This window comes from Sturnus vulgaris, chromosome 1 (assembly GCF_052056855.1).
Source record: "Sturnus vulgaris isolate bStuVul1 chromosome 1, bStuVul1.hap1, whole genome shotgun sequence".
Lineage (NCBI taxonomy): Eukaryota > Metazoa > Chordata > Aves > Passeriformes > Sturnidae > Sturnus > Sturnus vulgaris.
Genome location: NC_142243.1, coordinates 105,539,749 through 105,828,106, shown reverse-complemented (window position 1 = coordinate 105,828,106; position 288,358 = coordinate 105,539,749). Strand labels below are relative to the sequence as shown.

The following is a 288,358-nucleotide window of genomic DNA, read 5'->3' as shown; positions in this document are numbered from 1 at the left end:
TGAGGAGCTAGCTTAGATCTGGAAGCAAATCTCTTTGGCCAGGCTAATAAACTTGTTCCAAAAAGGCACAGCACAGTGTCATGCAGAGATATTTGTGCTAGCTGGGCCTTCCCACATAGTAAAAGTCAGTGACCTTACTACAAAGGACAATCTGGTTTATAATTTCCAGTGACACACAAATACAGAGCTAAGCCAGCAGGCAGAGAAACCTCTCAAGTTCACTGTCATTGCATTCAATAATGGCTCAACAAATTTAACAATACAGGCTCAGAAAGCATTTTATTTTGCTAAAACGAACAGGCAAGGCACTTAAAAATGTCTCTGGTTTTTGTACCATATCAGTATGATTCAGTGTGAATTGGTTCCTATAGCTCAACATGTAATATTTAGAAAAAAAAAAGTGAAACCACCATGATCTAACTAAAATATCCTGCTACCCGAGCTTCCCAAACTTCAATTTCAATCCTGTGTACATTGAGCAATTTCTTCAAAGACTAATCTATCTGCATCAGAAACTCCTATTTCACTCTTTTCAGTGAAATGCCTCTCAGAATAAAAAAAATTGCTCCTTCCCCCAGTGAAATATATACTCTCACTTTGAAGATACATTTTCAAGCAACTTGCTTTAGACCTTTGCTATAAGAAAAGAGTCATTCTGTGTGTAATACAATCATGTACTATAAGCATTGTCTTTTAAAATCAGTTTTAGACTCTGTAAAGTAGGAGGTACTCTGTCTTCATGAACAGGAGCTAATCTGCTGAATGGTGCAGAATCACACCCTGTGCTGGAAAACTTTGCTCTTTGTCTCCCTTCTCACTAAACACATGGTTCTCCATCAGCTTACTCAACCAGTTTGCTTTTGTTATGTTAAACACTCATGGAAAGATTAAGGCTCAGATCCTTCCTATATTCCTGTGTGTTCCAACGGCACTCGATGCTATTTGCATGAGAAGCACTACTTGATTAAATTTTGGGCATGGTATTATGTGGCAAGTTTGCACAATAAAGCGGAGGCCTAGGCTTAATAAACAGAGGAGTCCCTCCTCTTCTATAGCCAAGGATCCTAAGGGAAAGAACACTCGTGGAAAAAGGTCCTTAGTGAAAAGCCTGTTAATGATTAAATTTGATTCTTAAAATCTTATCTAAGGTTTTTCTCTAAGTAATGTTGTACTCCTTGGGAGACAATGCAGTGGTAAATCACACCGTGTATTCTTGTATTTATAAATAAACAAATCATATTGTATACCTGGAGAACACATCCAAAACCTCAAAATTAAGACATTTTAGGATAAAGCATGTTACCTATTTCTATGTGTAAGTAAAAGAAATGTATACAGTTTGCAGATGGAACAAAAAAGGAATAAAACTCCCCATAAATATAGCTCTCACATGAGTGTCTGCTGGTGGACTGGTATTGTAAGAAAGAAGTTCAGGTTCTACTTTTGTAAGATGTGTACATAATCACCATAGCAAGGCAGTTTCAAGAGAACAGGCACAGCTGCCTACACACAAATTATTGCAAAAACTTTTTGCCTCCTCAGCGGCCATGAGATGCCCAAAGTCAACAGAACAGAAGACCTTGAAATACCTCAGAATATTTCCTGAACAAACATCAGGAACTCTGGAAGGCAACTTCATCCAGGCCTCCCTGACAGGCCTCCTGTAGTCTGCAAGGACAGCAGTACAAGAGGAAAATATCTGGTAATTTCAAATGCAGGAGACTTGCTCTATTTTCAGTAGCATCCCCTCTCTCTCCCCTGCCCACAGCAAAATCATCCAGGTGCTCCTGAGGATCAGGCCTGGTCTGGGCAGCCCTCAGTATCCTTATAACCTTTGACCTTTTCTTCTGCCTTTTTTAGGCCCTCTTATTTCTGTTTCAAACACTCTCATCCATCTGAGAATGGATAGATGGATGGATCTGCAACTGGTGACCTTCTGTTCATTGCCAAGGTGGAAAAAGCCAATGGACTCAGTTAACAATGGACATTTGCCCACCAGCATTGCTTGAAATTATTTTCACATACCCTGGATGAAATGACCATAATCCACATTCTCCCTCTGAATTCACAAGGCCTTTGGATGAGTAAGCAGCACCCTGAAATCAGTGAAGCAACTGCATAATGTGCAGGAGCTCTGGAGAGAATTACTGCTTCCCAGGGCTATCAGGATTGTATAATATTAAAAAAGATAAATCCACAGAACAAGCCTTATATAACTTTTTTCAAAAATGCATCTTCATCTATCCTTTTGTTAATCTCTCCTTACACTGACTGCACTTCGTTAAGGATCTCACTCCCACTGTACCTGAAATAAAACGTGGTATGTCTTTTGGCAAGATCAAAGCTGGAAATTTATACCAGGACAAGAGTCTGTGAAAACCATTTTAGAAAATCAATTTCCAGTACAAAAATGCAATAGATTCCGTTTAATCTTTTTGGAACACTTATTTGACTAAGATTTACATGAAGACATAATACTTCAAAACGGTACAGCTCCCAAATCAAAGTACAGCCTTAATAATTAACAATCAGCTTAGTCGTTGACTGTAGTGATGGTCAGTAGAAAATCTTCTGCTGCATTTACCAGGCCCTGAAAATGTGACAAAGGGAGTTAAAAAAAAAAACAAATGTGCGGTAAAGCACTGACCCAAAAACCCACACCTGCTCCTGCAGTTGTATCATCTGAAACCACATTTATTAGAGCTCTTTGCACAAACTTTACCATCCTCCAGCCTGCAAAGCTGCATATCAGAGGAAGAAGTTCTGGATTAGGATTGCCCAGTGAAAGAAGGTTACTTTTCAGGGTAAAGTAGAGTTTAGTGTAAGGACTAAAGGCTTTAACTTCCCTACTGATTTTAAATTGTTTGAGACTTTTCAGCTTTGATGCCTTCATCTAGAAATACTCCTCAGAAATACTGTCCTTCCTCACAGCAGCTTTGCAAGGCTTAGCAACCTGGCACAGGCAGAGCATTTTAAGATGCACATTATACACAGCTTTATTATTTATAGCACTGAATGTTCACTTTTCCTACGCAAAGGTACCAGGTCTCCTAAATAAAATAATTTTAGGCACTTTATGGAAAAAAAATATTAAGAACAGGGCATTAAAGAGCTATTTTGGACTGTCTTTTATCTCGGCATGTACACAGCGGTCAAGCACGGCTTCGTTTAATTCTGCACCAGCCTAATTGCTGGGTACCTTCCACATCCATCTGTGTGCTTTGTGGTGAGAACGTGCACTGAGGCCCTAATGAGTCTGACACCTGCTCACATGAACAAATGGACTAGAATTATCACTGCTAATATCATCCATACATTTTAAGATGCTCTCAATTTAAAAGGAGTGCCAGCGCACCAAAATAAACGAACTGGTAAGATTACTCCAGCCAGGATGCACCTGCAGGAGCAATGACATGTCCCCAGGACCATCCCCTGGCAATGCAACTGGAGTGACTGCACCCACACACTCCAAGAGTGAGAGCCCTTGAAGCAGGGTAATCCTGTTGGGAATGTTCCTGCCAAAGATACTTAGGAATGGGGGCGGTGGGGGGAAATGCTAGTTAGCCTGGATCACCACTGTGATAGGGAGTATTTTAAATCCATAATTGCATAAAAAAACGAATCTCACTGACAATAAATGTTCTCTGGCATTGTTCTGTTTACTGTGACTTAATTACTAGTGAGCCCAGAGCAGAAGTGCTACAGTGCAGAGAGTGAGGCAAGGCACTTCAGTTCAGTGCCCACTACACAAAAATACCGCTTTGTGTTTCCCATACCATTAATAGAATCCTTATGCAATTTTCTGCTCCCAGAAAGATTTTATTATTAAGTAGCTTATACTCTGAGTAACTATAGATATTACTGAGTCAAGCATCCCAAACAGCCTCCCACAGCCAGAAGAGTTGTTATGGTTGTGTTTATGGTGACATTTCAGAAAAAATAATGCAGAGGAATAATCAATAGAAGCACAAATACAACAAGATTATAAAAACCTACTTCATACTCAGTATGTAAATTGGCTCCCTCAACCTTGTTTTCATGTATGTTACTCTAGTATTTAGCTGACATTTCTCTCAGGGCTTTTTTCCAAGGCCTGAAAGGACACAGCTTCCAGTATAAGTTTTTTTCAAAACAGATTTTGTGGCATTCAGTCAATACTCTATTCTTACCAGCATGGTATTCCTGATTGCCCTCATTACCCTAAGATACCAAGACTGGGAAATTCTACCTCCAGAAGAGCCCCACCTTCTGACTATGTTTGCACAGGTAGAAAGGCCCCAGCTGGGACTTTAACTCAGTTCTTGATTATTTCATGTTCATCTTTCCATTCATTCCCCCTTTGAAAGCCATGTGCCTGGGTTCTGCCGTTTCATCCCTCCCTTGTTCCATTACATACAAGTCTCTCTTCCTCATAATTCCTACTCAATCCACTTCTGCTCTGCTTTCTGAGAGACAATCCTTCATATCTACTGAATTATCCTCTTGGCTCCCTTCACCTCACCACTTACATCAGCCTTACCACTGATGGCTAATGGGAAAATGAACATGAATTTCCCACTAATATTTTGTCGTTTTCTTCCACAACCACCATACAGACCCACTCCAGGTACTTCCACCAGAAAAGACCTCAATTAATACCAGGATAAAGACTGAGAGGGGCTGCTCCAGGCCTGGAAGGCTTTTTATATGAAAATGAGAGGATGCTATCAAATTCTTGCTGGTGCATGCTCAAGTACAGGGTGCATATACAGCCATAGAGCCACAGAATCACAGAAACATTTAGGCTGGAAAAGACCTCTAACATCATCAAGTCCTACTGTAAACATGGCACTGCTGTGGTCACCACTAAACCATGTTCCTAACTGCCAGATCTACATTTCTTTGTCTTTTAGCACTTTAAAAATTCTCATATATCATATATATATATATAGAGAGAGAGAGATCTATACTATAGAAAATATTTTCTTTCTTTTCGAAAATCAGCATTTGCATAGAGGCAGGGTGATCTAACAGCAAGGTCTCTGTATTTACAGATTTATGAGTCAGTCTTCACATAAGCCCATATGCATAAATTTAGAATTCAGTATGCAATAACACTTTTGAATTTTACCCCTGAAAGCTTAGGATCAGTTAGAATGATAATGCTCTGGGAAGAAAGGAGTTAGAACATGCTAAAGTATAGGATAAAAAATTATATGAAAAGATGATGTGAACACTGCAATATAAATAAAGTCTGTCCTTCATATTGGACTGCAGAGAGATGTAACCTCTGTCTGTTTAAGGGTCTCTTTCTCTTGGTTGCAGCCTCCAGGCCAGGTGGAGACATCCCTGTTCCAGCACCATGAGCTAAACTGAAGACGTGGCAGTCAGTTGCTTTTGCTCTGTGTGTATGCTAATGGCTCAGCTGGATCCATTCCTTCATCTCACAGAATCCTGAAAGGTACTTGTTAGGGCCTTGTTCCATTAGGGCAGCACTATTAAAATGCACAAGCAATTCCTCCAGGGCTATGTATATATTATTTGGCTGGCCAGGACACCAAGCTGGGGTTTATTAGTATGCCGTGTACAATAAGTAGCAATCAATACTTCAGTCTTGGCACAATTTAACTCTGCAGAACAGTCTGAAGATACAGTTCATGCCAAATAGCAGCCTAGGATTTAGTGCAGTACAGATGTATCTGTATATTTTAATAAAAAGAAGGATTATGGAAAGCATTTGGCAGTTTCTGGAGCATGCAGCAAAGACTATATTATATACCATCTATAACAGTGTAGCTGAGCATGTACAATGTATTAAAAAGATATTGCATCCATTTCCTATAAGAAGTTTCATCTTTCTGTAAAAAACATGAATGTTTTAAGGTTTGGGGTTTTTTTAAGGTTTCCAATTAGGCTGGATTTGTTTGGTTTGGAAATAAAATCTAATTTGTGCTCAGCTCTACTTATTAATACTCTTGAGATAAGACAAATTTTCTCAAACTCTTTGCAAGAAGGTCCATTCAATAGTTTTCAATTTAAAATGTTCTTGCTAGAACATCCACGAGAAAACTGTATTCTGGACTCTGAATCCCAAATGTTTCTGCTGCTTTTCATTGTGGCCGCAGAAAAAGGCTTTTTATTCCAATTAGCTGGCTTCCAGATGAGGCAGCATTTCAAGGACTGCCACTTCCATGATGAAATCACCTCATGATCTCAGTCATTAAGCTAATGCAACACACAAAACATACACGTTAGAACTAAAACCAAACTTATCCCTTAATGAGCACTCAGAAGGGCTCACATATTAAAGAGTAACCCTTTAAGCTTCGTGGGTCCCTTAGTGGTACAAGTAGCTGTAAAGAGATATCTGATCCATATCTGAGGGAAAAAGTGCTTCCCCCTGGGCCATTAGGGGTGGAAGAAGACTCTGCTGACCATTACTGCATTCATTCATACTTGAAGTTCTGTTGGTTTCCTCACTCTTCCAAGAATGTGAGCAACAGTAGAATAAGTAACACTGTGAAATCCCAAGGAAATATGCAGATGGAAGCTTGAGCAGAGGAAATATCTTATTTACCAGATTCTGTTACACCCAGTCAGAATTCTCTAAGTAAAGCTAATCCTTTTCACACCAGACCATTGCTAAATGCTAGCAACAGGGGTCCCTGGAAAAAATACAATCCCATGTGTCCCCTTCTTCTTTGATTTACTGCATCCCAAAATGTGTTGCTCTCACTGTTGCATCACTTCATATATGAGCAGGAAGGCTACAGGATCTGTAATCCTTTCCATGTCTGCTATGGGAGTCATTGGGGTGTTGGCAGCATACCGACATCTGAAGGAACAGAGACTGGTGACACATTCACCCAGGAAAGGCACTGAAAAGCAGCAGCTCACTGCCTAAATGATGTATTATACAGTCTTTTCTGAATGCACTACAAGGCACAGAAGCAGGTTTGTGTTTCTGTGGTATGATATGAAGGTGATTATGGCATGGGGAGAGTTTGTCAGATCTTTCACTGTCTTCTCACTCATTGCAAAACTGTGTCAAAAATGCTATTGGGCAAAATCTGCTCAGTAGGAAGTAGAGAGGTGCAGCTGTTGTAATCATTGTGGGTAGACGTGATATATTTTAGGTAAAATTGAATCTTGGTCTGGCATGGATCTTTCTTTTGGTATTCTTTGCTGGCTTTAATGTCAAACCATTTGTGGTGTCCATGCAGAGTTGAATCCCCACACACATAAAGAATACCAGAAAGTGAAAGCCTGTTGGAATGATACTTCATAGTTAAGAGCCTAAATTTGGCTTCTTTTCTGGCTTACAGATGTAGTATAATGGCTGGAACAATCATGCCCCACTAGTAATTCCATTCAGTTTTGGTTTAAGGATGACTTTCCTTTCTACCACCACAAAAGAGTTGTATGGTACAGATATTCTGATTCAGTGCTTTAAACTAGTGTCATATTTGAAGCATCTTCTCCTATAGTATTTGCAGAAGGTTATGCTGTGTGATAGATTGTGTTCTGGTTTATGTCATGGTTTTATAGCTGTATAAAAGCCAGTGAGGGGTGTATAAAAAATAGCTGAAAATTTATTCTCTACAACAAATCATTCATTAAAGCAGAGGACTGAATTATTTAATACATAGTAAGTCAACAGTATAGGTGAGTGAATTCTTTATGGAAATCTAGGAATTTGCTTATCTTTGACCAGCTGTCAGTACTTTTACTTGTTAAATTTCAGTGTGCAGTGTTCACTCTGCTTTTCAGAATCTTCTGTCTCAAAATATTTTCTCTTGAGAGCCCTGTAACAAATAGAGTGGAAAATTTTTAAGGTGCTTGCTGTGCTTGTTTGGGTTTGGTTTTTTTTACCTTTAGATGAGTTATACTCATCTAAATACTAAAGACTCAATACTAATATTCCCTAAATGCTTTGTCATGGTAGTGATGTCTTATCTAATAGTGAAAGAAACTTTCAAGTTTCATACTGAAATAAGGGAAAAGCCTCATTGCTTGGACATGTTCCATTTCTCCACATTATCTTACAGCAAATCATTACTACAGATAGTTTTTTTAAAAACTGTCTGTGATGACGTACAACCTAAGAGGCCCTCTGGAACTCCAGTAGGATTGAGACAGATACTGTTTCTGATTATAAAACAGAGATGTATTACAATATCCACTAATGGAGTAAAATATATAATAAATATAGTGGTAAACTATTACTAACAAGTAATAATGCATATATACAAATACATGCATGCATATGTGTTGGGGTAATTCCAGAAAAAAGACATGAAAAGGCTCAGAGGGATGGAGCACATCTCCTGTGGAGACTTCCTGAGAGAGCTGGGGCTCTTCAGCCTGGAGCAGAGGAGGCTCAGGGAAGACCTTACAGCAACAGGAGTCCACAACAGACCAGGAGAGGGACTTTTTACAAGGGCAGGAAGTGATAGGACAAGGGGCATTGGCTTTAGACTGAAAGAGGGCAGGTTTAGATTGGATATTAGGAAGAAATTCTTTACTGTGAAGGTGGTGAGACACTGGCACAGATGGTCTTGAGAAGTCAAGGATACTTCATCCCTGGAAGCGTTCAAGAGACAGCCAGGTTGGATAGAGCTTTCAGCAAACTGGTCCAGTTGTAGGAGGGTTGGAATTAAATTATCTTTAAGGTCTCTTCCAACCTAAAACATTTTGTGATTCTATGATTCTGTTAAGTTTAAGACTAAAAGTTTTTATATTGGTTTCATTTCACCCCGAACACTGATGTTCCCCATGTAGTTGTCTGGAGACATGTCTATTTTGGACACACTATTAACACACCTGTATTTTGTCAGAAGTCTCAGGGAGAAAAGTTATTAAGTTGGAGAGTGGAAAAAAATGTAGAATGATAGAGGGATCCTTTTCAAGTACCTCACTGCAAATTGACTTTTGAAGCAGCTCACAGTGACTTGCAGAGCCAGCTCCTATTCTCCACTAACTAATTACCAAGCAGTGATACACTTCAGTAGCACAAATGTTCACTTTCGGTGCCTACTCAGTACTATTTTTAGCTCCATTTACTGAAGAAATGAAGCCTATTCTGTATCATTGGGAGGTCTATCTCTTTGTCCAAACCAGCAATATTTGGCTGACTTAAATAAAATCTGACGCTTAAAGGCATTAATAGATAATGGGAGACAATTCAATTGCTCAGACAAACATCTAGAGCTATTTTAGATGTCCCATGAATCCTCCATCTGCTGCTCCAGAGAGCTGTAGTTCTTCAATTGATTTTTTTATCTTAGCTCCAGTCCCATGTGCGAGCCTGTAGACCAGGACACCAGCTTTAGGCAGTGACATAAATGTCTAGGCACTAGAATCTTGCCCTAAATCCCAACAATTTTTTTGAAAATGCATTGCCTGCTGAGCTAATGGCCAAAGCATAAAGCTGAACACTTATCTGTCATATTTTAAGTGCCAGTTCAGAGCTGGCCACAGCCAGGTACTGCCTCTTTCACACTGGAAAGCATAGGTGGGGAAGGGCCTGGAAATTCTGTGAAGAGGCTTAAGATTAAGTGGAGAGGGAACTGCAGGAATGACAGGACACTCATAAAAGGCTGCAATTATTGCAGTGAGGTCAAGGCTGGAAATTAAACATGGACTTAAAGAAAACCAGACTTCCTTATTTCCACTGTTTCTCGTGTCTACTGTATCATAAATTGCTTATATGGCTGCTCATTAATCTCTCCAGACACAAATAACCCAAAAGGCCCTGATACATTTTCAGACTTTGTTAACCATCTTTCCTTATTAGTCCACCAGTGATGGTTCTCCTAAGGCAGACCCAAGACATGGCTGCTGAAGAAGCTCCTGCAAGATTGATCCTGCCCCTGGATTTCAGTCAGGGCTGTTACTTGTTGTACCAGACCCAGTTCTGAATATCCCTCTCTAAGATGATTACTGTAATGAAGTAGAATATTTGCCAAATTTAAACTGAACTACTAGTCAAGGACTAATTTAAACCATTGCTCTGTCTGCCTGGTTCTAATAATGCACGGATTAACTCCCAGCAACTGAAGTGCATTTTTAAATAACCCTGTAATCAGTTGGCCATACCCCAAGATAAACAGGCCCTAGAGCTTTGTCAAATATTTCTGGCCTGAATGTTGAATACTGCTAAGGGAGGAAAGGTCCAGATTTACTCTATATTAAATATCTCATTTGTACCTTACTGTGTCAGCCATGTGCATTGTGATGACATTGGAGAACCGAAAAGATGAAACAGCTTTGTAAGAAACCACGATAAAAAGGATGGAAATGAGGACAGGAAACATCAGAACAACCACTCTGAGAGAGAGGAAACAGAAGTTAACTTAGAGTGGGCATATGGTCCTGTTGCACCCTAGAGTATTATACTGGCCCCCTGGAAATAACAATAGCCCTGTACCCAAATTCAGAACCTAATATAATGCTCCAAGTGACTGACATTTATGATGGGAACAAGCAAGAACTGAGACTATATCAGACCCTTATCTTATTATCTTATCATATTATCTTATGACCCTCTTGCTTCTTCACAACACCTCAGAGCAGAAGAACCACTGGAGCACTTACATACCTCCATTACAACACAAGATCTTGGAGATCCCATTTGGGCTCAGCAGGCAGGTATCAGCAGTATTTTATTTACAGTCTGCCATGGAAGGGCAGGTAGAGCAGGTCTGTGAGTCCTAATTCCCTGAGACATTGCAGAAAGGTCCCAGAAATTATCTGTCACAACAGGGAGAGTTAAGTGCCTTCTCCGTGTTCTGGTGATCTACTGGAAATGGATGTAAGGGTGCTGTGTTATCCTCATTATTTGGTTTCTCCACCACTGGGAAGTTAAATAAAATCATAACAATATACTCTTCTTCTTCTTCTTCTTCTTCTTCTTCTTCTTCTTCTTCTTCTTCTTCTTCTTCTTCTTTTTGCATTTGGAAAACTTTGAATGCTTTTTGACATGTGGCTGCTTAAAATTGAAAATTTACAAAATAGTTTGTCTAATGTGATATGTTTGACTAATAATGTTTTTAAAAATAAGCCTGGCAAGTTGTGTAACAGAAATGCTTTCAATGCTTCTTGCTATCTGCAGTTTGCAGCTCTCCCTGGCATTACTGATGGCTAGTCCATCTCTTTCAAAGCCCCAGCACATTAAATCATTTTGTAAATTAAAAGAAGTGTGCTATCTCCAGCAGACAAAGAGTGGAAAGGAGATCTTCCAGGTTAACACCAAGCCCTCAAAAAGCTTTTGAAATCTCATTACTCAGGTATCTAATGGACAGAGTAACAGGGAATGTATTATGTTTGCTGTGTATTGTGTATAACTGACAAACATCAACACTCACTGTGTGGGTAAATGGGGTGGATAATCTGCCAGGTTTTCATTCCCCTTAACACTCTTTTCTATAATATAGGAAATTAATGTTTACATGTATACTTTAATGTTTACATTATATATCTATATGTGTGTGTGTGTTTGTATTTATAGATATGTAATTTACATTATATATATATGTTTTGACTTCAGTTATATAGGGATTCAAATACTATGGCACATATACAACTATTACTTCCTAAGTTACATTTTTCTTTCCAAGTGAGGAGGAAAATCACTTCAGCAAAAAATTCCGCCCATTTCTGAAATAACACAGCAGCATTTAGCAGAATGTACTAACCAAGAGAAAACTGCATATTCCATAAACGTCTAGACATGGATATTCTAGAAAAAGCAATGCAAGCATTTTCAAAGGTACATTACGCTCATCTCACTCTGTTCTACCAGGCCAAATGATCCCAACAAGGCAAAGAGCACTGTTGAGCTCCCCCAACTGCCTTCTGACTTCTGCAGTCAAAAGACTGCAGAATTTGGTTTGAAAAATTGCCAAAAAAATAAATCATCCAAACTTGTGCAAAGAACTGGCTCCGAAACAACCTTGCTTCAATCCCTTTCCTTTTATTTGTGTTTTATTTGCCTTGGGAAGCGTGTGAGAGCTGCTCTCTGCTGTGCACCCACCCTGACTCAAAAGCCCCACGTCCCAGTGCTCCAGGCTGCCCACTGACAGCCAGGCTCAGCAAAAGGCAGCCATGGGCCTATTGGAGAGGTGTGTTTCAGATCAGGAGGCCTCTTACACAGAGCAGATGGGATCAGCATGGGATGAGGAAACTAACTTAATGTCGTGGCTCTAGGGAGCTACTACGTGATGCAAATTTTGGCTTTGCTACCTCTGTTCAGAGTGAAGGGGGTCTCTGTGCAAGCAGATAGAGACAGCAATTACAACTGTTACTGGCTAATAATTATGGGACAAAATTTAATAAGATGATCTTGATTCATAAAACTCATGGCATGATGTGGTATTTTTTCTCATTAGGACTTAAGCTAAATCAAATTCAAGTTTCTATCAGGAAGCTGCCTCATGAGCCAGTAGTGGCATGGTAAAGCAGCTCTCAGCAGCACTGTCCCACAGTGCAGGACTGCCTCAGTTCCACATTTTCTGTCCTGGAAACAATAAGCTGAGAGGCCCAAAACCCTTCAGTTCAAGATGAGATGGACTTTTGGATCCATGGAAGACCTCATTCCAGACCCTGCCAAGTATGGAGCACCACCATCTGCACATTTGTTTAAGAAAAGGCTTTGCACGCCTACCTCTTGAGGAGGCATATCACACTGCAAAAATACCATGTTTTTGGAATTTGCTTTGTGATTTATTTCTTTCTCTATTTCTAGAGAGTTTTTTCTAGAAATTTGGACAAAATTTATTTCATTTCAAACTGGAGGAAAGCCAAATATTAAAATAATTACATATTTCTCTAAAGAACACTTTCCTGGGTTTGGCTGGCTGGACCTGATCAAAGTAAACTAAGAATGAATGTCCTCAAACTGTACATCCACCATTTATCTTGCAGCAAGGAACCAGCCTGTTCTGAAAAGCCCAAACAGACGTGCTGAGCAATTCAAGTGGCCTGAACAAAGAGATGAATCAAAAGCTGAACAAAATGTGTACATGGGAGCAGGCACAGCATTGTGACTTGTGAGCTACATTATCCTGCAATCACAATGTGACAAGCGGGTCCTGTGGCCAGACTGCACTTTAGTTTGGGAAGTATTTTGCATAGTCTGGTTTGCATCTTTCTTTGGGACTAACCAAAAGAAGATGGAGAACAGCCTTTGAAAGGCAGACACATTGATTTGTCATACTATTCAGGTGTCAGATTTCTAGTTCAATGGGAGATTTAATTTACTTTAAAAATCCAAAGATTAATTCCCTTTGTTTACTCACTCTTTCAGATCCAGTTCTTGCAACACTTCATTCTTCTTACGTGTTTTTGAAAGCCGTATGCATTCTTACTGGGAACAAGAATCATCTTAAATTCCTGAGTGACTGGGTGGCTCACCAAGATTTCTTTATGACTAATGAATTTTTTTCACTCTTTCAAACCTTCATCATTAAGGCCATTGTTTCCCCAAGGAGATGTCCTTGCATATTCAAGAACTACATTCTTCCCTTGTACTTTGTGGCAGATGCAGCTGAGGTCTGAACACCTGTGGAGACTCAGCTTCTCTGTGAGCTGGTATCAGCCATTAGTTGGCAAGCTCTAAAGAAAATGTCTGCTCTCATAACTGCACTCTCATTCCTTTCTTCCTATTCTCATTCTACAAAGCTTATGGCAGGGTTGTATAATTTTTTTTTTTTAAAAACCTAAGTCTTCTCTTCACTAGGAACACGGTGAGATATGCTTAGGAAGTTGCAGATTGTGACAAAATGGGATTTCTGGATCCTTGTCTCACCCTTTCACTGTTCATCTGTCTCTGAACTCTCTGTGTAGCTTCACCATTCCCACATATTTTAAAGGCACAGACTTTTGGGGAAGGACTGACAGTGTTAATCACAAAGGTAAAAACAACCTTTTTTCCTCTGTTCCCTCCAGAAAGTCTGTTTCCCTTCAACACAGGAAGTTTTCTGTTTATAGTTGTTGGGGTGAGGAAGTTAGTGGACATCCAGGCTCATGCAAGTCTTGAGTGATGACAAGTGAGAGCAAATATTTTTCTCTTCTGGTTTTACTTGAACTTCTCTAAAGAAGCCCTTTACTCTGAAAGAAACCCTGGCTGTTTGATGAGATGGCCACAGTTAATGGCAGAGAGATCTGTTTGACCTTTGTGTGTGACAAATTTAACTGATAGTTATAGAAGAATTTTTAAAATGCCAGAAGAGGAACTGCTATCCATTTCCCATGTATGTAGGTGTTATACCAGCTGCTCACATAGTCTAGCACCTTGTGGCTGTTATTAGTTGGTTTTACAATTGTGCTTTAATGACTCCTCTCTTCTTGACACAGGTTTTCCCTTTTCTCCACTGAACAAACCTATGGTTTGTACAGCTTCACAACCTGACTTAAATGGCCAGGGCATAGCCTGAAGAAATCCTTGCTCTCTGTATGCAGCAGCCCAGAGGAGGCCCATTAGAGCAGTCAGGAGGAGCTGCTTAGCTTCTCTTTCTTTCATCAGCATCCCGCCCATCCAGGTCCTTCTCTCATTCTGTAGAGATAGCTCTGCCTAGTTGGTTTCTATGACACTGCCCTTCAGATTAAGCTCTTGACATAAAAGAGGAGATATGGCTGACCCCAGGGCAAGATTGGCTGCTGGCAGGACCCAGAGAGACTATTTCTAGTCCCAGCTAAGATCTGAGGTGGGGGTATGACTGTGTATTTTAGCATATTCAACCTGTTAATCACTAATGATAGCGAATCAATAGTGTCCTTTCCCAGGAAACGGAACGAAATCTGTCTAGTTTGAGGATTTTGCAGGGTAAGATGCTGGCTGACAGCTAAGTACAAAAGGGAATAAGTATCAAATTAATCTTGTGTGGGTTTGGGAGAGGACAGGGAAGAATGAATCTTCATCAGCATTTATTCCTCCTTCTTTCTTGCTCTTGACCCAGCTCTCTAACTACACACAAACATGCACAGCTTATTACACACTGCTGATGGTGGTGTTTCCAGTGTGGTGCTGGCAGCAGCCTTAATCTGTATTTGCAACTCAGGTCTACAGAACATTAGTGACACTAGGCAGGATTTTCACAGAAGTCGAGGGCAAAAGGAGCTGAGTCCCCTTCAAGACACTGGAAGTATAATGAATGTCAGAATCATACCCTGGCTGTTCAGAAATTGGTGTCATTAGCAGGAAAAAGCACACGCTAATCAATAAATGTTGGCACTTAATGGCTCTGAAGTATTGGTGGGTTGGTAATTTACATCTACTCACAGCACTGCACCAAGTCACAACAATTTACTGTCTGCTGTCCTGTTGAAACCCACCAATATAAATTGTCTGACTGGCACTTGCTAATTCTTCCTTCCAGTCTCAAAAATTACTCTGTTTAGAAATCAATAAATCTTATATGGGGAATGGGTAAGGAGGCACAGTGCTGTTTAATTATTAGCTAATTTTCACAAGATAACATCATGACTTCCCCAGCAGATTTTTTTCATACAACTCTAGAGATTTACTCAGAAGACCTCTCATGGTGCATGCATGTCCTTCTGAACTTCCAGAGATCAGTTTTCATTTAATTCACTCTCTTCTGAGGTGCCTGGGCTTCCCATATCTCTTGAGATCAACTTCCTTCCTTTTTGTACAGGATGTGCTAAACTCAAAGGGCTCCACAACCTACCCGAATTCCAGCCTGGCAGCCCACCATGGGGCAGCCCAGGCCCTGCCCTGTGCTTGCACAGGAAAAGGCAGAACCCTTCACAGCAGGGGACTGGCTCTGCTCTCCAGATTGCTCTGGTGGCCTTACTCTGAGCAAAATCCACCAGTGGCCAAGTTCAACTTCTCCCACTGAAATCTTCACTCATGAGGTCCGGCTAGCCCACTTCTATAGAGACAGCACTACTCTCTTTTAATGGAAACTTTCCAGAAAAAGGATATTTTACAGAGAATTCCCCTAAATTAGCACAATTTCTTCCCCAATTGGGAAGGGAATCAGCAAGGGACCCTTGTAGAGAGCAACCAAAAAATTTTTTTAAAAATTTAATTTTAAAAAAGCACCAATGCTCTTCTCTGAGAAAATTTTCATATTAATATGGGCTTCTTATATAAAAAGATTCATGGAAGCTTCACCGAGTCTCTTACTAATATGACACAAAGTACAGGATATGTTCACTCACACTCCACTGCAAAATGGAAATGGAATAATTACATCATTCTTAAATGTAGTGCTTGACACCATACCTTCTCTTGCTCATCATTGTAAAAAACATAAAAACACCATAAAGACAATCTTTTATTGTGTTTTTGTTCATTCAAAACAATACCTGAAATTTTGTCCCTAAGATAAGTTTATTGATTTTTGATAGCCTGTTCCCCAGAGAGTTTAGCTTGATCTGGCTTTTGGACAAAATGTAATTATAGAGATGACAGTAAATTTCATGAGTAGTTACAGTGTGTAGAACCAAATCTCTGTTTCTCTCAGGATTCCCCTGTATCAGCATATTAGATCCCTGTCTCAGACACTTGATGTGAGAGAATTAATTACAGGTGAAATGACAATTAGCCTGAGAGATGGAGAAAGCCCATGGCACACTATCAGCAGGGAATGGGACAGGAGAAATTTATTTTATCTCCTTCACAGCTGAGCTTCAAGAAGTCTGAAATTGTATCCCATGGGCCCTTTATTAAAACAATTAATATCTGGCATAGGAAATGATCCCCAAGTCCACAGACTGGACTTACAAGACTTGGTTGTCATCACGTAGATCACCTAATCTGCTTGTTCCTGAGCATCCTATAGAATGTGGACAACAGCAGTGCACTCTGAGGCATTTTGTGGGGACAAACATATGAAGCCTCAGAGTGAGCTCAGCAGCTGTACTGTTAAGGACAAAGCAAGTGTTAAGCAGAATTTATAAGAGTGGTACATATGTTCTGCAAATTCACATTTTCACCCATTTAATTCAGTGCTTCTGTTTCATCACAGATGTAATAATCGACTGAATGAATGTACAAAAATGCATCATAGTTACATTGTGGCCCAAATTCTCAGCTCTCCACTGATTTCAAGGTGTTGCAACAAATCTAAGGCAACCTGTAGGGCCCTTTATGTTTCAAATACTTGTAAATAAATATCACAGATCACACATATGCAGGGAGATGAAACAGCTGCAAATAAAACAGCTTCTCATGTTTGAGAAAACATAACAAAAATATAAGCTATTTTACAGTGTCCCAAAATTATTTGCAATCTGAAAGTAAATGCCTGCTTAGCTCCAGCTGAGCTAACACTTACGTTTGGTCCACCCAAACAGTTGCAGATACCCAGAAGACAGAGGAAAGACCTTGAATGGTTGGACACGAAGTAAGAAATCTCTGTTTTAGAAGTGCCTGAACTGAGTACTGAGCAGAGATAGGCACCTGGGGTGGTGTGAGGAAGTCAGGAATCCAGAAAGCACACCCAGCTATAGAACCACTCTCATGCTCTGGTTGGATCTCTGACAAACTATTTATGAAAGCCTGAGGCTTCTGGTAGAATTAAAATCATAAAAAGTGTGATAATCACATCAAAATAAATGGCCAGTTTTTGGTGAGACTCTAGAAGGATAGTCTCTAGGTAGCTGGAGACTTGCCTACAGCTCCTACTTTCTAGGTCTCTTGTGCTGTGGAAGCCAGGGCAGAAAACTTTGCCTCGCTAGGTAGGAAATACAGAGGAAGAGGGAAAAATACCATGAAAGCTCTTCTGCATTCAGACAGCTCAGAATCACCACCCTACACAAAAGCAGCACTCAGGTCTGGGGGAGTTTTTAAAATGGAAACCAACCTCTACTCAGCCAGCTCTAGAGTGTTCCTGCATAAGAAAAAAATACAGATTCCACTCTGACAGCTGCTGCAAGCAGGTGTGGTTGTAAGAACATGGTCATCCTCAGTGACAAAGGGTTTTGTTTGGTGTCCTGTCTCAGAAAGTCATCTCTGTCAGAAACAATACAAGAAGAGAGACACCTCACTGCAGTATGGCACCTGTATACACCTACTGCAGACTTTGGCTACATACTTTTCTTAAACAAAGATCTGAATTCCTGTCATAAAGTTTAACATCTTGCATTTGGGGGTTTTCTTGGGCTTTTTTGCTTTCTATACATGCACTATATTCTTTTTAATTAGAGTATTCCTCTAGCCAAAACAAAACATTCATTTTAGCATAAATTCATGGATATCAATAAAAGCACTAGCTGAACAAATCAAGCTTGCCTACAATATAACGTTTATTTGGTGATGTTCAAATTGTTTGAAGTCTTCTGGTCCTAGAGGTCGCTGTACTGTAAACTGAGGTAGTCACTGGGTGGCATAGCACGGCAGCCACCAAAAATCTGGCACAGCTCCAGCAACTGCTCCCTAGGGCAGGCACATTGGTGCTGAGGCTGGAGGAGTGGATGGGTTTGCTGTCTCTTGGCATGAAGCATTTGGTGACCTGAGCAACCTGCCTGAGAGGGATGCACATATTATGCCTCTGTGTCCTACAAAAACTATCAAGATAAAATGTTCAGTGCTGTCAATCATTTGCTTTATTTCCCTCTCAGTGTTCAAATCCAGTATATTAGTTTATTAATAAACACCATTTGTCAACTGCATCTCCTGTGTGTTCCCAGTTAAACAAATAAGGTGCGCCAGAGAAGCATTTAATGTTCAGATTCACTGGTTTAATTTTATCCAGTTGCCACTGCTGCCTCATACTTCATCCTACTAACAGATTTATGTCTGGGTTTTTTGATCATCCATAATTTCTTTCACTATTCAGTGCTTTGCCTTTTTGCCCTTATTCTGAGCAGACGGGTGATGCACACACATCTCTCTCTGGGGCCAAAGACTCTTTAAATTCTTCCTCCTGCATTAATAACACATACAGACAACTTGTCTTCTGAGGGTTTTTCACTGAATTTTGTTGCCTCTTATACTACAAAAAATATACTGCTATGAAAAGACTCGTTGCATTCTCACCCCTTATCCTCGGGGTACTATCATTGTTATCTATTAGCTACAGAATAGCCTAAATTTTTCATATTTCTCAATAGTCTTGTTTATTATCTACTGTTCTTTTCTCCAGACTATTGGCTCATTTCTGCTGTCGGCTATGTATTGCACTTTAATCATTATGATTTTGCATGGCTGTTTCACCATCCTCCTATAAAAGCACTCAGAGGAGAGAGAGCCCTTTCGATCCTGCAGCTATGAAAAATGTAACTGTGGCTCGTACCAAGAGGGACTTCTCAGTATCAAATGAAGCACCTTTCTCAGAATTTTCCATAAACACTCAGGTTCACAGAGGTTTGCTTTTTCAAGTCTTTTGCTTTGCTTCAGACTGCCCCCCTTTGACAATGTAGTGAAAGTCTTTGATGATGTCTTGAAAGAAAAGACTAAGGTTTTCTGCCCTGTTTTGGCCTGTGTCTGGAACAAAAGCTCACGGGGTAGGGAGAGCTGAAAACAGGGCTGCTTGGAAGTACATCAGGCACAAGGCTCCATATGAAATCCTACTTCATTCACTGTTTAAATTCTTGTTTGTCTTGTTGTTTAGCATAATTCTGCCCCACATAACTATATCCAGCTGCCTCTCACAAGCCCTTTAAAAATGTAGGTCTTTACACACTCCTTTTTCAGCAACATAACAAGCAATAACTTACTGTTAAACAAGTTTCAGCATGTGCAAGTAGTCTGTTAATGTAAATAACTTTCAGGGCTCAAAAAACCTCTTAAGAGCTCCCTTAAAGGACCATTAAGTTTCTCTTAGGATTTTCTCTTCAGCAGAAGCCCAGCAGTCACAAACAAACAGTGCTTTACATAACATGGGTCAGAGGGTTTTGTTGTGGTGGTGCTCTGTTCTGCTCTGTTCTGCTTTGTCAGCCTGACTGACAATAATCCAGCTCTGGATGTTGCTCCACCCTTGCCAAATGAGAATGTATCAGTAACTCCCACAGCTCCTCCAGGCTTGATCTCAGTTTGGAGACAGGCACAGCTGAATAGGATATTTTTGTACTTAGGGAAGGGTGGGGAAGAAAAGTACCATATTATCAAACTGGCTCTTGCTGAAAATGGCAGTAAATTGCTTATGGCAAATTTCAGCTAATGGTAGCCTTTCCCACCAAAGTACTGCATTTCTTATCTCCAGACTACACCCAAATCCTCATTCTCTGATATTGCTGGCCTTTAGGATGACATCTTCAGCCACACTGTTATTGCTGTTTTTGGAGTAATGCACATCCATGGAGTCATTGGTGAGTTTATTTATGCAAATCCTGCCCTAGTGCCTGGCTCCCAGTGCCAGACATGGCTGGGCAGAGACTCAGCAGCAGGAAACCTGGTGTTGATCCTCCTCAGCCCACATCCAGGGCATTGCTGCTTCCTGCTTCCTAACAATCAGTGGGGCACTACAAAACCCTTCAGATAAAGAAACAACCACCTTCATTCAGCACCCCAGACTGCCTCTACTGAATTCCTTGCCATATGAAGAATTACATGGCCCCATCTCCGTTTCACTCCTTCTCTATCCACAGTGGAAATAGATTTTGGAGAAACAGAGGCACAACAGCAAATCTGCTGTGTTTTTACCTAACCCAGCTAAGAAAAGTGAACACAGCAGGGAAGCACAAAGAGAGGTTCATTCAGAGTGCTCCTTGAATTTTGCTTGCAGCAAAAGATTTTGCTAGGCCTTGCTTTGCATGTGTTTGAAGGCATGGAAGCATATGAAGTTGAAGGCTTGTAAAAAAAAAAGAGCTGAGTCTTTTTTTCCATGCATATAAATCTCAATAATGTACTTGGACTACTTTACATATAAATATATATAACTATGTGAGTGTATGTGTGTACTATACACACATAATGCTGACTGCTTCTTATTCTGCTTTAGCCAGCACGTGTCAGCTAACACAGCTTTGTGCCACCTTTTCTCCAGGGCCTCTCTTATTCTACAGGTGAGTCCAGAGAAGACAGGACAGGCAGGTAACCCACAGATATTTCTGTCACAAAACTCCCTCCAACACCTTCTCCAAGCCCCGACCCTCATGAAAATTTGCCTCTGGAAAGGGGGAAAAACTCATCTCCCTTCTTTTTGCAAGTCTGACTCTCCAGCCCGCACAGCCCCGCAGCCCAGGCTCAGGCGTGTGAGCATCCCGCTGCCCCGGGAGCAGCTGAGGGCACGGAACACAGCGGAGGACATCCATGTGCCCGTGCCTCCCTTTGCCAGCACCCTGACAAAGGTCACTCCAAGGAAGGGATGTTTGTGTCGCCTGCCTTCCGCATCTCCCCGCGGGAAAACCTCCGCTGGCAGACACCGACCGGCGGCACTGCGGGGGCTGCGGCGCCATCGTGTGTCGGGACAGGGACACGGGGACACAGGGACACGGGGATATGGGGACACGGGGATATGGAGATATGGGGACACTGGGATATGGGGACTCGGGGACACGGGGATATGGGGATATGGGGATATGAGAACACAGGGACATGGGGACACAGGGACGTGGAAACACGGGGACATGGAGACACCGGGACACGGGGACACGGGAATACCGGGACACGGTGATATGGGGACACAGAGATATGGGGACATGGGACAAGAGGACACGGGGATATAAGGACACGGGGACCCAGGGGCACAGAGACATGGGGACACGGAGACACGGGGACAGGGATACGGGTACACGGGGAGATGGGGATATGGGGACACGGGGACACGGGGATATGGGGACATGGAGACGCGGACACGGGGATATGGGGATATGGGAATATGGGGACACGGGGGCACGGGGACACGGGGACACGGGGACACGGGGACACGGGGCAGTGCAAGGCGGTGGGGCGAGTGTCGGGCCGGGTCTGAGCGCTGTCAAGGAATGGTGCCAGGCTCCACGGGAGGGAAGGAAGAGCAGAGCTGTGTCCCCGCAGCAGCAGGGACAGACCCCCCAGATGGGGTCTCTGGCTGCAGGCAGGCTGCGCCGCATGAGCCGCAAGCTCTGCTTTTTTGGATACCCTGTGATGATGAACCTTTCCCGTTTCCCAAAGACCTGGTCAAAGAGAGGAGCATGGCTAAAATGCTTGACTGAAGACGGAACCAGGGAAAGTGAAGGGATGGGGACATTTTTTTCCAGACCGTAAGCATTTGCACAAGATTCTAGGTAGAGATGTACTGGGGTCTTCAGTGGTGGTACAAGAAAGAAAGGAAGAATTGAAGAAGTGGGATAGCAGAGTCAAAAGCTACACAGGAAACTAATCATCTGAAAAGTGCTTGAGGGAAAAAAAAGCAGCACAGAGAAGAAAAAGCTACATTGTTAACCAGTCCATGTAGACTTCTGATCCTAAAAAACAGAGAAAAATACCCCTTGGAGCATGGAATTTAACTTCCATTAAATGGAGAAACATTGTAGGGACCCAAACGAAATGGAGAAAATAAGAAACTTAGGAACACAGAAGTATCTGTAAGAGGAGTTAAAAATGAAAGGGTAAATTACTATCCCACAGAAAAGGTGAAGATTTATTTTAACATGACTGAAAATGCACTTTAGCTATAGCATCATTCTCTCAGTTTTACAAGTTATCTCCAAAAAACCACTTCTTTAATGCCGCTAACCTTTGGATATGTTTGTCTGCTACATCCCCCCCAAGGGAAGGCCAAAGCAGGTTTGGGAAAGGATGAACAAAAATACACAGAAGGTGAACGAGTATATTTATAATAAACTGATCCTGAGCATCTAATTCCTATGCACTTAAATGCCCCTCAGGAGAGTTCATGACATACAGCTTTCTTCTTCTGTTCTTTATTTTCAAACATCTATGACACTAAACACTTTGTCAAACATCAATTAATCAGAACTCAATGAGCGGATCTGGGGAATTTATTACCTCAATAAATAATACAGTGTAGTCATTTGTACAAAATATACAACAAAAATGTACATTTTATAATGTCCCAGAATTATTTGCAATCTAAAAGTAAATGCCTGCTTGCATCCAGCTGAACTAACTATTAAATATAAAACTTCACTTAAACATCTGTATGTTTTTGACTCTTAAAAGAGGGTTTCTCCTTTCCTAACGTTAATGGCTGATAAAATGGAACAATAAATCCAAAATGGAACAATAAATCCACATTCCTCAATAAGTGAACGTGCATTTAGCCTTGTTCCAATACATAATTTCCATTATTATATGATACTCTGGTTATGATTATCATAACATATTATGTTTCTGCTTTGAAATATATCAAATTTATTTAATGGCTCTGTGTTTGGAAAGAAAGAAAAAAGGCTGCTGGAATAAGTTAAGAAGCCCAGATGGATTTTCTTCTTGAAGAAGCCAGCATTCCTACCCTATGCCAGAATGGCATCAACCAACCAAATGCCCGAAGCCTCAGACATATACCCAGATGTGCTGACCACATCTGTGAACAAATGTGAGCAAAGGCAGTTTCATTTCAGTGGTGGCAAAGAGACCATAAGTGCTCAGCAAGTATGTGATCAGACTACTTCTATTTAAAGCATGTAGCAGAGATTCAGGTATCAAATCTTAGGGATGATGCTTTGGAAATTGTAGCTCTAGCCAGATTCCATGCTTGGTGATGAATGAAAGGGTTCAGTGCCTTTCCATCAACCCGGCAGGTGAACAGATTCTGCTTTAGTTCATTGTACTGGGCTGTAATGGCCCATATCAGTGTTTCATAAAACAGGTGCTGAGCTCATCTCTGAGTGGAAAAAACATTATTTGCAGTCATAAATCTCTAACTACTTATTGATAGAATCAGCACAGTCCTTGTGAACTCCTTACAACTTTATAAGGTATGGTATAAACTTACATTTTATTATACCCTTTCAAGAGAAGGTATTATCTTCTTGAGCTCATTGATGATAAAACTCTTGCTGCGAGTAGAGAGGAGTAGTAGCTCTGGCTTGGCTCCACCATCAGCTCTGCAAAATTAATTAACATTTTTGTTTTCTCTTTCCACTCCATACTGTGGCAATTTTGAGTAAGCAGATCCAAACATGTGGTTTTAATGCAAGTGCTAGGGAAAGAGTGAGGAGACAACTCAGTCATAACCCAAGGGAATGTTTGTCACCTATAAAATTGATGTCAGAGAGCAAAAATAGAAAGAGTGATAAAATAAATGAAATATGTGATAATGGGTGTCAACATTGCAGACAAAGCAATGAAAGTAGTGCTTTGCCATAAGTCTACTGTGAAGCAAAGATCATGGAGGTTAGCTGTGGGTCTTGAACAGCACCCTAACTAAGAGGCAGAGAGCAAGTGACTGAATAGGTTAATATTGAAGTCAAAAAGACCTCAGTTTTGCTAGATTTTTCAAACAGATGAAGCATTAAATTATCATTTGTGATATTTGCACACCCCTGAAGCCTCTTGTAGTTTTGGCATCTGCTTTTTATCTGAAAATCTCAAGTGTATGGATCATATCACCTAAGAAGAGTGTAACAATATCTGTTACAATGTCTGATTTTTCCCCTTCCCATATTCCCTGCACAGCAAATGGAACAATAAATACAAGGAAGCTCAGGTGATAATTGATTTGTTATCAAAATATGTCTCTAACTATCTGGGGCCTCAGAAAGCTTTTTTGTTTACATCCTGAAGTCTGTGAAGCTCTGGTTTCAGAGGGCATTTTAGAGACTACTTAGAAGGAACACTGTCTTTATGAGAGAGATGCTGCAGGAACCAGCTTGAGCAACATGCTCAAGAGTGAGCTGGCTTGCAGAAATGCCCTGCCAGCCCGGTGTGTGACAGCACAGGTAGATCCCTGCACGTGCCTTCCTCTGTGCAGATACGTGTGTGCATAAGATGTGCTCATAAATATGTTCTAACTGTTAGAGGAACAAAATTATAGCAGCTAGTAGGAGATGGCACTTTTATAACTGCTTGCTAATGTTTCCATAGCTTATCACCAAGCATTTCAGAACAGTGGTCTTGCCAGTAAGTGCCAGTTCTTCTTGTTCAGTTCAGTTTAATAGCTTAATAATGCATAATTTGAGTTCTTCGGTACTGGTAGTGAAAGGACACTACACTCCATTAAGTCCAGGATATTTGTTTTGATAAAAATGAATGAGTGCACAATTTTCTGGGAACGCTAATAGATTAAAATGGATTTCAAAAAGCCTTTTACAATTACAGATTAAAACTCAGCTATGGGTCACATGCTCAGCCCCAGGATGCATCCAGAATTCAGACTGTCACTGAGTTGTTCTGCACTAAAGAAATTCTGTGGATCTTGCCGGGAGTGTCCTTGATTCATTGAGCTATGAATGGGATCAGAGTCAGACCTCTTATTTTTAGAACAGGCAGTATTCTTTATATAAAGATATATTATTTTGAAACATGTTAATTCAGCAGTATATTGATGATTTGGAAGGCTATCCACTAGACGCTCCCCTCCTTCCCCGAAATTCTGGTACTGTCTGATTCATCCACACAGAGGGATGCTGGTCTCAGGATCGTTTAAAGTTCTTTCATTGACTGGTGGGTTTCAGACTTTTTACATCCTCTCTTCCAGAGCCCATGTGTGATTGTCTGTAGTATAATGTAACACCCTCCCTGCTGCTTCCTCTGGCCTCAGCACCATTGATTAGGTGGCTACTGGGCTATAGAGGTCCTTACATAGAGTGAGGGACATCCAGAGCTTGTTCAGCGTTTTTCATGTCTGTGGAACATCACATCTCACACTTCAGATGCCTTAGTTCCTGAGTGTTCAACACAAATATACACTCAGCAATGCATAGTACAGAAGTTGTTATTTTTTAATATCTGATTAACGTTTCTTTTGTGGCTGGAAAACTGGTCAAAGAGATTTGACACTCACCATTCATCCAGTGTGGTAATGCACAAGGCTTGTCTGTGTTTCTTTCATGCCACTGGAGGGAAAGGGAAGTTGGGATATTTTCTGTTGCTCCAGCATGGGAACTTTATTCCCTTCTGATCAGGTTGGTTCATCACTTCTCTCCCCAACATCTCTCTATCTGATACTTTGATCATCTCTAGCTCACTCTCCCACTTGCTAATATAATGTATTCTCCTGAGGAGATGGGATTCTTTTTCCCAGAATGCCTGGTGTAAATGCCTAAATGAATTCCTGACTGTGCCTTGCTTCTCTTGGAAAATCTACTCATTTTGTACCCATGTCACCCATCTCATCTCATGTCTTCTAAATAAGAAACAGATAAAATTCATACGTCCATATGCTGAGCCAATGCTTGGCATATAAACAATAAAGTATTAAAACATATAAACAGTAGTATAAAAAAACCCTAAAATATTTCACCTTTCACTTTTTATCATGTCTCATTTTCACTTGTCACATGCATTTGGAAAACTGTACTGCAGCAATATTTTCCTTTTCAATTTAATTTTTATAGACTTTTCTTTTTTCAATCCCACTCACATAAATATGACAATATGAGTTATCTGTGGATAATTCATTTATCTTGCTGACAGCTAGCCAGTCCAATGAATTAGGAACAATCACAGCTCCATGACATCTATTTATACTTCCCCTCTGGTTTTGGTATGTTTAAGAGGAAAGTACAGTCTTAATCAGCAAGGATGCATATATATATATATATATATATATATATATATATATGCATCCTTATGGGCTTTCAGATATTTTCTTTTTTAATTTTGTAATCAGGCTGACAACACATGATTTTCTGCAAGAAGTTGCAATATTCTATTGAATGTCACAATTATGATACAGTATAATTAATACATTTCTAACTTTTGGTTATTTCTCTCTCTAGCTGCAGTTTCTTCATATGTGATGATGCTTGTATTTGAGCACCACAGACTACCTCACCCAGAAAAAGGCTTTTTCACACAACCACTTTTCCCTTCAGAGAGTGGTTTACATTGTTCTCTACAGAGGAGCTTTGAGCCCGCTCAGCTCTTGAGACTCTTGACCTGGAGTCAACCTCTTGTTATACCCATCTGATGATTTTAAAGGCAGCGATGCTAAAGAGTTTTCTAAGCACAGTTCCCAAGGTCAGAGGGAAAGCAGGATTTGAATCCATATTCCCTAACACTCCCAACTGCAGGGGAAGTCCTAAATAGCTTCTTTCATCACCAGCCATACTGAGGACAAGGATGTGACTTCTTGTTCACAAGAATGCTTCTGTTGTGAGAACCCTTCCATGTTCAAGGACTTCCTTTGAGAAACAGGATTTACAAGTTTGTATCTGCAGTTTCTAGATGAAGATGATCACTAGAAACAAGACATACCACAGAACCTGAGTGTGAACGGGAGGGTCTGCTCCTCCATACCTCACCAGGAGGTGAGGCACCCAGAGCAACACTTCTCTCTGCTTTGAGAACTACTTGCTATAGGAGGGGGTTCTGGCATGCCCAGGAACTTTGCTGCTTTTACCTCCTACTGCCACTTTTTGCGCTGATCCCACTGGTCACATATTGTCTCTGCTTTGGCTGGGATCTGGAGGGGAATAATTCTGCTGTGTTTAGTTCCACATTCATATATATGGAGTTAGTCCTAGGAAAGCTTACCTTTGCAGCTGCCAAAAAGCCATATAACTTTTAATTTCACCTTGCCACCAGTCTTTGGTGAGTGCTGTCATTGACACCAAGGTCATTTTTGCCAGGACGACTCAATGTCAACTTCATAGAGAGCTCTCTGAGGTTGGTTTTCATCCAAACTCACCCACTGCTGGGTAAAATAATGTAAACTGTACAGCAATATATATGAAGGAAATCAGAAGGAAAATGAAAAGATTGTCTCAAATCTGCATATGCTTTAAATTTAATAAAGCACCAAGTGTCAACCAAATGCCTTGTGGTTATGAACAGATGAGAAGTTGAAGGCTAGGAGCCATTAAATTATCAAGATTCACAGATATGTTTTGCATGGCTGCTAGACCTCAAAATAATTAGTATTGAATATCTTTGCTAACAATCTAAAGCAGATGTTGGAAATTAGAAGCTAAATCAAGTAATCCTGGATGCCAAAAGTTTATCCAAAAGTCCTATTTATGGCACACCATTGTTTTGTGGTTTTTTATTTCAGTAGTAATTGAAACATGTGGTTTAGAACCCTAACTGACAAAACCTCATGTTTTAACAACTGTTCTGTGTTTATCTCAGTGTACATATGAACATGTCCATTTGGAAGATTCCTGGCTTTCATATACCCATTTTAAAACTGTTATCAATTTTGGCAAACATCCATTTAAAAGCAAATGTAAAATTTAAAGACAAGTTGCTCACAAGTAGTCACGTTATCATTTACATTGCAACATGCTCTGGGAGCTGTTGTGGGGGGTTGTGGGATGCAGTCATAGAATGAGCCCTAAAAGGGATTTTATTAGAGGAGAACAGGCCCAGCTCTGGGAAAACATTTGTTCACTTGCTTCAGTCAGTCTTTAGTCATGATGGTCCTTACACATATACTTAGAGGAGCATTTCCAAAATTTGGGCTGAATGAGTTAGAGGGAGAATTTCAGTGGCTTTGCTACATTATGAAACTCAGCATGGTTTTGAAAAACAGGTACAGCCCAATTAAAAGATTTTTTTCCTTTGAAGTCTGAGTACACTGTCATTTAAATGGGAGTTGTATATAGTACCTGCAGAAACACCATCTGGCAACTTTCACAGTATTAAAATGTCTAAGCCTTTGTGTAACTTGAAGAAAAAGTTGGAAACTGATTTCTTACATAACACAAAGAGTATAGAAATGTATAGAAAATTACATTTCTTTATAAAGCTCAATGAAGGAAAAAATAGACTTCATTGAAACAGTAGGGCAAACAAGTTCTATTGACAAAAACTTAATGAATTACCTCTTAAAAATAATTAAAATTTTAAAAATATTCATTAGCAATAGTAAATAAATCCCAGGCCCTTCTGTCTATCTGTCTTACAAATCAGGACCACATTTGAGGAGCCAAGGCCTGAAATATTGACCTAAATAATTTGTTTGTGCTGAAACTTTTGGAGCCTGAAATACAGGTCCTGCATTGTTGTCAAAGCTTATCTCCATGATTTGTTCAACTTCAGTATAAAAGAAAATACACAGAGGGACCAATCCAATTGTGTCTTCTCTGTTTGATGTGCAATTCTTTTTAACAATCCAGTTACCTATGGTGAGTTTCTTCAAGTCTTATAGGAAAATGGCACAGAGAAAATGTAGTCCTGGCTTCTCACACATCTTTGTGCATAACAGAATCTTCATGTACACAGGAGTCACATCCTCCTTTTGCCTCAATTTTTTTGGTCTCCTGAGCCTGGGAGACTCAGCCTAACCCCTGTGCCCTCAGGCTGTACCCCAGCTCCTTGCCTTTAGGCAAGAATGACAGCTTTTGTGCACAGGGAGCCCAAAACTGTGCCAGGGGACACAGTAGTGACCAGACCTTGTCATTGCTTTCTTTATTCCTGTCCCCATTTCTCTTTATGGTGGGCTGCTGCAATGCTCCAGCCAGCTGTCCAAAGATCCTGGGAATTTATACTGTCAGGAAATGTACAGCATTGAATCTGACCCACATATTAACCTCATTATTTCTGCACTTGCATGACAACAAGCAGCTTGCTAAAAAAATTAATTTTTTTTTTAAATAGAAAAAAAAAAGAAAGAACAAGCCAACAATAAATCTGTGTAAAAACTGAAAAACAGAGATAGGATAGTAACTGTAAGTCTGATGGCTACAATATGAAGGCTACTGCTCTTTTCCTGTAAGGTTCCATCACAGAAACAGATGAGAAATACAGAAAGTAGGGAGAAATTGCAAGCATTATGAAATTTTGAGAAATGGTTAAATGATCCCAGCATAGATACAATGGAATTTACAAATTTTCTTTTTTCCCTGTTCAAAAGCAAGAAACTCTTCCATTTTTTCAGCACATGCACAATGTTTTATACTAAACTGCAATTCCAAACTTTGCAAGCTGCATGCACTGAGTAATTCAGCTCCTGGATAGCTCTGTTTGCTTAACAAAAAATATTTTTTATAAAGTTAATTATTCCATGAGGACTTCTTTTAAGTTATGAATATGTTAATTGAACATAAAACTTTCAGAATTGCACTTTCACATGAATCATTTTACTTTGTATGCTAAATCAGCACAGTGGCTGAAGGAGCTCTTATGTAAGTATTGACAAGACAGCTGCAGGATGTCCTTTTTTTCATATTATTCAGATAAGCTCATTCGTTGTCCAGAAATCACTCAGAGCCCAAGCTCTTCCAAAATCTGTGTTCAAAACAAGTCCAGCAGTATTCTGTGACAGAATCATCTCCACAACAGAGCAAATAGTTCCAAATATCTCTTGTGAGATCCCTCTAAAAATAGAGTTTTCCACAAAGATATTGCTGAGCGGGTTTATGGAGTTCGACTGGGCTTTTAGTTTAACTGCAAATAATTCCAGCCCCATCAATTGAGTCATTCTAAATTTGCAACAAATCCTATATTTAGAGAAATTACAGGGAAAATATACAACACTTGTCTTCTTCACCTATTTGAACTGTAAGTTTTTCAGAGAAGAGACATTTTCTTTATGATTTTATAATAAAAAGGGCCCTACTAGCAGTTAGAGTCTTAAAACAATAAATAGAAATAATTAATGAAAAAAATGTCAAAAAGTTTTGAGGCTCACTGAGACAAAAGTCTTTTATGTTTAAGAAACAGAATTTCAATAAATTTACTTTACTTTCGACTGTTGTAATAGACACCTGCAGCAACAGGGACAAAATCATTCTGCCTTTTCCAGAAATTGCCCACTGTGTTAGGACAGTTAGGACAAATCAGTTAGGAATCAGTTAGGAGCAATTCTGGATTTCTATGAAAAAGTTCACACATCTTGGCAGTGTATGTCTGTGATCCCCTATCTTTGAGGAATACTTCAGAACACTAAAAGGGACAGGTTAAGGAGAGAATAAATGTGCTATCCATCCACTAGGGAAGCATTACATGTTGTACCTGATCAAGTCAATAGAGAGGGCCAGATTCTGCCACCCAACAAGGCTTTCCTCTGCTCCCTTCATCACCACAAGGCTGCCATGAAGAGTTCACAGGTGCCTTTACATCAGCACTGCAGAACTCATCTTACAGTTTTGGACTGTAGACAGTTCCTGCTCCACTCCACACTGTCTGGAGGTGAGGGGAATGGTACCAGACACCACCATCAAAGGCATTCCCTGTAGTCAGACCAGCTGTGTTGGTCATCCAGCTCTGCAGGGTGGCACCAAGGTAGGAGAGCAGTTCCAAGCAGATATTTATTGGACTAAGGCCTCCTGGCCACTACTAGAGCTAATTAGATTGATTAATTTCATTCTTCTGCTTTGAGAAGGAGCAGGGGTACTAAGAAATCTCTTGTTGTATTAGGAGGGCCCAGATACCCCCCATAGCACAGGGCCCAAGTTGGAGTGTTCCTGTATCCTTGAGCAGTCCCATGTGCAGCTACACCTGACCATGGGGTGTTGAGGTGATGGTGATAGATATTTAATAATTTCTCTGCCAATTTATGCTCCCAACAGTTGGAGTGAGTTGCTATGAAAGCTAACCCTTCTTGAATTGCAGAAAGTGATGTGGGCAACTTTCTCCTCAATCCATGGCAGGCAGGTTCTTGGTTTCTCAACAAGAGCCCTTCCTATCTGTGAGAGATCTGAGTCCCTCCAGCAGCAGAAACAGGGCTTCCCAAAAGCACTGCCTACAGCTCTAAGCTGAAATATGGCATTGCAGTGACAGGCTGTCCACTACTGAGAGCAGCTGGGAGATTCATTATGTGACTGTCCAACAGATCCTTAGGCATCCTTAGAGAAAGAAGCACAGCATGCCAGGTTAGATAAATCTTTCTGTCACACCTGAATAATGACAAGTACCTTCAAAACACTTTCTAAAAGTTCAAAGAATCTTATGTAACAACTCACATCTCAACATGTTATTGCACTGCAAGTTAGTCATACCGAGCTCTTCCTATTCGTTTGTTTCATGAACTGTGTGGGACAATACCAGGAAAAGGCTGCCTTTTTTTAGCAAGGAGAAATATTTCCTCAATTTCTTTGATTGCAGATAGCTTTCCAATCACACACTCACAGACAGGCTTTGAGACTCTCTTCCAAATTCCTTCTTGTATTCTCTGTGTCCCTTCATACAGCTCCCATGCAGCCTGCTGGACCAATGAGTTAAAGTGGAGCTTGGCATGGTTTATGTAACACTGGTGCTACACAGCTACTGAAACCAAGATGGAACAGTGAGGTGCTCTAACTGAAGAAGGTAACATTCATTAGTGATGGGATTAGAATCCATTTATAAAATGTGATTCAGGCACCTAAATTTAGGTGTGAAGAGTGTAGTTGTCTATGATGAGGCAGCTGTCTGTGGCATCATTATACACAAAGGAGGTTGAAGAGTCAGTTCAGCTTCCTAAATCATAGGTGTCCTATGCTATTCGAGACTGTCAAGGGCTGCTATCACAGAAAGCTCACAGGGAATTTGTGTCCTGCTGCAGGGCAAAGATCCTGCTAGAGACCAGGCGGGATGACCTTGGCCTAGGGGCTCTGTTTGCTCCTTCACACATGGGCATCCACTGCCATTTGAGATGCTCTAGGAAATCCAAGGCTAGGAGATAGGGCAGAGGACATCTGGGGGACATGTGCCCATCTGAAATGACAGATAAATATTCTCGTGCAGGCCATGGCCACCTCAACTGGCACAGGATAAGTATTTGAGGGTGATCAAATGATGATGTATATATCCTTGTCCAGGCAAATGGATCACACCTCTAGCCAGTGCAGTTGGGGATGCACATGCTGACATTCAATAATCCTCTAGATCCATCTACTGCAGGGGCAGGTTCCAAAGGAGGCATGGAGAGGATTCATAGACACTGGTCTTGTGTTTGCACTAGAAGTATCTTATCTTGCCTGGTGTTCAGCTGCTATTCCAGAAGATTAAATGTCTCCTGAGGGTCCTATGCCCTACACACTGCATGGATGTTCCAGAGACAACAAGACATCTCACATAGCACCAAGAGCCCATTTTTAGGCAACTGAATCCTGCAGTAGCCCACATTGGTTATAACGGCAACCTCACCACCAAACTCACCTACAGATATTCATTCTGTAAACAGCTCATTGTTCAAGCCTGAACTGGGATCTTCACCTCCAGCTCTGCCCAGAGCCTGCCATGCTGTAGCATTTCAGATTACAGGCTGCTCCTTTACTTTGTGACTACCACTGTGGCACCCTAATGTCAGCTCCTTCCCTCAGCTATGCCGAAACAGAACCACTGAAACACAGAATCAAATCACAGAATACACAGAGTAAGAAGATAGCCACAAGGATCACTGAATCCAGCTACTGACTCCACACAGGGCAACCTAGAAGTTAACCATGTACACAAAAGTGTTGTCCAAATGTTTCACAAATAAAGTTTGGGGCCATGACCTCTTTCCTGGGACACTTTTCCTGTGACTGACCTCCCTCTCACTGAAGAACTATTCTTAATATTCAATCTGAACTTCCCCTGATGATTTAAGTCTTTTCCATGCATCCTATCAGCAGAGACCAGAGGGAAGAGATCAGCACCTCCCTCTCATTGTGAAGGAAGTTGTACACAGCAATCTGTGCTGGCTGTGCCTGGTGCCCTTGTTGTCCTGCATGTGCTGCACGATGGCACTCAGGATGATCTGCTCCAGGACCTGCCCTGGCATGGAGGTCAGACTGACAGGACTGCAGTTCCCTGGATCTTCCTTCCACCCTGCTGGTAGATGGGCATCACACTTGCTCACCTCCAGCCAGCTGGGACCTCCCTGGTAAGCCAGGACTGCTGACAAATGACGGAAAGTGGCTCAGTGAGCACTTCCACCACCTCCCTCAGTACCCTTGGGTGGATCCCATCCAGACCCACAAGTTACAATGACTTTCATTACAGGCAGTAACTAAAACATATCTCACTATTGAGGGAATAACAAGTTTACTGTTTGTTTGTTCGTGGCTGAGCAAATCTACCATCAGAGAAACTGAGCAATTTCCTGTTTGCTCAGTCAAGTTCCCTGCAACACCCAGGATCACAGTGACACAAAGAACAGAGACCTTAATTTTTCCCCCACTCCCATCTCTTTAATGGCTTCCAAATCTCTTCAAGAGCCCTTGTAAACCTCTCAAGCTGCTGAATTCCCAAGTTTTCTCTGCCTTACAGATTCAGCCAAATCTGCCTGAAAATGGATAAAAGGTGGTGAATACCTGGTTCACTGGGTACAGGTTTCAGAGTGTTCTCTGGTAGAGTATCCTGAGATGGAGTCCTCCGAGTGCCATTAATTCTGCACCTGCTCAGTGTGCCCATGGTGTCATCTGATTTTTTATTTTTGTACAATTTCTAACATTTCTCATTATTACTTTGGCACCTGGGGACTGTGATTTGCAGAAAGGGTTCTTTTCCAGGCCAGGCAGAATTACATTATAGTTCCAAGGCATGTTTGGCAACTGTTAATAGAGGCTGGCTATTTTTAGATTTTTTTTCTGTTCTTCTTACAGTTCAGATCTGTCCTATTTACCCCCACTTTTTTTTTATTTTTAAACAGAGATTTTAGATCTGTAATAGTTTTCACTGAATTTTTTGAATATATTTTTACTGCTTTTAAAAAAGTTTTCCATTAGATTGCTTCCAATTTGATTTTTCTAAAACTGTGGTACAAATATTTTGGACCTAAATCTGTACCTCTTCCATGGTGTAACAACATCTCTCAGAATAAGGATTGACTTACCATCTAAACCATTTGTTCACAGGGGATTTTTTAAATATATATATCTAGTAATACCTGGTTTTGACATCTGAATCTGAGGTTTAAGTCTTTATGAGGGTCCTGCCCCTCAGTCTTTGGCACTGATTTGCATGCTTTCTGATTTGCACTGTTCTAATTCACAAAGTCAAAGTTAGTGACCCCCCTCAGTGTCTGAAAATGCTTGAGGCCATTTGCTGAGCTAAGAGTAGCTGAGGAAGTAAAATTTGGCACCTTCAGTACCAGTAGAAATAGGCAGAAAAAACCTGCTTTCTCAGTATTTTTTCACCTGAACCCACACAGGCCCTACGTGGAGCTAATTTTGTCTGAAACTCACGGTTCTAAAAAACAAGGGGAAAGGAGGGGGGGAGATAATTTGGAGGAAAAATGTACAGTGGATTTTCCAAGGCAGCTGCCAAAGTTTTCACACATGCATACACTGAGAGGAAAAAATAGTGCAATAGTGATTCTAGATCCTCTCTCAAGACATTTTTAGCATCTTGCTAAGTGATGACATCCCCAAAGGAAGGGGATGTACTCTTGAATATACATTAAGTGTCCCAACAAAGTACAAATTACATTAATGTGCCATGAAAATTTCCTTGGCAAAGCCAAAAACAAAGATCTGGCTTACTCTTCATTTCACAGGTATCTCTGCCTTTTGATTGCTGCTACAAGCTGATTATAACACTGGGGACATGCTGGCAGGCACCTCACCAGGTGATAAATAAAAAAGGATCCATCTGTGACCTGCTGTGTATCACACATACCAGAGTAATGCCTTCACAGAACATTTTCCCTGGATTATTTTTAAATCTACCTGTTTTCTGACTGTCAGAAATACCCATTTTTGGCTGCTAGAATTCTCTCTAGAGTTGCTGTGCATTGGAGCACGGCAGATGATGAAAAAATCTGACTTGCTTAATGGAGGGGTTACAAGTGGCACATTAGAAAATGGAACATACTTTTCTTTTTCTTGGTAGGTCACTATTGGAAGCTTCCCCAGTGCTGTGAAAACATTTATGAGGACTAATATTGCAACTGCTGCAAGTAAATTTACAGACAGGGAATGAGAAAGATAGAATGACAACTTTAATAAAGAGGCCTCCAGCTGGAAATGCAAGGCTTAGCTCTTGCCTCTGCTGTTCTTGTACAAATCAGGATTAACTTAAATTTTAAAAGAAAGAATTTACCCTGTTTTAAAAATGTGAGATCAGACTCCTGATCTGGATGAATGAGAAAGATCTAGTCAAAAGAGGAACAACTATTATTAGTCTGTGTTTACTTAAAATATTAATAATGTGCATAAGTACATTAGTTTGAGTGCACTTGCCCTGCAATAAAGTCAGAAATTCCATACAACAGAAGAGGTTGTTGTTGCAATTCTGCTCCATATCCCTGGCAACTCAAGCAGCCTCCTCGTCTGTTCTGCATGGGAATTCCCATATAGGGCATAAAAGTCTGTGTAGGTTTCCCTCAGCATTTGGAGAGCCCAAGTGCTGTCAATGTATTAGAGGGCTAATATGAGAGGAAATCTCCATCCCAGCTTTGGCTTTATCTGCTAATATTGCTTTCCAGCCATGTGTGATACTGTTTCTTGTAAGATACAAGTGCAAGAGAGGCACTGTATTTCTGCTGAGGTATCTTACAAGCCAGCCAGCAGCTTGCAGACAGGTAAACAACCAGCTCTGCTGCTTCTTGTTTTGGATATTAGACTATACTGGTGCAGAAACTTTGCAGATGCTGCAACTCCAATATTTGCTGGTTTTGCAACCTCCTTTCCTACTTGGTTCAGGAGAGTTTCTGACAATTTTTGGCTACCTAGAAGGGCTTGGAAATTTTGCCATGAAGTTTATATCCTGGTGGTGTTTTGCTAGTAAAAAAGAAAAAAAAAATGGAAAATTTATTGTGTAGGTGACATGCCACAAATAGTTGCCACCATTTTCCAGCTATATGTTTGATTTACTTTTTCCAAAACTAGCACTAATCATAACTCAGTCTAGTAAGAATTGCCTTAAGAGTACTGTAAGAATTGCTATCTAATGGCCTGGAGAGAAAGCCCAAATGCTGGAAACCCAACATAAAGTGCTGCTCACAGCCATGACAGCCAGCTTCAAAGGGATTGAAACAGCTAAAAAGCATATCCAGGCCATTGACAAAAAGCATGTAGGTTGTTTGCTACCATGCCAAGGCTAATGCAAGAAAAAGATCATCCTTTTAGCTTTTTTTTTTTTTTAGTTACAGTCTCTTCTTAGAGAGACTATTAATGGATTTATGTTGGAGCATAATGATGCTTCCTGTTTCACTAGTTCTTCCTTCCATAATAAATTCTGTCATTAAATTTGCCTTTTGCTTTCCACTAATGTTTTAAAAGCAGTAAATGCAGAGACTGCAGGATGTCTTTTCCTGGTGGTAATAGGTAATTAAAAACCTATCATTGTGCAAGAATAGGTAGGATTCTTTTTCTCCAAAGCATTACTTTGCTTTCCTTAATTTAATCTAATTTGAACTCATTATAGGTCTTCTTTCTTAGCTCATGGCTCCTGCTTCTGTCTTTCTCTCCTTTTCCAGACACAACTGGGTATAATAATGTTGGCTTTGACAGAACTTCCTAGCATTGGATATTTAAAATACAGGCTTCTTTCCAGCAAAACCAAGGCTTCAGCTGCCACAGATTTCACTGCCAGACTTCTGCCCTGTGGTCCTGGCAATAGTTTACAGGACTGGAGTGAGATCCTTGTGAAGACTGCCATCACGAGCAGGGTCTTTTTTTTGTTCCTGCTTGTACCAGGTGAGCAGGCAGTGACACACAGCATAGCTCAGGCAACAGCCAGGGGTGAGTGCCTGAGCTTTAATGCAACTCTGGAGCCATGGAAAGGAAGACCCTTGACAAGGCTTCTCATGGCTTTGCCACACAGCTCTTTTCCTGGTCCCAGGATACACAGTTAAGTCACATCAGGGCTGGCCTTCAACACACAGGCCACTAAATCCCTGTGGTGGCGAGGAAAGAGGCTGCAGGGCATCTAAACCCAGTCAGGACCATGAGATTTATATCTTGCAACTTTACTTCCAAAAGAGGCACAAGATCATCTGTGCCCCAAAAGTGGGGCTTGAATATAAAACTGCTAATGGACGATGGAAGTGCTCTGGAAGGTCATCAAGTCAGCACTGGAAGAAGTGCCACCAAATTCCTGGGAGAGCATAGTCCTTGAATCCCCTCACTGTACATCATTTGTACATCACTGACTGCCCTCACTGTACATCACTTATTGGTTCAGACAATTGTAATGGATTTCTCATTCCCTCCTGAAGACAGTATAAAAAGGGATTCTTGGTATCTGGCCAATATTTAGGTCATTATCAGAAGTAATGGAAAAAATCTGTGTTCCTCTTTGAATGACCAGAAACTGGTCATTTTAGGAGATAATCTAAGGTAGGCATACATTTTCATGGTCATAGAAGTAAAATTCTGTTTTGTTTATTTGGCAAGAATTTAAACACAAGTAGAAAAAAAAAAGAATTTTAATGCTTTGCTAGCAAGGATCCATTCAATTAGTATGATTTTCTAAAGAGAAGGCTTTGAGTTTGCACACAGAAAAAGGTGCAGAGTATTAGTCATAGGAGTAAACCACTGATTGAACTAAGCAGTTCACTGGGAATGAGGTGCTTTATATTCATTGAACCAGATGCTTGGACTTTTGTATCAATTTGTTACATTCTCCCTATTTTAGACACAATTCATTTTTAACAACACAAATAAGATTTTTGAAGCCAGTGTGAAAAAGCAAGCTGTCCCCATCTCAGAGAGACGGTTCCTTGGAAGCCTAGATCATTATTTTTATGGTAATGGCTTAATTCTTAATAGCTTAACTCTCAGGCAGAGTTATGAAAGGGCTGAACTCAGAATGCATAGAAGTAATCTAACTACTTACATGGAAGTGAACCTATTAGAGCTCCCCCAATACCTTTAAAATGGCTAAATTATGCATGGTGTCGAGATGGGTTGTGCTGACTGAAAATCAACAGTGGCATTCTGGAGGAGAATAATAATTAATCTACTAAGTTTATATGTTGACCTTGCTCTCACAGTGGGAAAGAATGTATGTGCTGCTTGTGAAACTGTATGGAAGGAATGCAGATGCAGACTGTTGCAATTTTTTTGGCCAAGATTATGTCATTTAATTTGAAATTCCAAAATAAGGTCACAGTAAATTTTCTGCATGCAAGTGAGAGCTTCTTTTTTTTTTTTTTCTGCTGCTTCAGTTTGCCAGAATATGAGCAGTTGTAAATTTCCACACAAAGTTGAATCCAAAAAGGACAGTGCAGATTTTCCACTGCACCTGTCAGGCAGGCAGTCACATCCACTGACTTCAAGAGACAAAAAGCTGTAACACTGAGTGCTTTGGGTATTGACTCTGGTAAGAACAGCAACAAGCCAAGCTGGAGAGTTTTTGACAGTCTCATCTAGAAAGGAGAAAAATACCAGTGAAAGAAGAGCTGTTTGGAAAGTACTTAAAAATACACAGTGGAAGAAAGATTTAAACTACAGAAGGAAAAAGGATTCATTCTTTTCACACAAGAATTACAAATAAACAATACATTCTGTGAAAGTGTTGTGAGTATGGTGAAATTACATTTTGTGAGGTGCTTAAGATGACATGTTTGCACCTGGGGTTTTTCACCCTGAAAACTGTATTTTGATTTTTAGATTTTCCCTCCAGTGAAATTTAAGTTTACCATGGAAAAATTATGCTTGTTAGTTACAGGGGGTTTTTAACATTCATTGGCTTAGATTACAGTCATAGCCTTTCAGTGAAATGAGGCAAGAAAAAAAGACAAGATTGCCCTCTATCAAGTGACCTAATCTCTTTATAATTCTCTCTTTATATTTTTCCCTCTGGCTAAATGATGAGACTAACAAGCCACTTAGTTGTTTTTCAAAGACATGATACATTTTGATGGCCATATTTTTATAGCAAGCACCTGACTTTATTCCCAATTGGTCAAGCTAATGCATGTTACAATTTCTTCGGTATTGCTTGATTTGACACACTTGATTTTAACCAGGTTTCAGCTGGAACTATTTTTTAAAAGATAGAGGAATAAGACGATGAAAAAATATTTTTAAAGTGTTTTTGCCATTCTTTTCAAAGACTTTGTTATCTTTTTTCTCTAATTTAACTTTTTTAGACATATAGTGCAGTTAAGAGATATGATAACTAAAAGTTATCTTCTCAGATTTCAACAGATCATAGATTTTGATAGAGTACCTGATTTAAACATACTCAGAAAATAGGAAATCAAACTCAGAAAACTACTACTTTCTGAGTAAGAAAGAATTAGAATTTTCACCTGATGCTCCTGCTATCTGAAAAACTATAAAGATTTTTTTATTGATAATTCAGGAGCTTATCAGAGTTGGAAGCAAATTCTGAGTTTAAAAAGTCGTTTATTTCCTCAGAAGCTGATTAGGAACCCATGGCCATGTGACAATCAGGTTCAAGAGCACCTGCAGAATCCGAATATACCTAAATCCACGGCACCTGATGAGGTGCATCCCAGGGTACTGAGGGAATTGACTGATGTAGTTGTTAAGCCACTCTTCATCATATTTCAAAAATCATGGTAGTCAAGCAAAGTCCCCAGGAATGATGAGTGAAAGGAGGACCCTGGAAACTACTGACCATTCAGGCTCACCCCCATGTGCAGTAAGACCATGGCCCAGATCCTCCTAGATTTGCTGAAACATATGAAACATGGAAGACTGGGAGTTAATTAAAGACAGCCAACATGGTTTCTCTACGGACAAATCACACCTGACTAACTTTGTGGCCTTCTCTGATGGACTGACTGCACCAATGGACAAGGGAAGGGCTACAGATGTCACCTACCTGGACATGTGTAAGGCCTTTGATATGGTCCCCCCCAACACTATTATCTCTGAATTGAGGAGATACAGGTTTGATGCATGAACTGCTAGATGGACAAGGATCTGGCTGCATGGTTGTGTCCAGAGTTCCAGGCAATGCCTGAATGTTCAGGTGAAAACTCATGATGAGTGGTGTTCCTCTGGGGTCCATACTGGGACCAATGCTATTTAATCTCCTCACCAATAACATGGACAGTGACACTGAGTGCACCCTCAGCTAATTTGCAGACAGCACCAGGCTGGGTGGTAAAACTGATGCACTTCAGGAAAGCGATGCCATCCACAGGGATCTTGACAGGCTTGAGGAGAGGGCCAACTTTTTACCAAGGTCTACATGATAAAACAAGGGGAAATGGTTTTAAACTGAAAGAGGATAGATTTAGATTAGTCATAAAGAATAAATTCTCTACTTTAAGGGTGGTAAGACACTGGAAGAAGTTGCCCAGGGAAACTGTGGCTACTCCATCCCTGTAAGAGTTCAAGGTTAGAGTTTTGAGCAACCTGATCTGTAGCAAGAATGGCATCCTTGCCCAAGGGAGGTAGGTTGGAACTAAATGACCTTTAGACATCCCTTCCAGCCAAAATTCTACTATGATTCTCTGATTCTATAAAATATGTGGCTAGTCAGACATCTCCTGAGATTAGCATAATTGACCAAGGGATTAGCTGAGTATGGATTAATAGCTCAAGAGGAAGGAGCTATTACAGCTCCTAGCCTCTCTTTAGGATGACATTTCAGCTCTTGCACATTAGTCTTAATTGTTCCAGTAAAAGGAATGATCAGTTCTTATGTTCCCTGCAGGCTGGCAGCCTGAAATGTAATCTGCAGCCCAAGGGTAAAGATCTCATCTGAGTCACCTTTGCTCAAGATGAAAACCTAAGGAATTTTGTTTTAAAATCTTCTAGGTGAGTTAAGATAATACCTGCAGGACAGCATGACTGTTCAACCACTTTTGCTAATTTCTCAGCACTAACAACTACATCAAATACATGTTTGACATTAAAAGCCCCTTGTGAAGAAAAGCAGTGATACGGTTGAGGGGGAGGATTAGGGCCCCAATTTTGATCCCCAAATAATGACATCTTCTCTCTTCCTCCTCTGCCAGGTCTCTGATTCCCAATTTGGTGTCATGTTGTGATGATGGTTATTCAGGCTTGCAGGACCATAATCTCTGCACTGCAGTAGTGTTTACAGCTACATTTCCTAGTCATTCAGGAGCCAGGTCTGTCCCTGCTTCAAGCTGTGCAGAAGGCAGGCTTCTCTCTTTCTGGGTCACAGGCAATAAACAAGCATGGCCACCTCTTCTCCAGGGAACTCAGGATATTTCTGCTTGTGTCTGCATATGCTCTCACTCTGCAGAAAAAATAAAACATCTGTGGAGAGATGAACACTTGAATGCATTTTTAAAAAACATTGGTGACTTTCTGCATTTAAAAAAGTAACCAAAAAACAAAACCAAAAACAAAATCAAACAGATTTAATTAACAGTTGTTATAATCAACAGTGTTAGGTAGGGGCTTCAAAATGTCAATGACACTCTAAGTAGTGACTAATAAGAGAAGATTGATGTTCTACAGTAGCTACTCTCCAATAGATTCTACATTTGCTCTGATTTATGAAGAAAAATAAGGTTACTCTCCCTCCCTTTTCCCAAGTGTTAGTTGTTAATCTCAGTATTTCAGAGGTTATTTAAGCAGGTAGGTTTTCAGCCTTCACAAAGTACTCCTCCTTTACTGGAACCACTCACAGTTATATGAGCAGAACAAACATTAAAAGGGATACTGATCCACCTCTCTGGCCCACTATCTTCCCACCGTGCATTTCCTACATTTTCTAAGCAATTGTGGAGTATGATAGTTGAATGAAATTTGTCTCAGTGGTTAAAAATCTGATCTAATCACCCTGTAGCTCCTTAGCACAAACTCACTCTAAGACCTTCCACAAGTCCCAGACCAGGACCTTGGGGTATACATTGGATGCTAGCACTTCAGGAAGTTGTGACCCATAAGCATGCTGCCTGGTTCTGGGAGAGCCTTCACAGAATGTGGATGTTTCTCTCTTCCTCCTTCCCCTGCACTTGGGTGTACATCCCAACCATTATGAAATTCAGTCTACCTCCCTAGATCAGGCTGAGAAAAATGAAGGGGCACTGGTTCTGAGATGTGAGTTGGAATAATGAAGGCAGTGGGCTGGACAAACCCTCCACAAGCCAGGATTTACAAAGGAAATGGAAAATAATCAATAAGATCTAGAATGTGAAATTGCTTGTAGTGAGAAAAAATAAGATGGAGAAGGATTTGAATTAAAAATAAGGTCAAGAATAGTTGTTTAGATGGGAAAGAGTAAACCATGATTCTGCTGCCAAAGAGGAAAGCCAGACTGAAAATGAGCAGGGAGAAGAGTAAGAAAGTCTGTGTTCAGGTGGAAATCAGTCAAAACCAGAGACCTATCTGCTTTTCACAAACATGTAAGAAAAAATACCCTGTGCAAATATCATTGTAGTGACCTAATGTACACACTGCACAAGATAGATTAATCCTACTCTAAGCATTGTTGTCCTTTCTTTTCATTTGGCAATACTAGTTTGGTCATAAGGTTAAGAAATCTGTGGAGTTACCTCGAGTTTTACCCCAAAATAAGCAAAGTGCTGGCTGTTTTTTAAACAGAAAATTCTTTCTCCTCAGAGGAAGCCAATACCTCCTGCTAAACTCAAAAGCCAGATGGTGCATTTGGATGCATTTAGACATGACCCACTACACAGGAGGGAGTGCTGCCGATATAACATGATGCCTTTACCCTATGGATTTGCAAGAGGGACCAAACTTCAGCAGGCTGATAAGGCTGAATGCAGAATGATGCTGAGCCCAGCACTGTTTACTGCAGGAGATTGATCACAATAGCAGCTCAGCTGGATGCATCAGGAATTTAATGCCTTCCAAGGGGCAGCTTTTTTCCACCTTAGGACCTAATAGTTTGTACAAATGAATAAACTGTAAAAGTATCTTCTTGGACTGGCTTAGGGAAGAAGGAAAAACAGAGCCAGAGTGGATGAAAGAAGCCTGTCTTTCTTTTCACCCACATTCCTAGCTTCAACTTTCAGAGCAATTCTTGGTTTGGCTCTCCAGCCATATAAAAACATCTGCTCTGAGTCTCTCGAAAGGAACTTGCTAATCTGAAATGTTTCATGCACACAACAAAACAAAACCTGGAATCCATCCTATGCATCATATGTAGCTGAGTGGAAAGATGCCTGTGAAATTAAGCTGAGCAAGAGACATGTATTTACTTATTCACAGCTATAAAGCACAAATAATGACTCAGAATGTCTGTAAGGGCCTTCACGTTTCTCAAGCAATACAAATCGCTGGAGTCTGCTCACTTACAGGTGTTCACTAAGGTGACAGTGTCTTAGAATCACAGAATGGTCACAAGGGACCTTTAAAGGTCATCTAGTCCAATTCCCCCGCAGTCAGCAGGGAAATCTTCGACTAGATCAAGTTGCTCAGGACCCCATCCAACTTTACCTTGAACATCTTCAGGGATGAGGCATCTACCACTTCTCTGGGCAACCTGCCCCAGTGCTTTACCAGCCCAATGGTGAAGAAAAAAAAAAAAAAGAAAAATCCTTATATCTAACTTGTATCTACCCTCTTTCAGCCTAAAACTATTATCCCTTGTCCTGTCACTACAGGCCTTGCTGAAAAGGCTGCTGTCTTCATCTTTCCTATAATCTAATCCCCCATTAATTTTGAAAGGCCACAATGAGGTCTCACCACACCTTACTCTTCTCTCTTTGTTTCCTTTTAAACCTGAAACCAAATGATTTCACTGAGTATTCTGTAGCTTTTATACTGTGAGAAATAGTGAACAGCTATTCCTCAACTCCCTTCTTTGTACTACTTGTGGTATTATAAAATTTAACACATCTCTCCCCCTTCCCTCCCACAGTGTGTTTTCCAAGTTGATGGTCTTGAGATTACTTACTCTTTTTCCTGTGAGAGTAGCTGCATTTTGCAGATCAATGTCGCTATTCTTATCAGCACCCTTCCCAGCTCAAGTAAAACCCTTTCTAGATCAATGACAAGAATTTAATTACATGAAAAATATATTTGTGAAAACAGCATGTTAACTCCTACATTTGTTTCCCATTTTTCAACATGACATTCATCCCAAAAGGATCTCCTGGTTTAGCTCATGAGTTTTACATATATTTGATAAGAAATATTTTTGAAATATTTTTGAAAAACCATATGTATGAACATCTGTAATCATCTGCTCATTGACTCCTTCAAAAGACTGCAATAAACTTGCAATTAAAAAGAAATCTGAGCTGATGTTTCCCCTATATCTCATATTTGCACTTTGTCCATTGTCTGATTTTATTAATTAATCAGTAATATATACTTCATGACTGAAAAATAGTTCAAGTAGACACTTTACAACTAGTCATTTCAGTAATCTATCAGTCTGGGGAAACATTATAGCAGCCCTCCAGTACCTGAAGAGAGCCTAAAGAAAGAGGGAGAGGGACTTTTTACAAGAGCACAGAGGGACAGGACAAGGAGAAATGGTTTTAAACTGGAACAGGACAGGTTTAAATGAAATATTAGGAAGAAATCCTTTACTATGAGAGTGGTGACAGACAAAAATGTTTCCCAGAGAAGCTGTGGCTGGCACATCCCTGGCAATGTTCAAGGCCAGGCTGGATGGAGCTTTGAGCAGCCTGATCTAGTGGAAGGGAGGTTGTACCAAGATGATCTTTAAGGTCCCTTCCAACCAAAACCAGCCTATGATTCCATGACTCATCTGCATTGCCTTCACTTTCTTTTAGATCTCAAATCTTGTATATAAATAAAGTCTGCACATGGAGATTTCTTTAGCAATTCCAGTCTTAAACGGAAGGTTGCAAGCCTTTCTTTCCACTAGAACCTGAAGCCAAATGCCATTTTTCTTTCATGGAAATTGACAGGTATAAAGTGCAGTATAGTCTTAACATCAACATACTGAGAAGCCCGTGTCTTCATTGCTGCATTTACAAAGTCCTGGCAACACATTTCATTATATAAAGTTAAAAACACAAATATATATACTAAAATCTAATCTAAAAGTAAAGAATCTGGTGAGTTACTGATTGAGAAATTAAGAGATGTTTCCAGGATGCTTGCAAGGATATACAAATTATGTATGGCTACTCTGTAGTCCTCATTCAGGAGAAAACATACACAGGAGTCTCTAAGATTGAAAGCACTAAATGGAAAACTGAGAAACCAGGGAGCAATTTTCCTGCTTGCAGGCCTCCATAAAAATCTCTTATAATTTACATCTGTGGGTTCTCTGCCAGAGGAAAACAGGTGAATAGTGTGAAAGTCTGAAAAAAGAAAGACTATTTTTCTCGGCTGAGCCGATATACATGCATGTATGTCCCATGTATCAATGCCATGCTGTGCAGAAATTTTTCTGAGGTTGTCAAGAAATATCCACAATTTTACAAGAGCTTTTAGTTAATATTGTCATGACTCTCGGGAACAGAGAGGGGATGAATACACTGAACACGAAAGGTGTACCTCCAGTAATAAGACCCATGTAAGTAAAAATAAAACCCACTTTTGCTTTTGTAGAATATTCTACCATCTGACTGACTGGAATAAAAATATCATTGTAGTCCCTGAGATCATCATCTGCAGGCTTATGTAACAGCAGAAACTGTTTTTCAGGAAAAATATTAATTGCAGCCTATTATTAGCCATTAAAACATTCTTCAGTGTTATGAGTCATGGTTCTTGTCATCAAGCTAAATGCCATTGAAATGTATTTCCTAAGAGCAATACCCTTAACTCTACTCAACACAGTGGTTGTGTTAGTGTGGTTAAATGCTGGCTCTCCAACATTTTATTGTGAAATAAAATGTGGATATATGGAAGGACTTGAATGGCATCACATATATTTGGACTTCCAAACTGGAGGGCTGATGCTGCCATAGCAACAAAGCCTCTGGACTGTTTAAATTTGAAAACAGTGCCATTAAACTCCCTGTTGTGATAGAAAACAGCTGTATTGGTAGCCTGAGGTCACCCTATTTTTGCAACTACAGTTGTTTGCAGTATAGTCCGTATTTGTTATTAGAGACTGCATTTCTCTAGGATTTTACAGACAGACTGGTGCCTCTCTTGTCCTTCCTCCCACCTGACCAAGAATTTTGTCAAGACCAGATTTTCAGAAGATAGAGCTCCCTGTGTATGTGTTTATGTACATAGATACCAAAGCTGTGACTGAAGCTGGATGTTTCAATAGTAATATTGTCTTGATGTTGCTATTATTTGCTTGTAAAGTAAAATCCCTGTACTTGTAAATAAGCATATTCATATTTTGGTATTCTACTTTATGTATTTATATGCATATATTGCATCCTCAATCAGGAACTAGGGACAGTAAAATAAGTCTTTTGCCAGACATATTTATGTGATACTTCTGTTCTTTCTGAATTTACCAGAGGTCTGGTTTAGTAGATTACCTCCCTGCTTAAAAATTCTGATGCTTGAAAGTTTGTTAATGAGAAAATTTTAATTTCTGTCTTTTCTGGAATTAGTGTTTACAATACGATGCTTCAGATTTTCCAGGGTTTTTCACAATTATTGAAGCTGTAATTATATTTATCAAATATTGATCTTTTTTCATATACTCAAGTGTTGTAGCTATCTACCTCAGGGGCAAATAGCAATAGGAGAATATGTATCAATTTTTAATCCTTTTAATGTATTGAGTTCAATTCCTGGATTACATCTCTCCATTTCTCAACTGTTAGTGCTTTACCAAGTAATTCCATATTTTCTCTATCTGCAGTCATTGTTACTCTGAACTTGGTTCTCCCTGCTCTCAGGCTGCTTATGTCACACCAGTGGAGTAAAGGCTCTATCTAAAGGTAGATTATATTTCAATCTACCTATTTTCAGGAACTTTTATGTATAGTAATTGTGTTGGGTATCTCTGAGCTGAAAGAGAATCAGTTGTTCTGGTGTATTATCCAGCTGTGCTGTAATTTGCAACAGTTCACAGCCAGAAATGGTGTATTATGAAAGAGCTGCTACCTTTTAAAATATTTCTGGTGGGAATCCATTAGTGAAAATTTATGTTCCATTAGTGAAATTAGTTATGTAGCCAACATAGCTTTCTACTAAGGGCTGGATGAACACTCCTCTCCCTCCCCATCTTGTAACTGGCTACACAAGTCATAGCAGAGCTTCTGACCCCTGCTACCCCAGGGAAATAAAATGGAAGTATTTTTGGATATAAAGCCACTGCTACAAAGCAGAAATTTTCCTGTGAAGTGAAATTATCCGTATAGATATAAGAACACAACTATAGTTACACTGATACTTTTGACATGGTGTGACAGCTCCTGTAGGTAATTTCTCTCATGATTTGGAATATTTTCAGCTCAATGTATGTCTCTTCAAAAGCACTTCAAGCCAAAATAAAAACAAACTTAAAAGCACATAAAGATTCACAAGACTAAAATTAACTCACTGTCAGGGGTATAATTAAACTAACGTATTAAAAATTTCCCCAGAGGAAATAATCCTTAAACAAGTTTATTAATAAAAGGTGTGTGAAACACAAACTCACTATCACATAAGCTGTCATGTCTCTTGGTACCCCAGGGAATGAGATGGGTAGGCATCCACATGACAATTCTGAATACGGGCATCTCAGAGGAACAGTTACCCACTGGCTCACCTTACTGGGGAATTTATTTCAGTTTTCTGGCTCTGAAACTGTTTGGGGAGCACTGGGCATCCAGGCTGCTGCATTTTCCCTGTGCAACACCAAAGTTTCCTTGAGCTCAGCGCCATAGTATGGAAAATAGATTATGAGACTTAGTCCCCACTCGTGTTTTTAAAAATAAACACCTTTTAATCTTGTGACCAGAGGCTAGCACAGGCTGTTCTACTGCTCTCGATTAATTTCCACTGCCTCTGAAAACTAACCAGCTTAGGAGCTCCTAATATATCATCATCATCATTACATTTGCCTTTGGTAAATTTACCTAAAATGTCTTTCCAGAGGACTAAACTGCAGCATAGCAGGGGAGATGAGAAATTACTATTCACAAGTTACTGCCTTGCTAAGGTTAGCTTATAAAAATGTGTGTTGACTTAGGCAGTGTTCTTCATTGCCATTTTGGGGATAAAGATTCAGTTACATTAAGATTTCTTAATATTAAGTGGGTGTCCTCACACATATATAAATAAGAGGAATTGCTGAACTCTGAAAAAAATCACTTAGCTTTGCTTGTAGATTTTTAGGAAACTCTAGGGGCTGTGAAGATAGAAAATTTGCTTAAAATACTTCCATTTGTCTTAAAAAATGTCATTTTTCAGTACTTCCTCCAAGGCATCTCCCAAGGATAGTCAGGACACAGCACTGAAGAAACAAGTCAAGTGCCAGTTCTTGGTTGACAAGGTAATTTGGAAAAATTGGAAACACAACACGTATGTAGAGATCTTGTCCCACCAGTGGCTGGTCTTCCATGGACTACACAGGATTATCAATAACAGTAACAATAACAATAACAACAACAATAACAATCCCTAATAAAAGATTTTGACAACAGGTAACAGTTGAGGTGACCTTACTTGGCCAGGTTTTACAGTTTTCAGACAACACTTTGTTTTTCAAAAGATAAAAATCAAGTAGAAAAGAATCTTTATAAACTTAGAAATCATTAAGTTGTCTGAAGTTGTAAGGGTGTATTCAGATGTTATGGAAGTTATTAACATGTTAAAATGACGAAGAAAATGTCTAGGAGTTAATCTGGTGATATAGGACTTACACATGATGACAATACATTCCTATCATTTAGTATGATTCAAAATTTTATTACATGAAGCTGCACATCCCTAGAATTTTACATGCAAATTAGTGCCTCTTAATTCTTCCTCCCATATGAACCACAGCATTAGCTGGACCACATTTTCAATAAGGGGAGCTCCATATGTGTATGTTTGTGCTTACATGTGCAAATCCCAAAGCTCTCCTTGCAGCTGAATGTATCTGTTATTTGCATGAAAATTGTTGTTACTAAGGGTAAAACATAAGTATGCTTTGTATCAAATTATAGGTCTCAATTTCCTGGAAAAATTTATGCACATGAATTAATATAATATAAATTATATATGGCCTTATCTGTTATCTCCTTTAGGCTCCTAAAAGTGGTAGAAATCTACTCTGTATTTGGGAAATTAAGACATCTAAGCATCATATGCTGGCCAAAAACATTGCAGTCCCTGAGCCACCAAAGGCACGTTGGATTGTTCAGGCATCTAAAGTGGAATTGTCCTATAAAATCTCAAATTGCCCTTTTGCTGGCTAAGTAATGTGAAGAAGTGCACGCTCTTCCCAAAGAACTGCTGTATATCATCTTCCTGGTCACAAGGCCAGGAAGATTTCCCTTTCCAAGAGGCAAAGAACATGCTTTGCAAACAAATATATATTTGAGGCACAGCACTTCCTTGAGCAGACCAGTTTGTATAAGATCTTACAACTTGCTCTAAGCTCTTCCTGAGCATAAAGTCTTGTGCCGGAGCTTAGCAGGGTCAGAGCAGCATGCTCACATTTTTCTTGAAAGTTATGAATTTGGTTGTAATAGTCAGGGATATTCTTAGCTCTTTTTTAGGGCTCTAATTTCCAAGGGCTGCTTTTATAGTCACTTCATTTACACAGTATTTCAGCTGTTGCAGATTGTAGAAAAAGTTATCTCATTCCATTGTAGAAAAAGTTATCTCATTCTGTTGGATACAGGATAAACAAAAGGAGGCTAATTTTCATGGCAACATTTAACCTGTGTGAATAGCACTTAATTTTTCAGTAGGGTTTTTTTTCCCCTAACATTTCTATTAAAGGAATCATCCTAAATAATGTAAATTATTCTGACAAAGGGAGCCACAAGATCAAGCATGGAGTGTCTGGTATCTTTTCCACTTTATCTTGCATGCTGTCATCAGAGGATAAATTTATAAACAAAGACTTCCATGATGTATTCCAGATTTGTGAAGAACAGCATCATCTCCTCAGTCTCCATCCTTCCTCCGTGTCATATGTTCTGTAGCTTGGGAATACTGTACATTGTCTACTGCAGGCATGTGTTTTGAATGTCGGGAATGATCTAAAATTTATGTAAGTGGAATTTTGCATTGTGACAATTCCCACATTTTACCAGCCTTTCCTCAGTACAGAGGAACAGGTACTTCTCAAAACACTGCTCCAAGTGGCAGAGAATAGAGCCACCTATTGATTGGGGGGGTACAGCAAAGTCTCCCTTCTGACATTCACAATGCTTTGGGAGTTTATGTGCTACCTTTTGAACACCAGCATTGTTTTCACAAGTTTTTATTTTGGTAAGTGCCATACTTCACAGATACATTCTTGAGAAGGAAAAGACCTAACCCCCACAGCTCCCAAGTGTGATTCTTTTAGCAATTAAGCATTGTGATCTAGAAAGCTCGTACGGGACTTTATTCCAAATGTTAGGTAATTACTTTGGCCCTCTCTAGTATTTAATTTAGTAGCTACCTAACAAAAATGTAGCAGTCATGTAATAAATTGCAAAATACCTTATCCGCTCCAACAGGCTTTAGTTATTAAAAAGATACAAACAATATCTGTTTATGCTAAGCTTTTATGGAGACCTTATGCTGCTATGGTTAAAGTTGAAATACTTTATTAACAATATTTTAAAAAGGCTGTATACAAGGCCACAACGAACCCAAAAAATAGAAATCCCTGGAGAAAATCACAGACGAATGCAAACAGAATCTTTGCACAGTCAGAGCTAGCAGACATTCCATTTGATCTATTTCATATGAAAATAAGTAGTCCTCAGTTTTTTGTTCAATTAGCAAAAAAAAAAACCAAAAAAACAAAAAAACAAAAAACAAAAAAAAACAAAAACAAAAACAAACAAACAAAAAAAACAAAAACAAAACCAAAAAAAACCACACACAAAACTAAACTAAAATAAAAAAAGCGCTGCCAACCCAGCGTGCCTTGTCCCTGCAGGCACGTGTGTATTCCCGGCTCCATTCCCGGTAAGGCAGTCCCCACTGGGTGGCACTCCATACCCAGGCTCCGGCTCCTTTCCGAGCCTACGAAGAGCTGCTGCCGGAGCTGCCCCGCTCCCCGCAGTATCCTGGACCACAGCTGGATGTTTTCCATCAGCTGGGCCTTTACAATTGGCAAAATGCAGCACTGTCCTCCTCTTGGGGCAATTGGATCACAGGATGGAGACAGCAGCTGTGACAGAACAACATGACTGACCATCTCTCATATCAAAGCCTGACCTTTAATTCATCCTTTTGTTTTGTGATAACAAGTCAGAATAAATTAACCTGTCAAACCTTCACGAAGAAGCTCTAAGGCAGTTGTTGACCAAACCTAGTTTAATATACGGTGCTCAATATAAAGAAACAAATAAAGGCAAACTTTGCATTTGTTAGCATGTAACAGTGCAGCCTCACAAATGCCAACCTTTCAAGACTATGTGCATTCTTCAGGACTCAAATCGAGTCTTCTAACAAACACTCATCTTAAAAAAAACTTTCTTTAAAAGTTTCTCACTTTTTTTGCGATGCAAACTTGTTTGAAATGAGCTGATTATCTGAAAAAATCCTCACAGGGACTTAGTGCTTATGATTTTGCCTGCTAAAACATGGTATCAGCATAGGCCTTTTTCCCCTTATATGGTAAAAAACAGTGTGTGAACATGGAATTGGCTGCAGGAGGTCACACTGAAGACCCCTCCAGTCCAGCAGTGGCCAGCAATATGCCACATTTTAATGGAGCAAACCAAACACTGATGACAAATGTTTGCAGTTCCCAGCAGGCTGGAGCTCAGGCACTCACACAGAGGTGATGCTTGTGCTTCATATCTTTTGGTGGCTTTTTTGTTTATTTCGTGGGGGTACAAATAATGAATTTGGTTTTTTTCCATTTTCTCAACATGCATACAATTTGCCTTTGGACACTCTGCACTGCAATACGTTTCACATTTAAGTACACATTGCTTGAAAGGAGAGACTATTTCTGTTTTGAACAAGAAGAATCTTGCTGGATGTAAGTATGTGTTAGACACAAGGAGAGAAGTTTGACAGTTTTAAATCAGGTGGGAGGGCTGCCTAACCAAACAGACTTACATATGCTATTTGCATCATATATGATAAAAGGAGTCATAATTATTTTTATATCTTCTCTGAAGTCAGATGACTACAGCATCTATAAGGCTCAGCTACAAAGGCTATCACCTTCAGAACCAAACTAGAATAATGTTTATCCAGGCATTAAGATGCTGTGAGGATAAAGCTCAGGCCTTTCCAGACTAAGGGAGAAGTGTTATATTCATAAGGACATATGAGAAGTATGGTGATATAAAGCACTGAGGTGAGATTCTGTGCCATGCTTGAGTCATCTTACAAGATCTTTAGATGTGAAAATGGTTTTACCTACCCAGTTCTGAGGGTGTCTGTGCCTGAGGAGCTCTGCCTGTTAGCTCATGCTGTTTAAACTTCTCTGAGGCACTCACAGGGTCACAACACTGCCTCGTAACACCTCCTTCTTCTAAAACTTTTTCTATGATACAAAATACATGTTGTATATTTGAAGTCAGTAAAAGGTTCAGCCTCTTTGAACTGACTCTAGACTAAATCCAACAAGGAGGTCTGTGGTTCCTCCTTTTGACAGCATAGATCTTAGTGCATTGGTTCCTTTAGAAGTCAGGCCAGGGTAATTATGAGTGAACCTGCTCCCTTAAATGAATGGGAGAAAGAACTTTTCTTTGGAAAACAGTTTAAAGACCAGTGGTTGAAAGTTTTTTTTAATTGAAAATACAATTAAAATCTAATGATAAAGACCTGGAAGTTTTTTACATTTATTCACAAGTGTCATTTTTAACAAGTGAAAAATGGGCCTTGGCATTTTCCCATCCTAAGGTCAATCAAAGCTAGGTGCAGACATAGAGTTTAAAATTAATTTTGAATAAATCTGTAAACAAAACTAACTGGACCACATTCCTTCCAGCTGAACCTATGTGGAGCCAGTTGAATTATGTCAACAAGGAAAAAATTCAACCTATCTTGTTTGTAAAATGTTGCGCAAATACAACAAATACATTGAGTAAACAGTTCCAGAAAGAGTGCAGCATCATCATCCAAAATATGTTCTAGGAAACATAAGGGTAGATAGTGAGCTGACGACTTGCATCATGGAAAAAAAGCTAAAAAAGGATTCAAATCTCTTCTAACAAATTTAGCCTTGCTGCTCTTATTTCTTTCTCTATTTAATTTAGAACAGAAGAAAAATCTACTTATCAATCAGACAGAACCAAATTCACCTCCGGTTTAACTCAGCTGGATTTAAGACCAAGACTGAATCAATATTTTGATTGCCAGAGGACGACACAGAGTGTGCATAGGTAAAGTGCAGGATACAATTCTATCTATGTATATTGACTATCCAAAACAATTGAGAATACTTAATGTTCAATACATGGATGAAAACACTCGAGTATTTACTTGCACAGGAGACCTGGTCTATTGGACTCACAGATATCCTGTTCCTGTTCTCAGCTTCTGTGTGGTACTACATCCCCTGGCAGGAGTTTCATCTCGGGTCCTGCAAAGCCTGCTAAACTAGTGTTGGTACCAGGATCTGCCTTTTGCCGACTTTGCAACTGAGCCCTGGGGACCACTGTAATGGAAGAGTTCTGAGAGGGTGAGCCAGTCAATACTTTAGGAAGGCATCTGTTTATGCTCAGCTTTTAGGCAAACCTCCTGTTAGCAAACAAAAATCAAGCAATGCTTAAACATACAGACCTAAACATGAAGCCTTAGATCTACAATACTGTGACACTGCTGCATTGTGGTTTCTGATGGTTACATCATTTGACAATTCTTGGCCTCCAAGGCAGTGGTGGCTGAGTTTGACAGCTCTCCAACTTCTCCATGGGAAGCCAGAACTAAAGGGGGCATATTCTCCCTTCCCCAATCTCCACCGTGTATCACTTCTATTTACACATAGCTTTCCTGTGGATCAAGACCAGTCTGGTCCAAAGGTTTGCTTCCTCTTTCTCTAGGTCAGAGCCAGTATGTTCTGTCTGCCAGACAGACCCTACACCCTTCTGTGTGCAGGTCCAGTCCAGCCTCCCCAGCTGGGTATTTTGCAGACTGCATGCTGACCATCTGATTCAGGTCTTTGCAGTCTGGGTATGATTATCTCAGCTCTACTATTTTTGTGTAACTATGCTGAGCAAACAGGTATTGCATAATATTTCACTTCCTAAGTCAAACAGTCTTGTGATATGTCTGGGTACAAGGCAAGCAGGACGCCTAATGTTTCTGCTTTAACTCAAGCAGACTTGTAGCATATCTGAGTATAACACAAACAAAATATATTTCTCAAAAAGGTCTTCTCACTGCAAAGTTATCCCTACTGAGTCTTGGAGGTAAACTAGGCCATCCTGCAACTGAGCACAGCACAGCATGACTTTCCTTTTTTTGGCCAAATCACCTTTTACTCAGCATGGAGCTACACATTGACTCACTCATCTGAGAACACCCTCTACTCCTCCTCTACCTGATCCTCTGTAAACTGTCTTCTCTTATCAGTCAAAAGATAAATGTGCATGTAAATATTGGGTTTTCTATAAAAAGGAATAGGTCATTCATATGCTTAAATGTTAAGATGATGATTGTGCACTTCTCTGACTTACAACTTGGTAGCAGTAATGATTACTGGTTTAATGAGGGCTGGATACAAATACTAGAGGGAATTTATAATCTCCTGTTCTTCAGCTGTGAACCACAGCAGATGGTTTCAGTCTATGCAGATTAAGAGCACAGTACCACATTTTGTATTTCCATAATAAATAAGAATAACTTAACACCAATTACAGCTAGATTGTGCAAAATAGGAAAGACAGTGTTCCAAGCAGTGAACATGTACAGATTTGAGCAGATTTTGAGATAATAAATATTACATTTGGCAGTTTAGAATCATCCACACCACAAATGGAGGAGAAACTGTGAGAGAGGAGAATGCATCTGCCAAAACTGGGATTTGGTTCTCCTTTCCTTTACATCACTCTTCGACTCAAATCTTTACAGTAATTTCCAATATAGTTCTTTTTATGTTATAACTAGTTTGGTCACCGGAACAGTTCCTCTGAGTAAAGCCTCTCTTACATCCTATGTTGTCTCCAGGAGGTTAAATCAAAGCAGTAACAGGAGAGGACAGATGGGGAAGTGCAAGAAAATGACACATCAGTACCCATCAGTGTATTTGCTATCAGTTCCAGCAGTCTTAAGTGTTGTCATCAGAGCAAAGAAGAACCTTAACAAGGAATTTAAAGGTTGTATTAGATATTCATACACATAGGAAATTTCTTCCTAGTAGGTAGCACAGGGTAAACAGGAAACAATTGGGCAATGTATATTGTAATACATTTTCCACAGAACCCACCTCAACCAGACCTGCCCAAGAGCCTGCCCAGGAAATCCTATGCACTTTGTTTTTGTCCATGACTCACCATTCTGCAGCCCCGGTGGCTGAACTGATGCCAAACTTGAGCTGGCAATTCGAAGCCAGGCAATCTCTTGTCACTTCCCAAGGACAGTGTAAAAGATGGAGAGAGAGGGCATTCTCTGCATGACAGCACCTGCAGTGGAGACAGGCATTTCTGTTGAGTTAGTGCCAAGGTCCTTGCTTACCTTTGAGGAGTTAGCAAGTGTAGTGCAGATTGAACTGTGGATTTAGTCAGGAAAGGTCCAGGATACAAAATGATACTTGGTGTCTTTGCTGGTCCCATAGTTCATGATGTCACCCAGTTTCTGACACAAAATAGCTGTTGTACAATTGAATCAAAATAATTACAGGGGTTAAATAGAAGAAACTGTTCCAAATGAAGCTTGTCTTGAAAGCAAAAACAATTCTTTGGAGAATAAAGGAAAGACAGAACTTTCCTGTATTTTGTGGCCAAATTTAGGGAAAGAGTGTTTGCAGCAATTTTCTGAATGGCAATGAATGGGAAAAGATTGAAATCACAATTTGTTCAAGCGAGGGAAAAGAATGTGAGAGTGACAGAAATACATAATAGACTTAGAAGGTAGCAAAGCACAAGGGCAGAAGCTGCATTAAAGTGGGAATTTTTTTAATGAAACCCCATATAGGAATTGTATGCTGGGAGATGTAAAGAGAAAGGATGATAAAGCACTAAACAGGAAAGGCAGGTGAATTCAAGAGCACTATTTTAAGACGGGAGGGGTTAAATCTTGCCTGGATCCGTGAAGAAGACAACCCAAAGAAGAGTGACTAGAAGGGCCGATGATGATTAAAGACAGTGTGATGAGTGGGCAACAGAAACTAAAAGAGAGGATAAAATTAAGCTGTTAGGAACACGGTCAGAAGAGGAAGACAAATGGGAAATTTGAAATCTCATTGTCTATCATGGCAGGAATAGCAAGCTGCAGACGAGTAAGGGCATATATATTCTTGGGTCTGGAGCTCTCCCCTGTCTCTTCTCATGCTCTGCAGTGTGAGCATGTATCACTGTGTCAGCTTTCATTACAAAGTCAGGCTCAGTCTCTGGCAGTCATGCTGTTGGCACCCTGGCTGAGTGCTGGGCTCCTGAAAAGTGTGAGTGTGTAGGGGAGTGTGGTGTAGAGTGTGTGAGAGGCTCTCGTGTTGCAAGCAGGATCTGTGCACCAGGATGCTCCTGTCAGCTCGGCTGCAATTTGTTTCACCACAGGTGTCAGAAGTGTGGAACAGCTGGATTCTAACAAATCACTAAGGTATCAAATCAGCACGTCTGTTCCCAACACACTTAATTACTGTCCAGGTTTTGGATACAAGACAAACTTAATTCCTGTGTTTGTAATTATTATCCACAGAGCTGTGAAGGTAGCTAGAGTTGGATGCATGTTTTGGTTTACATTAGGTAAAACAGATTCCTTCCCTGAGGATCTACTTTGATGCAAGGGAACGGCAGATCTGACCTGGTGATAGTGACAGCTATGCCAACAGAAGCATAAAGTCCTGCCAGGACCATCCAAGGTGAACAGATCAAAGATTAAAGAACAAATGAAAATCAGCTTCTGGTCATCTAGGATGGTGTCTGTGTAATCACTCAGGAGAAAAAAAATTACTGAAATACAGTATAATTATTGGAATAGACAGGATAGTAGACAAGGATGGCAGAAACTTACTGTGCCCTAGGATACCTGACAGAATGAGCAGCATTTGTTTTTAGACAAGATACTAATGCATTAGAAAGTCAGTGCCCTAAAAGTCTTACTAGGCAAAGTAAAAACAGCCCTTTAAACTGCATAGGAAAAACAACTGCATAATAATAATTTGACCAGAAGTCAAATTAATTCCTGGTAGAATTTTGTTGCCTTTAGGGGTAAAATGAAGATGTTGTCTCCTTTCATGCACACATTCATTGTGTTGCAGTTTTTGGTTACTATTTTTTGTAACCTCAACCCCAAGAGGTGTCATGCATTTTAATTTCTCTTTAAGTAGGTCACTGGTTTTTCTTTTCTGCACTGCCCTCTTTCTAAAACAACTTGTAGTCTAAACCTTTATTTCTTCTTTTTATGAAGAAATAAAAAGATGGGGGGGGAGCAGGGAAAAAGCTCCACAGAAATTTCAAATCTATTTTGGCAATTCTACTATATTCGACTTTAACCTCACCCACCCAATACCCACCAGGCTGTTCTCAAGTTCTTGCTTTTCCATCTGCTTTTCTTCACGGAGAAGAATCTGGGGAAGAAGGCATCCCAGAAAGATTAATCTGCATACTGCAGAAAAGAGGAACCTTGTTCTTAAAGACCATGACAAAGCAATGTAACTTGTTACTAAAACTGTCACCATTCTGGTCATGCAGGGTTTTTGTAAAAAGACAGTGTGTTACTGACCATCAGAAGCTTAAAAGAAAACTGCCTAAAACTCCATCCAGTTATGGTCTTCCTGTATTTATCTTCACCAAAAATTACAGTTAACTCTTCTCCCATCTCCCAGAAGACTTTCAGAGCTTGGTAATACAATAGCTCACAAAACGTCAAAACAATAATTTATCCCAGCAGGAGGTGGGGAGAGACCTCAGTGGGGGATTGACAAGAATTAGAGCACATGCAGGGAGTAGCTGTCTACAGGACGCTTCATCTCTGAGTGCTTGCCTGAAAGGTGGAGAGAGATTGCCTCAGTAAATTCTAAGCGTGGGATGCTACAGGCTGTACCATCACTGTTGCATTAGGTCAGCACCAGATTTCAAATCCAGGGTCATGCCACAGGGACTACTGTGTTACTTGAAGCTTGTGAAAGCAACATTCAGACTCCTATCTCTGCCAACACAAGATGTGAAGTTCAGAGGCACTGTGGGAGGAAGATATAAATAATAAATGAGCTAAATAATGACAGCTAGCTGTACCTAATTATAGTTTTAGTTGCCCTTTTGAATAAAGAAAGTTCAAAGCTGCTGCAAAAAGAGGCTGATCCCTATTCTGAATGGTGTTTGAACTTCACAGATTATTAACATGAAAAAGTGAGGAGATGCCAATGGAAGCCACACCAGCCTGTCATAGCCTTGTTCAAGAGGGAAGCAGTGTCTCTAACACCAATTTATTTACACATCAAAACATTCTCCAGCTTAAATTAATATTTAGCCTGAATACAGAAGCAATGTATGAATTAAAATTAAATTGTGTACATCATTTGGAAGATGTTCTTCCTTACATCTTTTGCTACCTGACTTGGGAGACTAATTTAGGAAAGTAGCTCTGCAGGCTCTGTACCTAGGGAGCACAAGGGTCAGTTAACTCCAGAAATAGTGCAGGTCCCTAGCCTGGGCATTTAAGTGTCTAATGCTAAATGTGTGAATGTATTTACCTCCTCATCCTTCTCTATGCATGGAGAAGAATCTGTTCCTAGTGCCCTTCCTATGCTGCAAATCAGGGATTAGGAATGCCAGTAAGGCCATGGAATAGGATGGCCATGGAATTGCTGGGCTTGTACTCTTTTCCAGCTCTTGGCGACTTCTTGTGGTTTACTGGGGGTCCGTACACATTTTCCTCATATTTTTCTATCTGTAAAATAAATTCAGTAATTCCTAATCACATTCTAAAAGACATCTTCACCTTTGGGTAATAAAGTTTTAATTAATTAATTAATTAATTAATTATTTTATTCCCGGTGCAAGTATATATCTGTATGGGTACATTTAAGTTATCATTACATATTTCTAAATAATCTGAGTAGAAGCTTAAATTAGGATTCTTTTTAAACTTTAAGTGCATTTACACTTGCATAGATAATATGAAATGCACTTTTACCTGAAAGTTAAATTTAAACTGCGAGAGCATATTGAAACAACTGCATTTGTAGAAATACTAAATATAAATAAAGGACTTATAAAAGTACAGTACCTTTGGGCAAACAGTTAACAAAAGTAATTGTGGGTTGTTTTTATTCCATGTTCCATGTGCCTTCTCGTTCTCTTTTCAGTCTCTGTCCTCTTGTAATTATTTCTCTAAAGAAAACTGTTCTGTGGAAGTGGTTCCATGTACAATCTCTACACTACCCATACAGTCATCTTTTCTTGGAGGAATTCTGTGATGCTAATAAATACCCATTCTAATTTTTACAGTTCTTGGGTGAGTGTGTTAAACAAGCAGGCACTTCACTGCCTGCTTTGTCTCTACTTTGCTTACAGAAATGGATCTCAGGTCTTATTTTACACTAATTTTGCTTATAGTACATATAATTTTTGATTAATTTAAGTGCATATCATTTTTTGTTTAATTAATTAAACTAATCTATCAAAAGGATAACAACACTTTTTCATCTGAAACACTCCTGGGTATAGAGGTTGATTATCTTTACAGTGCTGCAACATAAAGATTGCAACTGATAATGTTTTGTTTTCCAACGTTTTATGGTCTTAATTCTTTAATATGATCTCTTGTGTTTGTCCCCTGTGTTTTTACACTTCCTAAAATAGATCTCTGTACTGGTTAAATACACACATACTAATGTTTTTAAAATATTTTTTTTAAAATGGAAAGACCAGAGAGATCTTAATAGCCTTTATTATTTCTCTTTTACATAGTTGACAGCAGAGCTGATTGAAGGTGTTTCAATGGGATAAAAAACTTGTGATATCATTTGGTGGATTTTAGGGCTCTCTCCAGATTACTTGCTTCCAAAAGAATCTCTTCAAACGGCTTGCCAATATTCACAGTCCCCACACTGCAAACCACATACTATTTATATTCCTTAGTGTTCAAGCATGTATTTGTGGATGCCCCATCCCTGGAGGTGCTCCAGCCCAGCCTGGATGGGCTCTGGGCAGCCTGGACTACTGCGAGCTGTCCCTGCCCACGGCACATGATGTGTAAGTTCCCTTCCAAACCAAACCATTCCATGATTCTGTGATCTGCAGTTCCAGCATTTGTACTGTATTAACTGGATCACGAGAATGTTTATCAGAGGCCAAAAAGACAATCAATGTTTATTGCTTTTCCTGAAGGCGGACAAAACATAGGTGCAAGCAGTTCACACATTAAAACCCCAAACACCAAATGGGCAGGAAGGTGGAAAACACCGGTCTGAAAAAACCCTGATGATTTTCCTGCGATTCTCAGCTGTTAGGATCTCATGAGAAGCTGGGATTCCCGCGGCCCGGTTCCCGGTAGCGGCGGCCCGGGATCCCCGCGGGCACGGCCAGGACAGCCCCTGCTCCCAGAGCGGGCACGCGCGCTGCGGGCGCGCCCCGGCGCATGCGCGCTGCGGGTCTCCTTGGCGCTGCGCGGAGGGCGAGCGCAGGCCTCAAGGAGAGGGATCGGGACAAGGAAGAGCAGCGGGAGCGGGGATCGGCGCTCCTGCCGCCGCCGCCATGCTGCTGTGCGCTGCCCTGCGCGCCGCGGCCGCACGCTCGGTAAGGGCTGCCTGCCCCCGCCGGCCGGGAGCCGCAGAGGCCGCGGGAGAGCGGGGAGGCCGCGGCGGGGCGTGGGGAGGGGCGGCTGGGGGTGGGTGGCTGCCTGGAATCCAAGTCTGTGGAGCACGTAGTCCCTGCTCTTCTGCAAAGACAGCCTGATCAGCTCAGTCTTCCTAGCTGCAGTTGCACCTGCAGTGTAGTGTCACAGGATGGTTGCAGCCTTTCCCTGTCATATGACCTGTCCCATCCCTGGGAGCGTTCAGGGCCAGGTTGGATGGGACTCTGAGCTGCCTGGTCTAGTGGAAGGTGTCCCCGCCCATGGCAGGGGATTGGAACGACGTGATCTTTACGTCCCTTCCACCCCAAACTATTCTGTGATTCTACTCTAAGAAACCTCGAAATTGCTCAAGAATTAAGTATAAAACTAAACCTAATTTAATATAAAACCAAGTTTAATATAATAAATATTTGGGGTAAAATTATCAAATCTTACTAATACCGGCCGGAATCTAGAAATCTTGATCTGTTCTGGCATGTTAGAGAGTACAGAGAATAGTTGAACAGAACTTGAATGTGGATGTGTGTTCTGTTCATTCTCCAGGTTTGTGTTTACATTTGCCCTCTTATACCAGTTTGATAAAAGCTGAAGAAGCATTTAGATGCTAACTGGAGAAGAACTTCAGTAGTAGTGGTGGTTTCTGCAAACTTTATAGTATATAGGATATAAAGTCACAAACTGGGAAATTCTTCATGAAATGTTGGATGAGAATTTGTGTTCAAGGCACTTAAGCAGTAGCAGAATTAAATCCTTCAATTTCTACATTGTTTGAACTGGTCAAGGCCAGAGTTGAGAGATTTGCTCTCCTAATAATACAGGAGAGCCCTTAATAGTCTGTTCTTGACTTATTTTAGTGATGGCAGTAGAATTAATGGCTTACAGTTAGAATGGAAATCAGATTGGTTCTGAAAGCAGCCACTAGAAGTATGTGCATTATTAACACTGTATTTTGCTTGTAGGTAAAACAGATCCGATACTTGCATGGAACAGCAGAGCGTAATGCCACTGGAGCCTTATTTGTGGTAAATAATCTTCTTTACTGTAAGGGGGATGGGTCAGAAGAGTTTGGCATGTGCTTTTTAAAATCTGCCTAAAAGCTTCTGATGGGCTATAGAAACCCACTGGCATTTACAAAGAAGAGGGTTTTTTCTGTATAATCTTCTACTAGAATTGTAGTGAAGTATCAAAGGTCTTATTTTAGTTTTTGGCTTTTCTGTTTCTTGCCTTATATAGTGAAAATGCTCCATAATATGTATGTGATTGCAGATGAGACTTTGCTTAAACTTTATTTCATTATAAACCATTTCTTGTTTCTTCTGTTTATTTTAGTTGAGTTTGTAATTGAATCTCGTTAAACTACTTGCAGGTGCAGTTTCTTGCTTTCTGAAATTTGCTGCGGAATTACCTGTGGGCTCAGGTCCTAGCTGTGTTTACAGGTGTTGAAAAGTACAGTTCTTGTTCATGTTCTGTGTGATACAGAAGGTCATATGATGAGTCGTAATTGAGGCTATTAGGCACTGTCATTAAAGGCATAAACAGTAGCAGTGACTGTAAAAAGTAAAAAGCCCTTGAATTTAAGTGTGTAAAAGCGGCTGTGTTGTCTGTGTACCTCTGAAGAGAACCTGAAGCATCTCAAGAGAGTGTGCATTTTGTCCCATTCTGCTCCATTCAGAGCTTTGGCTGGTCTGCAGTTTAACAGCTGAATAATTTGGCATTTTCCCAACATTTGATAAAATCAGCACTTGACTAGAGAGTTGACCACTGTTGAAAACAGGTGCTCAGGATTTTTGGATACATTGTTGTTGTCCTTTTTTTTCCTGCAGCTGTCTCTACAGCTTTAATCATAAAATGAAGTTAATAGGATCTCGGTATATGCTTTGTATACTTTTCCAGAAATCTGAGCAGGAATTGGTGATTTACAGGGTGAGAGCTGGTGCTCAAGGAGTAGAGGAAATGCTGTAGTCTGGCAATTTAGGAAACTTGAAGTGTAGTTGGAGGCTGGTGAAGACAGGCAAATTGTGTCGTTGGCACCCTAATGGCTGTTGATGTCGGACATATGAAGCTAGTTAGCTTTGTAAATTCAAGACTTATGTAATTGTTTAAGGTATTTGCTGCAGGGAGGAGCCTGATAACAGAGAAAGGCAAGTAGAAAAGCTGAGTGCTTTGCAGATGTTTATTTAATAGCATCATTGATGACTTATTCCACAGCAGAATTTTTGCGACAGGATCATAAGAACTTGGTTCTGTGGGAGTTTGGATTTTTCTTGTTGGTTTTTTTTCCTCAGTTGTTGTTTTTTAATAAGGTAATATTTGTTCTTCTCTGAAGTAAAAGATAATGGGAAGAAGACAGTTGAATGTCATTGCATGTGTGTGTAATTGTTTGCCCTAACTAAATTCCAGGTATTACTTAAAATGGCAAATTTCAAGGGAAACTTGTCCTGCTGGTTTGAGGTGAAGGCATTATTTTAATCTACACCAGGTATTCATATACAATCAGAAAATTGGACTCCCCCTGGGTTTCTGTAGAGGAAGAAAAAATTTAAAGTCTTCTTTTTTTTTTTTTTTTTTTTTTTAATTGCAGGCAGAAGAAGTGTCAAATTTGTTTAAAAACTGCTTGTGCAGGACTAATGGCAGTAACTCAAACCTGTTGTGGTGCTCTCTTGGATTTGCTTTACGAAGCTTATTGCTGCTTCTTCTTGCATTTTTTATGTGAGGAAGGTAAAGGCATGCAGTGTGTTGATGTTGTAACAGCAGAGGACAGGCTAGCAAGGGACCTGGTTGTCATAAAATGTAGTATTAAAAGGCATTTCTGGTTTGCATGCCTATGCTTCCCTTTGCAAACATGTAAGCAGAAACACACAGAAATAAGAGAACTTCTGCTGAAATGCATTTGTATTCTGAAACAGCCAGAAAGAGCCTTTCTCTCAATTATTAAATTCAACTAGCTGCCATCACAGGCAGCTACATCACACTTCCAGTGAGAGGATATCAAGTACAAAATTAGGTAGATAGTTTGCCCGTAGGAATGTAAGAGCAATGCTCTAAATCTCTTAAGTTCTGATGGCTAGGGAAGGCCTGATTCCAGAGACATTTAATACGATTACCTTTCTTCATTGAAACATGCATTCTCTATAATGACTTTACCCGATTCTAGCCTTCTTAACAGCTAAAACTTAGCTCTTCTGGTTTATTGTTTTCAATACATGGACTGAAGTTTCCTTAACACATCAACAGCCCTGATGTGGGCTTTGTCATGGGGCTGCACAGGGGGTTCAGCACATGAAGAATTGCTGTATTCAAGTTTTAGCTACTTGTGAAGTTGGTCAGTGAGATACTCGGGTTTGAGAGCACTTCCACCACTCTTAAAGTAAGAGGGGTATATCTTGAGTTCTGTTGGAGTAGTGAATGTAGGGTACTTTCCCTTTAGAGGAGGAGTAACACATATTTTTTCAATGCTGATTTGATATGAATTCTGAACAGTTTGTTGCCCTAAATATCGCCCCTGCAGACCACCCAGTTCTCTCATTTTGGTTTACAGTGCTTTGGACTGGTGTTTACCATAGGGCATAAGTCAAGTCTCAGGCCAATTTTTTTGCAGTATACATAGAAACTAAATTATTCTAATTATTCTGTTGTAATTCTTCAGTGCTCTTTAATAATTTTCTGTGTCAAGAAAGACACAGTATTAGATCACTGGGAAAAAAGAAAGCATACTAAAAAAATGGCCCAGGTCAGTGTAGCAAAAAGAGTATGAGGAGACCATTCAGCAGCTTTAGTGGCTTCTATGGGAGGGCACTGGCATCTATGGCTTGGGTAGCCTTTGCAGTGAAGGTGTTCCTACTTAAATAGGGTCTGTTTGGAAATATGAAAACTTCATGTAAGACTTCGGGAAATTGGGGACCACTACAAGGACTTGGAATGAGACTTGCATGGGGAGAGTGCAAAGAGAACAGAGCCAGGCTCATTTCAGTGGTGCCAAGTGACAAGACCAGAGGCAATGGCCTCAGAGAATATCAGGAAACACTTTTTCACTGTGAGGGTGACAGAGCTCTGGCACACGTTGCCCAGAGAGGTTGTGGAGTCTCCATTATTGGATATATTCAGAAGAAACCATCTGGACAGAGTGCTGGGCAAGCAGCTCTGGGTGTTCCTGCTTGAGCAGGGGAGTTTGACCCAGATGACTTCCAGAGGTTCCATCTAACTTCAACCACTCTGTAATTTATCTTAGTGCTCTTTCCAATACTGTCCTTATTTCTGATCTTGCTCTCTAGAATCTGTATCTTAAAAAAATATGGAAGTGCACCCATGTCATTTAGGAGCACATAAGTGCATGCAAGTCTCAGATAAATTGCACATTGTCAGACAAATGTAAGACTAGAGAACACATAAATTCCTAACTGCCCAGGAGTCTTAGAACTGTGTAAGCTCTTGATGAAAACTGTCAAACTCTCCATGGCCCAGAATTAGATTAAGCCCTTTCAGGAAAACAGCAAACATAAAAAGTGGCATTGACTTATTTATTGCTCATCTCTGCTCCAGCCTTTACAATATATTGTAAGACCTTGCAACAGCTACACCTGTATCTTCAATATAAAGTTTTTATTATTCCTCATAACATGTAGGGCATTTAAGGATATCAGTTTAGAGATGACACACTGAAAAGAACAGCTGCTCCAGACAGAGGGAGCTTTTAATAAATCAAACACGTTTATTTGCAAAGGATTTTGAGATGAAGTACAATTGCTAACTATCAAATAGCAATGGAAGGCAAAATAATAGCAAAATAGGCATGCAGATTTGAGAAGGAAAAGCTAAGTTATGGAAATACTTATAATGAATCGTGGAATTGATCTGTGCAGCTAAGACATGGAAAGGTCTGTAAGGGAAAAAATAATAAAAGTTGTACAGTATTTCCAATCAGTCTTTTCTCCATCAGCCCCTTTTTTTCCATTAAAATTGGTAGGAAACACTCACCAAGACTAAATATGATTCATCAAATCCTTTATCTAGAAGGGTCAGTCTAAAATAATGGGAATCGTGTTCCTAAAAGCTCTTTTATGTTACTTTGTACATTACACCATAAGCAAGAAATTAGCGCTTAATAAAATATTAGCGTGTTCAAAGGGCATCAGTCATCTTCCTGTAATTCCTGTTCTTATAGGAAAGTCATCCTTTGTGAAGTATTTACCAATGGTAGTTTTCTATTGGACTTGAAACTGTGGTGAAGGCACAATGCTTTCAAACTGATGGTGGCAGTCATATTGTCTGCTTTGGGATATAGACAGGATAAGCAAAGGTAATCCCTGGACAGACCCACAGATGTAATTGAAGTATTTGCCTGTGCAGTATTTCCATATTAAAATTGCTAAATCCAAGAATAGCTGTGGACCACACGTGTTCTAAGTTCTTTCACTGATTATACATACTTCAGTATGCAAGTGTCTTGGCAATGTTAAGGCTTTCCATTAAATCCTTTGCTGCTTACTAAGAAGAGTATAGTGTGGCAACTGCAAAATCACGCTCCGTAACTGGCGGAAATGATCCAAGTGGAAGTCAGTGGAGGGGGTTTCTTTGTTCTAAATACTCTTCTAAAGCTTTTATTATTGGCTATTTGTGGATTGCTTTTACCATCAAGCCTCAAGTATAGCTTGTATTTTCCCACAAACTTTCCATTTAATTTGAAATCTTCTCAATTTGAAAACTGTATGAAGTTTGGAATTAGACTTAACTATAGGTGTTTAACAGAAGCAAAATGAGCTGCTTAGAGACAGCTAAAAATTTTGTGCAGGAACATTTTTCTGGTGGAAAAGGATTTTCATCAGAACTAAGATTTTACTACAGGAAAATGTTATTTTTTCACGACTTCTAAATTTTTATTTTCTGAATACAGAAGAACTAATTAAAATTTGATGTTTCCCTAGAAGACCACTTTAAAAATAACCTTAGAATACCTTATTTTGGAAATACTAATTCAAATTCTATTTCTTACATCTTGATTCAGAATTGTATATAAAATGAAAATGTTGAAATCTATTACAAATCAAAATAATGCTAAAATTTATTAATAATGTGTTTGAATGTGCAAATGTTTTAATTCTACAGCAAACTTCTTGATGAATTGTGAAGTTTTCTTAAAACTAATATTTCACGGTAAAGGGAAAAATGAACTGTTGTTTTAGTATCTTGTTTATAAGGTATTAACCAGAGCATTCTTATTCTGCCTATTGTAAATTTGAATATAATTGTCAAACTGTATTAAGAGTGTTAAAATTACGTATTTTGATAACACCACCGTACATTTTCTCAATATATAATTTCATGTATTTCTCAGTAAGTCATGTAATAGGAATAGGTTATGATTTTTAAGAGTGATGAAATAATTATCAATATTTTTGATAACTGTCCCAAATTTATTTAATCACTTCAGTACTCTGGACTGTATAGTTTTTATTCAAGCAGCTCAACTGTAACTGTGTAACAAGAAGGTATTTTACAACAGTAAATATGTCTTGAATAATTTCCTAACCACCCATTTTTACATGTTTTTCTTCTTTTCTTGAAGCATAGAGATAGTCCTGAAAACAATCCAAATACTCCATTTGAGTTCACACCTGAAAACCTAAAGGTATGCAGACAAAAAGAAATTTCAATACACAGACTTTGTCTTTAGAGCAGTGCTGATTTGTTTTCCTGCTTTCTCTTTAACAAGCGAATAGAAGCGATCATAAACAACTACCCAGAGGGACACAAGTCTGCAGCTGTCATGGCAGTGCTGGATTTGGCCCAAAGACAGCATGGATGGCTGCCCATATCAGCTATGAACAAGGTATTTAGTACTTAATGATCTTTCAAGCATAATTTTATTGTTTTCTCTCAATATCTTACTAGAATATTAATTAATGAAAGCTTACTAACATAGGAATTTACATGTGGCACAGAATTGTGAGAATTCCCTATGAGACTACATTTTTTAAAATAAAAGGGAAAACTAATGCAGAAAACTCAGGGCTCTGTTTACATACTAGCCCATTGCTAGAAACCAAAAATCAAATAAAAAATTAGATAAAGCCTATTCATATAGGCTCTTCTCCCAGAATAATCCTAGAATTAGGAACAGAAACTCGACTTTGTTCACTGCTGAATATGGGGAAAGAAAAAAACGTAACATCAGTGGACTTTTCTTCCAAATTAATGGCATTTCACACATTGCCTGGATTATACTTAATCTCTAGGTCTGTAAGAACTCTGCAGAGCAGTTAGTGTAGTAGATGTCAGGAGTATTGGGTAACACCTCACAGCAAGTGCCCAGAAGACTTGTTGGGTTAATTATTAAAATTGTTTCAGAATAACCAGGTAAACAACTACACTGCTCTGAAGTAAGAGGCTGCATGACAGTAACCAAATACGAAGAAATAAAAGAATCTGGTTTATATTCATGTGAATAAATCTGTTGTACTCTGTGTTATCATCTGGCATATCATCAATTTTAAAGTGAAAAGTTTTAAATTTAATGTGAGGACTGAGAGCATTAGAGAAATGACTGAAGGTGGTAAATGAGCATTTAAAGAAAGGCAGCTTATGTCTGCTACAGCTTCTCTACAGCATAACATAAAGCCTCAAAGCTCCATTAATGCTGGCAGTGTATATTTGTTCATTTAAGTTTCAGGTTGAAATTCTGTTAAAAATGATCTTAAGGCTTTTACGTGAACAGATATTTTCCATATTATGTTTTTCGCCTGCTAGAGAAACTGGAACATAAAACAGTTTCAGTATTGAAACAAGAGCCAGTTCTCAACTTGTGCAGTTTGCCAGGGTTCCAGGTTAATGAGATCAGGGATACTTGTACTAGAACTGGCTCCATGGAGATCATGCTTCACTCCCTACTTAATAGCTGTGACAGCAATCTGCAGAACCTGAGGGAGACCTGCTCTATATGAATTACCTAAGCACAGCTTACCGGTTTACAAGTAAGTATTCCTTACCAAAATACTTCCATGGATTAGTGTGGGCAGGATCGTACAGGTTTGTTCATTCACACAGCCAACTGCAGTGTGAGCTGGAACTGACAAGGAAAGCCCAAACCTAGCTGACTGCTCCCATCTCCTTGTGTCTGACAAGAGATGCTGGATGGGAGCTGATGAGAGCTCCTTGCTGTGCTGATCGTGGCTTAGTGGAATTTGTGCTTGAGCAGGGTGATGCCAGTCAGAGAACTCAGGTGTCCAGTCCTGGCACTTGGAGTATGTGCTTTGATATCCACCACCACCCTCTTACTTACCTGTTACTGCAGGCAACACAGGTGACTTCACTGACATAGTTTGCTAAATGCCTTTATTACTGCTACCCTCTGAGAATTCAGTATAGCATGTTTTCCCCTGTCACAGGTTGCTGAAGTTTTAGACATGCCTCCCATGAGAGTCTATGAAGTAGCAACCTTCTACACCATGTACAATCGCAAACCTGTTGGGAAATACCACATTCAGGTCTGCACCACCACGCCGTGCATGCTGCGAGACTCTGACAGCATTTTAGAAGCCATTAAGAAGAAACTGGGTAAGACACAAATTTGTAATATACTTTTTATAAGTTTTTTACTTTTAATTATACTGAAGTAAAATTCTTCATATAATGGAAGAAAAAACTGGCCTTGTTCAACTTCATAAGGTTCACATGGGCCCACCTCTTTAGTCTGTCAAGGTCCCTGTGGATGGTAACATGGCTTTAACATAATTTATGAACTCTCCATGGGAAAAGTCAATTGAGAATGGTGCATCATGGGATGTAAGGAGTACTCAGGGGTTTTGTGTGTGGGTTAGGGTTTTTTTCCTTCTTGGGTGGTTATGGGGAGGAGAGGGTAAGATGAGCAACTAACAGTTCTTCCCCTTCTCTGAAAAGTTGTGTTAACTTTTTCTAAGAATCAGTGATGAGCTGCCTATTAAATCTGTCATTTACTATACTCTGTTGTCAGAAAAAAGGCATATTTAGATGAAATGTTACTGCATAGATAGCTTCATTTCAGCATTCTTCCTTCCATGGAGTATTTTGTAGAGATCAGACTCTGAGATGTTACTTGGACTAGCTCACCTCTGGGGAAGGTCTGCACCTCTAGCAGTAGAAAAGTAACATGCCATGGATGCTAAGTATGTGTATAGTTCAGTAAATCATCGTTGTGTATAAACTTGCAAGTTGTTTATGAATTTGTTGCTAACAATTCTTGGATGTTGTTTAATTTTGGAATATTCAACACTGTATTAATGATTTTTCCTACCAGCACATAAAAGCTATGTGTTCTATTTTTTCCATTTTATTGTATTGATTACTAAAAATATTGAGTAGATGTGTTGTGTTTCTTAGAATTGTCATTTCATTGTTATTTTTCAATGAATCATACCTGTAAACAAGGTCTCAAAAATGTATCTGAAAATTGACTTAATGGTTTATTAGAAACTTCGGTTTAATGGAAACATTTTGGGCTCATTAAAGGGCATTTAATTTTGCAAATGTTTTTAAGGCCAAAATACAAGTAATACAATGTATGGAGTACTTAGATTCATGCTTTATTTCTGTTGTACATAACCACTGCTGAGCCTAATTAATTTTTTGATTTAGGTATTAAAGTTGGGGAAACAACACCTGATAAGCTCTTCACGCTGATAGAAGTGGAATGTTTAGGTGCTTGTGTAAACGCACCGATGGTACAAATAAATGACAATTACTACGTAAGTACTACATCCCCCTTTAAAAGATTAAATTTCTTTGCTGGCTTACCTTTATTTCCCAGTTGTTCCAGATTGTGAAGTCGTGGTCAGTTTTCTAATTCCCGTTGGCAGGAACAATTCATTGTGTACCACATCTTTTAGTTTCTTGGCCTCTTGCTAGAACACTTCATTTGTATCAGGTGTATCATTGTATTATATACAAGAGGAGTGAAGCATTTTTGTGACTGTGTTCTGCCTGTAAATTTGGAATTTTTAAATATGTATGTGATAAGCTTCGGAAAGCACTTCAAAGCAGTCTGTTGGAAAGTATGGACTAATTTAAGTGCTGTCTTGAACTATACCCAAAATATTTTTGTTGCAGCCGACACCATTCTGCAGTATATGTCATGGCATGTGGGTAGGCAGAGATCCAGCTCCCTAATACCAGGAAGCTGAAAACACAAACCCTTGGCCTGCATCAATATTGTTTTAGCATAATGTCTGTAACTACACATGAAGTAAAGTCTCAACATTAAAATGACAGTAGACTTCTCATTCTTTAAGCCACTATGTATGTTAATGGATAGGATCAAAAGTACCTGTGCTAGGGTTACATTGATCTGATAAATTTTAAGTGCTGCATTTAGCATAACTGATAACTCTCTCAGTTTATTCAGTGATTTTTTTTTTTTTTTAACAGGAAGATTTGACACCCAAAGATATTGAAGACATAATTGATGAGCTAAAGGCTGGCAAAGTTCCCAAACCAGGCCCAAGGTATGCTATATTTATAATAAGCTATAATATATAATTGCCTGTATTTATAAATTATGTGTATTGTATTGGTCACCTACATGAAGGGTGATTCTTCTGAGAAACTTTTTCAGTTATCTGAGTTCACAGCCTACAGCTAAAAGGCATTAAATAATTTACTGAACAGAAGTGCATGCAGTCAAAGCCAAAACAAAACTGGAAAGAACTGAGAATTTGCATGTTCTTGATGACCGACCAGAGGAGCACGAAATGTGAAAACATGAATTCTGATTTGTCTTAATAAGTAATAGGTGAATGATGTCACCTGTTGGAATTTCTGTCTAGATAACTTAAATTAAAAAATTCCTGATGGTTGGATTTTTTTCTGATTTCTGACAAAACTCGAAGACTGTAAGTTAGTGAGAGAGTTGTTATTGCTTAATTTTTCTTATCTGTTATTTCCCACTGTTCTTTGTTAGTCCACCTACGTTTGTGTCAATGAGGAAATTAATTTGACTTGGGTGTTACCTATTCCTATTGTTTCTATAAAGATGTTTTGAATACAAGAACAATAATCTTAAAACAGTTACAATTTCAAAGAAACACAGGGAAGCATCTGTAACAAAACTATGATTGATAAAATTTGATGTTGTCTGGCCAACCTATAAATGAATATAAAAGAAAACAAGTGGTCCTACCTTGCATTTCAGTTATGAAATTATTTGTCACTGTCTGAATTTGGAATCCTTTCACTTTAACTGCTACATCACACTTTTTCTGAAGGTTGAATAGGAAGAACAAAAAAGAAATAGTGGCTTTAGCCTTAAGTCAGATGTGTGACTGTCTTCTATCCAACAAGTAAACAGAATCTAAGGTTTTAGCAATACCAGCAATGAATAAACTGATTTCATTTTGCAGGAGTGGACGTTTTTCTTGTGAGCCAGCTGGTGGCCTTACTTCCCTGACTGAACCACCCAAAGGACCAGGTTTTGGAGTTCGAGATGACCTCTAAGGATTTTTGTAATATATGAACTGTCTGAAAAGAATAAAGTATCTTCAATCTCAGTAAAATTATGTACATTGTAATGTTTTGGTTTAAAAAAAAAATATCAGCAATTAGACTATCCAACTTACTGTGCTTTTAACTACAGACCAGTTTAATCATAATTCACGATTTTAAGAAAAGTGGTTCCTGTGGACTGTGTACGGTGACTGCCTGAAAGTCCACTTACGGTTAACAAGAGATGAAAAGCTCCATCTTTTGATCTGTCGTTGAAAATTCTTTCAGCTTTTTCTACAGCTCTTTGAAGAAGTGATAAAACTCACTAAATTACAAATCGGGCAAATGCACAAATGCACAAGGAATCAAACTGAAAGATTATCAGACAAAACTGCATCATGTTACTTTTATTGGCAACTTATAAACAAACAAACACACAAACAAGAAAGGTTATCTGAGCTGTGCCGTGTAAAAAATCTCATAGGTTCAGTTAGAAGTGGTTCTTCTTAAGCTTAATTCTTCTTAGTATCATTCTGTAATCAGGAAAAATGTAAAGCCCCAAAGAGCAGTAGTGTTCTAATAAAAGAATTAATAGCAACAAAAACCAGTTAACTTCCTGTGCAAATTTATGTAGTACAGACAAAGTACAGAGTTGGGGGAAGACAATATATCCCAACAGTTCAACATGTGCCTAAGGGTAGTAATATCTGACACTGGATCTTTGATTCACAGACCCTTCTTTGACCTTTTATTACTCTGTAGTAGCTACTTTCAAGAACAATCTGTGTGAAACTGAGGAATTTCTTTCTATATAAAAATGTTGAAGATAAGTTTTTTAAAAATTGACTGCATACTGACACTTAATACCTATGCTTATAAAACTGGGCAAATAGCTTTAGCTATACAGACGTACATTTCCATGTAAATTAGGAAATGTGGACACATCAGTCACCTGAGACCACATTGTGTCATTGGAACTTATATTACAATTGATGAGACAGATGAAGCTTTAACTGTATAATTTATATTAGTTTGTTTTAATAGTCTGATTAATAGTATTTCACCAAACTATTTTCCCTCTTCGGAGTTAAATTCTGTTTTTACAGATTACCTGCATACTGGCTATCTCACGTGGTCTGTTCATGCACCACCATTATTTCAATAGGGCCGTTAAGAAGGCAGTATTACTGTTGGTAGTTCTGGGAACATAATATATGTGTAAATCATTTGTATGGGAAACTTGTTATCTCTAACATATTACTGTATTTATAAAATGAAACTGTTGAATTGCATACAAACAGAAAAGGAAATTCAATAAATACATACAACTCATGAGTGAAGCAGTTTCCAAACAAGCATGAAAAAATACTTGCATAGAAGTAGTACAGAACATAGTGCACAGGAGAAAATAGTACATGGATTGAAATCTTATCTGTCATTTAAAGTTTCTGAATGCTCTTCTGAAAGGTCACTCCATGTTTGTAATAGCCTCAGGCCTTGCAGCAGGCCAGGCATCTGGCACTATGTGGCACTTCTCTAGAGACATGAAATGAGGCAGACGGCATCTCACATCTTGATGCAAAGACAGACTCATTTTAGTATCCCAGTCTGACTACGCTGACTGTTCCATTTTAACAACGAAACGGTAGTCTAGTTCTTACAGCCTTACCTTATTCTAACCTTTGAACTATATGTTGAATACAAGTGAGAATGTTGCATGCATTGTGGAACTATACTGTGCTGCAGTTATTCATGGTTTTGTATGTAACTGAAATCCTATGAGATTGCATGATCGTGTTAAAGGGAAACAAAGTTTTGGACCTGCCAAGCTTGAAACTTCCAAAGCTTAGAATGCCAGACTCCACCCATTTTTAAAGCCAGACAGAATTTCTATCCCACTTTTCTCCCCAATTTATTCCATCTGCACATGACAATTTCAATGTCAATCTCATGAGCAGAACATGGACTTCCACAGTTCCCATATTTTGGAGATTGTTAGCGATGTTCCACAGACAAGCTGTCAGTCATTTTGATGCAACATGTGAGAATCTGCCAATCACTTGACTAGAAAAGGATAATTTACGTTATCCATACTGCATGGCAGAAATCTGATACATCACTCTTTAAACTGAGTATTGGAGGGCAGCTACAGGACTGTGAAATGATTGCAGAGAAGTAAGAAAATAACTACTGCTCTTCTCTCTCATCTTACCCACTTCATCAATTATATGAGGTTTTATGGTCCTGGTTTCTCCTCAAAAAAGTCTGGGCAATCATCGTATTAAATGGTTAAAAAAATCCACATCTTGCATTATTTCAGGTTTTGTTGAAATTTGAACTTGCTTTTACTGGTAGTAAAAAAGGTGTATTTTACTAGTAGTAAGACATTTTTGGTAACAAATATTAACAGGACATAATTTTTATTATCCTCAATAGCAGAGGGTCACTAATATTAATTCTAGGCAGTAGCACTAACCTGTCAAATAATTACACACTTGCAATTCTGCAGTTTCAATCGAGTGGTTAATATCCTGGATTGTAAGAGTACTGGGTGGTGAGTTAAGCCAAAAATGAGTCAACTACAGCACCAGTCAACACATTCCTGAAACTGGTACTGCAGCACCAACGGAACTGATTCTGTGTTTTCAGTGGTCTTGTTTGCATGTCCTTGGATGAGGGAAAAATTAAAGAACTCACATACTATATTAATTCTCTAAAAGTAGAAGGTAAAGAAGTAAATGAAACTGGGGAAGAAAAAACATACTACCTTGAGAAGATTTTAAAATAGGTAGTCTTGAGAGAGGAAATGTGATTTAGAACACAGAAGCACAAGACACCAGAAGAATCCACTGGACTCCAAGAGTGGGAGGTGATGGTTCTTTGCTTTGGTGAAGACAGAAGGAAATGTGGAGTAATAGGAAATTCTAGATATCCAATGATGTGGATAACAGAAAGGATTTCCATGAACACCACACACTGCTACAAAAATGTTATCTGGAACAGTATTCTGTCATTAAATAGGAAGAAGCAGCAAAATCCCATTCTGCCTGTACAGGATGTTTGCTGGCACCACGGGCCGACCTGCCAGTTACCTCCTAGAGGTTAGTGCACACGCTTTCACCTGGGTGGCATCCTGTAAGTTCTTACGTCAGGTCTTTGTACTGCAGCCTGAAATTTTCAGTCTTTTGGTTACTAGACTGAATTCAGCAATGACACAGTTCAACCAGGTGTTGGACCTGTTTGTCCTAAGACCAATAGTTCACAGTGCTGGTGACACAGGATGTTCCCCTGGGGAGGGCAGATCAAGGGAAGTCCTGTGCACACCAACACCGTGCAGCTACAAAAGCATCTTGCAGCTGTGCTAGATGTAAAAGGGAGGGGCTGCTGGAAACAAGGGCAAGAAATGAATGTAGGGGTAGCAACTAGCAGCCAACTGACTGATGCTTTTCCTTAGTCCAAATAGTAGTTGTTACAAAAGGCTTAAGGAACAGTATTTTTTCCAGTTATTGACAGATATTATCATCAGATCTTAACATCTGCTGCTGCACATACTGCTCATGAGACTCGTTCTCTGTTACCTCAGCTGCTGGTTGTGAACACCTAACACCTAATTTCTGGAACTCCACACTATTCATGCACAAAGATCAAAATGCAGTATCACAGTGCAGGCCACATCTGCAGTCGGTCATGTTTTACAGTGTGGATCCCTGCGTAATATCATGAGAAGAAAAATAATTCTGCCTTTGAAAACTGCTCTTACTCCACTTATGCTGACATTCCGTAGGCTGTCTGCTATTCAATGAGTTTGCCACTGCTAGAGATAGCCTCTGCCATCGAACACAAAAGAATATGAAGGCAACTCCCTTTGTTACATGGTCATTCACACTGACAGTGCTGTTCCTTGCCACCAGACAGTATCCACTGTATGCTAACAGAATCAAATGAAACAACACAAATTTACAACACAAATTATCTTTACCAGCATTTGTACAGGAAGATTGTGAAAGCAAATGAGAGAAGTTTGTTTGAACAGTAAGTCGTGGGGCATGGGAATATGAGAGATTTTTTATGCCATCCTCTATCCATGCTGGTACATCATCAATGAGGATCAGAATATACAGCAAGTCCACAGAATAGGTGGCCTCAATCAAAGTAATCTTTTATTTCTGAAAAAAATCACTTTTCTGATGAATAGGCGCTATTAAGGATTTTCTACCCAGTAACAGACTAAACCAATCCAGCAGCAGAGTGACCACGGCAATTATGACTATGCTAAAGGGCTTTGTTTAGCTGCCGTGTCAAAATACACCTGGCAGCCCTTCAGCACCTCCCAGAAGCGATCTGGAGAGCATTAACCGAAAATCCACGAGTACCGCACCAGTGTTCCTTAAGCCCTACCACATATTACTATTGTTATAAGCAGATGCAGAACCTTTCACGAATGCAGAAGAATGACCCCTTTCCAAGGCTGCAACTAGGGCTACATCATCAGTCAATTCCGTAACTCCTTAGATGTCTTTATATGAGGTCTGGCTCATTGGTGCAAGTGGGGCACTCCCAAAAACCTAGTTCGGAAACCCAGAGATTGTTTTATCCTGCAGAGGCGGACGGATGGGAATTGTGTCTGAGTTGGGGGAGAAGGGGAGAAGCAGAACGGACCAGACCCCCGGGCACTGCGGGATCGGCGTTCCACAGCCTTTCGCGAAAGCGAACGGCCACCCCGGCCTCTCCGGCACCGCGCCACACGCACCTGCGTCCGGGGGCTTCTCCCAGAGACTGCGGGGCCTTTAGCGGCAGCCCCTCCGTACCCGCTACCGCCCAGTGATGGGATGGAAGAGGTTGGGATGGAACGGGATGGGCTGCGCCCGCCGCGCACGCGCACTACGCCGGACAGTTAAAACTCACTGCGCCATCACCGCCGGAAAAACCCCTCCCCGGGGAAGGGGCGGCAGCGGCAGCATGGGGCGAGGCAAAGCGGGGCGCGCTGCTGGCCGTAGGTCGGCTCCCGTCCCGCGGCAGGGACCGGAAAAGCTCTCGTCCGCCACCTCATCCCGTGACCAGACGAGGCCGCCGCCGCCGCCATTTCCAGAAGGTTCCAGCGGCCGCAGCCCAAGAGGATGCGCGGCTGCCCCAGCAACCCCCCCTCGCGCATGCGCAGTGCTCGCGCCCTACTCCCCGTCCTAGCCCCGTCCGGCCGTGGCATCCCGGGAGCCCGTTATTTCCCGTCACCCTATGGGCGTCCGCGCCCGTCTCCTTCAGGATGGGGACGGCACTGGGAATGGAGAGAAGAGGTGCGGTGCCTACCCCGCCCCGAGCGCTCTGTCGTTGGCAGCGGCACCGCTCGCCCGCGTCCCGAGCCCTGCGCGAGGCCCACGTGGGCGGCGCGCGGCCAATGGGAGCGCCGCTGGGAGGGGGGCGGGGGGAGCCGAGCGGCGGCGCGGGGTGTGAGGAAAGGAGGGAGGGAGAGAGGGAAGGAGAGGGAGAGAAGGAAGGAGGGAGTGAAGGAAGGAAGGAAGGAAAGAAAGAAAGAAGAAGGGCGGGCGGGCGGGGTGTTTGCAATCCCCGGCAGCCCCAGCGCCCGGAGCCGCGGCTGAGCCTCAGCCCCTGGGCACTGAGGGCGGCACTCGCTGCTCTGCCCGATTCCCCGCGGCCGCGCCGTCCACAGACACAGGAGCAGCAGGAGGAGGAGGACGGGTCCCGCTGCCGCGCTCCTGGGAGAAGGTAAGGACTGGAGCACACCTTCCCGGCGCGCGGTGGGGACCCTCGGCCCCACCCGGTACCCACGGGGTGCCGCCCCCTTGTCCCTGAGCCCGGGTAGCGCCCACTCGGTGCCCGCCTCGGCGGTGTCACCGCTGCCGCCGTGTCCCCCCGGGCAGCGGGCACCGCGCCTCCCGCCCGGCTCCGTCCGGCCGTGCTGTCAGCCCGTCAGCGCCGCGGCGGGAGCCATGGCCGCCGCTGTCACCGCCTGGCCCGCCGAGCCTGGCTCCTGCCCCGCCGCCCGGCGTGAGGGGCCCGCCGCCTACGGGAGGTTCCCGCGGGAGGCCGGGCGGGGAATGTGTGGGGAAGGTGGGGAGGCGGCACGGGCGAGCGGCGCGCGGGTGCCGAGCGCGGCATGGCAGTGTACACACACAGGGCACACACAGCACACAGACACACACGCACATAACACACACGCCCCGCCTCCGTGTCGGGAATTTCGGCTGCTCCCTGCAGCCTCGGGAGTTGCTCCGCCGGTGCCGGCCCCGCCGAGGCTGCCTGGCTGCTCGGCAGGATAACGCGTTCCCTGCCTTCCCTGGCAGCGCCAGGCAGCCGCCGATGTGGATGGAGCGCGGCAACTCGCGCTGCACAGGTGACAGCAGGCAACAAAGGAAGGGCAGGGAATGAGAGGATGCCAGGCTCAGTTGCTCAGTTCTTCATTCTAGTTCCTGTCAGACTGTCGAGGTACCATTGATGATGTTTAGTCTTGTTTGGTTGGGTTTTTTGTTTTGCTGGAGGGTTTTTTGGTTTGGTTTTTTTTTTTTTTTGTCTTTTTTCTCCCTAAAGACTGTGTATGCGATAAGAAATTAAAGGATTTTTTTCTTTTACTTTAAACTCCCAAATAAAATAAATATTTTGCAAAATCACAAAATCAATTAGGTTGTAAAAGACTCTGAGGTCGTTGAGTCCAACCTGTGACCAAACACTATCATGTCAAGTAGACCATGGCACTAAGTGCTGTGTCCTGTCTTTCCTTAAACACCTTCAGGAGCGTTGATTCCACCACCTCCCTAAGCAGCACATTCCATTATCAGCATTGTTATTTAATATCAGTATTATTAGCTAGACCTCCTGTGGAAATTGCCTGGACACTGTCACTGTGTTCCATGCCTTTCTTCTGTAGCCCCTGTGATACAGAAGAAAGGGAGTCTTATGCTTCTGAATTACAAGGTAACTCATGGGATCAAACAAATCTTTAATGAAGAAAAGTGAGTGAGTGATGATACTTATAGGAACAAAAAAGCTATTGGACAGATGTGGAGCAGTCCAAATGTACTTATGTTCCAGGAAAAAATTGTCTGATCTTGGAATGCTAGGAAAGGGTGAGATCATGATGTCTATAAGAAATCATTGACTCTTATTAAAATAATTGTTTATTGACAGGCCATGATTTGGAGGTTGAGGGCACTTCCTTCTCTCTAACTTTGAAAGAGCAAGGGTGTGGGTGTTTTTCAATATACAAGTTGATGGTAGCTTGGTTGTTCTCAAGTCTTGGTTACTGTAGGTAGGGAACATGGTGAGCTGCTGTGCAGGTGCTGTGTAGCTGCAAGGAACCTGTGCTTTCTTTCCTTCTGCTGTAATCCTTTGCTATAGTTCGCTGGGTAAAAGTCCCCAAGAGCAACAGATCTTCGGCATTATCTGAGATGTCAAGGTATTTCAGCTGTTCTTATTATTTGAGGTTTGTGCAGGTGTTGGGTGTCTCTTGCTTTTCTTCATTCTTTGAGATGGAAATTCAGACACCCTGCTGACCTTATGACTTGATCTCGCCCTCTGTGAATTTAGTAGGTTTCTGTGCAAGCTTGAGAAATGATCTGTTCAAATAAAATTGTAGGGTTTGAGGTACAGCAGAATATTTCTTTGGGAAGGTAATGGTGAAACCATTGACTGTCTGTGTCTTTTTACACTCCACCTCCCCCTTAATGGTTCTACTTTTCTGTATGTGTTGTGCAAGCTAAAATGTCAAGGAGTACCAATGTTTTTCTTGGCACCCAGAGGACCATGATGACTTTTTTGTGGCAATGTCAGTTTTTCAATGTGGTGAGTCCCTTTTCCTATTTCCTGGCTTTTCTGTAGCAGTCACTGAGTGTGGGCAGTTGATCACAGAGTCTTTGATTCTTTCACAAAGATGACAACTCAGTCTTTCAAACATAAATATTTCTGCCTTTCTATTGCCGTCTCTTTGTGTGTTCTTCTCCCACCCGGAGGATTATTCAAAATCGTTTGTGAACTCGGAATACTACAGACATTAAAGCTTAGGACAGATGTTGTGTAAGAAAGCAAGCCCTATGCCACAAACTGAAGTCTGCATGCAGTTTCTTCCAACAGGCTTGCACAATAGGTGACTTCTTAGAGGAAAGGGCCTTTTAATAAGCAGGCTAAATGAATGCTTATGTGAAGCTTCTGTGTTTGCTTGGCATTAGTTGCAGGAGGTACTGCTATGTTACCACTTAACCATATGATTAAAAGCATACACTGAAAGTTGAATATCTGTGTTTATAAATCAGTGGTCATCAGTCGTTCTCAAAAAACCACTTTCTTTGCACCCTTAGATGTCTGTTTAAATTGCTAGAAACGCCATAAGCTGTTGCAGCTTTAACTTAAGTAGGTAGAAGGTCCTGGGTGTCCTTTTTAGTGGAAGCACAGGCACCTAGAAATGACTGAGTTAGAACTTCTTCCTCAATATTCAGAACTTCTTCCTCAGTATTGGGCATACAGGTAGGAAAACAAATTGTATTGAACTGATTGACCATGTTTAGACAATATTAGGCAAATGAAATTGCCTGAGAGTCTAGTGCAGTTGGTCTTCTTTAAAACTGGAAAACCTATTGATCCCAAAATACATAATGATTAACCTGCTACACACTGTTAATATAAACACTCAGAACAACCTACTTTTAACATTTTTTTGGATCTTATTTACAAAGTGATGGGCTGGGCATGACTGTTCCGTGTTTCTTCTTTTCCGTGTTCTATTGCAGATGGAGTATTATAAATGTTGATTGGTCATTTAGTCTCCAAATCAAACTATTTTTTAACTACATCATTAGACTCTACTTAGACTCTAGTGACAGATGGTATGAAATAAATATTAGCACAAACTCAGTCTTGCATTTTGTGTTATTACACTGAATGATTTTATTAACAGAATAACAGAAGTCAGAGCTCTGCTAACATCTTCAGGTTTTTTTTCTTGTCAGTTCATTATTATTCCAGAACCTAGAAAAGTCTTACAAATTCTTCTGTAAGCTTATGGAGGCAGTTAAGGACCTTTATTGCCACCTTGCTTAAAGGCTAAATATTCATGTAGAGACATGAAACCCTTGAGAGTATGACTTGGCGTTAGTTTATTTTAGATTATTTCCCTGGATCTGATGAAGCATCCTTATGTCTGCTACAACTGCTTTTGTCTTTTGCAAGCAACAAATTAATAAATGCTCCTCAGTTTCATGGCTTCTACACAGAATGCTCTAGGTAATGATAATGTCACAAGAGGTTTGATTTTACACTGGTTTATGTTTAGAAAAGCCATTGGCAACATTAGAGACAGAATTAGGGGCTATATTAGAGGCAAAAACTAAAAATGCACTGTGAGGAGAAAAACTATATATTTTCTGCTCTGGTCCTGTCATCTGCTTTCTACCCATGAGTAGCTTGCTGGAGTTAGAGAGTAGTGGAACAGCTCTTTCCTTGCATTGTATGCCTTATGTTCACGAGGCTGGAAAGCATGGAGGTAGAAAGCACTTTGTTCCCCCTTCTCTGGGCTTCAGAATGTGTTCAGTGCAACAAACCCCAAATAACTCTTAGACATTTCCAAGTGTTCTGTGGTAGATCTTAAAAAGTTCCATTGTGTGATGACAGCAGAAATGAGCTTGTGTATAAAGACATTTCCTATGGTTTCCCCTATCTTTCCAACCTTTTTGCATTAGTTCTATTAAAGAGGTGTCTGGCTATCAAATCTTTCAAGCTCTGTTGGCCAGGTAACTGTCTTAGCTGGTTTGTGGAAATGTCTTCCTCTTGTTTGCTTTCTTCAATATTCTGTGCAACAAACCACTGAGAGAAATCAACTTTCTATGGTGCTCTTCAGCACCCTGCTAATCTGGGTTCTTACTATTAGTTTAATAATGAAGGGAAAATGGGCCTTTCATTTAGTGTTATTTTCTTTCATGTGTGGGTAATGCTAATCTATTAATCTTTTGACTTCAAGAAGAAATGTGTTTTGACACCTGTTTTACCTTTTAAAAGCAAATAAAAAAGAATCCTGTTTTTTGTCTTGAAAATAGCTGGTTGTTTGCTTTCCAATTCCTTCTATTCTCCAGATGACACAGTAGAACTTCAATGAAAGTTAACTGCAGTACTCACTGTAGTTTTACAGCCCTAAATAGTTATACTTGTCTTCAAACAGTATTCTGCTTGTTCTCCGTTTCCTCTCCATCTGTTCCCTCGCTATCTCTTTTTCCCCTGAAGAAAGATTATTTCTGTAGGAGCTGACAGATGATTTTGTTGTTATTTTTGTGAGATTTGGTGATGGCCAAGAGGTGACAATAAAGCCTGTTGAATATGCTGCATGTCTTCACAATTTAACCTGGACAGAAGCCTCTGTTATCCAGCTGGTAACCCATGAGTAAGCCAAGATTGCTTTCTGTCCTGCATCTACTGCTTTAGATTCTTCTTATGAGTGGTAGCACTCCAGCTACCTGCTTTACCTGTCCTGAATCCTGCTGTAGCTGAAGGACTGTGTGTAGGTGTTGGCAGTTCATCTGTTCTTAGCCTGTGAAGGGCCTTTGTGTGTGTTTTAAGTAATGTTCTTTCTGGTAGTGCTGCAGATAAGTTGTGGGTTTTCTTGGTTTTAGATTGAAAAATTATCATTAGCTTATGAAGATTTAAACAGAAATTACTGAGGTTCTAGTAATAACATTAAGCTATGAAATCTAATGTCCTGGAGATCTGTAGGTTTCCAGAGAGAAAGTAGATACTGTGGCAGGAGTTGAAAATTGTTTGGCAGTAGGTTTGCTTATCTTATGTTTGTCAAAGTACTGATAAGAAGGCTTTTAAGTTTTATTCTGGCAGATTTTGCATATGTAATAGTCTTTCTTAATTGAAAAATATTTATTTAGCTACATCTTTAAGTACTAACCAGCAGATCAAACCTGACGTTTAGGACTCCACTTCTCCAAGTAGTTTAAAGAGCGTATCATATTAAGCTAAACTGTGCAGGTGTTTCCTTTGAACCCATAGCTCATCCTAAAAAAGACTCAAGAGGAAGCACCTGTGAACTTTCAAGTTTATAGACTTGTAGATTAAATGGCAGGACTAATGGATTTTGCAATATGTGCCTTTTGCTCCTGTGAGCCAGAGTTCTTGGGCTAGCATATTCTTTTATTTCTCTGGAATAGCATTCCTCTTTGTAGAACCAGGGATCTCCTTTCTTTTGAGAGATGGAGAATAAAGGGCGATCCCTTTAGGCACTCCAGAGACTTATCTGTGTCTGATTCTAAGACATGAGGTTGTTTTTCTGTGTAAATGTTTATTTTGATACCTAGGTCTTTCCCTCAGTAGGAATATGATGTTTGCATTCTACACAGTTGTCTTGATATGGTTGGAGTTTGACATTCATACTCACAAGATGCACCGGTTCTTCTGGCCACCTATGTGAGGATTTGTTAGAATAAATGCAGTCCTGAGTACGCAGCAGAAGTTTCTGGAGAGTGTTGAAGACACAAACTTTGTCCTATGCTGAACGTGTCAGCAGGAGGAGAGAGCATCCTGTAGCCATCCTGCTGCTGAGGTAAAGAACATCTGCATTTCTGGTTCATGGGACAGAATCACGGACTAGCTGAGGTCAGAAGGCCACTCTGACTCCCCCATCTGACCTTGTCATCTAGTCCCTCCCAGGCTCCCTGCAGGCTCAGCTAGAGCAGTGTGCTTATGGTCATGACCAGTTGAACCTGGAATTTGGCCCAACAGTGCAAGTAAAATATTACGTTCCAATTTTAGTTAGTCTGTTTGGATTCTTTGCTGAAGGCCTTTGTTGAAGGCTTGATAAACTGTCAGACTTTTTTCTCATTCAAATATATAAAAGAACTTCTTTTTCAGCTGTTGTAGTTAATATGTTTTTCCTGACTAATTTAATTTTTAATAGTCAAAGGATGCATTCTTCTTGTACTGCCTCTGTGTGGTAGTCTTGTAAAGCTGTGGTACATTCTACCAAGTTCTGCTATACAGATTCCTAATTAAGTAATTTTAAAAAAATTATTTAAATTACTAATTAGCTATTTGCCTAAGTAAGACTTCTTTACACTTCATTTTGCCTGTTAAAAATGCAGATTCTGATATTTCTTTCTAAAGAAAGACAAATCCATCTATGTCTTCTGTACGTTACTGGTGCTATAACTTAATGGAAAAAGTCTCTTCCGGTGCTTGACTCTGAGTAAGCTTGTGAGTGAGAAACTGAAAGTGAAACAATCTTATTTTCTGTTGCCGAAGGAGAAATATGAAAAGAAGCTGAAGTATAATTAGCAATAAGAGAATTTATTCCGAAATTATTATTTGAATATTGAGACCATCTGCAAAGGAACTTAGTCCTTTTCTTTGATTCTTTGGAATTCTTTAAAGAAGAAAAACAATTATTTATTCAAGCCATTCTGTTTGTACTGGTGCTTTCTGTTTGTTTCTTTCCAGTGATTCCTGGCAGAACAGCCAGGCTGTGTAAGAACAATAATGCTAGTATCCTCCTTGAAAAGACAAAGGGTTAATCTGAGAACAGAGAAATGCACTTGAGAATAATACAATACTGACAAGTGTTCTTCAGATTCATCTTGAATTCTGGCACCGGTTCAGTTCCTTACTGGCCCACATGAAGGAATGCTGTAGAAATAATATAAGTGGTTCAGAAGGAACGATGCCACTTGTCACTATGTGGGAGCCACTCCTGCCACACTGAAATGAGGGTTGATGTCTGACTTCTGAAAGGAAGATTTCTCACCATTCTGGGAGAGGCAGTGCTTTTTTTGTTTGTTTGTTTCTGGTTGCTGGTAATGCCAGGAGATTACCAGAGATAACCCTATTCCTAAATATTCATTTCTTATATCTTATCCTTCCCATGTTGTTGTAGGGAATGTGTATTTATATACATAAAGAGAAGCTTCAACACAAGTCTCTCTGAATCAGGGAGGAGTTTCTGCTTTTAAATAATTCCTAACCATTCTTTAATGAAAATATCATCTGGTTTATGTTATGCAAGTTCCACAAACTTGCAGCTTTTGTACTTTAAGCTGTTCAGTTTAAAATAGTGCTTTCATAAAACATAAATGCTTTCAATGCAGCACTTTTCTTGATTTTTGAGAAGAAATTATATGATTGAATAGATCATGGTAATAGAATGGTCTGCCTTTTTTTCCAAGATAATTTTGGCTTATTGATAAAGATTGTGCCATTCCTGTGCAACCTGGGATGCCATTGTGATATCAAACGTCCTACTGTTTTATGCTTTTCTAGAAAAGTTGCCTTTTTCCAAGCCTGTTGTGTAAGTTATTAATGACTTAAGACTATGGATTTGCAAGTTCATTTGGGATATATGTGTCCAGTCTATGTGCTTCACTATTGAGCAGTCGAACAGCCCTTCAAAAACTTCTCTGAAATATCGGAGAATTCCATAATCTTAAACTGGTAGAACTGCTGTTCTGAAAGTCTGTCTTGAATATATCCATCTGTACTATTTCTGTATAAATCAGAGAGTACTTACTGTAAAGAGAGTTCCTTGGCCTTATGTGTTCTTTTTACTAAACAACTAGTGTTTAGGATATCAGACCTGTGAAACTATTTCTGTTAAAAAATTTTAAAAAGAAATCATGGTATTTCATCCTGCTTTCCTGTTCCTTCAGGTACCTGCTCATCAGTGCTTTCCCATTTCAACTCTCTGTTTATGTCAAATATTTTTTAGGGATCCCTGTTGCAAAGCACTGTCTTCCCTGCTTACCTGTTCTCAGGGTTGTATCATCCTGTCTGTCCAGGTCGTGTTTGTCGACATTGTTTTTTCACCCTAAATAGCATTATGTAAACAGATTAATTCCAAAGGCTTTTTTTTTTTTTTTTTTTTTTTTTAAAAGTATGGTAGAGAGAGAGTCATCTGGGAAAAGAATTCATCTCTTCCCTCCTTCTTTTACTTTTTACCCTTTCTCAGCACCTTACAGGGCATTGCTGGCGGTTTTGAGGTGTCTTCTTTTGGATGGGTCTTGATGCAGATGGGTTTATGCACGTTTAGGGTCCATAAATCTAAGTAATTATTTGAGAGCGTCCCATCCTTTAAAAATGGTCTTTTTGGATACTTGGTCTTCAATAATCAGTGTACCTCTGTGAGATATTAAAGTAAAGCCTACCACGCTTTGTTTTTTGGGTTTTTTTTAGTTCTTCTCTGTTCAGTTATCTATGTGGAAGAACTTTAAAGACCACTTATAGATACCTGAGATCCGTCTTCTTTTCCTCTGTCAGGCTCTGCTAGTAATTTTTAAGTCTTACATGCCAAACAATATTTAATTGGTTGACATAGCACCTGCAAGGATATTTTGACAAAATGTTAGTTTTTTGTGCGTTTTTTGCAGTGCCTTGGAAAGACATAAACAGTAATTAATTCCATATGAGTTTAGAAGTGTGATACCAACAAACTGCTTTGATATTTTTTAATTTTTTTTTCCGTAATCTTGATACATGGAGTGACATTTGCAGTGGGAGGATCTCAGAATATGTTTGAGACTGGAAACTTCAGAGAAAGTAGAGGAAGGAAATGGGAGGAGTGCGTTGCAAAAGAAGTGAAACGAGTGCTTCTTGTCTGTATTTGCATGACTTCTTGCTGTGTTCTAAAGTGTGGCTAACCTTCACCTTCTACAGTACCAGAAATGCTGTCTGCTCTAAATTAGAGCAGCACTGCTCATTTGCCCTGCTGCACACAGCAGAATTGCATGATGAGCTGATGGGTTTTCATTGATATTCCACTTTAAATGATGAACTGTATCAATCTCTGGGGTTAAATGCATTTGTGCATTCTAGGTTACTGCTTCAAGAGTCCTGTGGCAGAAGCTGGAATAAGTTTGCTAACTTAGGAATAGAGGGTCCCATGTTGTTTTTTCAGTCTGTTTTGGAATTTTTGTGAGCTATGGGCTTTTTATGAGCACATGCTAAGTGTTTTCCTCACATGGAGATATCTGCTTTGAGACTGTTTGACCTTTTTCCTTCTGCAGTGGAAGGACTGGTTGCTTGCAGAAGTTGAAAATTAAGTCAATAGTAGCTATGGTCTAATCAAATATTAACTACTATCTAATGCAAAATAATCCGAAAAATAAAGTCTTTATTTCAAGTGTGGCAAATTGGTCAAACTCCTCACTTGATTTTTTTTCTTCCCTTCATTATTTCTGTCAACCTACTTTGCCGTTGTAAAATGAAGGAAATGATGCATTTTCATCTTCCAGCAATATTGTGAAAATAAATTAATATTTGTGAAGGAAGATGGAATTTGATTTATGAATAGTAATTTCTTTGGAGTAGTCTGGGATAGGTGCTGCTTTTTATTTAGGATGTTGTTGGAGTTTGGTTTTTTTTTAAAAAGGTGTGGTAGACATTTTCTTCCCTTTAAGAAGGTAGAAATCAAGGCAAGCTGAAATAGCAGGAATCATATTAAGAGTGAGAAATAGATTCTCTAGGAGCAGGTGAAGCCACTTGCTGCTGCTCTTTGTGGTCATTGGTTCCTCAGAACTTCACCAGGTTGTCAGCATGTTGGTTTCATTCTGACAGGTATAATTTGGAATTTTAGTTGAGAATTTGTGAGGCAGGAAATGTCCAACTTACTCCAGCAAAAGTTTCAATCCTTACTTGGCTGACATTTAATGTAGTTGCAAGAAAACCTTTGGGGTTTTCTAATGCCAAGCTATGACATGGAAGAGGAGCCGTCCCTTGCTCAGATACAGCCATTACTGCAGCATTATCTCTTAATGAACCATATTATGAACCCATAGTACCTTTAAACTTCAACTCGGTCCGTGTAACACATCTCAAAGACATACTGGGGTGTGGTGTTCTAAATCAGTAAGTAGGATTTTGTAAATTAAATCTTGGACCAAGGTTTTCTCTTCCATGGTGTTCTGCTTGTGAAGTGCTGCTGCATGATTTATAGGTGCCTACAGTTAGGAGTTTTATACTTTCCATATTTCTTTTACTGTGTTTTCCTGCTCGAGTAACAAGCCCAGCCTGGTCTGTGTAAAGTTCAACTAAAGCTGAAAATGTCTGACTGGCTAGGTAACTGAGAGACTTGAATGGACCTCTAAATGTCTCTTCGCCTCAACTATTCTTTAATTCTATGTACAATGAAGTTCTTGTATTCTCTGATAAGCATTTGTTTAGTTAAAATAAAAGCAGAGAAAAATCTTACTAAAGGTTAATTAGACAGCTGTAGATTCAGTCACGCTCTTTAATTGAAAATATTTGTTAAAAAGAAGTTGACAAGTCTAGGTGTGACTACTACCACAGAAATCAATTGAAGCATGTTGTGAAATATGTGAAACTTGACACTTGAAACCAAGCACAGGTAAATTAAAGCTCTTAAAATAGGGATTGTCAGTAGGAGCCCAAGGTCCTATATAGGCAGGTGCAACAAAACCACTGTAAATGTTTTGTTTGTTTTCTGCATGGGAGAGAGTTGTATGTCCTCTCTTTTTTTTCTTTTTTTTTTTTTTTCTCTTCCTAGTAGAAATTCCTAGACTATGAGATACATTCCTTATTTTGGTAGGAAGCAGTGGCAAGTTCCAGCTGAAGTATTGGAAAATCTTTCTTGCTGCCCGAGTGTTGGCTGTTTTTTAGGGACTTCATCCTATCCCTGTATAGTGTAGTCTGGCATGCAGTGAGTAGGTACTTCAGAGTATATTAAAAGCTGTTCTGGAGATTGTGAGTAGTCACTGCCCATGCCTGTTTTACTGTTATACTTTATTTTATAAAGGACACATCTATAAAATGGAGTTCAAATAAGTAGTTTATTTTGCTTATTGCAGAAAGATTTGTACAATTCTTATGTTTAGATCTCAGTATCTGAACATTTCAAATTCAAATGTAGGAGTACTCTCTGATAGGACAATAAGTCCGTTTGTTAACTGGTATCTGAGGAGTGTCCAGAGTAATTATATATATATATATACAATTTATCTCATGGCACATATTTCCAAAATGTATGTTTATTAGGCTGATGCTTTGTTTTCTTCAATTTTTTTGAGATATCCTCTAAAATGTGGTAGGGCAAACTGCTGCAGGGGAGAGGTAAGGCACTGTTTGTGAGATTGCACAGTATGTATAGCAAAGGAGTAGAACTAATCCTAGCATTGCATGTTCTGGGCACAAAGTTGTCTCAAGTATTGTGCAAATCTTAAAGAAAAATTGTAATATAAAAGAATTTCTCACTTTTGAACCAAGAATGTTTTGTCATATTTTTATCGTCAAATGCTGTAAAATCTGCCAAATTTGTGACTCATGTCTGTGATGGGTACTGCATTTGCACTTAATACAGCAACAGACTGTTGCCTTAGGCACATTAGTTTGAGACTGTGTTGGAGCTTAGTTCTTTCATCATAACCCTGACACTGGAATGTGCACGCATTGAACCGTCGCAATTGTGTGAAAAGACCTTGTGAATATTTTCCAAATAAAAATGTTCTTGTCACCTTTCATCTGCAAAAGCCACTGCATGTATTCAGACAGTGTTCTCTCTAACATACTCAATTGCTGTGCTACCTAAAGTCAGTAGTGGTTAGTAATTTATTTGCTGGTTACTTCCAGAGAACTAAATTGTAAGTACAATGAGACACCATGGAGTGCAGGGCAAAAAGAGTCTGGTAAATTGTTCTGTTTGTTGTATTTGAAGGTATTATAGTGTGTACCACATTCAGGAAGTGGTGATGGTAAAAATACAATCTCAAATAGTACAGTGTACACAAATAGCCTTTTATTTAATCTTTTCTTATGCAGAATGTGCTTTCCTTTGAGATGGTAAAGAATAGTATAGTTCTAGCGTGCAGCACACTTGCCAGAAGGGATGAACTGCAGTGTATATTTAGTCCATTATAGCTGCATAAATCTAATGTATTACCAGCTTTTTAAGAAAAAATATTTTACTGTCTAGATTTCATACCTAATCAAATCTGACTTTAGCACCCAGGGAGTTAAAATGTTCACTAATCCTACTTAGCAGTAATATGTGCTGGACTACAGCAGCATCCTCAGTTGCTAAATGATTGAGAGGAAGTCTTTTTTTGGGGGAGCCATGTAACACTGTTTTCATAGGATTTGTACAAGAAACCTAAAACTATTTCTGTTCAAATAAAGCCTTTAATGACCTTTTCAGTGTGTTCATTGTAAAGATCAAATAAACTGCTCTAATGATTATGGAATAGCTGTGTGGATAGTTTTCTGCAATGAAGACCTTGGTACAAATGTTTTTCTGGCTGCAGTCACTGAAGTTTTGACCTTTCAGAAGAGTGTTTTGTATGATGTTCTGATGAGATTAAGTGCTTGCTCTCGGCAGATCCTTTACCATGATTTTGACATTTTCATGAGACATCAGCAATATTTGAGTCTTCGTTTCTGCAAATATGTCTGTCCAAGAAGGTAGTGGAAAATGGACCACAGAAATAAGCTGGTCATTCTCCATTTAAACAAAAAGGATATGGAATGCTCATGCTTTTTTACAAGGGATAGGAGTGGCAAGACTAGAGGTTTTTGTAACAATAAAAAAAGTAGTCTGGGGAAAAAATGTGTGTTGATCATGGAGTCCCCTGTGTTTTCCTCCCAGAGACAATTCCTTCTTGGCATTGTCCTCTCAAGTCTTTCTGCTGCTTTCTTGTCACATTCTGTCATTTGGCTGATCTGAAGCTTTAGACGTATTTCTGTGTGGGAGATACCAGATGTCCTTTTTGTCGACATCATGTTTAAATTGCAAACCAGAAAAGTCTGGCCCTGTACTACTTCGCTGCCCTCCTAGTGTGTGTTGTAACCTGAATGGTCTCTTTCCAAACAGTATCAAATTGCTGGTCTTGTGCCTCTTAGCACGTCCTCAGCCTCTAATTGAAATATCCTGAATAATCTCGTGTTCTATCTCAAGCCCTTTTTTCTTACTGGACACTGTAGGTGAAAAGGTAGATGCTTATCTGGTAACATGTTCATTTACCAGGAGCCATTTCATTGCATAGCAGTTGGCTCTGGTTGAGTAACTGTGTGTAGAAGCACTGAATTCCATAAGAAGAAAATAATTGGCAGTGCTGTTACATCTCCCATAACACATTTCATTTAGCATTAGTAATTAGTTAACCTCTCTTTAGGAAAGAAATCACTTCTCTGAGCTGTTAGCTGAAGGATGCTTTTGTTGTGAAATAAAATACTGAAGTCATTTGCACTTTCCTGATAAGAAGAAGAAAAAAGAACACAGAGTGTTAAACTTAGTTAAATGAACATCTTTTTGCTAAAGCTCTGCTTCTTATAGGATTTAAAAATGCCAGTTTTCTGTAGCTTTTTAGTCCTTTGTACTATACCCATTCCCTTTCTCCCAGTGTGTTAACCTCATCTATCTTTGACACACTCCCACCAGAATGCAGATAACATTTGGTATGGCTAGGCGTGAGCTACCTACATGCTTCTTAATTAGCCAGTGTGTACATACGGGTTGACCAGCTGGCTTTCTCTGAACAGAATATGTAATGTTGGCTTTTGCCTGCCTTTCCCTCTGTTCAGCTGTTCTTAGACATCTCTCTTGTACTCATCCACTAACTTTTTTTTTTCTTTTGGTAGACTCTTAATAGCTTTGAAATCTAGATCATATCAGTCATTTCAAAATAAACTCAGAAGAGACAAATTTCTAGGGCTGGGAAGGAGGAGATTGCTAAGAGAAAATCAGGTCAGTCTTAGTTTAAATCGGTGACTATCCTCTCTCATCACTATAGTTTAGTTTGCTATGTGTAGTGTTTTCAGAGCTTGATTCCTCCTGGTTTAAGCTGAGAGATGTGTTTAGGAATTTGTTGAATGTGCTCCAACCTTTAATGTGCATTTAGTACATGGAACTGCACTAGAAATAGTCCAGAACAAATCTGCTAAATGTGGCTAATATATATTTGGGATTTTTGTTACCAGCTGTTCCACTCCACAGATCCACTCTTGATAATTCTTTACTTCTTGCTAATTTAGATGTAGCATAGTTGTGATTTTCAGTAGTTTAATTTTATTAAAACATTCTTAAGCATTCCTGTCAACTATTTATAGCAGAAACTTGGTATTGTTGATTCACTGTTTCCCAGTCTGGAGTAAATCCTTGTTGAAAGAGAGAGATTTTTTTTGTTTGGTTAGTTTTTGCTTTTGTTTTTCTTCTTCCCTGCAGATAAAGATATGGGAAATACAGGAAAGCAGAGGTAGTTGAGAAGATTACCCTAGTCTAGACCCCTGCTTTTTAAATGCAAATGCTTTCTAGGGCAGGAGGGTAGATGTAGTGTCTTGGAAATTAACTCATCTACTACTGGTATTCTCATAGAAGGTTCATCTTGTGCCCCCTTGCTTTGATGGAGTACTAGCAGTCAGCTAGCCTTCAAGATCAGCTGTACAACAGGGCTACCAAAGAAAACCTTCCCAAAGCATCCTGTAACATTTTGCTGTAGGTGTTACAGGGAAGACACTGAACCAGAAAGGAAACAAGTAGTTCAGTGAGCACTAGAACTAATGCTGCTTAATTTCTTAGCAATTTGTGTCTTGTGACTGACTCTGATAATCTGCAAGTCTCAATTTAAGCTTCCCCCCATAGCTAAGAGAAAAAAGGTAAATGATTTAGAAAGGCCATCTCATGTGGAGTTTTCTTACAGGCAGTATGGCATGAAGCTGATATTGAAGCCTTCCCATGCAAAAAACAGTGATGTTGTATTAATGTTATTCTTATTATCCACTGGCCACCTTTGCCATTAATTTTATGAGTGTTTACTTTAAAATTTCTGCTGCTGTCAAATTCAAAGAAAATCCATCTATAGGCTTGGATGTCTCATTAGTGAATCATACATATGCATCTAACACGAACACGTGGGCCTTAATTCTCAGAAGACCAGGCTGAAAGATGTAAAGGGGTGAATGACAGTGGCAGCAGCACCATTGTGGTACTTCATGAATTCCCTGTTTTTTTACAGAGGTAAAGATAAGCTTTTTCATCAGTGCTAGATGTAATCTTATACAAATTAATAGAGTAACTTGTTGGTATTAGAGATTTATTATATCGCTAATTTTCTGTAGCAAATTATATCTGAAGTTCTGGTAGTTGGTGGATGTTTTTGAGATTGGTTTTATGTCCAGGGTTATTTATATGAAATAATCCTGGTGTTTTATGTCACTGCCCATAGATCTGTCTAAATGCTTACCTTTGTTACTTCAAGGAGAAATGACAGAGTTCAACAGTATTTCCAATAGTATGACTCATGATTGATAATGAATGTGCAGGAAAGAAGTCCAAACATAAAATAATAATATCTGATTTTGTTACATACAGAGAAGTTTCTTTAGTAGGAAGCAGATTCTGTTGTATTGAAAAGCTTGAAATCAGTTTGTTTGAGGGAAAGCACAGCTGTGCCTGTGTGTCAGATGAAAAGCGAGGACGCTGCTTGTTGTGACAGAGGAGAATAATTTTAATATAAAAAGTTTAACTTTTAATTTAGGGTTCTGGTGGTGTAAAATGTGCCATCAAGATTGCCTAATAAACCAGTAATTGCATTAAGAAATGGCACTGAGGAGAACTCAAAGCAGACAGATCTAGGTTCTAGGTTTCCTCGGAAGACCCTGTTAATATTCTACATTTTCACTATGGATGCAAACACTTGTGTTTAAAACTTGAGTTAAAATGGCATTGAACTCCAGACATATGGGGTTAAAATGTCGGTAAAATAATTTCTTCCACAGAAAGTGTTATTGTTATGTACACTGTGAAATAACCGATTGACTAGTTTCCCTAATTTCTGTGCCATCATAGTAATACTTTAATAATTTTTTTAAACCTACCCTTGATGAAAAGTATTTTTTCTCAAATATGTGAAGCAGTTATGTCTGTTTTAAGTTTTGCACAGCGATTGTGCAACAGCAATCTGGTACTGGAAACACTTTATGGAAATAGTGCTGTTGGTGAGTCTTACAATGTGGTGGTTCTGCTTTGATAATCCAGTGTGTGACGCTCAGTTTTAGTGAACTTCCAAAGCAGGTTTTTTCCAAAATATATTTGGCTTGGGTCAAGAATTCAATGAATTCACGTTTGCTTTTAATGGCAGAATCACAGAATAGGTCAGGTTGGAAGGTACCACAATGGGTCATGTGCTCCAACCTCCCTGCTCAAGCAGGGCCATCCCAGAGCCCACAGCACAGGATTGTGTCCAGAGGGTTTTGGAATATCTCCAGTGAGGGAGATTCTGTCGTCTCACTGGGTGATCTGTCCCTGTGCTCAGTCACCTGCACAGTCAAGTTCTTGTCATGTTCAGGTGGAGCTTCCTGCACATCTGCTTCTGCCTGTTGATCATTTGGTAAAGAAAATGAAAACATCCTATGCTTTCTGTTTTCGTTTACTTCTATTTGTATATTAAGCTAACTGTATTATTAAAAATACCTTTAAATTAAATCTATTTTGAAAGTGTTTTCATAATCCTCTTGTCCCTATACAATACTTGAGGCTGGGTTTTTTTGTTCTGCCATTTAAAAAAATAAACTGTTGCTCTCCAGGTAAGACATGCAGGAAGGATGAGCCTTTTGTGAAGGGTAGCTCTGGTTCATGTGGTGTAGCCCCTGCTGGTGAGGCAAATGAGATTCAGGGAGCTAGCCTAAGCTAATAAATTTTACTAAGCTCATGAGGTTTGGCTTCTTGCTTTCATAAACCAGGGAATGGCATTTGAAACCAGGAAAGGAAGAGAAGCAAAGCAGGAATGGAGGTAGTTTCAGGGAGCCAGGTAGCAGTAGAAAAGGAAGGGAAGGAAACAGCAGCATATGCAATGAGAAATATTCTGATAAAAATAATAAAACTTTGACTTGTTGATTTTTTTTTAAAGTAGTTGTAGTCATGATATATACCATGGCAATTGCTACAAATGAAACTTAGAAGATTTGAGAGACTAAATGATCAAAAGCATATTCATGACTTGTCACTTTTTAAACCCATGGAAACAGATATTTGCAGCTATGGTAATACACTAGTTTGGTCTAATCAGCACAATAGTATTCTGTGAAGATAGTAACTTGTTGCTTCTTTTAAGATTAAGGAAAGTTGTTCTTTTTAATTAGAGGAAATGCAGTGTAGTGTTTCTTTATCTTCTTTGAACTGATAACCATTTTTTGTTACTGCAGCTGTTATAAAAAGTGACTAAAAACAAAAGGCTGATAACCATATGCTTTGATGTTCATTAAAATTGAACAGTTACTCTCTGTATCAGTAGGACTGCCTAAATCTTGTTAACACTCCATAAATGAAGGGAATATACTAATGTTTCTTTTGTCTTAGGTAAGAGTAGAACCGTGTGAGTTCCACAATATTGTATCATGTATCGTAGTGAAGACAAGATTCATTTCCTACTTCTCTGTCTCAAGGATTTAACTTTTTGAACTTTTCCTCCCCTCCCATTCTGGAAGATTAAGGAAGTAGCACGTTACATTGTTGTATACAACAGTATTAATCTTAAACAAATATTCCAGTTTTCCTTAGTTTAAGCCTTGTGGGGTATGGCTGTGTGGGTGGAATGTAGAAATTTGAATATCAACGTCTGACGTGTCAAGTGTAATGTGCAAAATGGTTTTCTCAAAGTCATCTGCACCAAATCTATTGTCAGTCAACTGTATCAAACTAAAATAGTGGCCATGGTCCTAAAACAGAAACAAATTCTCTAATGATGACCCCAAAGTCTTAATGGTAAAGCAAACCATCTTTCATGGTTGCACCTGAAATGATGACTTGATCAGGCATAAAATTATGACAGCTCAGTAAGATTGTGATCACATAAATACTTGTAACAAAATACATCAACTCAAAAAGAACCATAAAAACTCACCAGCTTTAAAGTGTTGTCAAATGCAGTTTTACCTTTTGTGTGACCTTTCCTCTCAGCCATTCTTACAAAAAGGATTGCTTTTCCTTCTGTGGAAGAGGCAAGTCAGACCTCTTCCATTATGTGAGTCTCTAATGACACTTGTTTGGTATACCATGGAGATAAAACACCACACAGCTCTTGGAGCTTTATATAGATATAAATATATATCTGTCTCTAGTGGTGGCTTATGTAATTGATTTGATAGACAGTGGAAATTAAGGTTTCTAGTTCCAAATTTAAGCTTTGGAAGATTTCTAACAGGCATCTCTTGATCCAACAGAAAGGATAATAAATCACAAGACTTGACTTCTTTTCCATGCTACTTTGACTATACAATATTTCAGCTTCCCAGGCTAGGAAGCTTAATTTCTCTTCCTAGTGTAGCTAGAAGTCTTGTTCGTTTTTCTAAGCCTTAGGACATTTAACACGAAGTGAGATATTGAACCTGTGAACCTATTAAAATAGCCAAAAATGTTCAGTCTTCCAAAAAGGTAAGCTAGAGGGATGAGGCAGTTTAGCAGCTGATTTGGTCCTTTTTTCATGACATCATCCCCAGCAGAAGCCGTGTTAGACCTTTTGGGGTTTTGCCCCAAGATTTGAGCTGCATGTGAGGAAGGTGCTTGAAGCCAGGTGTCAGTCATCTTTTTTGGGGTACTATTCAGCTCTGCTACCATCTGCAGTAGCATTTGTCCTGAAATGACACTGCAGTGTGTGTATTTATGTAATGTTGTTTGTTTGTTTTTCAGACACAGGATGAGCCCACTGATACAAGATACAACTAGCTAAACAGCTATAAAATGCCCAAATTTGGATCTACAAAAACAGTTCAAGTTGAAAATTCTGACAGCAATAGCACCATGGTGGAAAAAACAACTGCAAGAAAGGTAAAAATTATATTAATGTCCAAATAATTTCAGTAAAAGGAAGTATATTTCATTTTTTTGTTGATGTAATTGGAAGAAATAAATATTAATCTGTATTCTGATATCTTCAGTATTGAAAAAAGATACATTTTTATATTGATTTAACTGCAAGTTCATTTGTGGGACAGAATTCGACTTTTGTTAACTTGCAAGTTAATTTAAAAGGAAGCTGTATACTTCGGTTTTATTTGATGTGAGTTATTGTATAGTCTCCCTATCTTACCTAATATGAAGTCTTCATATACTCACAAGAACAACAATCCTTATTTTATTTTATTTTATTTTACAGTGTATTAGTGTAACAAACAGACAAACATTTGTGAAGGCCTATGACAGAGCACAGACCAAGGAAAAAGACCAGTTTCCATTATTCCTTTATAACACAGGACTTGTTCCCTCTGTGAGGGAGGAATTAAAAGCCGAATGCTGCACAAAGCTTAAGAGTAGCTCCTGTACAAGGCAGCTACCATCTAAAAATTGTACAGCTCACTTTTGAGTGTTGGAGAATGAAGGAATATGGGAAGTCCAGTCATGCTGAAGGGTGGTTTGGTGTTTATAAATGTGAAGTATCCCATGATTTTCAGAGTTCTGGAGACAAGTTTGAAATCACCTAGTTCTCCAATTTGTCTGCCTAGTACACTTGTACAATAGACCACAGGTTTAACTGCACTACTAATGAGTAACAGAAGCTGGAATAATATTCTGCATTGAGAATGATGAATGGCATGTATATATTGCCCTAAGGAGAGAGAATCTGTTTGTTTCCCACAAATCTTTAGAATTCTCTTCTCTAGGAAAGGATTTTTGTGTGTGTATGTGGTCATACTTACTCTTTTGTCAAAATCTGTATTCTCTGCAAGACCATTTGATGAATGGATATAAGACAAGAAGAGGTTAAAAACCAGGAAGGTTAGAAGATTCAGCATCTACTTGTAACTTTCTGTCTTCCAAAAACATTCATAGAAACCTTTGGACCTTTTAGTCTCTTTCTAGTTTGTTTCATTGGTCCCAGTAAAGTGAGGCAAAGGTAATTCTTTCTGCTCGCTCTGATGATCTACTTAGATAAGAAAAGGAAGATAACAGAGTAAAATGGGGAAAGGAAATTGGCTTAGTAGTAAAGGTATGAAATAATATTGCGTTTTCTTTTTTTTTTTTCCTTTTCTATTTATTCCAGTCCTTGTTTGGGATAGGGTCAAGTTAATTGGATTGTCATTCAGTAATTTAGGGAAAGAGTAGGGAATGGAAGTCTTACAAAGGCTGTGAATATGGAATCCCAGTGATGGACTGATTATGCAGATACCAAAAAGTAAGTTGATAAACTGCTTGCACTGTTCTAACAAGTGTTGTTTGCTTTCCACACTGGTACAGTGTACAGTTTGATGTTAGAATAAATGTAGGGTTTGGTTTGGAATTGTATAATATAAAACAATGTATAATATAAGATCCTAAATAAAAATGGAGGATTATTATTATTAACGGAGAGTATAAGAGGTTCAGTTAATGTTTCTGTATTCAGATTTTTAGCATAATAAATACAGTTGTCATATTTTGAAAAGAACTGAATGCATGGTTATGTTAAATAGTCACTTAAACTGTCACACACCTGTTCTCTAACACATGGACAATTGTTAGAAATGTTCAGCTGGTCTTTGACTAATTTGCACTCTCCAGAGTGGATTAGAAAAGATAGAGGAAATATTGCCAAAATGTCATAATTTAGATTCAGCCAAGAAAATTATTTTAAATTTGGCAGGCAGTAGGCTAAGAGTAAAGTGTGAGTTTGAACAACACAAGGTCATGAAGGCAAATCTGTACTACATAAACAAGCATGGAACTCTGAAGGAAAGATTGACCAGACCAAATCAACAGTGATAATTTTAATGGAATATCTTTTAAAAGGTAGTTGAAATATCCATAAAGCAAATAAGGATTTTTCTCAATGCATAAAATGCATTAATTTAAAAGTAATAGTTCTTAAAGCATTAGAAGTATGAAAAATGTTAGTGATTCATTAGCTAATGTAATTCATGTTAGGAAGTGCTAAGGCCTAGTGTGAAATAATGTTCATAAGAAACAGTACCTCTTACAAGTGAACAGTAATGCTAGTTTTTAACTCCATAAAAAAATCCTCATTCTTCACAAAATAAAGACTGTAATGACCTAAATGGCATAAGACTATTACAATGGTTAACGTAAGATGAAAGAAAAAACACTTGCAGGATTTTTTTTTTTCCATTTCATAGTTTTAACACTGTTTAGCTAGTTCTGATTATGCACTCTTAGCTGTAGACAGAGAAATGTAGTGACGTTACTATTGTTATTATTAGACATAATCTTACATATTTGTCCAGAAATTAATACTTATTATGCAGCTCTAACAACTAGTGAATAACTGTGTGAATCAGCTATGTGTTCAGGTCTTCTGAGAACTCAAAAGAACCCGTTAGAAATAACATGGTGTTAATAAGCCAAGTTTATATCATGTATGCATTAGGGTACATGTGTTTTTATTTCAATTGCTATCTGGCAAGCATAAAATAATAGTATAAGTGTATACAGCAGCTAGACCATCTAATGTTTGCATGAGGTATTTTGTAAACATATGAACATGATAAAATTTTAATTTATCTTTTAATTTATACTTCATATGGCCAAACTCAGAAAGTGAACTGTGGATATGTCATCCAAAGGAGAAACACATTTGGAGTTTGTAAGAATTAATTCTCTCCTTGGAGGACTCCAACAATAGTGCCTGAAACCATTTAATACCATACAGAACACACTTCAGTGTGTAATTATCTTTGATAGGCAGAAAAAGAATGCTTGTTCTCCCAGGGCTTAGAACATCTGCTAGATTATATAGCTCTCTGTTGTCTCTTTTTGTGTCTTGTCATTGATTGTAGCAGTACCAGACAATAGAGCTGGAATGGAATATCAAGAAATTGTCCAGACTACTGTTTGTTAGCTTTCTGAGACAGTTCCTGTTGTACAGATTAAAAATGTGTTCCTCATCATAGCACACTAGTATGGTTTTGTTGACAGAGAAAATTCTTCCTTGTTACTACATCCTCCAGTGAGGCATGCATTAAACGTGGAGACATGCAGATCCAGTTCATCTATTTGCCCCAGAGTAGAATAAGCTGTACTCAGTTCCTGACAGATGTTTGCCAGACCTTTTCTTTAAAGGCTTGCCTGCTGGAAATTCCTGTCTCCTTGGGCAGTTTATTCTGATACTTAATTATGCTGACTGCAATAGAGTTAGATACTTAGTAGAAGGATAAATAACCTTTGCTAGTCTGTCGCAGTCTAAAGCCATTAAATGTTCTCTGTAGTGTTAGCTGTAGTGGACATGGAAAGTATTCAATGCTTTTCACTTTGCAGCGGTAGTTTAGTTTTCTGAACATCAACATGTCTTCAGTGTTTTATCTGATTAGCAGTTTTCACTTCAGATGAATCAACCTCTTTAGAAGGTCTACAGGTTTTTCAGATTATTTTATTAAAAATGTCAGCTTCGTTTTAGGTTGCTTCAATGGGTCACATTAAAGTAATGTAACAGACCTGTTGATACTGAGTTTTGAACCTTGCCTTGGACCCTGAAAAAGAGATGTCCATGCTGTTGCAATGACTAGAAATAGTTGGAACAGTGAATGTTCACTCTTTAAATGGAATTCCTGGTCTAACCTGCAGGGTTTCTACTTCCTCTTCCTACTTCTACTTCCTTTATTTGAAGTTGAACCCAGGATGCCATTAAGAGTTGTCTATCTTTTAACATAGCCTTTTGTGATTGTACACTTAATTAATCAGTTTGTAGGACCTTGGTTTTATCCTGGCTTTTCCTATTTTGTTTTATATTAAGAATGCTTTTCAAATCAGTCAGTCATTTTACATTCCCTGTGCCAGGGCTCTTTGCTTCTCCCTCTCTTTCAGTTGTGATGATGTCTGCATATTTGATTGTATCTCTATTTCAATATTGTCACTGAAAATAATAAATAGCATCAACTTTGTACAGACTTCTCAGACACCTTGTTCATTGCATCTTTTGGATTGGAGAGTCCACCAGTGAAGGCTGAATGCTTATTTCCACAGTAGCTAAGGAACAAAATAGTCTCTTTCATAGTTTTATAGTTTCTGTGTATTCCATGTATTGACTTTTTAAAAAAAATTTAAATGTGCTTTAATTTATCTGAAAGTATGCGTTTTGAACTGTCTTTCCTAATTAGAGTATTACAAAATTAATTTTCAGTCATTATTCAAAAACTAGTGCATCAGTCATAATATTTAACATAATACATATAAGCAATTTAAGAATAAATGTAAAGCTATCAAATTACTTAAGCAGCCTGTGCCTCTTTTTGAGCACCTACTGATGTATTTTACTGAGGAGTGCCCCCAAAAAAGGAACTCTTTTTTAAAGATTACCAAAAAAAAGTTGTGGGGTTTTGTTTTTTTTCCCTACAGAACAAGTTGAAACCAATGTTTTCTGTTTAGGAATATTAAATTATTTTTAGATCATCCTTTCTATTGCATAGTCCCTAACGTAAGGTAATATTCTAGAGAAAGAAATAAAATTTTGATGCCACTTCATCATATTATGGGAAATTCACATACATAGATAGGAAGAATAGTTGGTTTGTTAGAAACAAGGGATGAGAAAGCTCTTGGTGAAGTTGAGCTCAAGGGGGCAACTTGTGTGTGTGGTGGAAGAGGTGGGAAAAAGCTTAATGGAGTTTGGATCTGCTCTTGCCAACTTAGAGATGCATTTGGAAATGATGACATGCATTCTTTCATAACTAATACCACAGGCACTGTATGTTCCAAGAGCCTAGGGGAGTCTTAAGGGGTTTGGGGTTTTAGATTTTCATGTTCTAGCATGTTAAAAAAAAAGGGAGTGGGGGAAGAGTGTTTTTTCCTCTGGGGTTTTGAAGGAGGGTTGGCTTTGTTTTTGGTGTGTGGGTTTTATTCTGCATTTTGTTTTGGAATTTCAATTTATTGGGTTTCTAAACTTGGAGTGAAGAAGATAGTGCTTCTCTGAGGGCAGCAACTTTGTACTACAGGAATTTAGTTGACACAGACTTATGCCTTCTTTGTCATTTTCCTTGTATAGATATTTGTCTTCTGAAGGTTATAGGGTTTGTTTAACAGGTTCTTTTTCTAATCACTTCTGCCTAACTTTTTGGCAACATTTTAAACTCAGCATGTCAGATGATATCTTCCTACCTGAGTTTGGCTTTCTTTTTTTAAAAAAAGGAAAGGTGCCTTTGAGAACAGTACATTTACTTGAAGTTATTTTTTTGTTTTCCTCCAGTCAATAAATCTTCAGATGTACCAAGGATCAGCCTTTTGGTTTTCAGTGATTGGCAAGGCAGTGTATGTTCTTTCACCTTTAGGAAGTTAATCTATTAGTAATTTCACCTGATCATGTGTTAAGAATAATGTAAAGCTGTGGAATTGTGATAGCTGACTGGAGAATGTGTTTGTGCAGCATGTAATGAACAGAGAACATGATGTCTCTGCATTGCCTCTCAATTGGTAGGCTAAGATATTGGGGTTTGCAGAGGGTTCTCTCAAGTAGTCTTTACACTGACCTGGTATCTTTTACATTCTTTCCTCCTATACTAGTGAAATAATCAAGTCTGAGTTAATAGTGAGCCTGCTTAGGTTTTTCTCTGTCTATTTGAAATATGGTTTATAAACCAAAATCTCTAGATTTATACAGCTCAAGAATCCCAATAGGTTGTACCTGTTTTTTCTAAAATTTGGTATCAGTTTAAAAAGTTTCTTCATAGATTTTTCTCAAATGAATCATTACACTGTTATTGTTGAAATAGAAAGGGAGTTCTGTATTGATGTATTACAGGGTGGGAGTAGAGATAGGGAAGGGTAATTAGAAGGGTTTTGGAGGGTTTACAATTCACAATCTGAATTGTAGTGTGGGCTTTTAATGTGCTTTTAGTGGGATTGTTATGGTCAGGGAAGGAAATTGGGGTGGTCATCAAGACTTGGCAAATTCTTTTTCAGTTTGTGTTGTTGCTTTGCTAATTAATTAAGCCTATAATACTGAACAGCATTTCTACAGTGAAGTATCTGAAAGTAGAAATAACATAGAAGTTAGTAATTTTAAACAGAAATGACAATTTATTATTTGGTTTCCTCAAAAAATTTTGTAATACACGTACCTACACACAAGCACATACATTCTCACATACCAGTCATTTCAGTCTGTGTACATTATAAGGCTATCCTGCTTTATGCAAAAATTACTTAGTATACTTTTTATTTATATTAGAGCAAGGACAAGATTGCATCCTACAGCAAAACTCCAAAAGTGGATAGGAGTGATGTGGGGAAGGAGATGAAAGAAAAGTCTTCCATGAAACGTAAACTTCCTTTTACTATTAGTCCATCCAGAAACGAAGATCGCAATTCAGACACAGGTAGAACCTTTTTATTTCCTTAACTAATTATTTGTTGGTAAAATACATCCTAACTTAATTAATTGTATATTATGTTTTTACATTGATTTTTTTCTCTTTAAAAAGAATACTAAATATAAAAGTTGCTTGCTTGCTTGCTTCTGACTGTTGCATCTCGCTCTGATAGGCTTTCATCCTGTCATTAGCAATGGCCAGCATGCCACCATAGTTGATCTGTATTCTCCAGTTGTTTCCTAACCTCATTCTTTCCTTCTGTTTCAGTAACAAATCTTTCTTTGTATTGTCATCTCTAGAGGTCCATTTGTTCAAACAAGTAAACAGATGAAAAACCATGCCAATGCCTTGATTTGAGAGACAGCTGTCAGCCTTTCGTAGGCTTTTTCGGGGAGAGAGCATCGGGTAGATTGGTAGATGTACTGTCCTTTATAGAAAAGGTTGCTAAGGTGACAGAGCTAACTAAACTAACTAAACTAAACATGAAGAGCACAGTTTCCTTTCAGTTTAAGTTCCTATGATATGTACCTTTTCTGCACAGGCTGAGTAGTTCTTCCCAGCTTAAGCTTATTTATATTAGAACTGATTTCAAGGCTTCAAACTGCCATTCTTAACAAAGTTCATTTCAAATCAAGATGGATGGAGCTGGATACATTCCGAGAGGTACAGTTATCTCTGGGTTTGGGTAATTAATTATCTGTGTCATTGTGCAATAATAGTCCAGTAATAGTTTGGTTGATAATCAAACAGTATCCATGGCCAGCTGAATGCATTGAAATTCCCCAAATTTCTCAAAGGCTCAGTGCTATAGTTTTTTTATACATTGCTTATTGTAAGTTTGAATATTTTCATGACCAGATAGTTCCCTTAGTATGCTTAGATTTAAATGCAAGGTAGAAGTGTATACCCCAGTATGTGTTTAATTTTTGTTCAGGACTGATTTAATGCAGAAGATTTGGCTCCTTGATAATACATACTTTTATTATGGTAAAGACACTGTAGTATGAAATCCATATTTGAAATAGTCACATTGCAAAACAATGCTCTTAACTTTAGTTCTGTTACCAGTGGTTTTACAGCATTCTTGAGTCTTACACTATTGACGATACCATTTGATTCTGAAAAGACCATGTCTAAATTAGAAGTATGCTCCCAGCAACTGCTTCATTACATTTTTTGCTTTATATTAAACCATAACTATTTTTTCATAATGGAAGTAAGTGTATTTAGATGTAACATTTAGTATTTATCAAAAGTTTTCTGTGTTGAAAATCTTTTTTCATGTCTCCCCACCCCCATCAACTTTAAGTCAGTCATTGTCCCAAGCATCTTGTAAAGTAGCAGAACTTTCTGTGTGCTTTTTGCTATAGCATTTATTGTCACAGTTGTCACAAACAAGATTGATTACTTCAGACACTTAGACATACACAACACGACAATGGTCACACTACAAAATTTTTTTGTCACAAGTTGTAGCAGGGAGGTGAAATAGGCAGTTCAAGTAGGGGCAAGAAATATTTAACATAAAAGTAGAAGGCATGTGGTTCTTAACTATGGTAGCAAACATCACAGCTTGGTGAACATTTCATCTCTGCTGAGGTAAGGAGGTTAGAGCAACTGCCATTTTGCAGCTGGGAAAGCTGGTACATAAACCTTCCAGAAACCTTATAGCAGGAGCATTACTAGGATGAAAAAACTGTAATGCAGATTTTGTGCCTTACCAATTAGATTAGACTGTTAGGAATTAGACACTTACAGTGGTGCCAAGTTTGACATGGCTTAGGACTGACATCAGTGATCATGAAATGCAGTGCTGCTTCTGGCACAAACTTGGCATTATACATGGAAAGGGTTAGCTCTCACTGAACTGTTACCTCTGACAGAAGTGTCTCCCTGATAGCTGTGTAGAGAATGGTGAATGTTGAGAAGGAAGAAAGTTTTTCGAAATGAGAGTGTAAGTGGACACAAAGGAGAAAAAAGAAACAGTAATGAAAAGCTACTTACCAGCTTCAGGGTCTTTAAAAATATATCTGAGTTTAAAACCCCCCAAAACATAAAAGTAGCTAGAGGTACTTAAAAAAGTAATAGTTTAATAAATGATTTATCCACAAGATACATTATAGGGTCACTAGGTGATTGTAGAAACTCCACGATAATTGGATTTCATCCTGTTTAGGCATGTAAATGAGTCAAAGAGTGGGGATACCTCATTTTTATAGTTTTTCATCATTAGAGCTTTCTTGGTTCTAGCTCCAGGATCTTCTGTAAACTAAAATTTTGTCCTTTTTTAACTGATTTTTGTAAAATTGCTCCTTTGTTCCTTTTCCTGGTGGGCTTTTTTTTGTTTGTTTGTTTGGTGTTTTTTTCAGATATTGTCTAAGTATTGTGAGTGATAATGAACAGGGACAGCCAAAATGAATGTTGACGTAACACAGAAATGTTTGGGGGTTTTTTAATTTGATTTCTGCAACACTATACACAAAGTACATTTTACACTCAGTCAGTTTTGTCAAGATTGAAACCAAACAGCATTGGTAGAGTACTATGAGTCTAGAACAATTACAGCCCATTTCTTTATCTAAATTTAAATCTTATTTTTTTCTTAAGAAAATGCTGCAATAAAATTGTATTCAGTATTTGAAGATTGAGCCTTTTAGTTACTTTCTTAATAATTTAATACCCATGAAGATTGCATCCAGTTGTGTGAAGGCAGTCCTGCAATGCCAGTTGAGATGCCTGCAGGAGCTGTAAAGATAATGTCCCAGGAGACCTGTGGCCTTCTGAAGAGGCTCCTGGGAACAGGACACACCTGGAAGGACACTCTGTCCCTGTCTTTATCAGCAGCATCCTGTTGTGTTCCTTCTGTTGTTCTTCTTCAGCTGTGCCACTCCCCTGGCGGTGGTGGCTTCCCAACACTGAGGGCTCTGTTATGACATCCCCATTCTTGGTCAGAGCGACTACAAAAAAATAATACAATGTATACATCCTGCAGGCAAATTTATTTATACTGCAATGTTTATAAGTAAATCGTAGGGAGGAGTCTACAAGCAAGCTTTGAGTAATACTGCTGGATTGGATGGTTGAAGCAGAATTATTTTTCATATATTTTAAAATAAATTCTCTGATTTTAAGTCTCCCAATCCAAAACCATAATTTGATTGAAAAGCCTTCAGTTATTTAGACTACTTAAATAGAGTTATTTAAATTATCTTAATTCATTTAAGTAATCTGGTTAGTTTTAAGTAACCTCTGATGTGGTTATTGGAATAAGAACAATAGAGAAATGTTGATTTTGCAGTGGTCAGATTTGTTTGATTTCTCCACCTTACTGGTCTGAAAAGAGAAATTTGAATTTTTCATAATAATTATACATAACTGCAGATCCTAAAAATCTTTTCATTTCATTTTCATTTCATTTTCATTGTAAAGAGAGTCTTGTTACAGAGTTGATTATTCAGGAGCAACGGTGAGTTACAGTGACACTGAATGTGGTAATTTGTTGATCTTTCTTGGAAATTATGGTCTCCAGATTTACTGTTAATAGCAGGATCTTGGTTTTGTTTTCTGACCCCTTCAACTTCAGTCTTTAAAGTAGTCCAAATGTGGCACAGTCATATTTCTTTTAGTACTTAGTTGACATCCAGAGGAGAAAAACAACTCACCTCTTCATGTTTCGTGGGTACATCACAGTAACACAATTCCTGTGCTCGTGCTTTCTGTAGTTAGTGAGGGTGTTGAAGGGACTGTTCACACACTGATTGCTGGATTTGGGTTTACTGTTCAACTATAACAAGTTTATTTAACTGTTGTTTGGGCTACAGACAGGAAAGTGGAGATGGTTTTGTGTGTTGGTTTCGTTAAATAAATATGTCATAAACTTGATTAATTAGATATCACAATAGTACCTTGAAATCTCTGCATTGTTAAATGCACCCTGGGGTCTCTGCATCGTGTTCTGAACTTTCTCCTTCCCTGAGGGTAAGAATCACAGCCAGTCATAATGTGTTTCTCTTGGAAATAATTTCAGCCAGGTTGCAATGATAAGTAAACTCAGTCTCTGAAATTCATCATTGGCAGAGTTGATCTTGACCTAGCAGTGAACGTATCATTCTTTGGATGTATGTCATTGAATCTTATGACTTCATAATGTCTATTTCAAGTAGTTCATATTTTAATTTTGCATGGTCCTATTTTTTGATCCTCTTATTCTTTAGGATTTGGATTATAATGGGAGTCTTTTTCATAAAAGCAGACTGTCATGAGCCCTGAAGTTTGAATTTAGGGTTGTTTTCGGGTTTTTTTGCTTAATTTCCTTTATTCAGTGAGGTGATTGTTTTATCAAATGAAATACTCTGTTAGTTTGGCATGATTTGTTTTGAGAAATCCACGTATTACGTAACTTAATAATTTAATTTTCCAAAACATTAAAAATTACTTGAATGGGTATTTGTAATTTATCCAATTGGACAAAAAAGCAAGCAAACAAAAAAACAGATACATTACTGGTTGCCTTGGGACAAAATCTGTCATGCGTAAATTATCCTAAATAATCACCAGTGTCTCTGATGTTCCTCTTGCCAGTAGATTTTAAGTATTGTGAGTGGATCTCATTGAGTTCTTTTACAAATAAGTGCTCAGATGCTCCTGAATTCCTGTTTCACATAACTTGATTATTTCGAAATAATTTTTTCAGGTGTTAAGCTGGTGTTGCCAAGGGAAAATCTTAAAGAGATATTGTCCTGAGGGATTGTCCACCTTCAGCCAATAAAGGTGGTTGAACATGAAACCACTTGAAGAGTTCTGATTTTTTTTTTTTGTTGGTTTTTTTTTTTTTTTTTTTTTTTGTTTTTTTTGTTTTTACATTTTGAATATTTTGTTTTCAGGTTCTATGGAATACAAATATCTTCTTTTATATTCACATTCTCATCACTTTCTACCATTCTGCAGCAGTTAGAAATGAACATAAGGGTTAAAAATAGAACATAAGAGATTTTTTCACTTTAATAAAAAAACTAAAAACCACAACTGATTGAGTTAAATAGTCAATTTTACACATTAAATTCTACCTTAATAAAAAACTTAAATTAAACTCTTTCTTCCACCTGCTATAATCTTGAGATTTTTTTGGAGTTGCTGTTGATCATACTGATTTTTGTTTTTTGAACTGTTTAGATTTACTGAAAACATATATGAAATCTAATATCCATTTTAATAAATTTGTGTCTTTTTTTGAGCATTAAGTGCATAATTACAGTATAACTTGGTGAGAAGAGTTGTGTTCCTATTTGGTAATTTTAATTTTATAAGACCTAGAAATGCTTTGCAAACCCTCTGTTAATGAAATGTAATAGAAGAATAATTTACCTCACCAGTGAAGTGCAGCACTGAACACGAGGCAGGAATAATTTGTGCTGATTAAAAAAAAACCAAAAAACTCAGACAAGCCCAATGTATAAAAGAGTAAAACCTAGCTAATCAAAAACTTTATTTCATTTTTTTTATATGTATTATTTTCTCAAGCTGAAAATAGCTACAAAATAGTAAGGAATAATTCAGAATTAAAAGAAATGTGTTTTTCAAGGAAAGAATCATGAGCAGCCAGACGCATATGCTAAGAAATAGCTGATTTTGCTGGTCAATCTGAAATATGTTATTTTGATGGAAGTACTAAATTAGTCAATAAAGGGTATGCTGTACATTATCTTTTCAGAGAGAACAGCATGCTTGCAGTGAGAAGTTGAAAGTACAGTTTTATTGTAAAGGGTTTTTAAAATTTTCCTATGCAGATGTTTTTACCAATAGGGCACAACACAAATAGTGTTGATTTGGGTATTGAATTAATTTTTTAGATATCCAAGACTGTGAGCTGCCTACAGTTTAGGAAAAAAACCATCATTTTATTCTGTAAAAGAGATCCGCTTTCCTTTTTAAACATGATGGATAAAATTATACAGGTTTTAAAAATACATATGTGGATCTGTAGCTTTCCATTTGTAAATACTCTTGCTGGCAATAATTTAGCCCATAAAATCATATATTTCTTATGGGTCAGTATGGAATTCAAGATAAGAACTGTTGCTGTGGCTTCCTGTGCCTCAAGAGCATTGCATTACTAGAGCTTGTGTCTGTAATCAGGACAAGAAAATGAGATTTAGAGAAGGCTAGGACAGCAGAAAATGAGTTGAGAGGAAACGAATGGAACAAGAAGGCATAATTGTGGAAAGTGAAAAGATAACTAGGAACCTCAAAGGGACTTAATTTTTACCTCTCTCCCAAAGTTCAGTGAAGTCTTCCTCAGTGAAGTCCTCTGTTTTAAGGTTTTCTGCTTTTGCACATGACAGGGTTTCTTGATTTTGGTGGGAGTTTTGTTTTGTTTTGTTTTTGATGTGTTTACTCAGATGTGTAATTTTAGCTCCTGGTTTAAAACTTGGAGATGAAATATTAAACAACTTCTGTAAATATTGATAAAAGGAAAGAAGTTATGTATATAAAATAGCTGTATGTTTTTGAAGGATATGAATTATGGAGAAGTTGCTTTAAGATAACAGGATGAGTTTGAGTGAAACAATCTTTTAACCAATTACTTAGCAGATACCAATATTTAATAATCTTTTCCTAATTTTTAACTTGATGTCTTGAGAGAAGTAGAAGAGAGTCTAGTCTCAGATCTGTATTCAGTGTTGAAAGCTGATTGGCTGATTTTACACAAATTTTAAGTTCCTGACTTTAATCTCTGAGAATTAAAGTTGTAATGTACACAGCATTCCTTCTATGAAACAGGTTTTTCATCTGTTTTTGGTAATCCTGCTTGCAGCTTTAAGTGCTTTATCTCAGTAGCTTATTATCTTAATATGATTATAACAAGTAACCAGCACTAATGCAAATGCAGTAAGTTAGAGGTGTCATTTCTGTTTTTCATCACCTGCCACTAATCACAAGTTTACAGACCTTGAGATGGTTTTATTTTTAGAAAAATATACTGATGGAACTGCAGTATGAGTCTTGAAATGTTCCTATTTCTAGAGAAGGAAAGTCCGGAGAAAAAGAAAATGAAGAAAGATGCTGGGAATAAGAAGTCAGCACCCGTTAGCATTCTTTTTGGTTACCCTCTGTCAGAGCGCAAACAGATGGCACTTCTCATGCAGATGACAGCAAGAGACAACAGTCCAGGTGATCTTGCACAGTTAACAGTTTTCTTCCTCCTGCCTGTTTAATTCCATCCTAGTCAGAATATTTGGAACACTGATGTTTCTCAACAATCTTTGATGTTTTTTTCCCCGTATTTTAAATCATTCATACTTCAGTTAAAATTTATTTCATGCAGTTGATTAATCTGATGAGAAATTCTTGATCTTCTATGTATATGTGAAAAGCTTTGCACTATGACATCTGTAAAAATTGAAAATTTAATTTCTTCCTTTGTTGATTTTTACCTCTCAGACACAGTTCTGTATGGATTATTTAAAGCCTGAAATACTTTCTTATTTTTATTGAAGCTTAACTGTTATCTCATTGTCTCACTTTGGAGCAGGATTTTAATTTAGGAGGAAATGAGACCATTTCCCTCTGATTTAATGGGAGAGGGAAGACATCGTGTTTGTAATTCACCATTTCAAACTGTCCTTGGTCCAGCTGCATTTAAAAAAAAACCCTTTATGTATGTATATGTTCTACAGGTGTAAAGTTTTTACAAAATTGCTATTTAGAAGCAAATGACTGGGTTTCCTTAAGAAGCTATGCAGTCCACCCAGCTGTGTTGGTACAGCTGAGGATTTGTATGTAGTACAATACAGAGACTGTAATTCCTTAAATTGGCATCTCACTACATAAAAATATAGTGGAATTTTGCTGGAGGAAAGGGAAGCAGGGTAGATACTGATCTGCATGATCTCACCTTGTCTTGATTCAGGAGAATTTATACCAGAGTATGTGAACCTTGTACTTTGGATAGACTTCATCTGTCCTAGAAACTTGTTTAAAATATTAAGATTTTGCAAAATACCCCTTTTCACATTGAAAGTCAGCATTATGCTGACAGTGTGAAGGGTGAAATGTCTTCTGTTTAAATAGAATTATTCACTGGTCGTTATCATCTTTGATGGCAAGTGTTGGCAATCTGTTTACTTCACCTCAATTAACTTAACAATGACCATTTAAAAACTTGTTTTGTAGATTCCACCTTAAATCATTCCTTACAAACAACACCGACACAAAAGAAAACTCCAACCTCTTCTTCAAGACAAAAAGACAAAGTTAACAAAAGAAATGAAAGAGGGGAAACTCCTCTACATATGGCAGCAATTCGAGGGGATGTTAAACAGGTCAAGGAGCTAATCAGATTAGGTGCAAATGTAAATGTAAAAGATTTTGCAGGTAAGTTAATATGAGTACTCTTTGACTGTATAAATTAAACGTAGCACTGAAGATGTTAACAGAGGTTTCCTTTTGGTTCATGTTGTATGCAAATGAAGAAGTATGGCTTCAAAGGAATTCTCAAAATTGTGTTTTTCATTTCCAGTGGCAGTGGTAGTACTGGGATGCTATAGTACATTGCTTATTATTAGAACAGTGTTTTAATACCTAGAGGTTTCAGTTGTGTCCGGGGCCTTTGGCAGTAGGTATTCACAGAAGTCTCTGCACCCTTGCTGAACTTGATAGGATGATGCTGGACAGAGTGAAATACTGAGACTGCGGGCTATGTGAGGAGATGCAAAGTTTAGTAGGGGTGGAGGTGGTGGCACTGTGATGTGCATGCACTGTGTTCACTGGGACATCTGATATGCACCAAGGCAGATGAGAGTGGTATGGTTGCAGTTGTCATCTAGTCCTGCTGGATTAATGACAGCTTTGACATGTCAGTATTTGCTGTGATTTAAGCAATGATTGATGAGCTTTGTTAAGTTGTAACATATACGATATTTTTAGGTTTATGGGTTTTGGTTCATGGGTGTGAATTATGTTCTCAGTGGGAATGTCAGAGAGGAGTTGAGGTAGCAGGCCCCTGTGGGAGAAACTTAAGAACTATATAGCACAGTTAGTTGTCAGCTCAAACTTGACATCAAGAGAAGATATTAATGAGATGAACTGAAATGTTGACTTTAGGGAAGAAATAGATCCGTAATTTCTTGGTTTGAAGAGGGTAGCTGAATTTGTATTTGAACATGAAGCTGCCCAGGACTGGCATGTAGAGGAAGAGAAGAAGACAAGTGGAAGTAGAACACTGTGAGATCTTCAAAGAAGTTGAGAGGGGAGATGAGAACTTGTTGACAAGAGCAATTTTGGAAAAGGAGGGGGAGGTTCAAGGGAAGACAGGCCCATAGAAATCACTGGGAGAATAATAGAAACACTTGAAGAGATGTAGTGGGTTGACCTTGGCAGGCTGCTGGATGCCCACCCAGCTGCTCTCTCACTTCCCTTCCTCAACTAGGTGTGGGGAGAAAATAAGATAGAAAAAAAGCCCTTGTGGGTCGTGTTAAAGATCATTTAATAAGAATAGCAGAAGCTGCATGTGCAAGCAAAGGAAGAAGAGGAATTCGTTCACTGCTTCCCATCGTCAGACAAATGTTCAGTCCCTTCCCAGGAAGCAGGGCCTCAGCAGGTGTAACAGATGCTTAGAAAGACAAATGCCATTACGTACAAACTACCCTCCTTCCTTCTCCTTTCAATAAGCTCTTACTACATGACATCCTATGGCATGGAATATACATTTGGGTCAGCTGTCCTGACTGTATCTCCTCCCAAACTCCCATGCAGAAGGAGGGAGAGAGAAAACCATGACACTTCATAAGCCCTGTTCAGCAGTAGCCAAAGCACCAGTATGCTGTGAGTACTGGAGTAGCCCCAAATGCAATGCATATTACTGTATGGGTTGCTCTGAAGGGAGTTAACTTCACAGCTTCATGCCAGTCTGACCTAGGGCAGATACTTTTATTTTAAAGGCAGATGAAAGGAAAAAGACAATGGATGAGAGCTGATGGTTCTGAGAATCAGTTGGAAACAAGTATGTTGGAGACTTCATTCAGAGTTCTGGAGGAAGTGTTTGGGATCAAGTGAGATTTTTTTTTTATTGGTAATCTGAAGTGAGAAGCAGAGATGGCTGAACTTCAAAACACTGTGCAGAGGGAGAAGTCAAGAAGAGGGGGAGGATTGAAGCAGTGAGTCATGAGTGGAGAAAAGTAGGAATTTAGGATGCAGTGTAGTTTAGAGAATTGGAGGTTTTTTAGCAAAGGATTTGGCAGAACTAAAGGAGCAGAAAATGAATTAGTAATGGAGGAAGTAACCCTGCTCACGGGATATCTGCCAGAATGATACTGCCATGTGAGAACAAGAGTAAAGGAAACAGATATTGACAGCAAGCCAGCACTAGAGTTGGCAGGCTGGGCATTGTGAAAGGATGGAAAAGCAAAGCAGTACACTATGGAGAAAAATAAATTATGGAGATAATTAATACAGGGAATAAAAGGGATCAGAGGGCTGAGATCAGAAGAGTTGTTATCATGTTGGGTGAGTGTGAAAAGGGCAAATAGCAAGAAAATGGAAAGAAGGAGGTGGTAGCCAGACAGTGCTGGAAGTGAGTAACCCAAGTGATGATTGAAGAGAAAATTTAGTGTATGAAGAACAGAAAGAAGTGTTTTGCTTTAGAATAGCTTAGATGCTTTTTTATTTTTTTCCTTTTTTTTCTTTTTTCTCTTTTTTTTTAGCTTTTTGTAAAATTTAAATGAGTGGCAGCTTGGAAGTTGAGTGAAAGATGAAGGTGAGAAATCCCATTACTGAAGGATTAGATAAGTTAGGGGTTTCTTGTACCTCAACTTCATGGATCTGCAAGACTGCTACTGATTAGACACAGAGTTCATTTGATTAAACTCTTTTACTGGTTATGTTGGAAACATAAAAGTTGAATGCCTCCCCAGAACTGGGCTTTGAGAAGGCATCAACAGCAGTTCAGGTCAGCTATGTAGTGGAAGTCATCAGGCTGGGGAGAGGAAGTATAGGTAAGGAGTATAGCATGTGTGGGTTGTCATCTTCAGTTGACGTTCTGCTACAGAAAATGAGCACTGAGCTTTTGGAAATCAAAATTGCAAACAATGACTAGTGTTCTGGGAAATACCAGAATAAGTTCTCTGCCATTGTTTATTAATAGCTTAATATCAAGCTGCTAATGTTGTTAATGATTACTATTACATTACTAAAGGACCACTGGTTATAGTAATTTGCCACACTTACTGTTTCCAATAGCGTGATTTTCAAACGGTTTCCATATATTATAAAATTATAATTATATTATAATATTATGATATAATTTATATCTGCACCTAACACAGTTCAAATGTTTACTAGTCAAAGAATCTCTAGCATGTTTAGCTTGGGGATTTTTTGCCAGATTTTGTCTTCAACGATTTGATTTGTGATTCCCAGCATTTAGTTTAATCTCAGAAAAACTTGGAATTTGATGGGAAGTTTAAAGTTGATAAAGCATGTGTTGTTCATCAGACAGATGGCGTTGCTGTTCTGCCAGGTACTGTGTGTGAGAGTGTGTTTTGAAACGTCCAGAAGCAATAGAGATCTATAGCACAGGAATGAAAAACCAAATCTTTGATCTTTGTCTTAAACCTACCATTCTTCACTCTAGGTTGGACACCACTGCATGAAGCTTGTAATGTTGGTTACTATGATGTTGCTAAAGTTCTGATAGCAGCGGGAGCAGATGTGAACACACAGGGCTTGGATGATGATACCCCACTTCATGATTCTGCTAGCAGTGGACATAGAAACGTGAGTGTTCTGGGAGAGTGGGAGGGGGATAAATACATAGTTTGAAATGCTGAAGCTTCAGAGCAAATCCTAACTGTCCTTACTGCCATTGTATGGTCTTCGTAGTTCTGCTTCTGCTGTTTTGGGAGCATCTTATTGTTTTTCTGATTGTCTTTGTTTCATCTGACTTCTTTTGCCAGATATTTTCTACCAGTATCTGTTTTCTTAAGCATTTAACTTTCATCTTTAGTTTCTTAATAAATAAGCACTTGAATGACTTTTTTTGAGAAACTTCTACTGTATAGAATTCTCAAAAGAAAAATGTCTCCTAACAATATACTGTGGGTTTGTGTACATTATACATATATGTTTATAAATATTTAAAGGTATATATCTTGTATTTCTTTTAAAATATTATTTATGGCATTGAAATATATAATTGATGTATATATAGTCTCATTATTTTTTTAATTTACCAATCAACACTTAGTGGAGAAGATAAATTGAGCTCTGTAGGTACTTTACATTAACTTATAAATTTGTTCTTGATACAAATAAGATGCAGAAATGACTCTGCTTTCCCTTTATATCTTTTTTATTTCTTTACTGTGTGTGTCATCTGTTGTATAAAGCAAAAGATAAAATTTGGAGCAAGAGGGTGAATCAGGTGCAGAGGAGTAGAGAGGCTAGTAGGTGGGGAACCAGACAAATTCTGTGAAGAAATGCTAGAACAGCAAGAACAAAAGGCCCCTGTTTCTTTCTTACATAATGATGCTGTGTCTGTGTAACAGAGGATGGCTGTCTCTAGTCTTCCCCTTCACTTCCTTTACAGAGCAGACTATGTATATACTAACTGGACTTTACATTTTAGTTGCTGAAGTCTTGCTTTCCAGTATCAGTATCGTAGATAGGACTTAGGATTGCATATCATGTTACTCATATTTCATATGCAACAGGAGATTTTTATGTTGGTCGAGTAACATGTCGTGGATAACCTAAAGGTTAATTTATTTAATGCTGCAGATTGTGAAGCTGTTGCTTCGACATGGTGGAAATCCATTTCAAGCCAATAAACATGGGGAAAGACCTGTTGATGTTGCTGAAACTGAAGAATTGGAAATGCTATTGAAAAGAGAGGTGCCCATCTCTGATGATGAGGACAGTTGCTCAGGTAAAAGTAGCTATTTAATTGCATACTTAAATGCTTCATTTCACCTAAGGTGAAGTGTCTTAATCTTCTGCAGAGTGCTAGCTATTAAGACTTGCTTCAGGTAACAATTGATATTGCTAAGGTTATCTTCCACTTTTATTTTTAGAGATAGTTTGTTAAATTTTTCAATTGAATTACCTGAAATGTGTATTCTGATTTTTTTTTTCCACTTTTCTCTCTGCCTTTAATAAGCCATTCCCACTTTGCAAATCAGCACTATGTCAGAATGGTGGTTTTACCAGGGAAAGATATGGAGGAAAATACTGTATTTGTTATGATAATAGCATGTTTCTGAGATGGTTTGTTTCATGGTGAAAAATATCCCCAGAGTCGCTTATTTCCCACCTTTAGTAGATGAATCAGGAGTCAGTGTTTCACGTGGGTATAACTTACTCAGTGTAGAAAAGTTCCTCCCAGTGGGGAAACCACTGGTTTCTGTGGGCAACCAGGTAAGTAACTTGCTGAAGTGGAGGCAGTAATTCTTGCGTCCTCCTGTGTTTCTGCAGATTGAGAAGTATGTAACATCTCGTGGAGCACAGAAAGCATTGTTGCCTCCTCAGAAGCAAAAGATTCTTGACTATGAGTAACTTACTTGAGTGCCAGACAGGAACTTTTCATTTGGCTTTCAGAGTCTTCAACAATTCAGAATCTTTTAGGTAAAAGAAATGAGGTGGATTGGAAACAGCCTGAGCACCTAGGCCAGAAGGGTGGTGATTAGTGGCACAAAGCTTATTTGAAAGCCAGTAGCTGCCTGTGTATCTTGATCAATACTGCATCCACTCCTGTGTAACACCTTCATTAATGGCTGGGGTAGAGTGTACCATCAATAAGTTTCCTAATGACACAGAACTGGGGGTTCTAAGGAGGAGTGACAGTTACATCAGAGCTGTGCTGCCATCCAGAGGAACCTCGCTGTGTTGGAGAAGTGGGCTTGTGGGAGTCTCATGTAGTTCAACAAGGAGAAGTGTGAAGTCCTGCAGACGGGGAGGAACAACCAGCAAGCATCTGACCAGCTGGGAAAGCAGCTTTGCAGAAAAGGCCCTGGGTCATGATGAACAGCACCAGCTTGACCATGAGCCGGCAATATGCCCTTGCTACAAAGAACATCAGTGGTGTCCCAGGCTGCATTAGGAGGAATATTGCCAGCAGGTTGATGGAGGTGTTCCTTCACCTCTGCTCAGCACTGGTGAGGCCACAGCTGGAGTGCTGGGTCCAGTTCTGGGCTCCCCAGTGCAGGAGAGACATTGACATAATGGAGAGAGTCCAGGGAAGGGCCAGGAAGATGATAAAGAGCCTGGAAAAGCAAAGGCTCAGGGGAATCTTGTTGATGCCTAAAAATACCTGAGGGGAAGTTGCGAAGAGGACAGAGCTGGGCTCTTGTCAGTTGTGCACAGTGAGAGGACTGTAGGCAATGGGCACACAGTGAAACACAGGAAGTTCCCTCTGAACAGCAGGAAACATTTTTTTTACTGTGAGGATGACCAAGCAGTGGCACAGGTTGTCCAGGGAGGCTGTGGAGTCTCCCTTCTTGGAGATAATTTGAAAGCTTTTTGTGCAGGGTCTTGGGCAGCTAACTCTTCGTGTCCCTGCTTGAGCAGGGTGGGTTGTGCTAGATGATCTCCAGAGGTCCCTTCCAACCTCAACCATTCTGTAGTCTGTGAGAAGCACATGAAGAAGAGCATCATGTCACATGATTGTAAAAGTTGGTTTCTCTTTCCCAGAAAAATAAATAAAAAACAACCCCCTAGAAATGTTTTCTATTCAAAATTTTGCTATACTTCAGGGAAAAAAGTCATATTGCCCTGTGTTTTGATGTAGTGTTAACTTTCCTAAAATGCAGTGCATGGCCCTTCTGCTCTGAGGGACAGTTGTGGCATCACTTCACAGAATCAACTGCAGCTTAGTTGAAAGCATTAATCTTAAGACAAATATTTTTACATATATGTAATAGAAACTTGTTGCTATTTAGCAATTGATTGCTCAACAGTCTGTGCAGAATGTTGTCCTTTAGAGTCAGGTTATACAGTAATTAATGCACAGTAGGTGAGGTTTTCAAAATTAAAAGTGCATTACTTTTATTAGATAAAAATGTTAATTAGTATTTTTATGTGCCTAAGTAAGAGCTGTAAAGAGAGTGGTGAGCTTTGATTTCATTACCTTTTATTTTCTCTTTAAAGGCTTAATTCTAGTGAGAAGTTTTGTTGTGTGTTTAAGGTAGATTTTATTCTTTTTTCATTTGTAAAGAGGTGACTGCTGAACTGAACTCTATTGTCCTGAAGTGTGACAAGTGTCCCATCAGTATTCAATTAATTTTTGGCTTTCTTACTCTAGATTCTGAAGAAGCTCCATCTGTAAATCCTTCCAGTGTAGATGGGAATGTTGATTCAGAAGGAGAAAAGGACTCTGTAGCCAACAACAGCAAACAAACAGTCTCTAGTAAGCCACCACCTCCATCTGCTCTAGATGAGTATGAGTTCAAAGATGATGATGAAGATGAAATGAAAAAAATGATTGATGACAAACATATTCTTAGAAAAGACCCAAGGAAAGAAGATGAGACTGAAGTTGAAAAGACCAGTTTGTTTGTGAAACAAGAAAAAGTTGTCTTTTCAAAATCATTCAAAAACAAAAAGCAGAAACCCTCTAGAGTTCTTTATTCAAGTTCTGAAAGTTCAGATGAAGAAATACTTCAGGACAAGAAAATGGTCTCTCCTTGCTCTGTTTCAGAGACATCAAATTCTGATGTCAGGGTGAAGAAAGAATATATGGTTACAAACGAACACAAGCAAAAGGGCAAAGTTAAAAGGAAAGTAAAAAATCAAAGCAAAAATAAAGAGAATCAAGAAGTAAATCAAGAAAAAGAAAATGCCAGGGTAACAAATATAGCTACTTCTGGGTTAGAATCTTTAGATAAAGCTAGAGAGGAAGAAACCTTTAAGAAATCTTTCACCTCAAAAGAAGATTCTTCTTTACATCTGTTTCATATCACTGCTGGAAAATCTCCAAAGCATCCCTGTGGGTTAAGTGAAAAGCAGTCAACGCCATTAAAGCAAGAAAACACCAAAACTTGCTTATCACCAGGAGGTTCTGAAATAACACTGCAGCCCGAAATAGTTCGGTATGATCACAACACTGATTCTGATTATCTGGTTGAAAGTTCTAGTGGCAAATCTTGCAAGCACAAAGAAAAAAGCAAGCATAATCAAAAGGATTTTCACTTGGAATTTGGTGAAAAATCTAGTCCTAAAATTAAAGAGGAAGATAATAGCTCAACATTTGAGAATTCAGAATATACTTTGAGAAAAATTGACAAAGAAGGTAAAACACTTAAAAAGCATAAATTAAAGCACAAAGAAAGAGAAAAGGAAAAGCACAAAAAGGAACAGGATGGGGAGAGGGAGAAACACAAACATAAAGATAATGTTAAAGAGGTTCAAAGAAGTATTGAGTTTGACAGAGAATTTTGGAAAGAGAACTTTTTCAAAAGTGATGAAAATGATGATACGTTGATAAATACAGAACATGAATCTCTTTCTTCAGACAAAAAGTCAAAGCTAGAAAAAACTGTGGCAAAAGAAGATAAGTTAGTTAAGGAAAGACAGTTTCAGAAAGAGAGAAATACTAAAGATGAGAAAGAAAAAGAGAAGAACAAAAAGGAAAATGAGAAGTTTCTCAAGGATGAGAAAATAAAAGACACAAAAGAAGAAAAAGAAGTTACACTTGCAGATAAAGAAATAGAATTGTTCTGTTTTGGTGTTAAAGATGATGCACCCAGCGTGCATATAGTAGAAAGAGAAACAGATACTGAAAAGCAGGAAAAGAATTTAAAGGAAAATAAAGAAAAGACAGAAAAGCGATTCTCAAGCAAAGAAAAAGATGTTGAAAAGATAGAAAGAAAACATGGAGAAAAAGAGAAAAAATTAAAGCATGAATACAAAATGGAGAAAGAAAAAGCAGAAGTAAATGAAAATACAGAGAAGGTAAAGGAGAAGTCTGGTTCTCAGCAAGCAGAAAGGTGTCATAAGGAAAATGATAAAGTAAAAAGCATGGGTACTCTTAAAAGAGTTGATGACAAGGAAAGAAATAAAGAAAAAACTGATAAGAAACATGATAAAGAAAAGGCTGATAAAGACAGACATTGGGCTGAAAGCAAAGAAAAACACTGTACTGAAAGAAAAGTCAAACAATCCGAAAAAGAATCTGAATATACTAAATCAGAAAAAAACAGAAGTAAAGAAAAAGAATTTGAAAAAAAAGAGAAATCCAAAGACAAGGAGACCTCATCATTAGCAAGCTCAAAACATATGCAAGAGGAAAGGAGATGCACTATTACCGAAAGTAATAAAACAGTTCATGACAAACTGTCATCTTTGAAAGAAAAACCAAAAGATGATTTGTTGAAAACTCCAGATGGCAGAGAGAAAGATAAAAAAGATAAAGATATAGACAGATACAAAGAGAGAGACAAGCATAAAGATAAACTGCATCAAAGTGGTTTGCTTAAACTAAAACTTGAACATGAGAAACTTAAGCCTAAACCAGCTCCTGCACCAAAGGATGCTCGGCCTAAAGAGAAAAGGTTAGTCAACGATGATTTAATGCAAACTAGTTTCGAAAGAATGCTTAGCCTTAAAGATCTGGAAATAGAGCAGTGGCATAGAAAGCATAAAGAAAAAATAAAACAGAAAGAGAAGGAACGTTTGAGAAACCGCGCTTGTTCAGAACATAACAAAATGAAGGAAAAACCCAAACACTCAATACCTGAAGTAAAAGGCAAAGAACTGATTCGTTCAAAGAGTTCAGAGTTGCCAGATGTTTGTATGAAGGAGAAACAGCAGAAAGATGCTACAAGTAATAGATCACAGTCAGTTGATATGAGAAGTGTCAATATTGCAAAACCTTCGTTGGCTCTGGATAATTTAAATAGATCCCCCAAATCAGAAAGTGAAAAGATGGGGCTGAGCTCCAGGTCAGTGTCCATGGTTTCTGTTGCGAGCTCTGAGGATTCTTGCCATACCACAGTAACTACTCCAAGGCCTGTAATCGAATATGATTCGGACTTCATGCCAGAAGGTTCTGATTCCCAAATGTCTTTTTCACAGTCACCATTTTTGGCAAGTGCCAAATCACCAGCCCTTGTGGAAAAAGAGGCCGATGGTCTTGCTGAGTTGTCAGATCGCATTAAGCCACCTTTCACGAACAGGCTCCCACAAATGTATGTTAGATCAGCATCTGCTGAAGATGTTAAGTTGGTTTTAAATGAGTGTAGGCCTGTTATAGAGGTTCGAAGATGCAGCATGCCTGCTGCAGTTTCTGAACACAGCAAACAGCCTCGAACATCAGAAGAAAACAACCAGAACACACTGCCGTCAGTTCAGACTTACGGTAGCACTTCTCCTAAACCAGAATTACTGTGCAGCACACTTGAAAGAGATTTTCAAAGCAGTGTGACTGTTCTGCAGTCAAACTTCACATCATCTCCAAATAGAGCTGTTAGCAACAAGCAGGCGACAATGGGAACAAGTACCATTAAAGATATTGCTCAGATGAGCCCTTCAGAAAACTCTAACATGCATTTAGAGCCATGTAGTCAAAGTGGTGTAACTCAGCAAACCAAACCGTGGGATGTGCCTTTTGACAGACTTAATTCATTAGACAGTGACTTTAACAGCTCAGGTTGTGGTGTATCAGAGCAAGATGCTAAAAGCGTTATAGCAGTGCATAATTCTGAGAGCAGGACATTAAAAGAGCAACAAGTATCTGAATTTTTGCCTCAGTACCTTGATATTAAGGGAAGTTCCAGTTCTCAGGAGTCTGCATCATTTTTGCCTTCACAGTCGCCTTGTTCTTTATCTCTCCAGCCACTTCCAGTTGTGTCAAAACACATTTCTTTACCAGGCATGATCAGTCAAGATTCATCACTTGTACAGCAGCAAAATGCAGTTCAAACTACAACTTCTGCTTTGGATAGAGATGCTACTAGTATCAGAGAGCTGGAAAATTCTTTCTTCCCTTCAAACATTAAGAAGACTGATGCACCCATGGCTGTATATTCTGAGGGCTCTGCAAAAGATATTTCACAGAGCTCTGAAAGGGCAAATGATTTACCAATGGTACCATTAGAGAAGGATACTCCTGAAAGTGATAGCAATTCACAGTTAAATGTGAATTCGTACTCATTCAGTAAGGTTGTTTGTAAGAATGCCCTGAGTGAAGTAGATGGTAACACAGCAGATACTTCAGATATTAGAAATGAAAAAGACCAGCAAGAAAAGTTGGTCTCTGTGCATGTTGATAGTAGAGCCAATGCTGATCTCTGTGAACTAAGTTCAGGAATATCAAAGGGAATTACAAATGAATTGGTTAATAAAAGCCCCTGCACTGCAGACAGAGAAAATGTGTTGGCAGGTGATCCACCACAGCACTCCTCTCTATCCAATTTGGAAAACAGTTCACAGCAGATTACACAGGAAGAGGTGCATAAATACAGCCAGACAGTTAAAGTAGAAGAAGAAGTTGCTGAGGATCAGAAGATGGAACAGCAAGAAGTACCTCAAAGAATCACGAGGAACAGAGCAAATTTGCTTGCTAACCAGGGCAAGCAGAATCCTCTTGGCTGTACACAAACATCAGAAAAAGAGTCTGAATCATCAGCATCTATGAAAGCAAGAATTAGATTAACTGAAGATGATGATGCTCAGGTACATCATCCACGTAAAAGGAAGGTGTCACGCGTGCCTCAGCCTGTGCAAGCAAACCCTTCTTTGCTGCAGGCCAAGGAGAAGACCCAGCAGTCACTGGCAGCTATTGTTGATTCTTTGAAACTTGAAGAGATTCAGCCATACAGTTCTGAGAGAGCAAACCCCTATTTTGAATACTTGCACATAAGGAAGAAAATAGAAGAGAAGCGTAAATTGCTGTGCAGTGTTATTCCTCAGGCACCTCAATATTATGATGAATATGTGACCTTCAATGGTTCCTACCTGCTGGATGGCAATCCCCTGAGCAAGATATGCATCCCAACTGTAAGTAACATGGTCTTTCAATATGCAGTGCAATGAAAAACATGTTTTGGTTTTATTTTTGTAACTTCCATATTCTTCCTAACTTGATCTGAATAGTCTGCTGGAAGCAGTAAGTTGACATATGTCAAATTAATATTGATTAATAGCATCATATTTAAAAGCCCCATTCACTGGAAACACAAACAGTGGTTTCACAGTCACTGCGAGATAAACCATGTATGACACCTGTCAAGGGCATACAGACAAACACTATATTTCAAAGTATGTAAAGCCTACTGTTTCAGAAATGAAGTCAATTATCGAGAGCGTCTCTGAATTTCTGCTGTCAATAATTTCATTAAAACTATATACTCAAAGCTGTTTCGTTTGGAGGGGGGTGAAAGTGCAGTGCTTCAGAATACTAAGTCCATTCAAATACTAAGTCCGTTTTAAGTAGGAGAGTGCCTCCCAGCTATCTCAAAAGCAGCAGATAGAATCTGCTGTGTCCTGGCATTTATAATCCATCAATCTAAAGTGTTCATAATTTCATTAAATAACGTCAAGGCTTTTTCTCTTTTTACTGAAGAACATCTGTAGTTCAGAGACATTTGTTTAAGCTCTCAATTTCTGAATGGACAAGTTACTATGTCAGCTCATTTAAAATAGCTCACCCTTACCTGAGAGTAAAAAAGCTTTAGCTTTTTCCATTAGAGTTGAGAAATTTTTTGATGAAGCAATGAATAGAAGTTTAATATGTAAATTTAAAACTGTTTGCTTCATTACACAGCTAGTCTTAATTCCCTGTACAAACTGTTTGTTCTCAGTTTTTGGAAGTAGTAGGCCACTTATAGTCTGAGGAAAGATGTAGGTAACATGACCCTTTTACAAGGTCTGTAAGTGAACCAGAGTGTGTGGTAAGCTTCACCACAACTTACCAGGCTGGCAGCCTTCCCAAGTCTACAAATCTTTCTCAGTAGCTGTTGCAGCTTCTGTAACATCTTTATCACTGGAGGCATAGATTTCCTTTTGTTTTTTTTTTTTTAAAGCTGCTGCTAGTCAAGTACATACTGTTTCCAAGCTACAGCTTAATGCTTTGGCATCACACTTCACTGCTTAATGTGGGATAACTGGGAGGTAGAGAAGCATAGCATATATTTTTCCCTGGCCCATCTCCTACTTGAGCAGTAGAATTCAATTCCCAATCATAAATGGCAATGTGTGTAGACACCATAAAAAGGGCAGAGTTTTTGACTTGATATTAAACACTGCCTTATAATTCCTTCCTGTCTCTCTTACAGAGTATAATTAGGATCTGCAGTTAATGAAAATAAATTTAGGTATTGGTGAGCAAAATCTCAGATAACAGGTTCAGAAAATAGATGGATGTGTGCTTCCTATGCTCAATGACTTTTAATTAATTGTTGAAAAGAAAAATTGATAAAAATGCAAATATGTAGTTGAAGGATTACAGTTACTGATTTTTGTCTCATTTAGATTCGTGGTTTGCTTCCTTACACATACATGTTCTGATGCTAATGATGTTTTAAACAGTTAATTGTTTTGTATCTACTTTAATGGTCCTGGTAATTTTCTACAGATGTAACGAGAACAGGTAGAACTTTTTATTTCAATCTCCTAGAAGCAAAAAGGAAGAAGATAAATTTTGAAAAACCAAAGTGAATTACTAGGAAATTGGTGGTTATATTCATTAGAATTAAAGTGTAAGAAAAAGCATGAGTTTTTTTCTAAATAAGAAGATGCTCTAAGCAATTCAGTTTTGTGTGCAAACCCTCCGATGCGACTAAGTACTTTATTTAATTACTGTCACTTGTGTAGATGTACAATTTTGATAAAAATTTTCATGTTTTCTTTCAGAAAAAAATAAATGGTTAAAAAAATTGGTAATAGTTCAGATTTAACTTGTTGGCAGAATTTGCCTGTGTACACAGCTTAATTTTATTTTGTCACTGTTGAAAATCACAGTCATAATAATTCTTGTTACAAATACCATAAAAAGGAGTATTGCTAAACCAAGGATCATTTCATTCTCAGAAATGAGTGTTTGTTTATTATAGACATTATCCAGCAAAGTGAAAATAAAGGCTCGGCTTAGTCTCTGAAATTGTGAAATATAATAACGTATTGTTACACCTATAATGCAGGATTTAATAAGCAATTGTAAAATTACCTTTTTGTCGAGTTTGTTTTGCAATTTTTTCCTTCAATTTTCTAATGATTCCCTGTTAACCAAATTTTTGCCTCATCAATTTACATAGCAAGAAAGTAGATACTCTTCTTTTTTTATTATTCCTGTGTTACAGATGTGCTTTGTGTAGGTCTGTGTGAAGACCATATATTTAGCTCTGACACTCTGAGACTCAGAATGGTTGGTGTAACATAGTGTTCTCTTTATTGGAATTTTAATGATGCACTATAGTTTATCTGATGAACTTCAAACATGCTGTAGGTGGGAACTAGGAGATGGTGTGCTAAAAGCTTGTTTCCACTGCCTTGTTTATATATTGTAATTTACAGCCCGGATCACCTAAGGCTGTGAGAGTATTCACGTATGAATTACGGCTTCCCTCTCACCAGTACAAATACAAAACATAAGGTAGGAGACGTCAGGTCAATTCAAAATAGAAGGAAATAAATCTGAATCTTCTAACAGAGTACATTTCAATTGTACTTGGCTCTGTTGCCTTTCAGATTGTTCCATGTTCTGCAGAGTTCATTCATATTTATCTGTATTGTCTCCTGAGAGGAGGTACCAGGAGGATTCACTGCCAGCCTCCAATGGCTGTCTAGCAGATATGTTTCTAGTAAAGGGATTCTGTCTGGTCTCCCTGGCATTGCTGTAGAAACTCAAGTGGTAAAATCTAATTTTAGGAGTATTACCAGAAACTTGTTTTCAAAATGCATGAAGTAGAGCATTAGAGCAGGCCAGTTGTTTGGATGACATAGAAGAGTGGAGGTTTGTAGCAAGCACAAATGGGGATTGAATGTTTATAGAGTGAAGAGCAGAACTCTTGTTGTAGTTGTTTTGAAGCATGCAAGGTCTGCAGGAAGGTTGCTGATGGATTTTGATGTGTTGGAGATGGGGAGGGCATGTCTTGAACATGAGCTCTTGCCAATCAAACCTGCACTAATGGCTGGCTCCAGGTGAGGTGGAGCAGAGGCACAAGGCCAAGTTATGTCTGGCTTTTCTGTGTCATTTCTTAGACTGGGAACAGAGAATTCTCTGAAGCAGGGAGGGCTCCTTTGTTTCTCTCTCTTATGAATGCAGTGTGGGCCCTTAAGAAAATAGCTTGATATTTTGATTATGCAAAAAACAGAGGGCCCCCTTTTTTTTTTGTGGTGTTCAGTCTCATGTTCTTGCAAGTCCAACCTATGTATTTGTATTTTCCCTACACAATTTTTTTGTGTTCTCTTTAGTAACAGTTTCTTTGACTAGAAGGTCTGAGAGTCTCCTCTGACTGTTCCTCCCTTAAAACCTTTAACTTGGACTTTCTGGTCTCAAAGAAACCAGTTTCCTCTGTCTGAATCCAGTGCTGGTTCACAAGCTGGAATTTCCAGCAGGTGGTGTGCAACTGCCCGAATCCTGTATTCAGACTCTTAAGGATCTGAGACTCACTCTTCCCAAGTTTCCAAGAAGAGAGGAAAAAACAGATCATTCCATAAATTGCTGTAACCAAACCTAGTATTTAGCTGTACATTTTGGCAGGTGGTGCTGGGCTGGGCGAGAGTGAAGAGTTTATGGATGTATCCAGTGGCAATAGGAATCTCTGGGGTCATGGAGATTTGTCAATGTCTCCATGTTCACAAGTCTGAACATGATCTGTGTTCAGGGCTGAACATAATCTGCTGAAACAGAGTTCTGCATGTTTAAATAAAAGTCCACACAGCTCTGCTTTCTAGGTGATCAGCTCCTTGTCAGGTTACTTCTGTGGTGTTGATATTTCTTTCTCTTGCCCAATTAAACCATCAGTAAATCTAAGGGAGTAACATTTTACAATATTTGTCACAGGACAAGGGTGAACGGCTTCAAACTGAGAGAAGGCAGGTTTAGATTAGGTATTAGGAAAAAATTCTTAACTGTGAGAGAGGTGAGACACTGGAGTAGGTTGCCAAGAGAAACTGTGGATGCCCCATCCCTGGAAGTGATCAGTGCCAGATTGGATGGGGCCTTGAGTAAGTTGGTCTAGTGGGTGGCATTTCTGCACATGGCAGTGGGCTCAATGACCCCTAAGGTCCCTTCCTACCCAGACCATTCTGTGATGCTGTGAAATTGTTCAAGTGATACGGATGCTTGCCAGCTCTGAAATTTTTATTTCTGGAAAATTTAGATGCAGAAACCCAAAGCTTATTTATAGACAGATTCTCAGTCTTGCTTCTTATCTGTGTGCCTTTCTGTAAGCAAAAGAACAGAGATTTTGGGAGATGTTTTGGGTTTATTAAAATTGAAGCTTGATATTACTTATGAGCATCTTGTCTTATTTTATTGAAAGTCTGTGACAGCACTATTGCACTCTACCATGAATGCAAAGTTTTCAGGAAAAACTAGACTGTATGGGGTATATTTGTTTTCAATACTGATGTTTTACACAAAATGGCATATGTCATAAACATTACTGGTTTGAGAGCCAAACTCTTTTCACTAAGAAAAATTAAGTGTATCCTATTCTGTAGTTTGAAATGTGAAGGAGTTGAATGTTGCTTTATACCATATAATAATTTAAGGAATGAACTGCAACCAGTTACTCATTTTATCTTCTATAATTCCAGATACACTGCAATTCCAGTTGGGGAAAAATTGTCCTGAAATAATTTTCCAATATAATAATAATTCAAGCGTTTCTGGTAGATAAATCACTACTGGAATGTATAGGTGCAAGATTGATACTAGTAATCTAGTTTAATCAACAGTGTGTCTGTATTTCCATGATGGATTTATTACTTCTTGACAGTTGAAGGATCTGTTTTATTGAAGAGAATTATCTTTCTGTTCATGTTAGGAATGAAGTAGGGTACAGTAACTAGCATAGTTACTATAGTTACATGTAGCAGGTATGTATTTGAGCTGTGGTTTTTGAGTATCAGAGATAGTAGGTAGTGTTTCATGTAGTTTGAATGGGTCTTTCCAAAGCAGTGTCAGTTGTTAAAGCCCATGCCGAACTGTCAGATAGAACTGGCATAAAGAAAAGTAAACTTTGGGTGGAGCCTTAAAACTCCCAAGATTTTTATCAGTTACTTCTCAAAAAGCATCTGATTTCTACAGTTGCCAGGAGGGCTCCAGGTGCCTTGGCAGTGTTTTTCATACAGCTCAGACCAGACAGTAATTCTGGTTGTTTACTATAATTGACTGAAGATGCAGAATGTTTATAGTATAGCAAATCACTAACAGCATTGATATGTCACTCGAGTCTATTTGATTTTTTGAAATTTTCTTTTTAAGGAGTAAGTTTTTTAAAAAAGCTAATTTGAATAACTGACAGGAAGAAACACTTTTTCAAGCTACTGACTGGGTCTCTAGTCTGCTTTTTGTGCTTGCCTGTGTTCTGCATGATTGCAAGATTAGGAGTATGATTGGTTATCTTTTGTGCACTATAAAATGCTGTTGCTGCTGTATTAATATATCAAGTGGTTTGGGGGGGTATTTTAGCAATACTTCTCTTTTTTCTTGCTTTGCTCTTGCATTTTGCTAGGCATTTTTATCTTCTCACAATGAACAGCTGTGCTTTAAAGAGTCTAAAACTGAAAGCAAGATGTATTCTTACTATATTCTAGAGTATAGCATTTTAAAAAGAAAGCTATGGAATGCTGATAATGAGTGGTTAAAAGCACTAAACAGCTTGAAACACCAATTTCACTTGGGTTTATTAATTTTATGGTATGGAATCCTTAAAACCTTTTGCACATTGAATTCACATAATTAATGGAAAGTAAAAAGCTCATATTTTTCTTTAAAAATGCCTTGCTTATTGTTTCTTGGGTTTGTTGTTTTTTTTAGTAGATCACATAAGCAATGCTAAACATGTTAAATATATATTCACTATACTATTTTTAAACCATTTTTCACAGATTACACCACCTCCATCGCTGTCAGACCCACTTAAGGAACTATTTAAACAACAGGAGGTTGTGAGGATGAAACTACGTTTACAGCACAGTATTGAAAGGGTAAGACTAATTTAATTTTATGTCCTGGATTTAAGCTTTAGGAATTTTTGCCCTTTCAATGAACAGACTACATTTTTCTCAATTTAACAATGTTTAGAAGTAATCTTCTTTCTATCCAAATTTATTAATTGGAGCAACTTCTAAGCAGGGGGTGGAAAAATGGTTTGAACAGCTGTTAGCAGTACCTTCAAGTTGGTAAGACAGTAGCTTTTTCCTGCTAATTGCTCTGAATTGTGCCCCAGATTTATCCTAAAGGTACTGTAGTTTTGAAAGCTAATGATGGTTGTAGACTTCAGAACCAAATTGACAGAGTTAAAAGAATTGAAGACGTAATCAATTCTGTATTGAGAGGAGACACCTGTGGCTTTGAGACTAAAATATGTTTGGCAATATTCTGCTCAGAAACTCCCTAAAATTATATTAGAACTACATCTGTAGGCATCACTGATTTTGAGCACAGAAATAGAGAAAATATTCCTGGTTTAGGAGTGTTCTATATTTTTAGGTTGCCCTTTTTCCTTGGTAACATAGCTTTAGATGCCAGTATCGTGTGCCAGATAGCTTGTGGGCACAGCAGAACCCCTTTCTGACATAGATGTATAAGGATTTCCACATAGTTACACAAGGAGCTGCCACATCAAACCCAGTGTGATGCTTTTTCAATTGACAATTTCAATGTGACTTAACAAGCCCAGCTGAGAGAGGGGTTTTACTTGAATTTAGTATTTCAGTGAAAAGTATAAAATAAAAAGCACCAAGACTGTAAATATGGTTCAAGTTTTGACTGAAAATAAATCAGTTGCAGCTAAAAATACAGTGGCCAGCGGGGCAAGGGAGCTGATTCTGTGCCTCTGCTCTGCTCTGGTGAGACCCCCTGCCCCCCAGAGTGCTGTATGCAGCCCTGGGGTCCCTGATAGAAGGAGGGCATGTACCTGTTGGTGTGAGTCCAGAGGAGGGCCATGAAACCAATGAGAGGGCTGGAGCACCTCTCCTATGGAGAACAGACTGAGAGAGTTAGGGCTGTTCAGCCTGGAAAAGAGAAGGATCCAGGGAGACTTCATTGGGCCATTTCAATATTTAAAGGGGCTCATATAAAAGAGGGAAAGTGACTTTTAACACGGGCAAATAGTGATAAGATAAGGGGAGGTAATTGTAAACCAAAAGAGGAGAGATTTAGATTAGAATATTAAGAAGAAATTCTTCATTGTGAGGGTGGTGAGGCACTGGAACAGGTTGCCCAGAGAAGCTGTGGATGCCCCGTTCCTGGCAGTGTTCAAGGCCAGGCTGTGTGGAGCCCTGAGAAAACTGGTCTAGTGGAAGGTTCTTGCCTATGGCTGAGGGATTGTAACTAGATAATCTTTAAGGTCCCTTCCAACCCAGACTCTATGGTTCTAATCAAAGGAAAGGTGCTCCTTTTCCTGTTTTCTGAAAAATGGGAAATACATTATAATATTATAATCCACCTTATTTTATTTTGATAAGAATTAGATCCGTTTCATTGTAGAGCAGTAAACACACACAAACATTCTTCTATGTCTTAAAAAATTGTGCATGTTCATAGTTATCTTGTTCATATGGGCTGTTCTTCAAATGAAATCCACTTTATACAACTGTAAGTCAAGCTTTGTCAAGTGAGTTGTATTTTTCTTGTCTCAGTTGAGGAAAGAATATTTATGCAGCTGTGAATTTGGGGAGTTACAGCTTGATGTTTAAAAACAATTATCCTGCAAATTACATTTCTGCTTCAGTTTGCTTGGCCACTGCCTGGAGTAAAAAACATCATACACTTAACATTCACAAATCTGTATCCCCATCCCTATGCTCCTTCTACCTTTCATCTTTCACCACCCTGAGTAACTAGAACTTGCCTCAATAAGTGGAAACATTCAACCATCAGTTGAGGCTGGGGCTAAGGAGATGTTTTCAGTTCTGACATCCACACACTCTTTGCATCATTAAATTGAAATTTTGGATTTGATTAGAACACCTACCCCTCCTACCTTTAGCTGCCCATTTCTCACACTGTTCAAAAGTGTAAGCCCTAAAAAGAAATTCTAAATTAGTGGACTAATTTTTATGAATCCTTAACTTACTAAATGTATATTTATATGTTGATATCTTAATTAGGAAAAGCTTATTGTCTCTAATGAGCAAGAGGTTCTACGTGTTCACTACCGAGCAGCCAGGACCTTGGCTAATCAAACTCTGCCCTTCAGTGCCTGCACTGTGCTGCTGGATGCTGAGGTGTACAATGTGCCTCTGGATGCTCAGGTAAAGATTTGTCCTTCACAACTTCAGACAAAAAGGTCTGGCTAGCCTGGCTTAAGCATTCAGAGAGAATTCTGTTCCCATAGCAAAATTGTCATTGATTTGCCTGCCCACTACAGGTTGTTACTTATATTGGGCCTCAGTTGAGTGTACAGTAATAGGAGGATATGGCTGTATGTACGTGTTTTTTCTGTTTTGTACCATGTCCAGTTTTCTTTTACCTCCAGGAATTATGGGATGGGTAGAATAAGAAAATTTTGTTACAAAAAATAGGTTTCAGTCATAAACAGCGTAGCCGTGATGTTTAGGGTATTAACCCTTTAGATGCGGCAGTAATAAGACACACAGCTACATGGTCGTCTTTCATGACAGGAAAGAGAGACCAGTTTTATTCAGAAACACACTTGTTTAAATAGAACAACTTGCAATCCAAGGGCAGAATAAAGATGATTGGTACAGAGAGAAGACACCTCTTTCCCAGGGCCTGGTCTCGCACCATAACAGATGTTCTATCTTTGTTGTTAATTCCTCTCCATTTTGGCCAAGTTATCATCCTGGGAGAAATTCTCCCTGGCCTTCAGCTGAGCCAGCTTATCAGCCTGAGAGCAGAGCTGAGAAGCTCCGGCCTGGAAGATTTTCCAGGCTATAATTTTCCTAGCTCTCTTAAGTGAGTGTCCACAAAACAGAACATGTTTTTCAAACTTACAAATAGAGTTTAAACAAAAGCAAAGACACTATCAGCGTAGAAGATCACATCTATCAGTAATGCAGATAATTGGAATGCAGTGGTGTGTGAAGTGATGAAATTGGTTTATGAAATTTGGAAATGTTTTGTGGACGTATCCACATTATACTTTCCTCCTCTGTACAAGGCAGTCACAAGAACTGTACCATAAAAACAGATGACCAGCAGTGAAATGGTGAATGCTACCAGATGAAATAACCTTTCTCAAAATTACTTCATGATCCATGTGACTTACTTATGCTATGTTATTTACATGTTCACTGTGGGCATTTAGTCCTGATGAAAACATAAAATAAGCAATGTGCTTCACAATCTGTGTTTGTTGTATGTGCTGCCACTCTAAGTTGGCTGCAGCTGTATCTCTAAGAGAAAAAAAATCAATCCCCAAATGGGATTGGTATTCTGTGAACAGTTTTTCCAACTAACAAACACAGAACCAGCATTTGACACCTGTCACAGTGACTTTATTATTGCACATAATGCAAGGAGGAAATATTGATGTTTTGGGTGGAATAGAAGTGTTGATGCCTTGGATGTTGGGCATTTTAAAATGAAATATATCCATTTCCAGGGCAAAAATTTTTCTCTTCCAAAATTCTGGATATCCTTTGCTTTATTTCTGCTCCAGTTCATAGGCCTGGAGCTTTTTAGAGATGAGGAATACATGAGTTGTGCATTTTTGTAGTTAACATGTTACAGTTCTTTTTAAGCTGATTCTGTATTTGAATTTTGTGAAACAAAAGGAATCTTCGTTGGGGGAGAAGTTGAGGTGTTGTGTGTGCCCCCCAAGTATTGCCCTTTTTTTTGGCCATCTATATCATAACAAGAGCAGTAATAAAATGCCTCTCCTTCCCCCTCACTACTTCAACAGCTTTGTGTTTCAGTCTGTGGTAATGTTTCTTAGGAAATTACTTCGCCTATAATGTTCAGCAAATTATAAATATTTTATGTAATGGAAATCAATGTTTTATACTACCAACTTGATGGTTTGATATAAATTTGTTTAATGAGAAGAATGTAGACACATAAGAAAATATTGTCTTGTAATGCATTCTGCCATTTTCCTGTTAGCCTATTAGCAAATACTAATTTTCTTCTCTAGAAAGGTCAGTCTTTGCACATTTTGGTTGGGCTTCTTTTTGTTCCTTCTGCTGCAGTGTACAAATTCCTGCAGTGTCTTCTTCTCTCTCTGAAAGAGGAACAGCAGCTTGTTGTATTTAGTGGTTATTATTTAAATGTCAGATTGGAGATTGGCATAGTCTGGCTTTAGGACTATTTATAGAGTATATCTAGTTTCTCACAGTGGGCAGATGTGACATTCCAAATCCTTAGGAAATAGTCGAAATTTAAAAAAAAAACAAAAAAACCAACTATTTCATTAAGCAAGACGTAAGACAGGTCTGCTCAATTTTTTTAATCTCCTTTTGGTTATTGTGATGGCAAAAATATTTTTTAATTGCATTCAATACTTGTGTAGTCACTTAAATCAGGCTGCTTAAGTTTTCCTTTATTAAAGTTTTTGCTTTTCCCTCAGGGATATTGATTTGATTTGTTACTGAATTTTAAAGAGAAAAAAAAGAGACAGTAATTTTTAGTGGAAGGATCTGCCTTTTATTAGTTAAGACTTCAGGGTATAAATCTTTAAGCTTCCCACTCTAAATTTTAAAACCAGAGCACAGTAAATAGCTTGAGGGAATGTGAAAATACCCATTTTTAGTGAGCAGCTGGCTCACAGTGGAAGCGTTGGTCAACATTTATATGCCTTTATACTTTGAATCTGTTTTTCCATGGGAGGTAGTGTTTGTGGGATTATTTTTTATCTCCCTCAGAGTAGGTTTTATGTTTTAAAGTATGTTTAAAAATTGAATCATCGAGTTTGAGTAATTTTTTTTTTCAGACTGATGACAGCAAAACATCGGTGAGGGATCGATTTAATGCAAGACAGTTCATGTCATGGCTGCAGGACGTCGATGATAAGTTTGACAAATTAAAGGTACACTCCTGGGTCTTTCCACTTTAAAAAAAAGCAAACCAAAATTAATGTCATTATGAAGATGAGATTAATAAATAGTACATTTATGTGCAGTATCATGGGCTTTTGTGGAGGCAACACAAAGGAAGGTCTATCAGCATATAAAAAACCTAACTTTCGTTGCTGTGTAGTGTAATGGAATATTTAGTAAATTTCTAAATATATACTGAGAGAATTATTTACTAGCACCAGAGGGGCTCTTAGATATATTTCCTGTGTTCAAACTTGTTGCAATAGTATTTTTTCAAATACTTCAATAACTTCTTTCTTTATTTTAAACCAGACGTGCCTTTTGATGAGGCAGCAGCACGAAGCAGCAGCACTGAATGCAGTGCAGAGACTGGAGTGGCAGCTAAAACTGCAAGAGCTTGATCCTGCTACCTACAAATCTATCAGCATTTATGAAATTCAGGAGTTCTATGTTCCTCTTGTTGATGTTAATGATGACTTTGAATTGACACCCATATGACAACCAGCACCGTCTGGCTCTCCCCCTCCCTGTGGACAGCTAGAGCCTGAGGTGCAGTGATGCACAAAGGTATTTTTCTTTTGAGACAGAGCACTTAATTCTGGGGAATACTACCTTTCTCAATAATTCAAGTGTTCCTACGGAGAAGTGTGGCACTTGTTCAAAAACAGAAGATGGATGCTAATTTTAAATTTTAAATTCCCAGTAACTGCTGTTATCTGTATTTTAAAATTGCCTGTAGCTTTGGAGCTTATTGCTGAAAAGTATGACAAAACTTGATGAGTTTACAGCGCTGGAAGCTGTTAATATCTAAAACATCCACCAAAAAGCAAACGATACTTAAAATCTGCTATAAAGCTTTGTATTATGAAACTTCAGTAACAGTTGAACTCCCACAGAAAAATGATGAGAAAGCCTGTGGAAGACTTGGAGGAAAATAATCAATCTTATTATGTTTTGTAAATTACTGTACAGATTTCTTTTTGGAAAAAGATGTAATATTGTCTTCATTTTTAAATAATTTATTTTATACATATTGTGCAAATGTAAATAGTCTTGTAATTAATGTTCAAACCTGTATAAAATAGATATTTTAACTGTAAAACTGTTTTTGTCTAATGTTTTATTGGACCAAAGTTGTCGTTTTTATTAAGTGTAGTGTGTTCCTGGTTGGCAGTTCCTCGTTGTATGGCATGCGTTTGATTTAGCTGCTTGTTTCATCACCATAACTGTAAAAGGATTGAACTGTATTGCATGCTCCACAGGACTCTGAACTCCTTCCCTTCAATAACTGATACCTAAACTGTTGTAATATTTACAAAATCATACTTCATATTAGTCTGCTGTTGTAATGCCATACCTATTACTTCCTATACTGAAAATATTTTTGTGTAAAACAAAAAACCCCTTTTGCTCTTATATGGTGGTCTCATAATAGAGCCTATTTTTTCCAACAAAATGCCTTTGAATTAAAATTCTTAAATTGTATATTGTCTATTTTAATATTAATCTATGGAAGGGATATGTAAATAGTTGTAAATATAATACTTAATAAATTTTATTGGTCATGTTACTAGTTGGAATTTCTTAATATTTGAACACTTGATACATCAAAGCTTAGCATTCTTGGAATATATAAGGAGACTCAATGGAAAAGTGAAAAAAAACCTATCTGTGTTGTGAAATTTAATGCTTTTTTATTCTTAGTACTGTTAATGAGCAGACAGTTAATTATTTATTAGTAGGAGGTTACAGATATTCATGAAAAAGATTTGTTACCCTCCAGGCCATAAATTATTCAAGAGTGCTTGGGATCTGATGTCTGTGAAATTATTTCTGAAGGAAACGAGGTTTGGGCAGGACAGCTAGTTACTCAGAATAAGAGATTTAAAATCCTTACTTTGAACTTATTTTTAATGACTAGGTGAGCTACCACAGAGACTTTATTCCTTGTGCTTCTTGTGCTTGTGTGAATGTCCAGGGGGCATTTCCTGGGGCAGAGGGCAAACGGGGAGTGAACAAGAGGCTCTCTGGACAGCAGGCTCCTTCCATCTGCACACCACTGCTAGTGCCAGTTTAGAACAAATAGTAACTCAAGCACAGTAAAGCCAATTAATATGTAGTTCCTACCCTGTAACTTTTTTTTTTCACTTTTAATTTGTTAGGTACCTGTGGAAGGAGAAGTTGTTCCTTCTTTTATTACAGGAATATCTTCCTGACCTCATTCAGAATGGAAACTATTGAGGAAAAAGCAGATTTCTTCTCAAAGTTAAATACTCTTCTGAACATAGCTGTAAAATCTTAAAATGCTGCAGAAATCTGTATTATCTGCTTGAAAAGACGAGGAAAAATGGATAAAGCTGCAAGGTGTTAACTAGTAAGTGGGTACAAGTTACTTCTATCAGATACTAGAGCAGTAAAAAGTAACAGACATGAGTGGAAGTTGCAGAAATATGAGATTGGAGTAATTAAGAGGCTAGCAAAAAGAACAGAAAATAAAGTGGGTTGCAGGCTCTGTTAGAAAAGAAGTGTGTGACAAAAATACTTGGTATGCAGGAGACAAGAAAAAATATTTTGGCAGTATCTTGTAAAGAGATCTGAAGACAGATGTTTCTTAGCATTAGCCTGTGTCTTTATAAGGAGAAACGATTTCCCGGTATCAGTCTGTGCAATAGAGTTTTTACAATCGCAACTTCTTAGTAAGTTTAATTGCTCCAAATGTTTCAGTCCCATAGCTAATAATCTCTTGGCTTCTCTGATTTGAATCCAGGGTTAGTTCCGGTCTTTTTTTTTTTTTTTTCCTGAGTTTACTCTGTGGGATGGTACATCAGGTGTTGTTTAAGGACACCGGGCTCAGATTTCCCTCAGAAGAGTGGCAGGAGCTGGGAAGAAGGGATGAGACGAAATACGGTACTAACTCTTTGGCGTGATGGCCCTATTTCCTCGCAGGGTCCAGCTGCCTCCTGGGAAGCCCGAGAGGAGCTACTCTTAAGTTTCTGGGTACCCAGTCAGGATCCTCTTCTTCTTCTTCTAGGGCCCAAATTTGTTACCTTGGTCCCTCGGAACTTGGCACGTGGGAGGATAAAGCCACCGCCCAGCAGTGTTTTAGAGGTCCTGGGAGAGGCTGTCCGGAAACCCAGGGTCCCTTCGCAAAGCAGGCGACCCCTGCCCTTCCCCGGGCACCTGCACCTTCCCAGCCTTCGGGGAAGTTCATCGCCTTCCCCGCTGGCGCTTCCAGCAGCGCTGCCCCCTGGTTCCTTTTCTCCCGGCTCCCTCCGGCACGGCAGCGCTGCCCCGGCCGCCCTGTGCTCCCCGCAGCCCCGCTCCTCCCGCCCTGGCTTCCCCGGGCTGCCTTTCCTGCCCGCAGAACCCCCGAGTTTCCCCCTGCTCGCACTCGGGTTGCGGGGGGATATTCCTTCGTTCTCCCCTGAGGAAACCCCTCCAGAAGCAGTGGCTTGGCTGTGTCCCCTGTCCCGTCCCGCTAGGCACGGTCCGGCGGCAGCTCCCATCCACCGGTCCCTGCCTCCTCCTCCCGCCCCGCTCCGCGCAGCCGCCGCCCGCCGGGGCGGAGGGTCCCGGGGGGAGGGTCCCGGCGCCTGACGGTGCCCCGAGGCGGGGCGATGATGCGAGGCCGCCGCCTCCGCGCTGCCTGCGGCCGAGGGGGGAGCAGTGGGACGAGGCGCGGGGTTGCTGCCGCCGCCGCCTCCGGAGCAGCGAGAGCCGCCCGCGGAGCGCGGGGTGCCCGGCCCGGGGCCGCCCGGTGAGCGCCGCGGGGGGAGCGGGCGGGGGACGCGCAGGGATGGAGCCGGTGCCTGGCGAGGAGGAGGCGGAGAAGGCGGCGGAGCCGTGGCTGTTTCTTTGTGGCAGGAAAGTTTCGGTGCGGCTCTGCGCGGCCGCCCCGCTGCCTGCGTGCCTGCCGGAGGAGGAGACCCGCTCCCCGTACGGGGCCCCGCCTGCCCCGGGCCGCTTCGGCGAGGGGGTGTTCTCCCACATCTCCCTCCCTGTCACCGGCCTCCCGGCCCCTGGCAGTGCCATCTTTGGGGCCCGGGCCTCTCGGGAGCTGCGGCGGGTCGATCGGCCGGAGCGGTTTTTTGGGGTGTTTTCCGCCGCGGGTGCGATCTCGGCGGGGCGGGGGAGCGATGCTGAGCCGGTGCGGCCGGGGTGGACTGTGGGAGAGGAGGGGCGGCGGGCGGGGGTCCTGCTCCACGCCGGATAAAAAGTCCGGGAAAGCAGCGGTCGGTGAATCGGAACGGGAGCGGCGGGGGGAGGCCAGGAAGGGGCGCCCGGACCCCGCTGCACATCCGAGGGGTTCGCCTGGAGACGGCGCCGCTCGGCCCCGGGCTCGGGACCCTCGGTGTGAGGCAGCCCCGGGAGCGAGCCGGGCGGGAGGGAGCACGGCCGGATCGCTCCCCTCGCAGGCGGCGTGCTCGCCTGGGCTCCCGCGCCCGGGATGCGGCACCCGCCGGGTCCGGGCCGGCAGCTGGAGCTGCGGGAGGGAAGCGCTCTGGGCTCCGGAGAGCAGGGAGGGAAAGCGGTGAGGGAAAAATCCCGAGTTCTCCGTGCGTGCCCCCGGGTCTTGCAGGGGGGTCTCCCCAGCCCTGCTTGGTACAGATGGCGGCGTGCCCAGCACAGTGAGATTCAGAGGCATTTAACAACCATTGTAAGAAGGACTAATCGGACGCAGACTTTCAATGTCCAGATCGTGCCTTCTTTATGTATTTTCCACTTCTTTGCTCATTGAGGGTGTTGGGTTTTGTAGTTCATAAAGCAGGAAAACATTTCTAGATACCAAAAGAAAGCAATCCAGTGCTCCATTAGCATTCTTTCTCTCTTAGGAGAACAATACAGGCTCACTGTAAGCTTGCCCAAACATGGGCTGCCTTTTATTATGTATTGGTACAGTGCCTGGTGCAATAGGTCCTCTTTTGGCCGGGTTCATATGCGAAGCACAAGTGAAAACGGAGTGGCACGCTGCTAATCGTGATATATTTGTCGCAAATACCACCTGCCGACAGGCTGGGTTTTCACAAAGGGAGAAAGGTGGAATGCTTTGAACAAACCCGGTTTCCTTGTCTCTTTGATGTACCAGATGCTTGTCGTCTCTGGTTGACCTCAGACACTTGCTTGGCTCTTGGAAGTTACGTTGTTCAAAGTGTCTGGTACTTTTTTTTTATGTTGTTGTCTATATTTTTAAGAAAGAACTTAACAACTTTGTGTTTGGGTTCAAAGCCTGTGTGACATCTAAGGATCCATGTGAAAACAACTGCCTGTCTGCATTAAAGATGACAGGGGCAGCTTGTTGTAAAAGGTTGCTGTATGGCCTTGGTCCTACAGACCTGTATGTACCTTAGCCTGAGAAGATACTACACAAAACCCATCTGTCTACTTTGGGCATTTACAAAATTAGGTCTCCTGTGGTGGGTTTTCTCACCCGAGGCATTTTTTTAATCATTGCTGCTTATAGGATGTCATATTTGATACTGCAAACTTGAGATTGCTCACCCCAAGCTTATCGCCGTTTTAATCCAAAGGTGCGACAGCAGAAAGCTTTGTATAAACAAGTTAGCTGGAGGAGGAGGGGTTGGGTTTGTTGTTAAATACCCCAATTGGAATTTTTAAAAAAATATTGATATTTATTGAAGGAATTGCAAGGGGGGAATGGAATAGAATTTAACTTGTGTTTCAATAGCCTTTTCAGTCGCTGGTTCTTGTTGCAGTGCTGGTTGAAGTCCTTGTGAAAATTGCTCAGCTGCAGGAAACATGAGGTCACAGTACATCACGGCACCCACAGTCACTGTCCTTCTGTTCCTGCTGTGGATCCCACCATCAACAGGCTGCAACAAGGCTCTCTGTGCCAGCGACGTCAGCAAATGCCTGATACAGGTACGAGTCCTGTGTCCTCTGTCTGCTTTAGAGTGTTCAAAAAACAGTCCTGAAACTGCATCCTGTAATGATACAAATAACTGGTATTTTATGTTGTGCCGCTTTAGAGAGGTTGGTTTGGTCTCCTACCCATGTAAGTGCAGATTAACAACCATTTTACAGGGAATACCAAGTGCATATTTATATGGGCATGTTTCTTTTTTTTTTTAATTGAAACTTTTTCAAGCCAAGGATTATGCCTGTCTGAGGTGATCCCCTTAACTTTCAGTTTGTCCAGTTCCTTAAATCTCAAGCAGAGTGTCAGGAGTTGATGCCTGATGCTCTCTATAACATCAGGTTTGCACAGTGAATTAAAAGATGCCTAAAAACCAACCCAAATACTTATGAGGTGGACTGGTAGGAAATGGATGTTAAATTCACATGCTGCTTTTGACTCACTGCATGTCTGTACAGTGAAAGAAACAGAGTGAGACCAGGTTGCTCTTCTTAGAGTAGCAGTTAAGAGATGTGGTGTGCAGCAGAACAAAAGGGCCTTTTCTAGCAAAATGACAAGCAGTGCTGGTAGCTACCAAGTATTTTTTTTTAGTAATGGTAAACAGAGCATGCTTCTTGACTCCTGACTGAAAAAGGAGGGAGGCTTCATGTGGTCAGCTGCAGCTTCTTTAAAAGCAGCTGTTTCCTACTGACTCTTTGTAGATTGGAAATGCAGTAACAGAGAGCACCAACATCATATGGCAGTAACATGCAAGTGTGCTTACTGTAAATGCATGGTCACAGCCTGAAAGAAGCATCTCTTTCAGACAAGTGCCCTCAAGCATTTCCATGTTTACTTCATTTCGCTGACTTCTGTTTAAAATTTGTCTGGGTTACAAATAAAAACTGTTGCCAGATTCACAGATCTATCCTGTGGAAGGAAGACTGACTGTAGGCTGAACCATCTTCTTTCTTGGTTCTGCACCGCCTTTGCTTTAAATGTAAAAAAAAGAAATTGCTGCTTCTTCCAGCCCCACCACAGTCTGTGGAGTTGTTAAATAGGGGTGCAAGAACGAGATTTCTGATTTTTACTTTTTCAAACAGAACTCCAGTGGTTTCACTGGCATGTTGGACATTGTGCACTGTGACAAACTGATGCACTTATAAGCCCCTCCTCTTGCATTTTTCAAAATCAGCTCTAGGATTGAAACCTGTGAGAAGTAATATGCTAATTGTGGCATTGGATGTACATGGCACTTAAATAGTAAATCCAGTGGTACAGATTTGTTCATTCAGGGGAAAGTTGTTGGTCCAGGTGCTGGATTTCAGTCCTGGAAGCTGTTGGTCTACTGCATGTTTTTCTGTAGGCAAAGGGGAGAACAGGGAAGATGTGTCTCCTTTTCTGGTGCCACTGATGGAGTCCATCATCTATGAAAGAACAGATACCTCCTCGAGTAATCATCTCTTATCGAGTCAAGCTTGAGACAGCAAGCATTTAAACTTTATTTTTGTGGGGTCTGAATAGAGCACAGCCCAGGAGGGGTGGAGTTAATGCTACAGGAGTCCTTACTCAGCTGGCAATAAATGGCTGAGGTTCAGCAGTGCATGGAAATGGCTCATACAACTGTGCTTTCCTTGGACTATGTTGGCATCTCTGTAGCAACACAGCCCTGTGCATGCAGAGAAACCACTGAACTGCTTTACTTGTGGTAGGTATGTTCTGTCTTACTTTGTACAGGTGATGTGGAGTCCCTTTTTAAAGCATTTCCCTAAAATCAAAATCATGTACAATTCTCTGAGACCCTAAAGTAGCCTAGGCTGTGTGAGTTGCAGGGGAATTACACTGTTGATTTCCACCATCTGGGTGCTGTCCTCCTGCACACAGGCCTGACTTACCAGTCAATATTAATTCTTTACAGAAGAACAGATCAGGTCAGACTAGTCTGATTGTGTATAGGAAGTATCCTAAAGCTTTGACTTAAAGCAATTGTCATTTTCTTGGCTTTTTCGTTTGTTCTAAAATTTCAATGCTGTTGTGGCAGAAGTGCTGCACTGGTATATGAAATGCGTGTTCTTTCCTGGATAGGTATGCAAGTAGAGTATATCCATGTAGTTTTTTCCTCCTCTTCTGGAGGAATCTGAACTTAAAAATAAAATACCATGTTGAGGGAGGTTGCTTGACTATTGCATGACATTTTTCCCTCACTGACTCTTATCGCTGTTCAAGTTTGGCAAAATCCAATTATCTTGTGGCCAAGATAATGTCACTTGGAGACAACTGGGGGAGCAAACAGATTGTGAATGTTTGTCATCTGCATCTGTGTGCAGAAAGAGAGGCTGCCTGTCCTGAAGACAGAGAGACAAGAGACCTGCTCTCTCAAAAAGCATACGGTTAACATAAATATTTTTGCCAGCATGGCTAGAAGTCAGTACAGTCATTACTGCCACTCCTTAGGAGCTGCTTTGCGTAAGGGTGGTCCCTACATAAATATTTATTTTGTTAGATCCAGAACAGTGCATGAGATCAACAACTCACATGGATTCAGCCTTCTCTTTGCATCTTGGGCTCTAGCTTCATTGGTGCTCCTCTTTTTTCCATAAGCAAAGATCTGTAAGAAAATAGCTTGAGGCATCTCTGCATAAGCTCAGCCTTTGCTAAGAAACTTTGTGGCTTCCCGTAGTTGTTGAGAGAGTTGTGGGTAAAACTTGGGAGTGTAGAGAGTGAGTCCACAAAATTAGTTCCCTCCAAGGCTCTGGCCATAGCTCCTTCCCCTGTCCGTGGGATTGGGGAATTGGAGTCCATGAGCCGTGCATTCCAGGTGGAGCCCTGGGTGCACATGGAGCGTGTGCTGTAGTGTTTATTGCAGCACATCTGCTGTTGACTTGGCCGTGTGGGTTGTTTTGATGTTTCCATGTGTGGAGGAGATGAAAAGGCCAGGCTGGGCGGAGGGGAGGCACATATTGTGTCCTTGCAACATGGAGGAAATCCTTGAAGGCAGAAACCTCGAGGATGAGACGTTCCCACAATTGTTCTGAGTCCCAGGTTGGCTCTTGAGGTGCAGAGCTCCTGGCAGGAGTCAGGCTCAGGTGGAAGCAATGTCAATGTTGTGCTGGAAGCTGAGCTTTGTTGCCTCATCTGCAACAGTGCTTCGAACTGTTGCTGTGCATAGGAAACAAATGGTGTTATAATTCAGGCATGATTTTATAGTCCTAAAGAGAGGTTGTTACGTGGAGAAAACAGGATTTTCTCTCTCGAGCTCTACAGACCTGCAGCCATCTCAGCTGGTGTGGTATCGTTCCAATTAAAATCTTTTTTCATGTGTTTTTTGCCTCCTGTTAATCTTGTGTACAAACTTGTCAGCCTGAAAGGATTTCCAAGACATTTTAGCCCCGTGGTATGAAATAAATGCCACTCCTTAACTTCAGGGCTTCAGCATCTAAAAATTACTTCCAGTGTGTGTGTTGTAGCTGCAGTACATAACCCAGTTGGGTTAACAAAACAGTTCTGGTTGGTTCACTTCCAGGAGATTTTCTGTTATTAAACTGTTCTAGGAAAAAAGCTCTCTTTCTTTCACTCCCCCTTTCAGTTTGCAGAGAGGTTTCCAATGCCTTCAGGTCCTGCTTCTCCCTGCAGCAAGAAAATACTCTCTGGAATTTCAAGAAAGCTTTGAAAAAAACTCGTATGTTAAATATCTTCCAAACATTTTTGTTTGTTCTCTGGAGCAGGAGTATCTTTATTGTACAAACATGCCTACTTCCTATTTAATACTGTATTTTTAAACAGTGAGGCTTATTTCTTGCCTAGCAAAATACATTCTCTAATGCACCTTCAGTAGTTCAGCTTGGGAAGTTGCCAAGTTGACTTATGAGTAATATTTTCTTCCACTGATGCCTCACCACCCCCAGCTATCAACAAGAAACGTTCCTTATTCTGCCTCGCTTCACCCACGTCTCATGTAAGCATTCTTTTAAAAAGATGTATCCTGTACCAGTATCCAGTGTGGATGAGTCAGGCAGGAGAACTCAAAACTGGTTAAGGAAACCATGGATGTGCAAACAGATATATGGAAAAACATACAGTTATTGCCCTGAAGTGGCAGAAGACTAATTAATTAGGTTGTTCTTTCTTCCTTCCTCTCCCTCCAACTTTAAAATAAAGAAGTAATAATTGAAACAAACAAACAAAAACCCCAAACAGCAACAACAAAAAAAAATCTAAAATATTGCGTTGCTCATAAGCCCTTTCTGTAAAAACAAACTTGTTACAATACAAGTAGGTTTAATGATGCTGTCACCAAGTCAGTGTTTGCACATATAGATGCTAAGCAGAATTTTTTTTAACAGATTGCAAGCGCAGAATTTAAGGTTACATTTAATTCTCTGAGAATACTCTTCCATAAAACTGAAACAACTTCAGTTTAGTGAACTTTTTATTCATGCATTACATTTAATAGTTTAGTGAGAATTGCCTCCTCACACATGATGGCCTGTTGGTGTTTTTAAAATGTAGAAGTTGTTTACCCAGCTTTACTGTTGAAGAATAAATTGATATTTTTGATGAAGAATAAAAAGAGATTTTTAATGCGAATATGTATTAATATTATTCTCTGGCCAAAATAACAGTACTCGTGGGTTTTTTTAAGTTGTTTTATTCAGGCTATTTATTCTAAAGGCTGACAAAATCTGTTTATCAAATGGTAAGATAAATATTTTAGAAGTGCAACGTTAATTCAAATAAGTAATCTTTCTAAGTTTGTGGCATCTCCTCTTGTGGAAAAATGTACATATTTTTTTAATCGGCATGTTTTTATCTTTTACTTGGAAACAACACAGTTTGTGTGGAAACAGTGATAGATGCCATTCATAAATTTTGAGGATGAGAAAGTAATAAATCTGAGTAGTTTTCCACTCTGTAAGTAAAAATTCAATACTTACAAGGGCTGCCTATTTCAGAAGTGTGTGTGGAGCAGGTGTTCATTCTCAATCAGACAGTGGGGCAAACAGGTCACAATAAACTCTGCAGGCCACAGCATTTCTCAGCGTTATGTATCACAAGCAATAGTTGGTGAATTTTGTTTCTTTGCTGGATTCAAGAGGACTTGTCATCTGGGATGAAGTGAATGGAAAAATAAGGATTCAGTGGATTTATACTGCATTAGTACATTGTAGCTTGTCTGCAGCACATTCTAGGGCTTGTTCAGTGTTAGTCCGGACCTGGGAGCCTTGCAGCTCCTGGAGGCCTGTCCCCAGACAGACTTTGCTCTGGCCCCCCCTCTGAAATGCACTCCTTGGTCTTCTGTGTGCCCACATGAGTTGGTGTGAGCGAGGGGTGGCCACTGTGCAGCTCAGCAGGCTGTGGATATTTGCAGTTGCCACTTTTGCAGAGTAAAGAGAGAACAGGGGTCATATGGGATCAGGTGCAAAACTGTACCTTGCCTTGCCTTGCAAACGTGCTCCCAACATTTGGTTTAAAAATGCCTCCCGTCTCCCCTACCTTATGCTTCTTGACAATAGCAAGCAAAGAATTATTTAAGAAGGGGAATTTTGCCTCGTGAGCTTCTTCCCAAGGTGCTTCAGAAAGAAATGCCACTTTGCAGGTGACATTGGAAAGGTGCCCCTGACCCAGCTGGGGTGGAACCATGGGTGGAGACTCCAGGATAGGAGAATTTCAAACCAAACCACCTTCCTGCCTTTCTCTCCTGTCCATGAGCATCTCCTGCAGTGTGTCCCCCCTCTGCCTCTGGATAATGGGATCAAAGAGATGGGATGGGCATCATCTTCTCCCTGGGCTGGTGTGTAACGGATTTGCCAGGGGTGGAAAGATCCAGTGGTCAGTGTTTCCAGTAACAGGATTTTGTTTTCTCCCCAGTTGTGTGTAATGTGATAGTTAGACAGACGTCATCAAAACCAAATTCTTAGACAGGACGACCAAAGGGACTTCTTGGCTTGTCTGTTTTTTGTGCTATGATGTAATTCAAGGCTGTGAATTATTGTCATGTAGCCACAGTCTTTTAGCCAAACCGGAATTACTAGTATGGATTTGAGTTAGAGGGAAGGAGACTGCCTGGTTTTTAGATTTTCTTCATCCATGTAGGCTTTTTCCATGCTTTGAGGTCCACAAGTGTGTGTCTCCAGCAGGACTGCTAAACCAGTGCTTTTAGTTTAGGTAGTACGAAGAGAAATATTTGTCTTTATGCTTCCACACCTTTTCTATCTTTTTCAGTTATTAATGGTTAAAGAAAAATACGTGTATAGAAATCTTGTAGGCATCCCAAGGTGTCAGTTTGGAGGGACGAAACGTAGGGTTGTTTTCATAATAGCAAAAATGAATCATCTGGACCTGGGGCGGGTGGGGGGTGGGAATCTGGTCACTAATGTTGCAAACAGAGAGCAATGTGTAACAAGTGTTTGGAGATGCAGAAAATCCTGCGGTCAGAGGACTTAAATGGGTAAATTCCTCTTAGAATGCAGGGATAGGTGTGATGGCAGACATCATGCACGTCTTGAGTGGGCACATGTGGCTTTTAGTAGCTTTCTTTTTTAGCTAAATTATAATGTACGGTCACTATTTCTATATAAGGAAGCATCCTTCTCCAAGTTTCCTGTTGTGATGGGAAAAACATTAAAAGAACTTGTAGATTTAGGCATGCACATGCACAGAAGTGCACACACCTTTCCCATGAATAGAATTTTTTGTCTTTTAAATGCGTGCTTCAAATTTCTCTTCAGAATGTCACCTTTAAGGAAAAAAAGCAAACTTGCATAAGATCCTTTTGTAAACTTGGATCAGTTTTTGGCTGGAGTTGTTTCACCGTTTACTCACTGTATAAGTGTACTAAGCTTTTTTAATGCCCTAATTTGAGTTGTGGCTTGAGGAAAAATCACTCTGCTGTGTAGTTATTTTACATCTGGGATTGCTGCAGTGTAATGAGTGTCTGTTGATTCCAGGAGCTGTGTCAGTGCCGCCCTGGGGAAGGGAACTGTTCCTGCTGTAAGGAGTGTATGCTCTGCCTGGGCACACTTTGGGATGAGTGCTGTGACTGTGTTGGTAAGTTTGCATTTTGGGGGGGACTTCCTGCTTTTTTTACATTGCTTTCTCCTGCCACATGCTGAGCTCACAGTCTTAAAATAGAAGTAAAACACTGGGACAGAATCTGTGCTTTAAGCATCTTACAGCTTCGTTGTGTGGGTATGGAATAAATTACTGTGGAGACCCAAACATCTGAAGGCTGTGTCTGCTCTATGGAGCTGGGGGTGGCAGTAGTCCAGGTATTGCTTGTTAAATGTCATCATAGCTGGTTATTAATTTTGTCCTTCAAACACAAAACTCCTGTTTGAATTGTCATCTTGAGGAAACTGCACAGTGCCTGCTTTGTGGGGTTGGATGCTGTGTGAAGGTTTCTGCCTGTAAAGGGTGCATTGACAGGTACAGCACTGGGACACCTTTAGGATTGAGTTGGGACCACTGGTAAATATGCGTGGCCCAGTGTTTCCACTGCTCTTTTATTTACAAAAAGAGCTCTTTGTGAAGGGTAAGAAAGAAGCAGACAAGGTCTTACTGTAGGACTAGATGACAGTCTTAAAAAGAACACATTGCTGCTGACAGGTGGTGTTCAGAGGGCCCAGATCTTTGCATGTCAGTGCTGTAAGCTGAACCTGCTTAAGGAGGTTGCAACCTAATTCTGTTTCTTGTTTTATATGTAACAAAAGCTTCGTTTTCCTGTGGTTTTTGTAAGTCTCCCTGTGCTGCCATCCCAAATCCTGGCTTCCATAAAGGGATGCATCTTGGGTGCTGTACCTGGTTTCAGCTTTTCTAGGTCAGTTTTCTCTGAATTCATGGAGGTGATTAGTTTCAAAATGCCCATTTTCAGTGCAGGTTATTTCCCTAGTTTAGAAAGCAAGGTATAGTGTACTGATCTCTTGGGAGAGGAAGAACCACCTCTTGGGATTGTGAAGTCCACACATGAGCTTCTTTTCATAAATCTGCAGCTGACTCACTGTTCTGCAGCTCTTTCCCATAGTGCTTTCCAGGAGAGGAGTTAACAAGGTTTCAGGTTCAGTTTCCCAGTATTGAGCAAACTAAAACTTCTCCTGATGGTCCTTTGGGTGCCTCAGGCCTTTTTGGATTCTATGGCATGGTCCTATTCTTCTTCTCTTCAATGTAGGGTCATCCTTGCTGTAGCTTTATTCAAATGAGGAAACAGGAATACATGCCATGCCTGACTCCCTAGATGGAGTTCTTTGCTGATACCTGAGCTGATATTTAAGTTTATAAGCTGATCATGTCTAATGTAAAAGCAGGTAGATTGTTGTGTCTTACATATCATGTCTGCCTTGAGGTCAGGAATTACCTCCTGTCCTCCACCACTAACTTTACTGTGCCATGTTTTGTGTATGTCCTCCCTTCTCTGACAGGGAAAAACGTGCTGGAGGAGAGAGAGCAGCAACAAGCCCCCATTGCCTTGAGTTAAGCTCTTCTAGTCACTTGTGTAAAGGCTTGTCTGCTTCCATCATTTTAATAGCCCATTTCTGCATCTTCTCATCCATTCCCAAGCAGTAGACATGTTTGATCCTTACAGGTTGCTCATAAGTTAAACTTTTAAATTTTCTTTTGAACCAAAGCTGTTATTTTATAATATTTACTATATAAAAATATTATTATAATTCAAATGCTTTTAAAAAGAGTAAGAGTGAAGGATCTTTGTGGATGAGAATTTACCCGTTAAAGGCCCACTGGTTTCTATTTCACAACATTAATACAAGGACATCAGCTAAAGCATATATCCCTTGATGTATCTGTACAAAACTCTTTCCTGGTTTGATATCTTCCCAGCTGATTTTCATGTGGTCATCCCTTATTCCAATTGTATGGTTCATACAGTGCTTGTTAAAGTATTGTTAATACTAGTGCTTATTGAAATGTAGTAAAAAAGAGATAGAATTTTTTTAATAAAGCAGTGAGTCTAGAAAGGTCCGTGAAGAACAAACCTAATTGAGAGAAGTGGGAAAACAATCATTTACAGTAGGATGTTTGTGTAAGTGGAATTATTTTTTAGTATGACCTGATGTTGTTTGGAAAAGAGGCTTATCTTTTTTTCCTACTCTGTACTTGGCTCACCTTTTCATAGGAGCAGACTGTCGTGGAGCATTCCTATTACCAAATGCTGGTAATGCTAACCACTTGCTTAAGATTTGCTAGATCTTATGCTAATCGCTATGGACAAACTTCCCTCTGCTTTGTTCACTGTGGAAATCCATCTACTTAGGTTGAGAAGATTATGGGTTTGTATAAGGCTCTAGTTAAACACAATTATTTGTGAAGCTGAAGTGCTAGTGGATCTATGGGGCAGAAGATACTTCTCTGGTTGTGTGAGGCACGTGGACTTTGAACATTCATGTCTCAAATCGCTTTTATACTTCAGGAATTGGTATGCTTTGCAGCTGTAGCTGTCTAAACCTGTGTTTGTGAAACTACCCAAAATTATATCCAGATGTACATGAGGAAAATGGATTTGCCTGTCTCTTGACAGGTGACTTCTAAGTGTGTTTTATGGCTCCTGAGTTTAAAATGCCTATGCAGATACAAATTTTCTTTTTAATCTTGGTAGTTTCCATGGATTGGACTTAAATTGAGATGCCCTTCGGTTTCATTGCTAGTAATAAATGTTAGTGTTTTTAAATGGTTAACGAAAAACTGACACCGGCATTGCATATCACAAAATCATTTTGTAGCCATTGGCAAAATGAAAAAAGATACTACAGAAGATGTTGAAAAATAAGGAAGAGCTAACCTAGAAATTAGGATTTTGCCTGTTGTGTCCCCTCCAGCTAAGTAGCAAAATGAGGTTCATCTTGGCTGTCTCTACACAAGTAAAGTAATTCAGACTCATGCTCTGTCCTGATAATGATCTTTGGATTTCTGGCAGATGACTAAAAAGATCTAGTGCACTGCTGCACCAGTTGAGATGGAATACTTGAATTGTGATCAAAAGTTTCACGTACCTCAGACTTACCAAGACACTCCCTTTGTTCAGTCCTAACCTTGCATTCCAGGTTTATGTTCATATTGATTATACTGTGCTTTGTCTCTTCTCCCAGGGAAAACAAGCCTTCCACTGAACCTTTCATTTTCTAAGCTGTAATGCTAACACTGAAAGGGCAGCAAAGTGCTTTTTTAGATGAGGTTTTTCTTTTCACAAGTCACAGGTGTGTTTTGTAGAAGTCTGAGCAATGCGAAACCTGCTGTTACTGAAAGCTTGTCCTGCTATATTTGATAGCACTTCTGCCATTGGGCTGAGAGTGGGATAAATATGAAAGAGTTATATTCTTTTCAGCAAAAAAAGAAGCAATTTTAATTCTCTAAATATTCCTGCCTGTTTCAAGAAGAAGAGCTTAGGGAGTTCTGTATAATTTTCTGTTTCCTTCCTCTACAGGTATGTGTAATCCTCGCAATTACAGTGACACACCTCCAACATCCAAGAGCACTGTCGAGGAGTTGCATGAACCAATTCCTTCCCTTTTCCGGGCACTGACAGAAGGGGACACTCAGCTGAACTGGAATATTGTTTCCTTCCCTGTGGCAGAAGAACTGTCACACCATGAGAACCTCGTCTCCTTTTTAGAAACAGTGAACCAGCCACAGCATCAGAACGTCTCTGTTCCAAACAACAATGTCCACACACCTTACTCTAGTGACAAAGGTAATGAGTATAGTGTCTAAATCTCTAGCATTTCCTCTTGTCTCTTCCAGGAACATTCTTGGTGCATATCCTATGCTTCTCTGTGCTCGCTTCTTCTTTTCCCTTAAGAATGTGTGAAAGATTCAGCCTAATTTTGAGCATGACATAACAGAAGGAGTGAGGCAAAGGTGTTGAGAAGCATGGAAGATAGTGTTTAAATGACTGATGCTCTTAGGAGACACTGAACCACGTGAGTTTATCTCCATAATTACTCCTGTGGCATGAGGCAGTTTGTTCATGTTGTTTCATGTGCACTGGTGTGCTCTCTCACCTAGAAACAGTTACCTGTAGCTTAGGAGACAGGATAGACCAGAAACTGAATCCAAATCATGTATCCCTGCAGAGGTAGGCAACTGCAACATGGCTTAAGAGATCTGAGAAAAAAACCATGTGCCGTAAGCACTTATATCTGGGACAGTTGTTTATTTCTTTCATCTGTGCTGGCATAACTTGCAATCTTTATAGGGATATTTTGCATGAAATCCAGGATTAATAGTAAACCTAAGCAAGATTAGAAGGATTGAGGAAGGAAAGATATGTGACAGGCTGTCCTCAAAATAAGTAACTTGGTGGTAGGGGTTCAAGTTACAGATTCATTCCTCCTATTTTATATGAAATTCTTTATATTCTTACCTCCAGTTTAGAGGAGAGACTTCAGAATACTGTTAGCTGTGGGGGGAGGATGAAAAGTTGGAGGTAATGTTAATAGTGGTATAAAAAAATATTTCCATACTAAACCTGAAACAGTTTTCCCTACAAATCATTACGTCAGACTTTAAAAATCTCATAAACAGTTTGTCGTGAAATTGCTGCTTAATAGGGGAAAAAGAGCATCTGATTTATTTTATTAGTGCAATTAATGCTTTGCTTTCCTCCCAACATACACTTTAAATATTGGTAACCCCATATGTTGCTGTTGTGATGGCCCTTTTATCTTATCAATAAAAGATACCCTAATTGATGGACACGCTGCTTTTCCATAGCAGTGTGAACCATTGACCTAGTTGTGTTTCTGAGTAGGACTGCTGCTGATTAAATGGAACAGTAATGGCAACTTTTCTAATTTCCTTTGGCTAAGGCACATTAGAAAAATAAATTAATTCCAGAACTAGGAAACCAGATGGGCAGAAAGCATCTCATTCATATGTCTTTGATGTTATTAAAATGCTTGCTTGCTGTTATGAGAATAATGTACAAAGCCATGTAAAATGGAAAGCCACAAAAAGCCCTGTGTGCAAAGACAACAGTACTTACAGTTATAAATTAAAGTCAGGGAAAAAAAATATGTTTAGTACAGCCTTGAATATATCCCACTGTACTTAGGTACTGCAACCCAGATGGCTGTTCCCTGACAGTCCTTTACTACCAACAGGATGGGCTAATGATAGTTTTGGATTAAACTTGGAATTTGAATTGCATTTCAAGGGTGTGGAACAGTTTTGAGTTCAACAACACAGACAAATACATAACACTGCCATTTTTTCTTAGTCAAAAGTCTCCTTCATTTCTTTTTACTAGGAACATATTAGAGATTAGGTTGAGAGAGCTCTTACTGGAATGATGACTGTCCAAAAACAACAGTTTTATTTGGAAATAGTTACCAAATGCCACTGGCTTTCAGGCCTCAGCAGACACTTAAAACAGAAATAAATGTCAGAGCTGTTCTTGTAATCACTGGCTATGCCTTCTCCATCTCAGTGACCAGTGAAGAACTGGAAAAGATAGAAAATTACTTTCCACATCCTATTCTTATACTTTCAAGTATCTAAATACGTAAGCCTGCTGAAGAGTCTCTTTTCTCTGTGTCACAGTGTAGATAATTTTGCAGTGCTCTACTTTCTCAAAAGTCATATTAAATTTTGCTTATAAAAACATTGATGATTTGAGCATTGAGAACAGAGGAGGTGGAAAGAAAAATTAGCATCTGGCCTTGGTCAGTTGATGTTTATTATGGTGGAAGCAGGACAGCTGGGGAATAGTGTTGGATGTTGTGTGTGCCATAGGTAGCATTGTTTCTAATACTGTTTTGCTGAGTTCATTGGGAAAGCCACAGTCAAAAGCTGGAGGGGTAATAAGTTGGGACTGAAGAGCCTTGTGAGCGTGGGCACAGTGAGGTAGCTAAGGAAGTTCCTGATGGCTTCTGCCATCAGTAGAGTACATGTCATGTAGAGGTCAGTCACACAATCAGGACACTGCTTTAATAAGCTGGCAAGTGTTAGAGCCACTGTAAGAGAGGGAGGGTCCGTGACCATGTCTTTACCCTTTCCTACTCCCCAAAAATGCTGCTAGGCTTGAGGGCAGGTCTTACAAGTGGAGATACCCTTAAGGTGACTTGCTAAGTAGTTGTCTTCGAGACTGTGACAATCAGGGATTTGGAAGAATACTCATGTGAGCAGAAGCACAGATGCCTTATGTTTTCTTTGCAGTGCTGTGCCTCCTCCATTTTGTGGTTCTTCTGTGGTTCCTTGCATGCTTCCCTGCAACATGGTGTGCTGGCAGCAACCGATGGCATGGCCTGTAAAGGGAGAGGGATTAATGAGAGGTAGATGTTGTAGGGGGCAATGGTCCCTGTGCTGTCTTCTGGAATACATTCCAAAATTTAGAAAGGCTCTGATTTTAGTTTTACTGCACATTCTCGCAGGGATCACCGTTATGCTGGCCCAGGGTGCCAGACTTGCTTGATGCAGTTCTGGGTGAGTGCCAGGAAAAGCAGCACCAGCCACAGGAAGCACGAGCTTTGTGCCTGAGTGGCGTGGAGCCACCGCCAGGGAGGGCGGCTGCGGATCCGGGAGGAGGTGGGGTGCGGTGGGATATAAAGCATTCCTTTCTCACCCCAGCCTACTCTGAACTCAGCCGCCAGACCTTGAACTTCCCCGTTATTTTCCTAATGAGTGTCTTCCCTTTCCTCCTGTGAACTGACTTGTAATGGTTTAGCTGCCAAAGTTATGCATGCGCTGCTGGAGCTGCTGTAGTTCTTTGTATCAGTTGTTTCTGGCACTTGAGCCTCCACTTCAGAAAGGATTGTGATGGTTATTAATCTGGACCTACATTTGTACTTCATTCTCTTTGCTTTACTTCTAGCTGATACCCTCAGAGCTCTGAACTGTGAGTTCAGAGGTTTAAATAAGCTTAGTTTCAGATGATGACAGGATGTTGGAGAGAGGGAGAGGGGAGCTAGATAATTTTTTGGCAATTGATAAAACAAAATCTATGTTGTAGTTAAGGGTTTCTGACTTACACTGTTTGGTGACACAGGGGATGGTGTCTGCTCTGCAATTCTGCTCCCCTCCAATGCAACAGGGAGAGGAGAGCTAGACTTCCACTGAAAAGACATCTACCTCTGTAGCTAGTCTAGGAAGATTTTTTTTTTAACATTTCTTTTTATAAATTGATTGACATAAAATTGACTTGTCCAAAAGTAGCAGATTATGTAAGTTGATTGTTCATAGTCAGTTGCGGGTTGATCTCCTTGTTCTTGTTTTCCCCTCCTGTCACTACTGCACTAGACTAGTGTTTTTTCAAGTGCAAGGTATATCCCTGCCAACAGAAGGGGAGTTGGAACTAGATGATCTTTGAGGTCCCTTCCAACCCAGGCCGTTCTATGATAAAATGATATGACTGCTGGATGAACAGTGACCTTTTTAAAGAACTTTTAGAGCTACCAATAAACTTAGCAGCAGACTGCTGAAGTTATGTATCACATTTAACTTCAAAGATCCCATACAGCAAATTATCATTAAGTGGGAAAGTTCTCTGAGTTGCTAAATTCTATATTAGACCAATACGGATAGTTTTGTAGCAAAGTCTGGTAGTTTCTTCTGTTCATTTTAAATTTAGACTTGGTTGTTGTTTCTTCTAACAACCTTCACTGAGTATGAAATGTGAGGGGGAAAAAGGTGAGAAATTAGTGTTCCAGGAAAAAAGTTTACTGCTACATCCTTCTCTCTCCCTGCATCTGCAGTCTGTGGTCCTTAGTGTGTGAAAATTGTCAAAATGCAAATGAGAAAGCTGTTACTGCACTAAGTAATATTTTTTTATCTACACTGAGGGAGCCAAGTGATGACTCTGTAATTAGGTTTGTGAAACAGTTTAAGTACTCTCTCAGATCCCAGCTGAGCCTGTAGGTATGTATTTTTTTCCCCTGTGTAACTCTCTTCCTGCAGTCTATAGAGCAGGATTTAGTGCTTGTGGGGAGGAAGGAACTCTCCTGCTTTCAGTAATTCAACCTCTACATGAGCACAGAGGCATTGCTGAGGAAGGGACCAGGAGTGCCCTGTGACAAACAAAGTGCACCCTGGACAATCTGACTTGTTCAGACCTGGCAAGTCTTTCACTGAGTGAGACATCGGAAACAATTTGGTAACATCTACATGGAGCATGTTCTCCAGCTGCTTACAAAAGCTACTTGGGACCAGATGGATCTACTGCTGGCTCTGGCCTGCCACATGCAGTCTGCTCTCTCTCCCCTTTCCACCATTTTTGTACTGATGCCACCTAGTTTTGCCAGAGTTACAGGCCAGGTGCTGCTGCTCCTCTGGCCTCCTTTACTGGAAGAGATGTCTCCCTGTCCAGTGTCATCCATCTTTACCTCCTAGAAATTATAGGTTCTCCTTCTCCAGGGAAGTTAATTTCATTTCTGCATGCATTAGCTGACGAACTGGGGGCTTCACCAGGACTTGTGAAGCAGTACTAACACTGCTGAGGCTGTTAGAGAGGAGGTTAACATGAAGGTGAGCACAGATATCTCCTTACGCAGAAGGGACTGGACATTCTCTGGTGTGAAGACAGTCTGTAAGTGCTGGGAGCAGTTAGCACACCTCAGAGTGTGAACAGCTTTCCTGTCAACTTCCCTGACCTACCTTAGGCTTTCCTTTGTGTGTTGTAAGTTGGAGTGTCATTATCAGCAGTTAGTGAGCAGTTCTGGCAACCCCTTGCATGGCTGCTTCCTTTAAAGAGATGTTTCACTCCAGTCTGGAGATAGCCATGAATCATTTTGCCTTCTCAGGCTTAGCCAGAGACTAACTCAATCGGCTGGAGATGGCTTCCCAAAAGGTGGTTTTGCAGGAAGAAATCTTTCTAGATTAGCCAGGATTGCCTGTTTTGATGCAGAGGCTCTGTGCCTCCAGCTGGCACCTTCTAAGACTATGTGTGGGATTTAAGATCAAACTTAACATAATAATACTTCAATAGCAAATTAGTAAAAGGGTATCAAAGGACTGAATAGAGATTAAGCAAAAGGATATAAAGAGTATGAGTAATGTGCAACAGAGGCTTCTCTAAGGTTCTTGTGCTTGAGCTCTAGCACTGAATTGGATGACTGATGGGACATGAGAATACTGCCTGGAGACTTGCTTCTACTTTCTCCTCCCTACCTTCCACTAAAAACTTCCTGTGAGCAGTGAAGGGAACAGATACCTGGGACTATCTTGGCCTTCTGGGAATGGATGGTGTATGCTTCTTCTTGGGACTATGGCAATCTGAGCTTTTTGTCACTGGTGATCAAATGTTGCCAAGTCCTTGTGCATTCTTCCCCATAAAAGTTGGAGGTGCTGTCTGGCCTCTGAATGCCTTCTTGCTTTTGAGGCTCTGGTGGCTGCATCTCCCTACTACTTTTTGGCTGAGCACTTTAGGTGTATACCTATCACTCTTTGCACACAGCACCATAGCATACACTTCTGTTCAGCTCTTTCCTCTTTGTCTCTGTGAATCAAGCATCCTTACTGAAGCTGTAGATGTTTTGGTTGTTTTCAGGTTTTGTTCTCTGAGAACTCTATTCCTCTGGTTGCTGTGTCTCAGGATATAAGGGCTTATAGAAATAGAAGTACCAAGAATGGGACAAGTCTTACACAGCCTTATGCACTTCGTTGATGTTCCCAGCAGTACTTCAGGTACTGCAAGTTTTCTTGGACAATAGCAGCTTTACTTGCAGCACAGCTTTTCTGGGAGCAGAAACTGTTTCAGCTCTGGGTCTGCCTCTCCTCCCCAAGATCCCTATTGCCTGTTGCACTGTATATGGCGTCTGCAAGGCCTGTACATCAGTTTGGAGCCTGACCAATGCAGTGAATACTCTGTTGCTTTCAGTGAGCTGGCAGCACATCCTCTGACCTTCTTGCAGTTGTTTTGGTAGTAGCAAAATAATTTGACAATGATCAAAATCGGTCATTTAAAAAAACCAAACCCACTGTCTTGATTTACTATTTAAATTTGGATTACTTTTTTCTAATCCACATTGGAATGTAGACCAGTGGGTTTCTCCTAGGTGCACCATGAGTAGTAATTGGCTCTATAGAAAGCCCTTTGACATCTCCTTCTCACAAGTTGGTCTGATGTGCGTGAGAGAGACATTCCTGTTTGCAGACAGCTGCCAGTTGTGATTTCCCCAAAGTGTGCCAAGTTATGCTCTGAGTAAATGTTATGTAATTATGGTCCTTTGGAGGATGAACAAAGTTTTATAGTATCATCACCTGGTCAGTACAGAAGAAAGATGGTGGAATCTGCCAGCTTGGAGAATTGGAAGTGGACTGAAGTGGGGGGATAGTTTTGTTTTACTTTATGGTTGTGGTGAATGCCTTAGCTCCATTTTGATGTTGCAACACTAAACTTCATGGCATTTCAAGTAATTGCATGGGTGTTAGAAGCACAAAGTCAACACTTAGGCAGAAGGGGTTTCTTAACATTAGTAATAAAGCTGGGGATTGTTTAAAAAAGGAAGAAAAAAGTGTGTAGTTTTGTGCTGATGAAAAAAAGATTCTCTAGGTCTGGCTGAAGATTATTGTGGAGTTTGGGGGAGTGGGGAAGAAAGAAACATTTACATCCAAATAAGTGGGTTTTGATTTTTTTTTTAAATAACTTCTCCAAAGCTGAAGTTTTTTGTGGTAGTATATTACCTTCAGAGGACACGTTCCTGCTTGTAATTTTGGCATAGCTCATCCTTACACTCTCATAACTGGGGGACAAAACTCAAAAACATTCTTGCCTGTGAATATAGAAGTAAATTAAATAAGAAGATCAGACAACAGGTTGAGTTGTAGATGCTGAAAATGTGAAGTTGATAGATTTTACCTTATCTCTCTGCCTTGCCTCTCTGCTTTTACTGTCACCTTTTTTTCTTGTGCCTCAGAGTCCTGTCGGTTTGCAATCATACTTCTAAAGCTGCTCATTTAATTAATTTCTAACTATCCTTTAAAAACACTTTAAGACCTTTTAAACCAATTTTTCCCCCCTCTTGGTTTAGAACACATGTGTACTGTGGTGTATTTTGATGACTGCATGTCAATACATCAGTGCAAGATCTCTTGCGAGTCCATGGGAGCTTCCAAATACCGATGGTTTCACAACGCCTGCTGCGAGTGTATCGGGCCAGAATGCATCGACTACGGCAGTAAAACTGTCAAATGTATGAACTGCATGTTCTGAAGCAGGAAAATTGTAATATAGCAATACTGAGGCCAAAGTAATCTCTCTCGGTTAAAGAGACTGGGATTGCAAATACTGCATTTTGGTGGAGTGCCTGCTGGTTGCAATTAAATTTACCTGGTTGAAAAGAGGATGTATAAAATCAGAGAACTTTTTTTTCCTTTTTTTCTTTTTTTTTTATAATTCATATAAGTGAAGCTAACTATTAGATGTTTAAACACTATGTTTTAAACTTATTTTTCTTTATTTCTGCTCAAATGGTACCGTCATGCTCATTGCTGTTCTGATTGTTTTCCTTGGATTTGAAAGTATTGGCTATACTGGTTTTCAGAACATAGTACTTTATCTTGTAGTTTAGAGTAGGGAAACCTTTAGAATATGGTAATGAGATTTCCATTATCTAAATTCAACAAATAAATAAATGGCTGCTAGGTTGGAGGGAGGGTGGATGTTGTTTAGGAGCTGGGTTTTTGGGATTTGGTTTCTGGGGTTTTGTTTATAACTTTATTACCTTCCAATTTTTGAGGTTAGCTTTTTATTGTGAAGTGGTACTTGGAGAAAAATTAAAATTCATGCTTTCTCTTCAAGTTCAAAGTATGGGCTGTCATGGATAAAATCCTAACTTCTTAGAAGGGCTGCCCAACAAAACACCATGAATGGGACACTTTTCCTCCAAGTTTGTCCTGCTCTCTTTTCGTTGGGCCTATGAAGCATAAGTCATGTATTACACAGAATAATCTTTTCAGTCTTCTCTTAGATCCCAAAATAAAGCTGTTAAGTGCAGTTGCATTTCCCAGCTTTTGCACTGTTCTCTAGGGTTATTACACTCTGTACATATAGTCCAGTAGAGGAAACATGAAAGGCTATGATGCATTTAATGACTAAAGGAATAAAGAATGAAATGACAGGAACAAGCAAGCGGTACAGATATACCAGCTGAGCAGCTGGCAGCAAGCATGTTCCCATTTAGTAATTTCCTGTGAATATTTATTCCAAACATTTTTATTATTATTAAATTTCTTTTTCCCCCCCATAAATTTTTATCAATGAAGAAGGGAATATGTGTCTGCAAAGGCAAAGTTAAAGTGTTTTGAGTTTAGAACATTGTCCATTTTTCTAAGTAAGAGTTTTTATATGTTGACAGTTACATAGCAGTTACTATGACCCATTTAAGGGCTCCACAGATAATGGTACTAAGTACAAGAATAAAGTGTATGAGTAGTTAATGATCAGCTTTTTGTATTTATAATAGTGTGGGTTTTAACTCCTTGAAACTCCTCAGTCTAGAGGGATTAAACTGTTTTCTAGTTACACCTATCTGTACCATGTACAAATGAAAGCAGTCATATTACATTTATTTTGTTGAAAAAATTACCTGAATGTTTCTTTCAGTTTTTTTCTCATGATACAGTTCTTTCAATAAGATGGAATAATAATAATAATTATAATAATAAAAGAAAAATCTACTCTTGTTAAATAATGCTACTTTCTTCAGTGTCTTTTTCAGCTATAAAAATGTACTTGAAAGATGAATGTTATTATTTTGAACTAGTGGATAATGGAATGTCTTCATACTTTCAACTTACAGTTAAGTGATAAAAGATCATAGACAAGAATAGAAAAACTTAGGTCATAATGGAGGAGTTGTTCTTCCTATATTTTACAATTCACATTATATTTTCTTCTGCTAGAATTTCTTAAAATGAATGGAGGGGAACAATATGTTAGAGTAGCTGTGACTGTTTGTAGCTGGAGGGTGATGCATCAACGTTCCTGACCAAGATAGGAGACACGTAGCAATCAATCAAGCAGGAGGTCACTAGCGTCCTTTGGATTTTTGCAGTCTTAAATTACTGGAAATATGAGGGTAGCTCAGAATCTTCTTGTGGGGGGAACAGGGCTGATGTTTCTGGTCAGGCACCTGCTGCCCCATGGATCTGTGACACTGTCTCCATTTACATCCTCAGAATTTCACTGTGATGTCAAATCAAGGAGGGGTGGGAGGGATGGGGGAGCAGCCCAACAGGTGTCCAGGAAATGCTGTGGGGAATGGCATAAAAATGTAAACGCAGTTGTCTGCAGTGGCCTGAGAGAAGGTAGTGCACACCTTCTGGGACTTGCCTTACTTTTTGTAATTCCTTGATGCTGTCTAGAGTTTGCTGAAAGTGTTGTGTGTACACAAATGTCATGCAGCAACACCCAGTGTATTTTATGATGATGAGTGTTTTAAAAGGTATTTTAATAAAAAGACATTACTGGTTCCCGTGTTTTCTTTCTCAAGAGTTTCTCAGGGAAATGTTACCAGAAAACATACTATAGAGATTACTGATCTAGATGGATAGAATAATACAGAGAATTAACTCTCCAGCAGGGTTTTTTCCATACCTAAACGTGTTGCTTTGAATTACTTTTCTTTACATAAATGATTAGTACTCAGAATGTTCTTTCTGAAAACTTCTTTTATTTAGGAATGTTCTCCAGGTAAAGCATTGGCCACTTTTATCACTGTCCTTTGGAATTGTAAATCACTGAAGGTAAAGGGAAGCAAATATACAAATCCCTAGTGTGTTGGGGGTCTGATTGAAAAGGGGTGGGGAGGCTTTTTGTAATTCTTTCTTTAAAAGTAACAAAAGGTTTTGTTCAGTTGCTTTGGGGTTTGGGTTTGTTTTGTTTGGTTGGGGTTTTTTGTTTGTTTTTCCGTACACGCACATGAGTACAACAGTCATAATGTGACATTGCTTTCCTGTCATTTCTTATGGTTCCTGGCTTGCTTTTAGTATGCTTAATGGATTTCACACTCTAATTCCTAAAAAGTAAATATAAGAACACCTGCTTGTATCTTTAATAATATATCTATGGTCATTCCAGTGTCCCTCCCAAAATTATGGCATTTCTGATACCTGGCTCCCAAGCCCCTCATCCTACTGGTTGGAGTGACTTGAAGTTTGCTAGTGATTGCACAGGGACAAACAGACCCACCCAACACGGATGCTCTCTGGTCTCTCCAGCTCTGTGACCTATGGTGCCCTGTCCCACAGCTGGCACTTACACCTGCATGGGCAAAGCCTGGAGACTCGGAGCTTGGGAGGAGTTTAATGAGAAGAGAGGACAGACCGTGCTGATGAGGCACCTGCAGAGCACAGCCAAACAGCAACCTCACATTTTCCTGTTAGATGGTAATATCTGTTGGGCTTGGCAAAAGGAACACCTTTACCAAGATTTGACACATTCCCTTGACACAACTTTCACCAAATCACCAGTACATCATTAAAATTTGTGCTACTTATATGGGAAAACACACTTATGATACAAAATCTTCCTAGAAACAGAGCAAACCTCATTCAGACAAATACATCTAGGATGTAAGGGTGGCCAAGGCTCAAGTTTTCTTATATTCTTTTAATTGCTTAAGTATTTATAAATTTTCTTCCTACCGCAGAGAACTTGGAATTATTTGGCTTTGAGCAACCTGCTCTAGGGGAAGATGTTCCTGCCCAGGGCAGAGGGCTTGGAAATAGATGGTCTTAAGGGCCCTTCCATCCCAAACCATTCTGTGATCCTATGGCTCCATAATACTGCTCAGAGGAATTGCTTAGGCAGAATTCAGCATCGTACACCTTTTTTGGCTCTGTTCTCCTGCTCTGTGGTAATTTCTGTGAACAACATACTTTCTCCCCCAAAGGCACTAACTAATTTACTACTTCTAGGTTTTCCTGTTATATCTTCAGGCTCTCATTGTTTCACCTGTTTGTTTCAGTATGTGGCCAACTAGTTTCTTTCCTAAGCTAAATCTTTTTATGTCTGCTGTGTATTCCTTTATTGCTAAGGAGAATTGCACAGCATATCTAAAGTTATCCCAGAATGGTACAGCCCATGTAGGCTCCCATCTTTCCAAGACAAGCTCAACCCCAGAACTGGCTTTCTTTGAAGTAGTAGGAGGAGGAAGTAATTATTCATTAACACAGCTATGCCTTTTCCCTTTTCTTTCCCTGACCAAATGCATTCTGAATCTCCCCTACATTATTATTTTATTACTTTTATAAAGCTCAGGTATGTCACAGCGGGCCCTGGGGTGGTGGTGGAGTGCTGCGACCTTCTAGAGAAGCGTCCTGGGAATGTCCTCTGGGCACAGGCACGTCCTCCGTGCTTGCTCCGGGGCGGAGAGTGACTTCAGCTCTTTTGGGAGCTCTCCACCTTGGCCAGCGCAGGAGGAAAGAGACGAGAGCCACGTGTGGTGATCCAAGGCAAAGCTTTATTCTTCTTTCCTTGAAGGAGTCCAGGGACGAACTGGCTCAAGGGGTCTGAGGGAGCAGGGTTGATACAGGAGAGCCAGGGGTCGGGGTAGAGCAGCAAACGAATCATCTGAGGGCTCAGGGGAGGTACAAAGGGGGAAGGGTCAATGGGGTACAGGCAATTTACATGAAACAGGGAGGCATGCTGGGAGTAACCTTATTGTAACCATTACGAGGAGTGCCTAGGACAGGCATTCTCTCCAGGGGAGGAAGGCAGACTCTTGCTGAGAGGCTTTTGGCCCAGGTACATCAGCGAGACTGATTTTCCAAGCAGAGAGCTTGCCACCTCAGAATCCTTGCTTCACTTTGTGTTTAAAGCAGTAAGAATTTACTGAGTGAATGGGGAGCAAGCTGAGGGTGTAGAAAAGTGCCTCGGTCTGTGTAAGTTTGCCCCGGGAGACAGTGAATTTTGCAAGTCAGAAATCATCCAAATGTGTTTCACATGGCAGTAAATTGGTATAGTCAGCACTGCACACAATCACTTGTTTGTCCTCAAAATCTGGGAGAAGATTCATTTTGGGTTCATTAGCTGATGGGCCTATTGTGGATGAACTTTTGTTGGCAGTGGCCTCTAATAATACACATTCTTCAGAGCTGAGAGCCTCTGGCCACTGTCACTTCAAGTGGAGATCTTCATGGGCAACCATCTCCAATTACTACAGGATGTTACAGAACTAACCCTTGTCTCTTCTTTTGCCAGGAGTAAGGTGGCCTTTTTACATAGCAAAAAAAGAAACACATTAGCTGTGATGTTAAGTTAAATAGCCTGGTGAACCCTTGCTGTTACACTGTTTCTTCTGGAGAGGAGGAGGAAGACTGGGAGTTGCGAGGTTATGTAATACGTGGTGAAGACAATATCCCTGTGCTCCAACACTAATCGGAGTGTTTACAACCCTCCCTTTTGTAGCTGCCACTGAATAGCACGAATTCCTGTGGGGGACCTTTTACATTACCACAGGAGGTGGCACAAAGAGCTCATTCGACAGAGACTAAGCAGCATTGAGTCTCAAGTGAATAAATGGAGCAGGTGGCACGCTGCCACAGTATTAATGTGTCCAATAGGCTGGGGATTATGCTTGAGGCTGTGGGAATGAATCGGCCCTGCTTCTGACTGAAACAAATTCCCCTGTTGATGAGCAATCCTGTAAGGGATTCAAATTACGCAGGTGCTCAACGTAACAGAAACTTGCATTGTACGAGGCAAAAAACCCCCACAAAATTCCTTATAACATCACTGTAAACAGGATGCATCTTGAGATGGGGATGTGTTCCTTGGCACAAGTCACCTCAAGCAGCATCCAGAGCGTTTCTCCATTTCCCTCGCATTCCAGAAAGAAGTAGAGAGGAATGGGTAACTCGTCTCAGGAGGTCAGGTTTGTTATGCAGGATGAAGCTGAAGCCACTGGCTGTTCTCATGTGAACTGAGGACGTGGAAATCTGTCAGCAGTAACATCACATGGAAGGTGGCCCAAGTGCCTCCACCTGTGGGGCTGTGTCAGTTCCCACACTGAGACTGATGCCTTGTGGTGTTTGCTGACTTTCCACTCTGACAAGTGTAATCTCACAACTCATTTGGCCATACCCATCTTTAATCACTGCCAAAAGAATCTCAAAATCACAGAATGGGTCAGGCTGGAAGTGACCATAGTGAGTCACCTGGTCCAACCTCTCTGCTCGAGAGAGCACACTGCACAGTACTGTGTTCAGGTGGTGCGTGAGTATCTCCATAAAGGAAGACTCCACAATCTCTGGGCAATCTGTTCCAGTGCATGGTCTGGTTCCACATATCCAGGCGGAACTTTCTGTGAATTAGTTTCTGTCTGTTGACTCTTACCCTATTGCTTAACACCACTGAGAAGAGCCTGGCTTCATCCTCTTGGCATTCTCCCTCCTTCAGATACTCATAGACATTGATGAAGTCTCTTCCTAGTTGTCCCTTCTCAAGGCTGAACAGCTCTCTGTCTTCCCTTGTAACAGAGATGCTCCATCCCCTTATCTTTGTTGCCCTCCACTGGAGCTGCTCCAGGAGCTCCATGTCTCTCTCGTACCGAGGAGCCCAAAACTGGACACAGCACTCCAGATGCGGCCTCACCAGGGCTGAATAGAGGGGCAGGATCACCTGCTGGCAACGCTCTTCCTACTGCAGCCCAGGATATCACTGGCATTCTTGGCCACTGTCGGCTTTCGGCTCAGGGACACTTACGTTCCTTGGGTTCCCAGAGATAGACCTGCTGCCAGCCGGCTCTCGGCGGCTGCTGAGGGAGCTTCACATACGTATCTCGCCAGGCTCCCCTCAGGCAGCCGGACCCCGCTCCCGCGGGCTTGGGGACTTCAACAGCGATGGGGGGCAGAAGAGCTGGAACCCCCCCCGCGGCGCACTGGCCGCTGGGAGCTGTAGTTCGGCAGCCGGCAGCGACCTGTAGTGCACTTGCGGGCAGCGTCCCCGGGGAGAACTACAACTCCCGTCGTGCTCCGCGCGCGGGGAGACAAGCCCCGCCCACCCCACCTCCCCCGCCCTCGCGGCCGCACGGAGCGAGGCAGCGGCGCGTGCGCGGTGGTGTGAGCTCGCGCCGCTCCCCGCCCGTCCCTGCGAGCGCCGGGCGGCGGCGGCGGCGGGATGGGGCGCGAGGCGGGGCGTGCCCGCCGCGCGTGAGGCCGAGGCGGAGCCGCTGCGCGGGCGAGCGGGACCCCCCGACGGTCAGTGCGGGGGCGCGGGGGGCGGGCGGGCGGCCCGGTCCGGCATCCCGGTGAGGGGCGCGGGACCGTTCCGGGTCCTGGCGGGCGGAGGCGGAGGAAGAGAGGTGGGGGGTGGGGGGGACACTACTGGCGGCGCGAGCCGCCACCGCCCCGCGGCGCGCGCGGCTGCCGGGTGGGGGAGGGGCCGGCGCGGGCTGCTCGAGTGGGGGGCGGGGCCTCGAGCGGCTCCGCCCATTTCCCCTCGGCTCGCTGCTCGCCCTCCCTCCCTCTCCGCTACCTTCCCTGCCTCCTTCCTTCCCTCTCTCTGCTCCCTCTCTCCTTGCTTTCCTTGCTTCTCTCCTTCCTTTCCTCCCTCCTACCCGTTCCCCGCCCGGGCGGCTGTCCGGCCCGTGTGCGGTACTTAGGGGCCGTGTTGTCCCTCCTGCCCTTACGGGGACAGGCGCCGGGCACCTTATGCGCCCTGTTTCCTTAGGCGTTTGCTCCCTTTGGATCGTGCGGGGTTCGCTGCAGCTCAGTCTGGACTGTGGGTTGACTCTTTGCGATGTCGTTTTGGGTTGTTGTTTTTTGTAGGGAGGGAGAGGTCAGGGATTTTTATTTATTTACCTTCAACTAGAGGTCTCATTTTAAGACCTAGAAAATGTACTGTTATTGGAATTTTTCTGCATCTAGCGTGATTAACAGGTTCTAAGCATGTCGTGTTTCCTACCTGTTAATGTTGTTTAGAAAGTGTATGTTACTATTCATCATAGAATGGTTTGGAAGGGACCTCAGAGACCATAAAGTTCTAACCCTTCTGCCATGAGCAGGGACACCTTTCACTAGACCAGGTTGCTCAGAGCTCCATCCAGGATGGCCTTGAACACTTCCAAGGATATGTTAGTGGGTGATTTATGAGCAAATACATCTTACTTTTAAGTGCTAACAGATGTTCAAACAAGTGACAAAGAAAATGCCAGCAATCCACACCGAAAGTATCTGTTCATGAGAATGGTGTGGTTTGGATTTCCCCATCTCGATGTCCTTGAGGTTAATTGTTGATGGGAAATAATCATTAAGAAAAACAAGCTAAGGTCTTTTTGCCAGCTGCGTAAACCACTGTGATTTGTGCAAGTCCCTTGTTCCAGCACAGGAAGACAGCCTTAGTTGTGTCCTTAAACGGGTTTCTTATCTGGAAACAGCTTGAAGTGCTTACCATGACTGCTCTGCATTGCCATAACCCACCCTTTCAGGGGAGATGTTAAGGCTCCGTTGGATAAGACACAGGATAGTAATGGATGTAAATTTATTATTAAACTTACAGGAGAATGGCAGAGGGATCCCTTAGGTTCCTTAGGTTTGGGTTTTGATGTTACTTGAGGTGTTGCATACAGCTCATGGTGAATAGTGCTGTGCTTCAGTTCATTTCAGTGCAGTCTGTGTATAATCCATGCAGTCAGTGTGACAAGCTCTTGGGGGGCTCTTTTCTACAGAGAAATAAATAGGAATTTAAAAAGCCCTTCTAAACTTTTGTAGTTTTGAGCATTTAGTACTTCTAAGTGTGTGAAATTTATTAACCCCCTTGCTCTAATGTTCTAGCTAACTACATCAAGAATAGAGTGTCTATTATGTTGAAGTAGGGAACTCTACATCCCTGTCCTAAGGATCTCATTTCTAGCTTGGAGAAAATAAGTTTTCTTCCCACATCTGAAATGGAACACAGGAATAGCTGCCTTCAAATCTTAATACTACATGTGCAACTTTGGCATTATTCTGTCTTAGTTAAGGTGTATTCAGGGGTAGGAGGGCATATTTTGTAGTTTGGATTGGTGAGTTTTTTCCCCAAAGTAAGAATTTCACAGTGAAATCCGTGGTATGATTATAGTTCTGTGGGGAAGAAGGTTCTTTTTCTATAGGGCAGATTATTTCCATTTCTATATGTGCACATCTACAATGGAATATATTGTCCTGGAATTGCAATAACTGCATTCCTGCTTCAGAGCTGCATGGTTCGATTCTGCAGATATCCTTGAGGCAAAGCCGACATGCACAAGCACTACATTTAGCTCTTTGGGGTTCTCATCTCCACTGTACCCTTCAGGCATTCTTCTCGGTCTGTATTTTCTTAGAGAAAAGGTTTGCATATTTCCAGAGTGAACACTGCTGTATCTTATGGGCAGTTTTTAGACTAATAGGGAAGATGCTGCTGTTCAGCAATAAATACTACCAAATGCTAATTTACTCTCCTACTTGTGTCATGTAGCTAGCCTCAAAATGCCAAAATATAGTATGATATTTACCTTCAGTTTGTAGCAGTATAGTGTAGAATAATCTACCAAGCTTGTCTCTGAACCGGTGTGTCTGATCATGTTGAATCAGTGAATGATTCACTACCTTTACAACTAGTCATGGTTTGCTATGTGCATGGTTTGCTATCCTTCATCAATTCCTTACGCTGTTCCCCAGAGCCTCATGGATCATAGTTTTCAAATTGTTGCTAAAAAAAAATTTAAAAGTGTATCAGATGGGCCCACAGTTGTGCTGGAAGCATGTTGTGGAGTAGGAAGTTTTACTTAGGCTGCATCCCCAGAGGTGGTGGTGTTGGGGGGGTGACTGCTGTCCAAATAAAGTTAGCATCTTCGCTTGCCATGGCCGAAACCAGAAGGGTAAGGATGCAGGTTGAGTTTAGAAAAAGCAAGGGTATGACTCCTTTCCTGTCCATACTTACCCTTCTCATCCCAACCATCCCTCATCTTTTGGGCATGACATCAGGGAATACAAACTTGATTGAGGATGTGGAAGTATAGTAGAGTTAAACAGACTTTGATGGTGGCAGCAAGTCTGCAAAGCTGAATAGCAGCAGGGATCCAGTGCTCCCTGCTTCCAGTTTTTCTTTAGGCTGCAGTGAAAACTGTGGAATGACTGCTTACTTGGGGCAGCTGCTGGGAAGTGGAGGATTTATATGGTATTACCCAAGTAAGGAGTGATGATCCATTAAGTTGGCTCAAATATGTCCAAGGAGTTTCTAGTTTATTCTGTCCTGTTACTAGCGGATAATGTACTAGGAAAAAAATTATTTAGGTTTCATCAGTAAAGTGCTGTGACAATTTTGAACTAGTAAGGAAGAATTTGTGTAAAAGATAAAATATGAGTACAGTGACTTCAGTGGATAATAAGAAGGTTAAAAAAACCCCAATACCTGAATGTAATACGTCTGACCAAAAATATTTGGAATATATAGCTGAGTCTTAGTGTTGTTTATTATTTATTATTAGTTGTGCATTAAAAAAGCTCAGAAAGCGTCTTTTTCTTATCTTATGATGAATTCCACATATACATCAGAGACTGAAATCTGCACATTCAAAACCATGAGATCACAGGATTTAGAGCAATCGGTTCACTACTTACAAGCGGTATTTCCTTTGATTATTAATTAAGGTGTGCTTAAATAGAGAACATGATTTGGTATTTTTTCCTTGTCTAGCTCCTGTGATACTAAGTAAACAAAAGTACAGATAATGAAGATGTCCCAGTTTCTTCCAGAAGCAATTTGGTGTAGGTTCCTGACTAAAAAATAGCAACTAATTATTTACTAAACACATAATTTTATAATAATAAAGGAAACATGCTTGCCAGATGCTGAAACAATAATAATGTAACATAAGTGAATTGTTAATGTGTGTTAATAGTTATGTGAATTTTTAGCCCAGTTTAAAAAAATATTTGTAGAGAAAATATTATATTTTAAATAAGCAAATTTAGTATTGTTTTCTACAGAAATAGGAAATAATGCAGAATAAAATAATGGAATTATTATGATATAATACTAATAATTGAAGAATGTGATGCAAGTGACTTCATCTATGCTGGTGTGCTCATAATTGTTAATAGCTTCCCGTCTGTCCATTTGTTGTAAGTGCTAGGAAGATAGGCAGACATACAGACCTTGTGCAATCAATGCAAAGAGAAAATTTCTCTAAAGGAAGGATTATGATCCTTGGTGTTACACATTAATTTATTATATGACCTTGTAGGTGATCCCTGCCTTGCTTCCATCCAGGCTGTCTTCCCTGGAGGCAGCAGGGAATAGTTAATGATTCTTGGCAGCTACAGTGCTGGGGCAGAGCCTGTGTGAAGGTGCAGAGGTGCCTTATTTTGGCTGCTGGGGGCTATGCTTTTTCATAGGAATAGGTCCACCTTTCAGAGCACTGGAAGGGTCAGCTTTCCAAGCAGTAGGAGCAGATTCCTCATATCCCCTCTGCCGTCTTTATTCTCTTTCTCACCCACAAGGAACAGAGCTTTTTTAGACTGGCTATTCTGGTCTCTGGAGGCACACAAGAAAAGCAAGGGATGAGTGATGGCTGTTTGCATGAGGTGGGAACGGCCAGATGGTTGCTGGAGAGGAAGAAAGAGGAGTGAGTGTTGGGTGGTAAGGTTTGACATTCCAAATCAGAACGCAAGTTTGGACCAAACTGAAAATTATTTTAAGAAAAATAAATTTAGTTTCATGTTCGTTGTTTTGTACATTTCTAAGCAGTGACTAACTCTTGAGTCAATTCCTATAGTTATGTATAGATAAAATGTATTTTTGTCCTCTCTAGTATGAAACTTTCACAGGTTTCTGTTATCTAGGTGAAGGCAGCTCATGAAGTTTGCTTCCTGTTATACAGTTCAGTAGGATCTCTGGGCTTTTTCTATTGCTAGAGGACAAGACATCTGGCAGAAAAGAGCTCTTGGAACTGATGATAGAATTCTACTACCAGAGCTTGAAAAATGATTTTTGAAAACACAGTGTATGATGATAACTCTACTAACTTGACACTAGTGGAGAAAAGGATATCACAGTGACAAAAATTGCAGCCTCTCTTTCTCATAAAAAAAATTGGGAAGAATTCTTCAAGGGTATTACTTCTCTTTAAAATCATACCTAACTTTGGAAAATAGGAGTTACACTTATGAGTTTGAAGCTGTAATTTAATGTTTATTTTCTAATGGCTTTTGTGAAATTTAACATTCAGCTTACCCTGGTGGTGATGCTTGTTGCTACTTTAACATTTCTAGCCTGACCAGTTATGTTTTGTAAATACAAAGATCAGCAGTCAGGTGCAGAATTTTTCTGGATGTTGCCGTGAAAATAAATTTTCAGCAAGTTTTATTAATATGAATTGAGTGCTAAAAGTAAATTGTAGTGCTAAACATGCCAGCAATTAAACTCTCTCATTTCATGGTGGTAGTAGTGGTTTTCTGCCATGAATACTATGGAAGTTCATCATTCTCAGTTATTGTTTTCCTATATCCAATATACTGCTTTTGCAGATTGTATTAATGTAGTGCACAATTACTGATAAAAGGTAATTAAGTTGACAGATATTTTATTGTATTTGTACTACTCCAGTAGATTTTAATATTGTGAACCAAATGCTGTATATAAAAGTGTAACACTAATCTGTACAAAACCCAAAATAATTTTTTTTTTTAAACTGGATTCAAAGAAAAGTGTAATTTCCTCTTCTGAGTTTCAATTGAGGTGGCTTCAGAGGAGATGCCATTTTTTTAAGATAGCCTAAAGAGCTTTTCATATTTTATGGGATATTTTTAATTGATTGAATGGACTAAAAATGTAAGAGCTTGGGAGGGAAAATGCCAAGTGATTGAACAAATTCACCCAGAAACTCCTTGGATTATTTCAGTCCAGTTTTTAGTTTTTCTTGTTCTTTGGGTGTTTCAACCTTTACAGATTCCGTAAGTTTTCTTTGTGCTGGCCACTTGTTAATTCTAGACACAAAGATCTTCCACAGGTCATGCTTCTGAAGTTTTCATACTGAAATTTGGGGTTGCAGTTCTCCAAAATTCATGCAGTGTGTACCACTGATGGGCAGATGCATTTTAAGCAGTCAGGTTTTGAAACATAGTTGGAGGAAACAAATTTCAACTTTCCAGCTGAAAGAGGAAGTGATGAACCTGTGGAGTTCTTTGCTGGTTCAGTAAATTAGTCTGACTGATATGCTAGGAAGTATATTTAAATGCATGTTCCTTGACAAAGGTAATTAAGAACTAATTTTCTGGCAATGGCTTTCACAAATGTACCTTTGAATATGCCAGAATCTGTATGCACCACCAAAAAGCAGTGGAGAAGGCACATCAGTTTTACCTGTGTCACTCATCTTGTGTGCTGCAATTTTATGATATTTTATTTGGTCTATGATCAAATTTGTTTGCAGTTTTCTATGGACTTCTTTTGGTTATTCATGCTATATAAATCTTCTAGGAAGTAAAATTTTAATATTATTTCAGTCAAACTTCAAAGACATCTAAAAGATACCCAAACATGTCAAAGAAGTGTGCAGTTAGTCTGTATCGTTAGAACAGTCAGTTGTTGGTGGGTATTTCGACAGGATAATTCCATTTGGTGGGTTTTAGTACTTATGTGCAAGGATTTCACCACTCTTAAAATTGCCTTAGACTGATGGAGACAGTTTATCTTCTTTAGGGGGAGGGATAGGCCATCTTTGGTCTTATGTGTATTGGGGCTTCCATTAAACTATCTGCTCTAATTTTAATTAAAGCAGCATGACTTATGTTTAGACAAGGCAACACAATAGATTTGGGAATGGCAGTCAGAACTTTTTTGGTCCTGTGCTGTCAAATACCAAACTTCTCCTCCACGTGTGAAGCATACAGTATTTTTAATATATTTGTATTATCATTCCGTTAATTTTTATTATATTTGGCAAGTAAGTTGAAAACATCAGTGTATTTCTTAAAGTATGGGGGGAGGTTTCCATGATGGTCTCAAGACTTAGGGTTGCTGAAAATTGCTGCAGTAGATGCTACAGACTGAATTAAATGAAGCCTATTTTAGGAAAAATATGTGAATTTAATTTTAAATTCTGAGGATGTTTATACATTTTTCTAGAAGGCTGATGTTTCATGTAAGCTTTCTTCTCAGGCTGTTTGACTAGGTAAATTGGCATAGAAGACAAGGCAAATACTGTGAACTTGTGGGTCCTGCTGCTGTTCCAGTAATTGGCATTTTAATGGATGACAGATTCCTGCTTTCTCTGCAGAGACCAACAGCTGCTTCATGGTGGATGGTGCCACACCTTGCCTTGCATGTATTTGTGAATGTTCTCTGTGTTCACATGCGTGACATTTTGCAACATCTCAGCCCTGGAGGTGGTGATGTTAATCATAATTAATAATCTGCTGAGCCTGTAAATATTTAAATTGACTTTCCCCTTGGGTATTGAGAGAATCTGGGGCAGACATGGAAAACAGAACTTGTTAATCCCATCTCTACATATGGTACTGAAAAAAACCCCTAAAAATTCAGAAAATTGCTGAAAGGCTAAATCCTTCACGTGGTATTGATGATGAGTTGTCACTGGCATTAATGGGAATATGTCTGGGAAGAAGAGATGGTATAGCCCTGCTCTTGTATGGAAACTTCATATACCATGCTAAAAATAAAATGGTTTTTTTTCATATAACATGAGTTTGAAAGACATTGACATCTATTCCCGCAGGTTCCTGCTGCAGACATAACATGGATCAGCAAAACAATTATTTTGTTGGCATGTCTCAAAACAGATCTGAAAATAAAACAAGCTACATCAGAAAAAAACCTTTTGGTGGGTAAAACTGCATATACAATAAGGCTGTGCTAAAAACTGCTGTGCTGGGAGCACAGAAATGTTACACATCAATCCATTATTGTTAAATTGGGAAAACGTTTGCGTGCAGCGTAGTCTGTGCTTGATTTTACTCAAATTTGGCTTAATAGAGCAACCAGTGGAGGCTGATTTCCAGGTCAATAGCCATTGATGTTAGCTTGATAATAAACAAGGACTCTTAAGCCAAAAGCAAAGGTGATGCAGGTAGACACAGCTGTCAAATAATCACTAAGAATAATCAGCTGATAGACATAGGTATTAAATGAACACTAAAAATAATCTGAGAAGGTGTAATGTAAACAGTGTTTCTGGATCAAAGTATTTTTTTACTTTTCCCTTCTGCTGTTATGGTAGAATGGGTTTTATCTCAACCACCATAGTTCCACTTAATATTCATTAGAAGCTGAACATGTTTTGCCACTGTTGCACTGGAATGTGCAGGGTTTTAAGCATGAAAAAAATCATACATGGAAATTGATCATCTGTGTCGTGTATCACACTATGAAGAGATCAAGCAAAGCTGTTCTTTGCTTCCTCTTATGTTACAGAGTTGTCAGTTCAAGTGACATCCTGTAATTGATAGGTCTTTTCATCTGTGTTCAATACATGGTGGCAAAAATTCAATGTAAAGCGTAAGAAAGTAAATTTTCACAGTTCAAGACCTAACGATTTGTGTGTCATTAATGTACTTTCAGAAATTGCTACTTTCTGGGAATGATAAGGACGTAGAATTGAATATTCTTTGCTTTTGGTAAGGTAAACTGGATTGTTTATACCGACCTCCCAGTTAAAGGATTATGAAGTGACTTCTGGAAAGTTAATGCCCTTTGAAAATTCTATGAATAAAATAATGATCACAATTCACCCAATTCAGTGAAGAAGCATGGTGCTTCTAATTTTTTTCTGTATCCAGTCTAAAAGATGGTATCTCAATACTGGATTAAAAAGCCACACTCTCTGGGCTCAGTGTGCAGTTTTCTGTGCAGCACTCGTGCTCTGCCGTTCCCTCTACATGTTAAGCAGGTGTATGCAGTTGCCTGAGTGTGGCAAGGCTCTGTCCCTGTGGTGCTCTGAGTTTGAGGGTGGCAGCAGGTGGCTCTCAAAGGGCAAACCAGCAGACACCAGTGAAGTGATGTTTGTAGAGGGGCACACACCGTCCTGGTTTCGTTGTAATTGGCACGGGTACAAAAGATGATGGTGGTGCAGCAGCAGTGGCACCTGCCTGCACATGCCAGCTGAGTGTGTTCCCAAGAGCTCCACAGAGCTTGAACTCTGCTGCTGGCAGGAGCCTCAAAATGCCTTACTGTATCTTCAATGCTGCTGTTGAATTTGCCAGATGAATTACTGCTGTTACAGAAAGGCCAGTGCATTATAGTGTGCTTTTCTGGTTGTGTGGGCATTCCCAGATTTGTTGCCACTGTTAAATCCAAAGCAAAGAGTCTTTGGTAATTGCTGTTTACCCTTGCCATTTCTAGTATTTTAGCATGTGTTAGCTAAGACACTCTTAAAAACACCCCACAAAATCCAAAATTAGAGTTTTTATAGGCTTAGTTGTTTTTTACTGGGTGTTGGAACTGAGTGTGCAGAGCTCTGGCCTTGCTGGAAAACTAGAACCTTTTCTCTGTTGTTTGATCTCTCACGGGTAGTCTTGCAGATGCTTTTGAAATAACAGCAGAAACGCTGCTGTAAAACTCCTGTAAAATATTTTATGCCAAATCCATTGGTTTTTCTTCTGCTTAATTTTGCATTTTTTTCTCTGAATAGCGCTTGCTTTTTTAACAGCATTTGTAGTACATTCAGCTCAACCAGTCATGGGTTTAGGATGTTTGGTTTTTTTCCTTGACTCCACTAAATTGACAGCTGTTCTCAAGCTGGCTGCATTCAGGTACCAGAGTGTGACTGAACAATGCTGTAGTTTAAATCATCAGGGGAATTTGTCATTAAATAGATCTAGCCCAGGAACTGATAAAAGTATAACAATTAGTATTAATTTGCTAAATCATAATGGCTGTACAACTTGCTGCAAACCTCTGAGAACTAGGCAACTCTTTGCAGGACTCATCAGAAAATGTGAATTGTAAAAAGACTTGTATAAAGTCCTGAGGGCAAACAAAACAGTGGTGATACTATGTTTATAGTGATTGTTAAGAAAGTAAACTGCACACCTTTTGTTGTATTTTCCTGCCTTCTTCTGTTAAGTAGTAAAATTTTCTGTTCTGTTCTGCATTAGCACTGGTACAAGTGGGAGTTTGGAGACGTGGACAAGAGAGAAGGGGCAGGGTTGTCGCACCAGGAATAATTCTAAGCCCAGTCTAAGCAATAGTGGATATTCTGTATGTTGCACAATGTGGTGGTTTTCAGAAGTGTAGGACGGTTCAATATGTTAGCAAGACAGTTGTAGTATTCAATTCAACTCTCAGTAACTCAGCTCTTATCAAAAGCTACCATATTTTAATTTGGACTGAAAACTTTTGTTTCAGAGGCTCGTACTTAATTTTTTTTTTAAAAAGCACTAACCAAATTCTTGAAATTGTTTCTGAGAATTCAGCTAGCAAGAAAATACCTCTTTTCTGTAATACTGAATATTTTGGTAATCATGCAAACCTTTTTAGTGCTATTTTTAATTTAGAGGGAAAACCTAAATTTGGCTGGAGAAGACCTCCCAGATTGCCTTGCTTATGTGTGGCACATAATTTGCAGAAGTTTTAATGAGAACTGAGTGTGGGAGAAATAGAAGGTGATGAGGGAAACCTGGGAAACAGTGAGCAGCCAAGAAGTGAGGTTAGATGAGACACTGGGTGTGGAGAACAGGAATGGTGAAACTGGGGTTGCACAGATCTAGGTTGTGAACACCTGCTTGGTGAGGAAAAGAGGGTGAGGAAAAGATTGTGAGATAGGCGACATGCAGTCCTGGTTGTGGAGGAGCTGGGCTGCAGGAAAGGGAATGAGGAAGCAAATGGAGAGAGCCTGGGGAAGAGTGTGACCAAACCATGGAGTGGGAAACTAATGTACTGGGCTTGAGTACTATTACTGAAGGTGTTGGATTACCTTGTGCTGACAAGACCATGGGAACCAAGAGCAAGATTTTCTGGGGGTAAAAACAGAGAATCCTGAACAGTGGAATTGAAGTTTGAACGTTGCCAAGAAGTTTGGAGAATGAGAAATTATTCTCAGGGTGGGCAGTAGCAGTTGCAATGCAGGGGGCTGATTAGTCTAGATACTCCTGCAGAAGGCTGGCCTGGGTGCAGTGCCCGGCTGCCCTGTGGGGCAGAGTTCAGGCCTTCTGCTCGGTACTTGAGAAGACTGCCATGCAAAGCAATTAAACAGCTTGTTAGCTGAACAGTTATTTGCAAGAATGCCTCATATATTTGGTTGTGAACATAATGTAGTGCACTGCTTTGAAACTGCTTCCATGGCAGTTGATTCAGCTGGGGAAAGATGTGTGAGGACTTGCTGGGATATCCCTGAAGGATGGAATGAGCCATATGTGGGGCATAGTTCGTGTACCCTCTGTACTGGGCTTTGGTTGTTACCCTGTAACAAAGATCTGTGCCCAGAATTTACTTGTAGAGTACTTGCTTTGGAGAGGTAACTGGTCACAGCATGCCTCTCCAGGGAAGTAGGATGTTACAGCAAAAGAGGAGTGTGAGGGTTTAGCCAGTGCAGGAGGCAGCACCATGGGACAGGGGCTTTTCCTAAGCAGTTCTGGTCCATCTGTTTTCAATGTGCTCTTTTCTGGAGCAAAGCATTCAACCATCCATCCCCTTCCAGGGATCCAATTTTTGTTTTTCCCGAAATGTGTCTCTTGGAAACAGCCTGTGAATTGCATCATGATGGAGCTCTACAGAATTCTGTAGGCATGGGGCTGTAATTGTGTTTTCCCTGAAGTGAACCAGAACTGGAAAGCACGAGCTGCCACATATCTGGAAATCTTATCTTCATGTGATTGCAGGACTTTATCATAATGGGATTGGAAACCTTATTTTTGATATTTCTAAAATGTCTAGGGCATTATTTAATTATTTATTTTAAGGCTGGCTCCCTACTGATTAGATTATTGAAGAGCTGGAATACTCTCAGTTATAGGGTGTATTCTGGATGCAGCTGCATATGCTAACTGTGAGCTGGCTCCTCCAAGAGCCCACTCAGATATGGATATGGTCTGTAGCTCACTGATTGTTGAGAGCTAAGTAGTTTTGTCTGTTTGTATATCACTCCTGAGCTGGAATGGACTCTCAGAGCAGAACTTGAAATGCTTTGGGTGGTGCTGTAACTGGCAGACTTTATCCATCTACAGGTAAATGAGAGACCACACAAAAACTGGTTTTGTTACTTTTAGAGGTGATTTGATGCTGATATTATTTGAAAAATGTACAGCTTGGTCTTACGTGACTTCAACTGTATGATTATACACCCTCCTTTGAAGTAAATTTTCCAGCATTCTCATGGCATCACATATCTTGTAAAGTAATCTGAGGTTTAGGAGCTGAAGTCTGCTAAACAATTTGTATTTTATTCTTTTTATCAAAAAGATTCTGTGAAGTCCGTTCTTGAGGCCTTAATTTTTGCCAGTTATGAAGAGTGTGTGACTCACAGAGTTACTTAATGTTGTGTTTGTATGATTACTCGTGACTTGTGAAATTTTAAACTTGCTTTGCCTGTCTACATGCAGTACTTCCCTATTCCTTCCCCTTTCATGCTGTGTTGCCTTATTAAGAAAGGGAACTGATTTTATACCTGGCCACTGCTTATTAAATGAAGCAGACTGAAATGCTGCCATGTAGTCAAATGTCAAAATTACATCAGAGTCCATCTAAGAAGTATTCAAATGAAAACAGTGATTTGTATTAAGCTTTTCAGTATGTTTTAAAAAATGCAATAGATGCAGAACTTCGATGTGACACAGACCTGGTATAGTCTTGGTAAATAAATTCTAACTCAATCTTCTCATCTTATTCAAAAGTCTCAACAGTTATATGAGTATCACTCATGGTTTATGAAGTGTTTTGACATACTTAGCCCACAAGTAATAGTTTTTATTCTTTCTTTTTATGGTTCATTACTTTCCAAAATGGAGCTGTGTTTGTTACTAGGATATTTTTTGTCCAAAAATGGTGTGCCTCGTTTCTGCAAGAATCAGGTCCTTCATGCATGTCCAGATCTTTTGGACTGAAGGTCTGTGATGGTGAGTGAGGTACTGCTGTGCTCTCTGTCTCGATTTTGGATAATTGTGGTAGAGCAAGTACTGGTAGCTGAGTGAGTGTCCTCACTCTGCCTCCATCCTTTTATTAGTGACTTCTTGGGACTGTTTTCAGTGTCACACCCAGGTATTCAGAGGGTGTCTGTTTGTGGCAAAATGGAATGACCAGGGGACCACCCACTGTGCTTCAGATGTGGTCTTGCATAATACTTGTTGCAGAAAAATTCCACATCCTTCATTCCACCCAGAAGCTTTACAAAATAACATCTGTGCATGCAATCACCTGCACTAATTTGCTTCTGCTCTTGCAATTGATTACAAGACAAAGTCACAGTACAGACTCAATGCAAAACAGAAATAATGGAGTCTTCTGTACTGAATGAAAGAGCTGTGAATTTGGTCTTTCAGACTGTGCCTCTCTTTAATGTGTTCATGCCCACTTAGATGATACACTGTTGAAAGTGAGATCTATTAAAGCTGGCTGGCATAGTCTCTCTGTCTTCCCTTTTCTCTGGTTTTTCCAAACCTCATCTTTATTTACTAAATATGCAGCTCAGACTGAATTTTTTAGGAAAATGTTCAATTATTTTCAAAAATGAGTCTTGAAAAACTGCATTATTTTGCCTGTGCAGCCATCTTCCTTTCTTTCCCCAACCTACTTTCCTGTGCTTAGTCTATGGCCTAGAAAGGTAGCGATGGCATGATGGCTTGGAGATTTTATGTTAATGATGTACCTTCTTTCTATGTTTAAAATCTCTTATAATTTAGTCTTTCCTTGGGGGATAGAGGAAAGGTCACAATTCTGCCCATGTTCAGTAAAGGCTTCTGTTTGGCATTCAGTTATTCTGAAGGCTTGACTCAGTGGTGAGCAGGAAGATGGTTCAAGAAACTGCATTTTGGGAGTACTGAAAAAAGTAGCTAGGTCTAAGCAGGTGCTTGAACTGTGAGAAGCTCTCTGATGCTGTCATGTAACAGCATTTGTGGCTCCTGTGGAAGGAGAGTCAAATGTCAAGTGAACGAGAAGTGGTGGGAGTCAAGCAGCCTGCCATTGGCAGGGAGGTAAGAAAGGACTTCTTGTGATACTGGGGAGAGACTGAGAGCCACTGGGAGAAACGGGGACAAGGTGAAAAGATGAGGTAGATAATCATGAGGCAATAAAAAACCAGCAGCAGAGAACATACAGGAAGAAGTGGGAACTGGTAAGTACAGATAGAAGAAACAGAGGAAGAAGAGAGAGAACTTTGTCTGCAAGGAAGTGGTGTGTAGCAGGAAAGTAGGAACTGCCCAAATAAAAAACAAGATGAGGGGAAAGTGGGAAACTGAGCTTGAGTCACAGAGACGAAAACAGATGCAGGAAGATCAGATTTTTTCACCCTCAGTGTATCATAGACAGAATAGTAAGTCAAGACAAGAGCTGTGGGAGTACTGACACTGGGTGGTAAAGAAATCAAAGCTTGAAGTTATAAACACTAAGAAATAATTGAAATCTGAGGAGATGAAGCTGTGTGTGCAGTATGACAAAGCAGAGATGCCCAAAGAGGGAAGCTGCACTCCTGTCATCGTGGTTCTGCCACTTCTCTGCTTTCATTGTTAGTGTTTGTTGAGTTCTTCCACAAGCCAGCCCAGCAGCAGAAGCCTGTTGGAGCAGCTAGTGACTTGAATCATCTCAAAAAGAGCAAACTGCTGCAATTGGAGGCAGAGGAGAGTTAATGGGGGAAGCAGTGTGACCTTCCTCATGTGGCAGCAGTGAGTCATTGAATCTCCTGAGAAATGAGAGCTGCACAGGTGAAGACAAGCAGTTTGAGGAAAGGGACCTGCTGCAGAGGAGAAGCAGGACTGAAGCAGTGACAGACTGGGAAGAAAAAGTCTGAGAGGGAGAAGCTGGCAGAAGAGCAAACCTGTTAGAAATGTTCCTTCTCAAAGTGTCTAGAAGGTCTTGCCTTTTATTGCTGTCAGAAGAAAATAGTAAAAGCCAGAGGAAATGTGAAGATTTATATGGCAGTAGAACTTTAATATCCATTAGCAAAAGTGGAAGAGGCTTTTTAGTAGGCTTAAAAGCTCTCTTCTGCTCATAGGTCCTGATATAATTTGAGCATGATAGAATTTCTCCATTATTTAAAAGCCTAGGAAATGATACATACAGTAAAATAATGCTTTCTTGAAGCTGTAAAATAAAAAAAAAAAAAAAGAAACATAAGTACAGTCTTAATTTGTTGCATTTGTAAATATACCCCATTGTCTTAATTTTTAGTCAGTGCCTCTGCATTAGCCAGAATAAGGAATGAACAGTATTAAATAAAGATTTCATGAATATTTTCTCATCATAATTCTGTGTTTTACTGTGCCCTATTCAAATTCTGATTTGAGTAGCTGGTAATTTCCCTAAGCACTGTGAGTGATCTCCTGTAGGGAGATACTGTTGCATACATACTCTAAAATTTCACTCTGATCTGCATACAGAGAGCTGAAGGATGAGAATTTAAAAAAAAAAAATCAGAAATTCCAACCCTCAAAAAAGTGAACAAACCGCCCTCCCCTAAACCCACTTAGCTGGACTCATCTATAATTATTAACTGGGCAGAATAAAACACCATGTCATATTTTTTCTGTATGCTACCAGTCTGTAAATAAAAATCCAGGAGTTGAGTGATACTGCTGAAGAGTGTTGTGGAATGTATCCTTTGTGACCATTTAGACACAAGGGGCCAAATCCAGCCAAGTGGACTCCTGAGATGTGGTGTCCCATACAGCATATCCATTCTGTGGAATTTCTGCAATTTATTTGTGCTAGGAAGAGTTTTTTGCTTGTGAGTTCCACTGCTGAGAATTTATGCATTGGCCTCCATTAGCAATTTTTTATAAGCTTTTATTTGGCCATAACTCTCAAGCAAACAATGTACCAGCATCTGGGTGCAGATGACCTGATACAGTCTCTTCAGAGGGGAAATTGTTGTATACTAGAAAAGCATAATCATTATTTTTTTTACCTTCTTTAATTTGCAGTAGCATAATTAAAAGATGGATTTGCTTTAGCTGTATTTATTTTATTTTCCTCCCTTATTGCAACAGGATAGGCGAGTTCTTATTTGCATCTATAAAATATGCTTGGGAAAGAAGAAAATGATCTTTGCCTCAAGGGCAGAGCTCACAAACACTCTGAGCTTCCAGGCAAATCTATTTGATGTCAAAAAAATTTATAGTTGGCAAACTAATTTGTAGTAAATACTACCAATCAGTATATGCAAGCCGTCTATGAATTTTGTAAGAATTATTTCAACAGTTAAAATTAAGATATTTTATATGCATGTTTTATATATCATAAAGTAGAAATGGCTAAAATGGCAGATCTCATGTTAATATGACCCGGGAGTTAATGAACAAATTCTGCAAATGCTGAGCTTAAGACCTGGTGTTATGTTACTGTGTCTTGACAGAAGTTGGAACTCTCATTGTAGGAGGTGTAAAATTGTGTGGGTTTTGTTTTTGTTGTCTTCTGATGCAGGTGTGATGGACAGGTAGCAGAAGATTTCACGTTGATATCCAGGTATCAGAATGACCGAGTGCTTCCTGCCTCCCACGAGCAGCCCCAGTGAACACCGTCGGGTAGAACACAGTGGGGGACTTGCTCGTACTCCCAGCTCTGAAGAAATCAGTCCTACAAAATTCCCTGGATTGTACCGCACTGGCGAGCCTTCACCGCCTCACGACAACTTACATGAGCCTCCAGATATAGTATCTGATGATGAAAAGGAGCATGGGAAGAAGAAAGGAAAATTTAAGAAAAAAGAAAAAAGAAGTGAGTAGACAACTTGTCTTTTTAATTCAATGCTTTCAAGTTCTCTTTCCTTTTTTCTCTCTCAGAATTGCTAAGTATTCCCAGTGGGTTCTTTTAAATTTGTTTCCATGTGGAGGAAGTGAACTTGCTACAAACAAACTTTGTGCAGCATGTGTTTCTCTTGCAAAAAACTCCACACCTTAATTTTTTTTTTTTGTTGTGCAGATATAGGTGCCAAGCATGTGCCCAGAATTACTAATAAACACATTTATCCAAAAACCTTTCATAATGCATTGGTAAATCCTGGCATGGGGTTCTTCACATTCTAAGTGGAGGTTTCCAAATATATCCATTTTTAATCATAGCTGAGATGCTAGCTAGAATAGAACTGTATGTGTGATCTGAATTGTACACTTGTGCATTTGGAAGAAGAGGTTCAACAACTGTAGCCCTTTTCCCATGTGTCTCCCTTATTCAGTGTTTGCTTTTGTGTACCATCCCAGGTTTTCATGTGCATACTGCACTGTTATTCAAGTAATCATAAAATCTCTGTCCTTTTTTTTTTCTCTAGCTTCTCAGTTTAGTCTGATCATGCATTTTCCTCCAGCAGTGCCAAAGTATTATTGCAGAGGTCAAAAATGTGCAAACCAACACTAAGATCTGAATTTTCCAGAACTCACAGAGCAAAGGTTAGAAGAAAGTAAAGCTTTGACTATAGAATCCTTTGTCAGTGTATCAGTGTCCGGAGTGGAAATTTCATTTAAAAAACTACCCCTCCCCCAAAATAACAGAACTATTGCTTCCCACCTTCAGATTTCTGCAGAAAATTTTTGAAACATGAAATAGTTTTTATTCAATAAAGTTTTTCTACATGTTCTGAAAGAACAAAGCACTTGGAAATACTAGGCTGATACTGAGCACTCTCAGAGCCAGAAAGACCCTTCCTGTCCAAGCCTCTGAAACCTAGATATCACAGCCCAAGTGCTAGTAGATTGTAAGTGACATTTGTTTTAGCAAAATTTGAAAATGTCTGTATCTCTGATGCCAGTGTATCCTGCTACTTCTTACATGTGGAATTTGAAAGATCAGAAACCGTAAGACAGAACACACTATTCTGTTAGAATTAATATGGTGACTATTTGTAATATGCATGCATATATTTCAATAATCCCTCCTTAAGAATCTGCTGTCACTGCACTGCTTTTACTCAAACCAGTTTCCTGGAATGCAAGAATTGTTTCTACCACAGTTAAGAAGGACTATTGCTATTTTAACTAAAAACGGTGTGCCTAAAGAATACTGTAACTCAAAAACGTATCCTCGAGTTAAATCCAACAGTTGAAATTCCTTCAGGTTTTAAGAAAAGTGATTCCTTAGTGATTTTCTGTAATGTAAAGAATATTGACCTAATACAGATTACTGGATTGGCAATGAAAATTTGGTATTGAGTGGATAGGTCTAAATTCAGGCTATCAGTAGCTGCTTTTTTACTGTCCAGCTTTCTGTTAGAGCTCTGCATTGCACACCTCTAAATCTGGAACTGGTAGATGCCAACATTTTGCATTATGTGGATTTCTTTGTATGGAACTCAGGATGTCTCATGGTGATAGTGTAGCTGAAGGCTGTTGTTTAGGAGGAAAAATGCTACTTCAGCAAATCCACACAGGTCTGTACACATTGGCACTGCAACTGTTTTTTTCTACAAGAGACTGCAACACATTTTATAGCTGATGTAAAGCAATTTCTGTTACTTAAAAGAAACTTTGAAGGTATGAAAAAATCCTCAAAGAACACAAAAATGCAAAACACGGGAAAAACAAAATAATCTCTTGCAGTGCTAAAGTAAAAGGCATTCAGCATTTCTTGGCCCTAATACATCTCTGTCATATAACTGCCAGATAGAAGAATAAGTTACATACCAAGCTTTCAGTACATCTCATACACTGCAAAAATAGTCAATATTGTAAATATACCCTCAACAGACATTTTACCTGTCTAAATTGCAATTGTTCTGTACAGTTGCTTATCATGGTTGATTTTAAGAGTTTTCCTTCCAGATTTGGCCTTTTTTATTCCTCCCATCCTTTTGATTCTTCATTTTATTTAGTCTTTTCAATTATGTTGTATGTCTTCAGATTATTTCTTTTCATTTTTTCTGGCTACCTGCTTTGGTTTTGAACAGTGCACAACCTGCCATGATCATGCAGTTTGGAGTATAAACAAATATAACTGAACATGTTAGTGAAAAGAAAAGACAAGTTAACATTACATTATGTCAGAGTGAGTGTTTGGTGAACTTGCAATATTAGTGAATTAATGACAAGGTCATTCTAACACCTGAAACTGTATCTAAATTTAATCCCACAAAAATCTTGAGCTATTTTGATAATACTTTAAATGTAAACTTCAGAAGTGCTTGAAGAGCAGCAGGAAGGGAAGGATAAATATCCCAAAGTTACTCAGTTTGGTTTTTCAGGTAAATCATTTCTGCAAGAGTAATGTACTCTTAGCTTCATTATTATTACCTGTATCAAAAAAGCATTTTTGTATGCTAGCAAAATATCCTTTTCCATATTTTTAATATAGATATGGTTATTTAATGATTTGATTTTTTCAGGTTAGTGTCAGTAACCTCATAATACACAGCAATTATTCTGGGGGAAAAGTACTAAAAATGTTTTGGAGCTAATAGAAAATTCAATGGAATAGTGTTTTTTATGTGGAATATCAGCTACTGGAAAAATGTTTCAGCCACTAATTTCTCCCCTCTTCTGTGATAGACTGGGTGTTGGTTAGCTGTAGAGTGAGTTAGATTAGGGGACTTACTAGGGATTAAAAGGAATTTTCTTTTTACTGGCATAGTTTTAAATCAGATCTGTTCTGTGACTCAAACAGAACTTGGCCTGTGACAGCAGGAGAGCAAAAATGGGTCTGTGTTAAGCAGTAATGGATTATCTGAGACAGCAACCACTCTAATTGATTTTTGAAAATATTTAACCACCTGTCACTAATCATTGTGTTGATAAAGCCATAAAATATGCAGTTCATTGCAGAAGAAAAATGTGATGATAAAATACTTCTGAAGAAGCTCTCCTACCTACTAGAATTTCTGTAGATAAAGAGTCTGTATATAGTAGATCTTACCCTGCTTATTCATTTTACTTCTGAGATTGATACTGGTGGGCACAATGGGTTCAATATGCAGCTAGGAGTTTTTGGTTACAAGAATCTTGATTTTCTTTGTACAGTTCTTGGGAAAATGGAGAATTGTTTGAATTGTACTAAACTATCACAAGAAAGGTTAATAGGAACATTGATATGAGCTCTTTGAAATTTCAGGAAATATTTTTGAAAAACAGATTCTTAATGTGTTGGATGGGAGTCCTGTATGTTCCTTTGGAATGCAGACGAGGACTGAAACCAAACCACTGCTATTGCAAACAAAACATTATTTTACTGTCTGGTGTGTGGATAAGCTCTGAATACAGTTTTCAGATCTACAGACTAAGAAGTTATTAGAATTTTCTACACCTGATAAAGATTAGAGGCTCTTCGTATCAGGGTTTATCTTTGGGATAAATTGGGTGCGTTGCTACATCCTGTTCTGTTGACAAATCACTGTGTATCTCTATATACCACTGTGTGTTTATCTAGTAAAGCACCATTTGCAGATAGTTTAAAAGTCTGCCTTTCAATGCCAGTGATTATTTTAACTCAAAATAGAGTGAGACAAATTTCTTCTTTCAGCTTCATTTGCTCTGCTGGCACAGTGCTGTGGAGTAATCTGAATGCAGAATTTGTTTGGAAGTGCTGTGCTGACATCAGTAAGTCAAGTGATGACTAAAGACAAACTGATCTAATTGAAAGTTGGATAGTGAGTGTTGGTAGTGTCTGTAAGGTGGAAGTTTCTGTTGATAATAAATATGCATCTTGTGGGCAGGGAGAGGAAGTAGAAGCCATCTATCCAAGCTCATTGTACATTTGTGTGTCTTAGTTTTACTTAGAAATGCTGTACAGTCTGGTGACAATCCCTCTGACAAACTGACATCAGGTAACTAATGCTTGCATTGCACTTCAGTCATATTTGACCTACTAATTCTTTCATATGTAAAAGCCATCCATGTTTTCTTTCAGTGAATTAATTACAGATGCTGCAGATTTCCCCGGAGAGTTATAAATTACTTAAAAACCCATCAGAGACCCGATGGACAAAATGTCTCTTGGCAGTAGGTTTGATAAGTGGCAGTTCTGAATAATGCCACCCTTTGAGTTAACAATAAATACTACAGCATGGCTTTAGTGCTTTGTTGTGAGAACACAGAAGTATTCCCAAGTATGCAGACTGATAGAGACAGTGGACTCACTGCCTGACAAAGATTATAAGCCTGTAAACTAGAATTTTCCAGAGTAACACTGGAATTTTTTTAGAGTTTTTTTAATTCTCAGTAAGATAAGGGCTATACTTGAAGCACTACATTTAAAATAACTGCAATGAAGGCATGCTTATGGAAGGAAGGTATAACAAAAGGAACTTGCAGATTAAGCTGTGTCATTATGCTGGTGGATTTGGAGTATTTATTACATTAGTGCTGTTGTCATATAGATGGAGGAAAAGGTCACTGACATAGAATAGAGTCTTGGGAAAATGGGGACTTTTAGTACTGGAAGTCTTGGGGAAACGGTGAATAGAAATACCAGTTTACTATATCCTAGGTAATATTTTTTCCATATTTAAAATTACCATTTTACTCCCTCCGTTTTAAAATTAAAATAATGATTTGTCAAGTACTTTTGGTAATTTTTCATCTGTATAAATTTGTTTATATTTCAATATATTGTATCCCTGGTAAAAGGGATACAGCAGTTTTATAAACAGAAGTATAGTAAAGAAAATTGGGCTGTTCTTGAGAGACATGCAAACCCTCTCTTGGTATGGGTGGGATTTTCTGTGTGAATCTGTATCAGTATATGTTTCTAAACTTTGTTAACTTATGTTACTGAGGCAAATTTTAAAAGGCTGGATTTGTATTTAACTTGCTCCTTCATGTCTTCTCGTGAATTCAAGAAATACCAGTTTCAGTAATGTTCTCTTGCTGGTGTTACATTAGCACAGATTTGGGAAGGCACCAGGGCTTGTGTTGCAGTGTGGAGTGTTGAGACATATGAGCAGTGGTGGCACCGACCTCCCAGCTTGGGTCCCAGTGCTGACACTTCCTGATGTGCATGTGGGAACCCCACACTGTGTGACTGGGAGCTGTCACAGCTACCCAGGAGGGAAGACTGAGGGCCGATTGGAAATTACATTTCTGTAGTTCATCTTGAACCTTGGTGGCAGCCCTGTCTCATTCTCATAAAACACAGTGCAGATGTGTGCTCCTGCTTTGTCCTGTAGCTGGTGGATCTGCATTGCTTCTGGACCAGAGTGAGATTTGAATCCTTACCCATTTCTGGGTTTTGTTTACAAAAACCAGTAAATGACATGGTTAGTAAGCAGGGAGGAGAAGACCCGGCTTGCTGGTTGTCTTTCAGTTAATGTTTGCGTTTTTGTGTTAAAATCTACTTGGACAGGAACAGTTCTACAGTCTTTTTCAGTCTTATAGGAAAGTGTGTGTTTGGCAGTCCTAGGGAAGAGTATCAGCAGCAAAGACTGGGCTGATCCAACAATTGTAATTATTTTATAGTAGTTCCATGCTTTAATAAATTTCTTACATTTGTTTGACTATTTCAAGCTATCTTCTGCAGAGCAGTCAAGGAGGCTTCAAAATAAGAGAGTACTTTTATATGCTGAAATAATGCTGAGAAACTCTGCAGTCTGGTATAGTTTGGAATTGGAAGATGAAAGACTGAATGCCCCCTGGTTCTTCTTCAGATATTCCACTTGGAAAAAATTATAGCCTATAGTCTCTTGCATGATGTGCTCACATGTTATCTAAAGGGGTAATTTTCCTCTACCCAAAACTATTCAGGCAGCAAAAGCACTTGGCTGTCAGTGCTGCCTCACTTGAGCAGAGGCTCAGCCTGTAGGTAGTGGAAGAGCCTCAAAGGGTTTCTAGAATGGGGGCTTGCTGCCCGCTGCCTTGAGGAACCTGGCTGGTGCAGATGGCATGTCAAATGTCACCTGTGTTCGCCAGGTTTCAGGCTTACTTTTCTTATATGGGGTACCTTGTATGCAAAATTAGAATTAGTGAACTTGAAAGTTGTGTTGGATTGCATGTTGCTGGGTTTGTTTGTGGGTTGTGTTTTTTTTGTTGGTGTGTTTGTTGGGGTTTTTTTGTAATCCACCTTGAAAGACTTTTGTGTTCTTGCCTGAAGGTGAGGCAGGGCCAGCTGCAGAGGCGTAGTGACTTAAAAGCACCTGATGCATGTTTTAGACGGCACTTGGACTTTTGCTGCTGGAATGGTGTGCTCAGCCCAGGGACTTGTTTGAATCTCTCCCATGTGCTTTTTAAGGCAAATCTGCACTTTCACGGGCAGGTATTGTTCTAGTGTTACAGGAATTGTGTTATTCTTCTAGTGAAAAGTAAGTGCTAGTGCTTTTTTTTTGTTTTGGTTTAGGGTGGGTTTTTTGTATTTTATTTGAGGCTGAAACTTTATTAACTTCATACTTGTCTTTAAATTAATAATATTCCGGAAAAGGACTGGGGCTTTAAGTGGCTGGACTTTAGTTTGTTGTCAATTGAAGTTTGTTAGACTTCTGTGTATGCAGTATGTAGATGATCCTTAACAGCAACTCTTATACTGTTGATTACAGGAACATAGAGAAGGTGCCAGACAGTTGTTTTTATTTTGCATTCCCTTGACTATTAGATGGGAATCTAGCCCATAAGATGGACATTGCCATTATGAGTAAGTATATAAAGTATTCATTGTTTAGATCGTTCAGGAGCTCTGTGGCTTATCATTGATGTAATTATGCGACTTGATTTAATCCTCAACCACTCGAGTGCGTAACAACTAAAGAAAACCTTCTGAGGAGTCAGATGGGAACTATTTTTTAATTCATGTTGCTTCTTCCCTCTCCTCCTTACGTGCAATTTCTTGTTGTTGCTGTCTGGAAAGTAAACAGACTGACAGCTGTCCCCTTCCCTTGTCCTGCTTTGCCCAACAGCGGAAGGTTATGCTGCGTTTCAAGAGGACAGTTCCGGTGATGAAGCTGAGAGTCCTTCCAAGTTGAAGCGGTCCAAGGGAATACATGTCTTCAAGAAACCCAGTTTTTCCAAAAAGAAGGAGAAGGATTTTAAAATAAAAGAGAAGCCCAAAGATGAAAAACACAAGGAAGAAAAACATAAGGAAGAAAAACACAAAGAGAAAAAGTCAAAAGACTTAACTGCAGCAGATGTTGTAAAACAGTGGAAAGAGAAGAAGAAAAAGAAAAAGCCAATTCAAGAGACAGAGATACCTCAAGTGGATGTTCCAAGTCACAGACCCGTGTTTGGCATTCCTTTGTCTGATGCAGTAGACAGGACCATGATGTATGATGGCATCCGCCTGCCAGCGGTTTTCCGTGAATGTATAGATTACGTAGAGAAGTATGGCATGAAATGTGAAGGCATCTACAGAGTTTCAGGTACTCTGGGCACACTGACATGCAGGTTCCTAAGGTCTTTACTTGCAATTTTCTTATTATTTTATCACTTCCAACATCTAGATATGCTGTTTATAGCTCCATTAATTATCCAAAGGTAATCAGCTAGGCAAAGTTAAGCAAATTTGTAGGTCTGAAGTACCAGAAAAAATTGGTAATGTGATGGTACTGCTTAATGGCAGTAAAAACACACCTGCTTTGGTCTTTTGTCATGGAGTGGTAGCAATGAATAAAACGTGTTAGAGTGGCCAACTTGTATTCTTTTTCTTCTGCTTTAGAAATACAATGGTAGCTGATTGCAAAAGCAAAGATGAGCTATAACTATTTTATTGCCTATGCTTTCCACTAAGTTGCTTTTTCCAGTTACTTCCATTGTATATTTTTTTCTTGAAAATTTATTTTCTTCCAGCGAGTTTGCTAATAAGCAGGAAATGCAAGTTTCACTGTTTCAGCTTTGCGAGAGCGGCTAATTAACTGTGGTAGTTGTGTAACACCAGCTTACGTAAGTGAAACCTCCGTTTTAGTCACGTTAGACAAAACAGTCCCTTTATTTGTGGGCTGCACCAGAAATGCAGCTCCTCTAAATACTTCTGTGGATACATTGGAGGGGACAAGAACAAGCAAGGAAAGAAATTTCAGGAAAAGCATTTTTGAATCAAGTTACCCAGCACTGTAAACCACTAATGGAATGATTCTAAAGGCTTCATTAGCTGTCTTCATGCTGTCCAGCTGCATGGTGTTTGGCAGGCACACAGAAATACTGCAGCACCTTAAGCATTTGCTTAGTCCTGCCTAGTGAAACATTTTGGCTTCTTGTTTTTTACACACGGTGTGTTGGGAGTTTTCACAGGTGTGTTTTCCTTAAATTCCGCTGTGCCGTTTGTGGGTGTTGTCCAGTGCAACAGCTCCCTCTTGTGTGTGTAGGATTGTTTAAATTGAGAGCTCAGAGAGAGCATTGCCGTGCCTCAGCAGCCTGCAGCTGTTGTGATGGCTCATTTTGGCATGTTTTCCTGGCATTTTCCAGGGGCTGAGTGTGCCCAGTTGTGCTCACTGAGAATGAGCCAAGCCAGGGCTGTGCACCAAGTTGGTGTAACCTTAGTGGGTGTTTGAGCTGCAAGAATGAAATTTCCCCAAGCTTAGGAAGATTGGAATGTCACTGAGTTTATACAAACACCTTGTAGAAAATCTTGGCTGGGTTGAATAATTATGTGAACACACTTCTATTCATGTGGTGCCTCAATTCAATGACCCTGTGTGAGATTCCTCTGCTGAGGAGGGCCAGCTGGAAATCTGGAAACTAAAAAGTGTGGGGTTTGTTTTGACAAAGGAAAGCTGTTATAGGTAGAGCTTGTTGCACAGCATCTGAACTAAAAACATATTTGCTGCCTGGCTTAGGAATGGATAATTGAACAGACAGAAAGAAGCTTAATGCAAATACACAATTGATCTTGAGTTCCTCAGCCTTTCCTCACCCTATTTTATGTTCCTTGATGAAGAGGAATGCTGGCACCAGTTCTGATTCAGAGCTCTCTCAGTGCTTTGGATTTGCTTCATAGGAGTGAGTAGTCAGTGCTTTTAGAACCAGTGATCATGTAATTTTGAGTCACAATTTTCACTTTGTTATATGTGGATAACTTTTAAAAGGTGTTTCTCGATTATCTTAAATGGTAAGGAGAGGTGAAATAAATGCATCTCCAAAAAATAAAAAAGTTTGAATATAACTATTAGACATTTGCAGTCAAAATTTCTCTTAATTCTTGATCTAACTATTTTAAGGAATAAAATCAAAAGTTGACGAGCTGAAGGCAGCCTATGATCGCGAAGAATCCCCAAACCTGGAAGAATATGAGCCCAATACAGTTGCCAGCTTGCTCAAACAGTACCTGCGGGAACTGCCTGAAAATCTGCTTACCAAAGAGCTCATGCCCCGCTTTGAAGATGCTTGTGGAAAGAGCACAGAAGCTGAGAAAGTTCAGGAGTGCCAGAGGCTGCTGAAAGAGCTGCCAGAGTGTAACCATCTCCTGATTTCTTGGCTGATTGTGCATATGGACCATGTTATTGCAAAGGAACTAGAAACAAAGATGAACATCCAGAATATTTCTATAGTGCTCAGCCCTACTGTCCAGGTACGTGCACCACACAGCAAGGCTTAAAGCAGAACTGCAGCCCAAGAAAGACTTCTTGGTAGGAATTCTTTTGCAGGTGGGAATTGGGTATTTTCTGATACAGTTTAGCTAAATTACAGCTCCTCTTTATGCCTCAGGAACCCGGAATGCTGGGAAAGGGGGAACAAAAGACTTTCTGTGTTTAGGCTTGCATACTGTGGGTCTGACATTTGGGTTATCATCAGAGTATTACAAAGACTGCTGTCTTTCAGTTCTGTCATGAGAAGTCATTTAATGTTGAATTTGTTCAATAATTCATGCAGATACACAATTTCTGTGAGGTTTTGATTCAGTGATAGTTTAGTGAAAATATGGTTGCTTTATTTTATTATCAAGGTAATGAACCTGCACAAAGATCTTCCTGGTGCAGTAGTGACTTAGGTAAAATGGCTTTGTTGTCTGCAGCCAGAGGGCTGGGGAATAACAACTGACTTCATTTTCCTGGATTACTTGATTGCTTAATAGACATCTTGGAAATATTTAATTAAATACAGCTCAGAATTAGTCCTGTGCATGATGAAAACATGGCATTATTGGGTGTGAGTCTTCTAGAGCAAACCCCACAAGTTAGAAAAGTCTGACTTTATAATTAAAAGTCCAGGTGGAGGCCCAGTAGCAAAAGGGCCGGGTGTTATTCCTGGCTCTTGCTGTGCCAGACACCTCTCTAGCTAGGAAAAGAAATAACAATTAGGGTAAAACAGTGCAGGCCCAATCATGTTCTGTTGGTAACTAGATATTAGCAATTGAAGTGCAGGTAGTGACAGAACTCCAATATTTGTTTCAGGACAATTTTTAAAATTGTAATGGAAGATAAAGTATCAAAATAAATACGCTTGCTTCTGTCTCAGGTTAAAACAAGGAATATAGTGAAAGATGCTTTCCTACTACGTTTTTTCACTATATTAAGTCATCTGAGAGAGAAACTGTAGAGAATACTCAAAGGCTGGGGGAAGAGAGAGAAGGTGTAGCCAGCCACCAGGTATAACACAGTAGAGTTGATGTTCCCTCTTAGCTTTACCTGAGTACAAAGAGATTTAATGCACTTCTATGTCTACCAATGATGGAAATAATTCTGGTAGGTTAAGAGATGTGAAGATGCTGAGTTTAGTCTGAAAATGCCTCAAATACACAGGTAAGAGAAACAGTGAAGTGATCCCTTGAGGCCAGCACTGCCTTGTTGAAAGTAAAGGTAATTTTCAATCCAGATTTTAATCTCTAAAGACAAATTTACATGACTGTGGCTCATAGAAAGGTTTACTAAAGGCTACTGTTTCTGGACGACACTGTGCTTTGCAGATAAAGGTGACATGCATAAATCATCTTAACCATGTCTGTCCATCCTTTGCAGATCAGCAACCGTGTCCTGTATGTGTTTTTTACACATGTTCAAGAGTTCTTTGGAAATGTGACCCTCAAGCAGGTGACAAAACCTCTTCGCTGGTCAAATATGGCAACAATGCCAGCACTTCCAGAAACACAAGAGAGCATTAAAGAAGAAATCAGGCGACAGGTTGGCAATTGCTTGAGTGTTTTTCTGTTTATCTTTGCCCTGGCTTTTATACATTCAGTAGAAAATTCTCCTAAGTTTGTAACATACACTTTAATTCTATCACAATTATCCTATCGGTGGAGACCACTGGAAGAGCTTGATGATTTCATTTTTCATGTGTGGAAAGACGTCATGGTCTTGTGATGCTATAATTGTGTCATCCGTGAAGTGCTTTGCCATGTAGGTCAATACTTTTGTTGTGGGAGGAAGGTCAGGAGAGCCCATTAGGGAGGGTGGTTCTTTAGTGCTGTTCTTCAGCTGGCTCTGGATCTGTGCTGGGTGTGTGTTAACACTTGTTCATGGACATGTCAAGGTTTGAAAGCCAGAACTCCTAACCCATTGCTACAAAGCCAGAAAGATCTTCCTTTTCAATCTGCCCTGGTACAATATATTTAAAGGCAATTTCTTTGTCAATCTTTCCAGGAGTTCCTTCTGAACTGTTTACACAGAGACTTGCAGGCAGGGATAAAAGACTTATCCAAAGAAGAGAGACTCTGGGAGGTGCAGAGAATCTTAACAGCTCTTAAGAGGAAACTAAGAGAAGCTAAGAGACAGGTGGGTAACTTTCCTGTTTATTGGCCAGACAGCTAAACCATAGATCCTAATTAATAACAGTGCAGAGGCACCCAGTTAGATCAAAACACTTTTCAATCTTCTTTGCTGCAGTTTTTCTCATTTTAACTTTACATGGCTGACAAGCAATTGTGTTTTCTGCTTAGCTGGCTCTCCCTGTGGACAGAGAGATCTTCACAGCTGTTAGCAAAAAAATGCTTGTATGATAAAAACCTTAGTGTTTGCTAGGGCACATGCTCGTTACATGCTTAAAACATCGAGTCCTAGAGTACCAAGAGGAATTACTGGAAGACTCGAGGTTAACAAATTTGAGACGTGTTTTTTAAACTATTTTATGTCCCACAGATGGGACAGACCATGCTCAAAATTTGGAAGGCAAATGTGATGGTGGTTCTAAATTTGGAAAATAATACATTTTAAAAAAATTTTTTTAGAGTAAATGCAGTGACCAGACAAACTGTCCTTTTAAATGTTGTTTTCTTTCTCTGGTAGGAGTGTGAAACAAAGATTGCACAAGAAATTGCTAGCCTTTCAAAGGAGGATGTCTCCAAAGAAGAAATGAATGAGAATGAAGAAGTCATAAATATTCTGCTTGCACAGGTAGCTGGCAGGCACTTACCTGTTTGCCTGATGGTATTTTATATTTCACATCTATTAAACATTCCTTTGTCCCTTCTGATGCAGAGGGGACATTGCAGGCTCAGAGGGGTCTCTGTGTCCATTAAAACCACAAGGCTTTGTTTTAATGATCAATGAAGCTGGGAAGGAATGCTGACTGCAGGAGTGAGCCCAGAGCTGAGGAGACCCTTCTCTCCTCAGAAAGAAAAAAAGTGGCCTTTGTTGTTCATGTACATAGAAATCACCACTTCCCAATGTAGCCAGGTTCGGTACTGTTAACTGCTTTCCTGCTGATCAAAGCAAGTAAGGCAACTATTTTGGCTTTTTTGCCTTCTGTTGCTTCCCCCCAGTAGCTTTAAGAATTAATATAAGGAGGAAAGTAGAGAGGGGAGAAGATCAAAGACATATAATTCCGTTTTTCTAGTTATTTTACTGGTTGGCCAGAGCTTTCCCCTGTGATTTAAGGAAAGGCCAAACATACCAGAATTTGGTGTGTCATCTCCACAACTATTCAGTATGGTGATTATCTCGAGGATTTAGAACAGACATTGTTGGGTTTGAACTTTTTATTTGCTTTGAGGTCTTGATGGTTCAAAGTTCAAAGCAGACAAGCTAACCACTGCCACTGAAAGTATTTCAGAGAACAACATCATCTCATACTTACTGTGTGTTCCTGTAGGAATTAAAGTCAATGCTCTAAGTGAACTAACTGATCATTGCAGGAGAACGAGATTTTAACAGAACAAGAAGAGCTGCTGGCCATGGAGCAGTTCCTGAGGAGACAGATCGCCTCCGAGAAGGAAGAAATAGATCGGCTCCGAGCAGAAATAGCTGAAATACAAAGGTAAAGGGGACAGCTCACAGCAGGGCCCAGCCAGGACAGCAAGCTGTGATTAAAAGTACACAAATACTTTGCTGAAAGAATACTCTAAATCACACTTAAAAGCTCACCCAGTGAACATCACAGTAGAAAGCCACTTCTTTTATTGAAGTCTCGACAAATTTGAATCTTGCAGGATATTTTCTATTGTTTTAACAATGGAATTATGATCTCAAGGAATTTGACCCTGTGCACTAAAAGAAGCCCCCTAGGAAATCACTGCTTTTTAAACTTGAGCTTTGAAAGAAAAGTCTGATTTTGCCCTTTAAACCACTGGCAGATAAATGAGGGGATGCAAGTTAAGTCTCTTATGTTGCCACAGTTGTGGCAGACTTGAGGAAGTGTTTAAAGCAGAACTTGCCCTTGGTCTTTCAGTCGCCAGCAGCACGGCCGCAGTGAAACTGAGGAATACTCTTCTGAGAGTGAAAGTGAGAGTGAAGATGAGGAGGAGCTGCAGGTTATCCTGGAGGATTTGCAGAGACAGAACGAGGAACTGGAGGTAGGATTTGGTTCTTAGCATTCACTGCTTCACTCCCATGGTGGTTACGTGATTGCAGAGGTGCAAACCAGTTGTGTGCATCAGTTTTGGCCAGGCTTGTGACCCACACACAGCTTTTAAATCACTGCTGTGTTCGAGTCCCTGTTGCTGTCTGGGCCAGCAGTGCTAAACACCCGTGAGCTACTCCTGACATTTGTTTCACTTTTTCAAAAGATCAAGAACAATCACCTGAACCAAGCGATTCACGAGGAACGTGAGGCCATCATCGAGCTGCGGGTGCAGCTCCGCCTGCTGCAGCGCGCAAAATCCGAGCAGCAGGGGCAGGAGGAAGAGGAGCCAGAAAAGCGCGGGGGCGTTTCTCAGCAGCAGAGAGACACTGTCCTGGAGACAAAAGCAGCCAAAGAGCAGCCAAAAGCAAGCAAGGAGCAGCAAGTCAAGCCATCGCCAAGTAAAGATAGGAAAGAAACTCCAATTTGATCTGGCTCCTTGGCTATGCATAAAATCAACTGAACTGTGCAAATTACTGTAATTTGAGTCAAACTGCACAAATTATTGGTGGCTGTGTACATTCTGTAAAGAAACTTTTCTTTTAAGCCCTGGAGACTTTTGTCTCTAATACTTGTGGCTTCTACTCATCCGACTCAGGTGAGTTTGGAGAGGCCAGAAGAGTTTTCCAGTTAGTATCAGATTATTTCAAGACTGGTTTCCTTCAGGTGATTCAAAATAATTCAGTAACAGTTTTATTTCAAACCAAAATCATTATTTACATTCACTGGAGCAGAATTGGAAGATCTCATCTTCAGTAAACAAACAAAACCCACCCACACTTACTAATGATTTGCCTTGTGGATTTGTTCATCCTCATTCACCATTATTTCTGCTTATTAACCTAGTCACTTCTTGCTTGTGCCTTTGATACCTTTCTGATGCAGATTATATACAAGGGAGCTTTAAATTTATTCTGGGTTGGCTGAAACGGTGGGAGACTGTGGGGTATCGTGTTTACCTAACATGCCCTTAAGCTTCATTTCTGTTCTGAGATGTACTGAATAAGTGTAAAAACTTGAGAGACGTTATTTATGTCCCCATATGATGGAAATGTCCATGTCCTTTAGCAGTGTAGGTAACCCACTGACTCATCATTCACCACCCTCATCACACCTGTTTGAGACAGGCCCTGTTCACACTGCTGCCATGTAGCCAAGAGCTTTGTCTTCATCCATTTTAAATGTTCCCATCTTTTGGAAAAAGCCACTGCTTGTAGGCAGGGACGGGAGTGGTTATGTCTTTAGGACGTATCTGCCTGACCAAGCAATACAGCATTTCCCCTGCACAAATCCAGTCACTTGTGATTCCAAACGAGCCCGAAGAGCGACGCTAACAGGAGGCACCGGAGGTTCAGCAATAGCCTCTTTCTGTTGGTGTTTAACAAACCAACCACCACTACCTGGGACTTGGTTTTGGCTGTTCTTAATGCTTCTACCCTGAAAACTCCTCCACCCACACTGGCATTTAAGGGCCCTTTAATGTTTTGGATACGCTCATTGGACTCAGCCCTTAATCCATATATAGACAGAAACTCCACAGAGTGCATATAGGCTATCTTATTTTTTAATCTGGATATTTATTTTCAGCACCTGTTGGATGTGGTTGTATTCTTTATCTATTGCACTGTTGTGAATCATTGGCCATGATTTGATTTTTGTACAAATAATGCTTTGATATGTTATAGAAAAAAACAGCATAGTATTTTTTTAAAATTTGGAAAAAAGTTTATAAACACAGAAAATGTGATCAGATTACAAATGTAAACTAAAGCATTCTCCCTTGCCTTCGTTACATACATTTTATATTTGCTGGCAATATTTAAACTTTTTGTTTGTTTGTTTAATTCACACTAATTCCTATTGAATTGTCATGAATTTTTCTAATGTTCTTCAGACAAATCTCTTAATATTGGTTAACTTTTATTTTGTTAGGATTGTATTTATCAAGCAAATAAATTCAACAGCCATTTATTTGAAAGTAGTTTCTCCTTCATCTACTTCATATTGCAGATCACAGTTATTCTTCTTGGTTGGTGCCTGCAGCTGCGAAGTTTCCTCAAAATAAGGTCTGAAACAGAGGTGGAGCTGCTGCCCCTGCAGCAGCACAGCACCTGTAAGCAGCAACTTGGTGTCAAACCACCTGAGAGTTGTTTCTTTGAATTGTTCTGTGCCTCTGCACAGGTGGGGCTGGCGCTGGGCACCTGCTCTTCCTCTGCAGAGGGGCCCGATTACCCTAAGCACGGAAGCAGCTTCCTCACCCTAATGCCTACAGTGAAAAAGCCACAGAGCAGCAGCCATTTGAGAGCCTACATGGGGCAGCTGTGAATCATTAGCCAAAAAAAGCCAAAGCTAATTTTAAATAAAGTGGAAAGTAATTACAGCACAATTATCTGAGTGTGCTGTTCAGATCACATTATGAATTTCTCAATCCCAAGGGACACAGAACAAAATCTGAGCAACCTGCATGAAGCACATACGTGTCCTGAAGGACCCGGTTATCTAAATCAAGTATCCTTTTAGCTGGCTTAAGTGTCTTTCCAACACCTTAGAGCCTGCATGTGCCAAGTGTAGCAGCAGAATCTCTCTAACCCTCTGGACAAAATACCAGACTGATTTACGTTTACTGAAAAGTGGGAAGAACAGGCTCACAATGTTAATTCCACTGTTCTGGACTTAACATTTGTGAGAGTGATTGGCCTGTTGGCTTCCCTCTTGAAAATCTGAGCACTTCCACTAGAGGTGGCACAGGTGATGGGTGACAACACCACACCTTGCTTGTTTTGACAGCCCCTTCCAGCACAGGCCTGAACAGACCGGTAACATCAGACAGGCGGAAGCCCAAGGGATCAGGAAGCACCATATGAACAAATCACTGAGATTCCTGTGCCAGTGTGAGTTAGGACACAAAGGGGGAGTTTGCCCACAGCAGGTTACTGAAATCATGACACATTAATACCCATTGAAATCCTGCAGCTGTACTTGGAACAGCCTCAGACATCTGGCACACCAAACAGGATTTTTCCCTCCCAATAACTCTTTTTACCCTGAAAAACAGCAGCCTGAAGTGAACTGATACTGTCTGAACAGCCGAAAAGAACTGGGATTGTTTTATTTTCTGAAAGATCAGTAAAAATAAACAATGAGCAGTGCTGCTCTCAGATCGCATCCCCACTACAAGTCTACAAACAAGCTTGTGTCCAAGGCCTGTCCAAGGTTTCCTGGGCTCTGTGGTATCCCCACAGGTTTCCAACAACGGCTCAGCTTCACTCTGACCAAAGCAAAAGGTTTCCCTGCCTTTAGAGGTTTGCCTGCCCAGTGCAGCAAGCAATTTGGAGAGCCCTGATGGGTAACACAGGGAACCATAGAAAGGCCTCCAGAAATTCACTGTCCTTTGCCATGGACATAAAGGACTCCTATACAGAAGGTTTCCACTTCTATTCACCATTCCTGCACTAGCCCTGGGGGGGATTCATTTTTATCTTTCTGTCCCCTCAGATTAATGAGTTAGGTAGTAATTTTTTAAATCTATGTACTGAAGCCAAGAATTTGACACCTGGCCATGTAAAGCTAATTTTTTTCAATTTAAAAAAATAGATAACAATTAAAGCCTCAACCTGAACCTCTGCCAAAAAGGTCTGACCAAGCTTCATCTGTCAAGGTTTTAATTTCTCAGCAAGCAGCTCTTACTCCCAACACTTCATCTGCACAGGGAAAAATGCCTCATCCAAACCAAACATGGCTTATATCCAACAGCACAAGTTCTTCACTGTGTTCTTTAAAACAGCAGAAGCCACAGCACCGTGCCCTGTGCCAGAGCATGGCTGTCTATCCTTCCTTCCAAGGGCTCAGACTGAGCCCTTGGCTGCTGCCCCACCCTCTCAGAGAGGAGATATCCACAGGAACCTGTCAGGACAGGCCCCTCCCAGGGCACTCCGCGTTGGCACTGTCACTGCTGACACAAAGGATTTGCTGTCACGTTTCCTCTGGAGTTTCTTGTGTTGCTGCCTTAACAGCGTGAGCTAGAAGGTCTGCCAAAGGATCACACTGCACAAACATACGATTTTAAACCAGACAACCCCACTCCCACACCCTGGAAGAATTCCCCATCCGAACCACAAGAGTTCTCAGTACGGTCACGAGGGATGCACAGAGACCACTGGAGGCAGATCAACCCTACAAACTGGGCTACTCAGCACGGACTTCCCCCTTCCCAAATCCCTCTTCTCCCTGAATTCCCTAGTCCAGGAGAGGAACCACAGCTGATCCCAAGGTACCCCCTTTGGAGGGGGAAGGGAGCCCTGAACTCAGCCGTAGCCTTATTCATCTACAGCTCAGCAGATCACCAAGGAAGTCTGCAATCCCAGCGCTTTCATTTGAGAGATGGGAATTCTGATCCCAGATTTCTGCACCAATGAACATCACTGGCTGACACACAGGAGATGTGCCTGGGAATCCCGATGAGCTCCTACTGCTGCACACTCCCACTGCTGAGAGCCACTGCCTGGTGTTATCCCAGTGCAGGGCCTTGAGGAAGAGAGTGGTAGGACATTTCTGCTGACATCACTGCCTATAGGAAACAGTGTCAGGCACAAAGATCCAGAAGGTGACTGGAAAAAACTAAAAATATAAACCTCAAAACCCTCAGTAGAGAGACCAGAAGAAACCATGAGATCAATGACCAGTACGAGAGAAATGGCCTAGTCCCCATTTGTGCCTTTGTCAGCACCTTACTCAAATTGAGCTTATTTGGGTTTTTCTTACACTACAAACTCAGAATGACTGAAAAATAATTTAAATAATAATAATTATTCATTTAATTATTATTAATAATAATTTAAATAATTTAAATTTAAATTCCTTTTGATGTTCAAACAGTGCTTCTCTCTTCCTCCCAGCCCTGCTAGAAAACATGCAGAGAAGTGTGCTCACTTGTCACAGTCACAATCTCAAAGCAACTCAGGTAATCCTTTTAAAGCATTTCCCACACAGACATTACTACACGTCTGCAGAAATGGGTCATGGAATTTCAAGCAGACAATGATCAGAGAGCTGTAAGATGTTTAAACATTTGGCAATTTATCTCTGCTAAGTGACAGAGTATTTTAATCAGCTAGACGTAGTCCAACCTCAACAGTAACTGAACCCTAAAATAATCCCATTAATTTGTGCTCTTTATTTATTTTTCCAATCTAAATAGAATGTTAATTAAAACTAACAGGCAGACTCTGAAGGCACTGGGGCAGGGGGAGAAGATCACACACACTTTAAATTAGGTTGTCTCATATTTTAAGGCAGTCTATCAGTAAGTCATAACTTTGCACATAAAGAAATGATTAATCACTTTAAATATCCTTTCCATAGTGGCACAGACAGGGAGACAAGCCTTTCCCATCAGTATCAGAGAGGACAGGATAATTGGAATACAGAACCAGCTTTTGCCCACCTGCCTGCCTCAGACTCCTCTTCCCATCCTTCCCAACAGAGGGTCCCTGGGCTGAAACTGGGTCAGAAAATATGAGCTGCACATCAGCTTCCCTAGCAAAACACAAGGGACTAACAGGAGACTTTGCCAGCAGGAGGGAACTCAATCAGAGAGTGCCTGAGCCATGGGACAGACTTTGCCCTCCTGCCCCTCCACGAACAATTCTAATCAGCCACCTCTGCAGCCCGACCTCTGGCAGCGCAGGGACAAGGGGCCGAGCACTAACAAGGCTGTAACAAGCACCCTGCTGTTCTGCTGCCCTAATGAACCCACGGGGCCAGCAACTTGTGCAGCAGCCATCTGGGACACTCAGAGCAGTAAAAAAAAAAAAAAAAAAAAAAAAAGTCTCCACGCCTTGCTCATGCCTTGGTTATAAACAGACATTTGCCAGTTTTATTGGCATGAAATCTTCAGGAAAGTGTGACGAGGAAATGGCCCTACCAAATCCTGACGGATCCCTGGGGAGAAATGACTAAGGGAGAGAACCTACTGTGGAAAACAGCAAGTGGGAATAAGGTGGTGCTGCAACCAGGACATGGGAATAAAAGGGATTTCCTGAGAAGAATTCTCATGAAGAAGATGCAAAATGAGTGAGCTAAAAGATTAAATGGCAAACAATGAAAATTGCCTATGAAAAACCAATCTGGTATTCTACCAAGCAGGTGGAGGTTGAGTGATGATACAGCTTTTGGAAACCATGACAAACAGATGACAACTTGGGAGCCACCTCCCTTTCTGCTCAAGAAATCCTGACCAAAAGGGAGATGAACTGAGGTGCAGAGCTCAAATCTTTCCTCAGGCAAGGCACCCAGGAGGTAATTCAGCAGGGTCTCTGGCAGCATCCCCAGACACTGCCCCACAGAAGAAACAGAACCCTTTAGCAGTGCTCAGAACAAGGATGCACATTTCCCATAACCCCATATCCCCAGAAACACAATGAAAATTGAATTATTAACACTGCTGGCATGAGAAAATCCCCTATCAGAGTTCAGCAACAGAGCGACATCCCTCAGGCTGTAGATCAAATGCTGAGAATAAAGCAAATCTTTTCTTCCTCTCTGCTTCTTGGGCATCATCAAATGGAGCAGAAAAGAGGATGAATCCATGACACACTGGGTAGAGGAGAAAGCACAAAGCCATTTCTCCTCTTCACTGAAGATGATCCTCACTTGTTACATGAAAGGGGAATTCAGGCACTCTGAAACTGAAAACACTCGAGTCTTCCTTAGGAAAAGCTTCAAATTCTCCCTCAAATTCCTAGGCCTGCACCACTACTGCATAAATAAATCACCCAGAAGTTCTGTCTTATTTTTCAACATAGAAGTGTTTTACCTTTAAGAAACTAGAAAATACCTAAAGGGATCAGATATAACCTTCATTCTACTGGACTAATGGAAGAGTACATGAGTACAGTGATGGAATTAGACTGGACCATGTTAATTTCAGACTCCCAAAACATTGATATTTAAGCCCCAATACTCCTCCAGCAAATACTGTGCTCCATTCACAGTCAAGAGGATGACTTGAACCATCCTCTGGTCTCAGCAGGTCCTGTTCACCTCAGGAGCTACACACATGATTAAACTACAATTTAACTGTCATGACACTCAGGCAAAAAATCCCTCAGATGAAGGGATTTATGTTCTCTGAACAAAATGCAGAAATCGACTGGACTTCAGTGCATATTGCTGAAATGGGAATCATCTGGCCTGGGAGAAGATGAGTCACTTTCAGGTACTCTCCTTAGGGCAGCGGGGAGAGCTGCACTGCTCCCTGCTTCCACACAGCCTACTGCCATCCACAGCACTGTCACTCTGCTGAGTCTTTCACAGATTTTGCCAATTTTGAAAAGAAAAAGGGACATGCATTGAAAAAAATACAAATATACATATATATTTATTTATATATTAAAAATCCACACAAAAAAAGCAATGAAAAGTACAAAAAAAGTATATGAATATATGAATTCATATATATGTATATATGAATAAAGAAATCCCACAAAAATCCTCAAGCCTGAAAGAAAAAAACCCTGCAATTTAAAAAAACAAACCTACCCCAAAAAACCCCAAACCCACCACACTTCAAGGCAGACAGAGATGACTGCATCTTCACAGCTGTGCTAAGGAGTACAAAAGCAGCCTCTGGGGAGTAAATAGCAACGTTCTGTTTACAAGAGAGGAAAACTCAGAATAATCTATTTTCCCAAAACACAGGAGATGAAAAAAAGATATCCTCCTAAGGCTCAGCTGCCAGGGTACCAGGTACCTGACTGATAAGTGAAAATCTTCTGCTAAAATACATCAAAGATAAGCTGCCACAGCCACTTCTACCTCCTCGGGAAAAAAAAACTTCGCACACTTTGGGTTCCGCAGGCTGGAAGAAAGGTGATTAAAGGAAGTTGTCCCTGGAAGACACAGGAGGAGATACTGGATCAGTAAGTTTAAATGAGAGGAAAGGAAAGCAGTCAATGGACTGCAGGCAGGTTAAGGGCAGTTTGAACTCACAGTTTTCTGTAAATCTGACTGAGGTGGATATTCAGACTTACTTCCAGCCAAGATGCCATTTCACGCTGGAAGCAACAGGTTCCCAAGCAAAAGGGACACTTGGAAGAATCCAGCAAAACCTCAACAACATAGTCAAAGTAAATCTGTGCTGTAGCATTTTCCATATCAAAATGCCGAAGTCTTCATGGTCATTAAACAAACCCCTTGCCCCTGAAATAGCCACCAAAGTGCAGAAAACTGAAAGAAAAACTCCACTTATATTTCAGCTTCTTTTTTTAATGTCTTAAAAAGGTCACAAGATTTCTTTCAATCTTATTAATAAATTTTATTTGGACAAGTAGAGAACAACTTGTATCACAACAGCTTTTAAACAACATGATTAAAGACTGCAGCACTCCAAGGAGGCTCACAGATATGTACAGTATATGAAGAAAAAAGTTGCACCTTCAGAGCTGATCATGATCAAGTTAAAAATACCTGACTTAAAGTACATGTGCTAATAAATTTCCTTTAGGTCATGACCAGCATGAAAATAATTAGGACACAGGTACTCAGCAAAGTTTTCTGCTAATGAGTACAGCAATATGCTGCATTTAAGGATTAAAATCAGATTCTAGTTTAATGTTAGCACTGAGCCCTTAAGAGAAATCCAAATTTCTACTTTTTCCCATTTACAAACATCAAAGCTATTCCCACTTAAGGGTGTGCCCAGCTGCACACAAATCAAGTCCTTGACTGATAAAAACTTTAGCACTAATACTGGAGGTCTCAGTCCCTGTACAAACTCGCCTCTCTGGCCATCCTGCCTATCAGCTGCTACAGAAAATACTTGCTAAGTTAACTCCTCAGGAGAAACAATGCAGGTCTCTGGAAATCATCACATCCTTTCTACAATGAAAATGATCTGCCAATTCAAGTTTCATTTGTTCAGGAAGACAGAAGATTTAAGGCTTCGGTGGCAAAAAGAATCCTCTGAGCAGTGTTTTTCTAAAGTCAAGCTGACACACGTATGTTTACTTTGCCTTGACTTAAAATCCCTGGTTATCAGGTTTAGATAACATCCACCTGTTAAATCCGGCAAGAAATCCCTCTTCCAAAGAGGTTGCACAAAATCAACCATTTTAGAAGCATTTGAGGATAGCTTAATTTTTTTTTGTTTTTTAATTATAGCAACATTCAGAACTTAGTAAGTTGATGAAGCAGTGCTCATGGCATCATCAGCAATTTTGGTACTGGCAGGGTGGATGCTCGCAAAATACTTGACGTCACTGTCACCATCCATTTGAAGAGCCATAATTGTTTGTTCCACAGCTTCTTGGTGAGAGTTGGCAGAATTCAGGAAATACTCTGTAAGAGAAAATGCACAAAACTTATGGGAAGAAAGGACAGCAGATACTTCTCAGTGTACCCCATGAGATACAAAATTTCAGAGGACAGTGCACTCTTACAGTCCAGCTGGAATATCTGAGCAGGCACACAAGACACTTCCAAATATATCTATGAATTCACCTTAAAAAAAAAAAAATCATTCCATATTTCAGAGCACAGTTGCCCTAATGATGATGTTCAAGTACAGGATTTCTATAACCCTTCAGTATAAAAGGGTGACAAATTCCATGGCCAAAGAGGAAGGAAAAGCCTGGAAGCAACTGCAGATGAGAGTGCTTATTTGTGACAGAGGAAAGATCCATCAACCCATGGCCATGCTACTCCATTTCCCTGCCAGCCTCATCAAGTAATTACCAAATGATCTAAGATAACATGAAGTAACAGTAGAAGAACTTCCAACATTTCTCAGGTTTCATGAACTACAGAACACAAGGTACATAAAAGCAGTGTAACTACAAATGGCTCACAGGAAGATTAGTTGATATCTGAGGTTTAAAAACTCCTGAACGGATTTTTTAAATCTGCCTTTCCCAATCTATCCACCCTGCCTAATTATACACAGAACACCTCTGAGGCAGAGACAACCTGTGCCATAAGCTTATGTAGTGACAATGCAGAATGGAGGTGCACCATCCACGTGGGGGACACAAAAACACCAATGCCACATGAGAGCAGGAAGAACAGTGACATCCTTGGCACAATTAACAGAGGAGAAATCACTGCCCATCAGCTGATCCATCTCAGCTGTCTCCATATGCTTCCTCAGATTCAGCATGCACAAGGTAGCTCCCAACAGCCCAGTGCTCACTGTGTTGCCATCCTTGGCACTGGGACATTTTGCATTTTTCTACAGCAGTCCTCAAGCCACTGCATGGTGTTGAGTGGGAGTGACCAGAAGAGGATGAAGTATTCCAAGCATGGGCACTCTTATTTTACAAAATAGCCCAATACTTCTAATGCTGTTTTCCTTTACAGTGCTTTGGACTCCAGGCACTGCTGACTCCTCTGGCACCTGTGATGCCTCAGGGATGCTTTCCTAAGCACATTCTGCCATTTGAGAGCTGCATGTTTTATTTCCCAGAAGAGAATCCAGAGCTTTCTTCCCAATGCTACCATAAAATATAAAGCCCAAACAACAGCTTCTCCCCCAGTGGAAAAACAAATGCTGGTTTGCATTTTTATATTTTTTCTTTCTTCTTCTTATTACACAAAATATCCAACTTTTTTTTTTTAAACTAGACAAAGGGCACTGTTCAACAAATTCACAGTTGCTAGTTGCTCACTTGTACTTTCTGATGACACCTCTATGAAGTAGCTCACTCATGGGAAATGACACCAAAAGAGCAGGCTGGCGTATGAGCAAGAACTCACTTCCTCAGCATTACACAACAGCAGGTCGGATACCATAACAGAGTCATGGCTTGATGTCAGCCAAGGTAATATCTCACACCAAAGAGATGGTAAAGGCAACAGCAGCCCACATCTGATGTTGTTTATTGAGGGACAAAAAACCCCCATGCAATCAACCCATTGCAACTCCTTCTGCCACTAACCTTTCTCTAAAAGGGTTTGCTTCAATGTTTTTGCAAGCAGGACTCGAACATTAGGAACCTTGTCAGATGCCAAGTGCAGTAAGTGTGGCAACAGATGCACAGCAAACTGGTCCATGGGCAGGCAGTCATCTTCACTGATAGTCTGGCAGGAACACACAGGCAATTTCATTAAATTTCGGCACAGGGAGGATAAAATCTCAACACATAATCAGAGCACCTTATTACCTTCATTGCACCTATACAGTAGGCAGTGTCCACGAAGTTTTAACATACAGTACAGCACTCTCTAGCACAAACCCAGACACAATGAAGCAAACTAGAGTTGAAAAAATTCGGGCTCAGTTAGAAGCCCACCTTATTTTGTATGAAATCTGAAACTCCCCTTTTCCCCCTCCCTTTTTTTTAAAATCACTGTACCACAGTGGTACAAAAGCAGAAGACCTTTACAATCCTTCTCACAGTTAATTTAGTCTTTGTTTAAACTAGACACTATATTGAGACAAAAATGCTTCATCTCAATAAACACTTCTTATACCAAGGTACGTTTCTCTAAATAAGCTCAAAGCTCACATTTCTCCAAACACATCAAAGAACTGTCCACCTGGGAAGCAGCCATGGTGGCTCCCAGTCTGCACCTCTGCTACAGCTTCCAAATTTGACCATTTCCTTGGGATCCCAGCTAGTTTCAACTCCTGTTTGTTTTGCTGAGAATGCATTGGTTTTGACCAAGCTGCACAAGCTGGCTAGAGGTACAGGCAGCACCTACTGATTGATTTCTAAAGATGTATTATACAAATCTCACTTCATGCTGAGCAACAAAGCAGCTTCCCAACTCAGATTATTTTGCTACACTTGTGCTCTATATTCAATATCAGATTTGATGACCTGGTGCTAATATGCTGAGCTAAAGATGCATTCAAGCTCATCTATGGAGAAACAAGAGAAAAAAACAACCATGACACTATTCCCTTGGAAACAAAGTTCTCAAATATTCACCAGTACAGTGTCAGTAGACAGCTGGAGTTCCAGTCCCCTTAATTCTGATCACCCTCACCCCCACAAACAAAAACAAACAAACAACAACAAACAAACCAACCTCCCCAAAACCCCCAGAATATAAATGAAGACATTTCACCTGGCAAATAAAGACGAAAGTCTGTCGACCAGACCATTTGTGGCATCTACAGAACTTTTCAACAAGTTCATTCATGAGGTCTATCACGAACGTTGGTGTTGAAGCCATGTACAGCTTTTTTACCATTTCACTAACCTTGAAGAAACGAGAACAACAACAACAAAAAAGTAAACCCAAAAATTACTCCTGACCACCACCAATCAAAAGTCTGACATCCTAAATGTATTTAGATTGCTTTACCAGCTTGTAGGAAATCCAGCGGACAGAGGACACTTTGTCTGCACAGAGGCTGAAAGCAATAGGCCGCAGGTAGTCATAGATGTCCCTGGCACTGTACAGGTCCAGAAGCAAAATCAGCTGCCTACAAGATGGAAGAACCACCAAAGAGAGTACATCACATAAGAAAAAAGACAGCTTAACTGAGTATCATCATTTATATGACAACCCCTATCAAATATGCAATGTGGCCCTAATGATGTTACTGGGAAGCAAAATCTTCTATTTTCCAGTGCCATCAGCTTGACTGTGGGTCACTTGCAAATATTAAACTGCCACTTATTCACAATAATGGCAATACAACTGGGAATTTTTATCCTAGGGGGACACGTGGAGGAGGAGAAGGACCATCTACTAATCAAAAATGAAGATAAGAATATCACTGCAAAACATCTTTTATCCGATTTTCACATTTTTAAATATCCACAATAATAAAAATAATAATTCAGAAAACCACATACTCAGCCAGCTCAGCACGGAAACGCCAGTTCCTGCTGTTATCAGTCACCAGGAATTCCTGAAGCTGATAAAGATACTCCCGTCTTTTGTCAACATGAAGAAGCTGTAACAGTAAATACAAACTTACATAAAGAAGTACAGGCTACAGTCAGCGATAGAACAAGAATTTTAAATGCAACTAATGAAACACTCTTTCTTATTTAAAAAAATTTAGATCTTTAGCAACAGTGTTGCTTTCCTGAGCTAAACCCTGTAATGCTTAAGGCTGTAAAATCACATGGGGCACTACTGAAAGGAAAATATAATGAGTCTTTCCTTTCACTCTAAGAAAGGAGGCCTAAACAGAAAAGACAGTTTTAGAATTTGTGTCTCTAAGCTCTAAAAAACACCCAAAAAATCCCATTCATATATTGAATAAACATTAACAAAGCTCTTCAGAGAAAAAAAGTAGAAGCAACACAGATCTCCTGCAACATATATTCCAGTATTCAATAGGTATCTGCAGAGATTCCCACAGAGTTACATGGGTAACTAAATGCTAAAAAGCAGGTGCATACAAAGAAATGAAGCAAAATCTGCCACTGCACTTGACCAGAGCTGAACACAGACATACCTTCAGGAAGTCATGCAAGTGCTTAAGCACACCTATCCTCACTTCATCTAGGTCCTTCAAAAAGCCATTGAAGACAGGAACTAAATCCCCAGCTGTAAGCTGGTCTCCAAGGATGACAGCAAGTTCGTGTATAGAAAATGCCAGTGTCCGCCGAACCTTCCACTGCAACATAAATAAATCCATGTTATTAATCCAAAGGGCTCCAGTCAAACCTGAGGGTCGGTATCCAAGCTGGACTCCCAGCAAATTCCACTACTTACAAACAGTGTCTCATGTAACAACTGAAAATTACACTGGAAATTAAAAATGGGAAAAAAAAATGGAAGACAAATGACAAGGTATCATTTCTTCCACCTGAATATCAAGGAACTGTTCAAATATAAGTCATCAAAACATTTTAATCTTCCATGTGCCAGGAAGCAAAACAGTATTCCTGACATCAGTGATCTTGCACACGTTACTTTTTGCTTTAAATTCTTTTGCATAAATTGCTTTCATGCTACTACTCTCTTGTTCTGTTTTTAATATTAAATGAATAAGATATATATCCCACAATATTTCAGCCAGGATATTTTAGCTTCCATAATAGGTAAAGTTTCTTCCACACTTAGTGCCCAGCAGCCCGAGGACCAGTGGAGCTTTCAGGCACCCTAAATTGAGGGCACATTGTTTAATTTGAGTAATTATTTCAAGTATTTTAAATATAAAATAGTATTTATTCTTTAGCCAGTACTTTCCAATTAGCATAGGCACTGTTCTTTTGCCCTGCTTTGGTGATACAATCTCAATTCAGATAGACTGGTGATAAATTCTGGACACTTCTGAACACAGGGTAATTTGTTTTTACTTGCTTTAACTTTATTAGCTGGTTGTTTTTAATGTCTATAAAGGAGTCTGGAAAACATGAGCAATAGCCATGTATAAAATTACTCGCTACGTAACACTGAGAATTGCTGCTCTGACAGAGCGAGCAGCAAGTTCAAGAGAGGTGAAACAATGTGAGAATATTTTAAAAAATAAGAACATCTCCAAAAAAGGAAACAAAGGAGGTCTGGGAAACAACTCTAAACCGACAGCAAAATGCAAAAGGCTCCTTACCACCTGACAACAAGGAAAATGCTGCTATTTCCAGGATTTGTTTTTAAAGCAGCAGTGCTGCTGCATGGTGATAGTGATGTTATTCCTGTATGACTAACTGGATGTGGCACCAAGGCCTGGTGTGAGGCTGACTCACTGAGCTCCAGACATGCCTGCAGGGGCATGTCTGCTCACACAGCAGCACAGCCCGAATTCTCAAACCTAGGAGACTCCCAGACACTGCCATAAGATCTCAAGCATGCAGAGAAATCAGAAACCTCTCCTCATTTTCCTACTGGAGATCCATCTCCCACTCTAACCAGCCCATTTCGTTACCACCTGAGCATCACACACCCTGCTTCCTCTGAAACAACCACTGCACCTTCATTTACAGGATAACACCAGCAATGGAAGGCTCTTTGTAAAAAGCACAGCAGCCCAACACCCAGCAAACAAGAGAAACCACTACAGAAGTTCCAATTAGTCTTTGTCACATCACAGAATTTCAGACTGCTCACTGCTCCAGCTCACCTGCATGTCAGATGCCAGAGTCTCGTAGGTGTCTTTCAAACAGTGCCAGTTCTGCCTGCCCAGGGTCAGTGCCACGCCGGGCAGGCTGTAGGCGCAGTGCTTGGCAATCTCGGTGTCGACTGTTTGTGCGCGGGACGGATCAGTCATGGATAAATACTGATCCAGCAGGGCTTGAGGTACAACATCCTGCAGCAAGACAAAGGCAGAGCATCCACACTATTTTCACTTACTCCTCATAAGGCTCACTGTAATTCCAGGGCACACTTTTCTTCCCCACAACTATAGAATATTATTTAACTACAGTGTCTTAGTAAGAGCACAATGGTTTTGTATCTGCTAAGTTCCACCAAAAGGTTACAAAGAAACAGTAACATGACTTGTGGCTATTTGAAAATATACAGACCAACCAAAGTAAGAGAAGAGCAAGTGGATCAGTCTTTTTAGGGAGTCCAGGAAATGGAAAGACTGCATTCTACCTTTCTGCAAACATTCAGGCTCATGTGAGTTGCAAATTGGCCATTTTATGTCATCCATAAAGACAGGTAGAACAGCAAATGACGAGACTTGCTCTAATTCTCTCAAAATCTTGAGAAGGTGGAGAGAAGAAAACTAAATTAAAATGCCTTGGAGAGGCAGGGAAGAGGAGGGAGCAGAGTACAGTGTGTTCAAGTATTGCTTCCAAACTCCCTGAACAGTCAACAAGGAGGAAGAGGCTTCTCCAGAGACAAAGAGATCTCTGGTGAAGACCAATCCTTCTGTCCACTGAGGAATTAGAGCATCTGAATCAAAATTCTGTGAAAGCTTATTTGTGCTGACATCTCTACTGCCTTTGCTTCAGCTGTGTCAGAGACGGACTCTGTTATGGGGTGCACAAGGGCATTTTCCTAACACAGCTGCTGAATAGCTCCACTGACATGAACAAGCAAGGGCTGAGGTTCCCACTCAAGGAATCACACTGAGGCACAGTGGCAATGTAATACTGGACTATGGAACAGCAAACATTTGACTCCTTTTGGAAAAAATGCCAGAGGCAGTTCCAGCTTAATGAAACACTTTCAAAACTGTTCTGCAAAAAGCTATCAAGGGGTGGGGGTGGCTCCTCTCAAAACATGTAATAAAAAAACCATCCTGTTTCCTCAATAACCTAATTTCCAGCATGGTTTCCATAGAAAACGAAACCAAATGAAAGAGAGCCTGAAGATCTATGAGAACTGTTATCTCATGTCAAAAAAATATTGTCATCTCTCATGCATAAATAACAGAAGCAGTTGCTAAATGAAGCCATTAACCGTGGAAAAACAAGGACTATTTTAAAACTACTTAATTAAGAGGTATTTAGTAGAAACTGTATCATGTCAGAAATGACGGAATGAAAAAGGGGATAAAGGAAATCCCCATACACATTAAAACAATTTCACTTATCTGCAACATATAAGAAAACCATAAGTCACTGTCATTTACCTGTACTTTGGATTTTCTTTCTTCTTCAGGGCTGAAACTACTGTTGGTACTCAAATCTGAATCATTATGAATATAGTGAAGTGTAGAATCCATACTCTGTGAAAAAATAAAGAGTTCACACAAAACACACTGTATGATTAAACACGAAAGAAATACCAACATCAGGAAGTGCTGTCCTTGCCTCAGAGTCTATTTCTTAGATTAAAGGAATACATGCTTTAATATCAAATACAATTTTGTTGCAGCCCAAAATCAAAAGGTCTGCAAGATAAATCTGCTTTCAATTTCAGACAGAAGCTCCTCTTACTCTGCTCCATTTTGGTTCTTATGGAATGAAAATCACAGGAAAAGAGTACTTTTGAGACTGCATTAAGGAAAATACAACGAACATATGGGTCCCATTGCTTCTCCCCTGAATGGAAAATGAGAAAACACCTGGAGCTGATTTTGCTGGATTTGTTGCTTTGGATTTGTGCTAGAAAAAGGTCAAAACCAAGCCACTCTTCCACTGAAGAGTAGAACCTGATGAGACTCATGCTGTTGCACCCTTCCTGGGAGTGATTATTCTATAATCTTGCCTGGATAAGCTTCACCTTATAAAATTGAGTTCTATTTGGCCTTAGTTGCTGACAAGAGTCATCACCTCTCTCAGCAGTCCTATTAAAATAATTTTCAGCAATCATTTTAGCACTCTGGCTACACGTCTGGACCTTGAGAACAAGGGCTGAGATGCTGTTTGAGAACAGTGGCAGAGATGTGATGGGCTGCAATGAGCTGTGCTGCTGGGGACATGCAACAGCAAGGCTTTGGTCTACAAGTGCAGATCCCCAAATACAATGGGCTTTGCATAACAAACCATGAATTTTAAGCAGTATGTGATGAATATCTGAAAAGCAGATCAGGCTACTGTGTGGTGCACCAGGACAAAGGTGTTTTTGCTAGATTTGACCCAAGGTATCTATCTATTCACAGATGCTACAGGGTGAGCTCCTAGGGTCAACATGAGCAACAAGAACATGCCTACTTCCACCAGCTGTTCAGATCGTTTTGACAACAAGAATTTTCCAGCAAACTACAAACTTCTTCAAAAAAAAAGCCTCCAGGATAGAATCTGTCTTTCTTGGTTTGACTTCAGAGAGTTGCTTTTTCCTTCTCCACGAGCTGCTTTCATCTAAGCACTGGGCTGTAATTTTAGCTGCTGAGGTATAATTACAGGTGATAAAGAACAGGCAGAGCTGTGAGGCAATTGCATATCTATGGCACAGCAGTCCATGTCACCTGTCAGGCTTAGGAAGCAGCAGCAAGAAGGTAGTAAAGAGCCAAGGAAAGAACAGATTTGCAAGCAACTCCATGACTAAATGTGTCCAGCAGCACACAGCTCCAACTATAAAACCTCCAGAGGCTCTGAAAACTATCTCTGCAGGATTTCTTAGTTTGGCAGTCAATTCCTCCTTCACTCTTTTTTAGCCTTTTGTTTGGGGATTTTTTTCCCCTTGAAAAAGAGATTATTTTCAGCATTGCCAGTCACTAGCTTTGATGTCTTGCAAATCAAGGAATTATGATGCAGCCAGTACATCCTAGCCACAGTGCTTTCCATGAGTTGCCAGTTTGCATGGGACCAGAGCTTAGTTCATCCATTCTGTTACAATAAAAATGAAAGGACTCCATCTCACATTCCCTGCTACCTCGTTTACAAAAGCTTAAGCTTAAAAAAATCATACTTTATGGATTGAACCAAGTCAAACAACTGAATAAAATGAAGGGTTGTCACAGATGGTAACGTTTTCACCCAGCCACTTTTAAGGTCAAATATGCATTCCAGAGAGGAAGAGCTCCAGTAGAGAAGAACGACAGCCACCAGTATTTATGTTATGCAGTATCTCTACCCCAAAAATGAAGTTCCATCTGTACTTCTTCCATGCACACACCAAACTGAGCATTGCAGAGAGCCACAACATGAAAATTCAGCAGGGTTTAGCCTGAAAGCTTCTTGTGTACCAAATGCAAAATCTTTGTCATGGCCTTCCAGATCTCTAAGGTTAAGCTTCCCTTGGCTGTGTAACAAGAGCTCTGGGGTTGTGCTCCCAAGATCTCTGCTCTGTGTCAAGGGTTGCACACCAGGACAGGTGGTGCTGCTGTTTCCTGACAGGGCAGCTGGCCCAAACAAAGAAGAGGCCAGTGTCAGGGGTTCATCTTCTCCTGGCATCCATCCTATTCTTAGAGAGAGCCAGACAGGAGTGGGAAAGTTTTAGCACAGTTTCCTTTCTCTCTCAACATCCAAATAAAAACAGGCTCCAATACCCATGTGTTTATCAAACCTTATAGAGAACATACAACCTAAAGAAAATGAAAACAGTGCCTCTTGAGAAAAAATAAATAGCTACCCTCAACAAACAAGCTTCATCATGCCCCAGAATCTTACTGGTCCATTCTATTACACCATTTATTTTCATTTGAATAGAGAATCATGCAGCATTAACTCCTTCATGAGCCAATACAGCTGCCGAAGTACAAGCAAACTGTGGTTTTACTTAGTGGTGTATGTGCAGAACTGTGCAGGCTGCATTCAAATATAAAATGCTGAAGAGTTTGATTTCTATCAAATGTCCAGTACCCTACTGTCACACTGCTATGCCTGCGACTTAAAAAACTCAAAAGACAAGAAGAAAAAAGTCACTGCAACAACAAAACCCCCACTGAACTAAAAAACCCGAACAACCACCTGTGAAAATCAGAGGTCTCTTCACTGCTAGGGACAACAGGCTACCTGCTCAACAGATCACAGCTTGATTGCCAGAATTCTAGGTCACCTCTATAATATCCGCTCATTTGTAAAACGAGGACTTGACTCAGTGCCAGTAACAAACAAGGAACTGACAGATTAAGAGCATCCTTTTAAAGCATAAAACTGAAAGATGTAAAATCAACATATACCAGCTATGTGACTGCTTCTTAAATCTTCTGTCAGCACTATACTCTGTATACAAAAACATAAAATGCAGGATGGGTCCCTCTGAACAAACGCCACCCTCACCACCTCCCAAAACTCTTAAAAATGAAGATAAATATACACTGTCATTTTAGGTCAGCATTAGAAAGAAGAGATATTATAATAAAAAAGCATATTGAGCCTGACATAAAGGAATTGGGGGCAGGCTGGTGTTTTTGAAACAAACCACATTTGTAGAGTTAAATTATGATTGTGTATAATCAGCAGTATCCAAGTAAATGTCACATTCCTGAATTCCTCGTATGTTTTTGGTCTAAATGGTAGTCCAACAGCTTAGAGGAAAAGTTAATTAAATGTCATCAAGAAACACTGCTCTAATTAAAGAACGATGAAAACGTTTGCACTTAACTGATATTAACTTCTAGATATTTCAAAGATGTTTGTCAAAATTTCACCTGGAAAACACAATTTCAGTAGTATGATTCAACAAATCACTTGCTCTAGTTTTATGGGGCCTATTTTGGAACGACTGCTTTCTGCAACAGCATTTAATACCACCTGAGCCTGTGGCATTACATGCAGTGAATCTAGTGGGTTTGGCCTGACACAGCAAAGAACAGAAAAGAGTATCAAATGCTAGAACGACAGTCAGGCAGGGAATGGGGAAGGGGGCTAAAGAAGTAAGTGCAAAAAACTTCAAGATGCTCCTGATTGCTAGAGTAACTGTCTCTTTCAGCAATCCACACAGCAGGTCCTGAACTTCTCTGATGCAGACCAGTAAACCTTAGTAAATCAATTCAAGAGGGAGCAAAAGGAACATAGTATATCCTTCTCCAGGTTCAGGGAGGGGCACTGGAGAAGAAGATTCACTCATTATCAGCAGGGGCTGCTTGAAGCATTAAAAAAATGTGGTAGCATTAGAACATCTTCCAATGTAACAATCACAACAGAGATTTTAACAGAAATAGTTTCAAGAATTTAGATGGACAAGCACAGAAATGGCAAAAACAAAGGCACCCAACACAACTCATTTTATTTTAGCAGCCAGCACTTCAATACCATCCAAGAAAAGGGAACGCCACACCAGCCAAAGTAGAACGCATTTGGCTGCAATCCTCACATGAATGCAAATTACAGCTCTGTTACTGGAGCCCTGGAAATCCTAATGGGAAAAAAATAAAAGTAGAAAACTCTCTTCTTACCTCAACAGTGTCACCAATTAAAGGCACAATATCACCCAGTATAGGTTTAAAACTTTGCTGGTCATTGATGGTTAGTTCAGTCTGTGAATCTGTTCCCTTGCCAACACTCGCCATTGTCTCTTCTTGAGGATCCAAACTGGATGCTCTGAGTGCAGCAGACAACACCTCCACTTGGGCTGCAGTACATGAAAGAGAAATACATGAGAGACTAAACTGCAATAAAACTTTTAGAAAGTCCACAGATCAACTTTTAGACAGTGACTAATTAACTGAAAGACGGCAGGAAAGACAACAGGAGAGGTACCAACTCAAGACCATTAGCTGTTGGTAAATCCCAAACTAGGGACCAATTAAGTGCTGGATTAACACCCCACTCTTTTCCTACGGTACTCAATCAAATCACAGTCTGGTGAAATTTCTCCCTAAAGCTAAAACAAACAAACCTCATAATCCAAGAGGAATAAGGAGACTGGTGTTATGGCAGGATCAGTTCTTTAACAATTTTAGTAAATATTAATGGTGCAAATAGGTTTTTTTGGAGTAGAACAGCCCATGAATATTAACTTACAGACTGGGCCATTTGTGGGAGGTGGAACTAAGAAAAAGAGGAACAAAGTATTTCAAATAAAGATTGAGAACAGGTTTAGGAATGCACATAGGAATTCAGTTCTGAGAGGTTGTTTCTCCATCTATATATGTTGATCAAATGCTTTTAAAAACAACTCTAAAGTAAGATCTACATAGAAAGATGCCAGATCTGATACTTCAGTCTCCTTGGATCCTCCAAACAAATAAGGTTGTACTGTCTGATGTTTTCTTATTCATCTGAAGAAAGCATTAGCACTTCATTCTCTGCTATCCACCCTTTTGGAAAAGATCCAGCAGTTCTGAAGCTGCTCTTCTTTCCTTCCCTCTGTTTACTGCCAATTAGAAAAAGCTTTGTTGAGCAATGCTCCTTGGATATAGCCTGACCTGAGATCAGGTATCAGAGGCAATCTCAGCTGCAAGTGACACAGAATTCAACACAGATTAATCTACCCTGCCACTCTCCTTCTCCATTTCTTTCCAAGAAGGCAAGGAGGAATAATCTCGTCACTTATTAAATTTACCCAGCCATCCAAAGGTCTGTTCCTCATAGATTTTGTCTTTTCCAAGGTTTCTTAAATGTTCACTGTGAAATTACATGACAAACCACATGCTTGTTTTTAATCCCATATTGCCATGCTAAACTACCAAATTCTGAATTTCTCCCTCTGGCTTTTCTAATATCGTTGTTAACAAGAACTAAACAAAGAAAGTTGGACTCATTTGTAGATAGAAGAAACAGATATGAAATGCAACTCTTACTAGAAACAAAAACTGTTAACTCAGCAAAATCTTAGACCAGAAGCCTTAGCAAAGTCTAGCAAAAACTGGAAAACACATTGTGGTTTCACTGGTTTGTCTGTAAAGTCTGATGAGCAGGAATAAAGTCAATTCTTTACAATTTGCAATGCTAACTCTCTATGTCCAATTTCTGATAAAATAACCCAAATGTATTCTTGCTGTATTACTGCATTTCTCAACAAGAAACAGGAAAAACACAGTTAAAAACTTAAAAGTATAACCAACGTTATACTAATATTTCCACTCTAAAACATGTGAAACATACAGTTTAAGTATATACTATATATACTATAATTTACATATAAATATAAAAAATAAGGAATTTTACAATTTTTAAGATTAATAAGAGACTGCTACAACCTTACTCTTCAAGTATTACTTCACTGATAATAAACTTATGTACTTTACGACCCTTTAAGACTATTTGAGAATAAAAAAGATCAAGGTTAATAAATTTCCCCAAAACTTAAATGTTAAATAATCACCCTCAAAACCAGGCAAAACAGGTGGCTATGCTAAGGCAAGAAATCCCTGACTTTTTCCCAAACTATTTTCATTTTGAGAAATCAAACAAGAAAACTAAAAATAATTTTATTTTGCTGCACATTACAGAGACGTTTTTATTGAAGACTTTTTTCATGAACTACAACTTAATGAAAAATGTGCATTCCTCTCACCTTCACTTAAAAGTCAAGAAAGGTTACCCTGACTAGGTAAACACATACTGCTTCAACACTGTTTATGTAATTCTGAAAAATTCACACAGAGCTCCAAAGATTACTAGAAACGAAGTATCTACAGCAGTAATTGGGAATTTTCCAAGACATATTCCCCACCCATGCCCCACTGTCAGCCTGTACTCCTGGACCACCCTTGCTTAGGGGCTTAACAAGATGGAAACAATACTTATTCTGATTTCCTCTGCCTACCCGAGAAGAAAAAGGACAAAAATGTGCATTTCCTCAGCCTCTAGCCAATTCTACAATCTCAAGATGTGAGAATGAAGGACAGGAGATGCCAAACTCCAAAGGATTTCTTTGACTGGCAAGTGCCTTCTTTCTTCTTTCAGTGCTTATTCATGACTTCAGTGCTGCCATTCACTGAAAGGTGAATGACCTGAAGTCCATAAATATCTTAAGGTCCTAGCTGAAAGAAGAGCCAAGCATTGGTGCTGCTCCTCATCTCTCATGAGATTTCCTACTGACAGGAGACAGGCCATGGTATCCAGAAAATCATTTCAAATTCACGTAAAGGATAAGGCTCCCCTTTCATGAATGACAGTGAAATGCTTCAATAAGGGAACCTGCTGACTACCATCAGTAAAAACTGGAGTGTAAAGGTCACTTTTGCACCTCGTACAGAACTTGGCTAACTGTATTGCTTGCATAAAGTCAATGTTCACTGGATTTTAGACTTTAATTAACTCTTTCTTCAACTTTTGCTTCGGGTGAGACGTATTTTTAAACAAGTGACTATTTAGTCTTGGCTACTGTACATGCATTCTAAAATAATTGGTACAATCTGTAAATTCTAAACCACATTTTCTCTGGTCTTATTGAATTTCCTGGTTTTCAGGAGTTTCTGTACTTTCAATAAACCTTATTGTTGTTTTTTGTTTCTCCTGATGTTTCACCAGAAGACACTGACATTTATTTTTTTTTCTTTTTCCTTTATTTCTTTTTTCTAAAGGAGCTGCCTTCCTTACCCTCACTTCTTTTACTCAGAGGCAAAAGCTATGGGCTGCAATAATGGGTACAGAGATGAAATAACTGAAACATAAGAACAGTTTTTTCTCCCCTTACTCCTCACCCGTTCCACTAACAAGGGATTTTAGACTTTTATTGCAGACAGTGACAGTAATCTAATTTACGAACATAGTTATTTTATGGGAATGGGACCAGTAGACCCCACATTTGGACTGGATTTGTCCCTGTTAGGTCTCATTTTGGCAAAGCAGCTTGTAACTGGCTTGAACCACAGTTAGCCTCAGTAGTCTGCAAGTCAGGCCTCCTCTATTCCCCCCAAATAATATTAGGGAAAGCTGGTATTACATGATTTAGCCCTTTCTATGCAAAAGTAAGATAAAGCCAGCTGAAGAAAGTGTCTCTAGAAAGAAAAATAAAGAAATAAAAACATCTGAGGAAAGAAAAGCAATCTCTGCAATAAGTGAAGACACCGGCAGCCTCAAGGAAAGGGAAAAACATGACCTGAAAAAAGACCCTGTGATAATTTTTTAAAAGCTGGCAGACTCCACAGGAACGTGCAGGTTCCCATCACCCAGTCTGAGACCTTCCAGACGTCTGGCCAGTGGATTGGAAAGGTCTTTTTAACAGGGATTACAATACCAGTGCTTAACTTTGCACAACCCATGTAGCTCTGCTAGCCAGCAGTTTGCCTGTGAGAAGACAGGCTGTCTTTAGCTCAGTTACTGACTGCTCAAACACCTTTTATTCACTCAGATTTATCACTTTGGCAATAAGCTAGTTCTGGAAGGAAAGCCCCAAGGTAAACAGTGAGATTCAGGTGAAGCAGTTCATCCTTTTTTGAGAATGAGATTGGGGGAAAAAAATATTCTATGATGGTTACTGTTTACTGTTAAAAAATTGTTTTTGCTGGAGATCACATCAATCTCCATGCCTTGAAGCAATATCTAAGGCTTGAAACAGAAACTGCTCTACTGAGGTGCACTGCAGAAAAGCCCAAACAAACCAATACCACCACCACCCTCAAAAAAAAAAAAAATCAACACAAAACACCAAACCAAAACCACTTAACCATGACCAGGTGTGTATGTAAACAGTAAGCCCTTAGCGTTTGGCATCTGGAAGATGGGGATACACACTGAACGTGCCATACTCCAGGCTGCATGGCCTGGTGATGCCTCTCCTTTGACTCTTCCCATTGGCATGGCACACTAGGTACTCCTCAGATAAAAACTGAGTTTCTCAATACTTCTACTATAATGATGCAAGCAGGTGAGGGGAGAAGCAACTCACACAACACAGAAAGGTGAAGTGAGACATGTGAACTAGAGAAATGCCAAACCTAGTGAGAAATGAAAATAAAAAGGAAATAGGAGGAGGAATACATGTGGAGGGGACAGGGGTACAAAGGTATAGTAGCTGCTAGGGATGAACATATAGTACAAAGCAGAGCGTGGGGTGGAAGGAAGGAACAACAACAACAACCAAAAAAACACTAATAAAACCGCAACAAAACCATATTTTTCTAACTCAGAAAGAATCATAGCTGGCTGAACTTCAGCACTAAATCTCCACATCTGCCTCAGCTGTCAGAGACTGGCTGAAAACAACTAGCAAAATACAAATCATCAACCTCCTCTGACTGAACAGTAAAGAACAGCACCTTATTACCATCACTACATATTCTGCAGAGTCAAATAATAAAAATTCAGTATGATCTTAAGAAACTTCAAAAACCCTGTACCACTATGGTTCCACACAACAGGAATTCATTTTTTTCTCTTCCTCATAAATTTATAAAACATTTAAAAAAAAACCAAACCAAAACAAAAAAACCCCAAAAAAGACAAAAACCCCCCAAAACAGCAACAAAAAAAAAACCAACCAAAAAACCCGCCAAAAAAATACCCCAAACAAAAAAACCAACCAAACAAAAAAAAACCCAAAAACCACAAACCAACCAAAAACCCATGTCAAGAGAAGGCTGCTGAATTTGCAGTCAAGCATGGAGAGGCAAGGTACAGCCAGAGACAAGGTCATCTGCACAACTTAATCTTATTGACACATGCAAAACATCACACACCGCAGTCTCATTCCCAAACCACACTTGATCACTTCATCTTGTCATGCCTTCAGGATGCTTGGCCAATTTGCTATAGAAGCCAGAAGATGTGTACCCATGGAAGCTCTCCAGTATGGCAGGCCTCCACTTACCCACCACAGAGAACACAGCATCTTCCACTCCCATCCCTTGGCTGGGAATGCAGCAATAAAGACAGGAGCACAGCATGGAAGCAGGAGTCCAGGACTTAGGTGACAGCAAGCCAATGAAGAAAATAAGTGCAAGAAAAAGATCACAGGGATTTAAAAAGAAATAAATAGAGGAAAAAAACCCTCCTAGCTTGCTCAGTCATTGCTGTCAAAGCAAAGCCTACTCACAATACAAGACTCAAAAACATAATGGCCAGCTTTGCAGAGAAGGGAAGTGCAGGCACAGAAAGACCCTATGGACCATTTAAGACCAGGGATGTTTGGCATACATTTGTAAGCCATGTATACTAGAGACAAAATTATCTGTGAAATTAGGTAGTTTCGTAAAATTTCTATGAAAACAAATTAAGATAAGCTTTTGACTGAATATTTATACCATCAATTTTTAACAACAGTTTCAGATTATATTGCTATGAGAAAAGAGACAGTCAGGGCTCTGATCTTCTGGATTAACCCCAGAGCAAGCCTACATTTTGTCACAATTTAAGAAGTGTAAGATTCAAAACACAGGCATTAAGTCAGACACTCAGAGACTAAAGTCTGGATATCTACCACTTCTATGTGTGCCACAGTGTTTGAGACAAGCATGCAAAATTAATACTATTTGCACTTCGTGCAAAATTAAAACTGAAATGTTACTTAATCAAAACAGGCATGTTAAATTCCAGCTTCTCAACTATTTAGACCGAAAAAACAGAGTACAGGCAAGAGGAAAAAGAGTAGAAGATTTAGGAGGAGTCCTTCATGGGGATTCACTGCACAGCCTTGACCAAGTCAGAGTGGGGAAACCTATGGTATTGACAACCTAGTAACAAGTTTCCTTCTACTGGAATGTGCAAATGTTGGTCAACAACTCTACAGAAAACCTCCTGACACTGGCAAGAGACCTACAAACAAACAAAAAGAATTCCAAAAACCTGCTCTGAAACAAGACATGAACACACATGATAAACAAACTTGTAACACAGGATGACTCTGGATCCACAGCTACATGCTTACATAAACGGTCTGCTTACATGAACCACTGTCATTTATGTATTAAGGTATGTTCCCTAACATACCTTAACACAGACAGAACAGTTTTACAAAATAAACCTGAACAGCAGGGCAAGCTTCTGCAGTTGGCTTCAGAGATGGTTTATATGAAGACTCAAGTCATTAGCAAGGGTGAAATTTTTTTCTTACCTCTTTCCTTAGTGCCCAAAGCACTCCTAAAGCAAAGTTTTATCTGCTGACTTCACAAGTGATTAAATAAAAGTACAAAATGGATTTAAGAAAAGTTATTAGCATATCAACCTACTAACAACAAAAGTAAGTTGAAAGCAGTATCAGTTTATTCTAAAATGTTTTTCCCCAACTTGCCCCTTCTTTTCCTCCTATTTTTTCTGGTATAGAGGCATGCTTCCCTCCCTAGAGATTCTTCAGCTCCAAAATAACATGGTTTCTTCCTTAGTCGTACCTCCAGACTTTTTGACTGTGATACTTAAGCCCAATGTGCCTTAGAATTTATTCAGCATATGAATACCAAGAAAAACCTATTTCCAGTAAATATGTGTAGAAGAGTCACGTCCTTTTAGCTCAGGAGGTGTCTCTGAAGTCCTGCTCCACCACCTCGTCACACTTATGAAATCCTTCTCCATTCTTCAAGAGCTTTTAAAATGGAGAATGTGTGTTCACTTCAAGAACTCAGTTTGGATCAATTATCAGTCTGATCCAACAAACTTGTCACATTACAGCTGTCAACATGTGACTGCAATAACAAAGCCCTAGCAGAAAAAAAGACTATTTCATCCAAAAATCAAACGGATAATGTGTATAAAGAAAACCATTATTCATAGTGATAATTAAAAAAACCACTCTCTTAATCTGTCTTATTTTGCATGCATGCAAATTAGAAATAAACTTGCTTATCAACAGCTTATGCCTTTGAACCATCTATTTGATTATAATGTCAAAACAGGCAGTCAGAACTTTATACTGCTAACTGCACATGCATTCAGTTTATAAAAGGAATTATACTCCTTTTAAACATCTTCACACAAATGCAAATTCCCTTTTAGTTCACTATCAATTTTCCTCTATCTCTTTGAGGACTCTGAGGACAGTACTTCTGACTTTTAAAACAATTAAGAGGTTAAAGCCCAAACTGCTGAAGCAACAAACACATGCGTATCTCCAAACGCTAAAAATGCTTCAGTATCTTTACCCTACCTTTAACATCTGGATCGTCTATATGAGGTTCCAAATTTTCTATCATTTCTTCTAATTCTTTTCTTGTTGCCATAGGAATGCTTGGAGACACTGGCATAGTGAGTTCCTGAATTTCTCTATCGAGTTTTGTATCAGAAGTCTGCTGAAGCTCAAAGTCAATATCTATTTCAGGAAGTGGAGTCCTCCAGAAATGGAAAGAGTTATATAATTCCTGCTCTGAAAGAGAAGTTTCCTGTGAATTCAGCCCAGTCTCCTGCAGATCTGCTGCACAGCAATGAGAACTTTGCTCGTTCTCATCTGCCATTTCCCCACAAGATTCTGAAGGCAAAGTGCAATGGAAGGATAATACAGTCTGGAAATCACTTTCCCTCTTGGAGTTATTTGACACTATACTTTGATCTTCCATGACATTTTCAAGTTTGGTTGCAAAATCATCACTATCATCACTATGTGAACACAGATCCTCTGTCCTGTTGTGCTCTTCATCTGTTGTGACATCTTCTGTGGTCCTCACTTGTTCACTGTTGAGTGCCAAAGAAAATGGACATTAAAAACAAAATAGATTTTTTATGCTCTTGAAAATGCACACACATGCTGTCAACTTGTTATTTGTCAAAGCAAATTTACTTACAGCATAACAAAACAGAAATCATAGAATCACAGATGGGTCATGGTTGGAAGGGACCTCTAGAAGCCACCTGGGCCAACCTCCTTATTCAAGTAGGGACAACCAGAACCAGTTGCTCAGGACTTGTGTCCAGACAGGTTATGAGTATTTCAGGGGATGGATACTCCACAGCCTTCATGCACAACCTTTGCCAGTGCTTAGTAATTCTCACAGTAAAAAAAAAGGGAGTTTTGACGTTAAGAGGGGACCTCCTGTGTTTGGGGTTGTGGCCATTGACTCTGGTCCTGTCACTGGGCATCACTGAAAAGAGTCCAGCTTCATCTTCTTTTCACTCTCCCCTCAGGTATTTATGAACATTGGTAAGACCCCCCAGTGAGCCCTCTCTTCTCCAGTCTGAAGTCCCAGCTCTCTCAGACCCTCCTGACAGGAGAGATGCTACAGTCTGTCATTCTGTGGCCCTTTACTACTGCACTCTCTCCAGTGTGTCCAGGTCTCCCTTTGGATGGCAGCATGACCCTGTAGGTGAAGCTGCCACTCCTCCCGGGTTTGTGTCACCAGCAGACATGCTGAGGCTACACTCTGCTCCACCATTCAGGTCACTGAAGAGGATGTTAAACGGGACTGGAGCCAATACTGACCCCTCTCATACATCAGTTAGTGACCTTCACCTGTGTGCTGCTCACCAGTGCCCACGGGCCCAGCCACGCAGGCAGTGGTCAGCCCATCTCACTATCTCCTCATCCAACCCAAACTTCAGCAGCTTCTCCATAAGGATCTCACAGGAGACCATGTCAAAAGCCTTCCCGAAATCCAGGTACACAGTATACACTGCTCTCCCTTGTCTATCAAGTCACCACAGAACATATATCCAGATTCTGGTCTAGGAACATGAGAAGACCCAAATCTTTCCATTTACCAAATACTCAATTTATCCAGGAAAGTTAGTTTTTATAAGGTGCAGTTCATGCAGAAGGACAAGAAGGCCAAAATAACTTGTAGATTTAGCAAATTTACCTGTTTTCCTGTGCAGAATCACCATCTTCTGGGTTTTTACCATCTTCTTCTTTAAAGTACTGGCCACTGCTGGATGGATTAGCAAAAGTTGATATGAAAGGCCCGAGAGACTGAAAAGCTGCTTGGCGAACCTAGTGGAAACGGTCCAAGGTGAAAAAACAAAATTATATATATAAATCTTGCTGTACTAGGAATTGAAAGGGTCATAAGCATACTAAGGAAATCAAGAGCAGAGGCTCTTGTCTGGAAAGAATCAGCCAGATGTATACAGACTGCCAAGTTAAAAAAAAAATCTTAAGAAAAATGAAAAAGCAGGGTGAAAACAGTAAAATCACAGGTAACCAAACTGATAAGCATATTCCCCACAACCAAAGGAGGAAGAATCTGTTTAGATAATAGAAGCAGGTAAATCTGAGAGCTCGGCTCAGAATATTAACAACTTGAAAGGAAATAAAACAATGTACAGTAAACAGACATTTCACTTTCAGAAATCTGACTGATAAGCTTATTTCTTTCCCTTTACTATTTGGCTATGCTGTGCATTTGCTCCTCCTTTCTCCTACTATTTATTCTCCTCTTTTCAACAATTCTCTATCTCAATTTTTATTATTTGATTAATTCTGCTGGACTACAACTTGCATGACTTTCCAAGATCCACGAGCTCACGCTTCTATGCAGGTGATCTTTGGCTCTTGAAAATAGTCTGCTCAGTAACAAACTTAAGGTTTAGAGTAAATCCTTAGGATGGCAAATAATAAAAAAACCCAAACAAACAAAAAAATCAACACAACCCTCCCTCCAACAATAAAAAAAACCCATCCAACCCCCCCCTTAAAAAAAACCTGAAAACGAAAACCCATCACTTAAGAAACAATAAAAATTGTATTAATAAAAAACTCCCCACGACCAACACCCAAAACACACACAAAACCCAAAGCCAATCCATCTCCAAACCAGCCACAAACTCCACCACCCCTGCCCCAAAAAACATCATGGTGGTAGGGAAACTTGAAGAAGTACAAGTATATCATAATTAATTTTCCAGTTTTGTTAATGATTCTCAGCAATGTTAAGTCTCAGGCAATTCTGTAGCTAGAAAAAGCTACTCCACTGACAGAGTTTTTCTTACATGCTGCAGTGAAAATGTGAGGGACTCTCTACAGCCATCAACGAACTAATCAACATAAGAATAATTTTGCTTGAGGTGTATGGAACAGGTTAGATTATCCACACCCATAAGAAGTTCTAAGTGAAGTATTGCAGTAAAATCCTTCAAATATGACAGCTATTCAAAAAATAAAAAGCAATTCTTACCCATCGTGAAGGATCACTAATCAAATTAATAAAAAGGGTTGACAATTTTGTCCTCCGGACTTCCTGTGATGTTGCACAAGAAACTGCCATGAAGCACTCAGCACAGGCTTTCCTAACTCCCCACACATTATCAGAGCAGAGCTGGAAAAACCTCGGCAGCTGTTAGGAATATAGTGAGTGAGTTTGCAAGTCTTAATAGGCAGCACTTGTTTCAAAACACGTTCTCTTTTCACATTCATTCTCTTCACGTGGTTGTCCACCTTCTTACTCAGATGCACAGTTTTACATTTGAACAAAGAACACACATTCAGTAGCACCATGCTTCTAGTCTGCTGCTTTCATATTACTTATGGATATAGGTAAGGTAAATTCATCTGTCTGAAGAATATCAAGAAAATACTAACTCTTAAAACTGATTTATACCCCAAAAAACCCCCCCAAAGAGCCAAGTTTCAAAAATACCCCCAAGACCAATAAATCTATCAAAAGACAAGACCTCTTATCTACACCATTCTTTTAAAAGCAGGGACAAGAAAAATAATACTCGTCTATTACTAGGAAGCAATTCTTTACTGCGAGGGTGGTGAGGTACTGGAACACACTGCACAGGAAGATCATGGATACCCCAAGCCTGGAAGTGTTCAAGGCCAGGTGGATAAGGCCTTGAACAACCTGACCTAGTGGAAGGCGTCCCTGCTCATGATAGGGGAGGTTGGAATTAGATGATCTTTAAGGTCCCTTCCAAACCTTAACATCTTTTGATTCTATGACTAAAATTTTACCTATCAGAGACCACTTCGGATTTTTTGTAAGATTCTTAGTGAAATGCAAAGGAATAGCATCTTTAGAAAGAAAAAACTTCCTTTTCTACCTACACTTTTCATTGTTAGATTTATCAACCTCTGCCATCCTCTATCCTACAATGCAAATGAACTGCAAAGAGGCACAGGGGAATGAGAGAAAGACTGAACTTACTCAAGAGAAAACATGTTTGAACACAGCAGTGGTTTTACTAATGAAACTGAAGCATTTTGAAGGTGCTCAGGTGCTTGGGCTTTTTGGAAACAGTAATGGTAAGGGTGGACAGAGTGCAGGTGAAGCACAGACATGCACGGCTGCCTTGGCTTGGAACAGGCACAGTGACAAAATACAAGTAATCCAATGGCTGTTGCTGCAGCCTTTTTCACAGTTATTGATTTTAGCCATTCCCACTCTCTGCAGTCAAGTTTTCTGGATTTTGCCTCTAATTAAAAAAAGCTTTCAGGTTAGAAAATGAAGTTTTATCATTCAGCTTTTTACATTCCTTCTTTTTTCCTAACAATAATCCAAGAAGATCAGAAAATGGCATTTTCTGTTATAGAAAGAGAACCCTAGCTGTCCTGCCACACGTTATTGCTTTCAAATTAAATAATCATAATTTTTTATTTCACAGTAGTTCTAATTGTACCCTCTACAAAGTTTTAATCCAAATTTATTATGCTAATCACTAAAAAGGCAATTGTATGAGGGAAATCAATTTACATCCCAAACCAGGAAGCATATGAGATGCAAATCCACACAACTAAACATCACTACCAAATGACTTGAATCACTCAATAGCTAGAGAAAAACGTAGCAAATGCTTTAAGAGCTAAGAAATGGCATGAGAACCACAACAGGCCTACCTGTCCCAACACCACAACTGCAAAAAGCTGCAGAGCCTCTGGCTGAAGTCATGCCTGCGTTTACACTCTGTCCATCTAAGTCCCTCACTGATTCAGGGCATCGATTCATCAGCCTCTGCTGGCCCTCAACAAGTTTACTGTCCACACTCCCAAGAGTAAAAAGCTTGAAAAGGGATCCCAGAGACTGCCAAGCTGATTTCTGCTCCACTCCTGAATTTTATTAAGAAGAAAAACCATTTAAGAAATGGCTTACCAGCATTTCTTCGGTGGCTTGCTGTCCAACCACACTGCAGATATCTCCAAAATTGGCTGCACATACCTTGTAGACAGAATGCAAGAAATAAAGATTAAGACCACAGATTTTAATACAGCAAAATCCAAGGGGCGAAAAAAACCCCCCAACTTTTAAAATCAGAAAAACGTGTTTTGGTGCAAACTCACTATGAGCTATTTTCCCATTCTATCACTTTCCATGTTTTTTAAAAAACAAATTATCTTCTTTTTCTTCAAAATTAGTCAGTCTTTTTTAATCATAGAAGAACTCCAGAACTTAAAAGAAGATAAAATGTATTTGAAGTGCTGTCAAATTAAAGAACACATGCAGCTATCAAGGAAAATAAGCTATTCAATGGCAGGACGAGACCAAAGCACAGCCTCCACACCTCAACATCATGATGGAATACTGGTTTACTTCATCTTTAATGCAGATGAGCATCTTTAATTCCACTTGTGCACAGAGATATGAGCTCAGGAGGCTGATGCTGTATCAGCTACAGTTGGTTCACGTTTTCCTGGCTGCCAACACAACCTTAAGGACATAAGCCCAATCACACTGCAGCTATCTATAGCATAAGGATAAGCAGATTCTTTCTTTGTTTCTAGTAATAGGGGTAGTGATTCTGGAAAAAAAAATCTCAGTGTCAAGCATTAAAATCTGTGGAAATGCAAGCTACAAGAACCCCCACAGCTTTCACTTACACAATTCACGAATGAGATCTGCCAGGAAAGTTTCTTAGCCACATGCAAGTTCCAAGCACATGACACCTTTTCACAGATAATCTAGACCAGATGCTCAATTCATACCTTGCGGACATGGAACATCCTGCAGTCACAGCACATCTCACAGAACCTGGGAAGCACAAGTCTTTCCGTGATGTCCTTTCCAACCATGGAGGCCATTTTGCACATAATCTAATGACAAGACAAACACTAATCAGAGATGCTTGCACAACACACCATTCTGTGTCAGCTCAGCACAGGCTTTTTACATCTATTCTTCATTCTGATGAACATAATTTTACTGAAAACTGCGAAAAATATTGAAAACAAAACCCCATTTGAATTGAAAAGGTTTGCCCACTTTTGCAAAGAACTGTTTCCTATTTCACTGTCATAACATGACACAGGTGTAGAAGATGACACTGATATTCCAATAAACTGAATCAAATTCCCAGCTAACAAAGATACATCTTAGAAATTATTCTCCTATGTTATCCAACAGACCTCTAAAAAAGAAGGCCGATTCTTTTACTACTTCAATATGAAACGCAAATATGTATAATTAACAGAAAATGACTGACAATATTCTTAAGAGACTTCTGAGTCCTGTATGGTTTAAAATTAATTACAACACTACACTGCATATATGCAAGCCCCAAACTTAAAATTCTCAAAGAAACGTATCACACCAAAAGAAAGAATTCTTCCCTGTAACTGCTCTTTCATTCTAATTTATACTGAAACTTAAAAAAAAATAGCTTTAAAATGCAAAAAGAATTTTACGTTTACCTTTCCCAATCATGTCAGTAGAACTATTTACATTCATTCCTCTATAATAACAAATGATGGCTTTTCTAACCTCTATGGGGTTGATGAGGTACAGAAATTTCTTTCAAGTTTCAATACCTTCAAAACCATAAAGAGAGATAAAACTCATCTGCTTAGACTTTATTCCCTTATGTAGTTGTAAGCTTCATCAAGAAGCACTAGAAATTTGGTGCCAAATGCAATAGTGCTGAAGCCTTTTTATTGTATATCAGTCCGGCCACTGTTGGAAAGTAAAATGTTAAATGAGGTCTCTCTCAAGCAAAAAGAAAAGAAAAAAAATTCACCCAGCAGAAAGCATCAATATAAACTGAAAAAAAAAAAAAAAAAAAAAAAAGGAAACAAAAGGGCATACATCTGCCATTTCTTCATTATAAATTAACTTATCTGCTTACTGTTTTAATTCAACACATACATTTTAATTACGAAGGTTGTGCCTAATGCAAAAAAAAAAAAAAAACACCAACCAACCAACCATGAGTTAATCAACTCAGACGCTTATTACTTTGTCCAATAAAACACAACAAAATCAATAAAGAGAAGAGACAAACAGCAAGGAGCAACAGAACTGAGGCATTAAAGCTTTTGAACTGATGGAAATTTTCCACACAGGCAATTTAAACTTCCATAAAATAAACAGACAAATCTTCAAAAAACTAAAAAGCCAACACAGCAGATGCTTTAGGAGTCGATAAAATGAATTCCCTGCACTTGTCCAGTTGGGGTTTACTTTACAGCATATATAAACTATTGAATTTAAATCTTAACCAGAGTGTACAGCACTGACACAGCACAGAAGTTATAAATTTGATATGGAGAGGGAATATAACGTTTTCTTTTCAGTAATGGCTGTGCAACTCGGAAACACACCATCACTGCACTAGGAAGCATTCAGGCAAACTTTTGGGTGTGTGATTTGATACTGCTGTTACTTACAGCCACAGCTTCTGTCTTCACATCGTCATTGCTGTCTGGAGCTGTCAGATCTATCAGCACAGGGCACACTTTGGTCTCCACATCGTATCTCTCAATGAGTTCTTGCTCCAACAGCACTAACAACGCTGCCTGGCTTGTTTTTCTTACCTGCCATAAAAAGACAAAAATTGAACCAGGCAATTCAAAGAGAGTATTCTTTGGTGAAATACATGTGTCCTGTATTTTGGAAGCTGTACCTATATACCAACACACAGCAGTACTAACTGCACACAGTGAGAAGACAAGTGCTCCCCATGTGCTTTTGCAAGCACTTCATGTTTGCTGTCCTGTATTTTGGGAAGCATGGAGGTGGACACCTGCCTTAGCTGACAATGTGCAGGTGTTTCTCGGGTTCACAGGCAATTTGTGTTAATGTCAAAAAGAGCAGTCATGGCAAATCTCATGCAAATGTTGCAAAGAAAAAGCAGCACAATTAATGGAGAGAACAAATTTCTAAGGAAGATTAATTTTACTAAACAAATCCTCTTTTACTGAGATTAACAAGAAATAGGCTGGCAAGAAAAAAATGTGTGTATTTCCAATGCTTTTAAATTCTGAGACACAATTTTCCTTAGTCCCATTAAAAAAAAAAATTGTACAAAAATAAGATACCCATTATTGACTTAATAGTTGGCTAACCCCTGCCTCTAAAAGGAGTAATTTCATCAGAAGAGAAAACATTACATACAGCAAGAGACTACATATACTGCAATGCAGCTCTTTTGGAAACACCTTTGAGCTCTGTTTCAGAGATCTGCAGCCCAATGAACTATTCAACAGAGGTTAAAACAATGAAAAGAATTACTGAATCTTCTAGCAGGAGAACATCAAACGAAAGTAGGGTTGTTGCTTTATATGTGAATTAGTAGAACAACTACTAAGAAAAATAGGTTTGGGTAATTATTTTTAACATTGTAAATTTTGAAAACAGCAAGAAAAAAACTACAAACTCAGAAAGCCTAAAATATTGAAAATAATGTATTAACTAGCATTAGTTTAGCCTGAAATGACTGGAGAAGTCTCAAGAAAGCTTTAGACAAGCTAACTTATACAGGCACAGAAATAAACACGAGTTCAATCCAAAACTTTCATTGGATCAATATACAAATAACGGGTAATGAAGGTACATAATGGTGCTAAAAAACTGAATTATATAAAGGATTCAATTTTTCATTACTACCATTCCTTTTCCCAGAATTTAAATTATGTAAGCTTGTCTAAATGACTGATTTGTCCATACGAATACAATACCAGATAAAAGGACCCAAATCAGGACAGATCACGTTAAATGTAAAAAACTGTCATTATATTTTCTTTAAAAGCTTTTCTGTATTACTTAAAATTTTTTAAAAATATTAAATTTTATAAAATTTAATGTTTAAAATAAATTCATAGTTCTGTGTATTTAACGTCCATTCCGAATCCTTATATCCCAAAATATAACACACTTGTATAATTTGGCATCACAATAATATTTCACCAGCTAGTGAACTACTCCTACAAGAAACTTACCTGGTTATTCTGGTCTGCGAGGTATCGCACCACAATAGGTAGCAGGTATTTGGAAAAAGCATAAGGGATGGAAGGTCTGTTTTCTTGACAGAACATAGCAATATGAGGCACCTGTTCCATCAGCTCTGCCCGCACTGTTGGCTCTGTAAGGATCAAAACAAAACCAAAAAATGGCACAATATATGTTTACAAGCATGCTCTCGGATCCTGCCAGAGTCAGCTTTTTACAGTACTCAACATACAAAGTATGTTCTCAAGTGTTCATGTGAGTGTTTGTCCAGCTTCATTTTGACCATCTTTTTACAAAACCAGGTAAGATTACATCCTGTGCTGCCAAACTACTAAAAAGTCACATCTCGCACTCTTAGTACTAAAAGAAGAAGAGGTGTAAGACAGCCAGCCACCAAATGATGAATACCAGAATTGTCCAAACTCCCTATAAGCACCACCTACTTCACAGAAACCTCCTACAAAGAAAGTCAGCCCAGAACTGGCACCACTGTGAGAAGAAAGGAACTGGGGGGGAGTCTGGGCCACAGCCGCTCAGATGGGAAAGATCCCACTGAGCAGGACAACCAGCCAAAACCACAGATGCTGTTCTTCTTTCTTTGCTTTTTAAGGCTACTGATGTCATTGTCAGATGGAAAAGGTCCTGCATCTTTCCAGCTGCTTCTGTTAAACCTTTTGAGATGTGTTTCTCACCAAAGTTGGCGATTATTTAAAAAAATTTTCAGTTTTTAAATTCAAGAAATGGAGCACTGCCTGGATGAATCCTAATCCCCACAGAACATGCACATACATCTGGGAGATGAGAGAAGAAGCAAGAAAAATAACAGAGGGGTGGACTAAATTCCAACTCTCAGAAAAACAGATTCAGTTTAAGAAGCAGGACCTTATTACATGCCTAACTTCTCCATGGGGATAAAAAAAAATCAGAACTAATTACTTCAGCCCTTTCAGGATTTGCTGATACACGCAGTTACCACTGGTCTACTGATTACCTACAAAAAGACATAACAAAACCCATCAATTATTCCAAATTATACTAATTTGATTTACAATATTTTAAATAGTAAGATATGTATGTCACAGGATAGATATATGCCTTACTGAATTTTTACCTAAAAGTTATTCAGGTAAAACTTAATGGTATAACCGGAACCATCTTCCTTGGAATGTTTGTAATTAACATGATTCATTAAAAATCCAACCTTTTGTTTAACAGGACCATGCAATATGCATTTGTATTTAACATGGCAAATGTCTGCAGCACTTGGCTTTCTTGAACATTGGCTCCAACCCTAACTGAGGCCTGAATAAAACATAACAAAGACAAAGCAAGTCCCCTGCTGTGTGCAGTCTTTTCTTCACTAAGGACAATGAGAAAAGAAAAGATCACTGCACAAAGTAATTAAATGCCTATGGGCTCCCATTCTTTCACTATAGACTTAAATTACATTTTCTATAGAAAACACATCAAAATCAGAGCTGGGGGAGGCCTTACACATCATCTTGTTCCAACCCCAGGGGGTAGGGGTTCCACTAGAACAGGTTTCTCAAAGCCCCATGCAGCCTGGCCTTGAACAGTCCCAGGGATCCTCTGGAAAGTTTATGAGTTGCTGACCAAGTTGCAAAATACAAAATGAAGTCTCAGATAAATCAATATTTTATAGGTTTGCTGGTCATGACAGTAAAGTAAAAAATGTTTTCCAATCTGCTCTGTATCTCTTCCCAAATGTTATCAGGAGCACACAGGAGAAAAAAATGTTTTTATTTAAACTTCAGATGTTCTGAAATATGTGCAGGTTGAACTCCATAAGCAATACAGGCATTCCGAGTTTCATATTGAAGAAGTCAGATCCTGAGGAACAACACACAAACTATGTGCAAATTTTAGCAGATCTAACAAAAATACACACCTTAGCAAAATGCTGAACCCTAGTGATCAAACACTACATTTGTATCACTAAATGTAACAGCTGACCAAAATATGCACCTGTAACTAGGACAAATTAATAGTTAATGACATTATTAATTGTGAAAGTTGAAGTCTCCATATCATACTAATGCAAAGAAAAGAAAATATGCCCATGGTAGTAACTCTTTTGCTTCCTTAAAAATATTTCCCAGAGCAGTCCTTAGAACACAAGTAAGAGAAGGTGAAATTGTTCATTAGGATGAAGTAGTGGGGGGGGGGGGGGGGGGGGGTAAACCAAAGTAGATCAGGTGCTTTCAAGAGTCAAGCTGGCAAAAATATCTGTTTTCTTCCAACATTTAATTCAGTTCTGGTCCTTTTATCTAACAAGGCCTGGCTTCTTCAGTTCTGGAACAGGGGCTTTTAGTGGGCCTGAGAAAGGAGTGCTTTTACATGCCAGCTCTGAGACATCACTGTGGTTTTTTTCCACCTGTGTGATAACCTGCCCAAAGATGGTTGAGTTAAAGAAGCCTTGCAAACACCCTCCATTTGCAACTGCCCAGTATCCACTGAAAGCAAAGCAACTACAAATGGAAGAGTCCTGCCTTGCTGAGTACATTTTAAGATAAAGAAAGACATTATCTCTGTACACAGCCCCTCTCCCAAGAGCAATTTGTCTGGAAAAGGTGTAGGGAGAGCAGTTCTTTTGAAAGGGTGTAGATGGCAAAAAGAGCAGGATGAGGAACCACCAGGCAGGGCAAGGAGGACCTCATGCCCACCTTTCCCATAAGGCTGTTATTTCAAGACATGCCCAGGACACCGTAGGTACAAGAGACTTTTGTAACACTTATCCCTAGGATCTTGCTCTCCCATCTTAGGACCCATGCCTTGTTTCTTGTGGCAGACAGAAGATGACTGGGGGCAGGGAGGGAGGGCAGAGGTTAAAGGGGATAAAGAGTAAGCAAAATCAATCTCACTGAGGCTGCCTATTTGGCAGCAGTGCTTCTTAAATGGCTTCTAAATTTGCTTCGGGCAGTTCCCACCCTCCCAAACATAAAACCCACAGCTTCCATTTATGCCAATGCTACTGTTCATGCAGCCAGACAATAAACCCTATCAAAGAACTGATCTAGCTGATGCAGCATCATTAAACAGCAAGAACTGGCACTTAATATTGATCTCCCTGTGCAATCACACAATTCCCTCAAGTAGCAGAACTGTCTGATGATGGAAGCAAGCAATAGTAAAAGAAGGTGCTAGAACTGAAGGAAAGAAGGAAAATACTGAGAAAGCCAATTTATTCCTTTGCCTAGTGTGAAGCCGTACAAAATGCTCAAGGCAGGCTCTTCACACTACTCTGCACACTACTCATTTGATTGCAGTCTGAACTCTGTCTTGATGCTGAAGAAACACCTCTGCAATCAAAGCCAACAAGAACTCTGTATTAAGCTTATCAAGAGCTGTGCACATACTTTGGACACCAGGCACTCAAAATGGGGAGACTGTTCCCGTAACTTTTTGACATCTCTACAGTTTGCCCACCCACTGGTGAAGCAATGGCAACACTCCCTTTCCCCAAACTGACGAGGTTTGCTGTGAAATTGGATTCATACATTTCTTTATGAAGCACTTCAGTAAGAGTGCAGGATGTACCAAAAACCACAAGATCCTTTTCCTTCAGGACATGGTTCATCTATTATGCAGTACTTATGTCAGCCACCCGACAATACTGAAGACCTGCAGACGTAAAATGAGCCCCTTCCTTCCTGAGCTACTAAGTCAGCCCTGGCTTTGTGAAGAACACAGGCAGATGAGACGACGCAATTAAAGATTTGAAACATTCATGCCCAGGAATGAATTAGAACTGTAAAGTCACCTTACCTCTTACATTCCCTAACTTTTAAGTACACGGCTCTAGGATCTTTGTAAGGTCGATTCAAAGCAGCAAACAAGGAGCACAGTGTAGGGAACTGGCTGTGTAACACAACACCCTAATTCGCCATCAAAAGGCATTTGTGCTGTTCTGAGGAATTACTGCTGCTATGCAAGAACCTGAACCTTAAGCTTACCAATTTAGATAAGAGCTCAATTCTTCCAAAGGCTGAAGCATATGTTCCAGTGTGTACTGAATAGAGCCTAATCTCACAGTCTGATGCAGTTACAGTAGAGCTTTTTTTTGCATTACGTTTCCTTAAGACCTAAGCAACAATGCCAAAAAAAACCCACTGAAGTCAGAGAGCTTTCTCATTCCCTTCATCTATTCCTCAGCTTTGTCTTTAGCTTGAACAGGTGGCAGCTCCAAGCAGGGATTCCAGGAGGCTTCAATACATAACAGTGTCTGCCATTTCAGTTTCAACTTCCCTGTTGTCTAAAATCAAATTTACAGCTTGGTCATTGTGTTGGTTTTGGCCGGGACACCGTTAATTTTCATAGTAGCTGGTTTGGGGCCATGTTTTTGATTTTTGCAAGAAACAGTGCTGATAACTCAGGGATGTTTTAGTTATTGCTGAGCAGCATTTACACAGAGCCAGGGTCTCTTCTGCCTTTTACCCCCACCTCACCAGCAATTGGCAGGCAATGCACAAAAAGGGGACACAGCCAGGACAGCTGATCCCAATGGACCACAGGACCCCAGACCATGGTGTCATGCTGATCATACAGAGCTGAGGGAAGGAGGAGCAATGGGGGGAAGTTCAGAATGGTGGTGTTTATCATCCCAAGTCACTGTCAGGTGTGCTCTCCTGGGGATGGCTGAACAGCTGCCTGCCCATGGGAAGTGGTGTATGAATTCCTCTCACATTCACAGTGAAGACTTGAGCACTGCCCTGCATTGTTTTCTTCTGTGTTTATAAATTTAAGGCAGTTTAAACACTGTTTCCAGCACAAATCCAAAACATGGCCCAATATTAGTTACTATGAAGAAAATTAACTCTACCTCTGTTCAAAACCAGCACAGTTATCACAACACAGTGAACAGTGCACAGCAGTTACATGTTGCTTCGTAAAGCATAAGCTCATGCAGCTGGGAAATAGGTCTGCATTCTGTGGTTTTTGTACTGTACAATATAGTCAAGGAACAGGCTTTCACACAGTATAAACAAAATCCATGAGGAGAATTTTGCTTCACATCAAGTTTCTATTTTAGGCAGACTGGAAAAATCTCTGTGTACAGCTAGGTTCTACATAACATTTGCCTGGAACAGTATTTTTCCGTTTGGCAGAGGGAGTATTTTTAAATGCTAAACTTCTCAAACTATCTCTTGAAAGTGCAGGTCTATCTATCCCTTAAAGTAGCAATCTACTAAAGAGAAACCCTGCAATTTGTTAAAACAAAAACCTTCAGAATAAATATTAATATAAAAGACTAGATTTCCTTACTCAGTAGCATTTTATTTCATTCTATCATATCTTGTATATTATTTAGACACAGAATTGCACTGAACTGAATTTTATGAATCAAGTAAAATTAAGAGAATGACAAAAGACAGAGAAAATAGCTTCCATTTCTTCTGTTCATGAAATAATTTTGAAAATAATTTTCCAGAATAAAATGACATGGTTCTACCTCTCTTCATTTCCAGACCACACAAAACCATCAACATGTTCAAATCAGCGTGTCCAGAACATGGGCAGACCTTTTTTCTGCATAAACAAATCCTCACTTTTAGCTATTTCACAAATGACCGTTCAAATCAACATCCTAAACTGACTCCAAAATCATAGAAGTAATTCACTGTTTCTTCTTCATCTATGAAAAGACACATTTCCCCTAAAATCTGATACCATGTCTCATGTAAAGTGCCAGCATACTCACTCAGCTACTTCTAGCACATGCACTTAGCTTGGATATATAAATGTGTAATGTTTATTTCAACCCTGATGAGGCTTCAGTTCACTCTCTATTTCACTTCAGCTATGAAGAACTAAAGCACCATCAGCTGCATACTGGAAATTAAAAGGGGATTATTTTAGAACTGCACAGTATAATGCCAACTAATTGCTTCAGAGCAGTTATTTATAAATCATTATTCCGGAGCCACCCCACAACCACATTTATTTCACAATGCTTTATTCTGCAGCAATATAGAGTATTTAGAAAAAAGTCTGCAATGCTTTCATAATCCCACTATGACCATTCTGAAATACAAGCCACAGTGAAATTCCACTGTATTTGTGAGAGGTTGTAAGGTTTTTGTGTTCTAAAACTGTTTATGAAGAACAACCACTGATGATGTTAGAGTTACTTTAACTGACAATTTTTACGAATGTTTTAAGTACATCTTAATATTAATAACATTGCCCTTTGTTCTTATTAAGGGTTGTGTGCAACAGGGAAAGGTGTAGTTGCATGGCTTTTCATTAATGCTTCCATTTTATAAAAGAATAATTCACAGAACACTCTTGAGTTAAAAGGGTGTCAGAAGGATCATCAAAGTCCAGCTCCTGGCCCTGCACAGGACCACCCCAAAGAGTCACACCATGTGCCTGAGAGCACTGTCTAAACGCTTCTTGAACTCTGTCAGCCTGGTGCTGTGACCACTTCCCTGGGGAGCTGTTCCAGTGCCCAGCCACTCTCTGGGTGAAGAACCTTTTCTTAATATCCAACTTAAACCTCTCTGACACAGCTTTATCCATCTTCTTCTTTCCCCAAAGATAACTTTCCATTTCTTTCTTTTTCTTCTACAAACATACGTATTTTTCCTTTTGATTTCTACCATTTCCCATTTCATCTTTCCCTCTATCTTCCCTACCTCTTTCGAAGATAAAAGGAAAGCTAGACAAGTGGAAATACACTGTAACCAGAGAACATCCCTTTTAGCTTTTAGGAGTCCAGCAAAAAGGCTGATGTGTCTGACGCATGTGCTGCTTCAGTAGTCAGGCTCTTTTTTCCTACTAACCAGAAATGGATTTCATTACTGACTGGCAGAGCAATGAGTGAAACACAGACTAATGAGGGAGGGTAAAGTCACTGTTAGTCACTCGTCAGGTGCATGGAGAGACAAAAGAGGTTTACATCAAGCACGGGAAAAAATTCTTAGCGTAGCACGAGGTGAGTGATGAGGTATGGAAAATCCTGGAACATGAAGATGGGGAAGGGAAGAAAATACAGCTGGAGATACTGGCAGCTGAGAAAGGCAAATATTAGCATACCCATTAATATTGCTTACCTATGAAGATTTTTGTTAAATGAAACGCTGCAGTATGTGCTACTTGACAGGTAATGTTGGCATGTCTGAAAATACCAACAGCAGTAATTGAAGCTACATTAATAAAACCATTTAAGCACACTATTAAGTAATTAGAGTTGTGAGGCCATCAACATTAAGCCTGATTACAGAGCTTCAAAACTTAATGACCAATTAGACTAATAATTGTTTTCAAAATCAGATTTTTTTGGAAATTGCATTTACAAGTGATTCTTTGCAGTAAAGAGATTACGTTTCATTCAGAACAAAAACATCCTAGCTGGCTATATTCAGACAAATCAGCATCAGCCCTTCAGGATGTCATTTTATTTTCCCCTCATCATTTCTTTAAAAAGTTATCTATGTATACATTCCATAGTAAGCTAAATTACACATGTACTTTAGAAATGAAGACACAGACTCTCACTTTTAAAGAAACTTCAGAAAATAAGATTTAAAGCTTCTGGAGCCTCTTGCACACTAAGCAAAATGCCAACAATGCAGTAATTGTGGCTGGGGCTAACTTTCAAAGCCAGTTAATTGCACTTCAGCACACAATGATGAAATCTTGTATCATCTAAGCCACTCACAAGCTGGTACTAAAAAAAAAAAAAAGTTTGAATTATACAAATATACTTAAGTGAAAAACTAAGACATAAGGCCCATGTTCAAACTCTTACAAGCCTGTGGCTAGTCTACATTTGAGAATGAAGAAGACCCAGCTGTCTTAATACAAAGATAAGCATGGTTAATCTAACAAGGGTTTATGGGGAATAACTTAAGATTTGCCAAGCATTGTGCTTATATGCCAAACTTCTTGGCTTGTATAGATTCTAAGACACCATAAAAACATCTAAGTAGGATGCCATACCTGAGATCCCTAAAAAACAGAGAAATTACAAAGTGGTTGAACAGCAGATTCAAAAGCAGTACAAGGTATCTTTCTTAGTAGTCACTACTCTAGGAAAACTCGGTACCAAAGACAGCAGGGAAGTCCAATTTAGGAGTGAAAAAATACCCAAATTCCACAGCAGAATCACAGATTTAACAGCAATGCCCAACTACTACAATGAAGAAAAACATTAAAGTCTTCCAAACAACTCAGATTCAGAGAATTACTTTCTTTAGCAAGTAAGGACCTCGGGGGCAGGAGATTATTCCTCAAACACCACTGATGGGTTTCCTCCATGGAACAGCTATTCCTTGTGCCATGTACATACAACAGCAGCACATGACACCAGGACTGAGCAAATCCTGTGCTCTGCCAGCACTTGGGAGCAGCTCATTTCCAGTACCACCTGAAGTGGGTATTTTTTCCCAGTAGAAACACAACAGTGATTTTAAAGCTACAAGTGTAAACTGGAACTAATTGATTACACACACATAAACTGGAATTAATCCATTAGAGTCCAAACTATCCCATCAGTAGAAGGCACAGTTTATATCATTTACATGTGCAGACACAATGGTAATCAAAACTCTTTCACAAGATACAATTCACTACAACTCTACTCAAAGGGTTCAAATGAGTTTCCATCAAAAGCTATTTCTTTCAGATTTTTTTTTGACAAAAAAGCTTTTATAAAACCAGTTTTAGGGCTGATACTTGCTTTTGCCATGATGCCTCAAAAAATGTGTCTTTGCTAGCCAGTTGGTATCTCAAGATATGTATCAATCACAGCAAATCATACTCTCATAATTTTCTTCCTACAATCATATATTTGGATCCAGATATTTTTCTAGTAAAGAATATTTTTTATTCCACATTAATAGAGTACTTAGCACAACCAAGATGACATTTAGGTTCTTAAAGTTTTATCCCACTGGATGAAGAATGAAAATGATTGGAAATGGTCCTGCTTTTAAACATGGAAATGGCTGTCTCAGCATAACCCGAGCTTATTAGAAGACATTAAAAACAACCAAAATGAACCTGAAAGAGGCTTAAAAAAGAAAAAACAAAACAAAGGAAAAAACCACAAACCAAAAAAAATTTTAAAAACCCATGTCTGAAAAACATCAACCCAACTACAAGACTTCTGAAATTGCAAGGAATTAACAGGACAGAGGACTCGCTTGGCAACTTTAGGATAGCTGGCATTTCTAGTTCATTGCTGCACCTCTATTTTAGAAATCAGCATCAGTAGCCCAGAAAGAGAACAGATATTGTGTATCTTGGGTATATTCTTCAATTCCAACCTCATTATACCAACTACTGAGAAAATGAAAAGGAAAAGTACCTCACTTTCTATGACTTGATTTGACAAGAGAAGACAAAGAGCTCCAAATGTTGAAAAGAACTGCGTAAGACTGACAAGCATCAACAATTAGAAATGAAAAGACTTGAACTTAGTCATAGTTTAGTTTGACTTCCAAGTTTGTTTTTATTTTTATTTATTTAAATATTTAAACATTTAAACATGAAGGTTTGACTCCAGGATGGCTCTAGCTATACAAATATCTTGCTCTAACCAAACTAAAACACACAGGCACTTTTACAATGTTTTCTTATTCTAAATTCAGGGGCTTTTACATTTATGGACAATTCAGAAAAAAAATATTGTAAATGGAAAGAAGCAAGACAAAAATTAACAAGTCTAATAGTAATAACCTTAAACATACACACACACAAAACCCAAAACTCCTGCAACAAAACCAAAATGCTGAAACAAAAAACATAATCAAAACCCACTGTGCTGGAGTATGAATAATAGTCAAGCTTCTATATTAAGAAGATACAAAGCAGATCTAGTTCCCTGATGAATTTTCACATGGTTTAAAAGACAAGGATATTCTAATAACCTGTCTTACCGAAACCAGCCAAGTCCAATACTGCAACTGCTCGAGGCACAAGACTCACAGTTAAGTTGCAGAAATTAAATTTGTGAGGCAGCTGCAGAATCCAGCACTACTAGTTTGGCAGATCTGAGACAACTTCCACAATGCAGGAAAAGCCTGAACTGCTGCTTTTTACTGACGCTGAGAAAATATCAGCCCTGACTAAAAATGTACCCCACCCTTGTTAAAGGCAACAAATTGATTTGAGCTCAACTCTTGGCTTCCACTTCATTTCTGCCTAAATAAACTTCAATTCGACACACTTAGTTGGTCACCAATGAAAAGCCTAAGGCTACATGTCGCTGCAAGAGGCCATTTTCCCTTGGACACATCTGTCCTATTTTCGAAACTGAAGTGGAGCTTCACAAAGTTTCTGATGCTCAAAACTATTCACAGGGCCACACAAACAGGCAACTGTATACGCATATTTCAGAAGCAGAGCTTTGCTAGGAAAGCACTCTATAAACAGTAGCATGCCACTGTTCTCAATTAAAGACATTTCATTGTAAGTGAATAGTGACTTTTTTTCGCTTTTAAAGAATCCTTGGAGAAGTACTCAATACAATTATGTAATGCTTACAACAGGCTACTTTTCTGGCTGAACAAGGACATTCCCTCAGAAAAAAAAACCCAAGCATTTTTCAATTAAGACAGTAATGACAGAATAACAGAACTCAGCAGAATATATTTTTACCCTTGGAAAGCATTATCTTCTGCAGTTCCAGAAGGGAGAAAAACTAACAGACATTAAATACAAGAAATATTTTCTTCTCATTCAAGATTTAATACAAATTCCTCTCCATAGCACTCCAACAGTAACAAAAGAATAACCAAATCTCTTCTGATGTTTTGCTGCTAGACTTCTTCACTCTGGTGTGTCAAATGTATCAGCTATGTTGAAATCAAGCCCTCCATTCTTTCTAGAGCATCTTTAAAGCCAGAATTTTGTCCTAGCTCTGTCCACCCCATTTTTCCCTTCATCCACTCCCCCATCACTTTTTAAGCACTCCTTTTCTTTCACATTTGTTTTTCATTTTCTCTTGCTTTTGCCTTTAATTTCAAACACTCAGCAGTCCCAATACATTGATTAGCAACAGACACACTGGATCTACAGAGCCCTCCTACTGATAGCAAAGAGGGTGCACAGCAAGCTCACTACACTGGACTTCAAAAGCAGACTTCTGGCACCTTCAGGGATATGCTTGGTGGAGTACCATGGGATAAAGCTCTGGAGGGAACAGGTGCCCAAGAAAGTTAGTTAATATTCAAGGATCACTTCCTTCAAGTGCAGGAGCAATGCATCCCAACAAAGAAGTAGTCAGGCAAAAACACCAGGAGGCCTGCATGGATATACAAGAAGCTCCTGGACAAACTCAAGCAAAAAAAGGAAACCTCCAGAGGGTGCAAGCAAGGACTGATAGCCAGGAGGAATACAAAAAAATTGTTCGAGCTGCCAGGGATTGGATTAGAAAAGCTAAAGCCCTTAAAGAATTAAAACTAGTCAGGAATGTCAAGGGCAAACAGAAGAGGTTTTATAGGTATACTAGTGATAAAACGAAGAGTAGGGAAAATATGAGCCCACTCTAGAAGAAAGTGGGAGATGTGGTTACCATGAACATGGAGAAGGCTGAGATGTTATGAGGTAAAAAACGCAAAGATATTTTTCCCTCAGTTCCCAGAGGCAAGTTTTCCACCTGAGTCCCAGAAGGTGAAGGTAGCGATTAGGAGAATGAAGAACTGCCCACAGAAGATGATCAGGTTCAAGATCATCTCAGGAACCTGAAGGTGCACAGGTTCATAGGACCTGATGCAGTGCATCTGCAGGTCCTGAGGGAACTGGTGGAAGAAGTGGCCAAGCCACTATCCATCGTATTTGAGACTTGTGGCAGTGCAGTGAAGTTCCCACCAAACTGAAAAGGGAAAACAAACCCCTCATTTTCAAAAAGAGAAAAAAGGAAGACACAGGCCAGTCTCACCTCAGTGCCTTAGCAAGATCATGGTGCAGATCCTCCTGGAAACTCTGAGAAGGCACATGGAAAATAAGGAGACAATGTGTAACAGCTAACCCAACTTCACTAAGCTCAAACCATTCCTGGCAAATTTGTTGACTTTCTACAATGGGGTTAAAGTGTTGGTGGATAAGGGAAGAGCAACTGACATCATGGACTCAGGCAAAACATTTGACACTATCTCATTATGTCCTTATTTTTACATCAGAGAGATATGGATTTGACAGATGGCCACTCAGTGGATAAACAGCTGGCTGGATGGTTGCACTCCAACTGTTGTGGTCAACAGCCTGATATCCAAGGGGAGACCAGTGAAAACTGGAGCTCCTCAGGGGACAATACTGAGACCAGCACTACTCAACATCTTGATTGGTGACATGGACAGTGGGACGGAGAGCACCCTCATCAAGTCTGCCCACTACACCAAGCTCTGTGGTGGGGTTGACATGCTGGAGGGAAGGGACAGCATCCACAGGGACTTTTATATGCCTGAGAAATGGGTCCATGTGAACCTCATGACGTTCAACAAGGCCAAGAACAATGGGACAAACCTTGGTACCAATACAGAGTTAGTAGAGTGGACTGAGAGCAGATCTGAGGAGAAGGATTCAAAGGTGTTGGTTTATGAGAAGCTCAACATGACCCAGCAATGTGCACCTGCAGCCCAGAAAGCCAAACACATCCTGGACTGCATCCAAAGCAGCATGGCCAGCAGGGTGAGGAAGGGGAATCTGATCCTCCCCTCTGCTTTGGTGAGACCCCATGTGGAATGCCGCATCCAGCTCTGGGGACCCCAAGGTAAGAAGTAGACCTGTAGCAGTGAGTCCAGAGGAGGGTCATGAAACTGATCAGAGAGACAGAGAATCTCTCCTACGAGAGAAGGCTGATGGAGCTGGGGCTCTACAGCCTAGAGAAGAGAAGGCTCTGGGGAGACCTTACTGCAGCCTTCCAGTACCCGAGGAGGCCTAAGAGAGCTGGAGAGGGACTTTCTACAAGGCCATGCAGTGACTTGATAAGGGGTAATGGCTTCAGACTAAAAGAAGGCAGGTTTAGATCAAATACAAAGCAAAATTCTTCACTATGAGAATGGTGAGGCACCAGAACAGGTTACCCAGGAGTTGTGGATGCCTCATCCCTGGAAGTGTTCAAGTTCAGGCTGGATAGGGCTTTGAACAACCTGGTTTTGGGAAGGTGTCCCTGTTCATAGCAGGTCCCTTCCAACCTAACCCATTCTCTGATTCTGTATTTGCACCTTTACCAATTCTTGCTGATTGTCTTACCTTCACACCTGGCTGCCCAAAAGGGCCTAAAGGAACAACTTCAGCATTTAAATTCTATCAAACCTCATGGGAGTTCTGCACAGATGGTTTCCAAGTTTATTTTCAAGGCAAGAAACTAATCTTGATCTACAAATCAAAAATAATCATGTAGATCTCTTGAGCAGCAAAAATACATAATAGAAGTTAGTAAAAAATGTACTGCTGGAAAGCTGCAGTCCTACCTTTTGAAGGGGTGTAAATCTGTTGATGAAAAGAGTAAGGAAAAAAGTCATCTTTGGGGGATGATTAAGAAAAATTGTATTTTACACTATTTTAGTGAATTTGCAGAAGCCTAGTTTGAATATTGGAGAAACAACATACTGCTCCTGTGCTAAACACAGGTTCAGCACCTCTGACTTACCCACATCAACCCCGTAAAATGTTTAGTGCTACCTACCTGAATCATCAGCTAATCTGCTGATTCTCTCCAACACAGCAATACAATCTCTCTCATCATCACTCACTTCCTTCAAAGTGTCCAGCAAACTTCGAGCCACCATTTGCCTAGTTTACAAGAAAGATTAAAATCAGCATTATTTGTGTCCAGAAATACAGCTAAATCAAAAAGTTGTGCAATCATACAAGTTTATTACACCAAACAGAATTTTATATATATTCACTTTAAAGTCAATAAATTTAGTTAGCCCTGCTTTGGGAATTCTTACTTCTGATACCTGGCATAACCTTAAAGAAATGTAAGCTTCAAATATAACATTAAAAGTATCCCTTTCATTTACAAGGATAAGAGAAATCAGCCACTAAGACCAGAAATAGTAATCATCTGCTAAGTGGGCAAACAGGAGCTGAATGTTAGGAAGTCAGAATCTGCCTTCCATCTTCGTCTATGACGTTCCTAACTTGTTCCATAAAGAGCAAAATAACACCAGTATCGTTAAAATGTTTTTAAATGGAATTCTGAATTTATTTCACGAAAGCATGAACACTCAAGCCAAAGATTTTCATACCAATGGTGACATTTAAAAGTCAAACTTCATTTGAATGCTATGGGTATATACCGTGAGCGGTGGGCACATACTGTGAAAATAACATGTACTACCCAACTCATGTGCACCTGAGACATACATTAAGTAAAGTAGAAACATTAAGAAAATATTAAATATCATAATCAACTCAGTTACTACTTCGAATGCACAAGAAGATTTTCTATGGATTAATTTATGAGTGATGAGATATAGTCAGATTTGGGATTTTGTCCTCTGAGGCTCTGTCACAGACTACACTACAAAGTCATACCTATCAGGTACCTAGACAGCCCTAAATGCAGCTGGGAATGTGTAGCAATCAACCTTTCTCCTCAAAAACAGTCCTCAATGGCATAACTCTTTTCTCACCCTATTGGATAGGGTGGGTTACATGTCAATTCAGAGAGCTAGCAGAATTATCCCTGGATAATGGAATGGGCCAAAAAACAGCGTCCAAAACAATGGTAGATCTGGTAATGCCCTGGAGCAACTCAACAAAATGCTGAAGTAGCAAGTGTCAAGTGCCAGGTATTTCCAGAACTGAAGGACAGAAACACTCCTACGGTGCAGCCTAGATAGAAGCACTGCTGACAAACAGCAGTGCTGTAGACAAGAGCAGAGGCATACCTAAACTTTGTTATGTTCACTACAAGCATTGAATGTGAGCAGCAGTCAACAACTGATAAGAAAACAGATGGTTACATTCCTAGTGCACAAGGGAAGCTCAAGAACTTCACAATTCCATGCAATCAGAGAAAGGCAGGAGGTTTCCATGAATTCCCAAAGCTAAGCACATATTTTCTCCCACCAAAAATCAGCAATTTAAATATTTCACATTGGCCACTTGCAGAACTATCTTTAAACTGTTTTGACATACAGATGTAGAAAATCTTCTAAAAATAGCAAACTGAAGAAACCATTTGCCTTTAACAAATTTCCTCTCCCTCACTCTTCTTAACAGAAGCGCATTGTAGAGAGCCTGGTGCAGGAATGGCTAGAAGAGAGAGGCCATAGTCAGATCAATTTAGTCAGGCTGATAAAGCAGGCCTCAGCTTCAAGGGCATAGCAAGAGGGAAAGCACGTAGACTTGTGATAAGATGAACAAAGACAGACTGTAAAAGAAGAACTAGAAGAACTCTGCTAGCCATGAAATTGCAAAAGTGTAGCTATAAACTTAGCCGATCAGCATAGTGACGCATATGGCAAGGCAACCAATGATGAGCTTAGCTTTTGCAATATGCATGAGTTAATTAAGCACTGTATTTAATCGCCACTCTAATTATCAATAAACGAGACTTCGCAGATGACCGAATTGGTGTCCGTGTCTCCCTTCTCCGACAAATGGTGACCCCGACGCGTGCCTCCGTCGCTGAAAAAGAAAACGGGGGAGAACGCGCCACGGTCGGTTAAGTTGAGCTTGGGGCCTGCTGCAACCGGGTCGGTGTCAAACGACGTAGGAAAGACACCCTCAGGAGCTACAGAGGTGGTCCTGGGCCATACGTGCTGCCGAAGCCGGAGAGTTGCAACGGCGCCGACGGTAAAAAATGGACAGGCAAGCAGCATATGATTTATTTATAGCACATATAGACAAGTTAGGGCTAAAAGAGCTTAATCCCAGGAAGGACATACCGGGGTTGTTAGCCTGGGGTTCTGCTAAAGGCTTATTCACTAACCCTCATAGTGTGCATGAGTTAAATGAGTGGCGTAAGTTAGGAGATGTACTGTGGGAGGCAGTGTTAGCAGATGATAAGACAGCAAAAAAGTTAGGAAAAATCTGGCAAGTAGTTCATAACGCACTCTTAAAGCAACAGGCAGAGAAAAGGGCAGCACAGCAGGCAGTAGAGGCATATAAAAGAAATGCTCAGTATGGTGATAATGAGCCCCTTGCACCAAGCACAAGAAGGGTTGAAATACCTATTCTTAGAGACACGGCAGGAATGGCCAATGGGGCTAATTGCACTTGGCCCTCTGCACCCCCCTCAGAAGAACTGGGAAATAATGCTGCTAAAGCAGAGGAGGTAATTGCAGAGAGCGAAATATCCCAACCTTGCGGCGTAGAATCCCCTTGCCAGCCTGAATCTAGCACCCCTAAACCTGCCAGTGAGCCAAATCCTGTCCCTAGGGCGGAAAGCGACCTGCGGGGGGAAGTGGCAAGGCAGAGGAAGGAGGCATGGAATATGCTAGCTAGACATGGCCTGGAGACTGGGGATGATGCCGCTGTGAGTGCAGTCAAAGTCTGGACCTTTCCTGTAACATACACACAGGGAGTAAACCAACAAGGACAAGCTGTACAAGTGGGAGAGTATGAACCACTTGATTGGAAGTTACTAGCACAGTTACGGCAGACAGTGAGTCAGTTCGGGTTTCGAAGCGAGCCAGCCAAACAAATGCTAGACTATCTATTTGACACATATTTATTACTGCCAAATGATCTAAAAAGCATAGCAAAATTAATTTTCACACCACATCAGCAAATGCTATTTAATGCTCACTGGCAAGCTCTTGTTGCCGAGGCAGTTGCAGTACAAAGAGGTCAGGGTGATCCGTTAGCCGGAATTACAGCAGATGAGTTAATGGGAGTGGGCGCATTTCGCAGATCAGAAACTCAATTACTCCCGGGGGCCGACAGGGTTAGAGAAGCCATGCGTATTGTAAGAACTGCTATAGATCAGGTGAAAGATAGTTCAGGTATACCCATGTATATGGGAATAAAGCAAGGAAGGGAGGAATCCTTTGGGGACTTTGTAGATAAGGCTACCGCTGCTATTGATAGGGCAGGAGTTCCAGAGTATATGAGAGGGGCAATGTTAAAGCAATGTGCGTTACAAAATAGCAATGAGGCAACAAAGAGGGTATTGTCAACTCTAGGAGCTAATTGGACGATAGAAGAGGCATTAGAAAGAATGGCGCTGCAGCCATCAGGGTCACAGGTTTTCTTAATTAATGCACTAAAAGAAATAGGCTTAGGGCTGCAGAAACAAGCTGAATCCACACAGTCACAGGTACTAGCTGCTCTTGCCCCGCTCCGTGCTTCCACAGCAGCACCGGCCACAGCGAACAACCGCCGACCTCCTTCAACGCGATGCTTTAGATGCGGAGGCGGAGGCCATTTTCGACGAGACTGCCGAGCCTCAGGAGTGTGGTGCCAAAACTGCCAGAACAACACCCACAACACGTCAGCTTGTCGCCGCCAATCGGGAAACTCCAGGCGGAGCGCGTCCGGCAGCCGCGCCCAGACACAAGTAGCCGCCGTAGCATCAGCGCCATCTCCTGTCTGCAACCAGCCACAACAGGGAGCCTGGGACTTGACTTGGCAGCCGCAGTAAAAACATCATTATTAACAACACGCCCCGCTAAAGTCCCAACTGGAGTACAAAGCCCAGTAATTATTAAAGGACAAACTTTTGGAGGACTAATAGTGGGACGTTCATCAAGCTCCATTTTAGGACTGTTTGTACTACCAGGTGTCATTGATGCAGACTACACTGGGGAAATACAAATAATAGTCTATACTCCTTTTCCTCCTCTAACAATTGAAGCAAATCAACGTATTGCTCAATTTATTCCACTTCCACAGTTAAGCCGGGGTGTTCAACCACAAACACAAACTCCGCGCAAGGACCAAGGTTTTGGGTCCTCTGGTGTTGCTCTGCTCACAATGGATCTCAATACTAGACCCAAAAAGGAGGTGAGGTTCACCTATGCAGGACGTACAATAAAAATGATGGGACTTTTAGACACTGGAGCAGATACCAGCATTGTTTCTCCAGAAAAGTGGCCCTGTGATTGGCCATCATTACAAACCACGGATACCGTGACGGGCGTCGGAGGGTTTACCCTCGCAAAGAAAACACCCCCAATAAAAGTTACTATAGATGGGCAGGACTTGGTAACTGTGTTATCAGTAGTTGCATTACCGCCCATGGTACATTGTCTAATTGGAAGGGACATTTTAGCTCAGCTTGGGGTCGTTCTATCCAACGAGCACCCTTTGGGGTAATTGCCATTGCTTGGACTTTCCCAATCCCAATCACCTGGACTACCAATGAACCGGTAATGGTTAAGCAATGGCCTCTAAAAAGGGAAAGTCTAATACAAGCACATCAACTCGTGAAAGAACAATTTCAACAAGGACATTTAAAACTTTCCACAAGCCCATGGAACACGCCAATTTTTGTGATTAAAAAGAAATCAGGGAAATATCGTCTTCTGCATGATTTAAGAGCAGTAAATGATCAAATGGAAGCAATGGGAGCACTACAACCGGGACTTCCCAATCCAGCCATGCTCCCACAACATTGGCCTCTTTTAATTATCGACTTAAAGGACTGCTTTTTTACTATAGCCTTACACCCCCAGGATACAAAAAGATTTGCATTTACCCTACCAGCAATTAACAGGGGGGAACCTGACAAAAGATATGAATGGACTGTTCTTCCACAAGGCATGAAAAACTCACCCACTTTGTGCCAATTATATGTTGATGCAGCCTTGCAACCCCTGAGACTAAAATGGCCTGCCACAATTATTTACCATTACATGGACGACATCCTATTCGCCCAGAAAACAGCATTTACAAATATTCAAATGCAAGAAATTCAAAACACTTTAGCAAAAGCATCTCTCATGATAGCTCCAGAAAAGATACAGCAATCTACACCATGGAAATACCTAGGATGGACTATTACAAATCAAATCGTACGGCCGCAAAAACTTCAAATTGCAACAAAAATCACCAATCTAAATGAAGCACAACGCTTACTAGGAGATCTACAGTGGCTCAAACCAATTGTTGGGATACCCAACTCTCTGCTGGAATCCCTCAGGCCACTGCTCAAAGGGACTAATCCAACCACACCTGTAACTATGACACCACAACAAAAAGATGCTCTCAATGGCATTATTCGCTGCGTCAATGAAGGATTTGTTTCCCGCCGGGATGTATCATTACCTATAGACCTCACCATTTGGAATACTCCTGATCATCTACTTGGAGCACTTACACAAACACAAAAGAAAACGGGGGAGATACAGGTACTAGAGTGGATAACTCCACCTTTACAAGCAAAAAGGACAATCAGTACAAAAATCGAACAAGTAGCTACCTTGATTCGTAAGGGTCGGGTAAGGATTCTGGAAATCACCGGAACAGGCCCGACTGCAATCCACCTACCCATGAAAAAGGAGGATTTAGACTGGTACCTCCTCAACTCTGAGGACTTACAAACAGCTTTGCTGGAAGCTGGAGCAGCAGTCAACACAGGACCGCTGACACCACGTCATCTTCAGTGGTTAGGAAATTGGGACTGGGTATCAAAGCCAACACGATCGGAACAGCCGATAGCAGGTGCTATCACAGCATTCACAGATGCCGGAAAGAAATCGAGGAGGGCAGCCATCACCTGGAAAGAAGGCCCTCGATGGAAAAAGCAAATAATAGACGCTGATCCAGAGGACAGTTTACAAACATTGGAATTGCTTGCTGTTGTGTGGGCACTAAGTGAACTGCAAGGGCCTTTGAATGTGGTCACTGATTCATTTTATGTTGCAGGAGTAGCACAGAGAATTGAAGACGCCTCTGTGAAAGAGGTGCAGAATAAGAGACTCTATGAACTCTTACTGCAGCTAAAGCGAGCAGTAGGAGCAAGGTTTAAGCCTTATTGTATCATACACATCAGAAGCCACAAGTGGGATGTAGGCTTGGGTGAGGGCAATGCCAGGGCAGATAGATTAGTTATGAATGTAGCAGATGATAGGGGGATTGAGGCAAGAGAGTCACACACACGATTTCACCAGAATGCTAAGGGATTGGTGCGTGAGTTCAAAATAGGCATACAAGAAGCTAAGGCAATAGTGAGAGCTTGTCCCACCTGTAGTCATCACAACAGTGGGGTGGGTCTTGGGTGTGGGGTAAATCCTCGGGGTCTGGAAAGTAATGAAATTTGGCAAATGGACGTTACACACGTAGCAGAATTTGGTAGGCTTAAGTATGTGCATGTCACAATAGACACGTATAGTAAATACATCTGGGCTACAGCACAAACAGGAGAAAAGGCAATCCATGTAATAAGGCATCTGACAAGTTGCTTTGCAGTCATGGGAATGCCTAGGGAAATAAAGACCGACAATGGACCAGCCTATGGCGGCAAGAGAGTAAGCCAGTTCATGAGACTCTGGGGAATCAAACACATCACAGGAGTACCACACTCACCCACAGGACAAGCCATAGTAGAAAGAGCCAATGGGACACTTAAACAGTACCTACTCAAGCACAAATCCATAGATGATCCACAAGAAAGGTTAGCTAAGGTTCTTTATGTTATGAATTTTTTGTGTGTGTTTGGGGAAGAGTCAGAGCCGCCTGCAATTAGGCATAAAGGGAAAAGGGAAGGTAACAAGGAAGAAGGCACAAAAGCATGGGTAAAATATCGGGATCCAAAGACAGGGATATGGAATGGCCCTGCTGAAGTAATATACTGGGGCAGAGGTTATGTTTGTGTTTCTACTCCCACAGGAACAGTTTGGGTCCCTGCTAGGTGGGTGAAACCTATCCTAAATGAGCGAGTTGGTGGAAAGATTCCTGAGGACACCATTAGCTCCAGACGACCGAGAGCGGATACAACAGAAGTTGACGGTGACCTTACGGCCCTATTTACAGAAACTAGCACCATATAAACACGCTGTCCGCAAGGCACTACAACGGCCGCCACCGAACTGGGTGGAGTGGATCGAGTATCACGCCTACCACGCCTACCGGGAGGAACAACGCCTTAACGGTCGCCCTTGTTGCGCGTGTGGGAAAACGTGGTGTGAAGCTTGGGTGGCTCTAAAGTGTGGGGGCTGTGGGGACTGCTCATGGGTAAGACAAAGAGCAGTATATAAATTGTGGTGCCAAGAGTGTCAAAAGAAAGACCAAAGACGCTCAAGCTGGGGTGCAGCATTAGAGGGGGAAGCAGGAGTACCGTTTGTACAAGTCCGGAGTGTATATGAAGCACCAGAACAGCTTATGTTAGCTTGGGCCCGGTGGGAAGTAACTAATTGGCTCTGGAGGCAGAAAATCACTGCAAAATCTTGCATTGTTGCTGCCAGGTGCATGACTAAAGTGCCATATCTACCTTTCCCTCGGGTAGGACCAGTTAAGCCAGGTACCGACCCTGAAGAAGTATTAGACCAGTGCATAGAAAAGGTAAAGCAGTGGCACATAGCAGCAGACAATCCAAAATACAGGAGGGAGAAGCCACGTAAGCAACGAAAATGATACTCATCATACTGCTTATGCTTACTAACTTTGCTTGCACAAATGCTTTTCCAATGGAGTACACACCTAGAGAAAATGTATGGGTAACATTTGCTAACATAACAAAGCAAGAATCAATTTGCTTGAGCTTAGGGGGGGCGCAAAATCCTTTCAAAACTTGTCTTGTAGGATTGCCAGTTTGGAAACCAAAAGAGTTTGCAGGGTATCTTAATAATAGCAACCTACCTACAAAAAGGGATGATGATTTGTTGCAGGGTTGTACTTTCCCTAGTAGTAATCCCTCACAACACGATGGATGCTGGCAATGTGAATTTGTCCTAGCTTTAGGCAAAACTTTAGCCTCCCCTCCAGAAGAAATTGACCTCTTCGGAAGCACTAACGCATCAATGGGAAGAAACGCAGGAGGATGGTTTAGTTTTATGCCCTTAGAAGACAAAAACTTTGCAACCCTTAATTCGGCTCTTAGTAATCTACCAACAATTCATACTCAACTCTACCCCAAATGTAACGGTAGGTACATCACAAAGGCAAGAGCACTACCCCCAGGAATATTTTTAATTTGTGGGGATCGTGCCTGGAATGGTATTCCAGTGAGGCCACAAGGGGGACCCTGCTATCTAGGGAAATTAGCCATGTTTCACCCCAATGTAACTACTCTCATGCAACTTGCGAGCAATGCAAATAGAACAAAACGCAGTTTACACGATCTTGACTGTACCGGCATAGGGCAACCACATTTTTGGAGTGACTTTAGACAGGTAGCAACTGCTGTACTCCTCCCTCATGCAGCAGCCAGGAAAGCTATGGCCCTAGCTAAACAGTTAGGGTGCTGGGCAAAAGATGAATTTAACACCACCTCTCAGGTGTTAGACATGATGGCCAGGGATGTCTCAAGTGTTAACCATGCAGTACTGCAAAACAGAGCAGCCATTGATTTTTTACTTCTAGCGCAAGGACACGGTTGTGAGGAATTTGAGGGAATGTGCTGCATGAATTTGTCTGACCACTCTAAATCCATTCACAAAAAGATACGAGACATACAAAACAGACTACATGACCTAAAGGAGCAAGATGGTTGGGACATTGATGAATGGCTAAAAAGCCTGGGCCTTGGAGGATGGATTCGAACCATCATTAAGTATGCTATCATGATCTTAGGCGTATTCTTATGCTTAGCTTTGTTGCTTCCTTGCTTGATAACTTGCTTGCAAAATTTCATTCAAAAAACTGTTAGCAAGGCTTGGCACACTAATCTTCTCGCTCAAAAAGAAAACGGGGGAAGTGTAGAGAGCCTGGTGCAGGAATGGCTAGAAGAGAGAGGCCATAGTCAGATCAATTTAGTCAGGCTGATAAAGCAGGCCTCAGCTTCAAGGGCATAGCAAGAGGGAAAGCACGTAGACTTGTGATAAGATGAACAAAGACAGACTGTAAAAGAAGAACTAGAAGAACTCTGCTAGCCATGAAATTGCAAAAGTGTAGCTATAAACTTAGCCGATCAGCATAGTGACGCATATGGCAAGGCAACCAATGATGAGCTTAGCTTTTGCAATATGCATGAGTTAATTAAGCACTGTATTTAATCGCCACTCTAATTATCAATAAACGAGACTTCGCAGATGACCGAATTGGTGTCCGTGTCTCCCTTCTCCGACAGCGCATCTCTCAGCAGAGATCTTGATACGCAGTTAAAATTCAGCCATCAAAACCCTAGCAGAGTGAAACAGACTGCATGACACACTAACCTAGAAGCAGAGTTGACTTGGTCTTTTAAAGGGCTGGACACCTCTGAAAAGAGAAGAGGAACAGATGAAGCAATTTCATAAACCAGCCTGTGTTGACAAGTGTCTCCTACATATTAAATGTAGTTGGGAAAAGGAGAGACAAGTCAACTAACCTACTGAATTCTCAGCAAGTAAGGAACCACACTAAACAGCACTACAACCCATCTAATAAACAGCTCAAAATCCCATCTGATTTCTGGGGACTGTGGAATGGCCCTCTACTATGCTGGGAGTTTTGAGAAGACTCTCATCTCCTCATAAAGCTGGACTGTAGTGGCTGAATCTCAGTGTCTTCACTAGTTCCTGTGGGTTGGACATGTGGCTATGCAGAAAGCCAATAAACCTGCTCAAGAGAAGGAGATGAAAACAGAAATCCTAACCTGAAGTAGACTTGACCTATAAATTAAACCCATTCAACTTATTCCATGCACTAAATATAGGATAGCCCCCACCTGCACCCAGATGGTATTTCCCTCTTTAGCTTGTAAAGGAATCAATGGGTCTACTTTTATAACAAGCAAATTCTTGTAAAAAGCAAAACAACAAGGAGCACCAGAGTAAGATAAATTCACTTTAGCACACCTAACTGGGTAGGCAGCCAATAATTACAGAGTAAACACAAAACATCCATCCCATGAATCCATCCAGTGCTCTGGGAGATGATGGCCACTCATGTTCTCCAAACATTATAGGCTGTGATCTAGTTCTGCCAAGGTGCGCTTGGTCTGTGACTGCCACCTAAGCAGCAACACATGTATTTATCCATTAAATAGTTTACACACCAAAGAAAGGCCAGAGGTCAAAGGCTGCAAAGCAGCAGGCAGCACAAGCACTTCCAGTATTACTTGCAGAAGTGTAGGATATTTAGCAAAATTCATCATTTCATAAGCCTGTCCAACATTAGGAAAAACTGATAGGACATGTTTTAGGTACACTTAACTGCAATTAGCAGCAGGACAAAATGGGAATAGATTACAAACACCCTGCCTTAATGCTCACATGCAGGTGACATGTATTTTGAAGACTGTACACACAGACATAATATAGGATGTGAGAATATACTCTGAGAAGAACTATAAATGTCTTTGCTTTACTTATTCAAACTCTTTTGAACATGATTAGCTCTTTAATAAATTTCTACTTTAGAATTTAAATTACTTCTGCACAAGGAGTGCACTTAGATAAGCATGTGTTTAAAAGACTGAAACAAAACCAGAGAAAAATAAAAGGAAAAAAGATACTTTTTTTCTTTGCCCATTTTTTTCAGAACTTGTAAATCAAAATTTCACAGAATATGCTGAGTTGGAAGGGATCCAAAAGGATCATTGAGTCCAACTCTCAGCCCTGCACAAGACATCCCAAAGAGTCACAGCACGTGCCTGAGAGCACCAACAACTTTTTGTGTTTAAATTAATATTGGCAGTAGTAACTGAGCTCGGCAGTGTTTTCCCCAAACAAGCTCAGAGAATACTCAGAATAAACTCCCAATTTCAAAATCAACATCTTTGTACCCTTAAGAAGAAAGGCTAAACATGCACAGGTACATTCAAGCATTGTTGAAGTAATTACCACTTTTCTTAGTGCTTTAGAAAAGTTCTGTCCTTTGTTAGTTCAACTTAAATCACTTTAACATACATTTAAAAGGCAAAATTTCTCAAGCTGTATTGTTATATTTAAGTAATTTATTTGGTATGCACAGATCTGCAAATTTATGTGCAAAAAAAAAAACTGTTTTGAGGTTTGTTTCATTTTTTACTACATTTTAATTTTTGACATACAGTAGGATCAGAAACACTGAGATGAAAACAGAGTAAAGTTAGAGATGGGGAGAAATAACCTAATTTGTACTAAAATGATGAGAAATGTCCCTCTCAGAACAAAGCCAGTATAGTTTCACCTCTATGTCTTCAGTGTAAGTTTGGCATTTCCTTACTGTCAGTACTCAAACACCCAAGAAGAAGCTACATTGGGCTAGGCTGCAGACAGAAGGGAAGAGAAAAACAACTGCAGCTGGGGACAATCAATGCACTTTAATCTGATCATACCTAAATGAAAATAAGGCAAGGTAGTCTCGACATCCCACAAAACTGTCATAGAGAGGTTTTTCATATACATTACAGCAGGGATCCTGTAATTACAGCATTCCTCTGTGTTAGTGGGGGTGCTTCATGCATGCAAGTCCCACTTTTGAAGTACACAGTTAAATGAAGTTTACATATAAGTAACACTGTGAAAGTGTTACTTATAACCTGTGACTACATACATGTGCTCAATCCCTCTTTGAGATCCAGTACACCCTCACTTACTGCTGTTCTATGAGTATTTAAAATTTGACTGTTGCCAAAAAAACGTTTTTCAAAGGGCATCAGGTATTCTCCTAAGGGAAAAGCAAAGATGTACTTCTACACACAAAGAAGTCTGGCAAGAGGATAGCTTCAAATTATCCACATCGATAGCAGACACAGTCTTGATAGCCAAGACTGACCATACTCATGAACGAGAGTCTCCTGCCAAGATGTACTTTGGTCTGAAGAGAAAAAGCAGCAATAATTCCTCACAGGATTATGAAAATGAAGGATCTGTGTTCAGGAACTGCCTCACTATTCAAATAGATTTATTGGTGAGTGTTCTACACTTCTGAGCCTTCTTAATGAGGAATGGAAGCAAGTTCATGGCATAAAGATTAGAAAAATCCACAAGGGATTTTAAAATGAAAAAGAAAAGATACAAAAGCTATGCTCCAAACTGCACCAGCAACTAGCAACTGGTTTTCAAAGCAAGCAGCCAAAGGGAATTATCATCCCTGTACATATGTACACACCAGTGCTACCAGATACAAGAAGACCCTGTGCTCTAGGGCGATGGCTCTGGCTTTCTGCTCAACGTCAATTCTTCCTGTAATGTGATGGATGTTGGATTATTAAGGCATATGCTAGAGATGCTTCTCAATTCTGGTGTGGAAGCTGCTTCTTCAATAGTTACACCACACTCCCACTTGCCTTATTTTACAGACACGACAGAGGTAATTTATTGTAATACTTGTCAGGTTCCTCTCCATTCCCATAGACTAAGGCAACATCTGTGGTGCATATGAGCAGCACCTAAACCAGTAAAAATGTAAGCCAAGACAGACCAAAAGTTGTCACAAAAGCAATTCCTTCCACCACTTGGGAAGCTGTTAAAGGATTCCCTACCTTTATCTCTCTCTCCCCTTTTCAGTTAATCCTATCAAAAAATGTACATATTTATACAAAGAAGATATTCCTACTTCCAAGCCCCATCTCCTGAAATTTTTTAGGACACAGACATTGACCCATTTCCATCTCAAAACAAGTGGCTGAGAAACCATGAGTGCTCAAGGAATCCATTTAAAGGAGACTAGACTTTTGCAGCAGTTGTTAAAAATCCCTTCGCTTTAATCATTCAATACAGAAATTCATTTGCACAGATTACAAATATGCTGCATGAGTTGATGATTAACCAGATAGAAAACGATAATAGAAAACCAAATGCGAAGAGAAGTAATACCTAAAATGAAATTTAAAGATAAAAAACTGTCATATTAAAAGCAAATTCTTCCAATTAAAGGAAAAAATATCTTACCCTAATTTACCCAGATTTAATTATTATGTTTCAAGAGTCTGGAATGTGTAATATGAAGATTCCACAGAAATGCAGGTTCCAGGTCACAGAAACAACTGAAACATTATCAACTCAATCATAGTATTTGAAAACTTTAAAACTACTCATTAGTATGTGTATGTACTGATACCATACTAAGACATATGAATAAACAAATATAATTTAATTAATCTTTTTCCTATTAAATGCTCCAGTTCCTCTGTTTAGCAGAAATCCCTCCTATATTCTGAGAATGACTAATGCTGAATCATCATAAACTGACTGCAGCAGTCACTATCATTTATTGTGATCTAAGTGTTACTCACAGTTATACCACTAACAATTATCATTTGCTATTTCCTATATTTTATTATGCTACATAATAAAATAGGCCTACAAAGAGAGCTAGGATTAAGAAAACATGTTTGTACCAGCAAAAATAATCCAAACAAGCAAATACAGGGGGAAAAAAAAAATCAGGAAAAACTACAGTTATTCTGACCACCTTCCCCTGAAGGAAAGCATAGGATGCATAAAGCTGGACAGAGCAATTAAAAACATTCCAAGTTTATGCATGCCTCATATCCAATGCAATCCATACTGAGAAATCAGACACAGTTTTTTCTTAGGTGGGCAAGTAAAATATTAGGACCAGCATTCTTGATTAAAATTCAAGACACACAACTTGAGTTTCTCAGTTTGCTCTCCCCTCTACCGCCTTTTATTACATAATTGCAACCTGGAGCCCTCCCTGAAGGCTCCTCTTCCCTCCTTCCCCATGAAAAACTCTCTCCTGGTAGTATAAGTGCCAATTTCATCTTAAATTTTAAAATACAGCAAACTTCAGATTTCAAAAAAAGCCAAAATTTTAAAATGAGGCATATTTCAGAACTCATCTGTGCATACAGGTTTATGCAGGTTATAACAAGAGAAACCATTCTGCAATTTTCAGCCTCGACTCAATGGTATGTTCAAACACGTCGTGTGGAATTTTAAGTACAGCTCACGTGACTAAAGTTAAGAACAGGGCTAAATCCCTTCCAAACCCAGGCCATGAACAACAAAACAGAGGCTATCCTATTGGGTGGTTGATCACAGATTTTGCTTCTGCCTATTACTGTATTAAGAATTCAACATTAAAGCAAACACACTTTATTAAAAGCTTACTTGAAGCCCAAACTAAATCACGTTCAAATAAAATACCAGAAAATCTCAATGTTAATGTATTTAATACATTTCTGTGATCTTGCTACTGTTTACAGTTCCAGTTAAAATAAACCATGGGTTTGAATTTCTTCATTTGAGTGCAGAGCACCTTAGTGCAAGGGGATGGGGCCTGGGATGTGTGTCTGTCTGAAGTATGCTACAATATGTGTGCTTTTAAATGAAACAACCATCTCAGTGGCATTACATAAATAAAAAGGGGAAAATACAGAACACAGTATTAACTGGGCAAGTTCACTTTCAATAACCAGAAGCAGCAATATTCAAACTGTAAACTACAGAGGAGATTGATTCTGAAATAAAGTTCTTGGGTTTCTCTTGGCAATCTCTTGGCTATTCATTACGCTCTCCTGACCTTTCACGAAAGTATTTTCTTAAACTCACTTTCACAGAGTTATGGATGGAGTTTACTATCACATTACAACACTGTGCCAACAAGAATGTTAGCATCTGCAAAAAAACCTAAACGATGTTCTACAATTAATGAAGAAATTCAAGAAGTCTTTTACTACAGTTGCTTAAAAGGTGAACTTACGTTTTTCTGTTATCATTAATATTTTGCTCTAAGTAGGAGGCGCATGAGCAAACGGAGGGGTGGAAACTGAAGAGTTTCGTAAAGGTGTTGGGTTTTTTGAAATGATTTGTATTCCATGCAAATTAACTTCAGTCAGAGTTGAATCAGATTAATAGTTTGCATACCATTAGCCAGAGAGGACATTTAAAAAGCATACCTGTTAAATATGTTCTCACTTGCAGCGTACTTGTCCAATCTTCCCAAAGGCGTCAACATTTCATCTTGTGAGACAAAGTCCAGGGCTGAAGGTATAATAATCACATCAGACTCTGAGCTGTAGTCATCCACACCAACTATCAGAGACATCAGAAATATTCCTTATAATCACAGTAGTTTGACACTAAAATGATGTCTGTTGTTGGTCTGAAATATAGAAGTCTAGGCAAGGTCCCATTGACAATATATTTAGTAACTGCATCACATTGTTCCCACCAGCTTCCCCTGCCCCCATAAAGTCCTTTCTATACAAGTGTGACTGACGATGTATAAATGGATTTTGAGTCATTTTCTCTAAGTTCCCAAGTAAGATTCATCACTAAACTTCCTGAGTATTTTTATACCTTATGTTTTTCTCAAGCAAATTACTTTTATCTAATTGTAAAGTCAGCTGTTTGAAGACATGTACTCAAATCATAGCTGCAGGTAGCCCAGAGTTTATACAACATGACCTAACAGACCAAAAAGACTGTGCTCTAAAACAGAAAAATCTAAATTAAGCATGCAAAAAAACCCTCAAAAAAACCCCCAGTGCATTGCTAGATGTGACTACAAAATAAAATGGGCACAATTCACCTACTGTATAATTATTAACCAGCAAATCATCAGAGAACTTCACATACTGATTGCTTTATCAACATAGAACCAAAGAAGTGGAAAGAAGTTCCAATCAGTTCTGCAGAGCTGCTTAAGAATTAGGATTTGAATTAGCACCTTTTTAGTTTTCATATGCCCTCAAAAGTGCTCTAAAACTCAGTCCCACAGCAAACACACAATTCTGGCTGAAAAAGTCACTTCCATTAGTCCTGAAAACACAACATTACAGTAGACTACCCCTTTTCTTCAGTCTAGCCAAATCTCTCTGAAATGCCTTTTCAAAACTTGCAAATAGAGAAGATTAGAAGACAGGTCTACAAGTCCAACAATTTTTTGTTAAAATGAACTCTACAAAAGGAAGAAAAAAAAATTACTGTCCTCTTTGCATACAACTATGCTGTGCTATACAAATTGCTTACCAGATAGTGTGCCACTATTTTCAACATTCAGAATACATAAACAGCAGATGCATTAACATCTTCCTACTGTACTTCAAATGTCAAAAGACAAACACCGAGCTCTGAGAGAGTTATATTTTTAGATATAAACTAAGTTAATGGCACCCTTTTACCAACAAAGTAAAAATTTCCCCATTTTCTACACAGAGAATCTATGGACATCAATTGATCCCATCCTTGCACAAGGGACCAGATTTTGCAGTTGCTGATAGGACATGAAATTCTTGCCAGAAATCAAATGAAAAAGTGATGGGGAAAGAGCAAGTGTGTAAGAACAATCTAAGAAACGGGAGAATGGAAGAAAGTGTACTAGGAGCCAAAGCAAATGGAAGAGCAATCTGAGAAGAGGAATTATTGGTGTTAGATATGTCTAAGGTAGAGGATAGAATAACAAAGTGCAGGGGGAGGAAGGGAAGGCTGAAAAGAAAGATCAGCTGCAAAAAGCTATTGCAACACAAAGGGAAAGTGTTTAGCAACTCCAGGTTTACATAACTGTTTGAACTTGTGTTTGGTTCAGGCTTGCGGGTTTGTTTGGGTTTAATTTTTGTTGTTTAGTTTGGATTTTTTGCAAGAATCAGTTTTATTTTCACAGGAAGTGGGAGGCGAGTAAAAATGAACTCCTAATGTAAGCTAGGACTTCATGCCAAGTTAACAAGGAACAGGCTACATCCTTTCACAGGTTCATAGGCCTTTAATTCAACCCATCAGTCCAAATGAGACCAAGGATTTCTCTGTGTTTTTAGTTCTCCCATCTCACACCTAGATTATTTCAGTTAAAGGTATCTTCCAGTCTATCACTCAGTCCAACTGCCCAGCCACCTCAGGGCTGACCAAAAGTTAAAATCACCTCCCTCTCCACTTCCCATTCTCAGGAATCTACAGAAAGTGATGAAGTCACCCCTCAGCCTCCTTCTCTCCAAACTCAGTGAAATTAGTTCTGTGACAGGGTCCTATTTTTCTGTTTCAGTGTCTGTTGATCATATTGTAAATTTAAAAACATAAATTGAAGAAACTGTGTTAAAATACCAATTTAAAAATAGCTATACTGCTGACAATAATTATTTAGCTATCAAACACACGAATACTAAAAAATAAAATGCTGACCATTACATGCACCACCAATTTTACTCACTCCATTTCTTTCTTCTCAACCTCAGCTTTGTTCTGTGCTCCTCCTTGTACCCTCTACATTTATTTTTCTACATTTTTTGCCTCACGAAACCAGTTAAGTCAACCCAACTGCTAAATGTACTCTCTATCAAATGTGAATGATAAAAATACGAGCATCTGCTTACAATTTATCTGATGTTTCCTACTAGTTCAAACAGTGAGTTGTGTGGATTTGGCTCTACTGAGTTTATGAATTGTAAAATTAGGCTTACCACTACATTGAGCTTGATGTGCCCCTGCTACCAAACAACATTTATTATTTAAATAATTCCAGCATCTCAGCTCAGAGTTACAGAAGAGACTATTCAAATGACAGCATCTTGATTAACACAAGTATAATAGAGGGAAGAAAAAGGTAGTAAAAATAAATCAATCAACACATGAACAGTTTATAGTCCTAACAAAGTGCTGTTATGGTTACATACTGATTTTCATTCTCATGACACCTATCCAAGTCAAAAGAGACAGTCCATTCTAACAAAGAACTCCCATTCCAACAGAGCCCCTCAAAGTGGATGTTTGTCTTCAACTTGCCACAAACATGAATCACCAACATCTAACCACTCCTTATCTAAAATGCATAAAGTACACACTTCGCATTATTCAATAAACCAAGTCACTTTGCTACTCCCTTCACATTATACCAAACAGCTACCAAAAAGGCTGATAACTGAACATTGTATTGCCTCTTCAGCCCTACTCTGCTTTCCACCCAACTCTGAGCACTTGACTAAGTACCACAGAACCTTCTGTAAATTTTACAAATGCAAAATACACCCTTAAACAACACAACTGTACTGGTTTTGGCTGGGACAGAGTTAAAGTTCTTCATAGTAGCTTATATGGGGATACTTTGCATATTTCCAACCTAGTCACTGGGAGGGCATCATGAGGAATAGAAAAAGCCGTGACAGTGTTTAGGCCCTGTATTCAACTGTAACACACCAGTGATTTATCAACACTAGTTTCAGCACATGCAAGGTATTACGGAGAAATTTAACTCCATGCCAGTCAAAACCAGTACAAATTTTTGCTAATTCAAATGCAGAACAAATTTCTCCTCATTTCAGAATGTAGATCAGGCAACAGGACCACATATTACTTATCTTCTGCAGAAAAACTATGGGTCAATTTTCTTGTTTTTCTCCACTTTTTCAAAGAGGTACAAGTATGGGCCAAATCCACAGAAAGCATATAAGCTACAAGACACCACTGAAAACTAATGCAAGTGCAGAGCCTTAACTACCTTCTAATCTGGTCTTACGTGTTCACACCAGCATGCAAAAGTAGAGCTAGAGAAAACAGGAACACACTATCCCAGGAGTTTAAAGTCACTAGCGGTGTCAGGAGGTGAAATAGCAATTGCACAATGGTGTCAAAACACAAGGAAGCATCACATAACAAGACAGGCACTACCTTTTGCTTCCATGTCTGACTGTCAATCTGTTGTATTACAGACACCAAGTAACTTCTCTGTGTACCTTTATTTTCCTGTCAAAACATTTCTTTGAGTGGTTTTTCGTAGTTCTTCAAGCTTGCTTATCTTGCATCTGGTCCATACTGTACTGTGTGAAAATATATATTAACATTCCCCGCTTTAAGCTCTCCTGTCTCCCTTAAGCTCTCTGTTTTATGGCAAGGATACAATAAAAACTTGACACAATTATTAACTAACATGAACTATACAGAAATTTTGCTGAGGCAGACTATACTTGGAGGTGTTTAGTCAACCACTGCCAAGCTTGGCTGAGCATACAACAACAAAACAGAGGTCCATTTAAAACTCAGTCCCCTACAAAACCACAGCCTCTAGGCCGATTTTCAAGGGAGTTGGTTTTTCTACTACATATCTCATCCTTGCAGTATCTTTCACACAGGCCTCTCATACTGCATCTTCTACAGAGAGGTGCACAAAATCACATTTGAAAAAAATAACGACTATTTTTTCTTTTTTAATAGTGCAGGAACAATTCTCTGCCATAGACTGTTCAGTAACAAGGCCTATATATATTCTTTTTGTTCTTCTGTATTTGGTATGAGCTCCATGGTAGAAACATATTCTTCTTTGTTTTGGTATAGAAACTCAGTGACAAGAAGTGTATTTTTAAAAGATAAGCAATTTTCAATTCTGAAAGCTGAACAATAAATAGTTTTAAAGATTCAAGATTTCTAGCTAATATTAACAGTTCTCTCATTTTATATTCTGCACCCCCAAAGAGTTCTCTTTCAAAGATATACTGCAAAATCTATATGGCAGATATATCCACTAAAATGGACTAATTTCATTCAATTTTAGTATAAGCTACTTATTACACTCTACATCAACTGTTATCATATGGATATTCAGGATAATACAGCACTTATATGTAGAAAAAAACGAGTTCTGTTCTGCTGTTTAGGCAAGTAATTTTTCTGCTTAGCTGTAAAGCAAGAATTGTAATCTCATGAGCCCAGACATTTGATATCATGACCACAAAATAACAGCAGCAAGTATTGTTCTAAATTACTGCCCTCCATGCCACAAAAGAATAAATTCACCTTAGATTCAGACTTCTGCAGAACACAAGTAGTATTCTCAGCCCTTCAATATTGTAAATACATTCATTTCTATGTAACTTTCTGTAAGAAACATCACTTTGAATTTGATGTGCTGGAAAGAGAAATTCACCTCAGCATGAGCACTAATGCTTAAACATCTGCATTTGTTCACAGCTGAACTCACTACTCTTAACCCTTTCCTACTGCACAATGTCCCAGCTCTGGTTCTGTGGGGACAACAAAGACCAAAGCATTTCATTTGCTACTACACATTTACTGCACTGCTTCAGTAACATTAACCAACAGCTATTGCAATGGCAATCACACAAATTTTACAAAATGTGCTTGTCATGCTGAATCCTACCACTCTGCCTGCTCAATCCAGGCATCACTCAACTGGTCATCACAGAACCCACCATCAGAAAGTAGGAGCTGTTTTTTTCAGGAGACGCTTACAACCTATTTTCTCTGCTTTCCTCCTGCTGTAGTCCAAGACTGGAAAAGCAACTGAGATGCCACAAGGTGTGAGATTCTACTCAGCAAAAGTCATCACTGCAAGTGATAATCTCAAAATCTAGCCCATCTACCATATTAGCAGAAACAAGAACCACCCTTCTTCTTCTGCGTTTCTCCCCTAAATTAGCCCTTCAAACCATGGAGCACGATCGGGCTTGAGCCCCTTATGAATGTCAAGTTACCACACCTGTACGCAGACTTTGTTGTCTGAACTCCAAGTTTGCTGAGACTAGGTTTAGGAGTAGGACAGAAGGAGTAGAGAGGCAGGAACAAGATAAGAAAGGTGGAAATGAAACGCAGCTCTGATGCAATTACCACATTAGCCTCTAAGTAGCACTTTGACAGCAGAGCTTGCTAACAGCTCGAAGCACAGACACAACAAACCCTTTAAAATAAAGCTTCAGAATGGGTTTGGGGGGCTAGGGGCGAGGAGCACTTAGCAGATGAAAGACAGGAATCAAAAAATCAGCAGCTGTTTATACAGAGAACTGATGCAAGCGTGGCACGGCAAATTTCAAAGACGCAGTAGTCTAAATGTAACAGGCTATGAAAATATTTTCATTCAGCAAAGGCCTTCATATAAAGATAGCTATCAAGCTTCCACAGGAGTTGCATTTCTCATCAAGCATCAGAGGGGCAGTACGAAATTCTTTAAGCAAGGAGAAGAGGTGCAGCTATACACAAGTTTGTTTCTTGCAGGCATACACAAGCAGCATTGAAAATCCTGATTTGCTCTGAAAAAGAAGGAATAGCTCTATCTCATATTGCTCACTAGTCATTTATTTGCACAACAGCTGAATGTACCTTCTTCTGGTTAACAGTTTGACCTGCAACAAACGCTGCTCCAGAGGAAACTGAAACAAAGAGAAGGACATCCAAGCTACCAGTTAAAACAATCAACAGTTTATATTCCGCCTGCCTATTTCCTGTAGAGACCATGTCACTCCCATCATCAAGGCACTCAAGTTCCCTGCTATTTAAGTCCCTGTCTTCTACCCTTTCCGAACAACTGCATGCACTTAAGAATTGTGGAATAAGGTTAGAGTGAAGCAAAAGCCAGCTACTGCAAGTAGGAAGTTCCTCTAAAGTACTTTTTTCTCCTCTACAAGGTCATAACCATCTAAGAAAGGTACCCCTTTTCTCTCTGCAGAGCACTGCATGGAATTTTTAACTGACCTCATGACTGAGATTTTTCTAGCACTGGGAGGAAAATCCTACCTCCATCTTCAACCAACATGTTCTCTCTGCTCCTACCACAATAGGACACGTGCATTCATTGTGCTTGGAGCAATGCTCAAATTCTGCCACACAATTGGGTATCTGGTACACACAAAACCACTAAGTTCAAAATATATGTATCTTAACGTTGGACTAATTAGAAGAAAGAGAGATATGAAGCAAGCAGCTGAAGCTCAAACACTCCAAAGACTTGTGCAAGCTTTGCAATGCTTCCTGTGACACCACAGTTATGATATATCAGCTACCAAGTGTGGCTCCACTGTGCAGTGACTTCGACAGCATCATCGCAGTAAGTAAAATACACTTACTTAGGCTAAACACTGCAGAGAAGGCAAGCTCTACAACTAGTACATCCATAAGCTATAAAACATAGCTTTTCAACACAAACCCCTTTCAACTTCCTAACTGCACTTTTCCTCTCTCCACTTAAACCCCAGACAATGCTCTTGACATGCTGCTTGACAGCTTTCAGAACTCTTGGTGGGATAAACCTCTGCGTTTTCTGGGCGTACAGAGAAATCCTTGCTGCAACTCTCCACACTCTTCCCGTCTGTGCTCAGTATAAAGTATAAAACTGGTCTATGGCAGAAGGTTGAACAGTACAGAATGCAGTGGATTCACTCTTAGAAAAAAGCAAGAACAGTCATGGGTGTTCATTTCATGCAATTTAACGTTTACATTACTTGCACAAGCGAGCATCCCTACGGACTAATCAAGCTGTTCCTCCTGCAGGCTAGAGAGGAAGGAAAAGGTAGTCTCTCCTCCATTCAAATATTTGGGAACTGTTCAGGCACTATGGCAACACCACAAAAAAAATTCTCTAAGCAGATCTGTTTATCAGAGAAAAATGCTTCAACAATCTGCAATATCACTCATGTACTATGTCCATTTTGTACATTAACCTATTTAGCTTTTCCAGAAACTGTACAGAGCATAACACATATTTATGATACCATTTGCCTCTCTATTTTCTTTACCTTAAAAATAGTACGAAAAACCCACCAAACCAGTGGTCTCGACTGTCAGTGCGCTTGTTCCGCTGCTGCAAACAAAGCCCTTCACAAACATACTCTGACACTTTCAACCTACCCAGTAGGGTTTTAACACCCTACTGCCAGAAAGAACTGCAGCATCCCTCTCAAACCAAAGAACAGCCACATTAGCTGCTCTTATACTGTACCTTCTAAAGCAGACAGAGAAGCCCCAATATTCTGGCAACCTTTAGGGGCAGCTGTCCCTGTCCTGCTCTTCCAAAGAGGGAACTGTTCCTCCAGCTCTCAAAGCAGCAGCTATCCTTTCATCCAGTTCTGCCTGTGTTATAACTCTTGCAATGAAAACTTCCTGCCCACACAGAGGGAAAGTCTTAGCAGCAAAAGGCACACACAGGAAAGAAAAGCATTTTATCTTCAACACACTGCAGTCTGCCACCTCCACAATAGGTCAGCAGTCAGAAATAACTGCAAGCTCCAAGGTTTCACTATCTTGAGCCTAGGATTTTGAACATTTCCAGCTCCTTCGTGAACTCTTTCACTCCCTCTGTTTTTCAGCTGCAAGTGGGAGAGAAAGGGAGAAGGAGGAGCATACCCAAAGCTCTAGAAGATAAATCATGAGACAAGGAAAAAAAAAAATGCTAGCAACCTTAATTGAGGATCCCTGCCGGAGATGGGATAATAAAAGGTGGCTGGTGAAAAGCACATTCCCACATCAGAAGTCGTGCTAGTGGCCTCAGAAAGCTGAAAGCCTAGAAAATTACTTCTTCAATCCTCTAGGTGTAATGGAGAAAAAATGTGCAGCTGCATGAAGAAGGTTCATTAGCCTACATCAAATCAAGCACAATCCTTTCCTCATATCATCTTCTTTTCTCTAGGATCCTAAAAGGCTCCTGGAGAAAGAGAGACTAACCATTACCCATCTGAGACCACTAACATCAGAATTCCATGGGGACACAGCCACCCACCTGAGTCTCCCAGTTTCTATGAGGGTCAATCACCACAATAAAAGACAAAGAAATGAACTGAAGTATTGGGAGAATTAAACCCTGATCTCCAGGGAAAACAACAGACTTAACACATGTGCTTCATTAGCATTAAGGAATGGTTACTGGATTCCCAAAGGAGCAGAATCTCAAGTCACACCAGAGAACTGATTCCAATTACTACAGAAAGACAGCCATTAATTTCTGTTATTACTTTTTTTATTGCAACGCTGAAATGCCAACCCAGTAACCCAAACTATCTCAGCACTCTTTCCCCAGAGCTCAGACTCTGATGGGACCAAAAGGCCAGTACCACAACAGGGTATTTGAACATCATGTTGGAAATTTAGCTATACTCCAGGCTGGAATTAAGTCTAAGCAGTGACACAATGTTCAGCCTTATACAAAACAACTACCAGCATAACAAAATCCATTAATACTTATTCTGTGATGAAGGAATAAAGAAACCACAGTGCAGAAGCTTCTGATATTACTATGTACAGCTGCGGGAAAGGGAAGGTGACTTTTAGCATACTGAATGCATGTTACGCCAGCATATTCACTGCAAAAGAATAAAAACTACAACACAGCATCAAGCTGTGACTGTGATTTGACACTACAGAGAAATACAGACTGATTTTATAAAAACAAAATAACAGCAAAGAAAAAAAACCAGTTTTTTACTTAAACTATCATTAAAAACGGCTTAAAAATTTAATTTAAATTAGCTTCCATTTGGAAAGAGACTTGTGACCTACTCAGAGTCTAAGAGAATAATTTAATTAAAAGCATTCAATCAACACAAGCTCACTGCTAATGCCAGATGATTTGCTCATCACCTGGAAAAAGAACATAGCATCAATGACAAAACAGCTTTTGACATCTGCAGATGCACAAAGAGAATTTTCCTCAGCTCAGCTAAGTAAGTGTTTCACTCACTGAGAAGCCTGCTGGGAGGAGAGGCTAGGAAGACCTGTCCTCCCTCTTTAATCAATGAAAAAGAACTCAGAAATAGAGCTATGTTGGATCATCACAAATCTGTTTTCAGTTTTTAGAACTGTTTCATCTACTAGTAAAATCCAAACAGTAACATTAGATTTGCTAATTTTAAAAACTAGCCTATTGTTGAATTTTAAATCTAGCATACCATTTAACACTTGTGTTGAAGAAAACAAGTGTACACTTAGGTGTGTGTAAATATATATATGTAAAAGCTCATCTAACAGTTCTAAACAATGACTAGATATTAAAACTCAATTTGCTGCATTTTAGGTTAAAACATCTGGAAACCAAGTGTACAGAAAAAGGATATTCACTATTGTCAGCATGGCAAAGGGTAAAGTTTCAAAATCTGAGTAAGCTATATAACTACCAAAGCATGCATGTATACTTGCAACTACCAGAAGTCCTGATGTTGCATGCAAATACAGCTATCAACTATCACTAACAAAGACTTTTTAAAATGAAAATGTAAAACAGTATTAAAACCAGTTATCAGATTAAAATTTTTCTCTCCTGATTTAAATCACAATTAAAATAATGAGTTGAATAAAGCTATCCCCCTTTCCAAATCTGAATTCTAATTGCAGATGACTCTATTTTTTAGAGCACACATCCTGCACACATCAGTGGTCAGCCTGAAAGACTTCAGCATCATGGTACATTTCATTTCATCTATCTGGTACTGATCAGTTCAGCCTTCAGGAATAGCCAGGGGAGGGGGGAACACAAAGTGTCTGGCAGGAGTCATAAAGAATACTTCATTTTCCACAAGCCCACGTTTGCTTTTCAACCATTTTTGCTGCCTTTTTTTTTTGTTCCATACTTATCTTATTCTATTTTGATTTTATATGCACAAAACAAAACATCTCAATAAATGCCAGATCTTCCCTGACTTTTCATATACTCCACAAGATTTTAGACAGAAGAACAAGGAAGCCAACAATCCAAGTAGTGGCATGGAGATTCTTCTTCAGGCTTCCACTTTGAATTTTTCAATTTTCACCCTATTGTTTTTAGAGGGAGGTGCCTTTATTTTTTTTTTTTTTCTTTAATGGATAGTATCACACGAGGACTCCTCTTGGGTTTATCTTCACATAAATGAAATGCTTTCACGGTAAGAACTCACATTTAGGAATTAATTTTTCTTTTACAGCCTTCTGTACATTCAGCCAGGGTACACTCACTGTCTTAGTTTTGGGTTATTTTTTCTCTTACTTGAAACAAGTAAACAAGGAAAAGCCACTGGCTAAAGAAATCTGGAAGAACCATAATTTCTTCAATTATTATCACAGCCTTCGACATCAGGAGCTATATCTACAGAAGTGCAATATCAGCTAAAATTAAAATGCTGAAATGCCATTTGCAAGCTATGTAACTACTTAAAGCAATCATCTGTTTAATGTACCAGGTGTAAAGTATGCATTCACCTCAAGAAAAAAAAAAAAATCAGAGCTTTCCAGTGGTTACCAAGCAACCAAGAGCAGAAAAATAATATGAAGCTTTCAAAATAGAAATGCAAACCAAAGCTGAAATTAATTATTTAAAAGTCAATCCAGCTGGTTTATCAAGCACTCTCTGAAAGCCTTTCTTATAAAAGCTCTTGTTTAATGTCTGACCTCTTAAACAAATCAACAAAAGCAAGGTTATTTTTTTTTAAATAGAAGCCTTCCACAGAATATATTCTGAAGGTCTCCACTATTCCAACAGCAGATTTACTGCTCTCTGTTGAAATCTATCAAGTTTTCTTCAGAGAAAAGGTAAACTTTGTTTCACAAGCAGCTATTAAAACAGTACTCCAAAGATATAATATTTTACTGCTCTATATTTCAGGTTAATTAGCATCCAGCAAGTTGTCATAATGAATGAGAAGAACAAATTGTACAGTTGTGCAAGTTGTTGATTAAACTCCAACTTTGCAGTAAAACACTTGACTCCAGAAACCTTAAAAGACAAAGATCATAAAACAGCTGCTCTTCACTCTGCCTGTCTAAAATATGCACAGATGCTTGGTTCATTACTTTCAGCAGGAACTGTGTACAGTTGTTTGCTCAGCTCCAGGACTTTCTCCTAATGCTTTAGAACACAAGCAACAAAAGGTATCTCTTAAGTCACCTTAATGATTCCTTCTTTAGGAGGAAACACTGAATCACACTGAAAATTCTCATTACCAAAGGAAAAAAACCCAAAACGAACTATACAACAACAACAAAAAAATTTATGATTGAGACTCACTCCTAGGCTCACTGATGAGCTACAGAAGAATACCTTATTTAATGAAATGTCCTGAGCCGTATGCACTCAGCTTCACATGTCCAATCCAGACCTTGATACATGCATCCAGCCTTAAACACTCCTAATTTCTCCAGCACACCTTCACAGATGTCTTGCTGTTGCTTGATATCAGATCAGTTAAAAGCCAAAAAATTTATTGAAAATATAGTTCACTTTTCAAAATAGCCAGTCAATCAATCATACTATTTTACATTTATCTAATTCCTCCTCCTAAATTATATGATCAGGACTACAGGTATGCCTGCAAGTATTTCTCTCTTATTTGTCCTTAAATACAGCTTAGCACACTTAATATCAAGAATGCAGCTGGCAGAATCACACAGGCATAAAGCTGCAGCACTTCCAGTTTTATCACTATTGCATTCTACTGCAAACATTTGAAATATTTACAACCGAGGGATACTGTAGGGTGGGGTTCAGGCAGGAATTGCAACTTTCTGTCTTATTTAGTTTTTCTTTCTGTTTCATAGGCGCAACCAATCAATTGGAAACACTTTCATAATTGCGCAGAACATATTGTATACGGGTACAAAACACAGCTATTTCAAATAACACTGCACAAGAGACAGTACTTTTGACTAGATGTACAGTCTCCTTGATCTGTATTCTTTTTCTCTGGCTCACAGACACCACCCAAAAACAAAATCACGTACAACTCAGAACTATGAAAGCCACTGTGAGACTGAACTACATCCAGACAACACATGATTCATACACAGTGCTGGTTTTTTTCTCTTAAAATACCATGCATAAGTATTGAGACATTTGCTTTTATCTACTTCCATCAAAACCTCAGTAATTTTTAATGAGGTTTCAAATCTTTATATTTCTATGGTTTCTGCCTTCAGGATGCTCTCATCTGGATTGAGTCACATCTTCAAGCATAAATTTTTTTCATTTTTGAAGGCCATAACATTAAGACCAGCACCAGGAACCCACAGCTTCAGTCACTCCTCCAATGACTACAGATAATTTCAATTCCTGTCCTACAGTCAACTAAAACCATAATCTAAGTTTTTTTTAAGTGTGTCCCTTCTGAAAAAGTCCTCTGTAATCACAGAGTTTTCAAACAGAGACTTATCACGCTGAATTTAAAAAAAAAACAAAAAGCCTAAGGGAAAAGCTCCCTCTTTGTGCAATGAAAAGCACAATAGGAGCCTTCTAAATATCAGCTGACAAAAGTGAAAACGAAGATGTATCAGTTAAATCCTAAAAAGTTTAAATAGCTCTCCTCTAAAAATGTAAGCCAGAAAACACAAGGTTTTTGTCCTGCACTCCCGCCCTGGTGAGGGGATGCCCTGCAGACTGCACAGCAGACAGAACACCTTCAAGCAGCAACCAGGGGTCTGCAACCCACGCAGGCACCTGCCTCCACCCCCGTTTTTCACTTTCCACACAAAATTCATCCTCTTCTTCCAAGAAGTTCCCTGAGTAGCAACAGGACCAACAGACACCTCACCTGAGTAACATCTTAGTCTGCCATGGTAAGGCTTCTCAGCCCTGACTTAGTAATTTTTGCACCACCCCAGCCACAATTCTGCTACTTTGCACCTTGACATTAACTCTTCTCCATAGACCTCTCCAGCGGGGTCAGGACTCACAGAATCAATTAGGTGTGAAAAGACTTCTGAGATCATCACCTCCAACCTGTGATGGAACATCACCTTGTCAACAGGACCATGCCACTGAGTGCCACATCCACTTTCCTTAAACACCTCCGGGACAGTGACTCCACCACCTCCTGGGCAGCGAATTCCAGTATCTAATCACCCTTTCTGAGGACAAGTCCCTCTTGCTGTCCAACCTGAACCTCCCCTGGCACAGCCTGAGGCCATGTCCTCTCTCCTGTCTCTGGTAGCCTGGAAGAAGAGACCGACCCCCACCCGGCCACAGCCTCCTTCCAGGCAGTTGTAGAGAGCAATAAGGTCCCTCCCTGAGCCTCTTTTCTCCAGGCTAAGCATCCCCAGCTCCCACAGCCGCTGCTCACAGGACATGTGCTCCAGACCCGTCACAAGGCACATAGAGCCTGAGGGGGAGGGGTGGAGGTGGGGGGGAAGAATGAGGGACACAAAAAAGATATACAAAATATAGAGATATAAAAGGAACGAGCAACCCACATGGTGCTGCAGATGCAGCAGCCTTAACCTCCTCCTGCTCGTCCCCGACGGCGCCCTGCCGTGCCCGGGCCATGAGGGGACGCCGCCCCGCAGGCACAGCCTTCCCTGCTTCCATCCCTCCCTCCTTCCTTCCTTCCCTCCCTCCCTCGCTCGCTCCCGCCGAGGCGACCGCTAACGGCGCCCCCGCCCCGCCCGCCGCCCAACGCACCCCGCGGGACCGCCCGGCGCAGCCCCACGCGCGACCGGCACCGAGTCATGGACACCGGGAAGCGCGGAGCATGGCCATGGCTGCTTCCTCCTCCTCCTCCTCCTCCTCCTCCCCGCCGCCTCCCACAATGCACCCTGGGCGCTCCCCCGCGGAAGCCACTTCCTCGCCCGAAAGCCGCCCCGCCGCTCCCCCCCCATCCCCACTCACATGCGTCGATCTCCTCCTGCAGGTCCTCCTGGAGCAGCGACAGATCTGCGGTGGGGGAGACACACACACACACACACACCATGTGCCAACGCGCCCGCCGACCTTCGGTGCCACGCGTGACCCTGCCCCGCCCGCGGGCTGCGCGCCCCCGACGCGACCCGCCCCGCAGCCCCCGCGCTCCCAGCCCGGACAGCGGCGGGCAGCGCTCCCGAAGCCGGGGCGGGGGAGAGGAGAAGGAGGGGGGGATAGAGGAAGGAGGGCTGGCGCCTCGCCGGGGAGGCGGCGTGTGCGGGAAGGGGGAGGGGGGCGATGCCTACCCGCCATCTTGCTGCTGCAGCCCCCGCGGGGCGCCCGGCTACATCCAGCCCGCGGCCGGGCGGTGGGAGCGGCGGTGGGAGAGGGCGGGCACCCGTGCGGTCCAGGCCCCGGGCCCGGCGGCGCCTCTCCGCGTCCCCGGGAGAGCCGCGCAGGGAGGGAGGGAGGAGGGAGCGGGCGGAGGAAGGCGGGAGGAGGGGTCTGGGCCGGACACGCTGCCCCCGCCTCCGCTCGGCGGAGCCGCTCTCGCTCGCTCGCTGCTCTCTAGTTTAGGCGGCCGCGCCTCCCGTCGCCGTGCTCTGACTCACGGCCAGAGCCGCCCGGGCTGGCCCTGGGGCTGGAGAGCGCCCGGGCTCGGCCACACGTCCCGGCCCGCTCACCTGCCATCCGCGCTCCTCCGCCGAATCGGGGCTCGGGCTCGGGCTCCTCCTGCCGCCCGCCGACGGACTGAGGCGAGGCCGCGGAGCTTCCCCTGCCCTGAAGTTTGGTGTTGTGGGCTCACCTGGAGGAAGGGCTCCGACGGTGCTCCTCGCCGTGGTCACTGTAGGGTCAATTCCAGACGCGGTAGCCGGGCCGCAGAAATTCTTGCCGCTGGCGTTGTGGGGTTACCTGGGGAGAAGGGTTCCGTGACCTTGCAGAGAGCGGAGTGTGGCCAGCAGGTCCAGAGAGGGGATTCTCCTGCTCTGCCTGGTGCCGGTGAGGCCACATCTGCAGTGCTGTGTCCAGTTCTGGGCTCCTCAGTGCAAGAAAGACAAGGAGCTACTACAGAGGGTCCAGTGGAGGGCCACAAAGATTATTAGGGGTCTGGAGCGTCTCGCATAGGAGAGGCTCCGGGAGCTGGGCATGTTTAGTCTAAAGAGAAGACAGAGGGGATGTCATTAATGCATGTAAATATTTCAAAGGCAGGTGGTGAGAGGGTGATTCCAGACTATTTTTGGCGATTCCCAGTGACAGGATGAGGAGCAATGGCCATAAACTAAAATAGAAGAAGTTTCACTTCATTTTTTTACCTTGAGCGTGGCAGAGCACTGGAACAGGCTGTCCAGGGACGTCGTGGAGTCTCCCTGTCTGGAGACATTCAAAACCCACCTGGCCGTGTTCTGTCTCACCTGCTCTAGGAGACCCTGCCTTGGCAAGGGGTTTGGACCAGATGATCTCCAGAGAGGTCCTTCCAGCCCTAAGGATTCTGTGACAGGCAGCCGTGCCACCAACCACTATGTAGCCCACGAGCATCCCCCTCACGTGAATTGCCAAGTTTCTGCAGCTGGGATCCCATGGCTTAAACACACAGGATATTGCCTCACTGCACTGCTCTGCCTTCCGACTTCTGCTTTAAAAACAGGGAGCTTAGTTCTACAGAGACACAAAGGTGCACATCGTTTACTGCGTTTCTTGGCTGTACCTTTTGGTCACTGCTTATGATTCTCATATCAACTGTTTCGATAGATTTTTACCACTGTAAATCAGAATGTTGAAAGTGTTGCATGAAACAAATGCTCTATTCAGTTGATAACCAGGGCACTTGATTGAGGAAAGGACCATTACTGGTACTACTGCCATCTGGGAATATTGCCTGAGTCTTCCACAGTCTTGTTTTAAATCTCCATAATAATTGATGAAGTTGTTAATACACAGAAAAGCAAAATAAATTATTTTTTTGCAAGAAAAGTTGCAATTTCATTAGCACTGTTTCTAACTGTGTGTTTGATAGTAGGTCTTGTAAGCTGCTTTTTAACAATTTTTGGTTTTATCTGGTCAATAGTACAAAGATTAAATCTCCATAGTCATTCATTCTTTTTGCCATGGTGAATGAAAATGTGTAATCTTCTTTTAAAATCCATACATCTCTTTCCTTACAATTCCATAGAACAAGCTCTGTCCTATTTCACACCTGTTCAATCTTTGCATGAGCCACTGGGGCCTACTGGATACTGATTATCTAACATTTTCTTTTGTTCAGATATATAACCTCAAAATCTGAGTAAATCAAGTAAATTCACCATGACTAAGTTATATGAACCATGCTATTCTCTGCCAGTGTAATTGAAGAGGAGATTAAGGGGAAATATTTGACATCATAAATCTCTGGCAATGCTGGATGTGATAGCAATAGACTTGGAACAGAAAAGTTAGGTGTACTTCAAGATCCTATTTTATTGTCTTTATTGCTGCAAGTTATTTACAGGAAATTTTCGCCCATCTCCTCTTCATTGTTCACCACAATCAGTTTTGCTCCCTCTGAATTCAGCAGAAGCGAATCTAAGAATCTCTCTCACAACTAAAATTTGATGCACTTCATTTTACTGAATGAATCAAGGGTCTGACTCCTTTTTCCAACCATTTAGGAAAAGGTAATAATGCTCACAAGCCATAGATTACTGTGGTCTGAGAGCATCAAAGCTACCTTAAGCATTATTAGAGTTGTTATTATTATTAAGAGAACTTAATGAAATACTAACTGGGTTTACAATGACCAGAATTACTGCTCTTAAAAGTGGATTGATAGTGTTAATTATCATCAATTAATTATCGCCCCATATATAATTGTCTCTAGACTATTTAGGAATTTTTTTGTGTGTATTTTAGAGAGGAAGTATAATTTATTGAATAAAGCAATGACAATTGCAAGCAGACATATTGAACATAAGATCATATAAATTAATTTTGAATCTTCCTACGTGCATGTGATCTTCAGTGGTCGTTGGTTCTTTCTCTGTAGGCAGGACCATGTGGTTTTTAAAGAGCACAGATAACAAGGACCAGTGTGTTATAAATTATAATTGTTCAGGAATTGCAGGGATTTTTGTTCTTGGTGTTACCTGTAGAACATCAGACTTTGCTGCTCAGGCACAGTTGGTTCCTGCATCATCACTAGGAGCCATCAGGAAGGGTCTCTTCCTCCATGAGTAGGAACTCTGGCAAAACCTTTGGCTCATACAGCAGCACACGCGTGGTAGGGGGAGAAGTAATTTAATTAAAACCAAAAAAAAGAGCTTAATGCCAGATGTAATGAAAAATCCCATTTAATAAATAAGTAACCAGGTATTTCTAAACTTGTTGGCCTCAATAAATCCAGAGGTATTCCTTCAGGGCCTGATTCAAAGTTCAGGTTGATGGTAAGATTCCCTGCCACTGATCACAGGTGAGGCAGACAGAGAATCTTCTAAGTGTAGGACAGATGCTGACTCTTGCAGATGAGTGGCCATTCCAAACCAGCACACCTAATCATGGAAGAAAATTTTCATGACAGACTTGCTTTATTACATGAGACATGTTAAGGAGCAAGTAATGTAACACCTGTCAAAACGTTTTGGCGGATTTTGTGCTGGAATTCTCATAGCCAGCTTAAGTACCCTTACAGGCACTGGGAAGTAAAGAATCGAAGAATGATGAACTCACATTCTCACACTCTGTCCCAAGGAAAAAATACACTACAAACAGCACACCATTGCTTCAAGGTAGGGAAGGAAAGATACAAATGGAAGACTCCTTGGCAAGATCTTTTGTATGTGATAAAAGACACCTGCATTGTTATCTACAAGATGTGTCTCAGAAAAGTCCATAGCAATCAGCAAGACATTTCCATAAAGTGAAAGTGTAGTATTTACATAAAGTACTACATAAATCCTTGCAAACTTGGACGTTAAACACAAGAAATCCACCTAGACATACCTCCAACATGTTATTCTGTAGTTTGATTGGTGACATCTCTTCAATTAAAACTGTTATGGGTATAAGGACCTCAGACTCAAAAACACTGATGCACACGGAACTCATGCATGTTATTTTATTTATTATCTAAGGTATTATTATCAATTTTTGCTCATTTGCTTGAAGAAGCAGGTCTGATCAGATAGTGTCAGCTTTCAATGTTCATATGTTAACTTGCTTTGCATTTCTCTCAGGCTACCTTCATGTGTGGGAAGAGCTTCCCATAAACATCTGCGCAGCCATATCTCTATCCTCCCTTGGATTCCTCTGCAAAACTCTCTTTCCCTGTAAAGCCTATCAAGAAATGGATCAGGGTTAGACTGCTGGTGCACCAAGGCAACTGCTTATCCTCTTGAGTAATCCTGACTCACTGTCTGCTTGGCCACCCCCAGGATTCCATCTGCCTGCATGTGTTGTCCTTGATGGTTCAACCACTTACTCTTTGCTTTCTGGACCATCGTTTTGCTCTTTACAGGGTGTTTACCCAAATTTGGCCCATATCTAAATATACAGATTAAGATACATTTACACACATAAGCACACACATACCTTTAATATGTACAGATGCATATGAAAACCCAGTGGCTGAAGTCTGGGATTTGCAGTTGATTTTCATTTGAAAATATAGTAAAGCATTTCTGCTAAAAAGAGGTGTTCATCACAAATGTTTCCTTTCTTCTTTCCCTTTCCCTTCTCTTCTTCCCTTCCTTATTCCTTTTTCCCCTCTCCAATAAAAATATTGGAGAGGGGTGGGGTTTTGTTTAGTTTGGGTTGGTTTTTTTCAATATATCTATATTCCTTTTGGTTGAAAAAGTTTTTAACTGTGCATCACTCAGTTTTATTTAATTTCTCCTGTTTCCTGGGCAAGAGCTGGTGACTACTGGCAATCTTCAGCATTAAAGTTCAGCTACCACTGCTCTCAGAGAAGGCCTTGCAGAAGGATTTTAAACATACAATAGGCCAACCATGAATAAATTAACACCTAAATTTGATGAGAAAGAGCCTAATTAATATAAAGTTTGCCTTGTGGATTCCTCATGTCATTCCAGGTCAGCAGCAAATTATGTAGCAAGTTCAAATGACACTCAAACCTCTTAAAACTAGGAAATACCCACCTGGGGTACATCCCAGTGCAGAATTAAGTCTGCACCTGGAGCTTGCAGTGGCTCTTGGCATTAATTTGCAAGCAAATCTCCTGCACTGGTGTCATGGAGATGGCAGCTGTGTGGGCAAAGGAAGAGAGGCATGCAAGTCAGCAGACAAGTCCTGATGCCTCATTTTTCAATTAAGACCACAACCAGTAGTGATATTCACAACTCCTTTGGCCAAAGACCAAAGGGAGAGAGTCTGTCATCTCAATAGCAGTGATGTGAAAATCTCTGTAGGTATCTGACCCTTCAGCTGCTGAAGTTGATGGTGAAAGAGCACAAAGAATTACAGCATCATAAGCTGTTTCAAGGAGATGGGTCTCAGAGTTTGACTGCAGCATATATGCAGGATTCCTCATTTAGTACCAGTCCCCGAGACACAGGTTTTCCTTTAAGAGCATTTAAAAGAAAGTTTTCCTTTAAGCACTTAAAGCGCTGCAGCTCTGAGATGTTCTGCTTCAGCAGTCACAGTGTCATGCATATGTATGTTACAGGAAGGCTGAATCACTTCTCAAACAACGCAGAGTTCAGGTTGTACTGCCCTACCTTAGCTCTGGATTTCCTGGTTCTCAGAGGTGTCTATCTCACGGTCATATCAGAAGAAAATGAGACTGAGCAACAAGAAACTGAATCTTCTCCTCACTGAATTGCCTGGGAAGGGAATTTGTTGATTTTTTTGGCGGGGGGGGAAGGAAGCGTTTGTTTGTTTGTTTGTGTTTGTTTTGTTATTTTGGTTTTATTTGCTTTGATAAGAGAAAAAAAGGGTGAATTTGACTATTTCAAGAAATTCCAGCAGCCACCTATATGTGCAGCTGGGACACTATTGCAGTAGATACATTTATCCCCCAACCCTTCATCCTAGATCTCCAAATCATTTTGAAAGGAAAGAAATTATTCTCATCTTACAGGTAAAGAAACAGAGAACAAAAGAAGCAAAGTGATCTACTTGATACTGCTTGAGGCCTGAGATGGAAATTAGTGCATAAAATAAAATACACCAAAAAAAAAATCTTCTCTGCTATTTTTTGCTATCTGATGCTATTACGTATATGACAGTAGCAATCTAATGCATGGTTCCTGATGTGCCAGCTCTCAGTTATATGTCAGGCCAGACCCTCCCTGTTAAATTAGCCCTTAGGCCAGCCAGGCTCTCCAGCATTTCCTCAGCCCACGCAGTCTCCCTTCCCCACCCAACTAGTCCCTGCCTGGAAATACCTAACCTGATATTCAGATTAATATATTTGCATTTATTCACTCCTTTGCTTCCTGGTCTACTGAGTTTAAATTTGCATCTCTTTAGATCTACTTAGATATTGGCACAGGTAAGCTGATGGCTAGCATTCTTCTGAACCAGAGATGAGTTACCAAGATCCCAGAAAGTATCAAAGGGACAAATGGGACTGAATTATCACTACTCCCAAACCTCCTTTTCCATGAGTTTCACATCCCTCCAACTGGTCCCTTCCTAAGATCCTTTTTCTTCTTACTTCAGCACTAGCTCTACCCACTCTCCTCCATTCCAAACTCCTCTCAGCAAGCTGCTATGTACAGCACATTTAATTCTGTCCTTGTTGACAGTTTTTGAACCTTTTTGCTAATTTTCTTATACTCACATTGCATTTTTCCAAAATAAAATAGAAACAAAACCTGAATCCTGGCATAAGTGGAGTCTGGCACCTTGTCTACAGACCTTTGTCATATTTTAACTGGACTTAGGTCGGACTCAGGAGTAGCACTCTTTCATAACCCCCATGAACACGAGCTGGCTGGAAGTCTTGGCACCCTATTCAGCCAACAACGGTGTAATCCATTCAGTCAGGGAGGACTGGGTACATACATGCCTGTGCAGGCAGCCAAGCTTTTTTTTGCTGATCTGAAAGGTGGTAGGTGCCAGTGGGAAGCATGTCAGCAGAATGATTGTTTTGGGACACGGCTTGTTATCCTGGTCTGTGCAATTGCTAGGACCTGTCAATCCTTAAAAATGTGAGGGGTGGAGAAGTCAGGAGGTTACTTCCTAAGAACCCTTTGTTTAGATAACCCTGGCTCTTGCGGGAAGAGCACTGAATTTCAGGGTCAGTTAGACACGTGTATTTTAGACCTCTGGAGGAGGCAGCCTTCAGATGTGTGTGTTTGTACAGTCTTTTGAGGGCAAATGTGAACTCATTTTGCTTCTGCTCCAACTCAATCAGCAACTGTGTAATTACACTTAATGTAGTGCTGAGCCCAGAGAGAGGTATGGACAGACTGTGGCACAACATTTAGAGACTAGTCAAATATATGTGCAAAATATAGCAGAGGTCCTTTCACTGAAGAAATAATTAAAACTGGAACTGTTGTTCCTCTCAAAGTGGAGGCTGACAATATCCAAAAAGACTCAATGCTTATCTTATTTACAGTGTTAGAAAAGGATTACAGACTATGAGGAAAAGATTGTATAACAGAGGAAACAACCACCGAAAAGCTACCCAAAATAAAGAGAAGAACTTAATGATGGTTCTTGACATGTGCTGGTTCCTACACCAAAATTTCCAGCTATTGAACTGGGAGAGAATTCAAAGAACTACGTTTTTTATCTGAAATGAATGTACACAGAATTAGAGGGGATACAAATACACGCAAAACCCCATGTATAATTTCTGAAGAAGACAGTGATAAAGTATGAGTTAAGAAATCTGACAGTACAGAGCCAGATGGTTTGCAATAGAAGGTACCAAAAGTTTAAAGAGCTGTCTGGTTCAAAAATAGTTTCTCTGTTTAATTAAATTAGCTAAGATGTGAAAAAGCAATTACAGCCCTAAAGCAACTCCTAACCAGGCTGATTCTCTCAACAATTTCCAACTCAGCTTTGTTCACTTGATATAAAATGATCATTTCCTTTTCTTTTACTGTCATATAGGACTTGACCTCCTGGGTGCCTGGTTGAGATACAAATGTAAGGTGTAATATTTTGTAACTGTGGGAACAGTTAAAGGGTGTCAGGCATATTAAGAAGCTTTACATTATGCATTTCAAATTCTTCTTGGATTCAAGCACAGGCAACATGCCAGGTTCCAAGGTTTCTGTTTAAAATGAGATTTAATGTACATACACTGTGGCATTGCCAATAATATCTTGAACTGGGTGTGTTTTATTGAGTGATTCATAAAGTAAGACAGACAAAGTATGCACAGTGGTATTGGAATTTGGGTGGGATCAAAGTACTGATTTAGTGTAATATGTTTGTCAAGCACAGCATACAGGAAATCTTCTTTCTGAATGAAGATGGATTTAGCCCATGAGAACCTCAGAATATTTCCAACTGTCATTTATTCCAGTGAGCCCTCCTTTGAAAATATTAAAGTATAACTAAAAAAGCTGCATCACTCATCCTCAGATATTCCATTGGCAATGAGACTACAGTCAGACTTGTTGGAAGTAAAAGGCAGGAAAACTGTTAAAATTAATAAAAATAACATTGATTTAAAGGGACACTGCCTGCAGTTGCAACACAGAAGAAAATCCTGTCTGTTCCCTAACAGAGTGGCTGCAAAATTTTTATTTAAAAGCAGTTTTGCTATAATTTGGCCATCCATAAGCATGCTGAGCTGGGTATGCTGTGATTGTACATTTGCATGCATGTACCTCACCCTTCCTGCACTCTTCCTGTTTGCATCTCCTTCCAGGCTGTGTTTTGAACACCACAGTGCTGATTTTGTTTCTGAGGCTAAGAAGCCACTCGTACGGAGAACAAGGAGCTCTAACACTGAGAAACTGAGCCCTACTTAGAGGGTTCATACTGGTAGGAGGGAAAATCCTGTCCTGAATTCTGTTATTAAAAATCAAGCTGTTGCATTTATGAAACACCTGTTTAAATAAATTATGTTTGATTCTTCTTTGACTCCTGATCAAGAATTACGTCTTTTTTTATCATATACTGCTTGCTAGACTGTAGGAACAGAATATTCTGCCTTTATGCCTGCTTTCTCCACTCAGATGCACATGGAAGGCATGACCACCTTGTTAGTCTGGCCCTGCCTAATCCTATCTGCTCCCTTGGCAAAATCCATGCATTTGTGAGTAGGACAGCTTACTGAAATAAAAGGGAAACTAACGAAAGGAAGGCTGTGGATGTCCTGTTTCACGAGGAAGAGTTTTATGGAGGAGAAGGAGCTTGCAAGACTCAGAACAGACGGAATGGGACAAGGTGAACTCTCCTGCTAACAGGAGCAAAAAGGACTCTAGGTCTGCCCCTAGCGCTGGAAAAGATTTGGTACAGGAATCAGTGCAGATACCATGCTTTCAGAGGGCTTTATACCTTTTACTTTGAAAAATAGTCTGCTGTTTTCCAAGACCTGTGTATAGAGAACTAATATTCCAAAGATGTTATTTAGTTCCCGGAATTTCCTTCCAACTGTGATCTTGTTGAGGGTATGAATGCTATTAACCTATAGGTTAATGGATTAGCTTTAAATAATGCATTACATCCTTTCCCTCATTTGTATTTTAAGATTTATATTAGATTAAATACACAGGGAAGATTTTAGTTTGTAATTTGCTTCAGTGAAAAATAGATGAAATAGAAGGCTCTGCTTATTCTGTGTGGTGTCCTTCAGCTACCCATGAAAAAGTTGATCAGTAAAGTTCTCAGAAAACTGTCATGGAACAAAACTTTGGGATATTAAGAGAACTTGAGAATAAAGGAAAAATTCTTTCTCCTGGAAAGCTCTAGTTTATGTGCATTAATTATCTCATGATACCTTTTGATAAGCAAACACAAAGGCAAGCAGTCTACAGCATGCCAGTGCAAGTTAGAGGAGAGGCAGTGAAAATTTGGCTTATCTTGACAAAAAGAAGCCGTAGCATGATTTTGTTTCTTTGATCTGCAGACAGATCCTTCGTGAAGATAAGAGCAGGGAGCAGCATGTCTTGCTTTAAGGTAGGATTTAGGTAATCTTATCTCCAAAAATCTCTGCATTCTTTTTTCTTCCGTATTTTGCTCCTGATATGCCACTAACACAGCATTTGTACATTGAGCCTGATTACCTGCCTATCATACTTCATCCCTTGGACTAGATAAACCAATCAACCAGCCCTCAGTGTGAGCTTATTTTCTGGGTGACAAGTCCAAGAATAAGGGTCCTCCTCAAGGACATCTTTATATCTTTGCTCCTGTGCTGGAGTAAGTAAGACATTATGAACTTTCTGTTGTTCTGGGATAACACACCCAGGCAGCTCTGCATCTACATGGAAGTCTTTGAATTCCCACAGTATTGTTAACCTTCCCTTCCTGCAGGATAAAGCCAGACAGCAGTTCAATTTTTTTCCCCATCCTCTGTGTAAATCATTTGGGAATGATTTGCTTCCCAGCAATGATTCAGCAAAGTTGAATGATCAGCTTCCCAGATCCTTTCTTATTTCCAGTGGTCAGATTTCCTTACTTTTCAGGCTACTGGAAATTGCTATGACCTAGGTCACCTAGATGCCCAAGTACTCCCATTCTCCGTGTAGGAGCCAAAGGGGGTATTCCCACCAAGACACAATTCATCTAAGCTTTTTTAGAAGAGGAATTACAGTCAAGTCACATGCCCAGAAGGTAAGTGAACAATAGTGGCTCACACAAAGTCCAAATTGCTCCCAGGCTATGCTCTTCCCTTGCTAATGACTACAAACACCTGGATCAGGGGGTCAAGGGCCACATGACCATTCCAGCCACCTGTCTTACTGAAAGGAATTACTTGG

General features: G+C 40.0%; 5 protein-coding genes and 1 long non-coding RNA gene across 17 annotated transcripts; 5 read left to right on the top strand and 1 right to left on the bottom strand.

Annotated features, from left to right (window-relative positions):
- Positions 1-61,473: 61,473 nt before the first annotated feature.
- Positions 61,474-74,499, top strand: NDUFV2 (NADH:ubiquinone oxidoreductase core subunit V2). The gene is made up of 8 exons (XM_014871220.2): positions 61,474-61,661; positions 62,679-62,741; positions 68,282-68,344; positions 68,429-68,545; positions 70,101-70,269; positions 71,326-71,435; positions 72,115-72,191; positions 73,086-74,499. The coding sequence occupies exons 1-8, from the start codon at positions 61,620-61,622 to the stop codon at positions 73,177-73,179; spliced, it is 735 nt and encodes a 244-aa protein (XP_014726706.1). The 5' UTR covers positions 61,474-61,619; the 3' UTR covers positions 73,180-74,499.
- Positions 74,500-78,584: 4,085 nt separating this feature from the next.
- On the top strand, positions 78,585-136,967 carry ANKRD12 (ankyrin repeat domain 12). Of its 2 annotated transcripts, XM_014871217.2 has the most exons (12): positions 78,585-78,888; positions 97,784-97,921; positions 104,247-104,394; positions 111,412-111,558; positions 112,561-112,761; positions 116,018-116,160; positions 117,163-117,310; positions 119,681-124,374; positions 130,435-130,533; positions 132,661-132,804; positions 135,444-135,539; positions 135,862-136,967. In XM_014871217.2, the coding sequence occupies exons 2-12, from the start codon at positions 97,835-97,837 to the stop codon at positions 136,045-136,047; spliced, it is 6,093 nt and encodes a 2,030-aa protein (XP_014726703.2). In that variant the 5' UTR covers positions 78,585-78,888; positions 97,784-97,834; the 3' UTR covers positions 136,048-136,967. The 2 variants fall into 2 exon arrangements, with proteins under 2 accessions (XP_014726703.2, XP_088029353.1); XM_088173227.1 differs by lacking the exons at positions 78,585-78,888; positions 104,247-104,394 and having other exon boundaries at positions 97,786-97,921.
- A 2,229-nt stretch (positions 136,968-139,196) lies between these two features.
- On the top strand, positions 139,197-161,817 carry TWSG1 (twisted gastrulation BMP signaling modulator 1). Of its 3 annotated transcripts, none has more exons than XM_088173200.1 (5): positions 139,197-139,306; positions 141,264-141,429; positions 148,351-148,450; positions 151,836-152,102; positions 159,376-161,817. In XM_088173200.1, the coding sequence occupies exons 2-5, from the start codon at positions 141,307-141,309 to the stop codon at positions 159,555-159,557; spliced, it is 672 nt and encodes a 223-aa protein (XP_088029326.1). In that variant the 5' UTR covers positions 139,197-139,306; positions 141,264-141,306; the 3' UTR covers positions 159,558-161,817. The 3 variants fall into 3 exon arrangements, with proteins under 3 accessions (XP_088029326.1, XP_014726702.1, XP_088029319.1); XM_014871216.2 differs by lacking the exon at positions 139,197-139,306 and adding an exon at positions 140,091-140,705; XM_088173193.1 differs by lacking the exon at positions 139,197-139,306 and having other exon boundaries at positions 140,091-141,429.
- Positions 161,818-166,395: 4,578 nt separating this feature from the next.
- Positions 166,396-199,064, top strand: RALBP1 (ralA binding protein 1). Of its 2 annotated transcripts, XM_014871213.2 has the most exons (10): positions 166,396-166,546; positions 182,898-183,191; positions 190,279-190,737; positions 192,532-192,881; positions 194,269-194,430; positions 194,893-195,024; positions 195,535-195,642; positions 196,383-196,504; positions 196,916-197,039; positions 197,253-199,064. In XM_014871213.2, the coding sequence occupies exons 2-10, from the start codon at positions 182,948-182,950 to the stop codon at positions 197,514-197,516; spliced, it is 1,965 nt and encodes a 654-aa protein (XP_014726699.1). In that variant the 5' UTR covers positions 166,396-166,546; positions 182,898-182,947; the 3' UTR covers positions 197,517-199,064. The 2 variants fall into 2 exon arrangements, with proteins under 2 accessions (XP_014726699.1, XP_014726700.1); XM_014871214.2 differs by lacking the exons at positions 166,396-166,546; positions 182,898-183,191 and adding an exon at positions 189,922-190,016.
- Positions 199,065-205,330: 6,266 nt separating this feature from the next.
- PPP4R1 (protein phosphatase 4 regulatory subunit 1) lies at positions 205,331-278,204 on the bottom strand. 8 transcript variants are annotated; one of them, XM_088173138.1, is made up of 20 exons: positions 278,162-278,204; positions 277,467-277,511; positions 263,089-263,224; positions 247,888-247,994; positions 234,224-234,366; positions 232,673-232,819; positions 230,996-231,103; positions 230,166-230,231; positions 228,249-228,407; positions 226,935-227,065; positions 225,293-225,813; positions 217,722-217,897; positions 213,570-213,665; positions 212,109-212,294; positions 210,501-210,662; positions 209,890-209,990; positions 209,393-209,513; positions 209,153-209,287; positions 208,018-208,159; positions 205,331-206,422 (listed from the first exon to the last, which is right to left on the bottom strand). In XM_088173138.1, exons 1-20 carry the CDS (start codon positions 278,166-278,168, stop codon positions 206,259-206,261), a joined length of 2,853 nt encoding a protein of 950 aa, XP_088029264.1. In that variant the 5' UTR covers positions 278,169-278,204; the 3' UTR covers positions 205,331-206,258. The 8 variants fall into 8 exon arrangements, with proteins under 8 accessions (XP_088029264.1, XP_088029273.1, XP_088029259.1 ...); XM_088173147.1 differs by having other exon boundaries at positions 263,089-263,173; positions 278,162-278,183; XM_088173133.1 differs by lacking the exon at positions 278,162-278,204 and adding an exon at positions 277,784-277,805.
- On the top strand, positions 249,454-257,351 carry LOC148225389 (uncharacterized). Its single transcript, XR_015806760.1, has 2 exons — positions 249,454-250,025; positions 254,988-257,351. It is a non-coding gene; the product is annotated as an uncharacterized LOC148225389 (long non-coding RNA).
- Positions 278,205-288,358: the final 10,154 nt, after the last annotated feature.

Bases quoted from the DNA above. Each gene is read 5' to 3' on its own strand.
- NDUFV2 (XM_014871220.2), top strand. From the start codon at position 61,620: ATGCTGCTGTGCGCTGCCCTGCGCGCCGCGGCCGCACGCTCG. The intron at 62,742-68,281 runs GTAAATAATCTT...CTTTTCTTGAAG, and splicing joins CCACTGGAGCCTTATTTGTG to CATAGAGATAGTCCTGAAAA. The intron at 71,436-72,114 runs GTAAGTACTACA...TTTTTTTAACAG, and splicing joins AAATAAATGACAATTACTAC to GAAGATTTGACACCCAAAGA.
- ANKRD12 (XM_014871217.2), top strand. From the start codon at position 97,835: ATGCCCAAATTTGGATCTACAAAAACAGTTCAAGTTGAAAATTCTGAC. The intron at 124,375-130,434 runs GTAAGTAACATG...CATTTTTCACAG, and splicing joins GCAAGATATGCATCCCAACT to ATTACACCACCTCCATCGCT. The intron at 135,540-135,861 runs GTACACTCCTGG...ATTTTAAACCAG, and splicing joins ATAAGTTTGACAAATTAAAG to ACGTGCCTTTTGATGAGGCA.
- TWSG1 (XM_088173200.1), top strand. From the start codon at position 141,307: ATGAGGTCACAGTACATCACGGCACCCACAGTCACTGTCCTTCTGTTC. The intron at 141,430-148,350 runs GTACGAGTCCTG...TGTTGATTCCAG, and splicing joins TCAGCAAATGCCTGATACAG to GAGCTGTGTCAGTGCCGCCC. The intron at 152,103-159,375 runs GTAATGAGTATA...CTCTTGGTTTAG, and splicing joins ACCTTACTCTAGTGACAAAG to AACACATGTGTACTGTGGTG.
- RALBP1 (XM_014871213.2), top strand. From the start codon at position 182,948: ATGACCGAGTGCTTCCTGCCTCCCACGAGCAGCCCCAGTGAACACCGT. The intron at 190,738-192,531 runs GTACTCTGGGCA...AACTATTTTAAG, and splicing joins AGGCATCTACAGAGTTTCAG to GAATAAAATCAAAAGTTGAC. The intron at 194,431-194,892 runs GTTGGCAATTGC...CAATCTTTCCAG, and splicing joins AAGAAGAAATCAGGCGACAG to GAGTTCCTTCTGAACTGTTT.
- PPP4R1 (XM_014871206.2), bottom strand. From the start codon at position 277,548: ATGGTGTGTGTGTGTGTGTGTGTCTCCCCCACCGCAGATCTGTCGCTG. The intron at 234,367-247,887 runs GTAGGTAGCACT...TGATCCTTACAG, and splicing joins CAGATTAGCTGATGATTCAG to AGCCAACAGTGCGGGCAGAG. The intron at 209,991-210,500 runs GTATGTCTGTGT...TTACTGTTACAG, and splicing joins ACTTGCATGACTTCCTGAAG to CTTCTTCATGTTGACAAAAG.